Source organism: Ursus arctos, chromosome X (assembly GCF_023065955.2).
Source record: "Ursus arctos isolate Adak ecotype North America chromosome X, UrsArc2.0, whole genome shotgun sequence".
In the NCBI taxonomy this organism is placed as follows: Eukaryota; Metazoa; Chordata; class Mammalia; order Carnivora; family Ursidae; genus Ursus; species Ursus arctos.
The window spans coordinates 40,834,314-41,053,575 of NC_079873.1; the positions used below are offsets into that span (position 1 = coordinate 40,834,314).

A 219,262-nucleotide genomic window follows, 5' to 3' on the forward strand; every position below is an offset into this window, starting at 1 on the left:
CTGCTGAGCTGGGAGTCCAATGCGGGGCTCAATCCCAGGACCTGGAGATCACGACCTGAGCCAAAGGCAGGCGCCTAACCATCTGAGCCACCCAGGCACCCCATGTACTACAAATTTCTAAGTATCGCTTTCGTTGCATCCCATGCATTCTGTGATATGTTGTTTTCATTTATTCAGTTCATTTTATAATTTCCCTTTATAATTCACTTTATAATTTCCCTTTTGATTTCCTCTTTGACCCATAGGTTATTTAAAGATGTATTATTTAGTTTCCAAATATTTGGGGACTTTCTAGATCTACTTCTGTTACTGGCTTCCAATTTAAGTCAATTTTGGTTAAAGAGCATAGTATGACCTGAATCCTTTTAAATGTCTTCGAACGTGTTTTGTGGTTCAGAACATGGTCTATCTTTATAAATATTTTATGTGCACCTGAAGGAAATGTGTATTCTGCATCTGCTGGGTGAAATCCTCCATAAACGTCAGTCAGGTCGAGTTTGTTGATAGTTCTGTTCCATTCTCTCACGTCCTTACTGATTTTCTGTTTACTTCTTTTCTGTCTGATTGTTCTATCAGTTATTGAGAGAGGAGTGCTGAAATCTCTGATTTTATGCATGGATTTGCCTAGCTCATTGCAATCCAATCAACTTTTGCTTTATTTATTTTGAAGCTCTGTTATTGACGTAATTGTGTTTAAATCTACTCTTTGTTTTCTATTTGTGCTATTTGTTCTTTGTTTCACTCTCTCTCTCTCTCTCTCTCTCTCGCCTTCTTTTGAATTTACTTTTTTTTGGAATTTTTTTTAATTTTTTGAATTTTTTAAAAATTTACTTATGATACTTTCTTATCTCCTTTGTTGGTTTATTAGTTATAACTCTGTCTTATTTTAGTAGTTGCTTTAGCATTTATCTTTAACTTATTGTTTATCTTTACCTTATTATAGTTTACCATCCAATGATAGTGTATTATTTCATGTATAGTATAAGAACCTTAATATATACTCTTTTTTAAGATTTTATTTATTTATTTGACAGAGAGAGAGAGCGCGCGAGCACGCGCGCCGGAGAGCCCAAGTGGGGAAACAGCAGAGGGAGCCAGAGAAGCAGTCTCCCCGCTGAGCAGGGAGTCTGCCGCAAGGTTCGATCCCAGGACTCTGGGATCATGAACTGAGCCGAAGGCAGACACTTCACCGACTGAGCCACCCAGGCGCCCCTATAGTATAAGAAACTTAAAACTGTATATTTCCATTTCTTCCCTCCCAACATTTGTGCTATTGATGGCCATATATTTTATTTCTACGTGTTTATTTCTACATGTGTTTCTCACAATATGGTGGTCTTCCTCTGCCTCTCTCTCTTGCTTCAAAGTTATGTTGCCTTTCAAAGGTATATAAATAGTAAGAAAAAAGTCTTTATGTTTACCCATGTAATTACCAGTTCTGGTGCTCATCAGTCCTTTGTGTAGATCTAGGCTCCGTATGGTATCATTTGCTTTCTGTCTGAAGGACTTCCTTTAACATGTCTTATACTGCAGGGCTTCTGGTGATGAAGGATTTTCTTTTTTTCTTCCATATTTGGGTAGCTTTTATTTGGAACTCTTTATCATCAGAATTATATGTTAACATCTTTTCAGGTTTTGTTTTAATATATTTTTATTTTATCTTATTTTATTTAAGATTTTATTTATTTATTTGACAGAGAGAGAGACAGCCAGCGAGAGAGGGCACACAAGCAGGGAGAGTGGGAGAGGAAGAAGCAGGCTCCCAGCAGAGGAGCCTGATGTGGGGCTCGATCCCAGAACGCCGGGATCACGCCCTGAGCCGAAGGCAGACGCTTAACGACTGCACTACCCAGGCGCCCCAGTTTTAATATATTTTTTAAAGATTTTATTTATTCGTTTGAAAGAGAGAGAGAGCACGCGCACAAATAGGGGGAGGGGCAGAGGGAGAGGGAGAAGCAGGCTCCCTGCTGAGCTGGGAGCCCCAATATGGGGCTACAACCCAGGACCCTGAGATCATGACCAGAGCCGAAGGCAGATGCTTAACCATCTGAGGCACCCAGGCGCGCCTGTTTTAATATTTTTAGTTTATTTATTTATGTATTTATTTTGAAGTAATCTCTATACCCAACCGGGGCTCAAACTCACCACCCAGAGATGAAGATTTGCATGCTTTTCCACCTGAGCCTGCCAGGTGCCCCTTTTTGTTTCAATTTTTAAATGTTATTCTTTTTTTGCCCATCAACTTTCAATACTTTTATTGAATTGTTGTCCAGTATTTTGTTCTGTATCCTGCCCCCCTGCCGAAAATAAAAGTCTGATACCGTGGTTTTATATTGTCATTCCTTGAGTACCTCTGCAGATATATTTACCATTATCATTATGTTCATTGATCCTATTTGCATATCAGGTTTCCATCTGGAATCATTTTTCATATCCCCAAGGGAGACAATTTAAGATTTTCCCTTAGCTCTATAAACTCTGTTTTCATTCTCCAAAAATATTTATTCTTGCCTGTATATATGAAACATAGTTTTGGGGGCGCCTGGGTGGATCAGTCGTTGAGCATCTGCCTTCGGCTCAGGGCCTAATCCAAGAGTCCTGGGATCGAGCCCCACATCAGGCTCCTCCGCTGGGAGACTGCTTCTCCCTCTCCCACTCCCCCTGCTTGTGTTCCCTCTCTCGCTGGCGGTCTCTCTGTCAAATAAATAAATAAAATCTTAAAAAACAAACAAACAAACAAACAAACAAACATAGTTTTGGGCGCCTGGGTGGCTCAGTCGGCTAAGCGTCTGCCTTTGGTGTCCCAGTGTCCTGGGATCGGGTCCTGCATTGGGCTCCTCACTCAGCAGGGAGACTGCTTCTCCCTCTCCCTCTGCCCCTCTCCCACTCCTGTTCTCTCTCTCCCTCAAATAAATAAAATCTTCAAAAAAAAAAAAAAAAGAAACATAGTTTTGCTGTTTATGGAAATCTAGGTTTAAAATTTCTTTTCCCTCAGCGTGACAAGGATATTATTCCTCTGTATTCTGGCCTCCATTATTGCCATTGGGACATTATCCATTAGGCTGTATTCATTTGTAAATAATCTAATAATCTACCTTTTCTTTCTTTTTTGTCTGTTTCTTTGTTTTAAACATTTTTTAATTTCAATTCAATTAATTAACATATAATGTATCATTGGTTTCAGAGGTAGAGGTCAGTGATTCATCAGTCTTGTATCACACCCAGTGCTCATTACATCCCATGCCCTCCTTAATGTCCATCAACCGGTTACCCCATCTCTCCACCCCCTCCCTAAATGTTATCCTTTTTAACAGCTTTATGGAGATGTAATTCACATCCCATACAATTCACCTATGTAAAGTGTATGATTCAATGATTTTTTAGTATATTCACAGAGTTGTGCAATCATCAGCACAATGTTAGAACATTTTCATCATCTCAAAAAAACTCTTTACCCATTAGCAGCCACTCACCATTCCCCTCCAACTCTAGGCAACCACTAATCTACCTTCTATTTCTATAGATTTGCTCTTCTGGATACATCATATAAATGGAATCACACAATATGTGGTCTTTTGTGACTGGCTGCATTCATTAGGCATAATGTTTCAGGGTTTAACTATGTCGTAGCATTATCAGTACCTCATACTGTCTTATCGCTGAATAATGTCCATTGTATGGGTATACCATATTTTATTTATCCATTCATCAGTTGATGGACATTTGGATTTTCACTTTTTGGCTATTTCTTAAAAAGATTTTATTTATTTATTTGTCAGAGAAGGAACAAGCGTGCAGGAGCACAAGCAGGAGAGCAGCAGGCAGAGGGAGAAGCAGGCTCCCCACTGAGCAAGGAGGCCAATATGGGACTCGATCCCAGGACCCTGGGATTATGACCTGAGCTGAAGGCAAATGCTCAACCGACTGAGCCACCCGGCGTCCCTTGGCTATTATAAACAATCATTTTAAAAGTCTTTTTCCCCCCTGTGTATTTCATTTTGGATAATTTCTATCATTCATTTTCAGTAATCTCTTCTTTCAGAATGTCTGATCTGCCATTAATTCCATCTAGTGTACTTTTGGCTCAGGTCATGATCCCAGGGTCCCGGAGTCGAACCCCACGTCAAGCTCCCTGCTCTCCGGGAGCCTGCTTCTCCTTCTCCTCCCTGCTAGGGCTCGCACTCTCTCTCTCTCTCTCTCAAATAAATAAATAAAATCTTTAAAAAACAGATGTTGTTTTCAGTTCAGGAAGTTCAATTTAGGTCTTTTATATGTGTTCCATATTTCTACTTAACATGTCCAATCTTTCCTCTAGCTTCTTGAACATATGAAATACAGTCACAGTAACTCTTAATGTCCTTGTCTACTAATTCCCTCATCTGTGTCATTTTGTGGTCTGTTTCTATTGAGTTTTCTCTTCATTATGGGTTGTATTTCCCTGTTTCTTTGCATACCTAGTAATTTTGTATTGAATGCCTAACATTGTGACTCTTACCTTTTTGGGTACTGGATATTTCTGTATTCCTCTAACTATTCTTGAGTTTTGTTTGGGGATGTGGTTAAGTTACTCGGAAACACTTCGTTACTTTCAGGTACAGCTTTTAAGCTGTTAGGCAGGACCACAGCAGTGTTGAGACTTGGGTTGTGTCCCCACTACTAGGGCAAGACCATTCTCAGTATTCTACCCAATAGTCCATGAACTATGAGGCTTTCCTCTCTGGCTTTTGGGAAAAGGTATTATTTCCTGCTCAGTGTGAATTCCAGGCATTGTTCTTTTTAATCTTTTCGTGTATTTTCCCCCCGGCCTTGGGTAGTTTCCTCACAAGCCTGTGCTGATTAACACTCAACTGAATACCAGTGGAAACCCCCTGGAGGTCTCTGGAATTGCCTCTCTCTAAATCCCTCTATACTCTGATACTCTGCCCTGCTAACTTTAACTGCCTTGGCTTCCATCAGACTCTCAAAATTTGTCTCCTCAACACAGGCAGAGGTCAAGGTTTGGTTTGGTTTTGTTTTGTTTTTTTAAAGAAATGTTTTCTTATTAAGTAAACTCTACCCCCATTGTGGGGCTCAAACTCACCACCCTGAGATCAAGAGTCCCATTCTCTACCAACTGAACCAGTCAGGCGCCCCTAGGCTTATAGGTTTTGCCTGAGTTGGCCCTCTCTGTCTCAGGCAGTAAGCTGGGCAATCCTAAAGCTCACCTTGTTTATTCCCCATCTCTCGGGGATCACCTTCCTTCGTTGCCTGATGTCCAACATCTTGAGATGTGTTGTTGCATATATTTTGTCTAGATTTTTATTTGTTTCAGGCAGGAAGGTAAATTTGGTCCCTGTCACTGTATCTTGGTTGGAAGTGGAAATATCCTTATTGTTTTGTTAATCTTGTCATTCTATCTACTACTAAACCAAGGGTATGAAAATCTCTGATCATGATTATAAATTTGTGTATTTCTCTCTTTAGGTTTGTGTTCTGTCATGTATTTTGAAATTCCATTATTAGGTGTTTTACATATTTATGATGTTATATCTTCCTGATGAATTCACCCTTTTATCATTATGAAATGTCTCTATCTCTGGTAATACTCATAGTCTTAAAGTGTATTTTGTCTGTTATTAATACGACCATTCCAGTTTAATGTTTGAGTGATATATGTTTTTCTATGCATTAAATTTCTTTTTTTCTGTTTTTTAAATAAATCATTGTGTTTTTTTAATTTTTTTTTGAGAGAGAGCACGCAAGAGGGTGCATGTAAGTGGGAGGGGCAGAAGAAGAGGGAGAGAGAGAATCTTAAGCAGGTTCCATGTCCAGCACGGGGCCCAATGGGGGCTCGATCTCACAACCTTGAGATCATGATGTGAGCTGAAATCAAGAGTCAGACGCTTAACCAACTGAGCCACCTAGGTGTCCCTAAATCATTGTGTTTTTAAAGATTTTATTTATTTGAAAGAAAGAGAGACAGACAGAGCACAAGCAGGGGGAGGGGCAGAGGGAGAGGGAGAAGCAGACTCCCTGCTGAGCAGGGAACCCAACTCAGGGCTTGATCCCAGGACCCCAAGATCATGATCTGAGCCAAAGGCTGCCACTTAACGACTGAGCCACCGAGGCACCCCCCATGCATTAAATTTCAAACTATCTGTGTCTTCTTATCTAATGTGTTTCCCCTGTAGACAGCATATAGTTGGGTGTAGTCCCATGCCAAGCCATATTGGAGCCTGAGGCAGAAGGAAAACTGTGTGCCCCTATATATTTTTAATGTAATTTTTAATTAATTTAATTTAATTTAATGTGCTCTAGAACATGAAAGTTATGAGAAAAAACTGACAAATGGAGTAGATGTATTAAAATGCACCCTATTTTAAATTTGAATATTTTATTTATACCAAAAATAGAATTTATTATAATTTTGCTTTCCTTGCTTTAACAGAAGCAAGCTCACCAATAATATTTTCCAAGTGTACTTCTTGCTTATCTTATTTTCAGTTGAGAGAATTGCTATGTTTGACAATTTCCCCTGACCAAGTAACAATCTAAAATAATTTTAAATCAACTTCAGTTTATAGAAACTTCTTTTGCAGGACACCACTGTGACTGGTACTGTTAAAATATTCTCAAGGTCTTATATGAACTCACAAAAGACCCTGAATAGACAAAGCAATCTTGAGAAAGAAGAACCAAACTGGAGGTATCACAATTCCAGATTTTAAGATATACTACAAAGCCGTAGTAATCAAAACAATATTATACTGGCACAAAAATAGACATAGAAAAAAAATTGACACATAGATCAATAGAACAGAATAGAGAGCCCTGAAATAAACCCACACTTATATGGTCAATTAATCTATGACAAAAGAAGCAAGAATAAACAATGGGGAAAAGACAGTCTCTTCGAGAAATGGTATTGGGGTGCCTGGCTGGCTCAGTCACTAGAGTGTGTGACTCTTGATCTTAAGGTTGTGGGTTCGAGCCCCATGTTGTGTGTAGAGATTACTTAAACATTAAAAAAAAGAAGAAGAAGAAATGGTGGGGGCACCTGGGTGGCTCAGTCGGTTAAGTTTCTGCCTTTGGCTTAGGTCATGATCCTGGAGTCCCAGGATTAAGCCCTGAGTCAGGCTCTCAGCTCAGAGAGGAGTCTGCTTCTCCCTCTCCCTCTGCCCCTGCCCCTGCCCCTGCCCCTGCTCCTTCTCTCTGTCTCTTGCTCATTCTCTCTCCCTCAAATAAATAAATAAAATCTTAAAAAAAAGAAATGGTGCTGGGAAAACTGGACAGCTACATGCAAAAGAATGAAACTGGACCACTTTCTTACACCATAATAAACTTACACAAAAATAAACTCAAAATGGATGAAAAACCTAAACGTGAGACCTGAAACCATAAAAATTCTAGAAGAAAACATAAGCAGTAATTTCTTTGACATCGGCCATAGAAACATTTTTCTAGGTATGTGTCCTTTGGCAAAGGAAACAAAAGCAAAATTAAACTCTTGGGACCACACCAAAATAAAAAGCTTTTGAACAGGGAAGGAAACCATCAACAAAACAAAAAGACAACCTACTGAATGGGAGAAGCTGTTTGCAAATGATATACACAATAAGGGGTTAATATTCAAAATATGTAAAGAACTTATACAACTTAACTCCAAAAAACAAATAATCCAATTAAAAACGGGCAGAATAATGAATCATCGAGCCTTACATCGGAAACCGGGGATGTACTGTATGGTGACTAACATAATATAATAAAAAATCATTATAAAAAAAATGGGCAGAAGACCTGAATAGACATATTTCCAAAGAAGACATCCAGATGGCCAACACACACATGAAAAGATGCTCAACATCACTCATCATCAGGGAAATACAAAGCAAACCACAATGAGCTACCACCTCACACCAGACAGAATGGCTAAAATAAAAAAGATGAGAAATAACAAGCATTGACAAGAATGTGGAGAAAAAGGAACCGTTGTGCACTTTTGGTGGGAACGCAAAGTGGTGCAGCCACTGTGGAAAACATTATGGAGAGTCCTCAAAAAAATTAAAAATAGAATTACCATATGACCCAGTAATTCCACTACTGTGTATTTACCCAAGGAAAATGAAAACACTAATTCAAAAAGATATATGCACCCCTATGCTTATAGTAGCATTATTTACAGTAGCCAAATTATGGAAGCAACCCAAGTGTTCATTGACAAATGAATGGATAAAGAAGATGTGGTATATGGGGCACCTGGCTGGCTCAGTTGGTCCAGCATGTAACTCTTCATCTCAGGGTTGTGAGTTCAAGCCCCACGTTGGGCATAGAGATCACTTAATAATTTTTTTAAATAAAAATTTAAAAATTAAAAAAAGAAGAGGTGCTATAATGGAATATTACTCAGCCATAAGAAAGAATGAGATCATGCCATTTGCAACTATATGGTTAAAACTAGAGGGTACAGTGCTAAGTGAAATAAGTCAGTCAGAGAAAGACAGCTACCATATGATTTCATTCATATGTGGAATTTAAGAAACAAAATAAACAGAGATAAAAACAAAAAAAGCCCAAACCCAGACTCTTAAATATAAAGAATAAACTGGTGGTTGCCAGAGGGGAGGTGGGTGGGAGCATGGGTAAAATAGATAAAGGGAATTAAGAGTAAAAGTATCAGGGGCACCTGGGTGGCTCAGTTGTTAAGCGTCTGCCTTCGGCTCACGTCATGATCCCAGGGTCCTGGGATCGAGCCCCGCATCAGGCTCCCTACCCAGCGGGAAGCCTGCTTCTCCTGCTCCCACTCCCCCAGCTTGTGTTCCCTCTCTCATTCTCTGTCTCTCTCTCTGTCAAATAAATAAATAAAATCTTAAATAAAAAAAAGAGTGAAAGTATCATCAAGAGCACTGAGTAATGTATAGAATTACTGAATCATATAATGCACACCTGAAACTAATATGGGGCGCCTGGCTGGCTGTCAGTTAAGCGTCTGCCTTGGGCTCAGGTCATGATCCCAGGGTCCTGGAATCGAGTCCCGCATTGGGCTCCTTGCTCAGAGGGGAGTCTGCTTCTCCCTCTGCCTGTCGCTCCCCCTGCTTGTGCTCTCTCTCTCTCTGACAAATAAATAAATAAAATCTTTTTTAAAAAGAAACTAATATAACACTGTATGTTAATTACACTTCAATAAAAAAAAATAAAAGTCCATTAGATGTAAAAAAAATTCTCAAGGCCATTTCCAAATTTGGATAAGAGTGCACTAAGCAGGGGCGCCTAAGTGGCTCAGTCATTTAAGCATTTGCCTTCAGCTCAGGGTCCTGGGATCAAGCCCTGTGTAGGGCTCCATGCTGAGCATGGAGTTTGCTTGTCCCTCCCCCACCCCTCCCCCTGCTTGTGCTTTTTCTCTCTCTCTCAAATAAATAAAATCTTAAAAAAATTAAAAATTAAAGATTGCAGTAAACAAAATAGATAAATCAGTTTTAAAATATCTAAGCATAGGCTGAATTTATATTACAAATTATTGATACTGCATGCTGTTTCAAACTATTTTGGATAAATTTCTGCATGACTTAGATCAAAATATTAAGAGCGAAGTCAGTGGCTGCCTTTTGTAAATCAGATGTGTTTGTAGAAAATAACTTATCTTTGGATAAAATCCAAAATCTGAAGCCACTAATTTTTCTTATCACCATTTGAAATGTGAAATTAGAGTATCTATGGGCTCTTTAATTTCTGTTTGATATGCACTTTTCCCATAGTAAGTGATACTCTCAAACAGTGATTCATACATTTGCAATTTCTCTTTTTTGTTTACATTTTCAAATTCTGTACTGTCCTTTTTAGTTTATTTTAAAATTTGATAATTATAGGGGTGCCTGGCTGGCTCGGTTGATGGAGTGTTTGACTCTGGATCTTGGGGTTGTGAGTTCAAGCCCCACATTGGGTATAGAGATTACTTAAAAAAATAAATTAAAAGAAATTTGATAAGTATATACATATCTTGTGCTACCATTGTACATTCAGCAAAATTTCTTTCAAAGTTACATTCTCTTATTTGTTGGAAGCAGAGGAATGGGCCATCTGTTAAGTACGCAGCTTTTTATATAGTCATTTTTTTTTTAATTACAGAGCTTTACTAACTTTTCCCACTTGGCTCAAAATATCACCCCACACAGATAAGTCCCATACAAGTTTGTAATTGATTTTCACCAAGATGCTTTGTTTGACAAATGACAAAACAACATATTTTGTCATTTCATAGTATATATCTTAATATATGATAAACGTTTTTGATTCGTGAGCAAAATGCCTTGATTATATTTGATCTTGGTGCTCATTAAATATCTGTACATATTTTTAATGTTGTTTTTAGGGCAGACGTAAGAATATCCCATCTGCTAGTTAGATTCACAAATTACTTCACAATACATACATATAGGACATAATCATGTTGTGTACCTTAACTCACCACCCAGCCACCCAGGCATCCCAATTTTATTTCTTAACACATTTTTCTTTTTTCCTGAACATTGTACCACTTGGCTTTTTAGAAGCCATATTTGTCTGGAATATTTTTAGTATAAATTTAAAATATATTTATTTTTACTAACACAATATTTTGAGTAAATATACATGATATATGTTTAATACATATTAAGATCCTATAAATTGTAATATTTAATAAAACAGGTGTGCATAAAAATTTCTATCAACAATACAAAAATCAATCATTACAAATAGCAGAAAACTATCTACCCTATTTCCAGACAAAGTTGGTCAAAACAAGTATTGAAAAATAATTTTTGGGGGCGCCTGGGTGGCGCAGCCGTTGAGCGTCTGCCTTTGGCTCAGGGCGTGATCCCAGGATCCTGGGATCAAGCCCCACATTGGGCTCTCTGCTCAGTGGCGAGCCTGCTTCTCCCTCTGCCTCTCCCCCTGCTTGTGCTCTCTCTCTCAAATAAATAAATAAATAAAATCTTTTTTAAAAAAGAAAAATAATTGTTTATAAAAGAATTTAATAATAGCAAACTATCACTATTTTAAGTGAATAAAGTATAAATGTTTCCCGGTCAATATTTTTCCCTGGTTAAAGATATTGTTTGTTCAGAAAATGCTTGATATTTGATTAGATTTAATTTTTGAAAAGTCAAATAAATCAATAAATCAAATTTGTATTACTTACCTAAGTGCTCTTAATATTTAAAAAATCACACAAACATGTGTTTGTAATAAAATAAAACTTTCCCTTTTACCTTGAAATACTGTAGATGGCAGCTATAAACAATGGAAAAAACTTGTCAACTTCCCTCAGGATGAACAATGACCTTCAAAAGAAATTGCAAATGAGAGGTTTTTTTTTTAAATCAAGGTATAGTTGACATACAGTGTTGTATTTGTTCTGTGTATAACATAGTGATTCAACAGTCCTATACATTATGCAAGGCTCACTATGATAAGCGTAGTCACCATCTGTCATCATATGTTACTGTAATATTATTGATTATATTTCCTATGCTATACTTTTCATTTCAGTGATTAATTTTATACCTGGAAGTTTCTACTTCTTAATCCCCTTCACTTATTTGGTCCATTCCCCTCAACCCATCCCCTCTGGCAACTGCCAGTTTGTGAGAGATTTTTTTTTTTTGGTATGTCATTAAGCCTGCCCAGCCCCCACAAGCTGCATGATTCCTGGGGTAGTACAAGTGCAGGGTGGAATTCTGTCTTGATGTCAAATTTTGATATTGTGTGCATCATGGATTGTTTTGCATTAATTTTTACTTTTTTTCAAAATGGCAGTGAAATGTTAGTTATCCCTATGCTAACTATACTAGAATTAAAATAAAAACCCAAAATGTTATTCATCTTGGTTACTGACTTTTTTCTAGTAGTTTCCTTTCTCCCTGCACAGCATGGAGCCCCACACAAGGCTTGAACTCATGACCCTGAGATCAAGACCTGAGCTGAGATCGAGTCAGGCACTTAACTGACTGAACCACCATGTGCCCCGACTGACTTTTTTGAGATCCCTTTTAATTTTGCACACAGCTCTGGTTAGGTCTTGTTTTTTTTATTTTGCTGGTCTTAAAATCCTTGCCTTTGAAGAGGGTTTTTAGTCCATTTACACTTTTTGGAGTTACTGATATGGTCACATTAAGCTCTATCATATTGTTATATGTTTTCTATTTGTTCCTTCTGGTTTTTCATCCTCTGTTCCTCCTTTCCCACCTTCTTTTGAGTTAACCAAATTACTTAAATATGTAATTGTTATTCTTCTATTGGCTTTTTACCTGTCCCTGTTTTCATTATTTTCTTTAGAGGTGGCTCTGGTAATTACAAAATGCATCCTTAACTTACCACAGTGAACTAAAAGTTAATATTGTACCATTTCACATGAGATGCAAAAGTCTTGCAACAGTATAGTTTCCCGAATTCTGTCCTTTGTGTCATTGTTATGTATATCTACATACATTGTAAAACCCACAATTCAGCTTGATCCTCTTTTTTTTTTTAAAGTAAACTGTATGCCCAATGTGGGGCTTAAACTCAGGACCCTGAGATCAAGAGTTGCATGTTCTACAAACTGAGACAGTCAGGCGCCCCCAGATTGATCCTCTTGAGACATGTTTTAAGGATATTTTAGAGAGGATCCACAGTAACCCTTACTCTCGCAAGGACTGAAGTGGCCTACTCTTAAGGCATGGTCTTTCTAGGGTGTTTGTTTCTCATTATGGTATTGGATGAGAACTTTCTACTCAGGCTGGTCAAAAGACTTATGTCTCCCAGAACTGTGCAAGCATCCATTTAGTTCATGGAATCCCAGGACTGATCTCTGCTTGGCTTCCCAGTGTTTAATTGTAAGCCTGCACAGACTAGTATTTGGCCAAAAACCTACAGCATGGGGCACCTGGGTGGCGCAGTGGTTGGGCGTCTGCTTTCGGCTCGGGGTGTGATCCCAGCGTTCTGGGATCGAGCCCCACATCAGGCTCCTCTACTAGGAGCCTGCTTCTTCCTCTCCCACTCTCCCTGCTTGTGTTCCCTCTCTCGCTGGCTGTCCTCTCTGTCAAATAAATTAAAAATCTTAAAAAAAAAAAACCCTACAGCATTGCCTATGGTGATTTCTGGACAACTACCTTTAAAAGCTTCTTTTTCTTCAGGAGAATGAAATCCCAGCAGCCCTGCAATCTGATCTGTCCCTCCCAGCTCAGCTCTGCTTAGGCTCTACTTCCCTATGGGGAGGTCCTGAAAATGACCCAGGTGGAAAGAAGGTACAGTCCAGGCTTATTGCATGTTTCTCTTCTCTCAACCATCATGTTCCATCCAGTGGAGCATAGGACACCAGATAGCCTTGACAAACTTATCTGTAGAATGACACCAGCTTTTGGGTCTCAGCACCGCCCTCCAAAAAAACCCAGAATTGACAGATGGCAACAAACATGACTATGTTTGCTTAAATATACAACCAGTCTTTCCTTGTCGTTTGTGATCTTGACACTTGTAGAATATGGGTAAAATATTTTGTAGGATGTCCCTGTCTTGATTTGGTTTTCTCTGCTATTGTCTCATCATTACACAGGGGTTATGGGGTTTTGAGGAAGAATACTATGAAAGTGGAATGCCTTCTCATTGTATCACTTCAGGGGGTACATGACAGCAATGTGTCTTAGAACTGGTGATGTTTGGGACACCTGGGTGGCTCAGTCAGTTGTCTGCCTTCAGCTCAGGTCATGATCCTGGGGCCCTGTGATCAAGCCCTGCATCAGGCTCCCTGCTCAGCGGAAAGTCTGCTTCTCCCTCTCTCTGACTGCCGCCCCCCCCCCCACCCCCGCTCGTGCTCTCTATCTTTCTTTAATAAAAATTTTGGAGGTGATACTTTAAAGCCATGCAACTATCGTGTTCACCTTAAAGTTTTGCCCACTAATATTTGCATTTAATGGATCAGGTCTGCAATAGTTATTACTGTGGTATTTTAACAATAATATTCTATTTCCCTCATTCCTTCTATATTTATTATTATTTGGAATTCTTATGCATGATATTGTCCAGTAGCCAGCATTTATTTATTCAATCGTATCACTGATTTATATAAGTATGGAATCACAGATATGTCATTTTGGGGACTATAAACCAACACTATCATGATTTTTTTGTTGCTCAAGCTGTTCCAGCTTTGGCCATTGGGAGCTTTCAGGATGGCTCTTGTATCCTTATGACATATTCCTTTTTTTTTCTGGTACTTCCTTACTTTCTGGGACTATAGGACGCTCCAGGCCAATCTTGTACTTCCCTACCCTGGCCTTATGACCAGCCATTTCTCCAAGGATACCTGGTTCCTTTTACTGGAGAACGGCATTTAGAAACCAAGATTTGGGTACTAAAGATGCTCATTGTTTTTAGAAGAGCAGTGTTGAGCCCTTCTCAGTGGACAGACTGCGAAACCGTCAGAGGAAACCAAGATATGGTGGCTAAAAGCGATGCGGTATGGAGCTGCTAAGATGGCCCCTCAGTGGTCCCTCCCTACTGATATTCCTGGTCTTTTGTAATCCCCTCCCCTGGAGTAACTTGATTCTAACCAAGAAAATGCCTGCCTTTGAGGAGATGTCGCTTCCCATGATTAGATTACAAGAGACTGTAACTTCCGTTTCACTAGTTGACTCTCTTGCTGGCTTTGACAAAGCGAACTACCATGCTATGAGCTGCCTCATGGAAGGAAAGGAACACATGTCAAGGACTGAGGGCACCCTCAGCTGACAGCCAGCAAGGAACTGGGGCCCTCAGTTCAACAGGCTACAGAGAACTGAGTCCTGCCCGAACTCACAGGAGCTCAGACCAGATCCTTCCCTAGTCTCACTTCCAGCGAAGTCCTGAATCCTGCCCAACACCTTCCTTGATGGTATCCTTGGGAAAGCCACTGGAGTAGAAGACCCAGCTAAGCCAGCCCGGATTCATGACCCACAAAATCTGGGAGAATGTGGACGTGGTTGTTTTTAGCCACCGAGATTGTGGTAATTTGCTACACAGGAAGAGATAACAGATAGAGTTTCCTTACTTGGATCCTAGAACAGAAAAAAAAAATCATGGAAAAAACAGTCAAATCCAAATAAAGTCTGAAAGTTGAGTTCCTGGTACTGTGCCAATGTTATTTTCTTAGCATTGATAAATATGCCATGGTTCTGTAAGATATTTACATTAGAGGGAGCTGGTTGATGGGTATGGGACGTCAATGCCTTCGCAGCTCTTCTGTAAAGCCGAACTTATTTCAGAATACAAACTTTGAGAAAAACACTTCTGGGCGTTACATATTATGTTCACAAAATGAAAAAGAGAACATAGCAGATTCGAGGAGAAACAAGTCCAGAAAAGGTTATCAGGGAGCCGCCAGTCTGGTGCTAGAGACTCAGCAAGCAGGCCTTAGGGGTCACTGTGACAGGCCAGAGAGGAGTAGAAAGGGGGGCGGTCACAATTTGCTGGGGGAGACGCAGGGCCAGGCCCGATGCTCATCCTGGGAGTCAGAGTCTGGCGGAGGAGTTCCAGAAATAATATTTTTTCCCAGCCGTCAAGAAGACTATTTGTGTTTGTTTACCTCCATTTAAATCCCCCCCAAATGTCAACATTTGTCCCAAAATGGAACTGCTTGCCTGGCCCTCCACCTTTATGGCTTTTGTTTGTGCCCTTTGGACCATCTGACAGACCTCTACTGTCAGCCAGGAGCTATCCTCATATGCTTCCTTATCGGTGTCCAAAGTGAGCGTGCAAGGAAATCTTTGCCCCCTCTGCCCTTGGTGACGTGCTGCAAACCAGACCTCTCCCTCTCCTAACTTGACTGTTCAGCTCTTCGTCCGTCTATCAGCTGTGTTTCTTCAGAGAGTTAGTTAAACTCTCGTTCTCGGTTTCTTCCAACAAGAAACGGGACTAAGAAGTGGCCTTCTTGGGGCGCCTGGGTGGTGCAGTCGTTAAGCGTCTGCCTTCCGCTCAAGGCGTGATCCCAGCGTTCTGGGATTGAGCCCCACATCAGGCTCCTCTGCTAAGAGCCTGCTTCTTCCTCTCCCACTCCCCCTGCTTGTGTTCCCTCTCTCGCTGGCTGTCTCTCTCTCTGTCAAATAAATAAATAAAAATCTAAAAAAAAAAAAAAAGAAGTGACCCTTTCTTGATAAATAGTCCTTAGACGAGACAATTAGGTGAAACACTCTTACCAGGGGCGCCTGGCCTGGCAGGTAGTTAAGGACTGACTGCTTTTGCTTACAGGGTGTTTTCCTTCAGCATCTCTGTCTAAATGTTTTTTATCCATCCCACTTAAATCTGTTTCTTCCAAGAACCTCCCTTCCTCCTGGCCAGCCCCATCCATGCTCACTGTACAGTCAAAAGCAAGGACAGGACACTCTTTGCCAAAGTTAAAAGCGCATCAAACACGCCTAGCATTTATTAATCACAAACCTACAGACCCCTTAGTACACCCTCCTTGGGGCTTGACCGCAAGGATCCAAAGCTGACAACCTCGGGTGTATGTGGTAGGAAGGCTGGGGATGGGCAGGGAGTGTCTCTTAATAGCTCTGAAATGGGGAGGATTCCCCCAAATGGAGAACCGGGTGGAGGCCAGAGGTTGGAGGCGACCTAGCTTCTGAGAAGGGGAGGGGGGGGCAATAAAAAAAATCAGATAAACAAGAGGGGTACACACGCTTTTGCAACCCTCCCTCCAAGCCTCTGCTTTGGTGGGGTACGCTTCCACTGTTTTCCTGGGCTTGGGAACTCCCCAGAAAGGCCCCTTCCTTCATCACGTTCCTCTAGACTGTAAGAGTGCTGGAGCGCTGGTTCTGGAAACCTGGACTCAGTACCCCCTTATTCCTATCACCTCCCCAAACTGCCCTTCGAGGTAGGAGGCGGGACTCTACCCAAGGGTGAGGGTCTAGCTCTCACTCCTGATCTAGGTCTGGAATGTCGACCCCCACGATTTCAAGATCTGCCCCCTTCTCCAAGGGCAAGGTCGGCTCAGAGCCCTCCTGGGTTAGGTCCCGTTAGTCCCAGGTTAAGGCTGGAGAGCTTAAGTAGCACTCCCCCCTGCAGCTTGGAATTCTTGGGTGGGATGTTGCTAAGGGACAAGGTCTGTGATCTCCACATGGTGGCCTGATCGCACTGACCCCTCAGAGCCTGAAATACCTGCGCCTCGGCTGTGCCTATAGGGAAGGGGCGGGGCCTGGCTCCTGCATTGCCGAAGGCCAGGACTGAGCTCCCAGGTGAAGGGGCTCTCCTCCTCACTTCCGTTCCTTGGCTGGACAGGGCGGGGATCAGGGGAAAGGGGCTGGGCTTAAACCCCCAGGGTGAGACCTCTATTATTTTGACCCCTCTTCCTTGCCAGGATGGTCTAGACTAGTGGTTCCAAGAGAGGGGGTGGACCAGTTATCTTGCTACCTCCTTATCCCAGGAGACCTGGCTAGGAAAGTCCCCAAGCGACAGGGGCCTAGCTCATTCCGCCTCCTTCCCTCACCTGGGCATGGGCGGGTCCCACGGGGCAGGGGCGAGGCTTCGATCTCCAGGGGACAGGCCCCGAGGTTACCGCCTTCTCCACGGCTGAAACGCCTCACCGGCTGGTATTGCGGGAAGGGGGCAGGGCCTCATCTGACTCCTCCTCCTTGCCTGGTTACAGGGGTGGGACCTCATCGCATCTGCTCTTCCCCCAGAACACCTGGGCAGGGCAGTCTCACGGGAGGGTGGGGGAAAAGGCAGGGCCTCATCCTGACACGTCCTCCTTTCCTGGGTGGGGAAGTCCCAGGGGAGGGGTGAGGCCCGATCAGGACTCCTCCTCCATGCTGAAGCTGCTGCGGCGACTGCTGGCCTTGGAGACAGCGGGGGATACCGACGAGAGCAGGGGGTCAGAGGCAGCCCGCAGTGGGGACAGGGCGCCCGACAGTCCCCCCACCACCCCCTCCTCCTCCTCCATCAGAATGTCCTCCAGCCCCAGGTGGAAGGGGTCCCCCAGATCCCCCAGGTGGTCGCTGGGAAAGTGCAGGTCCAGAAGGGCATCCGAGGGTGGCGCTGGGGGATGCTGATGGGGAGCACTCTGGGCAGGTCCCCCCGCTGCGTGAAACGGTGCCGCTCCTGGCCTGCCCTCCTCCTCTACGTCCAGCTGCTCTGGCTTGAGGCTGTCAGAGGCGGAAGTTGTGGCCAGGGAGAGCAGCCCTGGGGTGGGAGGTACCGGCAAACCATGGATCTGTGCCTGCAATTCTAGCTCCTGCAAAAAGTAGGGGGTGGGGGGCGGGATCAGATGGGATTCACAGTTCCTCAGAGGCAGAGAAGTCTGATGGTTCAAAGGGTGGGCTGCCTGGGGGTGAAATCTGCCTCCACTGCTCACTAGTTGTGACTTTAGGCAAGTTTTGCTTAACCTCGTGGGGCCTCGGAGTCCCACTCTGTAAAATGAGTGTAATAATGGTCCCTGCCTCACAGGATCATAGTGAGAGCTAACTTAGCAAATGGAGAGAAGGCTCCTGTCACAGTGCGCGGCTGGAGACAAACACCATATACGTTAGCCAACAGTCATCGCTATTCTCGATAAGGTTACGATTACTACTTGTCATCACCATCGCGTGAGTCGGGAAGCCCGGGGATCCCCCAAGTATGCCAGGAAAATCCTGGCCTGCTCTTCCTCTGCCTCTGCCTGTAGGAAGCCCCCTGTCACCTCTGCCACGGCCTCCTTGTCCCAAACCTGAATTCGGAGCTGCAGGCTGCGGTTGGCTTGCTCCAGGGAACGCTGCCGGCTCTCCAGGTCTTTAGAGCGCTGCTGCTCCTTCTGCAACTTGCGGATATAATCCACAGAGGCTTTCAGGATGGTGCCCTTGTTCCAGCGCATCTCCCTGTAGGGCCCGACGGGGAGCAAAGGAGGGAGTGTTGCGTAGGGGGGCTCTCGGGAGCTGAGGGGGCAACTGCACCACCACAGGCCTAGACCCAGAGGTTGGGGGAGGGGGGTACATCAAGGGTATGGAATGCCCAGCCCAGTTGTTCTAGGGGAAGAGCAGATTCATGCTCCTACAACATGAAAAACCACTTCACCTGGGAGCCTCAGGGCCTCCAGGCCAGCTCTGCTCTCAGCCTTGAACGCTCTTCCCCAGACACCGTGATGGCTTCTGCCTCATCTCAAATGTTTCCTTGTCAGTCCAGGACTGCCCTGTGCCCACTCTCCTCACCCCAAGTTGTGACCCTCGCCAACATTCCCCCATCTTCTATTCTTCTTTTAAAGTCAGCTCTGTGGGACACCTGGGTGGCTCAGTTGGTTAAGCGTCTGCCTTTGGCTCAGGTCATGGTCCCAGGGTCCTGGGATCGAGTCCCGCATCGGGCTCCTTGATTAGCAAGGAGCCCGCTTCTCTCTCTGCCTGCTGCTCCCCCTGCTTGTGCGCTCTCTCTCTCTGACAAATAAATAAATAAAATCTTAAAAAAAAAATAAAGTCAGCTCTATGCCCAACGTGGGGCTTGAAGTCACAACCCTGAGGTCAAGAGTCGCACGCTGGGGCACCTGGGTGGCTCAGATGGTTAAGTGTCTGCCTTTGGCTCAGGTCATGATCTCCAGGTCCTGGGATTGAGCCCCGCATTGGAGTCCCAGCTCAGCGGGGAGTCTGCTTCTCCCCCTGACTCTCCCCCTGCTTGTGCTCTCTCTCTCAAATGAATAAATGAAATCTTAAGAAAAAATGTCACACGCTCTACCCACTAAGCCAGCCAGGTACCTGCCCCCCATCTTCTCTTCTTTATTTTTCTCCACAACACTCCTCATAACCTTCCAGATTTTACTTATATATCTTGTTTGTGGTCTGTCTGCCTCCACTAAAATATCAGTTCCAGGAGCTCAGGGATTTTTGTCTGTTTTGTCCCTGTGGTATCCTCAGGGCCTAGAGCGGTCCCTGACACAAAGCAGCTCAATGCTTCTCTTGAATGAATAATTAGGAAGTACTAAATGAACCAAAAAGAAGTGCCTATGTCATATGGGGACCAGATGAGGCAGACTGCAATGTCATGCACCTAACATTGTAGGCTGGGGACGATGAGGGGCTGCGCCTGTGCTCAGGGTGATGAAAGCTGGATGGGCCAGGAGCAGAAACACCAGGTTCTCACCCAGTAACAGCTTTAGGGGGATGGGGCCCTTGTCCCACTTTCCGCCGGCCCAAGGCTCCCCGGCCCAGACTCACGGGTCACTGGACTTGGGGATGAGGGTGCCCAGCTCCTTGATCCTGTCGTTGATGTTGAATCGCCGGCGACGCTCAACTTTGGGGGGGGGTGGGGAGAAGAGTGGGAAAATTGTCAACAGGCTGAGGAGGGAAGAGGAGGAACTGGGAGGTGGGGAGGCTGTGGCAGGGACAGGCCCCCCTCAAAGAAGGCCAGCACGGACTGAGGCAGGGGCGCACAGCATGCTGGCAAGGGCACATGAGCTCACTCACTCAGGTTGTGATTGTCTTTCTTCTGTCGTTCCTTCAAAAGGGCCTTGGCCTCCGTCTCTGGAAGAGAGTGGGGGTAGTCAGGGCCTCTGGACATGAGAAAGACAGAGGGCAGCACGTACAGCCGCTGGGGGTAGGATCTGGTGGGTGCAGGCGGGGAAGTAAGTGAGTTTTTTTTAAGTGCCACTTTTATAATTTTTTTTTAAAGAAGCCCGGGTGACAGGTCATTTGTTAAACCCCAGACGAGAGGAAATGGGGTAAAAGCAAGCCCATGGGCTGTGTGGAAGAGGGCGAACAGCCCCTTTCTGTCTGCTTAAACCCCTTCCCCCAGCATCAGGCCCACCTGGCTGACATGGGGCTGACCCTGGGGGACAGAATGGGTGCATGGGGCCAAGACCCTGGCCCTTACCAGAGATCTCCCGTTTGATGTTGGGCAGCTCAGCCGGGCAGGAGTTGCTGACAGTGATGGCTGGCGTGGCCACGCCCTGACTACTGTACACGTCGAGCAGATTCCCTGACACAGGCAGCTGGGGACAGGGAGGGCAGAGAGACGATGGCTAGGACCGGCCCCAGGCTGGGCCCCTTCTCAGAACCTGCCCCCCCCCCCACTCCACACAGAACTGAATGCAAGGGAGTGCCTGACTCAACACAGGGACTCCTCCTTCTCGTTCAAGGGAACTTCGCATGGCGACTCAACAGGGGGGACAGGGTCATATGGACCTACCCTGCTTTGCCAGGGCACCTGCGTCCGCTGGACCCGTTCATCATGCCCTTGCACGCCCTCAAATACCTCAGCGACCTCTGAAGCCCCCTCTCCCCAACTCTGGGGTTGGCTCTGAGAAGAAATGCTGGAAAACCACTCCTTCTCAGGTCTTCGTCAGTTACGATGCGACATTCCAGCCCATTAGCCCCTCCTAGCACAACATTCCAAGTCGGCATTCTTGGAACACTCCAGCTCAATCTTCTCAGACCTTGGGAAATTGTCATGGTAACGTTCCATCCAAAATCTGGCCTTCGGGGAGTTCCAGCCCAATCTCTAGTCTTCTGCCGTGACCGTGTCCCACCACCTTATTATGCACATGGTCATACACCAAGCTCCTGACTTCTAGTATCTTCCCACGCATTCTGATCTCTCAGGATTTCTTGTACAACTACTCAACGAGCGCTGCTTTTATGCCAGCCTTGATTTTGTTTCTCTCTACTTCACCATCTCCTGGATATACTCTAGGGCAACACACTGATCCCTAAGTAATTAGTCCCACTTCTTGATGAGTTATCGTCTCTTGAAACCCCTGCTAGTCTGCTGGATCCACGTAATATAAGGTCCCAGTCTCTAGCTGTGTCCAAATCAATAAAAAGTTCTGAGAAGCTGGTGCATTTATACACACTACTGTCCTTTCGGTGTTTTGGAAAGAAACAAAGCCACAGCCACTTGGTATGTCCCAAAGCAAGTTATGGGACTCCTGGAATGTTCCAGAACCAGAATGGTATAACTTTTTGGCACATCCCTTGCTCTAGAGAGTTTTATCCCCTCACTACAAGCACCCAGCCTCTTGGCATGGTTCACTGAAAGAGATGTTGTCCATTCCAATCACCCCAAGGTTCAACCACACCAGGTTTTAAGACTTTTGATATGTTCCAATCACTACATGATCTGGGTATGTCCCAATGACCTGAATCCCTTAGAAAATTCAAATTGCTATGAGAGTCCTATTCCTTGGTCCCTCCCACACTGCAGCTTGAGCGCCTGGATATGCCCTGATTATTTCCACGGAGTCCCTGCCCCCGTATCTATCAAAACCTACAAGGTCTACCTCTCCATGCAGCCCAACACAAGGTACCAGGGCCCTGGTATGCTCTCTTCTCATCCCAAGGCCTCCTTCTCTATCTTAATACAATCCGAAATAAGGGTCTTATAGACACAGCCAGCCTGGGTGTCAGCTCAGGGATAGAGGGATAGAACTAACTGTCAGCCAGCCTCCCATCTCAGGGCCTCACCGTGCTGGGGAGCTGCAGGCCTGCAGTGCCTCCGGGCAGATAGCTGAGCATTTCATCGTTGTAACTGGATTCCAGGCTGATGATCTCATCAATGACATCGTCAATCTGGGGGAAGAAGGGAATACGGACGAGGGTTAGAAGGAGCTGGACCTGGACGACGGGGAGCATGGGAAGGTTGTCTGCCGCCACTTACCTCTTTCTCTGAGCTGGACCCAATGGTGAGTAGCGCCATGGGGCTGTTGGGAGCGCTGCCTGTGGGGCCGGTAGCATGAGCAGCCTCGGGCGCAGGGAGTGGCTGGGCACTAGCAGCCCCTGGTGGTGGGGTGAGGGCCTGGGAAGCCAGCTTGGGGCCCAGTGTGGTGGACAGGTACTGTTTCACCTGCTGCCGGCGTGCCTGCTGTAGGTGGTAGCGCGTCGGGTTCTCGAGATGGGTCTGCACCTGTGGGGTGAGGGTGAGGAGGGATGGCAGGGGACAAGGTAGGATGGGGTAGGCTGACCCTCAGAGGTCATCTGTTTCTCGGCTCAGGCCAGCAAACCAGGCCCAGAATCTGAGACCTCCCCTACCTCCTCAAATACTGGGAAGTCTCCCCCAGGACCCAAACGCTTTTTCTCAGAAATCCCTCACAGCCCCCCCAAGAGCCACCCATGGCTGACTGATTCCCTCAGTTTCTTGAGCACCCTGTCACAGTTCCCGAGACTCCCCAACTAGTCCCTGACATCACCTAGGAGACGTGAGAACGACATGCGGCTTCCCAAGTCACCCCAATGGCCAAACTCCTAATGTATCACACATACAGGAAGCTTCCTACGAAGTTCTTCCTGGGGTTACTTCAGAGGAGGCCCCGGGGCCCACTCGCGCCACTCACGGCCTTCCACGGTCTACCCAGACATCCTGCAGCCCCCAAGAACCCCTCACCACTGCACAAGAATGCCTCGGAAGCCCTAAAAGCAATGGGACACTGGGGCGCCTGGGTGGCGCAGTCGTTAAGCATCTGCCTTCGGCTCAGGGCGTGATCCCAGCGTTCTGGGATCGAGTCCCACATCAGGCTCTTCTGCTGGGAGCCTGCTTCTTCCTCTCCCACTCTCCCTGCTTGTGTTCCCTCTCTCGCTGGCTGTCTCTCTATGTCAAATTAATAAATAAAATATTAAAAAAAAAAAAAAGAAAAAAAAGCAACGGGACACTAACAGCCTATTTGAACAATAACTGGGGCCTTCCTCAGAGCCCCCAGGGCCTTGGCCCAAAAGCCACCACGACCACTCCTCAGTCACTGAGACCCCTCCCAGGGCCTCCGGATGTCACCTTACCTTGAGCACCTCCCTGGGCACCTGAGCAGGGGGAGGACGGCCCAACGTGTGACCCCCCGCAGAGACGCCAACGACAGAGATGGCAGGAGAGGCAGGGGCAGGGCTGGGGAAGGAAGAGGCTGCGGCCTGTTCCCGTCGCTCACGCCTCTCCTGCTCCTGGGCCTGGGCCCGCATTAGCTGCTGCCGCAGCAAGACCCGCGACGAAGAAGAGGACGACATGGCAGGGGTCCTGGAGCCCCCTGCAGAAGATGATGCAGAGAGCGGAGCTGGGGTGGCTTGCAGTGATATTGGGAGGCTGTGGAATGGGAAATACGGGGCCACAGGTAAGCTAAAAGTCTCTTGCCAAGCCTAAGGAGTCATTGTGGGAGGGAGCAGATGCTGCAATCAGGCCCGTTTTTTGCCTCCGGGCCACAGTGTGGAGGGGGGACACCCAGGAACCAGGCCTGATCATGGCTATCAGGGGTCATGGTCTGATGGGGAAGATGCCGGAACCAGGCCGAGTCCCAACCCCTGGCGGTCACAGTCTGGTGGGGGAAGTGTTAGCCCTTGGTCCTTACGGGAAGGCTGGATCGGGGCCTGTGCAACACTCAGGAGAGGTGCCATTGCTAGGCTCTGGGAGAGGGGGCCATCCTATTTAAAGGAGAGCAGACGGACCCCAAACTGGGGTGGTAGCCGCAGATGAGGGTACAGAGGGCCCTTAAGCCCAATTTGGGGCTGAGGGTGCTCCCTGAGCTCCTCGTCATGGGCATCTGGCTAGAGGGGCAAGTGCAGGCCCTTTGTCCGGCCCCAGCCTGGGCCTCGAGTCCCAGGAGCTAGTCAGTCTTGAAAATCTCAGAGATTTCACAATCCTCTCTTCCTGCCCCTCTTCCAGGTCCCCTCCCCTCTCTTAGAGCCCAGGCCGATGACTCAGCACATTTAGACTTCCAAGCTGGGGGAAAGGAGACCAGCAGGGGTTCCTCAAGGGTTGGGGGTGGGGGGAGTTTGTTGAGTGCGGGAAGGGGTGCGCAGGGGTTGTGGGCATGGCTCCGCCCACCTGGCGGCTGGGCACAGGCCGGCGGTCCAAGGCTCCCGGCAACACTTGGGTATGAATGGGTATGCAGGTGGGGGGTAGGCAGCGGAGGTCTGGTTCAAGCTAATGCAATCCCAGCTCGGCCACCTGCTTTCCTGTGTGACATACTCTTTCAGGCCCCTAATTTCACGATTTGGAAAATGCAGGCTGCCGACAGGGTTGGCCTGGCACTGAGGGCCTCTGCCTGCCAGGAGGGGCTGGAGGGGCCTGAGGAATTGGGAGGGCAGTCAGAGGAGACAGACCTTGAGCGGAGCGGTAGGGGCTGGCTTTTGAGCTCGTAGAAGCTGTCCGGATCGAGGACGCTTTCTAATTCGATGTCAGCAACAATCCCTGATTCAGGAAGCAACGAGTTGAGGCTGAGGGTGGAAGGGAGGGAAGGGTGATGGTCAGTGAGTGTATGGAAACCTCACTCCCTTCCAAGAGAGAAAGAGTGGGCAGTGGGAGGAGAGAGACACACACCAGGGGAGAGGGGAACAGAGCGCATCCCTCAGAGGAGGCCACTCCGATGGGTACCTCCCTCCCCACACCCCTCTTCCCTCCCCACTTTCTTTTGCTCTGTAACCCATAGTCCCTTAGGATTCAAAATAGTACAGTGCGTGGATCCCAGCTCCTCACTCTAACACAATCACATGTAACAACCTGGGTTTGAGGGAAAACAGAAGAGAAGAATTTAGGAATGACAATTCACCTTGCAGGAGTCCTGACTTTGCATTCAGAGTTCTTCCAGCCCCCACACCCCCTGCTGGGGTCTGGCAGCTGAATGGGAGCCCATGTAGGGCTACACACTTACAGCGCGGTAGAGGCACCCTTCAGCACAACAGTCCATTGTAACACAAACTGAATGCATCACAAAGAACTGGGGTCGGTGATTCACTTGATGGAAGGATCCACAACTTTGCAAATGAGTTCCCCCCACCAGCCAGAGTTCAGGGGATGCCAACACACACCCAAATACAAAATGGAAATATCAAGGGCTCCCCTCATTCCAGCAATTTGGATTCAAAAGAGGAAGAATTGGCGGGGGGGGGGGGGGCGGGGAATGATCCGCTTACATGGGCATTCTTTTCTTGGCGGGAGGAGCCTGTCCAGCGCTCTCCTGTTTTTTTGGATAGAACCACACACACATACACACACACACACACACACACACCTCTAATACCAACACCCACTGACACAAAATAAGAAGCTATGTACACCCCTCCCTTTCAACTATTCCCACTACTGTGATGAGCCAGGTTGTCACGAAGGCATCAGAAGACGGGGAAGCATTAGGTGCAAAGACTCCTGCTCAGCCCTCCAGGCCGGGGGGGGGGGGGGGGGGAAGGCAAGACCCTAGTGTGTAGGGGGGGCATTCACACGCCTGTGGATGGATATGCATCCGGAATTGAGTCGAAGACTTAGAAGCCTGACAGACTGTGGGTGACTTCGCTTGACAAGAACTCTCTCCCCTTGCCAAGGATCTGTCTTTCTTCCTTTCCTCACTCTCAGATGGGAACCTAAAACCACCCAGGAAGTCAGGAAGAGGAAGCTCGGGGAGTCGCTGAGCTCAGCACAATCCCAGGAAGCAAGCAGGCAAAGCCCCATCTGCTGCTCGCACACCCATTGCACAGAAGTTCGAAGAGATGGGCACTGGGGTGGGCAGGGTGTGGACAGAGAGGACTGGGGCTTACAAGCCTGCTGGTGGAAGTGAGGATGCGAAGAGGCCACAGAGGACCCACCCAGGCAGGGATGGTGCAATTGGTGTTCATTCCAGCTCCAGGGGCAGATTCGAGATTATTTCCAGGGTCTGACAGACAGACTGGGAGGGGGAGAAAAAGAACGTACGCGCGCCCGCGTGCGCGGGCACATGCATGTGTACGCGCGCCCGCGTGCGCGGGCACATGCATGTGCACGCGCAGGGGGTGAGCCAGACAGGCTGAGAGGCTAGGATGGGTGGCAGCAGGACCAAGACCCTTCTCCGGGTTCCCAAGTAAGGTCTGAGGCCTTCTTTTCCAAGCTAAGAAGTAGCACCATCTCTATTGCCTCTGTCGGCCTCACTGTCTCCCATTCAAGCCCCTATGGGGGTGTGGAAAGAGGGCTTTTCCACTATCCCTGGGATCTGACCCAGCTGGGTGGGTGGGCAGGGGTGAAGTGATTATTCTGGTCAAGTCTTGATGAATGTTGCTTCTCTTGCTCACTCACACACACAAAGCTGGTCCCACGTAGTATATCTGAGATGCCCCCAAGTCCCTCCAGATTCCTGTTATCCCCAAACATAGCCTCAAGCAACCGGCCACTGGGAATCATCCAGCTTCTAAAACAGCACTTCTGTCTCCCAGGACCCTCTCTCTCTGACACTGACGGGAAAAGTCCCTTCAAATCAGTGCCTCACCTACAGAGTACCACCTCAAATTCATCCCCCTCACGCCCGACTCAAGGACCCCAAATTCAGCCTCACTCCCCCAAGTTCAGTTACCCCAGACTAGGCTCTGGACACAACAGAATCTTTCCCCTCTAAACCCAGTCAAGAGCCCCCCAAGTCGGAACCAGGCCTCCCTTAATGCACTTTCACGACTTCTTTAAGCCTCAGTCCAAGCAGGCCACTGCCGGATTCCTTAGGTACCCCCCCAAGACCGGCGCCCCGACGTCCTCCAAGCCTAGGCCGAGGGCCTCCAATCCCAGTCCTGGGCTCCCGTTGTCCCCCCAGATCAGGCCCCCAGGAACCCCAGTCGGCACTACCGGCCCCAGGCGGCCCCGCACCTGAGCAGCTGGGCCGAGTCGGCTGGCCTGCGCTCCTCCAACAGCACGAACACGGCTCGAGGGCCTTCCGCGCTGGCCTCTACGCCGTCCCGAGCTGGCTCGGCCGCATGAGACATGACGCCCGGCCCCGGGCGAGCCCTGCCAGGCCGGTCGGGCCTCGGCCCGGTCCCCCTAACAAAATAAGAGTCCCCCTCCCCCCGTTCGCGACCGCCTCCTCCGCTAAGCCATGGAGCGAGCTCTGCGCGGGCGGGCGGCGTCGGGGCGATGGGATGGGCCGTGAGTCATCCCCCGCCCTGAACGGACCAACACCACCCCCCTCAACCTAACCCCGGACGACCGCCCTCCTCCCCCCCCCCGTCCTTTTCCCCCTCCTCCCTGGGCTGGGGAAACTCCACAGGAAGTGACCGCACGGAGGAAGGACGGCTCGCCGGGCCACCCCCTCTGAGTGAGGCGGCCAATCATCGAGGGGTGGCTCGAGGGCCCGCCCTAAGCTACGCCTCCGACACCCAGGGAAAACTAGATTCGGCCGGCCCTCATTCCGAGAAGGACGCATCTAGGCCACGCCCTCAGAGACAGAGGCAAATCAGCGAGAGGTACTTTGATTAAGCCACGCCCCTCCTCGCAAATGATCCCTCCGCAAGATTTTTAAGCCGCTCCTTGGGTCCTCTGCGCCTGCGCACCGATGGCCTGTCAGCGCGCGGAGGGTCTCCAGGCCACGCTTCTAGCAGCAGGACCGCGCCCCCTCTTGGCCAATGTTCGTAATATCAGCTCTCTAGATCGCGCTGCAACCTCCATCTAGCCTCCTCCGCCGGAGCCTTAACTATGAGGCCTAGGCAGCTACCTTCCCTGGAGGGGCGCCCCAGAAACCCTGCCCTTTCCGTACCCACAAGCTAGTCGCCCAGCTGGTCTTCTCGGAGCACTCCGCCTACTCTGTGTCACCTAGAGCAATTGTACTAGGTTGTTGTGCTACATAGTAAGTGCTTAACAAATCCTTGACAGATGAATGAGTGGAAGGATGGAAATTAGATCTGGTCCCTTTGGTGAATGACTTCTAGAATCATAAAGATCCAGCTTTGGATTTGAGAAAGGGACTGCCCCACTCCGAGCCTCAGCTTTCCTGGCCTGTCAGATGGGGGTCATAATACCTGTCAGGCAGGGTTGTTATGAGGATTAGAGATTATGAAAAGTGATGGGGCGCCTGGGTGGCACAGCGGTTAAGCGTCTGCCTTTGGCTCAGGGCGTGATCCCGGCGTTGTGGGATTGAGCCCCGCATCAGGCTCCTCCGCTAGGAGCCTGCTTCTTCCTCTCCCACTCCCCCTGCTTGTGTTCCCTCTCTCGCTGGCTGTCTCTATCTCTGTCAAATAAAAATAAAATAAAATCTAGAGATTATGAAAAGTGCTAACAGGTTGTTTGGCATACAATAAGTTCTCCAAAACTTGTTTCACTCATTTGTCCACTGATTGAACAAACATTTATTGAGCTCCTCTGTGTTCCAGATACAGGCAAGCTGGCTTGCACACAACAGAGGGTCCCCAGCCATGCTTCAGGGGCACAGTCAGCTCATAGAACACCTGGACCGGCAACCTTCCCTTGCTCCGTCCCAACATCCCAAGACCCTGCCCAGCAGTTGGACCTCAGGGAACTTTGCTGAGTTCTCATCTGTCTTGCACATTCCTGTACTGGCACAGGAAGTTGGCTCGGTAAACACGCACATCCCCACATGCTCACACAACCCCATTATCCACATAATAAAGATGGCAGTCCATTCCCAAGTTAATCTTTGTTTTTAAAGATTTCTTTATGGGGTGCCTGGGTGGCTCAGTCATTGAGCATCTGCCTTCGGCTCAGGTCATGATCCCAGGGTCCTGGGATTGAGCCCCGCATCAGGCTCCCTGCTCGGCAGGAAGCCTGCTTCTCCCTCTCACACTGCCCTTGCTTGTGTTCACTTTCTTGCTGTCTCTCTCTCTCTGTCAAATAAATAAATAAAATCTTTAAAAAATTAAATAAGGATTTATTTATTTATTTTGGAGAGAGAGAGAGCACGCACCAGGGGGAAGGGGCAGAGGGAGAGGGAGAGAGAGTCTCAGCTGGTCCTGGCGCTTGATCTCAGGACCCTGAGATCACGACCTGAGCCCAAACCAAGAGTCTGGTGCTTAACTGACTGCACCACCGAGGCGTGCGCCCTCCATTAATCTTTTTAAAAAATCAACACATTACCAATAAAAATTCAAAAATGGAACACGTAGACCTGATGTTAAAATTCCTATGGTACCTTAAATATGTAAGAATATCTAATATTATAAAAGAAGAAGAAAGGGGGGAGGCATTATCTTAACAGATTCAAAGTTTATCACAAAGCACTAGTAATTAAAACATTGTGATATGGGAGTAGGAATACAAAATTAAATCAATGGTACAGGAAAAGCCTAAAAATCAACCTAGGTACTTGTGAGAATTAGTAAATGATATTTTAAGAATGATATTTCAGGGGCGCCTGGGTGGCACAGCGGTTAAGCGTCTGCCTTCGGCTCAGGGTGTGATCCCGGTGTTCTGGGATCGAGCCCCACATCGGGCTCCTCCGCTGGGAGCCTGCTTCTTCCTCTCCCACTCCCCTGCTTGTGTTCCCTCTCTCGCTGGCTGTCTCTGTCTCTGTCAAATAAATAAATAAAATCTTTAAAAAAAAAAAAAAAGAATGATACTTCAAGTAACTGGGCGGGATATGGACTAATTTACCAAAATGGTTTGGGGAGAAATGACTACCTTTCGAGGGAGGGATCAAACTCTTAATTTACACAATTCAGAAAAAAATAATTCCATGGAGCACCTGGCTAGCTTAGTCGGTGGAGCATGCGACTTTTGATCTCAGGGTTGTGAGTTTGAGCCCCATGTTGGGTGTAGAGGTTACTTAAAACTAAAACCTTTTTAGATGGCGCCTGGGTAGCGCAGTCATTAGGCGTCTGCCTTCGGCTCAGGGCATGATCCCAGCGTTCCGGGATCGAGTCCCACATCTGGCTCCTCCGCTGGGAGCGTGCTTCTTCCTCTCCCACTCCCCTGCTGTGTTCCCTCTCTCGCTGGCTGTCTCTCACATAAATAAATAAAAAAATCTTTAAAAAAAAACTAAAACCTTTTTAAAAAGGCAAAAAGAAAAAAGAATTTCAGTAAAGACCTAAACATAAACAAAAAAAACTATAAAAAAACATCAGAACAGGGGTGCCTGGGTGGCTCAGTCGGTTAAGCGTCTGCCTTCCGCTCAGGTAATGGTCCCAGGGATCCAGCCCCATGTTGGGCTCCCTGCTCACAGGAGAGCCTGTTTCTCTCTCTAGCTCTGCCCCTCCCCCCGCTCATGTTCTCTCTCTCTCCCCCAAATAAGTAAATAAAATCTTAAAAAAACACATCAGAACAAAATATTTTTGGAGAATGTGTTTAAAACTTTGCCAAAAAAGACCTTCTTAAACAAGATACAAAAGGCCAAAGATATATTTTTTAAAGATTTCATTTATTTATTAGAGAGAGAGCTTGAGCACGATCAGGGAGAGCAGAAGAGGGAGAAGCAGACTCCCCATGCAGGGCTGGATCCCAGGACCCTGGGATCATGATCTGACCTGAAGGCAGAAGCTTAACCTACTGAGCCATCCAGGTGCCCCAAGACAAAAGATATTTAAAAAGTAGCAATAAGCAACATTAAGTGGTCATTCTTGGTACTTTATCTTCATTAATTCATTTTAATCCTCACAACAGAACCTCACAACAGTAAGGTTCCATTTATTATCCCAACTTCTAGATCAGGAAACCAGGGTACAGGGGCGCCTGGGTGGCACAGTCCTTAAGCATCTGCCTTCGGCTCAGGGCGTGATCCCGGCGTTCTGGGATCGAGCCCCACATCAGGCTTCTCCGCTAGGAGCCTGCTTCTTCCTCTCCCACTCCCCCTGCTTGTGTTCCCTCTCTCGCTGGCTGTCTCTCTCTGTCAAAATAAATAAAATCTTAAAAAAAAAAAGGAAACCAGGGTACAGCTAGGTTAAGTCATTTGCCCTAGGTCACCCCGGTTTATAAAACCTGGAATTGGAACCCAGGCATTCTTTACCACCCTGCTGCACTGTCTCTCCTGTTTGATCACATGGAAATATAAAACTGTAGTCTGTTGCAGGATGCTACAAAGTTTAAAAACTTGCAGCTGACTGAGAGAAAAAAAATCTACAGCATTAGACCCACAGGTTAATTATCCTGTCACACACCCCAGTTCTACAAACAGCAGCTTCATACACACATCCCAGATATGTCCGTGACAAGTGCTTCCCCATCACCTGCACAATAAACCCATTCTTCATCCCTCTCAGTCTCTCTCTTAATCTCTTGCTCACATCTTTACGACTTTTTCAACACTGCACTCCCTCTCTCTCTCTCTCTCTCTCTCTGGTGCATCTGGGGTCTCATTGCAAGGCAACTGTGGAGTGGGGTTAGCAGGAAATATGGAGGGAGAAGAGAGGGCAATCAGATGGTGAAGTTGGAGATGTTTAGAGATAGATGTGAGTGGAGATCAAAGGTGGCTTGGGGCGAGGTTGGAATCTATTACAGGACAGTTTGCACGCAACTGAAGGATCACGTGAAGGCCTTCAGGAGGAATGAGACTGCTAGAAGCAGTTTAAGAGTGCAGGCAGGGGCCACTGGAGGGTAAATTGGGAATACCATTGGGGGTTGGAAGGGACTGTGGGGAGATAATGAGTGATTAGAAGCAGAGTTCAGTCTTCTGTAAAGTTATTAAAGGCAGAGCTGTTCACTGTCATAGGATGGTTTGGTCAGCTGACTAATGGCCCCCCAAAAGGTGTCCATGTCCTAATCCCTGGTACCTGTGAATGTTACCTTATGTGGCAAAGAATGCATTGCAGATGTGATTTAATTACAGGTTTTGAGATGGGGAGGTTATCCTGGATTATCTGAATGGAACCTGATTATAATTTCAAGTGTCCTTATAAAAGGAAGGCAGAGGCAGCTCTGACAAAAAAAGAGAAGGCAGGGGCGCCTGGGTGGCTCAGTCAGGGAGGCGTCTGCCTTCAGCTCAGGTCATGGTCCCAGGGGCCTGGGATCGAGCCCCACTTGGGCTCCTTGCTCAGCAGGGAGCCTGCTTCTCCCTCTCCCTCTGTCCCTTCACCCCCCCACAATAGCTTGTGCTCTCTCTCTCAAATAAATACATACAATCTTTTAAAAAAAGGAAGAAGAAAAGGAGAAGGCAATGCAACCACTGAGGCAGAGATGGTAGCGATGTAGCCACAATCCATGGAATGCAGGCAGCCACCAGAAGCAGGAAGAGGCCACGCAAAGATTCTCCTCTAGAGTCTGCAGAGAGAGTACAGCTCTTCTGACATCTTGACTTTGGCCCAGTGAAACTGATTCTGGGCTTTTGGCCCAGAAATAGAATACATTTCTTATATTTTAAGCCATCAAGTGTATTGTAACTAGTTACAGCAGCTGCAGGAAACGAATACAGATTTTAGTACCTGGATGCAGGATTGCCATTTTGTCCTAGTCTGCTTGGGCTGTCATAACAGAACACCACAGACAGGGCATATTAAACAACAGAAATTTGTTTTCTCACTGTTCAGGAGACCAGAAGTCCAAGACCAAGGTGTCATCTGGATTCGTTTCTGATGAGGACTGTCTGCCTCACATGCAGATAGTTGCTTCTTGTTGTGTCCTTACATGGCCTCTCCTTTATGCACGTGCATTCCTGGTGTCTCTTCCTCTTTTTTAAAAGATTGGTTTATTTATTTGAGAGAGAGAGAGAGAGAGAATGCATGTGGGGTGGGGAGGAACAGAGGGAGAAAGAGAGAGAGGATCTCAAGCTGACTCCACGCTGAGTGAAGAACCTGATGTGGGGCTCAATCTCATGACCCTGAGATCATGACCTGAACCGAAATCAAGAGTCAGATGCCCAACCGACTGAGTCACCCAGGGGGCCCCAATGCTTATTATATATATAGAAGCAGAAAACGGGAGCGCCTGGGTGGCTCAGCTGTTGAGCGTCTGCCTTCGGCCCAGGGCCTGATCCCAGGATCCTGGGATCGAGCCCCGCATCAGGCTCCCTGCTCTGCTGGGAGCCTGCTTCTTCCTCTCCCACTCCCCCAGCTTGTGTTCCCTCTCTCGCTGACTGTGTCTCTCTCGGTCAAATAAATAAATAAAATCTTAAAAAATAAATAAATAAAAATAAAATAAAATCCAAAAAAAAAAAAAAAAAGAAGAAGCAGAAAACGTAGTTGAATTGTGTCCTACAGCTGTGTGAAAAGCAGAGCTTGTAAGTGATGGACTTGGATATTTAGCTGAGGAGATTTCCGAGGAATGTGCTGGAGGTACTGCTTGGATTCTTCCTGCTGCCTTTAGTAACATGTGAAAGGAAAGAGATAAATTGAGAGAAGAACTGCTAAGCAAAATGGATCCTGGATTTGGTGATCTGGAAAATTCTCCAGCTGTCCAGATTGCAGAAGACACAGAATTTAGGAGACTTACTGTCAGGAAAGTATGTTCTGGAGACAGAGCCAAAGGTGTGGCTGGACAGCCTTTTGCTAGTACTAAAGAGATTAGATGTGTGACTCATGGATCCTCTCAACCATTTCAGCAGAAGTCGGGAACGGGGACGGAATCATCCATGAAAAATTTGTGGAGGACCCTCTTGTCTAATGGTGTGAATCCTCGTGACTTCCGTAGAAGACCCACAAAATTTTTGAGAATGAATGTTATACTGCCAGAAACACTGACCGGTTGGCTTGCAAGAAACGGAGACAGGAGGAAATGAAGGAAGGATGTTGGACTCCCAACATTGTACTGGAAGGACACAGAGCTAAAACTACTCAGCAGCGAACATGTGCTACCCTTCAAAAGTAAAGGATTAGTGATTCTGAGGGCAGAGCTGTGGGCCCAGAGGGGGAGCCTCAAGCCACAGTGGATTATTCCCAGGCCTTGAAACCTAATGGGACGTGCTCTGCTGGATTTCAAAATTATTTGGGACCAGTGACAACTTTTTTCTTTCCATTTTTCCCTTTTGGAATAGGAATGCCTGTAACTCCTGTCTTAGGTCTGTCCCACTGCTGTGTTTTGGGAACAGATCATTTGTTTTCTAGTTTCACAAGTTGGGTGATGGAGAGGAATTTTGCCTCAGGTTGGATCGTACCCAGAGTCTCACTTATACCTGACTTAGATGAAATTTGGAACCTTTGAGCTGATGATACTAAAGCGAGATTTCGAAGTTGAGTTGATGTAATGGATGAAACTTTTGGGGGTATTGGGATGAGGTACATGTATTTTGCAATTGGGGTAGGTGTGTATCTTTGGGGGCTAAAGGGTATACTGTTGTAGGGTGAATGATGGTCCCCAAAAGATATACACATCCTAATTCTTGGAACATGTGAGTGTACCTTAGATGGCAAAAAAAAAAAAAAAGAAAGAAAGAAAGAGGGGCGCCTGGGTGGCACAGCGGTTAAGCGTCTGCCTTCGGCTCAGGGCGTGATCCCGGCGTTCTGGGATCGAGCCCCACGTCAGGCTCCTCTGCTGTGAGCCTGCTTCTTCCTCTCCCACTCCCCCTGCTTGTGTTCCCTCTCTCGCTGGCTGTCTCTATCTCTGTCGAATAAATAAATAAAATCTTTTAAAAAAAATTTAAAAAAAAAAGAAAGAAAGGAAAAGATAAAAGGGGAAAAAAGAAAAAGTAAAAGAAAGAAAGAAAAAGAAAAGGAAAAGAAAAACAACTTTGCCATCTGCAAATGTGATTAAGGTCAGGATTTTGAGGTGGGGAAATTATCCTGCATTATCATGGGGACCCTAATTGTAATAACAAGTGTCCTTATAAGAGGGAAGTAGAGGCGGGTTTCACAGACAGAGTGGATGGCAATTGCGACCAAAGCAGGGATTGCAGTGATGTAGTTACAAGCCAAGGAATGCTGACAGTCGCCAGTGTAGGAAGAGGTGACAAACAGATTCTCCCCTAGAGCCTCTGAAGGGAGTATGGCCCCGCTGGCACCTTGATTGTGGTCTTCTGGGCCCCAGAACTGTGAGCGAATACATTTCTTAGGTAGTAAGCCACCAAGTTTGTGGAAATTCATCACAGCAGCCACAGGGAGCTAATGCAGATAGCTTGGGGTAGATTTGGTGATTGTTGGAGGGATGATGCTCAGAGGTTATCATAGACAGTTTGAGGATATAATTAAGAGCTATTGAAAAGTGTTTGGCTACTGTTGGAGCCATCAAAGGGAAGACTGAAGGGGTTTGGTGGGTCACTGGAGGGTGGTTTGGAGGTGTCGTTGGGAGCCTGGGAATGTAAATGGGGAATGTTTACAGATAACATTGGGGGCTATTATAGGGCAGTTTAGGGTGTTGTTGGGAGTTTTTGGAGGGTGGTTTGGGTGGTATGGAAAAAATTGGAAGCTGTTTAGTTAGTTGCATGTAATTTAAGACAAGGTTGGGTATAGTGGTCATTGAAGAGTGGTTTGGAGGCATAGTTTTGGGCTGCAGAGTATGGTTAGGAGGGTCATGGAGAGTCATTTGGGGTCCATGGGGGTGTTTTCAGTGCATACTGGGGGTAGATGGGGGAGGGACTCTTTGGAGGTTAATGGTTGCAGGGCTGATTGCAGATGGTTTAGGGGAATGAGTTGGGGGGTAGAGAAGGGTAGTTTATTCCTACAGTTTGGGAGCCCGCAGAGGGTGGATTGGGGGTATTGCTTGGGATCAATGGACAATAGTTTGGGGATGCAGTTGGGGGGATGATGGAGGGTGGTTTGGAGACCCAGAAATTCAGAGAAGAGTTTAGAGGTGTGGTGGTCTCTGAGAGAAGGCAATCTGGGGTACTGCTGGGGGGTGACTTGGGGTGAGGGGCGCCAGTCTTATCACTGAGGGGGCGTGGCCTCGGTGGGGGAAAGCTCCGCCGCCCTCGAGAAAGCGTGTGCGCACGCGCTCCCAGCTGGTTCGCTCCTGGCGCTCCGAGGGCAGGAAAATCGAAGACCCAAACTGGCGCCTGCGCACTAGGTCTCCGCCGCTGCTGTGGTCTCGCGCCCCGCCCCCCGTCCCCCCACCTCCCCCCAGGCTCGCGCTCAGCGGCGGCTGTGTCGGTGCCGCCGGGAGCAGACCGACCCGAGGTGAGGGTGGGGGGGCCGGGGTCTCCCGGCCGCGGCCGAGCCGGCGCGCCTCTCCCACCCTCCCCGCGCCCCCCGTCTGGCCCCCACGGCTAACAGTCGCGCGGCCGAACGCGGCCCACGGGCAGGGCGCGGAAGGGGAGTAAGCGCGAGGCCGGGGACGAGCGGGGGGCGGCGAGGGAGGGGCGCACCTACCACCCCTCCCGGCCTGCAGCGACCCCGCCTACGTCGCGGGACGAGGACCCTCGGTGAGTAAAGCCTGCCTGGCGAAGAAGGGAGGAGATAGGGCGGGGTGAGGGCCCGGAAACGCCAACAGGGGATGTACCTGCGCGCGCACCCGCGACCTCTGACCCTGTGGTCTCACTCCCGACCCCTACCTGACCTGACTACATCTTTTTTTTAACCTCGAGCTCTGGCCGGTCTTGGCCCCAGGACCTCCGATCCGACCCCCGACCTAACCATATTCTGGCCTGGTGTGATCCTCAGTCTCTGTTTTGTTCCCTTAAACCCGGTCCTGACCCCAAACCCCACCCAGTTCTGTTCTCAGGATCCTTGGCCTGACCCTGTTCCATCTCTGAAGCTCACCTTGCCTTGCCCAGATCATCCCAGTTTCTGGCCTGATGCTTGACCTGTCAGTTCCCTAAACTCTTGCCCAGCCCCTTCTAGTCATGTCCTGTCCCCCTAACCGCAGTCTGATCCAAGTCTGTCCGGATTCCTGACCTCTGATTTCTAAACTTTCTCCCCACCCTGTCCTATCCTCCTGGTCCCCTCCTGACTCCCCATCACCAACCTGGCCCACCCCCTTTAGACCATCCCTCTGTTTCCTGCCCTGTCCCTGCCCCCAGCCCTGTGCTGTTTCCCCCAGTCTTCTCTTGTCCCGTCACTGTCCTCATTCCCATCCTTATACTGTCCCAGTCTTTTCCTGTTCTTACCTCCATCCTGAACCTGCTCTTTTCCCTCTCCCCTTTCTTGACCACCATCTTGGCCTGTCCCTCATCATGTCTTCTGACTATTATTCTATACTGACCCTGCCCTGCTCTTTTGTTCCTTGCTGCCCCCTACTTTTTCTCTGACCCTTGTCTGGAACCTCACTCCATCCCATCCCCTGGCCAGTGTCTTGGCCCCTTCTCTGTCCTGCCTCCTGACCTCCATCCTATGATGACTCTGATTCTGTCTTGCCCCCTACACTCCTTCCTGTTCTCTTCCTTCATCCCCTCCCAACCCCAGGCCCTTGTTCTACCCCTTACCACGCCCCTCCACCCTGTTCAGATCTCCCTCTTCCTAACACCCACTTTCCATCTCCTCTCAGCCCAGAAGAACTGGGGTCCTGTTATACCCTGCCCCTGAACTTGGAGGTTCCACTGTTCCCGTGATCTCAAGTCCATCCCAAATGCTTCTCTTAGCGTGAACAGGAGCAAGCAGCCTTGTTGGCCCTGTGTGGCTAAGGGGGTTTTCATATGTGATGTCCTTCATCCCCACCCAGTGATCTCATGCAGAGCTTGCATTTGTCTCCCTGCCCCAGGAGGGCATGGAACTGTTCCTACGTCCCCCACCCTCCCCAAGTGCGAAAGAACACCCTAAATTATTCAGTGACTCTCTGGGAGTCTGTGAGGTCTGGATCATGTTTCCAGCCTGGCTAGGTTGGGGGCTGCCCCATGTCGAGGTGGGAGGTGTGGCGAGCAAACATGCCGGGGTGGGGGACTCAGGAGTGTTTGTGACTCTTCCGTGTCATGTCACCCCCATCTCCTAGTCCTGATCCTGGGTGTGCATGATCTCTGCTTTCCCGGCCTGAAAAAGTCCATTCCAGGCCTGAGGCTTCAGGGTGGTAGGAGTGGGTTGAGGGGGGTCTATCTCCCTTCTCTCAGTTGTAAGCAATACAAATTTCAGTGCTAAGTCCATCCCACCTCTGTGGGGCAGGTGTGTGTGTGTGTGTGTGTGTGTGTGTGTGTGTGTGTAGGGGGTGTGGCTGTGTCACTGGGTGTTAGAATCAGTCCTGTCCAGTAGTGACAGTAACAGCAAGAGCAATACAAGGTTCTCTCACTGAATCTCCTTGATTCTGAGGACAGGCAGGGAGAATTTGGAGAGCAAGAATGTAATGTGTTATTCAATTGTATTTTGTTCCTGCATTTGTCATAGAGAGTAGTGAGAGCTTGAATGACGAGATACTAGACCCATCTCATTTACCTGAAACATTGATCCAACCTTTTTTTTTTTTTTTAAGTAGGCTCCACGCCTAGCGTGGAGCCCAACTCAGGGCTTGAACTCACAACCCTGAGATCAAGACCTGAGCTGAGATCAAGAGTCAGACGCTTAACCGACTGAGCCACCCAGGCGCCCCTATCCAAACCTATTAATAACAACACAAGCGTTTTTCATTGTCCCAATGTCTGTTTGGCACCTGACCTCGGAGAGGGAGAGCTCAGATAATTCAGGTCGTGAAAGATACCAAGTTACCTGAAGGGGTTTTGTTTCTGCATTTTTACATATTGAGTGGGGAGGGTTCAGATGATGAGGGATAACAGCTTCAGCTAAAAATATATTCAAATCCATTCATCTCCCTGAGCTCCAGTGACAGGAGTTGGGATTGTAAGAGTACTGGGTTGTGTGAGTATATTCGGTTCCTGCATTTTGCCTGGTGAGTAAGGGAAGCTCAGAGAGTACGGGACACCAAGTCTTTCTCAAAGGGCTATCCAGACCCATCCAGTTCTCGTATACGGATTGTGACCGTTTGGAGAATTTATCTGAATAGGTTTGGTCCTGCATTTTTGATGTTGAGTATCGAGAGGTCCGGTCATGACGGAAAACAGCTCTGTTTCAAATATGTCTGGTTTGAGACTTAGGGAGGGCTCAATGTCTGGACGGCAAGTAGGGAGGGTTTGGAGGCTGAGGGATACCAGCTCTGTCTCCACAGTGCATCTGAATACATTTAGTTCCTGATTTTGGATAGTCAGAGTTTGGACAAATTTATTTGAGGGAAAACAGTTCTGTTTCAGATTTATCAGGTGAAGTTGAGGGATACCAGCTCTGTCTCAAAAAAGAAAGAAAGAAATACACACACACCCACACACACACACACACACACACACTTGATTCTTGAGTTTGGCTTGGGAGGAATATTGTCATCATGGCAGCCAGTATATATCGAGCACTTACCAAAGGTCAGTTATTGTCCCAAGCAAGCTCTAAGTGTCTTACTTCATGTCATGTTCACAACAGTCCTGTGAAGTACGTATTGTTGTCATCACCCCCATTTTACAGATGAAGACATTGAAGCACAGAGAGGATAAGTGGCTTGTCCAGGCAGCCACACAGCCAGAAGTGGCAGAGCGGAGTCGAATCCCAGAGCCACCGCTTCCTATCCCTACATGAGGTCACATGAGGCTCAGGTCCCGGCTGGGGTGGGGCCTAGAGGTTGGCCATCTGGCAGGACAACGATGTGTGTGGGTGATTCTGCCCCACCTGTCTGCCTGGCCCAGAAGGCTCAGTTACCTGCTCTCCCCTCCTCGCTCCTGCCCCAGCCCACCACTGCACGGGTTTTTTATTGTTGTTATTAACAGTCATTAATGACGTGGTGTGAGGTTTCCTTGTACTTTGAAATGCCTTCCAAAGTAACTCTGGCCTCCGTTGGCGTTGTAACCACTGTTTACCCATTTTACAGATGAGGAAAGCCAAGCCTTGATACTCAGTCTGCATTGCCAGCCAGATACCCTCGGCCCTCTCAGCTCTGGTTTCATAAGTGTCCCTCTTCCCAACATTCTTGCTGTCCCACAAGAGGTGGGAGAGGCCATGGCTGAGGGGACACTCCCCATCGACACTCAGCCACCCACCTTATCTTGCTGCCTCCACCGGCCCTAGGCAGTGAAGGGGGGAGAAGGGGGCGGATGAAAGGAGCCTTTGTGTCCCATGCCAGCAATCTCACCCCCAGGAAGAAAGGTGGGCAGGGTGGCGGAGGCCTTGGGAGCACATCTATAGCATACACGGGGCAGGGCACTGCTGCTGCAGCCCTCCCCTCCCGCCTCCGGCCCCCTGCCAAGTGGGGAGGGAGCCTTCCTCACTCTGCTCTGTCACATCACAGCATGGGCTGCTGCAGGGGCCCGGGTTGGGCTTGGGCCCTGAGGTCACAGAGCAGATGGTCCCAAATGGAGCACAGGATGTGTGGTATGTGCCGGGGCAGGCAAGAGCCCTCAATTTCCTGGACTCCTGGCCAGAAATGCCCAAGGGGGAGGAGTGGGGCAGAGCCAGCCTGGATGTGAAGAGCCATGAGCCCCCTCCCCACTCCTCCTCCCTTGCAGGAGAAGCCTCAGTCGGCCTCTAGCCCAGGACCCGCCCTCTGCGTTCTGAGTCCACCTGCTCTTAAGCCTCTGTGATCGGAATCCAGCCTCTTTACCTCCCCAAGCCCCAGCTTCCACATCTACGAGCTGGCAATGAAGAGGCGGGTCTGCGTCAACCTCCCAGGTTTGTAGGGACCAGGAGGGGTGAACACACGCACGTTTCGTCGGTTTGCTGGGATGATTTCTTCTGGAGGCGCAGAAGGTGGTAGGTGTCTTGAAGCCCCGGTCTTTCCTTGCAAAAGCTGACCTCCTCTGTCCCCAGTTTGGGAAACTGTTACCCCAGTGGGGGTGGCAGTTGCCCGAGACCTTCTCCCACCTGTGCCTTGCCCTGGGGGGGAAGGGTAGGGGCCTCAGGCATGTGAGGCCTGCTGCCGGGAGACACACACCTGATTTACACCCGTGTGCTTAACAAGTCCCCAGAACTCCATCCCCAGCTCCCAGGAGGGAGCACAGGAGGCAAACCCACTCCCACGACCCTTAGCCCTTCTTCCTTAGCTCTGTACTAGGTGACTGGGGTGAGCTGGGACATCTGGGCTCTTTTCTTGGCCATGCTGGACACCCTGAAGGGACCTGGCCCTGAGATTGACCCTAAGGGTGTCCTGAGCCCTGGTGACAGGCAGGCAAGGGTTAAGAGGTGTGGGCTGGCCCAGTCCCTGGCCAGGTAGGCTGGGCTGTTGCCTAGTGGGAGGCGGCCTAGGCACCCGCCACTGCGCTCACACTGCTCACTGCCACTACCAGCTGGAACAGGGCCTGGTTGAGACAACTATTTTTTTTGAGGTACCCGAGGCCACCCCACAGCACCTCTCTGGCGTTGGTGAGCACTTGGGAACAGGGGGCCCACGGGCGTGGTGGGGGGAGAAGGGTATAGGGTGTACTGAGGCTTTCCATGGGAGAAAGCCAGGTCTGTGCACGGGGTACAGTAGAGAAGGAGGGCCTGAGTAGAGGAGCGAAGCCCAAAATGTCCAATTTCCTCTCCTGGCATGAAGCCGATTCCTTGCCGGAAATGAACGAGGAGAAGGGATGGGGGAGAAGAGAAGCAGAGTCCCCCTTCTCCACTGTCCCCCCTACTTCCTCCCCCTTTCCCCCCCCTGGGGAGTAGTCTCTGCCTTCCTGCAACCTGGGGCCTAGCCTCTCGGGACAGCCCAGACGGGGCTATTGAGAAACTGCTTCCCGACACCTGCCTGCCCCCCATCTGTTCACCCAGAGTGGGGGTTGGGGAGGGCTCTAGGGCAGTGTGGGGAACAGTCCCAGACACTGAGAGTTTGTATTTGCCTCGATAAGTGGCAAGATAGGGAAATGGGGGGTCCCACTGAGGGTGTTAGGGTGCCACCCAGGTGAGGTGTCTTGGTTGTAAACAGTCATTACAGCCAGGAATTTCTTTCTCGGCTGTAGTGTCAGAAGGGCAGACCTGAAAAACCTGCTGGGCCCGCCTCTGGGTGTGTGGGGGGTACCCTCTGCAGCTCTCCTGCTGCAGCCCATCCTGGGACGGGACTCAGAGGCTGGTGTGGGGGAAGTTAGGGAAGGGAACTGCTGGGATCCCCCTTCTCTCCATCTCCAGGTGGGGATGGGGCAGTTCTGGACCCCAAGGCAAATGTGCAGAGGGTAGGCGAGTGGAAGCAGAGGTTCAGGAGCTGGGTGTGGGGGTGTGGGGCGTTGACCCTGTGTCTAGCCTACCCAGTGACCCCATGACTCAGGCCCTAGCTATGTCCCCGAGGTCAGGCTAACAGGGTGGAGTCGGGGTTCCTGTCTAGACCCCATGTTGACTTCCAGGATGCTGTGAGCTCCTAGGGAAGGAAGGCTCAAGGCAGCCCAGCGTGGGATGTGGGACCAGTCCTGGTGAATGGGCCCACCCGGGAGGAGTTGAAGTTCCTGTTGGGGTGGAGCCCTGAGAGAGTTCCTCAAACTCAACTGGGGGCTGGGGAAGAAGGAGCTCCAGGAGCTTAGGGGCTGAAGAGGCTGAGCCGGGACCTCAAGGAAACCCTGCCATGCTGGGCGATGTCGGACCTTGAAGGGTGGGCATCTGCAAATCACACGTTGCTGCCTGGGTGTGCAAAAAGGCTCTGGGGACTGACCCCTGCCGCTGAGGTTGAGGACAGGGAACCACTGTTTTCCGGGAGCCGGTAGCAGGAGTAGTGGCACCATATTAGCCGCTCGGCCGCATCCCACAGCGGATAGATGGCGAAGGGGCTCGAACCCACACCTTGGCCGCCTGGGTCTTTTCCACACCTGGCCACCACAGGCATGACAAGCAGGGGATTAGGAGGGGAGGGGATCTCTATGGCCTCATGAGGCCCTCCCAGTTGCCTGCCGCCCGCCCGAGGTCAGGCCAGGTGGTGGGAGGTGATGTCACCTGGCTCCCCAGCTGGGGACCGAGCAGGATGTGGGAGGGAAGGAGCAAACTCCAGAGGAGGGGACGAGGGCAGGGCTGGCGGCTAGCCAAGGCAGGCTCTGTGGTCAGCCAGGGTGTCTGGGGGCAGAGAAGGAAGCAGGAGGCAGGAGGCTTGTTATCTGCAGCTGTGGACTTTGCTGCTCACTGTCCCAGCGGGGTGACTCCCCTCTGCTGGGTACAGGACGGACTGGGGTGGGCAGAGGGGCTGGAGGGGTCCTGGGGTAAGTGAACAGTCTCCCTGTGGCACCGGGGCCACAGGATGGAGTAGGGACAAATAAAGACCCACAGATCTGGGCTAGCCCCCTAGCTCGGCCCCCTTGGCGTTCTCTCACTTATGCAATGGCCGTCACTGAGTACTCACTGTGCACTCAGAAGTGTTCTCAGTGCCAGAGATACCATGAAAACAGGACAGCTATGTTTCTTGTCCTCGCAAATGTCCAAGGGAAGCACAGTCTCTTGCTGGACAGCAGTTGTGACGGGACCTGGGTGGGGGCCCACCCCTGGAAGTGACATGTAAGTCCCAGCATGTAAGTGAGAACCGAGGGCTGGAGAGGTGAGACATGGCAAGAACACTCCAGACAGCAGCCGCAGCCTGGGCAAAGGCCCTGAGGCCTCCTGGGCCGGGAGCTTATGAGGAATTGGTGCGGTTGAAACAGCTCCAGCGAGGGAGAGTCAGGCTGGAGGGGTAGTCCTGAGCTACATCCTTAGCTCGTGGGCAGGTTATTCACCCCTCTGTGCCTTACTGTCCTCATCTCGGAAACAGGAGAGAGTAATCACAGAACTGCCGTCAAAGGGTAGTTGGAAGATTCAGTGTGGCGTGGAAGGTGCTTCGTCGGTGCCCACCGCTGCTGGAGTTGCTTGAATCTGTACCGTTAATTCTCCCTCCCTAGGCGAGACTCCCGACTGCGGCCCATGGGCCTCTGAGGAGGCGTTTTAAGTCTGCCCAGCTCCCCACGTGCTGTGCTTCCACTCAATGGGAAGGGAACCCAGGTACCAGGGCCCAGTGGGGCCAGACACTGACACAGATTCTGAGAGGGCAGGTCAATCGGGCGGGCAGGGTCAGGGTCCTCCTTACCCCCAGCGGGGGTGCGGGACATCAGGTAGGGGCAGGGGTTGGGGGGAGCACGGGACATGCTTCCTTACTGGCCCTTGTGCGTCACTGCCAGGCCTTGTGCAGCCATCAGCCACGGCCTCTCTACAGCACCAGGATGGAAGTCAAAGGTCAGCTGATCAGCTCGCCCACTTTCAATGCCTCAGGTGGGTGGCTGGTTCCCCTTCTCTGCCTCTTCCCCTGCTCTGAGTCACCGCCTGCCTCCTTGGAGAGGGTTGGTTCTTGGCCCCACAGCTGCACCAGGATGCCCTGGCTGATCTTTGCTCGGAAATTTGCTCCTTCTGTGTCCAGCTGCCCTGTTCGGAGAGGCTGCCCCCCAGGTGAAGTCAGAGCGTTTGCGGGGGCTGCTCGACCGGCAGCGGGCCCTGCAGGAGGCCCTGAGCCTGAAACTTCAGGAGCTCCGCAAAGTGTGTCTCCAGGAGGCGGTGAGGGCCTGGCCCTAAGTGGCTGGTGGGGGGGCGGTGAGGAACCGGGGCCCCTAGCTAGGCAGATTGGGGCGGCGAGTGCTGAGCCACCTGTCTGAGCTGTCGACTCGCTGTCACCCTCTAGCTCCTGAAAGCTCAACTTCGATGTCTTAGAGTCAGTAAAATATGGCAGGACAGGCCCCCAATTCCCTATCAGCAATTTGAAAGCCCCAAACCCTCTGAAACAATAGTTATTTCCAAAATCTGCCAGTAAAACCTGACCTGAAGTGACAAGGGGTAACAGTTTTGATTTACCCGTCTTGGTGCGAACGTCTACACAGTTAGCCAGAAACGATAACGCAGTTCACAGCATGCAGCCCCGGGCCCCGAGGGGAGGGTGATTTAATACGCGGTAGTATAGACTGTGTCGCCTGTACAAAATAAGAAATTCCGGATTCCAAAGCAGGTCTCCCGACCTCCCATGCCCACTGCCCCAGGGATCTGGGCCGGAGGGGCTCCGGTGGCGAACTGGGAGGAAGGAGAAGAAGGGACAGGTGTGGGGTGCTGAGCAGTACTGAGCTCCTAGTAGGACTTGTGTCGCTTCTGGAGTCATTCCTGCTTTGCCCCACTCCCCACAGCTAACCCTCGGTAGTCTCTGACCCCTGTCCCCACCAGGAGCTGACCGGCCAGCTGCCCCCCGAGTGCCCGCTGGAGCCTGGTGAACGGCCCCAGTTGGTCCGCCGGCGGCCCCCTGCAGCCCGAGCCTACCCTCCATCGCACCCCAACCCAGCACACCACTCCCTGTGCCCTGCCGAGGTGAACAGATGGGCTTGGGGAGCAAGAAGGGGGTGGGACAGGCACAGAGGCTGCGTTGGGGTTGCGGTGGGGGGGGAGCTAAGGTGAGAAGGGAACGATTGAGTAAGGTGGGTTTCGGCTCTGAGGGAGGTCCCGGTCCCCGCCATGGGCCTCTCACCCTTGGGAAGAGGAGTCTGTCGAGACCCTGACCCGAGGCAGGCCCCGGCTGCAGAGGAAAGGAGCCCTACCGCAGAATAGGCCCCTCCTCCGCCGCCGCCGGGTCTCTGTCCCCGGCCCGGTCCTGTGCTCGGCTGGCACCGACCTCCGTGCCCTCCCGGCCCCGCAGGAGCTGGCTCTCGAGGCCCTGGAGCGGGAGGTGTCGGTGCAGCAGCAGATTGCGGCCGCCGCCCGCCGCCTGGCCTTGGCCCCCGAGCTGAGCGTTGAGCAGCGCCGCCGCCGGCGCCAGGTGCAGGCAGATGCGCTGCGGAGGCTGCATGAGCTGGAGGAGCAGCTGGGGGACCTCCGGGCCCGCCTCGGCCTCCCGGGGCTCCCACCGCCACAGCCCCTGGGCCTGGCCCCGGGGGCGGCCCTCACCGCACCGGGGGTGTGCCTGGGCACACGCCTGGCTCAGCTCAGCCAAGGTGAGCCTGGCCCGTGGCCCGCAGCGGCCAAAGCGTGAGCACGGGCGTCGGCCAAGGGCCAGGGTAGGGGTGGGGAGGGTCGGGGGCCAGTGAAAAGTGGGAGTCGGGCAGGACTGAAGGGACCCGACCCATAAGAGGAGTCGTGATAAACTGGCTCGTCGGCAAGGGTGGGGCCGCTGGGAACTTGACCTGGTGGCCCCAGGAAAACGCAGAGCCAAGCCTCGGGTGGTCTTGGATTCAGGTAAAGGCGGGTTCTTGGGAAGGAATGGGGCGGGGAGGAGACCTTCCGGGGACGGAAGGGGACGGCACCCAGGCCCTGCCTTGATAGGCCCGGGTGTCCCCCTTCTCCCCTGTAGAGGACGTCGTTCTGCACTCGGAGAGCAGCTCCCTCTCAGAGTCTGGGGCCAGCCATGATAATGGTGAGGACCCCGTCCCCCAAACCCACCCATCCTTTGATGCTCAGCCCCTCCACTCCCTCTTTAACCCCTCCTGAGCCCTGCCCCATCCTCGTGTGGGGCCCCCATCTTCCTTGCTTCACGCTGCCCAGCTCATCATCCCCAGTTCCAGCCTCATGCCTTAGCTCCCGCCGCTGTCTGCCCCTGCGCCCCCCCTTCCCTGCCCGCAGCCCTGCCCATAGCCCATCCAGCCCCTCCTCATTGACTTCTCCCCCACTTTCCACCTTCCTCCCAGAGGAGCCCCGGGGCTGCTTCCCTCTGGCCGAGCGCCCCTCGCCACCCAAGGCCTGGGACCAGCTGCGGGCCGTATCTGGGGGCAGCCCTGAGCGGCGAACCCCATGGAAGCCACCGCCGTCAGATCTTTATGGGGATCTGAAGAGCAGGCGGAACTCTGTGGCCAGCCCCACCAGGTAGGCGTGAGCCCCTTCCCTGCCCCAGGGAGCCAGGAGGGGGATCCTGAGCCTGGGCGGGCAGGAGGGCCTGCTGACGGGTATGGTCTCTAACCTGAACCCTCACCTGGGCCTGCCTGTCTCTATCTAGCCCCACGCGCTCGCTGCCCAGGAGTGCCTCCAGTTTTGAGGGGCGAAGCGTGCCTGCCACCCCTGTCCTCACCCGGGGCGCTGGCCCCCAGCTCTGCAAGTAAGGGGACTCTGAGTATGGGTGTGAGGACCGAACTGTCAGTTCTGACGAGGAGGGCATTAGCCAAGGGTGTGGGATGTAAGAGGCTGGGCTTTGAAAGGTATATTTGAAACAAGTCACACTTCCTTTCTCTGAATCTTGGCTCCTTACCTGTGCGATGGGCATAATATCTGCCTCAAGGACGCTGTGGGCATAATAAGCTCTGGTTAACATGTACTGGGCGCCTGACATCTGCTGGGAATCCGTGCTCTGTACGGTATCGACTCATGAAATAGTCGTAAGACCCCTGCCAGGTAGATGCTGTCACTATGCCCATTTTATGGGTGAGGAGCCTGAGGCACAGAGAGGTTAAGTGACTTGGTAATAAACCGAAGACCTGGTGTTTGAACCCAGGCGGCTTGACTCTCGAGTCGGCGCTTTTAACCACCGCACCCTCCTACTTCTTGAACAAATACCTGCTAAGCGCCTGCTTTTCCCAGGCTGTGAGCAGAACAAAGTCCCTGTCCTGAAGGCACTTGGCGTCCTGTGAACGGTGGCTGTCAGGCTCATAGTCCGGGGTGGTTCAGACACACGGGGGGACAGAGAGTTCAGGAAGTTGGATTCCTGGTCCAGGCATTAGGACCCCACTGTCGAGGGGACGAGGAGCTGTGAGACACACCCTCTCAGGCCAAGGGGGCCCCACACGCGGGGAAGAGCCCTCTAACAGCCCTCCTCTTTCAGTCCTTCCCCTCTAGCCCTGCACACGCTTGCACCTCCCTTGGCGCTAATACCCCCCCATATGTCTTCCATCCCTCTGCCCCCCAGTGTGGGACAGAACCTCCGCTGTCCTTTACACCCCCCAACCCCTTTATACATGAGGTCTCTAATCCTGGGTCCATTTCGGAGATGCGCAAGTGAAAGCTCGGGAGGAGGTGGGGTACGGCCTGATATTTCTGATCCTCCTCCCGTCACCCCCACCTCTGTGTCCCCAGACCCGAAGGCCTCCATTCTCGCCAGTGGTCCGGCAGCCAGGACTCCCAGATGGGCTTCCCCCGGGCAGACCCTGCCTCCGACCGTGCCTCCCTCTTCGCAGCCCGCACCCGTCGCAGCAACAGTTCTGAGGCCCTGCTTGTGGACCGGGCGGCCGGTGGGGGAGCTGGCTCCCCGCCTGAGCCTCTGGCTCCTCCTGCCGCTGGCCCCCCGGTCTGCAAGAGCAGCGAGGTGCTGTATGAGCGCCCACAACCAGCCCCTGCCTTCTCCTCCCGCACAGCTGGCCCCCCAGACCCTCCCCGGGCCGCCCGGCCTAGCTCAGCGGCCCCTGCCTCCCGTGGAGCCCCCCGGCTCCCACCTGTGTGCGGGGACTTCCTCTTGGACTATTCCCTGGACCGGGGCCTGCCCCGCAGCGCCGGCGGCGGGGCGGGCTGGGGGGAGCTGCTGCCTGCACCTGAGCTCCCAGGACCCCTCTCCCGCCGGGATGGGCTGCTCACCGTGCTCCCAGGCCCGCCGCCCGTGTATGCAGCCGACGGCAGCAGCCCCCTCCTCCGCAGCAAGGACCCCCACGCCCGTGCTGCCCGCACCAAGCCCTGTGGCCTGCCCCTGGAGGCCGCCGAGGGCCCAGAGGTGCACCCAACCCCCCTGCTGTGGGTGCCCCCGCCCGCCCGTCTTCCCCCGGCTGGCGAGCGCAGCGGCCATAAGAACCTTGCCCTGGAGGGGCTGCGGGACTGGTACATCCGCAACTCGGGACTGGCCGCCGGGCCCCAGCGGCGGCCTGTGCTCCCCCACGTGGGCCCTCAACACCCGCCCTTCCTCCATGCCCGCTGCTATGAGGTGGGCCAGGCGCTGTATGGGGCCCCCAGCCAGGCGCCGCTCCCGCACTCGAGGAGTTTCACGGCACCCCCTGTCTCCGGCAGGTATGGGGGGTGCTTTTACTGATGGGTAGGGGTCTCTTGAGGCAGATGGCAAAGGTGTCCAGGCTGGGGAGCAGCCAGTCCCGGTAGCTAATGACTCAGACCGCGAGAGAACTTAGCCGCAGCCTCGGCTCAGGGTCCTGGGCCCTGCCTGACCTGCATGAGTCCATGGGGTCTCGGTGGAGGGGTGTTCTGGGCCCCGGCAGCAACAGCAGTTGTCTACCAAGCTGTAGAAGAATTCTAATATTTGGACAAAACAGTGCATGTCAGCTGAAAATGAGCCTTGAAAGCAGGGTGCTGGGAGGAAGGGCCTCCCGGGCCCCTAGCCTTTCTCTTCTTCCTTTTGCTGTGCCCCCACGCTTGTGAGCCTGAAGGTGCTGTCCTGTGCCTGCCTCCACCCCTTTAACGAGCCTCTTTTCCTCTCTTTCTGTGTCTTGTCCGTCTTTTCCTCTCTTCTCTGTCTTGCCACCCTGTCCGGATTCCTGCTACCCCTTCTAAAGATACTACGCGGACTTCCTGTACCCCCCGGAGCTGAGCGCTCGTTTAAGTGACCTGACGCTAGAGGGGGAGCAGTCCTCCAGTTCTGACCCCCAGGCCCCGGGGACACTGGTCTGACCCCTTCTGATACGCCCCTTGTTGGCCCGGGCACGACCTTAGTCGGGAGCACACAGTTGACCTCGCTGAACCCTGGGGTGTGATCGCTCAGTTCTGTGGGGTGCTGACCTGATTTTCCAAGGCCCCTGGCTCCTTGTGGACCCTCGAAGGTGTCTGACACCCTGCTTCCCCTCTCAAACTGTGCTGGGAACTGGGGCCCTCAGCCAGCTGAAAAGAGGGGTGATGGTGTAATGGGGACTCCAGGCCCCTCCCTCCATTTCTGTTTACACTTGTGATTTAGGTATTCACTGTCTTCCCCCAACACTAGACGTTTTATAAAAGGGAAACTGTGATCTCGTCCTGGTTGGGTTCATTCCTGTCCCCACGCCCAGCCTGTTCCATTCAGGAACCCCCCCCCCCAAAAAAAAGAAAAACGGACCATATAGGGTCTCAGGGCCCTGTTCAGGGCAGCCAGGAGACTCTGGTGTGAACAGAACACCCTGCCGCCCCCCTCCAGGGCAGTTCTTGGGGAGGTGGGCTCTCTGCCCACATTTGGAAGGACTGAAGTCTAGGGAGGGGGCTTGGGTTCATTTTCCTCCCCCCAGGGGTATCCGAGGGAGCCCCAGCCCCTGTCCGCCTGTCTGCCCGCTGCCTCTGCCCACAGGATGAGATGGCCCAGCCTCTGTCCTATCTGTCCCAGTCAGGAAGCCGGGCCTGCAGGAGGGCCAAAGGGCAGAGCTGTCGGCTGTGTTGTGTCCTGGGATGCTGCGGTGGTGGGACCTGGCATCTGGTCAATGCCGGGAAAATCCTCAGGTGACGTCTGGCCACAGGCTGCGTCACGTCCTCCTTGGCTTTCTTTCCGTCCACCACTTTTTAAACAAATCTACACAAGCTGTGTTTTCTATGATACCTATCTGTGATTTTCTGGAGCTGGGGGTCCCCCTACCTCCTTTACCTGGTGTTCAACTTTTCTTTTTCTACCAATGGATCTGGGCCCAAGACACTACCCACACTGGAAGGGGATTTCTATAATAAACGTGTAAACCGAACCCACGTGTCACTCCTCTGTCTGCCTTGCCTTGGGGGCCCACACCTGTAGTTAAGACCAGGTAATGTATTTTTATGATGCCAGATTATTTAAAAAACAACACTGGAAACAGCCTGTGACAATGTCATCCACTTTGGCTTTACTTGCTGTGATGTGGGGTAACGGCCTGGCCTGTCTGCGCTCAGATTCCCAGCCAGCCCCAAACTGGAGCCCTCGGTAATACAAATGCTGGGAAACGCTCCGCGCTTAACTGCCTTGTGTGTTAACGCTGCTCCAGAGGTAACAGCTTCGAGGAAGGAACTGAGAGCTTCCCCCTCGGTCCACATAGTTGACAGAAAGAGACCCAGTCAGAAAGAGTCCAGCAGAATTGAAAAGCGGAAGGCCTCTTCTGGCCACTGAAATGCACGGACTTGACCCTGGAAGCCCACGCTGGCTTGAGCGATGCAACAGCCTTTATTGTTGCGGTAACACTGATTACAGATGCCCCATTCCGGGTCAGGGCTACTCCCACCCCACCCCATCCCTTGGTCCTCATCACTGGAACTTTGGAGAGGGGGGCAGAATCCCTAAGCAGAGCTGGAGAGAGGCAAGTGGGACTGATGAGTGTTTGGGGCACCCAGAAAGAAGGGTTCAACAGGGTCAGGATGCCTGAATCCTCTGTCCTGATGGGGGCTGGGAACACTTGGGTCCTGGGTTCAAGATGTGGCAATGCCCTGACCTGGTTTCAAAGCTGGAGGAGGGTCTGGAAAAGCCTTAGTCCCGGGTTCAAGAGAATGCCTTGGTCCTAGATCCCAGCTTTCGGGGCTGAGCGTGGGAGATGGATGGGTCCCAGATTGGGGGTGGGGGAGTATCTCTGGGTCCAGAGTTTGAGGTTGGCCACGGATGCTCTGGGCTCCAAGCCCCAAGTTCAGGGCTGGGGAAGAGTCGTCCCCTAGGTAATGGGGGCTGGATAGGAGGGCTAGTCCAATTTTGGACCTGGGAGACGGGGAGTATCGCAGATGTCCTCTGCTTTTTGAACTGGACGGGGCCCTCTATTTCAAGGGCTGGGAAGGAGCTCTGGGTCCCAGTACAGGGCCAGGGTGGGGGTGGCATTCTCCAAGTCTTGGGTACAGATCCCAGACCTCTAGGATCCAGCCTCCTGCTCTTGTCCCAGCGCCTCCAGTAGCAGCCCCATTGGCGTCCGCTTGAGACCAATACTCTCAATCTTGTTCTCGATCTTGTTCTTGAGGTTTCGCAGGCGCAGTGAGGCGTGCACCAGAATCACTGCGGGCAGTGCCGAGAGGAGTGGGGTCAGTGGGATGAGACCTCAGCTTCTAGCCAATGGGGGCCCACATGAGGGGAACTGGAGCACGGGCAGGCCAATAGAGTGGTCAGTGGCCAGGATGCCTCTGATCTGAAAGCGTGGCCGAGTAATGAGCCTTGCAACAGGGGCGTGGCCAGAGAGGGCGTAGGGTAACCGGGACGTGGCCGGTGGAAGACACTTATACTAAGAGCGAGGCCTGAAAGGGCGGTGGTAAGAGGGGCGTTCCCAGAAGAGGGAAGGCAAAGCCATGGAAGGCTCTTTGTAAAGGAGGTGTGGCCATGCCCGCCTGGTGTCCCAGCCCCCTCTTAGGGCCGGGCTGGCCTGCCTCTGTGCGCAAGCGCTGGCCGTTTATTGGGCTATCGCAGGGCAGTGGATACTCACGAAGCACGGGCCCGGCGATGCTCAGCAGGAAGGTGCAAGCGCCGCCCACGGCCCAGAGAACCAGGAGGCCGACGGCAAGCACTGCGGCCAGGCAGGCGGCGGGGTGGCTGCGGCGGCAGCGGCGCACGGCTGCTTGAGTCTCGGCCGCCCACACCAGCGCGCCGAGGGCCACCGTCACCACCAGCGCGCTTAGGAGGGTGTGCAGCGGGCGCACGTACCTGCGAGGACAACGGAACTAAGCTAGCCCAGCCGACGGCGAGAGGGCTGCCCAGCCTCCAAGTCCACCCAGTCCCGGGCCCCAAGAGCTTTGGTTCCCCCCACCCCAGGGCCCTCCAGCCCGGCAAATGACTCCCGCCAGCCCTGTCTCCCAACGGTTCCACCCTCCAGGGCTTCCGACTCCCAGGAGCCCTGGGGGCCCCCATTTCCTTTTTGTCAATCCCTACGGTCCCATCTATCTTCCTTAGCTCTCCCGTTTTGGGCCCTCTCATCCCGCTAGGCCTCCAGGCTCCCAGCCCTTGCCAGCTCTTTACTTCCAGCCCTACCCCCGCGGGGCTCCTCTCCAATCCACCAGACCCCACCCCACCCCGCCCCCAAATCCACCCTTTGAGCTCAACCCTGTGGATTCCTCTTCCAGGCCTTCTGTCTCCAGACATTTCCCTCTCCGCGGGCCCAGAGTCTTTACAAGATCCCTCCCAGACTTCCTCCCCTTCAAATTCCCCATCCATGTTCCCCACTCCTTACAGATCTCTCCCTCCATCATTGCTAGAACCCCTTCCATGCTTTCAGTACCACTCTTAACTTCCAACCCTGCCCAAGTCACTCCGGGTTCTCCATCCTTCTCTGGTCTCAGGCCTTCCACCTCCGGGCCCTCCCTCTTGGTTCAAGTTCCCCAAGATGTACTTGCTCCAGGAACGTTCCAATCACAGCCCAGCTCCCCTCTACGCTCAGAGCCTCCACAAGCCCACCCTCCCAACCCTTCAACTTGACCACATCCCCGTGCCTCTCTGCCCGAAGTCCTCCAAGGCCGCCTTAATCTGGCCCCATCACTCACGTCCTCCCCCTCCACCCCCACTTTCACGTTCAGGCCCTCCTTATCTTCAGGTCCAGCTCCTTACCCAGTTTCCCCTCCAGTCTCACACTCTCCATCCTCCCCACCCTCTGTCCTCAGGCCATATTCCACTCAAGGCGCTCCTTATAACCCCGTTGGACTTCCTTCAAGTCTCCCTTCCCATGCCCCGGAGGTTTTTCCATCTCTAAAGAACTCGCTCTTCCAGCCTTGCATCCCCCTCCCGTTCCTCAAAACGCCGCGGGTCCACACTGCCTGCCCCACAGGCGTCCCTGGCCAACCGGAGTCTCCCTCTCTCCCTCACCCAGCTAGAGCAAGACCGAAGCCGAAGCACAGAAGGTAGTTGGTTTGGTAGTAGAGGAGGTTGTTGATGACGCGGTGGCACCATCGCTGCGGGTCGCACGGATCCGGAGCCGCCAGACGCGCCGACCCCAGAACGAAGTCGTCCAGGGCGCGTAGCGGTGGCAGCCGCACCTCCGACATCCTGCCGGCCGATGTAGCTGGACCAGCCAGAAGAGCGGCCGGACTACAACCCCCGTTACACCCCCGCGCCACCGCGAGGGACACCGGGAAATGGAGTCTGGGCCCAGCGGCTGCTACCTCCACCACCTAGGCGGACTGCGCAGTAGCATCGATGCACGTCAACGGAAATGCCAGCGACACGCCGGAACTTTACGGCAGCAAGGGCTGCCGGGAAATCAAGTCTCCGCCGCCGGGGAAGGCGCTCCCATCCACCCCCAGGTGGGGGCGCCCAAGGGGCTGTTCTAGGCTGTGCTGATGGCTCAAGTACACAGTCGTCTGACATTGTAGGGCATGCAGAAAGACACATTCTGGGATATACAAATAGGAATTGTCAGGACTCGGGCGGATCCCACTTCCTTCCTGTCAGGGTCCAAGAGGGTCACACCTACTTGGAAACTGCCGCAGGGCCTTTTCAGCAGTGTCTCCTCGAGGCCCCGCCCGTGCCACCCCGGTCCAGCCATAAATACTATCAAGGGCCTTTTATTCACATTCACCACATCAGAGATGTCTCTTTCTGGGAAGGTTTTTTTAATCCCCACAGGTTGAATTAGGGCACTCCCTCTGGGTCGCTAGCAGTCTTCTTCAGGCTGGGAGTCCCAGGAGGTGTCCTCTGTCCCTGGGTCCCTGGCCTGGCCCTGCAGGCACATAGTCACCAAGAAGTGTTTGGGGGGAATTGTGCTGCTTCGTGGAAGGTGGGCACCTGCCCCATTAATGCTTGAGGGCTGGTAGCTTCCACAGCACTCCTGACCCCCTGATGGCTTTGCAATCTAGCACTGCAGGTCCCTCGCACAACCCACAGTGTCCTTAAAAGTCATCATCATCACAGATGTCAAGGTACACATCGAAAGCCTCTCTGTTGCAGTTTCCATCAGGAGTGAAGACATATTTGTGGAAGGTCCCATCTACACAGATGGCTGGAAGGGGGGGGGATGGGTAAAGGGTTAAAGGGTGCCGAGCCACCCGCTCCAATCCTCTCCAATCCTCTCCAGTGCCCCATGGCCTAGGGTCTACCTCCAGGCCTTTGTCCCCAGGCCATCCCTCTGGCGGCGGAGTTGAGCCGCCCACTCTAGCCCTCTCAAGCTTCCCATGCCCTCAAATTCCTGCAGATCCAAACTGTAGGACTTTGCCCATGCAGCACCCCCAGTCAGGAGCTATTCCCACTCACCAATGACAGAGTTGACGTTCTTGGAAGTATTGCGACCGAAGGCGCAGATGCAAGCGGACTCAGCAGGCACGGTGAAGCTCGCCAGGCTCCACTGAGAGTCCACGTACTGCCCGATCATAGGCCCCACCTTGCCCACGCGAGCCAGCCTGCAGGCAGCACTGGCTGAGCCCGGGTGTGGGCCACGGTCAGGGGGATGGGGGCAGGGCAGGGCCAGGCAGGGAGTACTCACGCGGAGCGGCGGTTGAGGCGGGTATCCTTTAGAGCAAAGATATGGACTGTGCCCTTATCGCTGGAAGCGCAGAGGAACGAGGAGTCGTGGCTGAAGTTGATGCTGGAAGACACAGCGGCAGTGACGCCCACGTGTCAGGTGGCATGGGGTCACCAGCCCACCACACATACCCCATGCTCACCAGTAGAGGGTGGCAGGGTCAGTGCCTCGGCGCAATTCCACCAGTTTCTCCTTGGACTGTGTGTCAAAAAGGCGAATAAGGGTGCCTTTCTGGGAGGCGGAGGCCACTACCGTGCCTGGCTGGTTCAGGGACACACAGGCCACGTCGCTCTGATGGGCGTTGATGGTGAACGGAGCAGATGAGGTGCCAGGCTTTGTGCTCGCCAGGTCCTGCGGTGGAAGGAGCGGTTGGGGCTTGGGGTAGCACGGAAGGCAGAGGCCAAGCGTCCACGGACGGAGCCCGCCCGCCCGCCCACCCTTGCCCCCTGGGCGGCTCACCACAAGTTGCAGGCTCCCACACTTGTGTCCTGGGAACACCAGCAGCTGTTTCTCCAGGCTGGGGCAGAGGTCACAAAGCCCTAGGGTGCGAGGCCATAGTGTTGGAGGAGGGGGTAGGCCGGTGCAGGGGAGGCAGGGGTCAGGCAGTGGGCCAGGCAGGGCCTCGGAATGGACAGAAGCTGGGGAAGGACTGACTTTGATCTTCCATGACATGTGGCACCCACAGAACCCTCAGAGGGCTTGCCGTCCGCCGCGACCCCCAGCAGCGAGACAGGTTCTCCCCCTCCCGACGCAGCTCCGGCAGCCCCAGGAGGGCCCCAGGATCCCTGGCATGGCCACCCATGTCCCTACTGGGTGTTTCTGCCCTGCTCTCTAGGGCACCCAGGGGTGAGGAGAGAGAACAGACTAAGGGATGGACAGATGGACAGACTGGGAATATGAGCCTCTCTGCACAAAGACTCTCTCCCTGCCCCTCTTCCCCAGCTTCTCTGGGCGCCCCTCGCATTCTCTCACTTCTGCCCCTCTGCCCCATCCACTGCCTCCTGCCCTCACACCTGCGTATCTGGGTCCTCTCACCCTTGGGGTTGTCCCGAGTGTCAAACTCGAACAGCTTTCGGGGATTGTCGGGGAAGGAGTACACGTAGATGCGGTTCCTCAGCACGATCACAATTCTGTGGGCATCACACAACGCGGGATGTCCATGAGGGAGGGCAGGATGCCCGTCCAGGACTAACCCTCTTGCCTGCTGCAGGGACCTCCTACCTCCCCCACCCCAGTCCTCCTCAGGCTCACTTGTCATGGCGCATGCGCACAGCCAGCACTGGCTTGGTGAAGGTGAACTCCAGCACCAGCTTGTCCTTGGAGTCCTTGCCCTCCCGGGCATCGTCCCAGATCAGCACTGCTGGGCAGGTGGGTGCGTTGTCGGGGCCAAGGTTTAGGGTGAGGGGCAGCCCTGGTGACACAAGACCCAGCCCTACTCCCCATGGGACCTTAACCCACTCGCTTAACCTTTTGCTAACACCAACGTGAGCCGCATACAGCATGAGCACTTGTGGGTGTGATTCCTGAGAGAACAGGTTTCTCAGACTGTTATACTCATTTACAGATGAAGAAACCGAGGCTTGAGGGGGCTGAGTATCGGGCCAGGGACCTCACTGCCCATCAGCAACCAAGCAGGGACGCATACCCAGGCCTGTAACTTCCCATCAGCAAGTATTTCTGCCTCCAGGCTCCCAGTCCGTACCCCTAGGAGGCTTTTGCGATGAATCCTAGGGCTCTGTGACTCGCCTAGGGTCTCTCTTGCCATGTCCCAGGGGGATCAGCAAAAACCCTTAGAACAAGATGGCTCCTGAGGCCCAAAGCAAGAGGGCACTGCAGAGATGGCCCCAAGATTTTAAGACCTATTGGTTGTGTGACTTTGGAAAAGTCCCTTAACCTCTCTGGACCTCGGTTTCTTCATCTGTAAAAATGGGGATAACAGTACTTCCTGCCATGTAGAGGTACGGTGAGGATCAAATGAGTTACTATCTATAAAGTGCTTAGAACAGTCCCAGGCTCACAGCAAGCGCTCCACAGGTAAAGACAAGGCATACTGGAGGCATTCAATAAGTGTTAAGCGGAGGCAAAACACCAAGCTTCTCAAGCAATAAGATCCATGACTTCCAAGCTGTAGGCCTCACTGTGTGACTCTGAGGTGTTCTAACATCTTCATCTGCCAGTGCCTCAGGGTACCTGGAGGAAGCCAGGATTCCGGGGAATCTGGGCCAAGGGCGGGATGGGATGAGGGCACTTACCTGAGATCTCTGAGAACTTGGGGCTGCTACCACCACCCACCAGGGCCAGCAGGTTGGAGCGGTGCAGCATTTCCACCAGGCCCATGCTGCCCACCTGCTCATGGTCTGGACAAGGACCAGGGTGTCAGTAGGGGTGGGAGCCAATGCCCAGCCCGTCCCTTCTGCCCACTGCCCCTCCCCTGCCAACGGCTCACCCAGATGCCCCTTCTCCATCAATGGCTCCACGTTGTAGATGCGCACACCAGTCTCCATGGCGCAGCAAAAGCAGCCTGGGGGGTGGGGGAAATTCAGGCTGCCTAAAACGATGCCCAGGTGGAAGCCAGGGGCTTAACACCCACCTCCGGCCATTCTTTCCCTCCCTCCCTCCCATCCACAAGGGTGCAAGCATGAGCCTCTCTCACTTTGGTCTTGGTTGAAACGAAGACTGGTCACTCCTCGAAGTGGCTGCTGAGTCATGGTCCAGGATTGCTTCCCTGGACACAAATGGGGGTAGAGTTGGGAACACTCTGGGGTTTGCCCTCCAAGTCCTAGAACTTCTGTCCCCAACTGACTTCTTCCTCCTCCTCCTCTGCTACCTACTGCTCCCAACAGGACTACAAAGACAACAAAAAAGGGGAATAGTTCTAGGGTCTCCATTCTTAAGCTCCCAAGATCCAAAAGAGCATGGCCAGGAACTTCTCCATCTTCTCACACTTGGTTGACCCCAGCTCCTTGACTTGGGACTCCCCATCTCCTTCTTACTCCCTGGCCCTCACTGCTTGTCAGGAAGTAATGGGGTAGACGGGGCCCTAGTACTATCTCTTCCCCACCCTCAGCCAATCCTGGCCCTAATGCCCCACATGGCCTGGAACCACCCTCCGCTCGCTTCTCATTTTCACACCTGGACCTAGCATCCAATTCCACCTGTCAATAAACAGGGAAAGGGCTAGGACCCCCGCACCTCCCTGACCTGGCCCTGAGACCTGCCATGGTTGGTCCACCACCCACAGGACTTCCCCTCCTCGTGCCCTTCTGAGGCTTCCAACCTATTCTACCATCTCAGAGACCTCTCACACCTTCCCTCCTCCAAGGCTTCTCCAAACCCCTTGGGGATCCCATGCCTAGCTCCAGATGACTCCTTCTCATGCCAGCTAACTTCTGCCCAACTAGGGCCAGCCTGGATGTTTCCCCAGACCCCCTTATGCCCTAAAGACCCTACATCAGATTCCCCTATCACTTCAGATCGCCCATCCCTGGGACGTCCCCTTCCATGTGCTTTTCTGTCACGGATTCCAACACAGACTGGCTTGGACCTACTCCCAGGAATTCCATCCCCCTTACATTCCTCTTCCAGATTCTCTATCCTCTCCCCCAAACACCCTGCCCCAGGGCACCCCTTCCCCATCAAGACTTGCCCAGGACACACTTCCCCGAGCACCTACCTGGTACAACTCAACCCCACCAAGACGCCTGCCCCAGACCCCTTTAAGATTCCTGTCCTAGAGCACCCATGCTCCCTTCAAACCCCCATCTCCCCAAGACCTTTGCCCAAGCACACCCCCTCCCCATCCTCCAAGGGCTCAAACCTACTTTCCCCCCTTTGTACCACCTCCACTGGACTGCCTCACTCCCCGAAGACTCATTCTTTGGACAGCCCTACCTTCCAAGACCCCTTTCTGGATCCCCATCCCAAAGACCCTTGCCACCCAAGAACCCTGCCCCGGGATGCCTCACCCCCCCTCCACTTCCTCATGTCCAAGACCGCCCTCATACTCCTTCCAACCCCGGCACCCACTTAAGCTCCCCGTCCGGGACGCGCCCCCATCCACCAAGACCTCTGTTCAAGGGACCCGACACTCCAACCCTCCCGCAGACTCCAACCAACTCTGGGATCGTGTCCCAGTTCCCCGCTGCCTGCACTGACCTGACCTCCGTGCGTTCCCGATCCCAACCCCTGCTGTCGGTGCCGCCCGCGGCCCGGTTTTCTGACCTCCCGGGCCCTGACGCCCGGCTCCGGTGTTTACATCAGGTCTCACTTCCGGGGGGAGGGAGTCTGTGACCGGAAGTGACTCATCCCTGCCGGAAAACGCGGCAGTAGCTTCTCACCCAGCTTCCAGGTCTCCGGAGCCACGCGAGTCATAGCGGCGTCCCCCGGAGAGGCTGTGCGGGGGCCTGGCTGTCCGAGGGAGCCGAGGCGGGCGGGCGAGAGAGACTTGGCCTCGCTGAGCGGAAGAGGGCCGAGTATTCCGCCGCTCGGTCCTGCTCGGGAGAACGAGAGGCGTTAACTTTCTGGGCTAACAAGACTTGGGCCTCCGAGGTGTGCTAGAGTGGCCTTTCTTGTTGGAAATACTAGTCCTCCCGGATTTCTAGAGAGGCGAGGGGGGGCTCGGAGGCGCGCGTGGAGCTGGAGACCTTGAAAGCTGAAACTCCCCTTGCCCAAGGGAAGCCGGCCCCTCCCCTTGCTTGGTTTTGTTTACAAAATGAAAAATGAGGTTTTAATGGTAAAAGGTGTAAATGCTTACTGTGGAAAAAAAAGCCCAATGATGTGCATACTGGAAATATTTCTTAATTCAACTTTTAACTTTTGAGGTAACTGAATTCACACGTAGTTTTGAGAAATGATACAGAGAAATCAGATGTACTTTTAAGGTTTCCCCCAAAGGTAACATGTAAGATGATAGTAAAATATTACAATCAGGGTATTGACATTGATACCATATACCCATGCTTTACTTTTCCTCAAGTATTGCTTTGATGCTCTTTAAAATTTCTATTAAGGGCCGCCTGGGTGGCTTAGTCGGTGAAGCTTCTGCCTTCCCCTCAGGTCATGATCCTGGGGTCCTCAGATCTCGAGTCCACCCTCAGGCTCCTTGCTCTGCAGGGAGCCTGCTTCTCTCTCAGCCTGCTGCTCCCCCTGCTTGTGCCCCCTCTCTCTGGCAAATAAATAAATAAATAAATAAAATCTTAAAAATAAAATTTCTATTAATATAGAATGGATATCTGTTTTAATTCCAACTTTTTAATGATTCATGGCATTTCGTGGAATAAATGTAGCATCATTCAACTGTTCTCTTACTGATGGCGATCTAGGTGATTTCATGCACAATGTTGTCAACATACTGAAATCTGGGCTCCACATCCTGCCCTGGGCATGACTCCATTGCTATGATCCTGGGCAAAGCCAATTTTCCGGCTTTCTTCAGTCTCTACTTCCTCATGTCCCAGACCATATTTAACTTAGTTTGGGTTCTGCCACTCCCATGCCTCTCAGACTGTTCTTAACCAGATCACCTGTGAATAATAATCTTGCCAGACCAGCAATCACTTCCCTACCGGCAGTCACCCTCTCCTATGACTGCCCAATGCATTCCACAGTTTCTTACTCTCACTCTCTTGGTTTTCTCCTACACTTCTGGCTACTCTTCCACCTTCATCCGATTCCCAAATATTAGAGTATCTTTGGGTATGACTCTGACCCCCTTGCTTTTGTAGGCAATATTCTCTCCCTAGGTGATTTCATCTTGTCTCGTAGCCTTAATTATTGCAAATATTTGGAGATAACACCAATTCAGGCCTCTAGCCTATACCTCTTTCCTGAATGCCAGACTTATATGCTCATGGCCTGTTTGACATCTTGTGGATGTCGCATCGGGCTCCCTCCCCCTTCTTGCTTGTGCTCTCCGGTCTCTCACACTCTCTCTCAAATAAATAAAAGAATTTTTTAAAAATAATAATCCAGCACCTAAAAAAGTAAAATTTACTTTCTCTGTTTTCCAAACAGACATGACCAGGCATAAAAAGAAGCAGGAAGTACATACTGCAACCTGGAAGAAACTTGTCGACAGTAGGCAAGTCCATAGAGACCGAAAGTAGACTAGTGGTTGCCTAGGGCTGATGGCAGCAGCCAAGAGGGCATGGGGGTGGAGGTGGGGCGTTGATTGGGATGAAAAGGGTGGCGATTGCTAAGGGGTATGGGGTTTCTTTTTGGGGTGATGAAAATGTTCTAAAACTGATTGTGGTAATGGTTGCACAACAGCATACTAAAAGAATTGTACACATTAAATGAATGGTGTGGTATGTGAATTATAGAAAAATACACTGAATAGGATTAATGACTAGACATCACAGAAGAAAAACATTGGTGACTTGAAGTCATAGCAATAGAAACTAACAAAATGAAACAGAAAAAATAAAGAATCCAGGGGCGCCTGGGTGGCTCCGTCGATTACGTGTCTGCCTTCGGCTCGGGTCATGATCCTGGGGTCTGGGACTGAGTCCCACATTGGGCTCCCTGCTCAGCAGGGAGTTTGACTCTCCCTCTCCCTCTCCCTCTGCCTGCCACTCCCCCTGCTTGTGCTCTTTCTCTCTCTCAAATAAATAAAATCTTAAAAAAAAGAAAAATAAAGAATCCAAAATAAATAAATAAAGAGAGCATGAATGAGCCATGGGACAATTTCAAATGGCCTTACATGCAGGGAAATAGAATTCCCAGAGGGGAGTAGGGGGGACAGAAAAAAATATGTGAAGAAATAATGTCCTAAAACTTTCCAAAATTAATGAAAAATACAAACCCACAGATCCAAGAAGTTCCATGAACTCCACTACAAGAAACATGGAAAATACTACACAAAGGCACATTGTAATGAAATTACTCCAAGCCAATGATAACACAGAAAATCCTAAAAAGAGATTCAGAGAAATCAGACGTGCTACGTAAGGGAGAAAACGGGAAGAATGACATCAGATTTCTCATTAGCACAATGCACACAAGAAGAGAGTAGGGCAACATGTTTAAAAGAGGATAGCACTTTCTGAATGGTAGAGTAAGGAACCCCCAAATCCATTCCTCCATAAAAGTAATGCAAACACTGGCCAACAATAGCAAAAACAGGTCCAAATTAACTTTCTGAGAGTTGTAGACATTAGCCAAATGCTTTACACAATCTGGGGAGCATTTATTCAAGAAAAGTGCCTGAATCTTGGTAAGAATGAGCTTTGTGGCATTTTAATGGCCTTATTCCTGTCCCCTTCTACCCCCCCCCCCCCGCCGCCATCATACCAATGAAAACCAGCAGCCTAACAGGATGGAAGGAGGAAAATGGGCCTGGATCTTCCCCAAAAGCTACATTCCTAATGAATTGTCATGCTTTTTATTTTTTTTTTTTTTTGAGATTTTATTTATGTATTTGACAGAGAGAGAAAGGAAGCGCAAGCAGGGGGAGTGGCAGGCAGAGGGAGAGGGAGAAGCAGACTCCCCACTGAGCAGGGAGCCTGACACAGGGCTCGATCCCAGGACCCCTGGGTCATGACCTGAGCTGAGGGCAGATGCTTAACAGGCTGAGCCACCCACATGCCCTGAATTGTCATCCTTTTTAAAAATCACATGTTAACATAAATAGCATTTTTCCAAAACAAAATATTTAGCGAGAAGACTGGCATCATTTTACATTTCTGCAAATCTCTTTAATATTTGGTTTCATAGAAAACAGCTGGATTCTCATATATGCTCCTGAGTTCAATCTCTTGTGATAGCACATATTTGACGTCCTCTGGAAAACTCTACTATGCATTTGTGAGAGCATGAGTGTGAAAAAGGCAAATAATGTTTTAGTATCATGAAAATACTTCTGACCTCCAGACCCGTTGAAATTCAAGTCTCAAGGACCTCCACTAGAGATCCCAGACCACACTTAGAACTAATAATCAAAGCTGTTAAAACTTCTGGTTATAAAGGTATCAACCCATCCTCACTTCCACAATGAATGTTTAGCCTCACCTTTACACTGGAGCAAACAGGGCTTTACATCTTATTAGAATGAAGATGGGTTCCGAAGTGTTTAAATCCTTTTCAGTTTTCTTTCAAACCAGTGGTCTGTTTATTTACTTAATGCTGTATGTTAGTGGGACAGTCACCAGAGAATGAAGAATGGTGGTTTCCAGGGGCTGGGAGGAGGGGGGAATGGGGAATTGTGTCATGACATTCCTGTCTTACAAAGTTGTTATGAGGAAGGGTTTCAGGACTGAAATGACCAAGTTTCAATGACCGAGTAACCTCTTGAAGAAATCCAAACTTGGATGAATGTTTAGGCATTCCAGATTTGTGGGAATGAGTTATAAGTATTTACATCTCAGTCAAAATCTTTTTCAAAGCATGAATCTCGAAGCCTGACTCTGCTCAGAGCATTTCACCTTCTTTTGTGGGTGTGACTCACTGAATGAATCTGTAATGCATCCTGGAAAATGGACTGTTTGTGGCTTGAAGAATTGTTTAAGTTTTACTCTGATGTTTTGAAAAGCAGCATCTTGATTTCCACACCTTCATTTAACAACGAATCACTGAACATTCATTCATTGATTTATTAAATCTCTAAAACACATCAGGCACACTGTATGAAATGCTGGGAACAGACTAGGAAGCAGAGCAAATAGCCTTGTCTTCTAAGGAGAAAGCTGATGAACACGTGCGTAAGTGCTACGGAGGGAAAGGGATTAGGAGATAGGAAGAGCTGGGGTAGAGGTCGGGCTCGCGGTTTAATTGGGGTGGTCAGAGAAGCTTGTGTGATAAGGTGACATTTGAGCACAGACCTGAAAGAAGAGAGGGAATGAGTCATATGGAAATCTGCGGGGAAGAGTAGCAGGCAAAAGGAACAGCAAGGATACAGCTTGAGAGGGGAGGTCACAGAGTTATGGGGTCAGGAACAGATCACAGCAGGGCCTCGTAGGCCATTTCAAAGGCTTTGGCTCAAAACATTTTTTTTTTTAAAGAAAGGCTTTGGCTCCTGTTCTGAGTGAAATCAGAGGAGGCACTGGGGAGTTTGGAGGAGAGGACGGAGACATGACCAGACTTGCCTTTTCAAAAGAGGCGGTCATGTGAAGGCCAAGCGGGAACAGGGACAAGGGAAGCAAGGAGGGCAGTCAGGAGGTTATTGCAGTAAATCAGACAATGGTTGTTGGTGGCTTGGACACCGGGCAGTGGAAGAGCTAAGGTGCATTCTGGAAGGGACATGTGGATGGATTGGCTATAGGGTGTGAGAAAGATAGGAGTTAAGAATGATTTTAATTCAAAAGGTTTTAATTCACCTGGGCGTCAGCTGGAGAAGCAGATTTGAGAAGGGAAATTGAGAGTCTGGGTTTGTTTTTCTGGAGTCTACAATGCTTGGGAGATACCGTGCAGAGAGGTTATTTAGGTGGCTGGAGATGACTGAAGGTCAGGAGAGAGGTGCAGGCTGGACACACACATTCAGGAGCCGCCAGAATATCAAGTGTTATTTAAAGCCGTGACACTAGAGAAGCTATCCTAGGAAGTGAGTGCAGACGAGGTCAGAGTCCTAAGCCCTGGGGTGTTCCCAAGGTACAGAAGTCAGGGGAATGAGGAGGAGCCCACAGAAGAGAGGAGGAGCAGCCAGTGAGGCAGGAACAGAGCCGAGAAGGGATTCCTGGAAGTCAAGTGAAAAAGCACTTCCAGAAGCTAATGACCTGTCAGCTGCCAAATGTTGCTGAGAGGGAAAGATGAGGAGCACCCAGTATACGCCCGCCCTGGGTATCCAAAGATGCCAGGCACAAAGGAAGTGTTCATGTACTTTTCATTGTAAAACACACAGAATGTAAATTTACCATCTTAAGCATTTGTAAGTGTACAGTTAGTAGTGTTTAGTATTTTCTCACTGTTAGGAAACAGATCTCCAGAACTTTTCCATTTTGCAAAACTGAAACTCTATACCCATGAAACAAGAATTCCACATTCCCCCCTCCACCCAGTCCCTGGAAACCACCATTTGACTTTATGTTTCTATGAATTTGACTACTCTCACTTAAGTGGAATCATACAATATTTGCCTTTTCATAATTGACATATTTCACTTAGCATCATGTCTTCAAGATTCATCCGTGCCGTAACATATGCCAGAACTTCCTTCCTTTTTAAGGCTAAATAGTCTTCCATAGTGTGTGTGTGTGTGTGTGTGTGTGTGTGTGTGTGTGTGTGTATCACCTTTTGCTTATCAGTTCATTAATCAGGGGACACTTGGATTGCTTCCATCTTTTGGCTAACATGAATAACAGCGCTATAAACATGGCTGTGCAAAATCTCTTCAATACCATGCTTTCAAATTCTTTGGGATATATATCCAGAAATGGAATAGCTGGATCATACAGTAATTCTGTTTTTCATTACTTGGGGAGCTACCATACTGTTTTCCATAGCAGCAGACCACTTAATATTCCTACCGATAGTGCTCGAGTGTTGCAATTTCTCCACAGCTGCACAAGCACTTGTTATTTTTTCTTAAATAGTAGCCATTCTAATGGGCGTGAGGCCGAGAATTGTCATTTTTTACTTTTATGGCAGTTCCCTCGAAACTCCCATTCACAGGGCTTGTCTTTATTTGATGTGACTCAGAACTTTCTCAGTTCAAATAGCCTTTTCAAAAACACTTGGTGGCAATTGTTTAACATCACAGATACTTGGGGTGGTGATAACGGTTGGAACAAAAACATAGTTGATCAAAAAACCTGAAAGGAAAAGCTGGGTAATGAGATGTCCACAGGGGGCTTTGAAAGGCCCTGACATGTTCCTGGGAATCTGGAAGGCCACATGCATGTGCATGCACAGGGCTCTGTATGTGGCCAGACAAGAACTGAGAAGGCCCTAAGCTCTCAGCTCTAGGTGACCTTTATGCTCAGAGCAAGCAAAAGTGAAGGCCACGGCAGAGTTGTAAACTACCTGCTGGAGTGTTCACGGCATGCTCCAACACACACACACACACACATGCACACACACACACCCTAGGCAAAGGTTGAAGACTTACTGGTTCAAGGCATTTAAGGAACTCTCGGTCTAACCATTAACTGACCACTAAGCTAATGAAGCAGAGACTCTGATGACCACCTACAACAAAGAATACAGACTTCAGAGAATTCCTTCATAAAAGTCACTCAACAAACAGCAGAAACAAAACCAACAAATGGCAGCCACAACAAAGCCTAGGGAGGAGAGAATCTGAATTCCAGATTGCCACATCATTTTAAATGTCCAGATTTTAAAACTGCAAAGAAACTAGAAAGTATGGGCCATATGTAGGGGGGAAGAAATGTAAACAGAAAGTGTCCCTGTGGAAGCCCAGATACTAGATTGTACTAGACAAAGATTTTCACTCAGTAGTATAAATATGCTCAAGGAACTAAAGGAAACCATGTCTAAAGAAATAAAGGGAAGTTTAATAACAGTGTCTTACCACATAGAGAATATTGGTAAAGAGACAGAAAATTATTAAAAAAAGAATGAGGGGCTCCTGGGTGGCTCAGTCGGTTGAAGGTCGGCCTTTGGCTCCAGTCCTGGGATGAGTCCCACATCGGGCTCCCTGTTCAGTGGGGAGTCTGCTTCTCCCTCTCCCTCTGTTACTCTCTTTCTCTGTGTCAAATAAAGAAATAAAATCTTTTTAAAAAAGAACGAGACAAATTCAGGAGTTAAAATAACTGAATATTAAAATAATATACATGATAAAATACGAAATAACTGAAGTGAAAATTCACTAGAGTGGCTCAACAGAAGATGTGAGCTGGCAGAAGAAAGAATAATGGACCTTGACATCGATCAACTGAGACTATACAGTCTGAGACACAGAAAGAAAAGAATGAAGAAAAATGAATAGTGCCTCAGAGGCCTGCGGGACATCATCAAATGTACCTATGAATGCATAATGCCAGTCCCAGAAGAAGAGAAGAGAGAAAGGGGGAAGAAGAAATAATGGCCAAAAACTTTCCAAATCGATGAAAAACAATCTACACATCCAAGAAACTAAAGAACTCCAAGTAGGATAAATTTAAAGAGATCAATACCCAGGGGCGTCTGGGTGGCACAGTTGTTAAGCATCTGCCTTCGACTCAGGGCGTGATCCCAGCATTCTGGGATCGAGCCCCACATCAGGCTCCTCCGCTATGAGCCTGCTTCTTCCTCTCCCACTCCCCCAGCTTGTGTTCCCTCTCTCCCTGGCTGTCTCTATCTCTGTCGAATAAATAAATGAAATCTTAAAAAAAAGAGAGAGAGATCAATACCCAGACACATCATAAGCAAACTTTCAAAACACAAAGAAAAAGGGTCTTGAGAGCATCAAGGAAGAGAATCTTAAAAGCAGGACGTACAAGTGATCTTCAGTAAGATTTACTATTGGTTTCTCACCAGAAACCAGGGAGGCCAGAAGACCACAGGATGACATATTAAAATACTGAAAAACAAATCGTTGGGTGGCTGGCGGGCTCAGTCGGTGGAGCATGTGACTCTTGATCTCAGGGTTGTGAGTTCAAGCCCCATGTTGGGTGTGCAGCTGACTTAAAATTAAAAAAAAAAAATTGCGGGGCGCCTGGGTGGCGCAGTTGGTTAAGCGACTGCCTTCAGCTCAGGTCATGATCCTGGAATTCTGGGACCCAGTCCTGAGGCGGGGTCCCTGCTCAGCAGGGAGTCTGCTTCTCTCTCTGACCCTCTCCCCTCTTGTGCTCTCTCTCTCTCTGTGTCTCTCATTCTCTCTCAAATAAATAAATAAAATCTTTTTAAAAAGTTTGTTAACCTAGAATTCCACACCTAGCAAGAATATCTTGCAAAAACACAGGAAAAAAAAGATATTTTTAGCCAAGAAAAAGCTGAAAGAATTCAACATCACTAGAACAGCAAAACAAGAAATGAAGAAGAACATCCTTCAGGCAGAAGGAAAACGATACCTGGTAGAAATCTGGATCTACACAATGAAATGAAGAGCACCGGGCATGATAACTACATAGATAAATATATAAGACATTTTTCTTATTATTTACATCTCTTTAAAAGATAATTGACCATTTAATCAAAAACAACGTTTTATGGCATTTATAACATATGTAAAAGTAAAATGCATGAAGACAACAGCAAAGGGGCACGTGGGTGGCTCAGGCCGTTCGTTGAGCGTCTGACTCTTGATTTTGGCTCAGGTCGTGTTCTCCTGGGTTGTGGCATTGAGCCCAGCATCTGGCTCTGCCCTCAAGCAAGGAGTCGGCTTCTCTCCTTCTGCCCCTCCCCCTGCTTGAGTTCTCTGTCTCTCTCTCTTAAATAAATGAATAGATAAATCTTTTTATTTTATTTTTTTAAAGATTTTATTTATTTCTTTGACACAGAGAGAGAGAGGAGCTGGGGGGAGTGACAGGCACAGGCAGAGGGAGAAGCAGGCTCTGTGTCGCTCAAGTAGCCGGATGCGGGTCTCGATTTCAGGACAACGAGATCATGACAGAAGCCGAAGGCAGCCACTTAACTGACTGAGCCACCTAGGCATCCCGATGAGCATAAAGGTCGGCAAGGAACAAATGGAAACTTAACTACTAGAAGGTCCTTGATCCATGAAGTAGTATAATATCAGTTAAAGAGGTATACTATAAGTTAAAGATGTATACTATAAATGCTAAATCAACCAATACAGTAACAAATCCAAGAATTATAGATAAAAACTAACAAAGGAGAGAAAAAGCAATCGTTAAAAAAATTGACTAATCCAAAGGAAGGCAGAAGAAGTAAGAAAAGAGAACAAAGAAGAAACGGAATAAATAGAAAATAGCAAGATAATACAGTCAAACTTTATATCACCTTATCCCATTAATCACATTAAGGTAAATGACCTAAATATCCCAGTGAAAAGACAAAGATTGTCAGATTGGATAAAAATCAACTAGATGCTGCGTATAAGAAACACACTTGAGGGGCGCCTGGGTGGCACAGCGGTTGAGCGTCTGCCTTTGGCTCAGGGCGTGATCCCGGCGTTATGGGATGGAGCCCCACATCAGGCTCCTCCGCTATGAGCCTGCTTCTTCCTCTCCCACTCCCCCTGCTTGTGTTCCCTCTCTCACTGGCTGTCTCTATCTCTGTCAAATAAATAAATAAAAATCTTAAAAAAAAAAAAAGAAACACACTTGAAATGTAAAAGCACAAATAGGTTTTAAAAAAAAGATGGAAAAGATATACCATGCTAACACTAGGTTTTTTTTTTAATAAAGATTTTATTTATTTATTTGACAGAGATAGACAGCCAGCGAGAGAGGGAACACAAGCAGGGGGAGTAGGAGAGGAAGAAGCAGGCTTACAGCGGAGGAGCCTGATGTGGGGCTGGATCCCAGAACGCCGGGCTCACGCCCTGAGCCAAAGGCAGACGCTTAACGACTGAGCCACCCAGGCGCCCCTAACACTAGTTGTTTTTGTTTTAAAGGTGGGACTGCTATACTGATACCAGACAAAGTAGGTTTCAGAGCAAAAGTTATTACGAGGGATAAACATTTAAACATTTATACACAATAACAGAGCTTCAAAATACATGAAGCAATACTTGACAGAACTGCAAAGAGACATGGACAAATTCACAATGACAGTTGCAGATTTCCTTATTCCTATCTACGTTATTCACAGAAAAAGTAGCAGGAAATCAGCAGGAATATAGTAGACTTAAAACAACAGTAGCAACCAACTTGACCTGATATTTATAAAACCTTCCAGCCAACAACAGCAGAACACACTCATCTCAAATGCACACAGAACATTTACAGGTCAAGCAAGGCTGAACTATTTGGCTAGTCAAGAAACAAAAAACGTTTGCTAGATTCCGAGAGTTTATTACTTACAGAGATGGCAAAAACAAGAGTAGCAACAATGTCAACTCCCCGTATCTTTTGCCCGGTAGGGCAACACCAAAACAAAAAGGGCCCGATGATTTGCAACACAAGTATTGGAATACCCCGACCCCCACCCCAGGAGCTGATTTCTAGCTGTAGCTAAGCACTTTCATAGCCTGCAGCTGTGCCCTAAGCGGTCGGGGTGAGACCGAAAGCCCTCTATCTCATCAGAACTTTTAAGGCAATGAAAAACTCTCCAGACGGCTTCGCTCAAAGATAGGAGAGTGGGTGGGAAATGATCTCGTAGCAGCTCCTCACAAGTTTCCCATGTTCTAACGTTCTGGAAAATTGCATCTTCTGCCAAGACCTAGACAGGTCAGCAGTGGTTAAGCCTTGCCACGGGAACTATGCAGATATATGCAAAGTTGTCAGGGCACCAGCATGAAGCAGTTCCCCTCCATTCCCAAGAACGACTTTATTCCGGGCCCCCAAATTAGTCTCAATAGACGCAAAAGGATTCAGGTTATACAAAGTGTTTTCTCTGACCACAGTGGAACTGAATTAGAAATCCCTAACAGGAAGACGTCTGGAAAATCGCTAAATATTTGGAAATTAAACAGCACACTTCAAAATAACTCATGGATCAAAGAAGAAATCAAAATTGGTATCAGAAAACATTTTGAACTGAACGAGACTGAAAAGTCAGCATATTAATTTGTGGGATACCGCTAAGACAGTATTTGCAGGTGAATGTATAGCATTAAATGCCAATATTAGAAAAGAAGAAAGGACTAAGTGATGAGGTTGTGGAATATAGATGAGGTTCAGTGGGGTGGAGTCCGGAGCCGACGACCAAGAAAGAATTCTTGAGGCGTCGTTGGTGCAAAATTGGTGGTTTATTAAAGCACGGGGACAGGACCCGTGGGCAGAAAGAGCTGCTGCACCGGGTTGTGAGGGGCGGCTGATTATATACTATGGGGTTGGGGGAAGGTAAGGAAAAAAGGAGGTTGAGAAAGTACTTTCATGTATTAAAGAAGACTCACAGATACCCGAGGCCTTGCCTTTGTCAGGTTAAGGTTATTTTTCCCTCTAGCAAGGCATTAACATTAAGATGGTTGGGACCTTCCTGGAGGCTGCAGATTATAAGGACATTTAATTGTATCTACATTTCCTTCGGGAAGCTAGGTTATTGATAGAAATGCTTCGTCCTTGTAGATCGCTAAGACATTTGTAAACTGAGGGAGACTTAAGTCTTGCAGGATTGTGGTGTCTATAGGTTAACTATTTCTTTGTCCTTTAGGGAAGCCAGGAGTGCCTGAGGAATGTCACATACGTCCCATGGGGGGGGCGGTGTCAGTTTCTGCTTTGTCCTCAGCTTGCCTTCTGTTCCCTCATCATAAGTAAGAAAGGTCTAAAATCAATTACCTCAGCTTCCACCACAAGAAACTAGGAAAAGAAAAAAAGAAGAAACTAGGAAAAGAAGAGGTAAGGTAACATAAGGTAAGCAGATGAAAGGACATAGTAAAGATGAAAGTGGAGCTCAATGGAAATAGAAAACAGGACAACAATGGAGAAAATTAATGAAACGAAAAGCTGGTTAGTTGAGACCAATAAAATTGACAAACATGAAGACTTACAAGAAAAAAAAGAGAGAAGACACCACTTAGAATATCAGGAACGAGAGGTGACATTACTACAAGTTCTACAGAAACTGAAAAGGATAAAAGAATATTTTTAGGGGCGCCTGGGTGGCTCAGTCGGTTAAGGATCAGACTCTTGCTCTCTGCTCAGGTCTTGATCTCAGGGTTGTGAGTTCAAGCCCCGTGCTCAGCTTCCTACTGAAAAGGAATAGAATATTTTTTAAAAATGTATGCTAATAAATCCCACAACTTAATCAAAATGTACAAATTCCTTGAAAGATAGAAATTACCAAAGCTCACTCAAGAAGACATAGGTAGTTGCGATGGGAGAGGAAAGAATGAGGAGTAATTGTTTAATGGGTACAGAATTTCAATTTTGCAAGATGAAAAGGGTTCCGGATGATGAGGGAACAGAAGGCAAGCTGAAGACAAAGCAGAAACTGACGCCCTGAAACCACCCCCCCCACCATGGGATGTATGTGACATTCCTCAGGCACTCCTGGCTGCCCTAGAGGAGAAGAAATAGTTAACCTATAGATAACACAATCCTGCAAGACTTAAGTCTCCCTCAATTTACAAATGTCTTTAGCAGCTTACAAGAACGAAGCATTTCTATCAATAAGAAGCATTTCTATCAATAACCTAGCTTCCGGAAGGGAATGTAGATACAATTAAATGTCCTTATAATCTGCAGCCTCCAGGAAGTTCCCAACCATCTTCATGTTAATGCCTTGCTAGAGGGCAAAACCACCTTAACTTGAGAATGGCAAGGCCTCCGGTATCTTGTGAATCTTCTTTAATATATGAAAGTATTGGGGCGCCTGGGTGGCACAGCGGTTGAGCGTCTGCCTTTGGCTCAGGGCCTGATCCAGGTGTTATGGGATCGAGCCCCACATCAGGCTCCTCCGCTATGAGCCTGCTTCTTCCTCTCCCACTCCCCCTGCTTGTGTTCCTTCTCTCGCTGGCTGTCTCTATCTCTGTCAAATAAATAAAATCTTTAAAAAAAAATGAAAGTATTTCCTCAACCTCCCTTTTTCCTTACCTCCCCCAACACCATGGTATATAATCAGCCACCCTTCACAACTCCCGTGCAGCAGCTCTTTCTGCCCACGGGTCCTGTCCCCGTGCTTTAATAAACCACCAGTTTTGCACCAAAGACGCCTCAAGAATTCTTTCTTGGTCGTCGGCTCCGGACTCCACCCCACTGAACCTCGCGAGTATTCCGTGTCCTCATCACGGAGATGGATGGTGATGACGGCTGCTCAGCAGTGAAAATGTACTTATGCCACTGAACTGTACACTTAAAAATGGCCAAGATGGGAAAGTTTATGCTATGTGTATTTTGCCACATTTAAACAAAAGAAATAGATAACCCGAATAACCCTATATCTATTAAAGAAATGGACTTTACAGTTAAAATCCTTCCTACAAAGAAAACTCCAGACATAGAAGGTGTCACTGGTAATTTTTCAAGCATTTTAGGGAAGAAATAATATCATCTCTACACAAACTCTTGCAAAAATTTGAATACTTCCCAGCCATTCAATGGGACCAGCATTACCCCAATACCAAAACCAGATAAAGACATTACAGAAAAAGAAAACTAAAGACCAATATCCCTTATGAACACAGATGCAAAAATTCTAAACATTATTTTAGCAAATTTAGTCCAACAATATATTAAAAAGATAATATATCACAACCAAGTGGAGTTTATTCCAATAATGCAGGGTTGCTTTAACATTCAAAAACCAATCAATGTAATTTCCCATACTAACAAACAACAAAAGAAAAAAACATATGATCATCTCAATAGATGCAGAAAAAAGAAGTTGATAAAATTAAACATGATTTCCTGATAAAACACTAAGGAAAGTAGGAACAGAAAATAACTTCCTCGCGGGCACCTGGGTGGCTCAGTCAGGTAAGCGTCGGCCTTCGGCTCAGGTCATGACCCCAGGGTCCAGGGTCACACTCTCTGCTCAGTGGGGAGCCTGTTTCTCCTTCTCCTTCTCCCTCTGCCTCTCCCCCTGCTTGTGCTCTCTGGCTCTATCTCTCTGTTAAATAAATAAATAAAATATTATAAAAGAAGAAGAAAAGAACTTCCTCGACCTGATAGAGATCATCTATGCAACAGGTATATGAAAAAGTACTCATCGCCACACATCATCAAGGAAATGCAAATCGAAACCACAATGAGATACCACCTCACACCTGTCGGAATGCGTAAAATCAAAAAACACAAGAAACAACAAGTGTTGGTGAGGATGTGGAGAAACGGGAACCCTCGTGCACCATTGGTGGGAGTGCAAACTGGTGCAGCCACTGTGGAAGACAGTACAGAGGGTCCTCAAAAACTTAGCAGAACTACCATATGATCCAGCAATCCCTCTTCTGAGTATCTATCCAAAGGAATTGAAATTAGGATATTGAAGAGACATTAGCACTCTTGCGTCCCTTGCAGCATTATTTACAGTAGCTAACATGTGGAAACAACCTAAATATGGGTTGACAGATAAATGGATAATGAAAATGCAGCATGTACGTACAATGGAATACTATCGCGCCTCAAAGAAGAAGGAAATACTGCAATATACAACCACGAGTATGGAGTTGAAGACATTTTGCTATATGAAATCAGCCAGACACAGAAAGATACATGATTCCACTTATATGAGGTATGTAAAATAGTCAAATTCATAAAATCAAAGACTGGAATGGTGGTTACTGGAGGTTAGAGGGAAGGGGAAATGGGGAGTTACTAATCAACAGATATAGAGTTTCGATTAGGTTAAGATGAATAAGTTCTAGAGATCTGTTATGCAACATTGTGCCTATAGTCAACAATTATGTATTGTACACTTAAAGAGGGTAGATCTCATGTGTTCTTACCACAATGAAATTTAAAAAATAAAAGGTCCTTGGAAGAAAAAAAAGATGTGGATTAGCTAAAGTTTTTTTTTTTAAAGATTTTATTTATTTATTTTGAGGGGGAAGGGGAAGAGGGAGAGAATCTCAAGCAGACACCCCACTGACTGGGCTGGTCTCACAGCCCTGAGATCATGACCCCAACTGAAACCAAGACGCTTAACCATCTGAGCCACCCAGGCATCCCTCAGGTTTTTTTTAAAAAGATTTTATTTATTTATTTTAGATTGAGAGCTCATGCCCATGCACAAGTGGGGGTAAGGGCAGAGGGTAGGGAAAGAGAGAATCTCAAGCAGGCTCTGACATGGGGCCTGATGTGGGGCTCAATCTCATGACCCTGAGATTATGACCTGAGCAGAAATCAAGAGTCAGATGCTTAACTGACTGAGCCACCCAGGCACCTCTGGCTAAAATATTTTTGAGGCCCTCTCAATCTTGCATTACTATACATGAGAATCTAGTTGTGACTGTGGAGTTTGTCCTTAGACATGTTGCCCAAGACTTGACCCTGAAACAGACCTACTTCCGCCATCTTTTGTTTTTTGGTTTTCTTGGAAGAGCACTTCTTAACTGGAGTTCATATTATAATTCTCTGAAGGGCTCATTATAATAGAGAGCTGGTCTCTACCCCCAGAATGTCAAATTCATATCCAGGAGGTTGCCTGCAAATTTGCATTTCTACACTATTTCAAGATGCTGCTGCTGTTGGTTTGGGGTCCACATTTTGAGAATCACTGGTTGTCTGATACTACAGAATAATAGAGCTCTGCCCCTGGAGTATTGTCTTACCTCCCACAAGGGAACTCCTTGATTCAAGGTCTGACCAGAGTCCCTAGAAGGACAGGAAGCTGGGACTTTGCCGAGTTAATAGCTTATGATTAAGATGTGTTGAGCCTGCTTGGTAATAAGTGGTTGTTTAATAAATGACAGGTATGTTGGAGAGGAAAAAATAAAACCCATAGTTAACATTATACTTAATGGCAAAAGACTGAATGCTTTTCCCCTAAAACTAGGAACAGATCTATTCTCACCATTGCTATTTTACATTGTACTAAAGATTCTAGTCAGTGCACCAAGGCAAGAAAAAAAACAACAACAAGGCAACCAGATTGATAAGGAAGAAATAAAAGTGTCTTTATTTGAAGACAATATGATTATCTAGTAGAAAACCCAATGGAATCTATAAAAAAAGCTAATAAAATTAATGTTTAGCAAGTTTGCAAGATATAAGACCAATGTACAAAAAGCAACTGTATTTCTATACATTAGCAATGAACAATTGTAAATTGAAATTAAAAATAATATATACAATAATATCAAGAAATATGAAATACTGGGGCACCCGGCTGGCTCAGTCAGTAGAGCATGTGACTCTTGATCTCAGGGTTGAGTTCAAGCCCCATGTTGGGGATGGAGCCTACTTATAAAAAAAAAAGAAATATGAAATACTTAGGGATAAATCTGACAAAAGATGGGCAAGACCTATATATCGAAGACTACAAAAACTGCTAAAACTAAAGAAGGCATATATAAATGAACCTTGTTCATGAGTCAGAAGGGTAAATATTATTAACATGTCAATTCTTCCCAAATTGACCTGTAGATTTGATCCAAATCCAGTAGGCTCTTTTGTTGTAGAAATTCACAAACGGTTCCTAAAATTCATGTGAAAATACAAAAGATCTCAAATACCCAAAACAACTTTGCAAAAGAATAAAAAAGTTGAAGGGCTAACACTACCTGATCTCAAGAATCATTATACAGCTACAGAAATCAGTACAGTATGATATTGACATACAGGTAGACAAATATAACAATAGAACATTGTAGAGTCCAGAAACAAATTGATATATATATGGACAACTAATTTTTTCTTTTCATTGTGGTGGATAACTGATTTTTTTTTTTAAAGATTTTATTTATTTATTTGACAGAGATAGAGACAGCCAGCGAGAGAGGGAACACAAGCAGGGGGAGTGGGAGAGGAAGAAGCAGGCTCATAGCGGAGGAGCCTGATATGGGGCTCGATCCCATAACGCCGGGATCACGCCCTGAGCCGAAGGCAGACGCCCAACCGCTGTGCCACCCAGGCGCCCCTGGATAACTGATTTTTGACAAAGGTTTAAAGCAATGCAGTGGAGGAAGGATAGTCTTTTCAACAAATAGTACTAGAACAGTTTGATATCCATATGCAAAAGAACAAGCCTGGATCTGTGCCTTCAACCATGCACAAAAATTAATTCAAAATTAACTAAAGTCCTAAATGTGTAATCTAAAATCATAAGACTTCTAGAAAACCTTTGTGACCTTGGATTAGGGAAAGATCTCTTTGATATGACATGAAAAGGACAATTCAAAAAGAACAAATCAATACATTTGACTTCATCCAAATTTAACATTTCTGCTTTTTTTTAAAGATATTTATTTATTTGAGAGAGAGAGAGAGCGAGAGAGAGCAAGCATGGGGGGGAGGGGCAAAGGGAGAGGGAGAAGCAGACTCCCCCTGAGCAGGGAACCCTGATGCGGGGCTCGATCCCAGGTCCCTGAGATCAGGACCTGAGCTGAAGGCAGACGCTTAACCAATTGAAGCACCCAGGCGCCCCAATATTCCTGCTTTTCAAAAGACATTGTTGAGAGAAGGAAAAGACAAGCCACGCATTGGGAGAAAATACTTGCAAAGCATCTGTCTGATAACGTATCTCTATCCAAAATATATAAAGAACTCTAAAAACTCAATAAGAAAACAAATAGCCCATTTTTAAAAAATAGGCAAAGAATTTTACCAGACTCTTCATCAAAGAAGATACACAGGTGGCAATTAAACACATGAAAAGATACTCAATATCACTGGTGATTAGGAATATGAAAATGAAAATGAAAAGCACAATGAATACCAGAAACAAATACTGGAATGGATAAAATCTGAATGACTGACCATACCAAAAACTGGGGAGGACATGGAGGACCTAGAACTCTTGTACACCATGGTAGGAATGTAAAATGGTACAACCCCTTTGGGAGACAGTTTGACAGGGTTATTTTTTGGTCATAAAGTCAGTTATTCTTTATACAACAATTATTCATTGAAAGCTTCCTATATGCTACATACTCTGCTAGACACTTGGGATACTGACACTTTCTTAAAAGTTTTACACGTATACTTATTATATGATCCAGTCATTCCGTTCCTAGAAGTCTACCCACAAGAAAAGGAAAACATATGTCCATTCAAAGACTTGTATGCTAAACTCCATCAACAGATAAGTCGATGAGCAAAAGGTGGTATATCCATACAATGAAATATTACGCCATAAAAAGGAATGAAATACTGATACCTGCTATAACGTGTCAACCTTGAAAACATGTTGAGCGAAGGAAGCCAGAAACAAAAGGTCACGTATTGTATGGTTCATGTACATAAAATATCCACAATAGACAAATCTATAGAGACAGAAAATAGATTAGTAGTTGGCAGGGGCTGGAGGGAGGGGAAAATGGAAAGTGAGGGCTAATTGGTACAGGGTTTCTTTTATTTTTTTTATTAACATACATTGTATTTTTGTTTCAGGGGTACGGGTCTGTGATTCATCAGTCTTACACAATACCCAGTGCTCATTACAACACATACCCTCCCCAATGTCCATCACTCAGTTACCCCATCCCCCACCCCCCAGTATTGGGTTTCTTTTAGAGGTGATGAAATGTTCTGGAATGAGATAGTGGTGATGCTTGCATGAGCTTGTGAATATACTAAAACCACTGAATTGTACACTTGAAAGGGGTGGATTCTATGCTACGCGGATTTTATCTTAACAATCAAACAAAAAAAAAAAAACCCAGGAATGACCTATTGATACATGGAACTACGTGAATGAATCTCCAATAATTTTGTAGAGTCTATCAGACTGAAAAGAGTACATGCTCAGTGATTGATTTATAGAAAACTCTAGAAAACGCAAACTAAACTATAGCGACAGAAAGCAAATCAGTGGGTGCGTGGGGCTGGGGGTGGGGCGGGAAGAAGGGATTATAAAGGGGCAGAGGAAACTTTTGGGGGTGATGATATGTTCACCATCATGATTGTGATGATGTTTTCATGGGTGTATACATGTTATTTTAGAAATAATACAACCCCTCTTCTGCCTTCTTGGGCCACCACCATCTCTTTCTGTGCGCATGTCTCTTCGCGACGTTTCTGGCAGAGCATAAAAAGTCATATCTTAGGCCCCAAATGTGAAAAGTTATTTTATTTTATTCATTTCTGTTGCTATTCTGAATCTTTGTATTAGTGCTTTCTGAAAACAACCTATAAATAGGATATAGCCAAGACAAAGTGGGTGGCATATCCTTAACTTTCATATTCTTCAAGCACTTTTTAAGAGAATAGTCCTGGGACACCTGGGTGGCTCAGTGGGTTAAGTGTCTGCCTTCGGCTCAGGTCATGATCCCAGGGTCCTGGGATTGAGCCCCACATGGGGCTCCCTGCTCAGCGGGGAGCCTGCTTCTCCTTCCCCCTCTGCCCCTCCCCCTGCTTGTGCTCTCTCTAAATAAATAAAATCGTAAAAAAAAAATACTGCCATTTGCCCACTCCAGATCCCTTTGACCCTGCTGTTCTTTTTCTGTGGTGGCTCTTCTCACCTTCTAGCATACTACTTTACCTCTTATTGCTTATCGTCTCTCAGCCCCGCCGGAACATCAGCTCCACAAGGCTAATGATCTTTGTTTTGTCCATGGCTGTATCCCCGGTACCTAGAACCATGTCTGGCATATAGTAGGGACTCGCTTGTTGAATGATTTACTCTCTTCTGTATCCCTAGCATGCAGAATGGTACCTGGGATACAGCGAAGGCTCAAGAGACACCTGTTGAATGGATTGGGGCAATAAGGCCACTTGGTAAGGACCCACTGCCCCTCATGCAGCTTTCCAAGTTGTTGGATCCTTCATCATTCTACGGGCTGAGAGGGCCCAATGTGGGAGCAGAGGGGAGGAGCCCCTGGCTGAGAAAGGAATGTCAGGAGAGAATCTAACTGCACGTTATCTGTCACCAAACTCAGCCCCAGGCAACAGTCCTAATCGCCCAAATAATCTGCTCTTCTCTGAAAGGCCAAGAAGCTGCTTCTTGAAATGCTACCATGAATTTACGGCTGTGTCGGGACAGTTTTTAACAGAGGCAGCACCCTGCCAGGGAGACTTCTGGAGACTTAGCAGAGAGGCAGATGCTCTCTCACCCACATCTTGTTCATTCCCTGTGACGTGGAGGAAGCCAGTCTGAACAAGTTGTGCAGGTCGTGGTCCCCGGTTTGTGGGTGGCCCGGGGAGAATTCATAGGCTCACAGCTGTTGCGGCTGAAGGGGTGACCTTGGCAGTCGGCAAGCACCAGGCAGAGAGCCGAGAGAGAACTGCGCAGCCTTGTCTCTCCTTGCGCTCAACGAACAAGGGACAGATTGGGAAAGCCTCCTGACACTGTCCACACTTCTCGGGCTATAAGGAGCCTGTCCTGGAACGGAGGGATCAGCAGGGATGTACTCAGGGGAAGCACAAAAAGCCACGATGGTCTGTTGGGGGACCAGGTGCTCTGCTAGGGCTACGTGTTCTGGACACGGGGGTGTATTCAAGAATTTCAGGCCCCGTTTTTGAAGACAGGCTCGGGAGAAGACAGTCAACTCCAGGAACTGAAATCTGATGAAAGATCTATTTTAAGTATCATGACGCTGGGAGAAGAGGAAGGGATTGTCTGAAACTGCCAGGTTATGCCACACTGCAGGGCAGCGACAGGGGACCAGTGCCATTCCCCAGGAAGCTTTAAGCTCTTCTCGAAGGTGTTACCAAGATGGATTTATTACAATGTGGAGAAAGGAGGAGGCCTTCTTGACTGGGTGTGGCACATACAACATGGGAAACAGACTACCAGACATGCCAGATTGAGAACCTTGAGAAGGTGTGATATTCCTTCCCCACAACATGAAAAATACAACCCAGCCGGGAATTCTGGGGGCAGTGTGGACAATCACCATTACGGCTCAGGAACAGGAGCAACTGGGAGTGGGGATTTGTCCTCCACTGTCTGCCTTAACCACCCTGCTAGGCCAATCTTGAAAACAGAGGAGTTCTGAAATTAATTAGGGATGACAAATCAGTAAATCTGTAAAATTGGTCTTTGCAAGTGTACTTCACGTTGGGGTGTGAGACTAGGTTTTCTGATCAACCCTTACCTTACTCGGCATATGGCCACTGATTTGGCCAACTCACTGTTTTTCTACAGCTGCTCAATTTTGGATCCAAACAGCAGTCTGCCTCTGCTTGGCAGGGAGAGCAGCTTAGCTCTATTATCCTGCTCTAGGGGATGGTTGCCAAAGAGGAGGGGGAAGGGCAAAGTAGGTGAAGGGGATTAAGAGGTACAAACTCCCAGTTATCAAAATAAATACATAAATAAGTCAGGGAGATGAAAGGTACACCATGAAGAAGAGAGTCAATAATGCTGTAATAACGTTGTCTGGGGAATACGCTTTGCGGGGTGGGCATGGTGTAACGTATAGAATTGTCAAATCACTATACTGTACACCTGAAACTTAGATAACATTGTATGTCAATTATACTTCCACAATTAAAAAAAATTAAAAGATTTAATCAGAAAAAAGTAAGAATTTTAATGTGATAATTCAATTATTTTTTAAAAATTCTCCAATGCTGTGCTATGTTCTGACATGTCATGAGTTTATACAAGTGGTGTTGATCTAATTCAAATACCATTTATTACATCAACAACTTAGTGATTGGGGATGATTTAGAAGCAAATGTGCTTAAAGCCCTGGCTTCCCTTGCTGCTTTTCTATCTCAGCCCGTTAAATAGGAAAAAGTTTAAGGACTGTCTGACAATAACCTTTTTGAGAGTCCAGTTACCTGGAGGAATCAAAGAAATTCTACCTGGGACACACAAAATTTTTTTTACCGTCAAGCCAAAGTTTCGGACTAAAACGGGGGCCCCCAAATTAACTGGTTGCTCTGGGAGGTAGTGCAAACACATCCTATTTGTGGGTAGAAGCCCCCCCTTTCCTCTGGACTCTCGTCACCGGCTCAAGATACCCTCTGGACATCTGATCTGGACCAAGAGGAAAAGCAGAGCCACCGCTGGGTTCTCACTCAGAAAGATGGGCAGAGATGCGGCTTTCCAGACTCCATAGTATCTGCTCAAGGGACACACTTCATAGCTTCAGTGTTCTGAGAATGAGCTCACGAGCAGGCGGGTCCTTTGACTCGTCTGTCAGCCCCTGCACGGCGGTGGGGCTGAAGCCTGGATGGGCTCCCACTTCCACTCAACTCAGCACACATTTATGATCTCATCATTCTACTAAGTTTGGGAAATGATTTTTATTACACACTAACTTCTGGAAAATACTTGGTTTCGAGCCTCCCTTCTGATCTACTTCGTGCCTTGTCCCTGTCCTTGTCCTAGAGCTGCAGTGCAAGCAGACGGCGGAATGATGACCTCCCCACCTCTGCGAAGACAGGCTTTTCACACTGTACAGAGCTGGCAGCAGCTGGGGGGGGGGCGAGGGGAGAGGATGGGAGCGGGGCCACAGGTCAGTCTTCATCTGAGTCACTGGGGCCCAGGTACTGGCAGACAGCATCATAGTGAAGCTCCACCAGCTGATTCTCTCTCCGCAGCTGCACCAGAGCCCGGCTCCGTTCTCTGTCCCGGCCCAGCAGGCGGCCCACCTGGAGTAGTGGCGGGTAGAGTCAGCAAGGCCAACCCAGATGCCGGGACAGCCCCTGCATGTCCCCGCACCCCCCACCCCACGCAGGTCTGGGACTCACCCTTCCAGCCTGTGGCCCCAGCACCACCATCACCCGGTTGCCCTCAACCTTGGGGACCAGGGTCTCCAGCATGCCTTCCTTCACACCTGCAGACAAGGCAAGGGGAGTGAGTGAGGCCCCCTCGGCCAGGGCCAGCCCACCAGGGTCCTGTCAGAAGGCCTTTCCTGTAATCCCCAGAGCCACCCTGCACCCTGTTGACAAGTGGGGATCCCACCACCCCATTTCACAGGTGAGGACACCTAAGGAGCAGTTCCTAGAAATAATGATAATAAAGGGAGCACTTATGCATGAAGATGATGGGTGATGACAACAGAGCCCGTTTACTGTGGGCATGTCACCTGCTTGCCCTGCACGAGGAGTTCCGGACACATCTGTACAGGGTCTAGTCCCCAGAGGCACAGCTCATTTCCATGCCAGTACTTGCCCATGGGGAAAGAGGGGCTCAGATAATCACCATCACAGAAGCGCTTCATGTTCTGTCAGAAGATTCTGGGCCTTGCAAAATACCTGAACTCTGCTCAACCTCCCAGCCTTTGCCCACGCCAGCCTCTCAGTCGAAGACAGCCTTCCTGTTTGGCCTCCAGGATGACAACGACCCAGTGGTCATCCCTCAGACTCACCTTCCAGGATCCGGCCTTCGTCTGTTCGACACACACAGGTATCTGGGCTGAGGACATCTTCAATCGTCATCTGGGGAGAGGGTCAGGGGGTATGAGAATGTTAGAGTTACGGGGCCTAGTCTCTGGGGGTGGAGGGGGCACCAGGCTGCAGGGTTCCCACCTTGGTGTTATAATACTGGCCACCCTTGTGCTGCTTGTCCACAAAGCGCACGCGCAGGTCCCTGTGCAACCAGTGCTGGCTCCGGGGACCGGCCTTCTCATTCTTGGCTGCAGGCTCCCCCTGTCTGTGGAAAGGGGCCAACGCGGGGCTTAGCTGATCAGATGCACATTCTGGTCACCCCACCTTTGCAGCTGTGACACCCACTCATAATGCCGTCCTTAGTTCCTTCTATGTGCCTGCCTTGCCCTGGAAGCCTTCCCTGACTGCTAGAACCTCCCCACAACCTTGCCTTCTCCCCCCATCCCAGATGCCCAGGGTCCCACCGGTAGGGAAGGTGTTTACGCTTCCTCTCTGAGTCCTCCCGCCGGCCGGGGAGGTCCTGATCCCGGAGGGCCTTCCATGACGAAGCTGTTCCATTCTGTTGCCCTGGGGAAGTTTTGTTCATCTGGCCTGTGCAAGGGTGTGTGGAGAACCAGAAAGGAGCCTCAGTGTGCCATTCTCTTACCTGGCAAGCTACACCTTGGCCTCGAGCCACCTCCCACCTGCCTCAGTGCCCTCCCACCATCACAACTTCGCAGTGCCATCAGAATGCTCTCCCGTTCCCTTCAACTGCTGGGGCTTCCTTCAGGACGCCTTCCTCAGCCACTCCAGCATGTGCTGATGGTGCTGACCCAAGGCAACCATCTAGTGTGGGCCAGGGAAATCCGAGAGCTCTGTCAGCACCAATCTCCCATCTGCCAAACTGCCCCCACCCTGCTGCCATGCCTAGAATGCCTTCCTCCTTGGTCATGGCCTAGTCCCAGCTGCCCTCATGCCCTAGAAGAAGAGAGGCTCATCACCTTGAACAGACAGACCTCCTGAGGATAGGCATAGGTTTCCATACCTGTTTTTTCTCTCTCAGAAAGAGGCTAAAGCCCCAGGGTAACTAGATCAATTTTTCTTCAAACTGAATAAACCACTTATCTTCGTTCTCCCCTCCTGACCTCTGACCAGAAGTCACACCTGCCAGGCAGACTGCTGCCCCTCCCCTCTGCAGATCTGACATCTGCTTCGCCCCCAGAGATAGGCCCTACTGCCCTCCCGGAATGCTTCTCCAACTCTCCCAGCAAGGTAAGAGGCTCACTCACTGAGACCCAAGGAGTTCTTGTCAAACTCCTGCTGGGAGACAGGCCGCAGGCAGTACTCACTAACCGTCACCATGCGGTTCCCCACAGCCAGGCGAACCATGGCCCGAACATTGTCAGGATCGAGGCCTTCTATCTGAAATGTTGGGGGGAAGAAGTTAGGCAGGCACTGAGAGGACTAAAACCCACATTCCCAGGACCAAGCTGTCCACTCTTACCTCCAATAGGCCTGACCCCTGTGTCTCCCCCACCAGACTGGCCCAAGGTCTGGGACTGGGCCTAGTCCATGTGTCTCCCCTACCAGACTGTGCCTTGGATGTATTTTAAAGAATTTAAGCCTCAGGAACATGTGGCATGTGGCATTCTCTCTTTCAGTTGGAAACTGAGGCCCAGAAAGACCCAGCAAGTGGTTCTGAGGTACCTAAGGAGGCAGCAAGCCAGGCAGGCCTGAAAGACAAGGACTCCCAGCCTTTCCAACCTAAACCCAGTTCTTCCTCCCTCTGACCCCTCCCATCAATCTTCTCTGCTGCCTGTCTTGGGCTCTAGGCATAGCCTGGTTCCTTACCTTCCCATAGAGGCCTCGGTGAGGGCCAGAAAGAACCATCACAGCCCCTCCAGGCACCAGTCCTTGAGGCTGGTCTTCCTTATCCTTCTCTTGCTCCTCATCTGGCTTTGGTAGGTGGTGAGGGCCAGCGGAGACCAGGGCCTGGACCTCATTCAGGTTGGCGCCCAGCCCTAACCCCTTCGGCCTCAGTGAGTTGACACGGGGCTTCACCACTCTGCAGGGAGCACAGTGTATGAGCCTGTTGGGCCGGGGGCATGGAGGGGGGCAGGGGATGCAAGTCTTCAGTGTCCCCCCTACCGCCACCCAAATCCTACCCTGTCAACATGTTTAAGAATATCCTTCCCAATCTCATATTAGGACAGTTTTTAATCTATAGAAATAGCAATTTCATTTGGTCCAACCTAATAACACACCAGGTGTACCATCTATTACATATTACCTACAGTGAGATCTGAGGCAGATCTCTGTCATCAAATACCCCATCAATACAGGGGAAATCATACAAATAGGCACACCAAGCAGAAGAAACCAACTATAATATGCTCTGCGTCAATTCAGGTCATGTTTGGCTACTAAGTGGTTTATGAAAAAAATGTTTGGTTTTCAGAATTCTTTGGAGTTGAGAACTGAGAAGGGATCTTAAGCCTGTGTGATAACAGCAAATGTCTTGTCTATGTTTATTTGGGGCCAGGGCCTGCTATAAGTGCTTTATGTGCATAATTTCACGTAATTCTGCAACAGACCTGGGAAGTCAGTATTGTCACTATCCCCATTTCGCAGATGAGGGAGCTGATGCTCAGAAAGGTAACCTATATGTAAATGGGATCCCCTTACAGAGTTTCAAAGGGCAAACAGGAGGGTGAAACAGTAGTGGAAAGGCTTACTGAATTACTCAGGGTGGTAACATGCCCTCTCCCTGCCTGGGTGGTTCTGGACGGGTGGTAACCCGTGGGGGTCTTGTTCACTGCCCTGTCTGCTACCCCTGCCCCTACCCTAGAACTCACTGATTGAAGGTGCGGCCAATGCCCTCGCCAGGTTTCCAGCCCATGCCTCGTAACATGGCCAGCCCATAGGCCTCTACGGGGACTGCCTCGTAATCAGCTTCCTCTGGCACCTACAGGTTCAGGCAGAGAAAGGATGGTCAGGCTTGGCCTATGGTGGGCCCCCGGAAGCATGCTTACTAACACCCAATGGGTGACCCTTGGTGCTTCTTTTCCAGTAAGCCCAAGGTTAGTTTTGATTTCCTCTTGATGTCCCTCACTTTACTCCTCCACGGTGTCCTTCAACAAATAATTATAAAGCACCTACTCTGTGCCAGGTACTGACCTAGGTGATAAGGGTAAACCAGTAGCCAAAACAGACAAAAACCCCTGACCCTGCCCTGTAGGGCTGACATTCTAGTTGTAGAAGCACAGAATTAAAAAAAAATACATAAAACATGGTCTGTCAGGTAGTGGTAAGTTACATGAAGAAAAATAAAGCAAATCAGCAGGATGCAGGGAGATGGAGAAGGGAATATCACTGAGTTGATATCTGAGCAGAGAGCAGAAAGAGATGACAGAGGGAGCCATGAGGATGTGAGAAGCATGGGTAGCCCAAGCAGAGAGAACAGTAAGAGCAAAGGCCCTGAGGCAGGACAAGTCTGGTATGTGGGAAGAGCATCATGAAAGTCGACCTGACTGAAAAACATGTGAAGGCAGAGAGGCGCAGTGAGAGATTAATCAGGAGGTCTGGGCTGGAGCCGCAGGAGGGCGGCCATCACAAGGGGGACCGGGGAGGAAAGTTTCTGCAACAGTCCAGATGAGAGATGCTGGTGGCTCACACCAGAGTGGTAGGTAGGTGCTGGTGAAAAGTGGTCAGATTCTGGATATACTCTGCAAAGGGAGATGACAGGATTTTCCCGAAAGACTCTATATAAGGTATGAAACAAAGACGGGAGTTAAGAGTGACTCTAAGGTTTTTAGGCTAAGTGAGAGGAAGGATGGATGGAACTCTGATCCGTTAAGATGTTGAAGGCTGGGGAAGGAAAGGAAATGAGAGAAATGAGACCAAAGCGGGAACAGGATGGAAAGTGAAGTGAAGGCCTTTTTTTAAAATGAAAGAAACCAGAAGACAGGTGAAGGCCAACGAGAACAGTTCAGTTGAAAGAGAGGATGGTCTGGGGCTGTAGAACTAGGCCCCAAAAAAGCATTGCTAAAAAATTGTGAACAAAGCGGTGAAAGTGGGGTCTATGGGTATGAAAGACAGACTTGGTTGCTTCTGTAGACACAACCCTTACTTCCCCTGTTATCTATCACTTCCCATTCTCACTCCCTCAATTCCTTCCCCCCCCAATTCTTTATACTCACTCCAGACACACTCAGGCTGCTTCACTGATGGACCCACACCACACTGACTCCCTGCCACCGTGTCACTGCTCAAGGTGTTGCTGCCATTAATCCTCACCCTGCTCTTCCCTCACTCACTAAACCCGACCTGTCCTTCCAGACCCCACTCCTGCCACTCTGGTCTGAGTGGCCATCATTTCCAGCCTGTGCTACTGGTCTCCTTGCTTCTGCCTTTGCTTACTACTGTGCTCTGCTCTCAGCAACCAGAGAGATCCTGTCAAATCTTAAGTCTTGGTCCCTCTCTGCTCAGAACCCTCTCACGGCTCTCATGTCATTCAGGGTAAAAGCCAAAGTCCTCACCACGGTCCACAAGGCCCTGCTTAGTTTAGCCCCTGCCACTTCTGACTTCATCTCTTCCTCCTCCCCTTTACTCATTCCACTCCTTGGTGTTCCTCAAACACTCCAGGCTGGGTCTACTCTCAGGATCTTTGAGTTTCCTATTCCTTTGCGCCTCATCTTGCTCAGATAATCCCAGAATGCAAGTGTTTTCCACACCTCAGTATCTCGATTCATTTGTTAAGGCTTCCAAAAAAGGACAGAAGGAGAAATGGATAGGCAGCAGGCCTCTAGTACACACACAGACTTTCCCTGCTGTGTGCAGAGAGGCAAGCCTGGCAGACAAGGCAAAGAGAGGCTGGGGTAGTAGGAGGAGTTAGGGGCCAGCTCACTGTCTCGGCCCGGGGTTCGCTGTCTGCCCCTTCCCCGTTAGGGATGCATCCTTTCTGGATCATGGGGATAGCAAGCGTGGGGTCGACACCCGAATTCTCTTTCTCCTCCAGGGACTTCTTGGAGTCTAAGGAAGAATGGGAGGGAGCAATGAGGTCCCACCCTATCCTTCCATTTTCCTCCCCCCTCTTCCTTCACTGGGGCAAGGCAAAGAGGGGATCACTCACCCTCAATGAGCTCCTTCACAGCCTGGGACAGCACTCCATCCATCAAGGCATCAGTATTTGTGGATGGCCCAAGAGCCTGGGTTGGTGGCTGCCTGCGATGGCCATTCTGGATCAAAGGGATGACGAATTCCTTGGGGGTTTCTGAGGGCTTCACACTGATGTGGACACAGAGGCGTGAAGTTGGGAGAGTAGCATGGTCAGTGGGTTCTGAGCCACACTCCTCCCTTCAGAGAAAACATTTAGATTCTCTCCCTCACCCCCAACTCTATTTAAATAAAGTCAGTGCCTTTGAGGAATCAGCCTTCAGTCCTGGACCCTCTGCTCATCCCAAGACCACTTCCATGGCCTTCACGATAACTCACAAATCACCATCTTCAGCCCAGACTCTCCCCAGAACCAGGGTCCATATCAATCTCCCAGATGGTTGATTTTCTTCTGGAAGCCTCTCCCTCTGACTCTCCTTTCTGAATTAAATTGATGATGGCCTCCCCCAACCTGAATCTGCCACTCCACCCCATTCCCCATACTAGAGAAGCTCCACCGCTTCAGCTGAGACACTAGGGGTCCTGTCATTCTTCACTCCTTTCCTTCTCAAAGAAGGCACATACCTCAGGGTGCCTCAAGTCCTAAAAACACACCCTCTTAAGAATACATCCTCTTTTCTCAAACGCCACAGCTGTCAGGCCCAATTTCCCCACCTCTCCTGTTACACGCTCCCGCCTTCTCGCCTCCGCGAATTTCCCCAGGCTGTGCCTCAGGCGTTCCAAACCACTGCCATCAAGACAATCGACTCAGATTCCACCCTCCCACTTGCACCCACCGAACCGAATTCCAAGGGATGAAAGACCCGGCGCTTCACCTTTGCAGCTCCCTCCCTTCCACGCTCTTTAAGAAATCCTTCTCCTCTGGAGCCGCACCCGCGTCGTCTCCCGGGTCCGCCAGCCGTCTCCGGGCGGATGTGCGACTGAAGCTGAATGAAATTGGGGCAGCGGAGGCTCCCGCCGGCCGCAAAGCACCCTCTTCGGCATCCGCCATCTTGCCCCTCTTTCCCAGGCGAGTGCGCTGCTTGCTGGGAAGTTTAGTTTGGGCTCAGTTTGTCAGAGTCCAGACGACGAGCGCTAGAACTACCTTACCCATACAACACTGCGGCACCGGCAGGCGAAGGGGAAAAAGGTGAGCCTTAAGAAGTAATTGTCGCTCTTTTTACTTCATAGGAGTGTGTCGCGCCAAGCATAAAGGGAAATGTAGTTCTTGGGTTAGGTAGGTGTGGCTGAAGTCGAGTCATTCTTGCCAGGTATTCGTTCCTTCCTATAGGAGGTTGACAAGTATTTATTAATAACCTACTGTGTGCACGTTACTGTGCCCTACTGGTATGGGAAATGTAGATAAAATACATCATTAAGAAAAAAACCTGTGAGTGCCAGTTGTGTACAATAACAAATAGACATTTAAATGGTGCCTACCGATGCCAGATTTAATACACAACCAGCTCTGGATTCAAATAGTAATAAAATAGACATTCTCCTTTCTAGAGGCTGGTAGTCCAGGGGGAACAATAACACTTAAACAGATACCATATACACATACACATACACACACACACAGTTGAACCTTGAACAATGCAGGGGGTGGGGGACCGATCCCCCGCCCCCACAGTTGAAAATTTGCCCGTAACTTTTGACTTCCCAAAAACTTAACTACTAACACCCTACTGTTGACTGCAAAACTTAATGATATAAACAGTAGATTAACATATATTTCGTTTCTTACATGTAGTATTATTTTTGTTTTTTGTGGTTTTTTGTTTTTGTTTTATTTTTAAGTAGGCTCCATGCCCAGCGTGGAGCCCAAGGTAGGGCCTGAACTCACAACCCTGAGATCAAGACATGAGCTGAGGGCGCCTGGGTGGGTCAGTGGGTTGAGTGGCTGCCTTCAGCTCAGGTCATGATCCCAGGGTTCTGGGATCAAGCCCCACATTGAGCTCCCTGCTCAGCGGGGAGTCTGCTTCTCCCTCTCCCCTGCCCCCCCCCAGTCGTGTTCTCTCTTAAATAAATAAATAAATAAATAAATAAATAAATAAAATCTTTTTTAAAAAAGAAAATTATAAGGAAGAGAAAATACATTTATAGTACTATACTGTATTTATTGGGGAAAATCCTGGTATAAATGGACCCATGCAGTTCAAACCCATGTTGCTCAAGGGTAAACTGTAGCTCCTACTGTTACCCAAAACTGGGTTCGCCTCTTGATGGATATGGAGCCAAGACACATCCAAACAATGAATAGGAAAAGACAGGGTTTTACTTCCAACAAGTGAAGGAGAATACTGGAGATATTTCCTAAAGCAGTGTCTCCTTCAACAAGAAAAGCGGGTAAGTTTTAAGCTAAAGGCGCATATATATTCATGGAGGGGCTTGCAAAATAGGGAATTCAGCATGGAATTGGGGCAAAAGTCATCTTAAGGGGATTGAGCCCAGGTCTCAAGTTAATTGAAGACATGAGAGCTGGCAAGGGTCAGCATCATCGATTCTCTGGCTCCAGTTGGTCCAGTATTTGAGTGCTCAAAGGGGCTCAAATCCTGCAAAGATGACTCAAGAATATTGTCAATCTTTACTTTTGAATCAGCACTGGGAGTTTTATCACTGATTTATTGTCCCTGGTATGCTTAGGCTATCTCCTGGCCTGATACTGTCTCTTTGTTCTCACATTCTTTTGTTTCCTTCAAATCATTACCTACTGAGGTCTATTCTGCAATTTCAACACATCTCAGGAAGTTCTGCAAGAAATGCGCTTTGGGTAAGTAGTGCTGGTCAGGCATAGATTACAAGATGATCAGGGGCCTAAAATGACTTTTTTCATGTCAAGAAAGCTATGCTTCATCTTTCTTTTTCCAGGGATCCCTAACTATTTCTGCTGCTATTACCAACATTAAATATGTTGTGAGAGTGAGGTTCTAAGGCTTTGAAAGATTAATGGGACAGATTCTTCTGGTGTAGGACCATAAAGAGATAGGGAAAATGAAAGGGTCCCAAGAAGGGCTGTTTTTTGAAGGATTGCGTTTTTGCCCCTTTTCCTGCTTCTATTCTTGCTAGGACCAGCACACCTGCCTTACACATTCCTTATAATACAAATACTGTATGTTCTCTTTGTAAGGATCAAGGATTGAATGATTTCTTTGGAGTCTTCCAGCACAATAGATAACTTCTAAGGAATGACTAGGTGAGGCTGTCACGTGTATATTCCAGACCACCGGAGCAAGACATCTTGATGCCAAGACCCCCTAGCTCCAAGGAGTTAGTGACTTATGGAGGACACCTGGACCCTTCTTGTTCTGACCAGTTTCTGGGTGCCTGAGAGGACACTTACATCAGACCACAATCCTCAATAAAAGTCCCAGACCCAAACAAAAACAAGACACTTTCCTTTCCTTTCTGAGTTTCCCAGACACTCTGTATCTGCACTCTCTCTAATATCTTCAATAAACTCTGCTCTTACTTCTTCTTGGCTCACATTTGATTTCTATCCTGTGTGAAGCCAGGGACTCTCTTGGCTGGTCCTATGGGATCCCCTCTGGGTTCTCAGACCTAGCCTGCCTACATCATTAAGAGCTTGTAAATTAGAAGATTGTTACCTAAATAGTTACCAGAAAGAATACCAGAAATCTGCCAAAAATTCATCCCAAGGAAATCATTAAAGATGCGTGAAAATATTTTTTTTTGTTTATTTAAGAAATCTCTATACTCGGGGCGCCTGGCTGGCTCAGTTGGAGGAGCATGAGACTCTTGATCTCAGGAGTGGTGAGTTCGAGCCCACGATGGGTGTAGAGATTACTGAAAAAAATAAAATCTTGGGGTGCCTGGGTGGCTCAGTCGGTTAAGCAGCTGCTTTCAGCCCAGGTCATGATCCCAGGGTCCTGGGATTGAGCCCCACGTCGGGCTCCCTGGGAGCCTGCTTCTCCCTCTCCTGCTCCCTGGCCTGTACTCTCTCTCCCTGTGTCAAATAAAGAAATAAAATCTTTTTTAAAAAATTAAAAAAATAAAATCTTTAGGGGCACCTGAGTGGTTTAGTTAGTTGGCTGAGCATTTGGCTCTTGATTTCGGCTTGGGGTTTGATCTCAGGGTTGTGAGACTGAGCTCCGCATGGGCTCCTCACTCCAGTGTGCAGTCTGCTTGGGATTCTCTCTCTCTCTCTCAGCCGCTCCCCCAGCTTGTGCACTCCCTAAATAAATAAATAAATAAATAAAATCTTCTTTAAAAATAAAAAAATTAAATCTTAAAAAAAAAAAAAAAGAGGGGCGCCTGGGTGGCACAGCGGTTAAGCGCCTGCCTTCGGCTCAGGGCGTGATCCCGGAGATCCGGGATCGAGCCCCACATCAGGCTCTTCCGCTATGAGCCTGCTTCTTCCTCTCCCACTCCCCCTGCTTGTGTTCTCTCTCTCGCTGGCTGTCTCTATCTCTGTTGAATAAATAAATAAAATCTTTAAAAAAAAAAAAAAAGAAAGAAAGAAATCTCTACACCAAACATGGGGTTCGAACTCACCACCCTGAGATCAGGAGTTGCATGCTTCTCTGAATGAGCCAGCCAGGCGCCCCACAAAAATATATATTTTTTAAGATTTATTTATTTTAGAGAGGTAGGAAAAGGGGAGAGGGAGAGAGAGAGAATCTCTAGCAGACTCCTCATCAACTAGGGAGCCTGACATGGGACTCAATCCCCTGACCCCCAGATTTTGACCTGGGCTGAAATCAAGAGTCAGCTGCTTAACCAACTGAGCCACCCAGGTGCCCCCCAAAATATTTTTTTAAATAGAAGTTCTAGTATTTTTTTTAAGATTTTTATTTATTTATCAGAGAGAGAGAGCAGAAGCAGGGGGAGCAGCAGGCAGAGGGAGAAGCAGGCTCCCTGCTGAGCAAGGAGCCAGACTCGGGACTCAATCCCAGTACTCTGGGATCATGACCTAAGCCAAAGGCAAAAGCTTAACCGACAGAGCCATCCAGGCGTCCCCCCAAAAAGATTTTTATATGAGATTCATCATAGTATTATTTCTTATAGCAAAACACTGAAGACCACTTAAATGAACAAGAGAAGGGGACAGGATAAATGAATTATAGCACATTCCTGGGATGGAACATATATACCAGAACCTTTAAATGTGAAGCTAAAAATACACTTAAATGAAAGTGGGACATAGTCACAATGTTTGGAAAGTAGAATAATATGGTGGGTCAGAGCACGGTCTTGAAAACAGGAAGCACAATAATCAATCTTGTGGCCATGTTTCCAGGCTTAGAGGCCCTGAGCATCCTTAAAGATACCTAGCAGATAAAGACTACAAAGCAGCTTTTATAAACGTCAATCTAAATAAAGAAGCAAACTGAGGCAAGCTCAAAAAGATGAGTTTATTTGGGAATAGCAGAGAAATTGCCATTCTGGACACCCAAACTGTAGCAAGCTACAGATGAGTCCCAAATTCCAATTCCTCTGCTATTCCCAAATAAACTCATCATTGTGAGCGTACCTAAGGTTACGTCTTTATTTAGGTCGCTATTCCTTGGAGTCAGAAGTGAGATCCAAAGGACACGACCCCCAAGAATGATGATCCAGGGATTCAACTGAGGTACCCACATGGAGCCCCTTGCACTACTCACTTCTTTGAGTCATGGTCTACTTCCGGTTTGGTGAGTCTCCTTTAGGATTCTCAACTCCCTCCCTTTGATTGAGCTTTCTGACTTTTTTTTTTAAAGATTTTATTTATTTATTTGACAGAGAGAGACAGCCAGTGAGAGAGGGAACACAGGCAGGGGGAGCAGGAGAGGAAGAAACAGGCTCCCAGGGGATGAGCCTGATGTGGGGCTCGATCCCAGGACTCTGGGATCACGCCCTGAGCCGAAGGCAGACGCTTAACGACTGCACCACCCAGGCGCCCCGAGCTTTCTGACTTTATTCAGGATCTGTTTAAAGACTTTTTTTGTGGGGGGGGGGTCAGTACTCATTTCTCTTAGTGAGTACTGGTTTGCTTGGTGAGTACTCCTTTGTTTTATTATTGGAAGCAAATCAGAATTTTGGTATAATTCCTTTGGAATTCTTGGAAGGGTTAAAAAGAAAGCCATAGGCCCAAGGTGGAGTGACAGCAAACCCAGAAATGCAATTTCAACCTCTTTGGGAGTGAAATTTTAAACCAATTAATCTGGAATTTTCTGGTCTGCACCAAAGAGGTAATCTCTCACATGGGGCCCTCTCATTTCCCAAAGCAAGATCAGATAATCTGGATGGTAAGAACCCCCTTACCCTACCTTTCCCCATAAGGGGATGTGACCTTGCCTGAAACAGTACTTTCTTTTCTTTTGCTAATAATTTCTTGCCCCATCTTCCTTCATAGAAAAACCTTCCATTTTGGGAGTGCCTGGATGGCTCAGTTGCTTAAGCATCGGACTTTCAATTTGGCTCAGGTCATAATCTCAGGGTCCTGAGATGGAACCCTGGATCTGACTCCACGTTCAGTGGGGAGTCTGCTTCCTTCTTTCTCCCTCTGCCTCTCCCCCTGCTCGCGACCGCTCTCACGCGCTCTCTCTCTCTCTCTCCCTAAAATGAATAAACAAATATTAAAAAAAAAAAACCCTGCAGGGGCGCATGGGTGGTGCAGTCCTTAAGCATCTGCCTTCGGCTCAGGGTGTGATCCCAGCGTTCTGGGATCGAGCCCCACATCAGGCTTCTCCACGCTAGGAGCCTGCTTCTTCCTCTCCCACTCCCCCTGCTTGTGTTCCCTCTCTCTCTGGCTGTCTCTCTCTGTCAAATAAATAAATAAAATCTTAAAAAATAATAATAAAAAAATAAAAATAAAATTTAAAAAAACCCTGCAATTTTGTATACCTCTTCTCAGACCTCCTCTCTACCTGTTAGGTAGGACACTCACCAATTCATGAGTTGATTAATAAAACCAATTAAATCTTCACATTTAGTTGATTTTTTGCATCTTAGTGGTTATTAGAACTAATAAGCTTGGCAAGGTTACAGATCAATATACAAAAATCCATTGTGTTTCTACAGACAAAATAAAGACGAAATTAAGAAAACAATTTCATTTACAGTAGCCTCAAAATAATAAGATACTCAGGAAGAGATTTAAAAAAAAAGAACTGTAAAAATTGTACCGTGAACACTACAAAACATTGTTGAAAAAAATTTAAAAAGACGTTAAGTAAGTGAAGAGACATACAATATTGACTAAGGGCCTGTGCTGGAGTCTCAGCCTGGCCCTGTTGATTACTCCCCTGCAGCTCCCATCCTCCTCTGCCACCCTCTCCCCCAATCTGTGCCCCCAAGATTCATTAAGGAAGTCTCCAGCGCCACGGACTGTTCAAGCTCCCCAAAAGAATCCCCAGGTTTTTCACATTTTTCTGTATTTGGCACACTAGGAATTCTGTGTGAGAGGCAAAAGGGTCTTGAGACAAGTGACTGACTTTTCAACACATAATTGTCCTTACAATTACAGCACGCTAAAGCCTGCTGTAAGGAAGAGGCTAAGAAAGCTGTTAGTGACTTTCCTAACACAGGCGCAACCCCCTAAATTTACATTCTACCCTCGTCTCTTCCAACTCACATCCAGCCTCGACTACAATTTAATTACCTAGGCAGTGCCCCATCAAGCAATTCTTCAGGTGTCGCTCACATGAATAATTACCCGATACACCTTCTTAACTAATCCTGGGCCCGGCTATTTAAATACACCTCCAGACTTTCCTATAGTCCTCTAACAGCGCGAAGATCCCGCTCCTCATACTACACCCTTAGGCCCTCCCTGGGGGTGCAACTCCAAGACTGGGCTCCCGAACTTTTCAGGCTCCGCCCTCTAACTGGCCTAGAAACTTCAACCCATTCCTGACATTTCGATCCCGCCCCCTGGCGTTTGCAGGCAACACCCCCTAGAGTGCACTTCTTTCCAGGCCCGCCCCTCAGCCAACTGTCCGCCCCCAACACTCTCCAGGCCCCACCTGCTCAGAAATGGCAGGCGAAGCCCCCACTGACAGGGATAACCATCCAGCCCCGCACGCACAACTAACCATGCAACATTCACCTACCTACCTCAGTAACTTTCCCAGGGTCACCTCCTGGTGGAATATTCTAGGATAACGCCAAGGCTCCGCCCCCTCGACGCTCCCTCCGAGCCCCGCCCCGCCCCGCCGCCACTCACACCCATTGGCCCCACCCAGGGGAGTAACCAACAAATCCCCGGTCCGTCCACTCAGGCCCCGCCCCCCGGGAGGCCCCCGCCCCGCCCCGCCCCCCGACACGCACCGGCCTTGGGGCGCAGGCGCAATGTGGCGCCCGTCCGCCGTACCAGCGCCGCCACGTCGGCCGCAGCTCGGGCCGCCAGGGGGCGCGCGTTCAGCCGCGCCAGGAGCTGCCGGGCTCTGGGGCCCGCGGGCAGGGGAGGGTCCCGGCCTGCGCGGGTGCAAAGAACAGGTCAGCACCCGCCCGAGCCTCGGCGAACCCCCACGCTCCCCGACGTCCAAAGACCTAGAATGCCCCTCAAGATCTTCGGAGCCCCCCGACCACTCCCTCGATAGTTCCGGAGGTCGCCCACTGCCCCTCTCCCGCAACCCCCGACCATCGCGGGCCTGCCCGTGGACCCCCGCTTGCCCCCACTAGTTCCCTGGAGAGAGCTATCTGACCGAAATATTCCTGGACACTTCCCAACACCCTGGGACTATCTCTGGAGGTCTCCGACTACCCCTTCGTAACTCCAGATTCCAAACGTCCGGCACAGTAGCGAGGGGACCCCGATTCTCCCAGATGTCCCGACAGAAGACGGCCTGCCCCCGCTGTGGCCCGGGCACCCCCGATTCCCCTTCCAGACATCCTAGGCAACCCTGATGGCCCACGTAGCCCCAACTGCCCCTCCATATATCCTCAGAGGCCCCCGCCTAACACCCCGCCCCGCCATTCACTACAGCCCCCAGTGACTAGGTGTCTCCAGTGACCCCGGGCAGACCCCTCTGGCACAACGCCCCGGAGACTCCTGAGAGCCCGCGGGTCTGGTGCGCACCCCCGCGGTGCGGGTGCGGGTGCGGGTGCAGGTGCCGGTCGGGGACCTAGAGCCCAACCCCGGCCGCCTGGCGCCCGCCCGCCACTTGGGCGCCAGGGCTGCTTTGTTTACCACCTGTCTAAGGAAAAGGTGAGGAGCGGACAGGTGGGGCGAGGGGTGGCAGGGACGCACCCAGTCCCTCCCCACCCTCCCCCGTACCTCCTCTGCTCCCTCTGGGGTCCGTGGCGCCCCCCGCGCGCGGCTCCATGACCCGAAGTCCGCCGGGTGGACTCCGCCAGCGACGCGTTTTCAGCGCCTGGGCGCGCTCACCTGGCGGCCCGCCCCGGCCTGGATGCGGCTGGGGCCGGCCGCTCCCGTGCCTGGCGCCCGGACCCGCGCGGTGACCTACCTGGCCGCCGGCAAACAGGCCTGGCTGTGGCAGCCAGCGCGAGCGCTGGGCCTCGCTCTGCCTCAGGCGCCAGACTCTGCTAGCCCAGGAGCCTGGGCTGGGCTCCTTTTTCCACCCAGGAGGGGTGGTGAGCCCACGAGCCCACGAGCGAGCGAGAAGGGGAAGTCGAGGCCCAGAGAAGTTAAGGGTCCCGCCCGAGCTCTGACAACTAAAAACGGGGGTGCAGAAGTGGAGCCCACGTTTACCAGGGAATTCTGCAGCCTCCAACAGAGCTTTGCTCATAGTAGGGCGGGCACTCAGCAAATTTGCGGTCAAGGCTTCCTACTTGGGAAGTAGAAGAGTCTGTTGGACCGGGCGGGAGTGGGGGCGGGTGCTTGGAGCCTTGGGGAGCATGGGAGGGTTTGGGGCCCTGAGCATGATAGGGTTGGGGGACTCCAAAAGCCGGGAAGGGCAGGTGCCTTGGAGAGTGGAGGGGCTGGTAGGGGTCTGAACTTGAGGAGGCTTTCAAGGCCCCTGGGTGGGAGGGGTCGCCAGCTAATGAGAGGGGAGAAATGAGGCCCCTCTTAGGTACTAAAAGTGGGGGGTGGCCTGGAGACCGAGGTCTGCAGGGGGGAGCACTTGGGCACAATGCTACTGTAGTGGGAGGAGGAATGGGGTGCAGTGAGAGACAGCCTGTGACCACCGCTTTGTGGAGGAAGAAACTGGGGCCACAGGGGCTCACACACCTACCTGTCCAGGGCCCCACAGCCAGCCAACAACAGCTTGGGCCTCAGGCGGCTTACCCCCAACATTCACTGGGGCTGTGACTGTTTCACTATGGACACTGTGGACACTTTCCCTGTGGACCATTCTGGGTGGCTGGGCAGCCTCTCTCGTCCACCTTTCGGGGGCCCGGTGTTGTCATAGGTGAGAGGGGATGAATGGTCCCTGCTTCCCTTCCTCCTGCAATCTCTTGGCCCTCCCACCTCTGACCTGACCTTGTCCGGAGGGGGAATACACTAGACCTCATTCACTGCCTTTCCCTGTTCTAGTTGAGACCTGGAGCGCTGAAGATGGATAGCAATAGCTTCCGATCTGGGGCTCAAGGCTCTGGGAACTGGTGATCGGGATAGAGGTGTACTTACATTCTGGGGAAAGGGAGTTTGAGGCTCTGTAGATTGGTGCATGAAAGGTTTTGCAGGCTTTGTGTACTGTTGAAAGGTCAGGATGGGGAGATGGTGCGGGGAGGCTTCCAGACGTTGGCGGCCTCAGTGCTTTGGAAATGGATCAGAGAACTTGCCAAGTGGATGAGGGTTCCAGGGTCTAGAAATGGGGATAGCTTCCAGACTGGGAGATGCTCAGTCTTGGTGTACTATGGAAAAAATGGGGTGTCCAAGGATGCCTCAGGGAGGAATTGTAGTAGTGGGGACCCTGGATGGTGGGTTGGGGTTCACTAAGAGCTGAAGCCAGCAGGGTCACAAATCTGGAGACAGGGGCAAGGATTGGGTTGAAGCAACAGTTCTTAGGTCGCTGAGGTTGTTGGCATGGTTGAGGGTGAGGAGGTCCAGACAGAAGGCCGACCCTCGTACAGGGGGTGGAACCTTAGCCACCAATTCATCTGGAGCCTCAGTGTACCCTCTGGGAAGTGATGGTAATGAGGTGTGCATTGTAAAATTTTCAAGGATTTAGGGATAAAGCTTCCAAATCACATGCATTGGGACCAGCCAAGCTATGTGGTAGCAGCCCTTGTGTTTATCTTTATATTGATTACTATCAGAGTGGACAGAGCCAACCTCTCTCTCAGTCCCACTCCAATGTGGGTTTAAACCAATGCCTTAGCCTTGTCCATTCAGGAATATAAACCTGTTGCCCCTTTTCACCTCACCTCATTCATGGATTTAAGTCAGTTCTTCTCATAGCCCTACCCAATTTATTATTATTATTATTATTATTATTATTATTATATTATTATTATTATTATTATTATTATTATTATTATTATTATTATATGTTAGTCACCATACAGTACATCATTAGCTTTTGATGTAGTGTTCCATGATTCTTAAAAATTTAATCAAGCCTTCTTTTTTTTTAGTGGGTTGAGGTTTGACAAAATCTGAGGTTTTTAACTATCATTACAGTCAAGATAGGAAACATAATTCTGGCTGCCAAAAGTTATCCTCCTGCTGCGTAATTCCTCTCTTCTGTGTCCTGCTCTCACCAGCCACTGATTTATTCTATCACTGCACATTAGTTTGCATGTTTCTAGATGTTTAAAATTGAAGTTGAGGGGCACCTGGGTGGCTCAGTGGGTTAAGCATCTGCCTTTGGCTCAGGTCATGATCTCAGGATCCTGGGATTGAGCCCCATATCCTTCTCCCTGCTCTGCCAGAAGTCTGCTTCTCCCTCTCCCTCTGCTGCTCCCCCTGCTTGTGCTCTCCCTCTCCCTCTCTTTCTCTCTCTCTCTCTGTCAAATAAATAAATAAAATCTTTTAAATAAATAAATAAATAAAATCGAAGTTGACACGCAATGTTACATTAATTTCAGGCACACAACATAGTGAATCCTCACCACCAGTGTAGCTCCCATCTGTCAGCATACAACACTATTACAATACCACTGACTAGATTCCCTATGCTGTGCCTTTCACCCCATGACTTTGTTCCATAGCTGGAAGCCTGTACCTACCACTCTCCTGCACTCATTTTCCCCACCCCCGACCCCTTCCTGTCTCGCAACCACCAGTTTGTTCTCTGTATTTATGGGTCTGTTTCTGCTTTTGTGGTTGTTCATTTGTTTTGTTTTTTAGATCCCACATATATGTGACATCTAGATTTCTATATGAATGGAATCATATAGTATGTACTCTTTTGGGGGAGCAGGTCTGGCTTCTTTTTTTAAAGATTTTATTTATTTATTTGACAGAGAGAGAGAGCACAAGCAGGGGGAGTGGCAGGCAGAGGGAGAGGGAGAAGCAGGCTCCCAACTGAGAGGGAGCCTGATGTGGGGCTTGATCCCAGGACCCTGGGAGCATGACCTGAGCTGAAAGCAGACGCTTAACCAAAGGAGTCACCCAGGCGCCCCTGGCTTCTTTCACTAAGCATGGTTATTTTGAGATCTGTCAAAAGCTCAGAAATAGCAGAAGTAAAACCAATCAATCAGTAATTAGTTAAAAGTTTATTGTGCACACATCAAGAAAATAGTTTGCTGACCAGGAGCGTTCAAACCAAAACATGGGATGAAGTTCAGGGGTGTATTGTTAAGCAGTTTATACAGTGAGAAAGTGGTGACTGTTTATTCTTCACAGTGATTGGTTATAATATTAGAATTTTCTTCAATGATAGGGAATTGGTCAGTGGTTACTTCATATCAACCTTGGGAAACTGTTTAAGTTTTGTTTATGATTTCCAGAGGCCTAAGCAAGAAATGACCCAGGTCAAGTTAGCCTTGCAAAATAAGCTAAATTAAACTTTGTTTATATGTCCGAACTGGTTTTGTCTCCTCAGGAAATTTTTTAGTTTGGACTCCGTTTGTTTTTGATTTTAACAGATCTGTCCAAATTTTTCATTCCATTTTATTGCAGAGTAGTATTCCACTGCATGAATATTACACAGTTTCTTTTTTTAAAACTTATTTATTTATTTGACAGAGAGACAGCCAGCAAGAGAGTGAACACAAGCAGGGGGAGTGGGAGAGGAAGAAGCAGGCTCCCAGCAGAGCAGGGAGCCCGATGTGGGGCTCGATCCCAGGACCCCGGGATCACGCCCTGAGCTGAAGGCAGATGCTCAACGACTGAGCCACCCAGGCGCCCCTATTACACAGTTTCTTGATCCATTCACCTGTTGATGGATATTTGGGTTGTTTTTATTATTTGGCTATTAATGAACACTGTGGGCTGAATTCTATTGCCCCAACATTCATATGTTGAAGCCTTAACCCCCAATGTGACTCTATCTGGAGATAGTCTTTAGGAGGTAATTAAGGTTAAATGATGTCATAACAGTAAGATTCTAAACCCATAGGACTGAGGCGTTTTAAGAGGGAAAGAGCCTTTCTCTCTCTCCCCACCTCCATGTGAAGATATACGTAGACGGTGGACATTTGCAAGCCAGGAAGAGAGACTTTACCAGGAACCAAAATGGCTAGCACCTTGATCTTGGACTTCACAGCCTCCAGAACTTCGAGAAATAAATGTCTGTTGTTTAAGACACCTACTCTATACTATTATGTTATAGCAGCCTAAGATGACTAAGACAACAAATAAAGCTACTATGAACATTCATATACAAGTCTTTGTGTAGATACATTCTTTCATTTCTTTTAGGTAAATCCCCAGGAGTAGAATGGCTGGATCATATATCCGTTTAACTTAAGATACTGCCAAACTGTTTTCTAAAGATGCTATATCATTTCACATTTCCATCAGCAGTCTCTGAGAATTCCATTTCCTCCCTATCTTCTCCAACAGTTGGTATTGTCAGACTTTTGTACTTTTCGCCATTCTGATATGTGTACAGTGGTGCTTCATCCTGATTTTCACTTGCTTACCCTAAAGACTAATAATAATTGAACATTGTCGACACGATTGTTTGCCATTTATATATGTTCTTTGATAAACTATATGTTCAAATATTTTGCCTATTTTTATGGGGTTGTATTATTATTAAATTTTGGGCATTATGTGTATATTATGGATACAATTCTTAAGAAGAGTGATTTGCATTGTCTTTTCAAAAGCAGAAGTTTGGGGCACCTGGGTAGCTTAGTCGGTTAAGTGTTTGCCTTCGGCTCAGGTTATGATAACCAGGGTCCTGGGATCAAGCCCTACATTGGGCTCCCTGCTCAGTGGAGAGTCTGCTTCTCCCTCTCCCTCTGCCTGCCACTCCCCCTGCTTGTGCCATCTCTCTCTCTCTCTCTCTCTCTCTCAATCTCTCTCTCTGTCAAATAAATAAATAAAATCTTTAAAAAAAGAAAAGCAGAAGTTTTGAATTTTGGTTAAGTCCAATTAATCCATTGGTTCCTTTATGGATTTTGCTTTTGAAAATCTATCTACACAACCTTTGCCTAACCCAAGGTCGCAAAGTTTTTCTCCTTACTTCTAGAAATTGTATAGTTCTAGGTTTTACATTTAGGTCTATGATCTATTTTGAATGAAACAATTTTGTTTTTTAAGATTTTATTTGAGAGAGAGAGAGAGAGCACGTGCACGTGAGCACAAGTTGGTGTGGGGGGAGAAGGGGCAGAGGGAGAGGGAGAAGCAGATCCCCCACCGAGCGGGGAGCCCAAACACAGGGCTCAACCCCAGGACCCTGGGATCATGACCTGAGCCCAAAGTAGATGCTTAACCAACTGAGCCACCCAGGTGCCCCTGAATGAAACCATTTTTCAAAAACCATTTAATGTAAAGAAATTTGTTTCAAATTTATTTTTGCATGTATAAAATTTATATCTAATGTAGGGGTGCCCAGGTGGCTCAGTCAGTTAAGCGTCTGCCTTTGGCTCAGGTCATGATCCCAGGGTCCTGGGATCAAGCCCCTCATTGGGCTCCATGCTCAGTGGGGAGCCTGCTTTTCCCTCTCCCTCTGCCCCCCAGCTCATTCTCTCTATCTCAAATAAATAAATAAAATCCTTAAAATTTATATCCAATATGTATCCAATTGTTATAGCACCATATATTTATTTTTTTAAAGATTTTATTTATTTATGTGACAGAGAGACAGCCAGCGAGAAAGGGAACACAGCAGGGGAGTGGGAGAGGAAGAAGCAGGCTCCCAGCGGAGGAGCCTGATGTGGGACTCACCCCGGAATGCCAGGATCACGCCCTGAGCCGAAGGCAGATGCTCAACGACTTCGCTACCCAGGCGTCCCAGCACCATTTATTTAAAATATACTCCTTTATCCACAGACAAATCTTTGTCCTTCTCTTGAAAATCAGTTGTCCATATATGTGTGGATCTGTTTGCAGACTTAATATGCTTTCCCATTGATCTATTTGTCTCTTTTGTCACCAGTATTAGACTGTCTTATTACCGTAGCTCTGTAATAAATCTGAAGTCAAATATCGTAAGTACTCTGACTTTCTGCTTATTCAAAGTTGTTTTGTTCTTTGCATTTCTTTTTTTAAAGATTTTATTTATTTATTTGACATAGAAAGAGAGAGAGCTCAAGCAGGGGAAGAGGGAGAGGGAGAAGCAGACTCCCCGCTGAGCAGGGAGCCTGACGTGGGGCTGATCCTAGGACTCTGGGATCATGACCTGAGCCAAAGGCGGATGCTTAACCCACTGAGCCACCCAGACGTCCCACATTAATGTATTCTTATTAACTCCATTTTGGCCCCACACTCTTTGATTTAGGCTAATCTACCTCAAAAATCCTACCTATTCACTGATTTGAGCCTCACTCCTTTGTCAACTTCCTGGATCTAAGCTTTAAATAAAAGCCTTCCCTCTTTTAAATATTTCAGTCCTGGGGTGCCTGGGTGGCTCAGGGAGTTAAGCGTCTGAGTCTTGATGTCGGCTCAGGTCATGATCTCAGGGTCATGGGACCGAGCCCCGTGTTGGGCTCCGTGCTCAGAGCAAATTCTGCTTGAGATTCTCTCTCCTCTCTCTGCCCCTCCTGCTGCTCACAACTGTTCGCTCAAATTAATAAATCAATCTCAAAAAAAAATATTTCAGTCCTGCCTCATCCATGGATACAGAAACTCTCTACCCATTAAAAAATAACACCCTATTCCCCCTTCCCCCCAGCGACTGGTAATCTCTATCCTACTTTCTTTTTTTTTTTTTTTTTAAAGATTTATTTATTTATTTATTTAACAGAGACAGCCAGCGAGAGAGGGAACACAGCAGGGGGAGTGGGAGAGGAAGAAGCAGGCTCATAGTGGAGGAGCCCGATGTGGGGCTCGATCCCGTAACGCCGGGATCACGCCCTGAGCCGAAGGCAGGCGCCCAACCGCTGTGCCACCCAGGCGCCCCTCTATCCTACTTTCAGTCTCTATAAATTGTCCTATTCTAAGTACATCACGCAAGTGGAATCAAACACTATTTGCCTTTTTGTGACTGACTTATTTCACTCAACATAATGTCTGTAAGGTTCATTCATGTCGTAGCATGTGCCCGAATTTCATTCCTTTTTAAGGCTAAAGAATATTCTATTGTATGTTTATACTACATTTTGCTTCTCCATTCATCCCTTTATGTACATTTGCATTGTTTCCATCTTTTGGCTATTGGGAATAGTACCACTATGAACATTTGCATACACGTATCTGTTTGATTCTCTGCTTTTAAATCTCTTGGGTCTATATCTAGGTGTGGAACTGCTGGATGATATGGTAAGACTACATTGAATTTTTGAGGAACCCCAAACTGTTTTGCACAGTGGCTGCACCATTTTACATTCCCATTGCGATGCATAAGGGTTCTAACTTGTCCCCATCCTGGCCAGAACTTGTTCTTTTCCATTTTCCTGATAGTAACCGCTCTAGTGGGTGTGAGGTGGTATCTTACTGAGGTTAGAGTGAGCTGATTTTCCCACCATATACCGAAGATTCCATCCTTTCCATTTGATGTGTAATGCCACCTATACTTTATGTATCAAGTTCCTATATATACACCCATATCTAAAACCCCTCTTCTCACTGATTAGTTTGTCTAATCCATGCCCAGTCGGACACTCTTTTTATTACTCTGTCTTTGTAGCATGTCAAATTTTGAAATCATTGTGCTCCCTCTTTGTTTCTGAGGTTGACCGGGCCCATCCCACAACATTTGTGAATCCCAGGGTGAGAACACAAATGGAGGCCCACATATTATAAGGTTAAAAGTCTAAAACTAATAAACTGAGGTAACTATTAAATAAAATTGGATGTACCCTCCTACTTTGAGAAATACATTTCCAGTACAAACCTATAAGAAAGGCAGGTGCCAGCCCTGACCACATTGTGTTGTCAATGTCTGTGTAGGCATCCAGTAGGGTGCCTGCTAATAGCAGAGCCCAGGGCTGTTTCAGCCCCATGTACCCAGCTGTCCCTGCATGGGGCTGAGCTCTGACCAGGTGTTAGAGAATGTCCACAGAATACATAAAGGAATGAGAATTCTATGGAGAACAGTGCTATAAAGGGTCTCAATCTTCCCCTACCGAACACCAGACTCAGGTTGGGACAGATGTGGGCAGCCAGACAAAGATACCAGGACAGGCAGACAGAGGCCCAGAAAGGCCAGTGACCCCAGTGACCAGCACTGCCCTGCAGGATTGGGGAAGTCCCCAAAGGGGGTTCAAGGGGAATGGACCCTGGAGGAGACAGTGGGAAAGCTCCCCAGTGAAGGAGAGGACATGGGAGCCCAGGGATGAGCCTTGGTTTTTCTCCTCAATCCAGTTCTCTTGAGAAGACTCAGGAAAATAAATCAGCCTAAACTCTTCCTCACAGACAGAAGTACGTTGGTTTACAATTCTACATAGCTAATCATCCATCTTCTGCATTTCTTTTCAGAAAAGGATGAATGGAAGATTGAAGCCTTAAAACTGGGCCTTGATAACGCGCAGTCCTATTTCAGGTGGACAAATGACTGGGAAGGACTCCTACACAGAGGACACAGCACAGGTAAAGGGAAGGAGGCTGGGAAAAACAGTGCAAAAATTTGGTGAACTGTGACAGCCCCAGGTGATTGGCATAAGAACAGGGCAGAGCAGACAATGAGGTCTAGTGTACTCCCCCTCCGGACAAGGTCAGGTCAGAGGTGGGAGGGCCAAGAGATTGCAGGAGGAAGGGAAGCAGGGACCATTCATCCCCTCTCACCTATGACAACACCGGGCCCCCGAAAGGTGGACGAGAGAGGCTGCCCAGCCACCCAGAATGGTCCACAGGGAAAGTGTCCACAGTGTCCATAGTGAAACAGTCACAGCCCCAGTGAATGTTGGGGGTAAGCCGCCTGAGGCCCAAGCTGTTGTTGGCTGGCTGTGGGGCCCTGGACAGGTAGGTGTGTGAGCCCCTGTGGCCCCAGTTTCTTCCTCCACAAAGCGGTGGTCACAGGCTGTCTCTCACTGCACCCCATTCCTCCTCCCACTACAGTAGCATTGTGCCCAAGTGCTCCCCCCTGCAGACCTCGGTCTCCAGGCCACCCCCCACTTTTAGTACCTAAGAGGGGCCTCATTTCTCCCCTCTCATTAGCTGGCGACCCCTCCCACCCAGGGGCCTTGAAAGCCTCCTCAAGTTCAGACCCCTACCAGCCCCTCCACTCTCCAAGGCACCTGCCCTTCCCGGCTTTTGGAGTCCCCCAACCCTATCATGCTCAGGGCCCCAAACCCTCCCATGCCCCCCAAGGCTCCAAGCACCCGCCCCCACTCCCGCCCGGTCCAACAGACTCTTCTACTTCCCAAGTAGGAAGCCTTGACCGCAAATTTGCTGAGTGCCCGCCCTACTATGAGCAAAGCTCTGTTGGAGGCTGCAGAATTCCCTGGTAAACGTGGGCTCCACTTCTGCACCCCCGTTTTTAGTTGTCAGAGCTCGGGCGGGACCCTTAACTTCTCTGGGCCTCGACTTCCCCTTCTCGCTCGCTCGTGGGCTCGTGGGCTCACCACCCCTCCTGGGTGGAAAAAGGAGCCCAGCCCAGGCTCCTGGGCTAGCAGAGTCTGGCGCCTGAGGCAGAGCGAGGCCCAGCGCTCGCGCTGGCTGCCACAGCCAGGCCTGTTTGCCGGCGGCCAGGTAGGTCACCGCGCGGGTCCGGGCGCCAGGCACGGGAGCGGCCGGCCCCAGCCGCATCCAGGCCGGGGCGGGCCGCCAGGTGAGCGCGCCCAGGCGCTGAAAACGCGTCGCTGGCGGAGTCCACCCGGCGGACTTCGGGTCATGGAGCCGCGCGCGGGGGGCGCCACGGACCCCAGAGGGAGCAGAGGAGGTACGGGGGAGGGTGGGGAGGGACTGGGTGCGTCCCTGCCACCCCTCGCCCCACCTGTCCGCTCCTCACCTTTTCCTTAGACAGGTGGTAAACAAAGCAGCCCTGGCGCCCAAGTGGCGGGCGGGCGCCAGGCGGCCGGGGTTGGGCTCTAGGTCCCCGACCGGCACCTGCACCCGCACCCGCACCCGCACCGCGGGGGTGCGCACCAGACCCGCGGGCTCTCAGGAGTCTCCGGGGCGTTGTGCCAGAGGGGTCTGCCCGGGGTCACTGGAGACACCTAGTCACTGGGGGCTGTAGTGAATGGCGGGGCGGGGTGTTAGGCGGGGGCCTCTGAGGATATATGGAGGGGCAGTTGGGGCTACGTGGGCCATCAGGGTTGCCTAGGATGTCTGGAAGGGGAATCGGGGGTGCCCGGGCCACAGCGGGGGCAGGCCGTCTTCTGTCGGGACATCTGGGAGAATCGGGGTCCCCTCGCTACTGTGCCGGACGTTTGGAATCTGGAGTTACGAAGGGGTAGTCGGAGACCTCCAGAGATAGTCCCAGGGTGTTGGGAAGTGTCCAGGAATATTTCGGTCAGATAGCTCTCTCCAGGGAACTAGTGGGGGCAAGCGGGGGTCCACGGGCAGGCCCGCGATGGTCGGGGGTTGCGGGAGAGGGGCAGTGGGCGACCTCCGGAACTATCGAGGGAGTGGTCGGGGGGCTCCGAAGATCTTGAGGGGCATTCTAGGTCTTTGGACGTCGGGGAGCGTGGGGGTTCGCCGAGGCTCGGGCGGGTGCTGACCTGTTCTTTGCACCCGCGCAGGCCGGGACCCTCCCCTGCCCGCGGGCCCCAGAGCCCGGCAGCTCCTGGCGCGGCTGAACGCGCGCCCCCTGGCGGCCCGAGCTGCGGCCGACGTGGCGGCGCTGGTACGGCGGACGGGTGCCACATTGCGCCTGCGCCCCAAGGCCGGTGCGTGTCGGGGGGCGGGGCGGGGCGGGGGCCTCCCGGGGGGCGGGGCCTGAGTGGACGGACCGGGGATTTGTTGGTTACTCCCCTGGGTGGGGCCAATGGGTGTGAGTGGCGGCGGGGCGGGGCGGGGCTCGGAGGGAGCGTCGAGGGGGCGGAGCCTTGGCGTTATCCTAGAATATTCCACCAGGAGGTGACCCTGGGAAAGTTACTGAGGTAGGTAGGTGAATGTTGCATGGTTAGTTGTGCGTGCGGGGCTGGATGGTTATCCCTGTCAGTGGGGGCTTCGCCTGCCATTTCTGAGCAGGTGGGGCCTGGAGAGTGTTGGGGGCGGACAGTTGGCTGAGGGGCGGGCCTGGAAAGAAGTGCACTCTAGGGGGTGTTGCCTGCAAACGCCAGGGGGCGGGATCGAAATGTCAGGAATGGGTTGAAGTTTCTAGGCCAGTTAGAGGGCGGAGCCTGAAAAGTTCGGGAGCCCAGTCTTGGAGTTGCACCCCCAGGGAGGGCCTAAGGGTGTAGTATGAGGAGCGGGATCTTCGCGCTGTTAGAGGACTATAGGAAAGTCTGGAGGTGTATTTAAATAGCCGGGCCCAGGATTATTACTTAAAAGTCAGGCTCCGGTCAGTTATTCATGTGGGCTGAGCCCAGTTAAATGGGTGGGTGTGCCGATCTGTGTTCTAGAGGCATGGAAATGAGGTGAGGCTAGAATTTTAAATCAGGGGGCAGGTCCTAGGTGGTTTCGACGCAGTACCCCTCTGACTGCCTTTTTCATCTAGCCGTTAGTGTGCTGGATTCTGCGGACATAGAGGTTACAGACAGTCGCCTGCCTAATCCCACTTTCGTGGAACACCGGCCGCAGGTACCACCTCGCCCTTTTATTGGATGCCACCTGCTTTGAGACTGGCAATGTACGTACGCTTGTGTCTTTACTCCAGCATCATCAGTCGGAGACCTTGGGTACAGGTAACGCGCCGCTCCAAGTGACCCAGGCTAAGGGCCGTTCTGCTTCGAAGCCGCTCCAGACCTCTGGACGGTTCTGTGTGGAACTGGTTCGCGGTTCCGCGGGCTTTGGCCTCACATTAAGCGGAGGCAAAGATTCAGCAGGGGATGCTCCTCTGGCAGTGCGTGGGCTGCTGAAAAACGGGCCCGCTCAGCGCTGTGGTCGCTTGCAGGTGACGTTCAAAACGCCCTCCATTCCATAGTGCTAGCCCAATCCTCACCCTTTGTCGGGGTGCTCTGCATCTGCTTTTTCTACAATACCCCTCTCTTTGCATTCTTGTAGGCTGGGGACCTCGTGCTCTACATCAACGGAGAGTCAACTCAGGGCCTCACCCACGCTCAAGTGGTGGAGCGCATTCGCACAGGCGGCCCCCGTCTCCGCCTTGTACTAAGCAGGCCCCTTGAAACCCATCCCAGCAAGCCTGAAGGGGTGGGAGGGCCCCAGAAAAGAGATGGTGGGTTTCCCAAGGGAGAGGGTTCAGAGATCTGTTAGGGAAAAGAGAGGGTTGCAAAGTGGGGAGGCTGGGGTATAGGATGGGAGGGGTTGGTGGTCTCGGTGGGGAGGTTAGAGTTTAGTGTCTGTGCGGGGTCATGGTATTCTCAAAAGCAGGATTGACAAGGGCAGGGTACCAGGATAGGAATAAAAGTAAATTTTAGAGGGGAGGCTTTTGAGGTACTGGGGGAGGAGAGGGGGAAGGGGTCAGGGGTGAAAGCAGGTGTTAAGAAAGAAGAGTTGTGGTCCTCACATGAGAAGGCAGAGTGAGTCTCAGCAGGGAGAGGATGGGATGGGGATCCAAAGGGTAGGGGGATCTAGTTTCAAAGCTGAGGGGTCCATAGGCAAAGGGTTGAGAGTTGAGGGAGGTGGGTTAAAAAGGGGATAGTTTGGGGTCCTAGATGGGAGAAGTTTAGCATCTGGAGGTCAAGGTCAGGATTTGATTTCCTTTGGGATTGTGGGAAATTATTTCTGGGGGGCATGTTCTGGATCCAGGAGGAGAGAGGTCTCGGGAAAAGAGGTGTGTGTGTGTGTGTGTGTGTGTGTGTGTGTGTGTGTGTGTGTAGTCTTGAGGGGTGGTAATGGTTCCTGAATGGTTTGTCCAGGCTGCAAAGGGAGATTTCTCTAAGGAGTGGGGTCTCCGTCTCCTGCAGCCCCTGGAGTCTTCTGGCCACCCTCAGCCAGGGGGCTCAGCTTTCCATTCCCCACCCTATCTCCCAATCTAACCCCGCAGCTCTGCCATCTCCAGATAGCAGCCCAGATCCTGGAGGACCAGAGGTGATGAGATCTCGCAGCGTCAGTGCTTCCCCAGTTCAGCACCCTCAATCCAGTACCATGGCCCAAACCCGGGGCAGCCCAGAGCCTAGCCCAGAGCCGCTGGCGGACTGCCCCGCGGTTCCTCCTCCTGAGCGCCGCACAGAGGAGCCTGACGACCGAACCCCGGGTTCCCCGGGACCCTGGCTGGTGCCGAGTGAGGATCGGCTTTCGCGGGCCTTAGGGATCCCAGGGGCCGCGCAGCTTGCTCTCGAGATGGCAGCTGGGAGGCGGAGGCACTGAGCATGTATGGGACGGTCTGATGCTCACTCGGTACTGCCCAACCTGGATCTGGTGTGCTCCGCCGACCGCACACTAGCATCGCTGGGAGAGCTTGCACTTGGTCTGGTCCCACCCCCACTCCTGCCGCGCTGCGGACCAGCCCGCTCCCCTCGCAGTGTCAGTGGTACAGCCCTCCGGACGGGCGAGCCCTGCGCTTCTGGTTTCGAGCGGGGGAGGTAATAAAATGGTTCGACCCAGTCTTGACTTGCCAGGTGCTCTAGGCCGGGTGGGGCTCCTGAGTTCACCCCGCAAAGGAGGGGGTGGGTCGGTGTGGTTTCAAGGAGGGCCTCTTCTTGTAACCATTGACAAGCTTACTTCACGCTGTTTCATTCGCGCCTCTAGCGGGGTCTGCTGTGCCGATCCTCAGCCTGGCGTGCTTTCTCCCCACTCCGTTTTTCTTCCCCAATTCCTGCTTCTCTCCGCCTTCATTCATTTCACTTTTTGGGAGGTGTGCGGGGCTCTCAGATTATCTTTGCTTCTGGCATGGGGAATGCAGAGGTGGGCCGTTGTAGCGGGAGTGCACCTGAATACCCACAGCCCCGGGCAGGAATCGTCCAGACCCTCAGCCGATGGCCCGACAGCAAGGCTAGAACCAGGGTGGCTTCCTTCACCAGGAGCCTGTGGTCTCTCACTTCCGGCCCGGTCGGCCAGCTTTCGCCGGCAAGTAGACTGCCACCCTTAGGGCATGGGCTGGGGCCCGGGAGTCCCCTTTGGGGCGGAGTCGGGAAGGTGTGAGTCAGCGGGCTGGGCTAAAAAAGGCTGTTAGAACCTTTGAGCCGCGCCCCCCTCTTCCATAGATGGTGACGAACTGCAGCCAGGCTTGTGTGCACACGCCACATGCTGGGCGTTCCCGGGCCTGGGAGAGGCCAGAGTTTCCTCCATCCTGGGAGCAGAGCCTTAAAGGCAGGGCTTATATGGCCAGCGGGACTCCGACCAGGATAGCCCTGAGGCCAGCGCTGGCTGTGGCCAGAAATGTCCAGTCACCTCCGCTTGTCACCACATCCTGAACACTTGGCCCCATCCCCCCCAATGAAGGAAGCTGTGGTCAGGCAGGAATGGGTAACTCCCACCCCTATGGTGGGGTCGGAGAGGGGAGACAAATTAAAAGACCAGAATGTGAATTTCCAGGCTGACGCTGGGAGGAGAGAGGGACCTCAAAGCCAGGCGGGGAGCTAGGATATAAAGAGGTGAAGAGGTGAGCGCTTGAATGGTCAGCACTGTGGACCTTGCGGGGGAGTGTGCTGGGGCTTCCAGCTACCCTTGACTCAGAGCCTGGTGGAGGTGTGGCTCTAGAGAAGTAAGGAGCTCCAGTCCTATAAACACAGTCACACCCAGGAGACTAATAATAGTAACCCCAGCCACCATTTACTTAGCCTTATTCCTGCTACTGGCTTTGCTTGCAGTATCTATTTTCATCTCCTTACACATCTGCTCAACAATCCTGATATGTCCATTTCATGGGGGAGGGAAGTGAGGCCCAGACAGTATAAATGGCTGGAGGGAGGGGGTTGAAGCAAGATTTAATCAAGGCCGGATTCCCCAGCTGCTCCTTTTAATCTCACCTGCATTTGACAAGTAATAATTGAGCCCCAGTTGTTTACCTTGCACTGTGGTAGGCACTGGGGAGATGCTGGTGAAATGAAACAAAGGTTTCTAACCTCGTGTAGACGCATGTTGGAAAAGAAAAGACAAAAGAAAAGAAAATGAATAAATAAAGCTCTCTCTTCAGAGAGAGGTCAGATTTATAAAGATAGCAAAAGGAGGTTATATTGATGCAAATAATGATGGTGGGCTGCTGGACTCTTTGAAGACATTTGATCTGGGACCTTAATGACCAGAAGCCAAATGTATGAAGAGCATGCGGAAGGGCATTGACGGCCATGGGAACAGCAAGTGCAAAGGCCCCGTGGTGGAGCAGAGCATGTTTTGTTCTACAAACTCAGGCATGTCCTCACAGAGTTGAAAAGCACACACTCAGTCCTGGGAAAAGTATGCTTCATTCCTTTCACCACACAACCACTCTCAGCAAACTGGGCTGATAGAAGGGTGCCCCTTCCTTGGTTTTGAGGGGCCCCAGGTTGGGGGGGCAGTGGTGCAGGCAGGCCCTTGGGTTTAACTGTCCTGGCCTTCCAGCCCACAGCTCCCCTCAAATGCGATGAGAATGAAACCAATGTCTAGTCTGGAGAGTGTGATCCTCAGCATATCCCCAGGGAGATCCCGATTCCTGTGACCAGGTGCCTGTCTCAGACGCAGAGAAATCAAGGCTGAGTCAGAAATTGCTCACTTAGGATAACACACTCCATTGCTCTGCATGTACTGCTGTATAAGTTCTGTGCGCTAACCGATTGTGCCACTGGAGCTCCAAGGATAACACACTCCAAATGTCATCAGCCTTGTCACCCAGACGGGCACCCCAGGAGCCTTCCTCTCATCTTGCCAAGCTTCCAGCAGTAAAGAAACCTGGGCTCCTTCCCTATTCTTCATCTAGGGCTGTGCTGGTGGCCCCTCTCCCTAGAACCAGGCAACAGAGGCCCAGCGCTTGGGGCCAGGGCCTCCCTAGGATTGCAGAACAGAGAATCAGCCTCTGGGTTGTGACACCGTTAATAACGTCTGTCCCCATTTACTGAGCAGCTTGATGATCCCCAAGCAGTATTCTCTCTCAGCCTGTGCGCTAGTGTAGTCTCATTTCCATCCCTGCTAAGAGGTTTATTCCACCAACCATGATCCTCTACCTGAAATTTGAAGTCCACAAAGCTCTGGAAATAGCTTTCCCACGTGTTGGGCACCATTTGCTTACAAAACTTAACCTGACTTAATGAGGGACAATTTTCAGTCTGGCTTATCCCACTTACTGTGAACGACTTCCACCCCTTTTCTTGAATAAATATTAAGGTGTCTTCTTTTTTTTTTTTTTTAAGGGGCTGCCTCAGACCTCGCTGAGAGTGTTAAGAAATACACAACTTTCTAAGATCCGAAATATTCAGAATTCTGGAAACATACCTGGGTTTAACCACGGCCTCAGCCATTTCTACAGCTCAGGAAACTGAGTCACATGCTTCCCCAAAACCAGATCCCCGAGGTTCTGAATTGAGGCAGCACCGAAGGCATTCCTATTCCGAAAGCGCAAAGGGTCTCGTCATTCCCGCACATGGTACCCCGAACTGCCAAGCCTCAAAGCCTGGCGCCCCCGGGGGTGGGGCACCCTGGGGGCTACGCGCCAGGAGGGGAGTATCCTTGGCAGGCGGGGCAAAGGGGCTTCCGGGGCGGCAGCCACCTGGCCCGGCCCCCTCCGGCCCCGCCCGCTTCTGCTCCGCGAGGTGATTCACTCACTCCTTCGCCCCGGGGGCCCCCTTCCCGGCCAGACGGCGGGCAAGACGGCAGGGTGTGCAGCGTCCCCGAATCCGCGAGCAAGCGAGTAGTTACTCCGCGCCCCTAGGGACTCCAGCCCACCCCATGGCGGATTCGGAGCGCCTCTCGGCCCCCGGCTGCTGGGCCGCCTGCACCAACTTTTCACGCACCCGAAAGGGAATTCTCCTGTTTGCTGAGATTGTGAGCGTCCCGGGACAGGCGGGTGGGCAAAGGCAGGGTGGAGTGGCTGGACCACGCGGAGCCCAGAGGCCCCGGGTGAGGCAGGCCCGGGCCTAGAGGCGCTCCGCAGTGGGGCGCGGGTGGGTGGGTTCGTGGTGGAGGCCCGAAACCAGGGGCTCGGGGTGAGCCAGTGGGGTTTGGAGAAGGTGGTCAGGAGCTGCTGGGCCACGGGGTGACGCAAGGAGCCCATAGCGCATATGAGGGGCCCTGTGGAGGGAGACCGCGTGGACACATCGGTGGGCTCCTCGGAGGGACCCCAGGGGGCTAGGAGGCGGGGGGCCTCCCGTGGCAGGGCGTGGCGCGGCCTGGGCACTGGCGGGCGGGCTGGCTGCGCGCCCAGGGGCGGGGCCTGTTGGGGTGGGGCCCTGAGCCCTGGTCCTACGGGGTAGGGCGCTCCGCCCTTTACCAGTTCTTCCTCGCCCTTCTGTGGTGGGGCAGGAGGTCCTTAGCTCTTCGGGCTGCTCAGGAGCCCGGGTTTCGCACCCCCCTCAAAGTGGGCGCCGCCTTTGATTCACTTGTAAAAGGGGTGCGACGCCTTTAACAGAGCCCTGCCCCTCCGGTGTCACTCTCACCGCTTCCCAAAGGGGTTGCCGGGGGAACCGCAGGTCCCGCCCCTGTCGAGGCAGTGAAGCTGGCGCCCGAAGTGCTCACCAAACACCTGGCGGCACCACTCCCTGCAGCTCGCCCCTATGCAGGAAGGGAAAAGGGGAGAAACTGAGGCACCCAGCTCTACCCCTTACTAGGTGCCCCTGGGCAAGTCACTTAACCTCTCTGTGCCTCACTTTTCTCATCAATAAAATAAAGATACTAACTACCCAGCTCATTGGGTTATCGTGATGATTAATTAACACTTGTACAGCCCCTAGAACAACATTTGGGACACAATGAACATACAGTGAACGTTTAGCTGTTAATATCTGTCACCTTTCCAGTCCTGGTAGGCATCATCGGAATTTGAGACCTCCAATTTAAACCAGTCCCCTCAGCCCTGGGAGCTGATTGGGGGGGGGCCTTTCCCCCTGTCGTTTCCTTCCAGATACTGTGCCTGGTCATTCTGATCTGCTTCAGTGCCTCCACACCGGGATACTCCTCCCTGTCGGTGGTCGAGATGATCCTTGCTGCTATCTTCTTTGTCATCTACATGTGCGATTTGCACACCAAGATACAGATCATCAACTGGCCTTGGAGTGTGAGAAAGGGGAAGGCTAAGGAGGGGCCCGGGCAGTTGGGACGGTCCTGGTAACTCTGGATGCTGACTTCCCCCTTTTCTCTCCACGCCTCGCAGGACTTCTTCCGAACCCTCATAGCGGCCATCCTGTACCTGATCACGTCCATTGTTGTCCTTGTTGAGGGAGGAAACCACTCCAAAATCATCGCAGGGGTAAGAGCCACAGAAGCAGCTCCAGGGCAAAGACAGAGGGGTTTGGGAGTCTCAGGGCCTGTTCTGCCTCTGCTTTTGGCAGAAAGTATGCGGCCTGTAGGAGGCCACACTTGTTCTCAGAGCCTGCAGGAACGTCTGGCCCAGGCTCTGGTTCTCTTCCCAAGATCATCATTTGCTGTAAAAGGCCATGCCTTGTTCAACACAGGGACCTTTGTGGACAGCACAAAGAGACGGCCCCTTTGTCAACACGTGAGACTACCATCTGCTAGAACTTTGTCTCACATGTACAGTGTGCATGGTGCCACTGACGTGGGGCCACCATGTGGTTACCCTGTGTTGAGAGGTTCTAGGAGGAGGGAGGGTGGGGTAGATTCCAGTCTTGTGGCCTGTCCCTGGGGCTCTCTGGCTTCCTGATCTGGGGTTTTAGTCACCATCCCTGCATGGCAGTCATTGGAGGTGGTAGCTCCGAGGAAGCAAGAGGCTGAGTAGGCTGACCCACCTAATCTAGCTTCCCTCACTCCCATCCCCACCCTCAGGTACTGGGCCTAATTGCTACAAGCCTCTTCGGCTATGATGCCTATATCACCTTCCCCTTGCGGCAGCAAAGACATACAGCAGCTCCTACTGGTGAGTGTGCGGGTTGGTGTGTGGGGGGGTGTTGCCGAGGGTTCCGAGGAGAGTAGGAAAGGGGTCTCCCAAGGGCACGAATGCCCCGTTATTGGTACTGATGGCTCTAGTGCCAATAAATACCATAAGCTTCAGTATTACTTGTCTGAAAATGGGCATATGGATCCTACCAATGCTTTCCTCTCTTTTCCTCACTTGCAGACCCTGCAGATGGCCCAGTGTAGGTGAACTCCCTTCATTTCTCTCTGAAGCCTGCAAATAATACTTCCTTCGGAATAACTCCTCCCTGCCCTTACAACACTCCCAGCCAACTCCCAGTCTCTTATTGAAGTACAAGTGCCTTTATTGGGAGAATCTGTCTTCCTACCTGCCAGTCCCTCCTGGGTGTGGCCATCTTTATGGGTGTGCCTCTGTCCCCCTTCCTTCTGCAATACTCAAAAGGAGACACTTGTTCTGCCTGGACTGTGCACCCACTTAAGCCACAAAAATGAGGGGAGGAGGGAGCCTCAGATTTCAGATTCTAGGCCCCCAGTTGTGACCCACACCAAATAAACTCCTCAGTGTGGGGGGTGGTTCTGTGGAGGGATAAATAAACAGATTGTTAGAACATGTGATAATAATAAATTAATCCTTTGTCAAATGTGGATAAATCTCAAGCATCAGGAGGGGGACAACTGGGGAGGGGGACAGCTGGAGCAAGGAGGTAAAGAAGCCAGGCCTGTTTTATGACAAATATTAAATTACTTCATTAACACAAACAGATGAAGGAGGAAGGGGATTTATGACCTAGGCTGGGGCATAGGATCATCTACACTGACTCGAGAACGGAGCCCTCCAGGACTACACTGCCTTCAAGCCACAATGCAGTTCTTGTCTCTGGCCTGGCGAGGCATCCCTGGGCGTGAGCTCCGGGGGAGCTGTGGAGATGGGGATTTGGGGGTTCCAGTTGCATTGTCCTGAGCAGGCCTGGGCCTGCACAGATGTGGGGGCAGCGGGATGCGTTCCCCTAGGAAGAAGCCATCCTCCTCCGACGACTCGGAACTGGGGCTAGAAGGTGAGCTGGAGCAAGATCCTGAGTCCGACCCCGATCCCAAGTCACATTGGTGGTGGCGATGTCTGCCTGAGTGGCGGCGGTGATGGTGATGATGATGGTGGCGGCGGCGATGGGTGGGGGCCCTGGGTGGGGGACTGCGTGGCCTGCGACGCTGGGCTGGGGGTGCACTCAGGGTCCGTCGCGGGCCTCCGTCAGACACCAGAGGGTCACGGAAGCTGACACGAGGGGTGCTCTGGCGACCAAAGGCACCATCTTCCAGGCTCGGCTCGGGCTGGCTAGGGAGTCCTGGGGGTGGCTCTGGGGGGCTGCGGAGCCCCAGCTCTGGCAGGGAGTGGCGGTGGGGGGCGCCCCTCAGAAAGTGGGTGGGCTCCTCAGGGCCTGCAACTGGAAAGAGAGATGGAGCAACTCCCTGTTATCTGGCCCCGAGGGGAGGCCCGTGGAAAGGCCTTCTCTCTACTTTACTCCATCAGGACTGGGAAAGTGGGAGCAGGGGTCGGAGGGGGGCAGCAAGGTGGGGGAGTTTGGGAAACGTGAGGCCCAGGGCAGGCTCTGCGTGGAGGGAATGGGAGCGTGGCTTCTGATGGAAGGGAGGTGACATCGTCTAAAGCCCACCAAGTTTGCCATAGAATGGGGGTGGGGCCTGGGTGCGGAGAGCGGATGGTCAGGGGTTTGGAGGAAAGGAGGAAGAATGTGGATTCAAGAAGGAACAAGTCCAGGCTAGGGAACGGGCCTTGTAACAGAGGGGGCGGAGCCAGGGTTCACGAGGGGGTGTAGTGTGGGCTGGAGACTGGGCCTAGCACCCTTTGGAGATGCTGCCTGGAGATGCTGCCGGTGCTGAGATGGGGGCGGGCCCAGGGATGCAGCTGGTGAAGGGCCTGGGAGAGTGGGGGGGGGGGTTTGAGGTGAGGGGGACTACAAGAGGCTGCGCGCGGCTCAAGGGTTAGCTCACCAGGTTCTGGCTCCGTGCTGGTGCCTTTGGTGGCGGTCTCTGACGCCTCCTCCGCAGCGGAGAAAGAAGCCGTGGATGCTGTAAGAGGTGCAGAGACCGTGCCCGCGCTCCAGCTCCGACGGCCGGTCGCCGACGCTGTGGGCTCGGACCCCAGGCTGCAGGCTCTTGAGCAGAAGATTAGGCCGCGGCGTGGCAGGAAGGGGCGGCCCAGCAGGGCTCGCCCACAGCGACTACAGCAGAAGCAGCGGTCTGAGGCGTGCCAGTGCTGGCCCTCATAAGCCATCTGACCCTGGTCCAGGCCTGCGGGGACCGAAGAGGGGGGAAACTGAGGCAGGGCCGGCAGGCATATCCCCTGCCTATCCTAAATGGGGCCCTTCTTGGGAAGAGGTAGGGAATCTGAGGCAGGGTACTCCAAGATACCCTCCCTCCCCACTCTCCAGAATGGGTGCCCTTCTCTGGAGAAAGCAGGGAAACCGAGGTTTGGGCTTCCCCTAAGGTTCCTCATCCTTTCTCTCCTGGACACAGGCTGATGTCTCCTCTTGTCTCTCTCTTTCTTTCTCAGGGCGCCCCCCCAGACTGGGGGTGGGCATTGGACTCTGAGATGTGGGTCAGGCTTAGAGATTAAGAGGTAGCTTCAGGTGCACAGAGTGTAGAAGGTGGATCTGAAGGAAAGGCCTGGGTGGTGGGGGCAGGGCTTAGAAGGTAGGGCGGGGCCTTGGTGGGAAAGGAGTGGGTCTTAGAGGGTAGGGTGCGCCTTAGGAGGTAGGACTGTACCTGGGGTGATGGAGGAGTCCTTAGAGAATAGGGGGAGTCTGGGGGCATTGGGCCTTGGCTGAGGGAGTAAGAGGGTAGCCCCAGGGGGCTGGGAATTAGAGGGATCTCTGGAAGTGGGCCTAGATACGCAGTGGTGCCTAGGGTCATGCAGGTGGGGTTTAGAAAGTACAGCGTGATGGGGGATACCCATGAGGGACTTGCAGTGAAGGGTAGAGGGCTATGGTGCTGGCGCTAGACTGCCAGTATGGACTATAGAGGAGAATCCTGGTGGGGTGGTGCCCCTGCCCCGTCTCCTGTTCACCCACCAATGTGCTCCCCACAGCCATCACAGTACTCAGCGTGGCGGGCCTCGTAGCAGGCACAGCAGTGGGGGCGGCTCTGACGCATGACATAACGCTGCCCTCCTAGCGATGCTTCGCACTCAAAGCAGCAGAAGTGGCCCATGTGCCAGTGCCGGCCCTCGGCCTCGGTACACTCAGGCGAGAAGATGATCTGGGGGGGGGAACACGGTCCACCTTGGCCATCAGAAGGGCCTGCCCCCGGCCCTGCTCGCCCTCCACTCCCACCCCTGGGCAGAGAGGTGTGAACCTCGTCACAGGCTTGGCAGCGCGGCCGCAGGCGTTCGGCGTGGTGGCGGCCGCAGTAGACTTTGCCAGCGTGGTAGAAGTAGATGAGGTCTACCAGCAGCTCGCGGCACGTGGAGCACACAAAACACTGCGGGTGCCAGCAGGCACCCAGGCCTGCGCGGCTGGCAAACACGGCGATGTCCCCGCCTCCAATCTGCTTCCCGCACTGCCGGACGACAGAGAGACGCCGCCACCAGCATGGCCGGACAGAACGGGGTCAGCCTGTGCCACTTGGGCCTTACCCCAGCAGACCTTTGTGACTAGCTCCACCTGTGGGGTAACTCCGAGACAGGCCCTGCCTACACGGGAGGGTCCCCTAGAGGCTGACCGGACTCCTGGGGGAAACCACAGAGACAGCCCCTTCTATTCGTGGGTAGCCTTAAAGGCAAGTCTTGTCCTTCGGGAGCTGGGGAAATCAAAGAGACAGGCCAGGCCCAGGGTGGAACCTGAGTGACAAAGCTCACTTTAGAACCTAATAGTAGGATTTAGGGCCTATCTCTACCAGCTGGGAGGGGCCTTGAAGACAAATTCCACCCACCGTCGGGCCCTACAGACAGGCCCTGACACTGTGGGTCAGTTCTTAAGGACACGTCTCAACCACAAGACCAGAGAGCCCACACCTCACATCCACCGAGATGAGGGAGCTAATAGAGATGGTCCACCAGGGCCTCCTTACAGACAGGCCACATTCAATGGTGAGAGCTGAGAAACAGGCCCCGCCCACCAGGGGGCCCTACAGACAGATCTTGCTGGCCAGGGAGGCCTTAAGGCATAGTCCTTGTCTCACAGTGGGATGTGAGGAAACGACTCCATCCACCAGAGGGGACATGAGAGACAGACCACTAGGGCTTAAGTGGCAGGCCTCATCTTCCCGGGATCTGGAGCAAAGGCACGGCTCTCACTCACCGGGGCCCTCCCTGGCTCACCTCCTCACAGATGGCCCCAGTGATGGTCACGGGGAAGATGCGCACGGCGCCACGGCCCAGATTCTCCCGCTTCCGCTGCTGGCTGAAGGCTCTGAGCTCTTTCTTCTCCTCCTCTTCCAGTGCCGTGCAGTACTGTGCCTGGGGTGGGAGGGTCTTCCAGGCTCCTCCCACCATGCCTGCCCCCTCCCCTTCCAGAATTCATCCACAAGCGTAGAGTTTACTTCCAGGCCTTTCTATAGGTGGGGGCTTCCTGCCCGAAATTCCCACCCCTCGCCTCTTCTCCCAGGGCTCAGCTGCGGTTTTGCCGAGGAACGGCCCAACTGCCCCTGCTTGTCCAGACCTTTCACGTCAGATCAGCTCACCTTTCCTTCTCTGGCCCTGTGCGTTTCTTTCCAGCTGCTTAGCATTTGCCCGGGCTGTGCCCTCCCCACCACCTGGCATGCCCTTCCTGTCTTCTAGCGCCTCACCTCACTGTCGTGTGGGGGCAGCTGGTGCAGCAGCTGCTTGATCCTGTATTTCTCCCCAGGACTGTTGACGTAGGGAACCTTGTCCTCTGGGAGGCAGCTGAAAAACTGGTATACCTGGGACGACATGGGGGACGGGAGAGAACAACTGAGACTAGGGGTGAGTTGGGATGCAGTGGGATGGTGGGCTTCTACTTCTATGAGAATATTAAAGTCATAGGAAGGGACTGTCTACTGACATTCTCCACCTCTCCTTCCTACAGGCTGGATCATTTCCATCGCCTCCCAAATACGCTGCGAGTTCCTTCAGGCCTTGACCCCGCATTTCTCTCCAGCTGCTGTCCCCCATTCTTTCTTTTATAGCAGAGTTCCTCAAAAGAGTTGTGGGCACTCGCTGCCTCCACTTCCTCCCCCATTGTCTCTAGACCTGACTCCAGTCAGGCTTCCCCGCCCACCCCTTCCGTCTCTCCTCCAAAGCTATTGCTGTCACGGTCATTGATGATGTCCACACCTTTAAAATCATTTTTCAGGTCTCAGTCCTCATCCAGCTGGACTGGACACAGTTGATCACTCCCTTTTCCTGGAAACGCTTTGTTCCCTTGGCTTCCAGAATACTGTCCTCAGTTTCCTCCTACCTAATTGGCTGTTACTTCTCTGCCTCCCTTCTGGTTCTTCTTTCAACTAGCTGACCCCCAAATGTGGGAGGACCCTCAGGCTCATCCTTGGTTCTCTTGCCTCTCTCTACATTCACTCCCTTGGGAATCACATCCAACCTCATGGTGATAAATACCACTTCGTGGCTAATGTCTCACAAATCCATACCTCCTGCCCTGTGACACCTCCCTTGAGTGCCAGGCGACATGGCCACTAGATCTCTAACAGGCATCTCAAAACTCCAGATGGCCAAAATCAAACTTATGCTCTTACTCCTCAACTTGCTCCTGCCTTGGCCTGTCCCCTATCAGTTAATTCATCCCTCCTTGAGGTCATCTTTGACTCCTCTCTCTCACACACCCACAAGCAAATCCTCTTAGATCTGCTTTCAAAACATATCCGGAATCTGACCAGCACTTGCTACTTCCACTGCCAACATTGTCATCAGTCACTGGACCACTGCAATAGCCCCCCCCCCCCCGCCCCCGTCACAATCCCCCTGCTTCCGCCCTCACGCCTACAGCCTATTTTCCTCACAGCAGCCAGAGGGAGCCTGTTAAATCCTAAAACAAACCACATCCCTTCTCTGCTCACAACCCTTTTGTGGCTTCTCCTTCATTCAGAGTAGAGGTCAAAGTCTTCTCCATGCCCCCCACCCCACCTCTGGCCTCACTTCCACCCCCTCTCCCAGTCACTCACTCTGCTCCAGCAGCACTTGTCTCCTCACTGTTCCTCACATGGGCCAAGCACACTCCCTCCTCAGGGCCTTTGCATCAGCTATTCCTTTTGCCTGGATAGCTCTAACTGTGGATATCTGTGTGGCACTTCTTTACCTCCTTCAGGAAGCCCAAACATCTTATTTTCACAGAGGCTGACCTGGGCACCCTATTTACAATTCTAAGATTTCTCTCCTCCACGCCTTCCTTGCTTTTTAAAAAAAATTATTATTATTCCATAGCCCTTACACCATCTGACATATTTTTACAGGTTTGTTTACCAGCTGGTGCTCACTTCAGGAATTTAACCTCCATGTGGGCACATGTATTTTGTTTGTGTTTTGTCCACTGCCGTGTCCTTAGTGCCTAGAACAGAGTCTGACATGCAGTGGGTGCTCAATAACTATTTGTTGAGCAAGTCAGTTAATGGAGATGTGGCAAATGAAGTGCTGGGATGAGATGAGTTAAGGGGTAGAATAGGAGTGGGGTGAACAGGCCCTGACCAACCCACTCAGTGATCATTCAGTATTCCCCGAGAATTGTCAGGGGCTGACCACCGTGAAATTACACAGGGGTCAGAAGGATACACGCAGTCTAGTGTTGTCCCAGAAATAGGTTTCTACCTGAGTGAGTGTGTGTGTGTGTGTGTGTGTGTGTGCGTGCATCTACTGGGGAACAAGAGTGGGTGGCAGCCTCTGGTCACCTGCTCTGGCTTGAGACCAGGGGGCACCCAGGCATACTCCTCCGAGGCGCAGCCTGAGTCATCATCGGAGATGGAGTGGCGCTGGAAGTCTGAGATTAGCCGACACATGATGCGTTCCAGGTCCACAGGCACCGTGTGCACGGCGTGCTCCTCCCTTGGGCATTTGCAGTGCTGACAGATCTTCCTGAGGGGGCCGGGATGGGGGTCAATGATTAAGGGGTAGCTCACTTGGACCCCTTGGCAGCCCAAGGAAGTCCAACTAAGGGGCAGGGACAGGCAGATATTACCACCCAAGGACTCCCGAGCCAGGACAAGGCTCTGGGGCGGGGGTTGGGGGGGGTGGGACTGCTGTGGGTGAGACGGGAGTGGAGGGCGTGGCTGTGAGCTAGGGGCGGGGCTGTGGGGGTCTCCAGCTTCAGGCCATCCTCTGACTTTTATCTCTGGGACTCGGGTCAGACTTTCCTGGCAGTGGGCCTAAATAGGGGTGGGGCTCTGAGTCTGAGATTGGAGTTATAAATTTAGGGGTTTCTCCTCAGGACTGGCTTTGGATGTCGTGGGGGAACTTTCCCTAGAGGCGGGCTCTAGCCTGTGCTGAGGCTCTGCACTTGTGGGCGCATGGGGGCTCTGAGCCTGTGGGTAGGTCCTGAGTGTGCCGGCTGTGGACTCTGTCTGTGGTATTTTATGAGACGTTTTGGGTACAGGGCTCCAGTGGGAGGATAGGACGCTGGGTCTGGGAGAGGAGTTCTGAGCCTGAGGGGCGCTGGACGTCAGTGAACAATGCTCAGCGCCTGGGACTGACGATTTCCCTAGGGATGGGACTCAGTGGCGTGCGACAACACTTCTGGGGGCGGGGCTGTGTAGCGGGTGGAGCTTTCCTGGGAACAGGACAATTGGGAACTAGTCAGGGGGCGGGGCCCTGAAGCTGAGCGTGAGGCTCCTCCCCCAACTGAGCTGCTCGGGTGGACCCGGCTCAAGCCTAGGGGTGTGGCCGGAGCTTCTAGGGGTTTCCCCTGAGGGTGGGGCCCTGACAAAGGCGAGGCCCTGGGATGGTCACCTACCTCCATCCGTGCAGCAGGAAGCCGGGGCACTGCTCCCTGCAGGAGTTGCAGGGCTGGCCGCGGTCCGGATCTTCCGCCTCTGGAGGCTGAAGTGGGTGGGGGCAGACGCGGGGCCAGGCGAGGCCAGGCGAGGCCCGGGGGCGGGGAGAGAGAAGTCAATGCCCGCCTCTCCACTCCAAGGCCCGCGACCGCACGCTGGGGCCTGTCCCACCAGGGCAGCGCTGGGCAGGCTGGGACAGCGCCGGCAGCGCGGGGGAGGAGGACACAACTGTGGTAGAGGCGGGGCAGCTGAGGCCACCTCCCTATATACCCCCTTTTTAGGGAATTCCCTTCCCCCTCACCCAGCCTTGGATACCTCCTACCTGCCTCTGACTCCTTCAGGCCTCAAACACCTCCCCCAGAACTCAATACTCTCCCCACCTGAGCACAGAGTCCCTAATCTGGGTGTCTCCTCCCAGGCCTCATCTTGCTTGGCCCCTTCTCCACCCAGGAGGCCAGCAGCACTCCAGTTCCACAGGGTAGGAGTCTGAGGCCCCATCCTTACTTGGGATCTCCACAGGAACCCTGCTCCTCTTTTCTGAATCTCAACAGCCTCTCCCCCAAACCCTGGCTTCCCCCTTTCATAACCAAGGAACTGGAGACCCTCCTCCAGGATGTCAGGAGGCCCCTGATCCACTCAATAACCCCCACCCCAAGAAGCCTTGGTCTTTACCCTTCCTTTCCTAGGGCTATTCACTTTTCTGGACCACCAAATCCAGACCCCACTTCAAGATCCCCTCCAAAGGAAGAGCAGCCTGCTATCTAGGAACTCAGAAATCTCCTGACTCAAGTAGAAACGTGGAAGCCCTCTTCCCTCACATCCCAATCCCTGGACCCTTAATATTCAGGCACCCCAGGAGTGTGGGACCTCACCCCTAAGATCACCTTCTGCCAAGGTACAGGGGAAGTCCCTTTCCTCAGAAGCTCAGGAGGTCCTCGCTCAACCCAGGACCCCAGGATCCAGTCTTCTGGCCCTCAGAATCACCTCCCAGAATTCACACGAGAGGGGAGCCCACCAGGTCCCTGGGGTGCTGATAGAAGTGTGCAGAGAGGTGCTTAGGGGGCAGGTGCCACCAGATCTCCACCTTCCTTGATCTGCACGCTTCCAGCAGCCCCAGCCCCTCCGTTCTGGGAATCTGGGGACGGGGATTCCCAGACCCTCGCTGGAGTGCCTCCTCGTTATCCCAAACCCCTGCGCCCTCTCCTGGGCCTCAGTTTACCCCGAACTCCCACCGCTGCCCCGAATCTGGCTCACCGCGCGCCCGGAGCGGCGCCTCCGGGACCCACGCGCGAACATGGCGCGCCCGGGCAGGGTCAAGCCGGGCAGGGTCAGGCCGATGGAATCTTCACGGCCGGCGGGCCACCGCGCGTCCGGCCTGGGAGCTCTGTTCCGTAAATCTGACACCAGCGTGGGAGGAGCGCTCCCCGCACGGCCCGCCCCTGGCCCTGCGCTCACTCCCGGGCCAAGGCGCCCCCTGCCTCGAGGTGAGGGGCAGGCAGCCCAGGAGCGCCAGAACGGAGCGCTCCCCAGCCTTCCTGCCCTGGGCCGGAGCCGGGCCACGGAAGGCAGGACCCCCAGAGCCCCAGGGTAACATATGGCCTCTCACGGGGTATTCGAGGGCTTGCGGGCTCTGTAGTGGAGGAGGGGGGACTTGGAAGTGGGGCGCTAGGGTATCTGTGTTGGCGTGTCATGTCCGTTTGTCTTGGATGTTTATTGGGAGTAGGGGTTAAAGCCACCTCTTGCCCCCCCTCCCCACTGGTGATGTTCGGAGGGTCTCTTTTCCCCGGATGGGTGCTCCAGGAATGATCCCCAAGCCCATCGCAGTCCCAGCTGGTGCTCCCATCCCCACAGCCCCCGCTCCCAAACCCTATCAGAGCCAGGACTATTTGAGATTTATAGGGGAAGCGGTTAAAGTCACTGGCCAGGTTCCGAGGCCCCACTCCCCGCTCCCTCCCCTTTCTTACGGGCCCAGCTGTCCTGTCCCCCCAAGTCCTGAGAAATAGATCTTAAAGCCTTCCCTCCCTGGCTCCCATTTTTCTCTCTCCAGTTAGATATCCCTTTCCCATAGCTGGGAGTCTCTCTTTCGCCTGTCAGGCTTGGCTGTGCCTCAGGGCTGGGAGGAGGGGGTCTGCGGCCCGCCGTCAGAACTCGGCGCCGGGCGGGGGCTTCTAATTAGGCAAGGCGGTGTCGGCAGCCGGGCCTTTCAGCGTGGGCACAGGGCACCTCCTCCCTACCCAGCTCCATCACGCACATCCCAGTCACTTCCCGGCCCTCCCTGCCCCAGGGAGGAGCCACGGAGGGGTTAAAGGGAATGAATGAATGAGGTAACGAATCACCCCAGTGCTCCCCCTCCTTGCCTTGCCGCCCAGCGGGTCTCCCAGTTCTCCCGCTGGGGCGGGGAAAAGAAATGGCGAGAAAGCTGGGTCTGAAGAATACGAGGCGGGTAGGTAGGGGGAAGTCTCCCTGTGAAGTATCGGGGTCCTAGTCGGACCCCTTGGGGTTTGAGGACAGGGCTCCTCGGGGCCTGGGAAGGGGAGTGGCTAGTGGACCAGAATTAGAACCGAACCCTAGAAAGACTGGGCGTTCAGCCGCCAGTAGTGGAGCAGTGGGCAGGGCTACTCAGAGCGTGACTTAGAAAGATCGACAGGTTGAGGCTGCACAGAGGCTGCAGCTTGGCCTAACGCGGCTGGGGGGACCTAAAATGATGGGGTGACTTGAACGGCAGGTCCAGCAGGTCAGGGGCGGAGCTTCCTCTCGCTGCCTCTCCCCCACCTCTCCTTCTTCCTCCCCCCTCCCAAGAAAAAAGACACGCTGAGAAATCAGAGCCGGGTGGACTAGGTGGTTGAGGAGTTTATTTAGGGGAGGAGAATTAATCCTATTTGTTCTTCCTCGGGGAGGTCTTCAAACAATACCAAAGGGCTAGGAAAAGGGGGGGGGGCGTCTGGAGGAGAGGGGGAGGGACCACAGCCAGACAAAATGGCAACACACAATCACAGGCACTACCGACGTCACAGACACAGCGGAGGGTGCAGGATAGGGACTCCAGACCGGGCCTCCAACCACCCCGGCACGGGTGGGGGTGTGGAGGGAGGGAGGAGGCAAGGAAAGGGGGGAGGGGGTGGGCCGGCCCCACAGACCCTTTGGCTCTGTCCTCTGACTACCTAGCTGTCCCGTCACACGGGGGTGGCAAGGGTGTGGGGGGTGCTTCTCTCTGGATCCCACCCCTTACCCTCCAAGCCTTACCTCTCAGCTCCTCCTAGGCCACCTCAGTCCTCAGCTCTGGCCAGGGATATTCCCGACCTCCCTCCGCTGCCAAACCCGCCCACTTTAAAACATTTTTTTCACTGCTCCATTGGGGTTGGCTTCCCCTTCTGAAACCACCATGAACACCCACTCTAAGACCGACCCTGTCTAGAACCCAGACCACGAACTCACGTCAAGTTTGGCCCATTCCTGAATCCCACTTCTTGCCTGGCACAAGATCTGCCCCCTTCAGAATCAAACTCAGTGTCCTGAATATTCCTAGCTACACCCCTTCCACACACTCTGGTCCCAATCCAAGACCCGCCCACTCTGGAGCCTCACCCACTGCCTGGTTCAGGCCCCACCCCTCTAAAACCCAGCCCCCAGGTCCCAAGACACACCCCTTCCATAAAACCCTGTCCTCTTCCAAACCCTGCCCACTTCTGGGGCCCGATCCCTGCCTCACTCAAAGCCCCACCCATTCTAGAACCACGCCCTCAGCCTCGTTCCAAGCCCTACCTCAGATTGCTCTAGGGCACCCCTCTTCCTTAGACTCTAGATCCAGTATGTCTGAAACCCAAACCCCTTGCTTACTAGTCCTCTTCACCCCAGAGCGCCTCTCCAACTCCACCTTGGGTCAAATCCCCCAATCTGCCTTTCTCCGCTCTCAGGGTTGAATTTCCCCTAATGGCCCCTGTTCAGGCATTGCTGGAGGAATCAAGGCCAGTTGGGAGAAGGGAAGGGAGAGAGGGGAGAGAGTCTGAAGTCACACCGACCCTCCCCACATAGCTGAGACCTGTCTTTTCCCTGTCCCCCTTTCAGAGTCCCCCAACCTCAGGGCACAGGGCCAGGGAACAGAGAGGGGCCAAGGGATGCAAAGGAAGGGGTGGGAGGAGAGGGGCCCACTCAAGGTCAGGCCCCTAATGCATGAGGGGTGTGGAGTGGGGGCAGGGCTCAGACAGATAAATAGATATTTATATATAATATATATATATATAAACAGCAAAGAGAGTTAGAGTCTCCTGGCTTGAGGGGCGGAGACCTGGGGTGTAGGGGTAGAAAGGGGGGCAGGGCTTCTGAGCTCTTGCCCGCCCATGGGGTCCTCCCGGGCTGCACTGACCTGTGGAGACAAAAGACACAGAAAGGAGAGGGGGGTCCAGATATAGGCTGTGCCCTTAGGGAGGGGGGCTGGGTTGCTATGCCTCCACCTTGGCTTTACCCTCTGCCTGCCATGCCTTTTCTTCCTTCCTTCTTCACTCATAGTCCTCGGGTCAGCTTCATCCCAGCTACCCCTTTTGGGAAGATATACCTTGTGCCCACTAGGTTAAGTACCAAAGACATTATGGTCCCTCCTCCCCCAACCCAAAAATATCCATTAACATGTACTGTTCTAGCCATGGGTGATAAACTGTATTGGGCAAAACAAAGCTCCTTATCTTTGTGGTGCTTGCATTGCGGCAGAGGAGACAGACTTCAAATAATAACAAAAATGTGTAAGTGAGTTATCTAGTCTGACATCAGATAGTAGGTGCAATGTAAAAACAAAAGGCAGACCAGGGTGAGGGGAATTAGGAGTGCCAGTAGGGAAAGAAATGTTGCTGTGGTAAGTAGGGTAGTCAGAGAAGACCTCATTTAAGAAGCAATATTGGAATAAAGAGTTAAGGAGGTGAGGGAATGAGCCATGAAGATAACTGGGATGAAGAACATTCCAGGCAGGGAGAAGAGCCAGTGCAAAGGCCCTGGGGTAGAGCCATGTTTAGTGTGTTTGAGGAACAGCAAGAAGGTCAGTGGGGTTCGAGCGGAGTGAGCAAGGGACAGTGGTAGGAGGGGATGTCAGAGAGGTTGGTAATGGGGTCATAAAGGGCCTTGTGGACTGGGTTGTGAGGACATCAGCTTTGACTCTGGATGAGGTGTAAGTCACGGGAAGATTTTGAGCAGAGAAGCATAAAATGAGAGTGAAATGTCTCATGTCATTTCTATTTTTTCCTCAATAAATGTTTCTTAACATTAGTAGGGCTCTAAGTGATGTGTATACAGCATGAGTAAGTCATGGTCACGTCCTGCAGTTTAGTGGAAGAGATAGTCAATGAACATATAAACTAACAATTACAGACTGTGGTAAGAAAGCACAGGGTACTATAAGAGAGATAAGAAAGGGGATTTGTAAGAAGCTGGCCAGGTAAGGTTCTCAGTGTGTGTGGGTGCAAAACTCCAGGGGGAAAGCAAGTACCAAGGCCCTGAATTTGGCATGTATCTGGAACACGGTTCGGGGTGGGGAGTGGGAGGAGGTGGGAGGTCAGAGAAGGGACGGGTGACGCTTGGTGTCATGCTTGTTGAAGGCTTTGGCTTTTAAGGTAAGTGAGCTGGGAGCCCAGGTGGAGCTCTGAGCACAGGAGGGCCATATCCTGATTTAGGATTTAACAGGATCCCTCCCACTGCTGTGGGTAGAACAGAATGGGAATGCAGGTAGAAAGCTGTGAAGATGTCCAGGGGAGAGGACAGTGAGATGGGAAGACTATGGATATATTTTGAAGGTAGAGTTAACAGTTGAGTTTTTGATGAACTGGATGTAAGAAACCTAATAAACTCCTCCCTGCCCTTTCCACCCTGGCCAAGTGCCAGAAGCCACCTCCACCCACGTGTTGCCATCCCCCTGCCCCTTCCCAATTCCCTCCCTCATAGGCGAGGAAATCACACCTCTCTTTTCAGGCCCGGCAAGAAGGACCGCTCCCTTTTTCTTCCGTGAAATTCCACACCACCTCCCTCACTAGAGGGCTTAGGGAGAGATGGCAGATCTGTCACCTCCTCCGGGACTGGTGAGCTTGTCTGACCTTCATGACCCAAGCCCCTTTACCCTCACCATCTATTGGCCTTATTAGAACATATTGGCTTATCAATCACTTCTGAGGCCCACCTCCACTTCCCTCCGTGGATTCGTGCACTACGCCAAGTCCCCTTGCCATTCCCTTCTTTCATTGGTTGCTCTGCCCGCTTTTCTCTCCCCTCCCTTTCCTCAGGGAGGGGCACTTCTACTTCTCTCCCATTGGCTTTTCATTCTGCCCATCTTCAAGCACCACCCTCTTGCTCTCCATTTATTGGCTAGCTTTTCGTTCTTCGCTTGTACCTCCGCCTCTCTATTGGCTCCTTCAAACCCACCCTGTGCCGACGTACCATTTACTTTTGACTCTTATTGGTTTACTGACCCGCCCGTCTCCCTTCCTGTATCCTCCTTGGCAGTGCCGCCCGTCCGTCACTCACCAGACTACATCTGATTGGAGAAGGAGGTGGGCGCACCCTGAGGGCCGTAGCCTTGCTGTCCGTAGTCTCCCTGAGGCCCGTAGCCGCCGCCTCCGCCGCCGGCGGGCTGCCCGTAGTCGGGTTGGTAGCCGCCCTGGGGCCCGTAGGAGTCCTGGGGCCCGTACCCGCCGGGGCCCTGCCCGTAGCCCGCCTCGCCATAGGCGTCCCCGGGCGCTGGTTGCTTCTCGGGGGCGCCGGGAGGTGCGCGCATGAATGGGGCAGCCCAGCCTGTCTCCTTGAACACGAACCACAGGTTGCCGACCCAGAGCACCAGGTTCAGGAAGCCGAACACCTGTGGGGAGACAAAGCCTGGCTGTCGTCGTGCACCCACTGAGTTGGCCCCGGGGGACGTCGAGGCCGCACGCGCCGAGCATAGATCCTTGGCCTCCCGAAGGGTGGTGGTTTCTAAAACCCAGACCCTCTGGAGTCCTGGCGCATGAACGCAAATGTGCAGAAAAGTGACCTGGGGTAAGGGGCATGGGACGTGTTAGAATTTAGACTATCGGGGATATTGACATCTATCACTATTACATACACACAATTATACATGTATAAAATAGAATATAAATTTGTAATAGAGTAAAATGTTAAGCAGAAATTTTTATTAAGTATGTAGATATACTATTAATAGATACATATATACACATATGTATATACGCATATACAAAGTATATAAATATATGCTTTTATATTAAAACAAATTATATAGAGTTTAAATATATACAATATAATTGGATTTTGGGACAGGAAGTAATATCTCCTCTTTACAGTTGAGGAAACTGAGGCCCAGAGAGGTTAAGATGCTCAAAGCCTCATACCCAGCAAGTGACAGAAAGAAAAGTGGTTATCTTAGTATCTGTAACACTTGTATTACAGCTTAGCACATGCCAGGCCCTTCTCTAAGCACTTTGTATGTTGCTAGTTCACTGAATACTCAACTTTGGAGCAGGACTGAGGCTGAGAGGCGGAGTAACTAGTTTGAGGTCCCAGAGTTGCAGGTGGCAGAGCTGCGAGTGAAGCTCAGACAGTTTGACTCGGGCCAGTAGGGGGAGTCCAAGTGGGAAACATTTCAAGTTATTCTTTCACTTTGCATACTGTATAAGGACACTGAGGTCCCAAGACGGTACTGAGTTGCCAGAGATTCTACACGACTAAGCCGGGCCTGGGATCCAGATGTCCCAAACCTAATCGGAAAGAAAGTCTCATATTCCCCTCCTGGGTACTATTTGTGGTATTGCAGAGGTTATGATTGCTATCTCATCCTTCAAGGCACTGTTGTTGGCATACCTCCTCTAGGGAGCCCTCTTGGATCTCCTTTGAATTCTCCTCTCATTCTCTCCACCACTCCCCGTGCCAGACTGTGAGTTTCCCAGCCTCCCTCCCCAACTGGCCCACCGGCCCAGCTACCTTCCCAGGGCTTACCACTGAAGTGTTGAGGCCAGAGGTCACAGGGTCCCTCAGCTCCTTGCACGTATTCCCTGTCTGGTGGCAGACAGACATCCCTTTGATAATGTTGTCTGGGTCAGTGGCCATCTTCACGTCTGACAGCCCCTTGGCCCATGCTGATGAGCTAACCAGCCACATGAAGGCGAACACTGCCGTGGCCAGGAAGTCCTAGGACAGGCAGGGGAGAGGCAGAAGGCACTGTGAGCAGACTGCTTCATGTCATGCCACGGGGCCTCCTCAGATCACAGGCTTTCTTGGGAGGGGGGAGGTCCCGCAGAAAAGCCCTGTCTCCCCCTGCCTTTTCAGCTCTGAAGCCCCCAATACTCACTTGAAGATGAGCATTCCTAGCTCGGGCGTGTGTGTGTGTGTGTGTGTGTGTGTGTGTGTGACAGAGGATGTGGGCGTGTAATTGTGATGTGTGGGTGTGCGTGTGGGATTTTGTGGGATGGTTTCCGAATCTGTGGAAAGTAGCGTGTCTTTCTACTTTTATCTGAATGTGGGAATTTATGTCATTTTGTGTCTGGGTTGAGGGTGTATGAGTACAGCTGTGTAGGAATCAATGTGTCTGGGTGGCATGATGACAAGCATGACTGTCACAGTGAACCTCTGTGCACCTTTCTTTGATCTAGACTGTGTGGTTGTGTGCGAGGTGGCTGATTTCCAGGGGTAGGCCTGTCTGGGATTCTGTGTGGGCTCTGAGTGTGTCCCTGTCATTCTATGATTCGGTTTCTTTGATGCTCACAGCAGCGGCAGCAGTAACATCTGTGGCTGTTATGGTGACTGCTGGCATGTGGGGCTGTCTATGGTTTGGTAGTGGCCTATGAACATGGCCGTGTCCCTGAGGCTCCATGTCCCCTGGGGCCCTGCACTTGAGTGGCTGTGGGGGGCTCACCATCATGGGTCCTTTGTTGTTCTCTCGGTACTTATTCTGCAGGAAGATGTAGGTGGCCAGAGCCCCCATGGAGTACAGAAAGGCAAACACAGCCACGGTGACAAAGAATTCGGCCGATGAAGAGTAGTCCCCCACCAGGAAGATTTTCTCAGTGTCCCCTCGGCAGGTGGGTGCATCAAAGTACACTTGGTGCAGCCTGTGGAGAGACATGGCAGGTGTGGTCCAGGCCCTAAGAACACTGCCATGCACCCTGCCCAGTCATGGGTTCCCCAGACTCTGACAAAGTTCCAGGAAGAAAGAGGAGGAAATAACCATTCACAGAGCACCTACTGTATACCAGTCACATTTTACTGATTGTTTACAGCATTCCGGTGAAGTAGGTCTTATTCAACCCTTACTCCAACCCAGGCACTTTGATCTCTTGGTTATTTGTAGAACATACCAGGCACCCTCTTACCCCAGGATCTTTGCACTGGAATGCCCTTCTCCTCGATATTACTCCCTTCATGTCCTTCAAGTTTTGCTCAACTTGATCTCACTATTAAAATCAAATGGAACCATTCCCTCCCAGTACTCCTTAGCTCCCTTCCCAGCTCCGTTTTTCTCTGTAACAGTGATACCTCACACATCTGTCATGTTATGTGTTTTACTTTTTTCCTGGATTTTTCCCATAATTAAAGGAGGGCTGGGCTTTTTCCTGTTGTGTTCACTGCTGTATCCCTAGGACCTAGAACAGTGCTGCCACATAGTAGGTTCTCAGCAGATGTTCATCAAATGAAATGTACAGAGGCTCAGAGAAGTGCATTAACTTGCCAGAAGTCACACAGCTGGGGAGAGAATGGCACAATTGGGATCTGAACCCTGTTTTCCCCTACATCATATTGACTCTTCTCCCTACCCACTTCAGGTCCCCAAGAGAAAAGAAACGTTTGCATAGCAGAGGAGAGCACAGAGACTACAAAACAGAAGACAGGAGGGTAGAAGGGATCCTGGAATATGCAGAATGTATGTACGTATGTGAGGTGGGGAGGTGCAGATTGGGAAGGTGTCCTGGGACTAAGGCCTTTCCTGCGGTGTAATGGAGGTCATAGGGAGAAAATGTGTGTAGGGAGAAGGTCTGGGGTGGGGTCCCCAGAGGTCTGGCCTCAGACTGGGGGGGGGCAGGATCCTGAGACTGAGCAAATGGTGCTAGTCCCGTTGTGTAGCAAAGGTCCTGAGGGAAGGGGCTTATACTTATTGATCACCTTCAAGGCACTTTAGATAATTGCTTCACTTAATGACCCTCCCCCTCAATTCTGTAAAGCAGGTGTTAGTATACCCATTTTGCAGATGAACAGAGGCTCAGCAAGGTTGTGTTGAATTGCCCAAGGTTGTATAAATGACAGAGCTAAGAGTTGAATCTGGGTAAGTTTCTGGGTTCCTAGTAGGCTGGGTTGGGAGAAGGGGGTGTCTTATGGGAAATGGGGGCCCCATGGGGGTTATCAGGGCAGTGGGGGGTCAGTCAGGGGGACCATGGCAAAGACTTTTTCCCCCAGGAGACTTGTGGGTAAAAGGCAGATCTTCAGGACTGGAGGTCCTAGGTGAGGGAGCTACTGGGGAGTCCACATGTTTCTGTGGCCTTCTGGATTCCCAAAGGACTCCCAGCAGTATTCCATGCTGCTAGGTCCTCTTCCTCCCCCAAACTCTGTTCCCTGGCTTCTGTGAACCAGTGGATCCCTGCTCCTCACTGCCCCTCAGGCCACGCCTCCCCGGTGCCTCTTTTTCTTTCAACCATTGCTCAGGGTCTGTCCTGGATTTTCCTCTCTCCATTCTTCCCTCTTACCCTGGGTGATCCCCTGAGCTTACATTTATCCTTAGTGCTCAGAAGTGCCCAATTTCCAACTCAGTCCCTAACCTCTTTCCTGAGTCGCTTCAACTTATTTATTTTCTTTATTTTAACAAGCCCTTGAGGAGCGCTTATTATGTGCCCAGCACTGTGCTAAGCTCTTTACAAGTATTAGCTCCGTTACTATTCATCATAACCTGGTAAGGGGTATTATTATCCCCTTTTGCAGATGAGGAACTTGAGACCCGGAACAGTTATGTGGTTTATCCGAGTAGTGGGGGAGCCTCAGCAGCCTCTACTGAAATTGTGTCTGTGGGTCTCTGTCTCCCCCCTCCCCAGGAGGGAAGCATCATGGTGAGGGCAGTGACCTTGCCTGCTTGTGCTCATCCTCATGTTCCTAGCACCTGGCACACAGTATGAGCTCAGTAAATATCAGAATTGCCTGACTGGGTTTAATCATTCCCTACAGCTAATCAGACCCCCTCCTGATTCTCTGTGATAAAACCCTGCATGAGGATCTCCACTTTGAATTTCTCCCAGTCTACAATCATCCTTTTTATTAATTTATTTGTTAAAATGTTGGCTCCATGAGGATAGGGAGCTTGGTCTGGGTTTTTGTCTTTCCGTTATGTCCCCAGCACTTTGAGTAGAAACTGGCATACAATAGGTTCTCCAAAAAAAAATGTATAACAGAATGAGTGAATGGGAATTAAATAATATTGGCTGATATTAATTGAGCAACTAGTGTTTTAAGGCTATTTATCCATATATACTTCTACTTTTGAATCTTGTTTACTGCCGGTCTCCTGCCCCTCCCCATTCACTAGAACACAGCCAGAGGGCAACAGCCTATGCCTGTCTTGCTCACCAGATGTCCTAGATGTCCAGAGCAGTGCCAGGCACAAGGTAGGTGCTTGGTGCATGCGCAGTGACCTGAGCCAGTGTGGTCTCCTGAGGTGGGGGCTGAACAGGAGCCACTGGGGAGGTCGTGTTGGCCAGTCCTAGCCCACCCCACCCTCTCTCTTGGGATCCCCGGGGTGGGTTGGGGTGGGGGGCGCACCTGAAGGGGTACTCGAATTCAACCTCGATGCTGAGGTCACTCTCTGATTTGTTGGCACACTCCACGCTCAGCCGGAGCTCCCCGGTGTAACTGCCGCATGTGGCAAAGGCGAAGATGGCAAAGACCTTGGGCAGCAGGGATGGGGATGGTCATGGTGAGCCTGTGTACACGTGGGATGGGATGCCCTCCTCTGGACAGATCAGGGCCCAGCACAAGCAGCAGCAGATGGACCAGTCCCCACCCCCACCCCCTAATCAGGGCTCATCGGCTCCAAGGACAAGCTGATTACAGGGGTGTGGCTGTCTCTTCCAGTCTCTCTCTCAGTGTCTCTCTCAGTCTCTATCTCTCAGTGCTCTGACCCCCCTCGTTCTCTCTTCTGTCTCAGTCTCTTTATTTCTCTGTCTCTCTTTGTATTTCTGCTTGTCTCTGTTCTCCGTGTCTCTATTCTCTTGGTATCTGTTTCTCTGTCTTTCTCAGATGTCTCTTTGTCTCTGTATCTCTCTTTTGCTCTTTGCCTCTGACTCTAATATCGATGTAGGTCTCTTTCTGTCTCTTTTTTCTCTGGCTCCATCCGTATAAATGTATGTCTCTCCCTATGTGTGTTTCCGTCCTTGGTCTGTTTGTCTCTCTCTCCCTGCTCTGTCTCTGACTTGGTCTCTTTATCATGCTCTCTCTGTCTCCCTTGTGCATCTCTTTTTCTCTGTGTATCAGTTTCTCCTTTCCTCTCTCCTCTGAGTATCTCTCTTTCTCTGTTTCTGTCTCTCCCCCATCCCATTTTTTTTCTGCCACTCTTCCTGTGTCTGTTCCTCTTGGCATCTCTCTTCTCTGTGCATCTCTGTCTCCCTTTTTCTTTGTCTCTTTCTGCTTGTCTCCACTCTCTCTCATCTCTCTATCTTTTCTTCTCAGTATTTTCATCTCTGTCTCCATCGTTCCCTGTCTCTCATTCTCTCTGTCTCTTTCACTGTCTCTGGATTTCTCTGGCTTTGCATCTTTTCTGCAGCAACCAGCTTCAGGCTCCACCTCCCCTGCCCCTCTCTCACCTCAAGGGAGGAGGTAGGACGTCACATTCTTCCACCACACAACGGGGGTACCCTTGATCTTACATGACGTCACAGCACAGCCCATCTATTCTCTGGCCCGAGCCCCTTGGGACCTCACCCTGGATCCCAATTCTTCTATACCCTTCCACCCCCACCCACCCATCCATTCCTTGCTCTCCACCCCTACTCTTCCAGACCCCACCACCTTCTTCTCTCTCCCCATGGCCCAGACCACACTCACCCATTGCAGCACCTTCACGAAGCCAAGGGGCTCCTTGACCACCCGGAACTGACCCCCGGCCACCAGCTAAGGAGAGAAACGGTGGGGAGGGGGTGGGATTGTTGGGGATGGAAAGGGAGGTGAGGGGCAAGGCCACCAGGCGATGACCCCTGGGACTAGGGCATGTGACCTCCGGGAGTGAGTGATGTTGGGAGAGAAGGGGTGAGAAGGAGAAAGTGACACTTCAGGGAAGGTGTGAGCACAGGGTCTCTGAGAGAAGACCCTCGGGGCTCAGGACTGGAGGGGAGGTCTGGGGAGGTGGTGAGGTTGATGGCAGAGGGTTGGGGTTAGGAAGATGAGGATGGGGTTGGGACTAATTAGGGAAGGGGAGAAGGTCTGAAACAGTAAAGGTGAGTCAGATGGTGAAGGGGATCAGGTGGAGAGAGTGAGGAAGGAGTTGGGGTTCATTAGGGTGGGGGAGGGGTCTTGGGTGGTGAAGGTGAGTCATAACAGGGAGGGAGTCAGGTTGGCTAGGGTGGGGGAGGGGTCTACAGCGGTAAAGGTGAGTCAGATGGTGGTGGTGGGGGGTCTGAAGTGATGAGGATGGGGAGGGATTGGTACTGGTTAGAGAGGGTGAGGTTCTGAGGTGGTGAAGAGTGAGATGGCAGAGAGGGTCTGGGCTGATTAAGGTGGGGGAGGGCTGGGACATGGCTTCACTGGATATGTCTTGGGGGAGGGGAGGCTGGGGTTTTGGAGAGGCAAAGTCGGATCGTCCCCTTTGGTCTGCTGTGGGGGAAGGGGTGGTCATCTACTGGGGTACCTTCTCTGGGAGGGGCAGGTGTCAGCCCTCCCCCCATCCCCCATCCCCCGCCCCCACGCCTTCTGTCGCTCTATTTCCTAGCTCATCTACGAGCAACCCCCATCTTCCTTCCACTCTTCCTCCTCTCCCCCCCCCCGGTGCCCCTACTCTAGCCCCAAGACCCCTCTTCCTCTCCTCACGGTCGCCGGTAAGGAACCGGGCTTCTGGCGGACCCCGCTGCGGCAGTGAGGACGGCCCTTGCTGCGGCAAAGGGCGCGCTCCTTCTTTTCTCCACCTCCCCCTTTCCCCCTCGCCTGCCGCAGACCCCAGCCCCAGTGCCGAGGACCGAGTGTCCGCTGCCAGGACCCTGGCCACCACCTCTCAGAGTCGCCTGATCCGCGGCGATCCGGTCGGGGAGGCCGGGCAGCGGCGGGCTCTGTCCTCGGTGCTGGAACGCGTACCTGATTCACCACGTCCATGTCTGCCAGCAGCAGCATCAGCAATGCGGGGGGCGGGAGGCGCCTGCTAACAAGGGCGGGCGCGGGGCGCGGCGGGGGCGGCGCGCGATCGTCGGAACAGCCCAGGCGGCCGCAGCTCCGCCCCTCGCGCCCCCGCCCCACTCGCGGCGCGCGCCTGCACTCAGCCGGCCGTGCCTAAATCTCGCCAGCCGCCATTCCATCCCTAAAGTTGGATCCGCTAGAGCGCCCTAGGAAGATGCGTGTCTCGGAAAACGCGGCTAGAGGGCTGGGGAGAGGAGGACCGTTTGGTCCTGCCGTACGACGTTTTTGCCAGGCCCTTTACTGAGTTTGTTGACTGTGTGCCTTACAACAGCCCTAGGTGGTGGGGACTAATTAGCCCCGTTTTTACAGATGAGGAAGATGAGTGCCAAGGGAGGTGAAACTGCTTGCACAAGGTCGCCCCGCTAGTAATTGGCAGTGCCCAAAGTCTCGGTGATTTAAACATCGTTCAAGGTCTTAAAAACCCCTCCCTCCCCCTCCAAACATCTTCCCTATTTCTCTTTCCTTTGAGTCAAATTTTTGCTTGCTCCAACTCTACCCCCTTACACCCTGTTTATTCCTCAGCCCTTTTTAAATTGGACTATCCCTCCTTCGTGCTACTACAACTAGGCCCGCAAGGTCAATGGCGATTGCCGTGTTGCAAAATCCAGTGGATAAATACAGTTGGAGTTTCAGATGTCCAACCTCATTTATGCTAAAAGAAATGCCTATAAAAACTACTAAGATACTGTTTTTCTTCTTTGAGGGTGGTGAATATAAAAAAGTTTGCTTAAGCTCAATACTGGCAGCTTGGCCAGAAACAAGCATTCCCATAAATTACCAGTGGAAGTTAGATTGGAATAACCTACGTAGAGGGCAATTTGGCAAAATTCAGCAAACTAACAAATCCATATACTGTTTGGCTCAGCATTTATACTTATAGGAACTTATCTGACAGACGGACTCATACATGTGCTAAAAGATGTATGCCTGAGATGATTAACTGCAGTGCTGTTTATAATATGAAAGAGTGGACACTCCCTAAGTCCTCATTACTTGTGGTCTGTTTAAGTAAAATCTGATACAGCCCCCAAATGGAGTGCTATGCAGCTGTCATTAATATTAATATGGAGCCTTGGAATGATCACCAAGATAATTAAGTAAGAAATGCAAGATGTCCAACTGTGTGGGGATTGTGTAGAAAGAAAAGGAAAGGATTATATCATAATTATATAGAGAATGGCTAATATTTTAAATTGTGGCCATTCTATGTCAAGCACTGTTGGGAGAGCTTCAATGTACCACTCATTTAAATCCTCACAGCAACCCTATAAAGCAGGTACTACTACCATCCTCATTTTACATTCTTTTTTTTTTTAATTTTATTTTATTTATTTGACAGAGAGAGACAGCCAGCGAGAGAGGGAACACAAGCAGGGGGAGTGGGAGAGGAAGAAGCAGGCTGCTAGCAGAAGAGCCTGACGTGGGGCTCAATCCCAGAACTCTGGGATCACGCCCTGAGCCGAAGGCAGACGCTTAACAACTGAGCCACCGAGGTGCCCCCTCATTTTACATTCTTATAGCTGAATAAACTAAGGTGTGGGGAGGTGAAGGGATTTTCCTAAGCTCACACAGCTGGTAAGTAGTGGAACCAGGATTTGAACCAGGAAGTCTGGGTGCAACACCTGTTATTATTTTTTTTTTTAAGATTTTATTTATTTGACACAGAGAGAGAGAGAGAGAGTACAAGCAGGAGGAGTGGCAGGCAGAGGGAGAGGGAGAAGCAGGCTCCCCGCAGAGCAGAGGGGGCCCGATGTGGGACTCGATCCCAGGACCCTGGGATCATGACCTGAGCCGAAGGCAGTTGCTCAACCAACTGAGCCACCCAGGCGCCCAGCACCTGTTATTCTTAACCACTGTGCTAATTTATCAGTACGACATCCTATACATTTATAAAATATATCTGATAACACTGGTTGCCTCTAGAAAGGAGGGAGAATTTCTACTTTATACCCCTCGGTGCCTTCTGAATATTTTAAAAAATATTTTATTTATTTATTTGTCAGAGAAAGAGACAGAGTATAGGTAGGGGGAGCAGCAGGCAGAGGGAGAAGCAGGTTCCCCACTGAGCAAGGAGCCTGTCGTAGGATTCGATCCCAGTACCCTGGGATCATGACCCGAGTCGAAGGCAGACGTCCAAGCGACTGAGCTACCCAGGTGACCCCCTTTTGAATTTTTTTAAAAGTGTATTTGTTTATTTAATCTCTACACCCCACATGGGGCTCAAACTCATGACCCTGAGATCAAGAGTCACATGCTTATCCGACTGAGCCAGCCAGGTGCCCCATGTACCTTTTGAATTTTGAACCATCTGGATGTATACCTATTTTTTAAACATCCCCATGCACACACACTCTAAATCACACAAATATGTAATGGATACCTCCCAGTTAGTGCCTTTTTGGCAAAAGAGCTTGGGCTTCAGCATTCAATCGCTTGGATTTGAATCCCACCTTTAATATTTATCCCCGTACGACTTTGTACATGTAAAATAGTTTAACATGGTACCTATAGGGTTGCTGCACTGATTAAACAAGATAATCACTGTTATGCACTTAGCACAGGGCCAAATAAATGGTTCCTTCTACTTCCTACACATCTCTGGAATCCACTAATTTCTCACCATCTCCTCTGCCACCTCCCCTGGCTAAGGCAACCATGGTTCCTGCCAATTTTAGCATCTCCAGTCTCTTCCCCCTCCCTTCTGTTTTCAGCACAGCCGTCAGAGCATTCCTTTAAAATGCAGTTAACTATGTCACCACCCTGCTCAAATCTCTCCCATGGCTCCCCACTGCTTTTAGGAAAACTCGGGTTTAGAGACTTGGCATTGAAGGGTCTGCATCATCTGGCCCCAGGTGGCCTCTCCCACCTTATCTCTCAACAATCTCCCTTCACTCTCTGTGTTCTGCCCATGACTGGCTGTGCCCACAATGCACCAGCCTTGCCACCACAATCCTTCTGTTTTCAAGGCCTAGTGCAATCCTATATTCTGAGTCCCAGTCTCCAATTCTGGCTTCCCTCAAATTTCAGTCCTGGCTGGATTGACACAAATAATAAAGATGAGAAATTCTTGCTCTGAGAGCTGGGATGAAACCCTGCGTCAGAACCTCCGCAGCGGCCCCATCCAGGACCTTTCCCAGTACTGCCTTCAGTTCCTTTGGAGTGGGGCTGACTGCCACATTGAACAAGTCCTGTGGCATGTCTAAGCCAGCTCAGTTTGGTTTGAGGGAAACCCAGAACAGTGCCTGGCACAAAGTAAATGCCCGATGAACTTTCACTTAGTTAATGAGACCCCAAAGGCTGGGCAATGACTACAAGTGGGGCAAGAAGCAGAAAGAGGAGCTCTGGGATCTGTGTGGGAGGAGAGTGGGATACTCTTAGGTGGTCTCAGGAAAACCAGGTGGGTCCTGAGTGGGTTCCCACAGGCTGAGGGCCTCGCCCTTTGCTGTCACCCATGTCTTCTGTCAATGGACTTGGATTTTCTTAGGCAGAAGGTAGGAAGTGGGAGACCGGGTAATCCCAGTTTAGCTTCCCGGAAATTCCTGATGCTGTCAGAAGACCCCTCTGCCTGACGTATTATATACCAGGCTAAATCCAACCTCCAGGCCTTTCTACTGGCAGGACTCTGAGTATTCTTATCCTTTCCATCCCATCTGTCCTTCCTCGGGCTGACCTGACTGACCCCTTGTGGAATCTCTAATTTTCCCCCCACTCCTCATCCAAGCCCCCACACATCCTCTCTCCTCCTCCTTCCTCCATCTCTGTCCGGTCCCCTTCCCCTCCCCCACCACCTCCACTCTGTCTCCAGCTTTTTTTGGCTGCTGTCTCTTCCTCCTCCTCCTCCCTCCTTCCCTGACGCTGAATAATCAGGCCTGGCTGTCCTGGTTTCTGGAAATATTCGTGTGTGGGCAGTGGCTCAGGGCTGAAGCAGGGGATGGATGCCTGGGGGCGCTGGGCAGTCCCAGGCCCCCAGTTCAAAGACACCGAAATCCAGGGCTGTGGTCCATGCCTGTCTCCCTCTGGGGAAGGGAGAGCAGGAGGTTTATTGAGCAGTGGAGGAGGGGTGGGAATTCAGAGGGCATGGACACAGGCCATTTCGTCTCCCAGGTCCTCCTCATCGAAGCGAGAGAGGATAGATTCCTCATCACTATACAGTGAGCTGGTCCCCTGTGCCAGCAAGTCACTGGCGGCACTGTCCATCTCGTCCAGTGTCAGGCGACACGCATCTGCAATCTCCTGCTTGGCCAGGGCCACAAAGCGTGGGTCTCGGGCAAAGAGGCCCAGGCCCTCGGAGATGAGCACCTGGGGGCACAGATGGGATCAGAGTTGGCAGAGGGCACAGCATGGAATCAAAGCAGTGTGCACAGAGGGGTCAGTGCTGATAGGCGATGCATCGTCCAGGAAGGTGCTGGGAAGTCACCCGGGACAGTGGTGCGCACGTCATGCCGAGCAGAAGTTGCAGAGCAAACCGATAGATCATCACAGGCACAGTGCAGAGACCTGGGGTTGGGGGGGCCCTTTTCCCTCCTTCCCAAGCTCCCACTTCCTCCCCTTCTCCCTCATCCCTCTTGCCCGTGTCCCTTCTAGACTCACAGCCTCCACCAGGCTGTCAGCACTGCCCCTCTTGCCATGGCTGGAGTCTGAGTGGGTTCCAGGCACGTGCAGACAGGTGAAGGTGCGCAGAGGACCACTGGATTTGCCGAGGTATCCCTCCCCCGCTGCACCCTCCTCCACCAATAACAGTGGGGCGTAGAGGAGCCGACCCCGTTGAGGAGGGGTTGCCCAGGAACCCTGGACCAGAACAAACATCAGGGAGATAATGACTGATGGGTGGGATATGAGGATCTAGGACTCACCCCTGTGCCTACCTCTTACCACCGCCCACCCCCCAAACACAACTGGAGTCAAACTGAATGCAAATAAATCAGACTTGAGTTTATTTAAGAGCATAGGAGACCTGGGTGTAAATCTGACCACTGCCACTTACTGGCTGTGTGATCTTGGGTAAGCCTCTCTGGGCCTCAGTTTCCTCATCTGTAAACTGGGACTAACAATAGTACCTATCTCACAGGTACAGTGTGGCTTTTGTGAATTCATTTTTTTTTTTTTTGGTGGTCAGCAAAGCAATGTTTATTGCGCTTCCAAAGAGGGAGGGGACCCAAGAGGGTTGCCCCCCTCCTTTTTCTTTTTTTTCTTTTTCTTTTTTCTTTCTTTCTTTCTTTCTTTCTTTCTTTTTTTTTTTTTTTGCTTCTGTGAATTCACACGTGCTCCATTCTTCAGAAGACATGTGGTGTGTTTGATAAATTCAGCCCAGGCTAACTCCACCCCTCCAGACCTCAGCACCCCATTCCCCACCTCACCTGTGCCCTCCCGAGCCCCGAGTTGCGCCCACGATGATAGGTGCCTGGGATGGGTAAATCTTCACAACTGCCCTGGCGCTGCAGACACTGGATAGTGAAGGAAGGCTTCCGACCTGGGGGTGGAGGGAGATACATTGGGGGAGCAAAGAAGAATGTCAGTGCCACCCCAGCCCTCTGCCCTTCTGGCTCTTGGGGGGCCCCCAGGATCCATGCCTGCTCTTACCTGCAGGTGTGGGGGGCAGCAGACGGCGGCGTGGTGCGTTGTGCCCATCCAGGTGTCTCTGGGGTCTATGGGGTGGCAAAAGGATGGGGCGTGGGGGAGTCCCTGCCTGCTCGTCTAGGTAGGAGAGCCTGTGCGGGAAAGAGGGCTGGGGGTGAGCTCAGGCCTGGGCATGGGCAATGGGGTCCCATTAGTCCTGCCCTCCTGCACGTGGCTCATGGGGTCATCCTACGTGTCATGGCCAAGGTCCTTGGTGGGGACTTCCTCGTCCTCGTCCTTATTCTCCTGCTCTTCGTTTCCCTTGGGCTGAGAACTTCCTTCTTCTGGAATGGTGAAAATGAAACCCCCAGAGCTTCTCCTGGGGAAGGTGAAGCAAGTTAGACAGACCAGATCTCCCCACAGATCCCCCCACTGTGTGGCCCTGGGCTCCTGGTTCCTTCTTGTTCCATGTCCCCATCCTCTACAGAAACACTGGGCTTTTAGGGTTTTTCTTTTTTTCAATTGGGAAAACTCACATAACATAAAGTTAACCTGTTATTTTATTTTTTATATTTTAATTATGTATTTATTTATTTGAGAGAGAGACTGGGGGAGGCGCAGGGGAAGAGGGAGAGAGAGAATCCCAAGCAGACTCCACGCTGAGTGCAGAGCCTGACTCGGGGCTGTATCTCATGATCCTGAGATCATGATCTGAACCGAAATCAAGAGTCGGATGCTTAACTGACTGAGCCATCCAGGTGCCCCAACCTGTCATCATTTTAAAATGAACGTGGGTTTTCTTTTAATAGGTGTTTCTCATGGGAAGGACCCAACATCTCAAAAAAATGGAAGTTGGCCTGTTGAAGAGACACCTTCAACACAGGAACTGGGGGTGTTTTGGGGGAGGTGAGGAGGAGGCTATAAAAGCTAGGTGTGACTTCATTTCATTCTTGCATTATCTCTGTGAGGTTGGTGCTGGCATTATCTCTGTGAGGTAAGTGCTGTTATCATCCCCCTTTTACAGGTGACACAATTGAGGAGCATGGAAACTAAGTGACTAGCCCACAGTCACTTAGCAAATGGCAGAGCCAGGATGTGAACTTAAACTCATTTAGTTCCGTGTTACGTGCTTTTCGTATTAAACCTTTGCATTGCCTTTCTCATATGAATCCCTTCTTACCCTCTGTTCCCATTTGAGCCCTTGAATCCCTTCCGTTCTTCCCAAATTTCCATTCAAAGGCCCCCTTGCTCCTGTGTAGTGGCCAGTCCCTGCCTTCCTTTACAGTGTCCCACCAGACCCTTGACCATACCTGTGGCCATGGGATCCAGCCTGGAGTCCACTGGGCTGCCTGGAATTGGGAGCCCCCCCATCGTCATCACTGGGCCCAAGGGAGAGTGAATCTGGAGGTCTGTCCCCAACAGGCAGAGACACAGAAATCACGGAGCTCCTGCGAGATGGGGGCTGGGAGCCCATCGGGGCCTGTAGAAGTCACAGGACTGAATGTTGCCATTCGTGTTACATCTAAGTCACTTGGTCAGTGCACAAGTCACTTGGAGTTTATTTCCAATGACCTCCGTAGGGGCTGAATCTGGGTCTCACCCTCCAACAGTGGATGGTAGGTATCAAATAAACGTTTGCCTGTTGTAAGGTGGCTTCTCTGGGGGCCTCCTCCCCAAAGGCAATGTCAAAGTTACGTAAGAAATTACGGGAGTATTTTTTACAATCGATTCCCTAGGGGAGTGAAAACTTGCCCTCACTTTGTACGTTTCCGTGTTCTTCTCATCTTCCTCCTCCTCTCCCTCCTGCCCCTCTTCCTCCTCCTCCTCATCTGTGTCACAGGTGAGGGCCTGCCTGATCTCAGGACCCAAGTCCTGCAGGCTCCTCAGACCAGCCTGTGGGGGTAGAAAAATAGGGAAGCAAGGCAGCTCAGTGTCCAAACTCGCCCATTCATAAGCCTGCTTCCCATGCAGGAGTGTGGGGTGGGGTAAGGGGTCCCTCAGCCACCCCTGACCCTCGGTGAGTCCTGGGACCTCTGTTTCCTCGTCTGTGACATGGGTTGCACGAGATCAAGAGGGCAGTCAGCCTCAGCCGCAGTGCTCCCACATACCCCCACCCACCCAGGCCCCTCTCTGAGGACCTGAAGGGCAGAGGAGCTACTTGAGGGGGCCTCGCTCCCTAGTAGCCCCTTTTCTTTCCTCCGCCTGAATTTGCGGAAATAGTCCTGGATCAGAAATGTGGCGTAGAATTTGCCCACGGTGACCTCTTCCTCTGGAGGCAAGGGAGAAGAGGCAAGGTCACACAGGGGTCCTGTGTTCCCCCTACCCACAGCATAGACTCCCTTCTCCCCCTCCCTCCATCCACTGCTAGTTTTGTGATGGTGAGCAATCATCTGACATTTGGGCGGGCTCAAGGAATTGGGGTGGAGCTAGCTCACCGTCAGCAGGGGGGATGACCTCATCTAGCAGCTTCTGCTTCATCCGCTTCCAGATCTTTTTGATGACAATCCGCAGCTCCTGATTGGCTTGTTCCAGGTTCCCTGCATCAGGAGAGGATGTGAGGCATGAGCCAATAGGAGGAGCCCTTCACAGCCACTCCTTCCCTGTTGGAAGGGGCTTCATAAGCTTCTACTGCAGTCACACACCACCCCCATTGAACAGGTGGTAAAACAGGCCTGGAGAAGCCAAAGTTACCCATTTTGAGGTTCAGAGCCAGGGGCCAGGCCCATCACTCAATGAGATTGATCCCTGCACCCTCCCCAGGGGCCCTCCCGCTCCTGCCCCTTCCCCATGCCTCCCATGCACCTTCTGTCTTGATCTTCAAGGATGTCCGAACCAGGGCAAAGAGTGTGGCATTGAATGTCACTGTCCCATCTGAGTTGAGGGGCATGTTCATCGCCACAAGTCTCTACACACACCAGGGACATGGACCCACTTTGAGCAAATGCCAGGGATGAAGGCATTGGATGCCCAGGGGCAGAGACCTTTGAAGAGAAAACCAAACACACCCTCCCCACCCAAGACAGGGTCCCTGCCCACCCCTGCCGTGTGATGGACAGCCCTCTCAGGCAGGGAGGGTGGGCAGGTGCACAGACCTTGCAGGCCACTCGGTGTGGGCACAGCTTCCCAAATCCCAAGGGGGGCTGGATGCGTCTCAGCAGGGCAACCACATCCAGGTGCTTGATGCGGCCCCTGGGGTAGGCGGGGGTGGGTGGAAGGTACCACTGGATTGGAGATACCTCTATCCCTTTCTGAAGATTCCACCAGCTCATCGCTACCTTCCTCCCCCCACCCCTCCCCAACAACCCAGAGTCTGCCAGGAAGAATCCGAGGGCAGTTGGGGAAGACAGAGGACAGAGGCAGTGGGAATCTTGGGGCATCTATTGATTAGGTAATGGGAGGCACAGGTCAGAGGTTCTGGGGCTGGGGGGACTGGGTGGAGCAGTGCATTGTCCTGCAATCCCAGTTATATGGTTATGGGCCATACTTGGCTCCAGGGTCATATTCAGACCAGATCCTCTTGAATTCATCGAGGTGATGGGGGCCCAGGATGGACCAATCTCTGGTTAGATAATCAAAGTTATCCATGATGACAGCCACAAAGAGATTTATGATCTGTGGGCCAGTGAACAGTGGGGGTTAGGCAAAGGGCAGAGCCAGGTATGGGGGGTTGGTGGGACACTGAGTTAAACTTATGGTTATCGGGTCACAAGTCTCTGGGTTGATCTTATCAGACCAGCCCTTTCACCCACTCTGAAGATCTGGGCTCCCCACCTTGTCCCCAGACCCTTAGGGCCAGCCCCCATGACAGTGGTGGTAGTCGTGGGGAAACGGTCCTCACCAGGAAAGCACAGAGCATGAAGAAGCTGATAAAATAGGCGATGGCAAAATTGCTACCACAGGTAAACTCCTCGCCAGGGTTGACGTCAGACTCAGGGTCACACCGATTCCCGGGAAGGCTGGCAAGCATTATCTCCTGCCATGCCTCACCGGTGGCACACCTGGGGGTCACACAGGGGGGCCATCCTGGAGGGGAGGCTATGAAATCATGGCAAGTGGCATTGTGGGGGCTGGAGGGGTGGAGGGGTGACCCACTTCTTGCCAGGGGTTACATCTGGCACAGATTTCATAAAGCATTTCAATATTTTAAAAGCCGGTGTGGCCATGATGATGACAGTCATGTTCATCAGGTATCGCCATGTTACTGATGGGGCACTGAGGCCTAAGAAGAGGACACACCTTACAGCCAGAAAAAGGATGGCTGAGGCTAGATTATTATACAAGACTCTTCAGATCACAGCCATACATAAAAGGTCTCAGGCAAAATGGAGCCCCATGCTGCCTTGTTGTTTCTGCAGCTCAGGCAGTCTGGGGCCCAGACAGGGTGTGTGGGCTCCCAAGGGCATGCCGGGGACCAAGATGGCAGTGGAGGGGGGTAGATGTCACCTGAACAAAAGCAGCACAGCCTGTGGAAAGGTCTGGAAGTTGTTGTTTCGGTTGATCTGTGTGCCATCCTGAAGAGCCACCTTGCCAAACATCTGTGGGTGCACAGGGCATGTGGCAGAGGGGCAAACCCATGCCTCCACAGGTTGTCACCCATTTCACAACTTCTAATACTCAAAAGATCCTCACAACCCTGACGTGCAGACACTGCCGATCCCATTTCTCAGATGTGTGGACTGACTCAGTGTCATTCTGCTTGTCTTTCAACCCACCACCCCCAATGTGGGTGAATTCCTACCCAACACCCCTCAGCCGAGGAGTGCCTGAGGGATGCTCCCTAGGGTCGCCACTTGCCTGCATCCCAATGACTGCATAAATGAAGAATATCATTGCGATGAGAAGAGCCACATAGGGCAAGGCCTATGAGGGTGAAGAGGAGGATAGATATTCAGGTCCAGGCAGAGAACTGTAAGCCCCAGAATGCACTACTCCCTCAAGCCTGGGCCTGCAGAGAGATGTGGCCCATCCCCAAAGTGCCCATGACTACCAGTGTCTCCCAAATGTGGACATGGTATCAAATACAATAGAATAAGGTCAGTGAGGCCAAGGCATGTTGGGAATTGGGAGCCTAGAAAAACAGAGAAAACCAGAAATGGTAAATTGCAGATGGGTATGGCACACTGGGAGATTTAGTTCTGGGGATGATAAAAGGACAGGCTGAGAGGTGTGAGATGGGGGTGAGGGGTGGTCAAAGGCATGGGGGGTTACCTGGAAGGATTTGATGAATGTCCAGAGCAATGTGCGGATTCCTTCACCTTTACTGAGAAGCTTGACTAGCCGCATGACTCGGAAGAGGCGAAAGAAAGTGATGGAAATGCGGGAACTGTCCTCAGAGCTCTGAGGTTGGGGGTGTGGTAGGTATGATCAGTCTACATTTGCCCCAGCCACCTCCCTGTCTCATGCTTTGGCCCTCCAAGCCCCCAAATCCCTTAGAACTTAGCCCCGGGATGGTCAGGGAGCATTTCTAAGGACTCTCAGGAAGAAAGGAAGGGAGGGTGGATGTGGAAAGAAGCAGGGTCCCTGTTGTGAGGTGGGGGCTACCTCGCCAAGGTGGCCACCATTCTGAAGGGAGATATGGCCAAGACAGAGGTGACAGAGGAGAGAATGAGATCACAGGCCCAAACGAACAAAGGGAGAAACGATGTAGCAGATATAGGGGATAATGGATGGTAGAGTCATTAATCAAGGGATGATGGAGAAGTTTATAGGGTAGTGGATCAAGATGGTTGTGGGAAAAGTTGGCAGTGAGGGTGGAAGGGAAATGAGAGGGTATAGGAAATGACGGCAGAGAGCCAGTGGTTTCATGGAGATGATGGAGACATGGAACCAGCAGCATTGTCAATCGAGGTGATAGAGCCATGTAGTACCCAATGGAGGCGATGATGGAGCCAATGGTACAGAGCCGTGAAAGACCCAGCGTCAGAGACAGTGGAGTCGTTGGAGGAAATGGAGCCAACGAAATAGTCAGAAGAGACGATGGAGCCAAAGCAGGAGTTGGTGGAGGTGATGGAGCCAATGGAGGGGGATGTAGAGGCAATGAAGGAAATAATAGAAATAATAAGAGAGTCATTTCAGGAGATGGCAGAGCCAGAGGATAGGTTGCAAATGGAATAAAGGAGCTGGTGGAGGGGGACTTTGGCTAAACCCGACAGGGACTTGGGAGATATAGAGCTAGAATGAGGAGCACTGAGTCTTCAGAGGTAGGGTGAAGGTAAATGAGAAGCACCTGCTCATGTGAAAGAAAGCCTTGGGGTTGAGGTGGGGGAAGGTTGGGTTAGTGGAGAGGCCAGTCCTTACGTTGACTTCAGTGACGGCAATGTCTACTACGCTGCCCACCACAATAAGAGCATCAAATGTGTTCCAGGCATCAGCAAAGTAATGCTGTAGACAGGAAAAAAGCAGAGCCTTGTCTTCTCAGAGCTAGCAAGCTACATAGGGGGCCAGAAGTGATAGGGGATATTGTGGAGGCAAGGCCCAGCTTGGACCACATGTCGGGCCTACATCTGGATCCCTCTTACTCCCTGGTCTTATGAGTCCTTGGTTGCTGCCCCCCTGAGAGCTCTACAATGAGCTCCACCCCAAGGAATTTACCCACTGCAGGGGAGTCTAGGGCTAGAGGGGGCACCTTGGGTTTGAAGGCGATGATTTTGAGCACCATCTCAACAGTGAAGAGGCCAGTGAAGACCATGTTGAGGATGTCCATGGCGTAGTTAAAGGGAGCAGTCTGTTCGTAGTGCTGGGAGAGAAAGCCAGGTGTGAGGACAGAGCTTGAGAGTCAGAGACCTCTTCACCCATAACCAAATATTTTCTGGCTTGGACTGAGGTGAGTCTGGAGATGTGGTAGCACTAAGCATTGGGCAAACCCCTCACACTGTCTGTATCCCAATATGGGTATTGGAAAGCCCAGCTCTAGATTTCCTAGCTTTCCTTGCAGCTACTTCCAACTAATGAGACAGAAACAGAAGTCTGCTGCCACTGGGCAGCTTCCATGAAAACTATTTTTGCTTTCCAATAAAAGGCTCAAATGAGGAGAGCCCCCTGGTGCAACCTTCCCTCCTTTTTCCTGCCTTGAATGTGGTTTTGATGCCTGGAGCTGTGGCAGTCATCTCGTGACCATGAAGCAACAATCATGAGAATGAAAGCCAACTTGTTAAGAATGGTGGTGGAGAAAGAGCCTGGATACCTGATGAACAATGATCAAACACCCTACCTCTACACTTCTTGTTATGTGAGGTAGCTACCATATTTTGTTGACTCCAGTATGCACATCTTTTCACACTTAGAATCTCTGAAAATGGGGTGCATTTCACAATCAATGGCAACTTACAATGGCCATCTGCCATTTTCCTCACATTCTTATATCTCTTAAGTCAGGATGCAACTTCCAATTATTGGCCTTAGATTTGAAGAAATGTGGCAAATATTTTTATAGCTTAAGTCTCTGTCAGTTGGGGGTTCTGTTACTTGCAGCCTAAAGCATTCCTAATGGTTCCCAGGGGATTGTGTGGACAGAATAGGGTCAGGTGTCTGGCAGGGGTCAGGGTGGGGGGCTCAGACCTGCATGGCTAGAGCAACCGTGTTGAGCAGGATGAGCAGGAACATGAGGTACTCGAAGGCAGCAGAGTTCACAGTGGCCCACACACGATACTGGTGTGGGTTCTTGGGGATGTAGCGGCGGAGTGGCTGGGCCTTGAGGGCGTACTCCACACACTGGCGCTGCATATGGGTGCAGGGCATGAGTGAGCAGTGGGATCCCAAGGCAAGAGGGTCGTGGGGAGGGGTTGGAGGCCATAAGGTGAGGGGTCAGAGGTCACCTGGTTCTTGTCCAGCTCACAGTTTTGGTATTCCTGCTCGCCCTGGGCACGGAAGGTGATGATGACAAAGCCCACAAAGATGTTCATCATGAAGAATGCAATGATGATGATATAGACAATGAAGAACACTGAGATCTCCACGTGGTAATTATAGATAGGGCCCTTGTCCTCTGCATTTGCATCGATGGCCTTGTATAGTAGACTGGGGAACCAGTGGGAGTAGGTGAGGAGATATCCCAGCCCCCTGAGACCTGCCCCCAGACACCTTATAACAGACACTCTAGAATCTCCTGCTTGGTACCCCAAAGACCCCAAATTCCATGACCTAACCACCTGGGACCTCCATGCATACCCCAAGAAACCCCACCTGACCTCAAAGACCCTTAAATCCCCTGTCTCAGCTCTCTGGAGACCCAGAGATCCCCATACAACCCTCTAGAGAATCCCCACCCCAGTCCTCCAAGACCCCCAAATCCCTTAAGTTCCCATGGACCCCTAAATTCCCTTCTTCAGCCACCTGGAGATCCCCATGCAGCTCCCCAGAACTCCCCCATAAGCCCCCAAAGATCTCTAAATCCTGTCCCATCAACTTGAATTCCTTGCTCCATCTTCCCAAAGATCTTCAACTAGAACTCCAAAGATCTGGACGGCTCTCTGAAAACCCCTGAATCTCCAGCTCCATCTCCTCTGAGACCTCCCCCAGTGCCCCCCTCCAGACCTCTACCTGGTCCCCCCTAAATCCTACCCAGTACTCTCTAGACTTCCTCAGAGACCTCTAGCTAATTCATGGAGACACCCCCTACCCAGTCCCCAAAGCACCCCCAGTCAACTTCTGGAGGACCCCCACACCGTTCTCTGATGTGCTCACCAGTCCTCGGAAAACCCTATCCAGTCTCAAGAGACCTTTATCACAACCCAAGATACCTTCCCACCCATCCTCAGGGAGATCCAAGCCTAGAGACTCCTGCCCTATCCCCTGACCATCCCTGGGGCCCTGCTCCTTACGCAGGCCAGCCTTCGAAGGTGGAGACAGTGAACAAGGCCATCATGGCTGAGAGGACATTGTCAAAGTTGAAATCGCTGTTGACCCAGAGCCGCTCCCGGACCAGGGGCCGTGAAACATCTCCATCAGGGTAGACCAGGAAGGAGCCCCTGTGGATGTTGCAGACAGGCTGGGTGGGTGAGCAGGGGTGGGGAGCTGGGGAAAGGGGACTGGGGTCTCCAGAATGGAGGCAGCAGAGCATAGTGGTGAGGCTGGATAGCCTGGGTTCAAGTCCTGCCCCCCCCCATTTACTGGCTGGGTGACCTTGGGCATTTAACTTCTCTGTGCTTCAGTTTTCCCCATCTATGAAATAAGGATACTAACAGAACATATTTCCTGGCTTGTTATAAGGATTCATTAAGTCACTCAATGAGAATAGTGTCTGGCACATAGTTGGTACCACATATGTTAGCCATCTTCACCATTATCATCATCGTCACCTCTCAGGAAAAAGTAATACTAATAATCAACATTTATCAGCACGAAGTATATGCCAGGCACTGTACTCGGTAGAGCACATGTAGAAACTTGGCATTGTAATACACACTTCATGCAGTAACTCATTCATTCCTCACAGCAGCCTTGTGAGATCTGCACTCTTTTCATCCCCATTTTTCAGTTAAGGAAAATGGGACTCAGCAAGGTTGAGAAATGTACCCAAGTCTCATGAGATGAATTTGAACCAGGAATGCCTGACTACCCTCTACAGGAGTCTTAGGATGGAAGCCTGGGATTTGGTGGCAGTGGCCATGGGTAAGGGGAGTGTTTGGGGATTTCTGGGGGGGGAGGTCTGGAGTAGAATGTAGGCAACTCTGGAGAATGGGGAGAGGGCTTTTGGGGAGGTATTGGGGGGTCTCTTAGGGCTTGGTGATATCTAGGGCCTCTGCAGCTCTTGGGGAAGTTCTGGGGGGCTGTTGTGGGGCCTTGGGGAATTCAGGGGGTTTGGGGGGCCTTGATAAAAACCGAGGGAGTCTCTGCAGTTCTTGGGAGGAAGCTCTAAGGGTTCCAGGGGCCTTGGTGAGATCTAGGGGCCTCTTTGGCCTTTGGGAGGGGTCCCGAGCTCCACGAAGGGCAGGGTTTGGGGCACTCACTTGCATTCTTGGGGGGTGTGTTTGGCTTCATCAGTGCAACTGTAGAATTTCCCCTGTAGGGAGGATACTTGTCAGGCAGGTCACCCCTTAGTCCCCACCTTGACCCTCCAGGGCTTCCTCTCACCTTGAAGAGCTGCACGCCAATGCAGGCAAACATGAACTGCAGGAGCGTGGTCACAATCATGATATTCCCGATGGTTCGGATAGCCACAAACACACACTGCACCACGTGCTGCAGGCACCCACAAACATGGTTAACGAGACTGGAGGCCGCAGCAGCCAGGGGGTAGGGATTCTGGCTGTAGATGGGGCTTGGGGACTTGGGCTGTGGACATCTGGTCGTGGATCAGGGATATACAGTCAGGGGCATGTGGGCACCAACCAGGAACAAGTGTTTACCAGAAAGGAGTATGTGGCCACATTTCAGGAACTCGGGTCAGAGAAATGTGGCCATGGGTAAGGAATTTAGAGTCACTTGTAAGGAACATGGGTCAGGCCACGTGATCCGTGGTCCGGGATGTGTGGTTACATGTTGGGTCCAGGCTGTGTGGCCATGCATCCACGCAAATGGTCAGTCTGATGGGAGATCCTGGCCCTCGGAGTGGGGCAGGGCATGGGTCCTGTGGGTTTGGGTGGGGTTGGGTTACCTTGAGTCCCTTGGCCCTGTTGATGGCTCGGAGAGGCCTCAGGACTCGGAGTACCCTCAGAATCTTCACCACTGAGATGGCGCTGGAGCTGGGGAAGGGTCAGTCCTCAGGCCCTGGCCCAGGCTTGGCATCTGCTCTGGGAGGAATGGAGTGAGCGGGGGGGGGGGCAGGGTCACTCACTGGATGCCAAAGGAGATGAGGGACACGCTGACCACCAGCAGATCCAACAGATTGAACCAGCTACGGCAGAAAGAGCCTCGGTGCAGGAAGGCCCCAAACACTGTCATCTGGGGGAGGGGGAGGGGGACATCAGGCTAGACTCCAGGGGTGGGGATAGAGAGGGGAGGAGGGTATGGAAACAGGAGAGGTGGGCTGTGGGGGCGGGTGTAGGGTGGGTTGGGGCAACTGGGGATATGACTGGGGGCCTATTTGTTACCTTTAGTAGAATCTCCACGGTGAAAATGGAGGTGAAAGCATAATCAAAGTACCCCAGAATCTGAGGGGCAAGAAATAGGGGAAGCCACTGAGTCATAACTGAGGGGAATCCTAGGGGCATGTATGTGTGTGTGTGTGTGTGTGTGTGTGCTCGCGCGCCTCTCTGTAAGTTTTGCTGTCCCTCCCTCCCCCTTTCCTTCCCTTCCTCTCTTTCTCCCTCCCTCTCCTTGTGCCCAGTAGGACAACCCTGGGAGTGTTCCCCCAGCTCCCAGCCAAAGGCTCACGTGGTTGCGGAAGGAGTGGGCTCGGATGGGGTCCTCAGCGGCCAGGGACACACTGCTGAGGATGATGAACACCAGGATAAGGTTGGTGAAGATATGATGGTGGATGAGGGTGTGGCAGGCCTTCCTCAGCCTGGGGAGTGGGGGATGGGCTGTGGTCAGAACTCAGAACCAGAGTTGATTGGGAGAGCCCCAGGGAGACAGCTCAGCCTCTTTTTTTTTTTTTTAAAGATTTTATTTATTTATTTAACAGAGAGACAGCCAGCGAGAGAGGGAACACAGCAGGGGGAGTGGGAGAGGAAGAAGCAGGCTCATAGCGGAGGAGCCCGATGTGGGACTCGATCCGAGTACGCCGGGATCACGCCCTGAGCCGAAGGCAGACGCTTTAACGACTGCGCTACCCAGGCGCCCCAGCTCAGCCTCTTTTGCATCAGGCTCGTGCACCCTGCCAGAGCCTTGGCTGCTCCCTGGCTCTCCACCTGCCCCAGCCCCTCCTGCCTCGGCTCCCGCCCCCCCACTCCCAGCACTCACGGGTTGGTTTGGCTGAGACAGAAGAAGGCACTGCCCTCAGGGATGGGTACCACTTTCTCCTTGGGTACAACTTCCTGCAGGAGTTCCACATGCCCTGCACCTCCCTCCTCCTCTTCCTCTTCCTCCTCCTCCTCCTCCTCCTCCTCCTCCTCCTCCTCCTCCTCCTCTTCTTCCTCCATGCCTGGCACCAGAAGAAAATCAAAAGACAGACAATTAATTAGAAAACGTATGTAAAGCACCTAGAATAGAGGTTGTCACACGGCAAATTCTTCCCATCTCCCTGCTCCTCAGAGAAGGGATTTTAGTCTGTTTTGTTTACTGTTGTGTCTCCAGCACTTACGACAGTGCCTGGGACACAGTAGAAGCTCAGGAAATGTCTGTTGAATGAACATTGCTATCCTTGCACTCCAATACACACTATTTTACAATAAAGGCTCTGAGAAGTACTGCAGTAAAACAAAAATCTGTTTCTCTCTCTTTTTTAAAAGATTTTATTTATTTATTTGACAGAGAGAGAGACAGCCAGCGAGAGAGGGAACACAAGCAGGGGGAGTGGGAGAGGAAGAAGCAGGCTCACAGCAGAGGAGCCTGATGTGGGGCTCGATCCCATAACACCAGGATCACGCCCTGAGCTGAAGGCAGACGCTTAACCGCTGTGCCACCCAGGCGCCCCTGTTTCTCTTCTTTAATCCCAGCATCCCAAATGTTACTGGCCACACACCAAGCCCATTACCTACCTTTATTTATTTATTTATTTAAATTCAATTAGCCCACATATAGTACATCGTTAGTTTTTGATGTAGTGTTCAATGATGCATTAGTTGCATATAACACCCAGTGCTCATCACATCAGGTGCTCTCCTTAATGCCCGTCCCCCGGTTACCCCATCCCCCACCCAGCACCTCTTCCGTAATCCTCAGTTTGTTTCCCAGAGTTAAGAGTCTCATGGTTTGTCTCCCTCTCTGATTTCTTCCCATTCAGTTTTCCCTCCTTTCCCCTATGATCCTCTGCGCTATTTCTTATGTTCCACCATATGATAATTGTCTTTCTCTGATTGACTTATTTCACTTAGAATAATGCCCTCCAATTCCATCCATGTCAATGTAAATACTAGGTATTCATCCTTTCTGATTAAGCCCATTACTTTCAGGATGATTTCAGAAAAGGCTTCTCCTCAGAGAGGAGGATCTCAGGGGTCAAGAGCTCTGGATGGGTGCTGTCTCTAAGGTCCCACACCTCCTCCACCCTGGCCCTGCCCACTTGCCTGCTCCTTCATTCTTTCTGCCCTCCTCTTCCTCATTCTCCCCACCAGGCACCTGGGGACAGAAAGATGGGGGTCACTGATGGTGTGGGAGACACTATAGGATGGACCCGGGGGGGGGGGCAAGGAAGGAACACAGTAATGGAGGGATGCACAGGCGGAGGAAGGGGGTTAAAGACACACATACATAGACAGGTATTGGTGGTAATGGGAGGTGTAGACAGTGCCCAGGCTTCTAACTCACCAACACTCCATTTTCCTGTGGAAGAGCCCCCTCAGTGCTCTTCTCCCTGTGAGAGAACAGGGGAGTGATTGCTAAGGATTGCAGCAGATAGGTGAGGCTGAGGGGGGTCAGTGCAGTCAGAACAGACCTTTCTGAGGTCCCATAGAAACTCCTGCTTCTGCCTTCATCCCCACAGTCTGTTCTTTTCATAGCAGCCAAAAGGATCCTGTTAAATCTTAAGTCTGGCACATTCTTCCTCTGCTCACACCTCTCCCATGGCTCCCATTCACTCAGAGCAAAAACCAAAGTCCTCACCATGGCCCAGAATGCCCCCAATGGGTTCTCCCTATTCCCCCATTTGAGCTCACCTCCTACCACTCTCCTCCTTGCTCACCCCACTCCAGACTCACTGGTTTCCTTGGGGTTTTCTTGAATGTGCTGAATGTGCACCTCAGGACCTCGGCACTTGCTGTTCCCTTGTCTTAAGCACTCTTCCCCCAGATATTTTCATGGCTCACTCTCTCACTTCATTTGGGTGTCTGTTCAACTGTCACCTCTGCGTAAAGGCCGTCCTTGACTACCCTAACCAAAACAGCAACTTCCATTTCTCTCTAGTCTTTTATTCCATCTTATTTTTCTTCATTATATATCAATAACATATGTTTAATTTAATTATGTTATATATTCATTTGTTTGTATTTTGCTTCCCTTCCCCAACTAGAATGTCATCTTCGTGAAGGCAAGGACTCTGTCTACCTTGACCCCTGTCCTCTCCTCAGTGTCTAGAACATGGCCTGACACAAAGTAGGTGATCAATGAATGCACGTTGAATGAATGAGGACCAACAGGTTGGATCTGGGAATATGGATTGCCAGGGTGACCGAGGCATCTCTGGTGGTGTGGGATGTATGTGTGGGGACCCAGTCAGGGGTCCCAGGGAGAGACTGCCTTTGGGGCAGAGCCAGACATCACCTGCCCTTGTCCTTGGCGGTCCCTGTATCTCCGCTGGCCAGGTTATCCACAGCAATGGCGAGAAACACATTCAGAAGGATGTCTGGGGTGAGCTCAGGCTGCAAAGTTTGGAGAAGCAGCCTGCCTGTGGACTGCCCATATCCCCTTAGCTACCCCCTGTTCTACCACCACCCAGCCCCCCCAAGGCACCAAGGATACAGTTGCCGCAGATGAAGAGGATGATAAAATAGACACACACCAACATTCCTGGGAAGAAGGGGCCACCATAGGCCATGATACCGTCATACATGACCGCATTCCAGTCCTCGCCTGTCAGGATCTGGGGGTGAGAGTTCACTGTGAAGCTCCTTGTACCCTCCCACCCTATGGTTCCCCCCTCCCCACCCGACCCACCTTTCCCATGGTCTTCAGACCCCACCTGAAAGACAGTGAGGAGGGCCTGGGGGAAGGTATCAAAGGTGCTTCGCTTGGTATGGGTCTGGTCAAAGTTGAACTTGCCCCCAAACAGCTGCATGCCAAGCAGGGAGAAGATGATGATGAAGAGGAAGAGGAGAAGCAGCAACGATGCAATGGATTTCATTGAATTGAGCAGGGATGCCACCAAATTGCTCAGAGATGCCCAGTGCCTGCAGTAGAGATGGGGGAGGCAGGGTTGACATGTCCAGTGGTGAGTCAGAGCCAGGGCAGGACTCCAGCTTGCAATGCACTGGGGGTGGGCTGGGTTAAAATGAGCTTTGGAGTTGGGTTGAGGTGAAAATAAAATGTGAGGGGAAGGTTGAGTTTGGGGTTAGGGTTGGCGTTGAAGGTGTAATGAGAGATTAAGTTAGGATGGAGGTTATATGGAAGTTGATGAAGCTAGAATGGGGTTTCAGGTTGGGACTGGGACTGAGATTGGGGTTAGGGACTGTGTCTGGGGTTGGGGTTGGGGTTAGGGGCTAAAAGAGTATTTGGAGTTTTAGATGACTGAGTTGAGGATAAGGTTGTGGTTGAGGGTTGGGATAGAAGAGGGGATAGGCCGGGGATGGGTATTAAGGAGGGCACGTATTGCATGGTGCACTGGGTGTTATATGCAACTAATGAATCATCGAACTTTACATCAGAAACCAGGGATGTACTGTATGGTGACTAACATAATAAAAAAAAACATTAAAAATATAAAATAAATAAAATAAAAAAAAAGAAGAGGGGATAGGGATGAGATTGGGTCTGGGTCTGGGGTTGCAGCTGGAGATAGGCTACTGGTTAGGAGTTAGGGACATGGGGGTTGTGGTTAGTGATGGGGATGGGCTGCAAGTTAGGGATGAGATTGGAGATGGGATTGGCCTTGGGATTGGGTGTTGGGGCTATAGATGAGCTTGCATATGATGAATGGCTAGGGGTTGGGGTTAGAGATGGTGTAATGGTTGCAGATGAGTCTGGAGGTGAGTTCAGAGATGGGGCTGGGAATAATGTTTGAGCTGAAGTTGAGGTTGAGGAAGGGGATGGAAGTGGAGTAGACGCCCTCCCAATGGACTTTAATCTCCACAAGGCGAGGGGCACGTGGGTGGCTCAGTTGGTTAAACATCCGACTCTTGATTTCTGCTCAGGTCATGATCTCAGGTTCATGAGATCGAGCCCCTCATCAAGCTCTGAGCTGGGTGTAGAGCCTGCTTAAGATTTTCTCTCTTTCCTTCTCTCTCCGCCCTTGCCCCCACTCGTGCTCTCTCTCTCTCTCTCTCTCTCAAAATAATCTCCATGAGGCGGGAACTTGTGTCTGCTTTGATTGCTGGTGTTTCTCCAGGGCCTGGAAGAGTGCCTGGCACGAAGTAGGCACTCAGTGGATATTTGCTAAATGAATGGTGAGGCAGATGGTCACTGGAGCTGGGGAGGGGGCTGTTAGGGCTGTGCTTGGGGCCCCAATCCTCCCCTGCCCCACACACCTAGTGACTTTAAAGATCCTGAGGAGGCGCACGCATCGGAGCACTGAGATGCCCAGGGGCTGCATGGCGCCCACCTCCACCAGGGTGGTCTCCAGGATGCCTCCACAGACCACGAAGCAGTCGAAGCGGTTGAAGAAGGAAGAGACATAGGCAGAGGGGCCCAGACCGTACAACTTGAGGAGCATCTCTACCGTAAACAGACAGAGCAACACCTTGTTGGCATACTCTGTGGGGAGAGGGGCAGAGGGACTGGATTGGCCAATTTCCTCGGTGACGCGTAGGGAGGTAGGGGCCATGGGGCGATCTGGGGTAGCTGGTATCGGGCCAGACACAGGCTGGAGGTAGGGCGAGGGTTAGGGATTGGGGTGCATTTGTAGGTCAGAGCGGGTGAGGTTTTGAGGGGCTTGGAACTGGGGTGAGGGGCAGAATCAGGGTGGGGGCCTCGGTCAGCCTCTGTGAGTCCAGGAAAACTCCACTTCAAAAGTAGTGTTAGGGTCTGGGGTTTAGTTGGGATTGAGGCTGGTTTGAGACTTGGGGTCAGAAGCGTGTTCAGTATGCAGGCTGGGGCTGAGGTTAAAATGACTAACAGTAAGAACTAACACTTCTAAGATGTTAGCTTTATGTGGACCAGGCCATGTTCGGAGCACTTTTCACTTTAACTCACTTAATCCTTCTAACCACTCCATGACGTGGATACGATTACTAGCCCCATTCTGTAGATGGGGAAACTGAGACACAGAGGCGTTCACCTGTCCAGACAGTGTGGAGTTAAGATTCTGGACTCTGGAGCCTCCTGCCTGGGTTTGCCACTCACCAGCCGAGTCCCGGGATTAATCATTTAATTCTTCGGTACCTTGGTGCTCGGTACTTTGCACCTTTGTACTTGCTTCACATAAGGTTTTGGTGAAGAGAAATTGAGTTAGAACATGAGAAGTGCTGGGGCGCCTGGGTGGCACAGTGGTTAAGCATCTGCCTTCGGCTCAGGGCGTGATCCCGGCGTTCTGGGATCGAGCCCCACATCAGGCTCCTCCGCTATGAGCCTGCTTCTTCCTCTCCCACTCCCCCTGCTTGTGTTCCCTCTCTCGCTGGCTGTCTCTATCTCTGTCGAATAAATAAATAAAATCTTAAAAAAAAAAAAGAACGTGAGAAGTGCTGCGAACAGAGCTTGACGGCCACGGCAAGTGCTCTGTAAGTGTAAGCTGTGGGGTGGGATGGGACAGGCTAAGGTTCCTGCATCCTTAGGGCAGGAGGGCCATGTCTGGGGGTCTGAGGAACCCTAGAGACCCTGGATTTGGGTTTCTAGGGTGGAGGGAATTGGGGGCTGGGGAAGAGGGCTGGCAGTCCGGTGGGGAGGGGCGCACCCTGGATCTGGGTGAGCCACATGGGCTGCCCGTGGTGCTCTGAGGCGATGGTCAGCGTGTTGAGGAAGACGAGCAGCAGCACGGCCCAGTAACAGGCGGTGGACTTCACAGCCCGCCGGCAGCGCGCCCGAAGGCCCCGGTTGGCTCGGCGGAGGCGGCGGCTGGGGGGAAAGGCGAGCCCACTGGCTGAAATCACCTACCTAAGCCAGGCCTGGGGGGCTCGGATGGGGTAGCCTGGTGGTCATGGGGGACTTGGAGGTGGGGCTCACGCAAAGTCATGGGGCCCAAGAGTCCTGTAATTTTCCCAACTCACCAGACCCTGGTTTTCATGATCTTGTTTCTGGAAAAGAGGAGGATGGAAGGTGGGTGTCATAAGGGACTAAGAGGCAGTCAGTGGCTGGGGTTGGAGGGGCTGGGGTCAAGGTTAGAGGGTGAAGTCAGGACTGGCATCAGGGTCTGGACTGGGTTCTGGGCCAGCCAGGGGGTGAAGGGCTGGGGGCCCTCACAGGCAGCGTGTACAACTGGCCAGAGCCCCCTCCTCCTCTTCCTCATCGCCTGGGGTCTCTGTCATTGAACCAGTGTCACTGGCTGGGAGGCTGGCTGTGGGCATAGGGTGGGAAGAGAGGTCAGTACACGAAGACCCCAGGGTTCCACCCTTGGCTTTCTCCTCTGGCCATCCCACCCCCTCCCCCATCTGAATGGACCCCCACCATGGCTGCTGGTGGAGTGGGTGGAGCGGGTGGAGTGGCTGAACCAGCGAAGACGTCCTCTTCTCCTAGTGGTCAGCTCTGCCAGCTGTGGCCCTGCGGGACAGGAAGGACAGTTGGGGAGCATGGCCTGAGGCTGGGTTAGGGCCGTGGGGGGGGGGCTCTTATTTGGAGTCTTGGTTCTGGGTACGGTCTGGGAAGGGCATTCGGGTCTGGGTCTGGTTCCAAGTACTAGGCTGGAACTGGGGGCTGGGTCTAGAGTGGTTGCCGGTTGGGGCGGGGTCTCAGGAGGGCAGCCCCCATCTGACGCATGTGTGGAGCAGGGAATGGGCCAGACTGGGGCTGCCTACGGTGGCCGGCCCGGCCCTCTTCAGCCATAGAACCAAAGTTGCCATCAGCTGAGGGGTCCTCGATGTCCAGCTCCTCTGCCTGCGTGATCCAGTCCAGGTAGCCCCGCAGGTCCTCCTCCAACTGCTGCTTCTCCCGCAGCTTCTGGAAATCCCCTCGTGCTTTGGCCTTCTCCCTCTCTTTGGAGAACTCCCTGAGGGAGGGAGATGGAGAGCTAGGTGGGGGAACCACCCTGGCTCCCTTGCCTTCACCAGTCCAGCCCCACGGGCCTCCTTGCTGTTCTTTGAATATGTCGAGCACCTTCTAGCTTCGCCCTGGCCCTTCCCTTTGCTTGGAACACCCTTTCCTCAGATATCCACACGGCCCATTCCCTCATCTCTTCCACATTTCTACTCAGATGACACCTTCTCAAGGAGATCTGCCCTGATTGTCCCTATTTCTAATGGCAAGACTTGCCCATTTCTATCTTTATCCTTCCTTTCTTTCCGGAGCACATAGTCCATATAAAACACTACATATGTGGGGCGCCTGGCTGGCTCGGGTGGTGGAGCATGTGACTCTTCATCTCAGGGTTGTGGGTTCAAGCCCCACATTGGGCTTGGGGCCTACTTGAAATAAGACAAAATTTCCACAACCCCCTACATATATGGGGGGGGGGTAGGGTGGGTGTGTGTATACACAATCTGTTGTGTATGTTGCTATTATCTGTCTCTCCCCACCAGAATGTAATATCCAGGAAGACAAGGAATTTTTGTCTTTTATTCCATTCCTAGAATGGTGCCTTGCACACAGGAGATGCGCAATGTTGACTGACCGAATGAAGGGGTATTTCAGGTGGGTTCTGAAAGGATGCCTAGGAGTTTGCTAGGAACAAAACAAATGGGACAGGGGCTGAGGGGCAGTATGGGGGGAGGTGTCTAGGCTCCTCACCCACTCAGGACACCAAGCACAAGGTTGAGGACGAAGAAGGACCCAAAGATGACGAGACTCACGAAATATAACCAGGGCAGCTCGTACCCCATGGCATCCTGCATCTGGGGAGAGAGAGGACATGCATCTCTCAGGATAGGCAGACGCTCTCGCCTGAGCTGAGGGAGGAGGAAAAGCAGGTGCAGTCTCGCACTGTGTGCCCTTCCTGCACCTCACCCAGTAGAGGACGTCTGTCCAGCCTTCCATGGTGACGCACTGAAAGACCGTCAGCATGGCGAAGAAGAAGTTGTCGAAGTTGGTGATGCCTCCGTTGGGCCCTGCCCAGCGCCCGCGGCATTCGGTCTGGTTCAGGGTGCACGCACGCCCCGATCCCGAAGACGCGCAGGGCGATGGGTCCTCCTCCGCTTCCACGTCTGTGGGAAGACTGGAGCTTTGGGTTCTGAAGCATGCGGATCCATGGTCCCTGCTACCCTGGAGTCCCGCCCACCTGAGAAGTTCAACTCAGGGTTCGAGATTTTTCTAAATCAAGGGCAACTGTAAGCTCCTAACTCTGCTAGATCAGGATTCTGAACCACCGCGAAGTTGTGAGTCCCAACTACAGGTATCTGGGGAGGAGAACTGTAGAACTTGCCGTGGAATCTTGTCAATAACAGTGGACCATAAGCCTGGGGGAGGAGTCTTGTGACTTGGGAAGGGTGTCTTGAAAAGAGGGCGGTGGCGACGCTTGGTGGGGTTCTGGATAGAGGGCCTAAGTACTTGGGGCCAGTTCTGGAGGATGGAGTCAAGGGCCAGGCAGGGTCTTGGCCTGTGGGCGGGGTCTTGTGATGGGGCGGAGCTATTAGCAAGGGGCGGCCGTACTCCGGGGCTGGGGGCGGGGTCTTGAATAAAGGGGTTGGGCTTGTTATCCTGGGGGTCGAGTCCTGCGGATTTGAGTGGGTTTTTCTGAGAACTGGGTGGGGCCTAGGAACCAGTGGACGGGGGTGTTCTGTGCCGCGACGGGTGGAATGGCTGACCAGATCCCAGGAAGTAGCATGTCTTGTGCATGCGTCCAAGGAACAGCTCGAGTCCGATGATGGCGTAGATGATGATGACGAAGAGCACGAGCAACGCGATGTGCAGCAGCGGCACCAGCGCCTTCAGGATGGAATTGAGCACTATGTGCAGGCCTGTGGGGGCAGAGGGGCGAGGTCGGCCTAACCCCCTCCGCCGTGCCTCCCCCACCTCCAACCTCTGGGGCGTGCCACTCACTTGGGACCCCAGACACCAGCCTCAGTGGCCGCAGCACCCGGAACGCCCTCAACGCCTTCACATCGAAGCCCCCCGGCTTCCCACCGGTGTGCGGGATGTCCCCCGGCCGACCAGGGCCCTGCTCCAGTAGCACGCTGAATAGCCTGTTGGGGTAACACGGGATGAGGAGGCCGAGGGCGGGCTTGGGACCTCCTTCCACCCCTCCCTTCTCAGAAAAGCACAGGTCGCCGTAACTGGAAATGCAAATAAGTTTAAAATATGTTAATAGTCCTGATTCTGGCTGCCAAATGGGGGCAGTCGGAAGCAGACATTTCCCTGAGCCCCGAATTCAGCGGGCCTGGGGTAGGAAGTTGAACTAAGGTGGGGGTGTCCCCTGCAGACGCGCACCCGACCACAACGATGACGAAGTCGAGTAGGTTCCAGCCATTGCGGATGTAGGCGCTGGGATGGAGCACCAGCCCATAGGCCACGATCTTGAGCACAGTCTCCACAGTGAAAATCACCAGGAACACATACTCCACTTGCTCCTGAGGGCGGAGCCAGGGGCGGGGCGGGAGAGTGGGGCGTTATTTGGGGGTGGGACTTGAGGGCGGCCAGGGAAAGCGAAGCGTAGTCGAGGATCCTAGGTAAGGCAGGATACGAGAGGGTCATCTGGGTCAGCGAGGAGCGGGGATAGGGGGCTTGAAGGGTTGTGGTGTGGTTCTACTGGGGCTGCATCTGGCTTGGGGCGAGAGGGGCGAGCCTCACCAGGTTGTGGTTGGCAGTGTTGGAGTCATCCTCTGGGAAGGGGATGTAAACCCCCAGGGCTACACAGTTGGCAAAGATGGTCAGCAGGATGAGGATGTCGAAGGGCCTCAGGTGGACAGTCAAGGACCCAAGCAGATAGGTCTCAGAATCCCCACATTCCGTTGGGGCCCTCCCCATCCAGTGCTGACGCTTGACCCAAGGCAACCAGCCCTGACATTCCCAGCCCCTGCCTTGACCAAGGCTTTGACTTTGAATCCCCTAGAAACCTTAGCTGTCCCCAACTCATGCTTTGATTTAGTCCTTGACTCTTGACACTCCTTCTCCTCCCAGTGACCTTCACCTTTCTCAATTCACCCTCTAATCCAGTTCTTGACTCTTGATCCCTAGTGACCTCAGCCTTCCTCCATTCCAGCCCTGACCCAATCCTTGACTCTTGGTACCCTGGTGACCCTCACACCTGAGCCCTGCCCCTGGCCTTCCAGGATGCTTCCACTCCACAATGCTGATGCAGGACCGCCGCAGGGGGTTGGCCAGGGTGAGGCAGAAGAGCGCCCGGGGTGACCGCTGAGCACTGGCCACTGCCACCGTCTTGTGCTTACTGTGCTGAGTCCTTCTCTTAGGGGTCTCCAGGCCCGCTGCCCCGTTGGTTTCTTCGCCCCCCGATGCTGGAGGCCCAGGGCACAGTCCCCATTCAGGACCAGGGCCTGCCCCATTGGCTGGGCTAGGCTCTGGGGTTGTGTCTGTGTGGAGAAACCAAGTCAGGGAGGGAGGGGGTATTGGGGCAATCATGGTTGCCTCCTTCCTGATCCTATTCCTGTGTCTGGGGGAAGGAGAGAAGACCATGTAAAATTAGGGAGATTTGGGGGGGTGTCTGAGTTAAGAATTGGGGGGTAAGAGTTGGTGTTGTAATTGATTGGGGGTAGAGAGAGTTTGAGAGAAGGGAGGGCGAGATTATATTTCCAAGTAAAGTAGCCTTTGCTGTTAGACTTGGTAGGGAGTTTAAATTAACATGGGGTAGGATTAAGTTTATGGCTGGAGGCAAATTTAGGGTTAAATTCAAGTGGTGGATTTTGGATGGTTTCCATACAGGTAGGAGTGGAGTGTGTGAGTTGGGATTAGAATTAGGATCAAGGTTGGGGTTAAAGTTAAGTTTGGATGGGTTTTGAATTTGGCATTGGGGTTTTCAGCTAAAGCCATTCCCAGTTCCTGTGGCCTTGTTTTAGCCTCTGAGGGGCAGTAGGCTGGCTTGGTTAGGGTCCCCAGCATTGGAATAAACAAGCTGTCTGAATTTAAATCCTGACTCGACCACTTGACAGCTGTGTGCAGCCTTGGGAAAATTAGGCAGCCTCCCTGTGCTCCAATTTCCTTATCTGTGTAATGGAATGCTGAGTACCTACATTATAGAGTTGTCTTGACGATTAAGTGAGTTCTTGACATAGAATTATCCAGAGTTATTCAGAATTCAGAATAATGTCTGGCACAGAGTATTATTCCCATTTTGCGGGCAAAGAAATTGATGCAAAACGGGAGGCGATTTGATGAAGTGGCTGATTTGGGATTCAAACATATGCAATCTCTGAGTCCAAGCCTTCATGACTTACTACCACCATCAAAGGTGTTCATTCTGTCTGTCTCTCTCTTTCTATTTAGTCTTTAAAAATTGATCTATGCTCGTTTTGGAGAGTCAGAGACCTACTCTCTAACAGTATTGGTATCTAGATGTTGGGGTTGAGGTTAGGTGAATTTAGAGCTCATACTAAGGGGTGTATCTACGTTGGGGTTTCGACTCTAACGGGGGTTTGCCCTCTGGTTGGTAAGGTTTGTGTTAGGATTAAGCTTGGGGCTGGCTTTGGAATTGGACCTTGGGTGGGCGCTAGGATGGATGTTGGGGCCAGGATTAGGGTTGGGATTCAGTTGGGAACTAAAGCTATGGGTGGGGCTGGGAGGTCATGGGGCAGGGTCTGAGTCAGGCTGAACGTCAGGGTTCAGGTGGCATAAGGCTATGTTTGGTGCTGACTGGGATGGAAACAAGGTGATGTGGTTCTGGTCCCCTGGTGGCTCTCCAGGGGTGGGGTCCTGTTGGGTAGTAGATGGGTCAGAGGGGCAGAGGGTAGAGCAGAGCCTAGGCTTGCTCCAAGGGTCTGCAGGGGTGGAAGGCTGCTCTCACCTTTCCCACCTTCGGAAGCCGACATCCTCCTTTCGAGGTTGAAGAGCCATCTGCACACAGCCCCCCTCTCTTCCCCCAGCTTTAGAGAGATTAAGGTCACAGGGCGGGGCCATAGCAGGGATGGATGGGAGGGTGATTAGGGGCAAAGATGGGACATTTATGGGTTAGAGAGCCTGGCAACAGAAAAGGCACTGATTTTTAAAAAAATATTTTTATAAAATATATACCAGCACCAGTCAGAAATTAAAATAAGAAAAATGATATCATTTCCCAACAGTATTTGAACTTTGAAGTACATAAAAATAGACCTAACATAATATACTTATGTATAAGATCTCCATGGAAAAAAAAGTTTCAAATACTGTCAAGTGATTAAAGGGGACCTAAGGAGAGGGAGAGCTATATTAAATTTACTAATAGAAATAGTCAATGTTGTGAAAATGTCAATTCTTCCCAAAGTGATTTAGAGATTCAATGCAGTCCCAAACGAAATCTCAAAAGATTTTTCCATGGAATTTGACAAACTGATTCTAAAATGCGTATCGATATACAAAGGATCTAGAAGAGCCAAAATCTTTTGAAAAAAAACAAGATGGGAGGACATTCCAGATCAGATACCAAGGTGTGTTAGAAAGCTACAGTAGTTAAGAACAGAACAGAGTTCAGAAACTGAGCCCCATATATATGTACACATGATTTATTTATGACAAACATGCCACTACTGAGCAGTGGAGATAGGGTGGTCTTTTTAATGAATGGTGGTTACATGAATGCTTACTGTGTAATTATTCTTTGGAGTGTACACATATGTATAACATTAAAAGAAAGCATTTATGGAATGCATGAATACTAGTGACTACATTTACATAGCGCTTTCCTGCTGTATTATGTGTCAGGTACACAGTAGCAATGCTTTACATGCATTAATTGTTTTAATCCTAGGAAGCAGGTATATTCATAGTTCTATTTTACAGATGAGGAAACTAAGACACAGGGAAGTTATGTAACCTGCCCACGGTTGCACCTTTAGCTAGTTGAGCTAACGACTTGAGCTAAAAAGCTGAGACGCAATCGTAGCCGCTTTATGCTGAAGCTCCTGCCCTTAACTTGTACACTTGTACAATATGGAAGATGAATGCCGCCTTAAATGAATGAGTCAGGAAGCCGCTCTCCGTCCGGTCCCTTTTCTACCACTGCGCGAGCGCTCACGCGCGCGCGCGCGCACACACACACACACACACACACACACACGCACACACGCACACACGCACACACACTCGCGCACGCGCTCAAAATACACTTCTTCGCCCCCTTGGAAGAACCCACCGGACTGCAAGCGGAAGAACTACAACTCCCAGCAGCCATTGCACGCTCAAGCCCGCAGACGCACCTTCGCACCAGGACGCCAGACATCCGGCATGCGCCACACTCGCTCTTCGAACTACACATCCCGGCTCTCCCCGCGCACCCTGTGACACTCCTTGGACCGCGAGTGCGGAGCGGGGTTTCAACTGCGCCTTTCTTGCTCGGACCCGGCCCTGGACCCGGCTCCAGACTCGAACACCTCTCCACCATGGAAGAGGCGGACCGAATCCTTATCCATTCCCTGCGCCAGGCCGGCACGTAAGGACACAGCCCCCGCCCACCCCGGAATGCCCACATCCGGGACTCCAAAACTCTGGACCCAGTCACCCGGGAACCTTAAAACCCCAGACCCTGACATCTGGGGCTCCCACTTCCAGGACCCTAAGACACCCCCTCCTTACACGGATAGACATACACACGCATGCACGCACTCTGACATCGGGGAGCTCCCAAACCCTTTGCCCCCAACACTTGGTAAACCCCAAATTCCAGGACCCAGACCTCTCCAGAGCTTAAAACCTTGGATCCTCAACACCCGGGATCCTGAAATATGTGGTTCTTGACATCAGTACCCTGGGACCCTGGTATTTGGAAAATCTAAGCCACCTGTATGTTGAGAACCGGGGATTTTAAACACCCAGGACCCTGGCACTCAAAAACCCTGGAACTGGATACTTGGGAACCTTCAAACCCTGTTTCCCCAAACCTGGGCTTTTAAAATCCCTGGACCTTAAAGTCTGGCAACCTCAACACTTAGTGACCCCAACGCACAAGAACTTCTGCATTCAAGGACCCTAAAAACCGAGGATGCCAACATCTAGGGAGCCTGATTTCTGGATTGCTTGAAACTAGAAGGTCTTGATATCCGGGGATCTTGACATCTAGGGACCTTGACATTTGGAACTCCTGCAAAGCTGAGCCTCGAAATACCTAGTCTCAAAACCCTAGCAACTCAATATTTAGGGGCTCCTGACGTGCAGGGAACATGATACCTGGGGCTCCAGAAACACAGAGAGCATGTCACCTGGGTCCCTTGCCCTTCCTAGACCCCAAAACTTTGAGACTTTTAAGCATGTGGCAATTTGAGATTTTTTTTAAAATTCAGATCCCTTCCATCCACCATTAGGACCTAAGGACTTCCCCAGTTCTTAGTTTTCCAAATGGAAATTATAGTCACCAACACCCAGGACCTGTCTGAACTGTGGCCATCCTCCTCCCACTCCCACCCCAATAGTAAGGCTTCCAGAAGACAGCAGGGCCCAGCCTGATCCCTGTTGCCTGGCTGCTTTGAGCCTCCCCTCTTCTTTTTCAGGGCAGTTCCTCCAGATGTGCAGACCCTGCGAGCCTTCACCACTGAGTTGGTCGTAGAAGCAGTGGTCCGCTGCCTGCGTGTGATCAACCCTGCCGTGGGCTCTGGCCTCAGCCCCCTGCTGCCTCTGGCCATGTCCGCCCGGTTCCGCCTGGCCATGAGCCTGGCTCAGGCCTGCATGGTGAGTGCCCTCCTCCCAATACACACAGCCTCTTCCTTCCTCCTTCACAAAGTCACCTCCTCTTGTGGCTTAGCATTTGTTAGCAGTTAAGGCTCTAGGGTCCAACCGCCTGTAGCTCAGACCCTCACTACACCCCTTGCTAACTGTGTGACCCTAACCCTTCTGGGCCTCAGTTTCCTTATTTGTGAAACTGAGATGATAAAAGTAGAGTTGTTAGGAGCATTATATGAGTTGATCCAGTTTGTGCCTGGGCTGCCCCTGGCTCCCACATTTTATTTTATTTTATTTTTAAATTTTTTAAAGATTTTATTTATTTATTTGACAGAGAGAGACAGCCAGAGAGAGAGGGAACCCAGCAGGGGGAGTGTGGCTCCCACATTTTAAGCTTAGCACCACTAAGGTGGTCCTAGAATTTTTCCCCCTATGGTATCCATTTAGGAGTTCCAGAAAAAGGCTTGGCTTGGGTCGCATGCTCTCTCCTAAATTAATCACTGTGTACTCTGATTGGCCGAGCGTGGATCATATGGTAATCCCTCTAGGACACTGTGATTGGCTGCTCCTTCAGGATCGCTTGGCAGTTGGGGGTCGGAGGGTTATCCAAAGGAAGGTATGCTGGTTAAGTAAAACCGTGTCTGTGCTGTGGGGGTCTGCCCTCCACCCTGTGGCAGCCACACACATCCTGCCTCTCCTGCGAATGATTCCCGAACTGTCCCTCTCATAGGTTAAGTGCCTTGTGATGAAGCACTTACACGTCTCTCCAGTACAGAGCTGTATCCAGTTACTATGTCCAGGGGCTCTGAGTAATGTCATTTCTCCTGGTTTGCTCGCTCTGCCGCGTTGGGTCCGTCTCTCAACCTCTTTGGGCCCATTTCCTCGTATTTAAAACGGGTGTACGAGTTGTACCTGCCACCTAGGGTTGCTATGAGGAGTAAAAATAAGTTAATATAGAAAAAGCTAGCTGTAATGAGCTCTGTGTAAACGGTATTACTATTCGTAGAGAGGTCTGATCTGGCTGCTTGCATTCCTGCCCCCTCTGGCTGCGTAATGAATGAGAACTTGGCCAACAAACCCAGGATATGGTGGTAGAGGGAGAGTCGAGTAAATACAATGAAAATTTCCACTTAGCCCCTAGGGACAGGGTGGTCAGGTTTCATGAATCCGGACCTTGCTTGTGCAGTTCCTGTCTCTTACCAGTAGGCCGCGGGGCTCTGCTCAGCCCTTAGCTCTCAGGTTCGCCTGGCTCTCAGGGCTTTTCAGATTCTTCTCCTGCTGTCCGCCTCTTCACATGCCCCACGCCTGGCACCCCTTTCTGCCACTCAGCCACCTCCATGTTTTGGTGTCTGTCACTTCACACACCTGACTCCTGGAATGAGTTTCTGTATCAGTCATAACTTTGATTGCAGGTGTCGGAAAAAACCCAGAGTAAAGTCGCTCGAAAGCCAGTGGTTTTCACAGTCTTGTGACGGTGACCCTCTGACATCAATCCGCCTTCTGTTGTGACCTAATACACACACAGGCAGATAATAAGGATGTTTTCCGAGTGCCTCCCCTGGGCCGGGCACTGTGGTGACGTGGCGTGAGCTTACTTCATTCTCGTGACCACTTTCTCAAGTAGGTACTGTTGGTATCCATTTTTTTTTTCCAGAGGAGGAAAGTACTAAGCACAGAGAAGTTTAGTGATTTGCCCACTAGGTCACACAGTGGGTCGGAGGCAAAGCTTGGATGTCTGCTTTCAGAGTCCATGCAGCTCCAGGCCAAGGGCAACTCTGACAGAGAATCAGGCTGTCTTTCTGGGCCCGTTTCTCAGGCCCCATGCACAACCCTGATGGGGCCTGTGAGCTTTTAAAGCAGGCACATAGGGAAAGTCCTCTCAGCCCCATTTTGCAGCTAGGAAACTGAGCGTCCGGATGGTTCAATAATCAGTCCAAGGCCTTAGCCAGCAAGAGGCACAGGCTGGATCTCAGTCCCAATCTTTCTGCACCAAAGCCTGTATGTCCCTTTTTAAGGAAAATGATTGTTTCGAGTAGGTCATTTTATTAGTCAGGGTCCAGTCTGCAGGCTGAAACCCCAGCCGTAATTTGAACAGGAACATTTTAATATAAAGAATTTTTTTTTTTTTTTTAAAGATTTTATTTATTTATGTGACAGAGAGACAGCCAGAGAGAGAGGGAACACAGCAGGCGAGTGAGAGAGGAAGAAGCAGGCTCCCAGCAGAGGAGCCTGATGTGGGACTCGATCCCGGAACGCCGGGATCACGCCCTGAGCCGAAGGCAGACGCTTTAACGACTGCGCTACCCAGGCGCCCTAATATAAAGAATTTTTAATTAGGTAAACGGTGGTTAACCACTGAAAGGGTAAGAGAGTCTGCAGGGTGCAATGGAAGGAGCGTGATACCTGCTGAGTCTCGCGCTCCAGACCGTTCACCCCGTTCCCCTGCCTGTCTGTTAGAAGGGGATGACTTTGACTGGTTTCTGTGTGTCTTTCTAGGTTTTTTTTTAAATGCAGCTATAAGTCAATATGAATATATTTATTTCCCCCTTTATCTTTTTTCCTTTCTTTTTTCTTTCTTAGTAGATTTTGATTGCCCAGTTTCTGGTTGTAACACATGCCAAAATTCCCCTCCACCTAACTTAATAACCGTCTAGGATATATACAAGCCATGAAGCAAGCCAAGAACGTATGTTTTTGAAATATCCTAGGGACGCCTGGGTGGCTCAGTCAGTGAAGCCTCTGCCTTTGGCTCAGTTCATGATCCCAGGGTCCTGGAATCGAGTCCTGCATCAGGCTCCTTGCTCAACAGGGAGCCCGCTTCTCCCTTCCCTCTCCCTGCAGCTTCCCCTCTTTGTGCCCTCTCTCTCTCTCTCTGACAAATAAATAAATAAAATCTTAAAAAAAAAGAAATAGTCTAAAAACCCTTGTATCAAAAATGGCTCCCCTTAGAGCATTTTACTGAATGTGACCGGACATCGTATCCTTCCTCTTTGCGGCCTTTTGTATTCTGCCCCGTGTCCTGGTTGTTCTGCCCCAGAGAGCACATCTGCATACCCTGCAGAGTCTGGAAGGGAAAAAGCAAAACCAAAAGTCTGCTTCCTGGTTTGGAGCCAGGGAGAAAGGCCCCCTTCTCACTATCAGAAGGGTCGGCTCAAGGTCATCTGTGAACAACACGAAGTTTGTTTTCAGAGCCGTTCTCTTTCCAGGTCTTTGCCCCTTTATATTTCTTCTTTAGCAACTTTTTTTTTTTCATGACTGTGGCTGTTCTGTCGAGAAAAGGCTCTCTAAGGAGCCACTGCTCTGTCATAAATTAATAAAGTATGTCACGCAGAGGAAGAGGAAGTGAGGGCAATGAACCCGTAGCCTTTTGAGGAGAATTCGGCCATCGCAGCACTTTGGTTGGTAATTTTGATGTACGGGAAATCTGTAAAACGAGGGGCAGTGAAGACTAGCTAACGCATTCCTACGTTTGGTTTAAGCCATCGAGGCATGGAAAACAGAGAGGGCTTGACTGAGTAGCCACCACTGTTGTCATCATTGTCATCTGTTTTTTTTACCGGGGCTGGAGGAGGAGACGCTGTACCCGAGAAGTGGTGGAAGAAAGCAGTGTCTGGTAGTATCATAAGAATTAAAAGGGAGGGGTGCCCTGGTGGCTCAGTTGTTAAGCATCTGCCTTCGGCTCAGGTCATGATCCCGGGGTCCTGGGATCGAGCCCCTTGTTGGGCTCCCTGCTCAGTGGAGAGCCTGCTTCTCCCTCTGCCTCTGCCGCTCCCCCTGCTTGTGCTCTCTGTCTCTTAGTCTGTCAAATAAATAAATAAAATCTTTAAAAACAAGAATTAAAAGGGAGATAATCAAAGTCTTCCTCATATAGAGGAGGAAGACTCATTTCTCCCTTTCTTACTTTTTGATCCCCGCCAACAGCTGCCTTAAATGTATTAAATGCTTGGACACTGAGGCCGTTTTCAGTATTTTGCGGATAACACCGTAATGAGTCATCTTGCGCGTCTGTCGTCTTGAATTGTTAGAGCCATGGCTTCGGGGTCGGCTCCTCAAAGTACGATTGCTAGGTGGAAGGTGGAAGGGGAAAAGCAGATGTTGTTTTGTCGGACTTTGCCCCGTTGCCCTCACTGGGCTTTGTTTCATTTCTGCCCTCCCACCAGCAGCGTGGGAGAAAGCGCCTGTTTCTCCCCAGCCCGGCCCACTGATTGGTGCCCCTTCAGTGGGTGAGGAACGGGACCTCAGTCTCGTTTTTCTCCCCACCTTTGTACTTGGGCAAACATTTGTTAGCATTTTGCTCCATTCTTTTCCGTGTGTATAGATACATAGACACACACACACCCACACACACTTTTGCTGAACTGTTTGGAAGTGGCAGACAACCTGATACTCCACACGTACAATTTTCAGCACGCCTCTCGTAAGTAGAAGGACATTGGCCAGCACGACCACAATATCGTGATCACACCCATGAAATTGAATGTTGATAGTATATGTTAACAATCGATAGTACATATTAGAATAATAGTATTTCATATCTAGTGCCTGCCGGAATTTCCCCAGTTGTCCCAAAAATATCCTCTATCGCTACTTTTTTTTTTTAACTGTAACGTCTAATCAAGGATCATACATTTTATTTCACTGTGACTTCTCTAATCTTGCATAGCCAACAGTCCTCCTTGGTTTTTGTTTCTTTGTTTCTTTTGTGACGACACATGTTTTCGAAGAGTCCAGGCTGGCTCTTGCCTGGAATGGCCTACACTTTGAGTGGGTCAGAGTGTTTTCTGATGATCAGATTCAGGTTTTGGGCAGGGATGCTGCCCGAGCAATGGTATCTCCCTCCCAGCGCGCACCTGGAGAACTGATCGTCAGCTTGTCCCACATCGGTGACGTGTGTACGAGAGCTCTCCGTGTGCTTTCAATTTGCAGCAAGGTTGGACATATTTGTGTAGGTTGAAGGGCCGTTTCCATTTCTTTTTCTGTGAACTGCCTCTTCCTATCTTTTGCCTACTTTTCTCTTGCAGTGCTGGTCTTTTGTGCTTGTTTGATTTTAGACACTCTTTATATACTAGGTAGATTTACTCTTTGCCTGTGATATGAATTCCAAATATTATTTTTTTTCTAGCTTGTCATCTCTCTTTTGACTTTGGTAATCATACTGCTTAAAATTTTTGTTTCTTTTCAGGGATTCAGAAATACTCATCTTCTCCTATATGGCCTCTGGATTTGGGGTCATAGTTAGAAATGCCAGAGCTTTAGGGGCGCCTGGGTGGCTCAGTCGTTAAGCATCTGCCTTTGGCTCAGGGCATGATCTCAGGGTCCTGGGATCGAGTCCCGCATCGGGCTCCCTGCTTGGCGGGAAGCCTGCTTCTCCCTCTCCCACTCCCCCTGCTTGTGTTCCCTCTCTCGCTGTCTCTCTCTGTCAAATAAATAAAATCTTAAAAAATAAACACAAAGAAATGCTAGAGCTTTAATCTTATTCCTTGCTCTCTGTAGCACTGACTATAATCACTCTGTGGTTTCCGCCCCCCCCCCCGCCTGAGGCCTGGAGGCCTTGGGGGAGCCAAGGTGAAGTTCAGAGGGTGGTGGTTGGCGAGAGAGTAGGAGCATTTGTGGTCTTGGCTCAGGGCTCCCAGGATAGCAGGATTCTGCCTGCCTGACTGATAGAGGCCACCTCCCTGACCTCCAGGACCTGGGCTATCCCTTGGAGCTTGGCTATCAGAACTTCCTCTACCCCAGTGAGCCTGATCTCCGGGACCTGCTTCTCTTCTTGGTGGAGCGTCTGCCCTCTGATGCCTCTGAGGATGCGGATCAGCCTGCAGGTATGGTCTGCCCAGGGCACGGTGGGGGTGAAGGAGAGCGTGGCATTCCTGGGTGTTGCAGGGGCAGAGAGGTGGAGGGGGTAAAAAGGTTGACTGGGGGTGGGGTGGGGGGTGTATCTTTGGGAGAGCTGGGTGGGAGGGGAGGATTGGGGCTGGGGGAGAGGAGGCAGGGCAGGGGGAAGGGAGTCTGAGCTTGGGCTGCCCCAGGGGGTTAGTTGGTGCTGGGAGGGGCCTCTCTGCCTCACCTCCTCCTCGCTCCCCCTCCCGCTCCCCACTCCAGCCACACCAGCCTCCTTGGTGCTTCTCAGACACTCCAGGTGTGCTCCAGCCTCAGGGCCTTTGTATTTGCCAGATTATTCTTCCCCTAGATATCTTCCTGGTTCACCCTCTTACCTTTTTGAGGTTCTGTTCACATGTTACCTCAGGGAGGCCTTCCTCAGGCTGCCTTGTTTAAAATTACATGCCCTTGGGGCGCCTGGGTGGCACAGTGGTTAAGCGTCTGCCTTTGGCTCAGGGCGTGATCCCAGCGTTCTGGGATCGAGCCCCACATCAGGCTCCTCCGCTATGAGCCTGCTTCTTCCTCTCCCACTCCCCCTGCTTGTGTTCTCTCTCTCACTGGCTGTCTCTATCTCTGTCAAATAAATAAATAAAATCTTAAAAAAAAAAGAAAGTAAAATATTTGTTAAAAAAAAATAAAATTACATGCCCCTTGTCTCAGTAGTTTTTACCCTCCTCTCAGATCGTCACATGAGTTTTCTGTCGTACTTTTGACCTGAGTCATGTTCTCCTCTACCAGCCTGCCGGCTCCGTAAGGGCAGGGATACTTCTCAGTTTGTTCACTGAAGTGTCCCAAGAGTCTAGAACAGTGACTGGTATGCAGTAGGTACTCAGTAAGTGTTGAATGGCCAAGGGTGAGAATGATAGCTAGATAGATATGCATCTCTGGGAGGGGGTCAGGGAGCTGTGGCTGCTTTCCCAGGATCTGCATTTTTGGTTATGGCCTTGTCACCTGATGGCAGCTCCTTCCCCACCCCCCACAGGTGACTCAGCTATCCTTCTCCGGGCCATCGGGAGCCAAATCCGGGAGCAGCTGGCCCTGCCCTGGGTCCCACCCCTCCTTCGCACTCCCAAGCTGCAGCACCTCCAGGTGGGACCCCCCAACTCACATCGATGTTGCTCGTCCCCACCTTGGCCCCATCTGGGCGCTCAGGTGTTTGGCTCCCCTCCCACCAGTGGCCCCCACCGCAGTTCATCATGGAGGCTCTGATTCTGCTCTCCCACCAGGGCTCCGCCGCGCAGAAGCCTTTCCACACCACCAGGCTGGTCATGCCTGAGTTGAGTTCCAGAGGAGGTAAGCGTGAGGCTCTGGGGAGGGGTTAGGGAGAAAGGTAGAGGTGGGCCTGACCCCACGGCCAGGCGGGAGGGCCAGCTGACTCTGTTCCGCCTCCAGAGCCCCGGGAGTTCCAGGCGAGTCCTCTGCTGCTACCAGCCCCCACCCAGGTGCCCCAGCCTGCCGGGAGGGTGGCCTCACTCCTTGAACGCCATGCCATCCAGCTCTGCCAGCACACGGGCCGGGACCGCCCTGGGGATGAGGACTGGGTCCACCGGGCGCCCCGCCATCCCACCCAGGTACTGCCCAAAGCTCACCCTGCTGCCAAGGCCCCTGCTCACAGCTGCTTCCTGCTGCTCCCGTCTCAGCGTCCCTTGGTCCTCTGCCCCTCCTTTGCCCGTCACCTCCCCTCTGCATGCACCTACCTGGCTCTTTCCCTGAGAGAACCCTGGAGTCACAAAGACTGTGGACCTCAGACAAGTCCCTCCCCCGCCAGCCTCGGTTTCCGGTTCTGAGACTTGGGGGTGATAGTGCCCTCCCCTCAGGCTAGCGCTCCCCGGGCAACGGGCCGGTTCTTCGCAACCAGAGCGGTCAGGATTTGCCTACTTCCTCCCTGTTTCTATTACCTTCTTCCCACCCCTGAGTCCGAGTCTCTCATTCCTTCTCTGTCTCTGCCACTGTCCCCAGTGCTCTATTTTTCCATCCCTGGGTCTCTGCACTGTCTCTTCTGGTCACTGTCTTTCTTGTTCTGTGGTGTTGCGGGCCCTCCTTCTTGCTCCTCTGTCTCCTCATTTCGAGACTGTGTTTCTCCTCTTCCCTTCCGCTCACCTCTGTCATTCTCTCTGTCTGCCCCTGCCTCCCCCACTGCCATTTGTTCCATCCTGACTCTGTCTTTTTTAAACTTATAGAAATTTTCAAACACAGAAATAGAATGTTCTAATGAATCCTATGTGCCCGTCATCCACCTTCAACTATGAGCCTTTCTCCCATCTTTCCTCATCTGTTCTCCCCCAGTTGTTTTTTCAGTATTATTTTAAAGCAAATCCCAGTATGCAGGCCAGTTCGACTCTAAATACTGACGTGTACATCTCTTAACTCATAAGGGTATTTCCTTTTTAAGGTAATCCCTGCGTCATTTACACACCTACTAACATTAACACCTTAATACCGTCCGTCACTGAGTTCATAATCAGATTTCCCCGGTTGTCTCGAAACTGCCTCTGTTCGTTCTCCCTCTCTCTCTCTGCTTCCACTACCTCTTTGCCCAGCACCTCTGACTCTCTGGCTCTGCTCTGTCCCCACGTAGCCTTTCCGTGTCACCCTCTGACTCGGGGGCTGCTGATCTGCTGCCTCTCTCCCTTCCCTCAGCCACCTCTGGTGTGGGGAGTGAGTGGGTGGAGAGAAGCATGGCTGTGAGGAGGGGACCCCGTCCTTGGGGAGCTCCCAGACTGGCGGGGCAGGACAGGGGCCTGGGCCCCCTCGGTGGGAGAGGCGACCGGGTGGTAGCACTTTGTCTGGCCGCTCCCAGGAGGAGGCAGGGCCTCAGGTGCCCTGCAGGCCGCGACACCCTCCCGTCCGCCCTGCCTCCTGCTTCCAGGAGGACACACGGGCCCAGCGGCAGCGGCTGCAGAGGCACCTGGCTGAGCATCTCCGCCAGACCTGGGGCCGACCGGGGGCTCCGCCGCAAGCCCGAGACCTGGGAGAGCTGCTGCAGGCCTGGGGTGCAGGGGCCCGGAGCGGTACTCCCAAGGGCTCCCGCTTCACACACTCGGAGAAGTTCACCTTCCATCTGGTGAGTGGGTCTGAGCGGACCCGGGTCCACTGACGGGGCCGAGGCAGGCTTGCGGGGTCGCTCTCTGTACAGACGACATGCTTATGCACCCAGGTTCCCGTGTCCCCACTGGGCGTGCCCTCTTTGTGCTGGGGGTCCCCTGGCTCCTCAAGGGCTTCGGTGGAGAAAGGGGGGAGGGGTGGGAACCATGTCAGGGTGTAGGGGTGCCTTTGTGCAAACTGCAGCTTCCCCTGGACAGTTTCCTCTGCACATATCTTCTCTCTTTGACCTCGGGGGGCCCTCAGCCTTCTCGTGTCAGGGTCAGGGAGGTTTCCTTATGAGCGGACACTCCAGCCTGAGGTCTCAGAGAGTGCCTGGGTCCTCATAAACCCAGCCTGACAGCTGTCAGCAGTTGAGTGGGCAGGAGTCTGGTGCTGGAAGGGCGCTTGGAGCGGGGGCTGAGGCTGGGCTGGGAAGGGCAGGACCTTCTCCAACGGCCAAGAATACCCCTTTCACTCCCCCAGGAGCCCGAGGTCCAGGCAGCCCAAGTGTGTGATGTGCCGGCCACCTCCCAGCGGCCTGAACAGGTAAGTGGAGCAGTGGTGGGGGTTCTGGGCCCTTGCCCGCCTGGGGGGCCTGACACCCCCGCCCCAACTGGCCTGTGCCTCCCAGGACACGAGGGCAGCTCAAGAGCAGGAGCTGGAGTCTCTTCGGGAACAGCTGGAGGGAGTGAACCGCAACATTGAAGAGGTTGAAGCCAACATGAAGACCCTAGGAATCAACCTTGTGCAGGTGGGAGGTGGGGATGGGAGTGGAGGAGGGGCTGCCTGCCTGGGGTTGGGTCACAGTGGGGCCTAGAGGGCCTAGAGGGCCTTGAAGGGGCTGAGAGGACTTTGTGGAGGTCTGCCAATGTCAGAAGGGTTCAGAGGCGGCCTTGGGGACCTGTGGGCTCTCGAGGGTTCAGGAGAACCAGTGGGGATGAGAGGAGGAGGTAGGGTCGGGGGAGGTCGGACCTGTGGGGGTTAGGGGCACCCGTGGGCTTCGGTCAGGACACTTGGGTGTCTGAGATTCAGGAGGGGTGTGAGCATCTGTATGGCCAGGGGCTTGTCAGGGCTTCCGGGGGGGCCACTGTGGAGGTAGAGGGATCAGAGGGGCCTGTGGGTGTCTGTCACTGCTTATAGGTTCCTGTCCCTATCAGGAGGGGTCAAGGGGCTGCTAGAGGGTAGGAGGGGTGCATTGTCATCTGTGGGGGCTCGGGCTGGGCTAGGGCTTGCCAGGCTCAGTGGGGGCTAGAGGGCTGTGGGGTGCGGCTGAGCTCCTCCACTGACGGGAGTGGGGGTCACGGGGTGCCAGGTGGAGACCGAGCGTCGGCAGAGCGAGCTCAGCACGGTGGAGCGTGAGCAGGCCCTGCGCCTGAAGAGCCGGGCGGTGGAGCTGCTGCCTGACGGGGCTGCCAACCTCGCCAAGCTGCAGGTAGGCCTGGCAGTGGGGCTGGGCGGGAGGGCTGGAGCTGGAAGGGTCCAGCCTGTGTGACACGTATCCTCTGCCACCATCTCCAGCTCGTGGTAGAGAGCAGTGCCCAGCGGGTCATCCACTTGGCGGGGCAGTGGGAAAAGCACCGGGTCCCTCTGCTGGCTGAGTACCGCCACCTTCGAAAGCTCCAGGATTGCAGAGAGGTAGGTCGTGATGGCCTGGGCTGTGGGTGGGGCGGGTCGGGTCCCTCCCTAGGGGGCCATGCTTGTGCTGTGCTCACTGTCCTTCTCCCCATGGGGTCCTGGCAGCTGGAATCTTCTCGACGGCTGGCAGAGATCCAGGAGCTGCACCAGAGCGTTCGAGCGGCTGCCGAAGAGGCCCGCAGGAAGGAGGAGGTCTACAAGCAGCTGGTAAGGCCCTGGGCAGGGGCCCTGGGTGGCTCCGAGTGGGTGGGGGCTGGGTCCCAGGGCAGTGTCTGCTGTGTTCCTGCCTAGGTGTCAGAGCTGGAGACCCTGCCTAGAGACGTGTCCCGGCTGGCCTATACCCAGCGCATCCTGGAGATTGTGGGCAACATCCGGAAGCAGAAGGAGGAGATCACTAAGGTACATCACTGCAGCTGTGGAGGGTGGGGGCAGGCGGGCAGACAGGCTCAAGGGGCGGATGTGTGCAGCACGGCCACACGGGGACCTCACGCCCTCTGAAAGGCAGAGCTGTGTAGCCACGCCCCAGCACAGAACACTCCTACCCAGTGCGCTCCAGCCACACCTGATGCAGTGGCACAGGCCCCGTCTGGGTGTGAGCGTGCGCTGTGCACATAAATATTCTCAGCCGGCCGGCCGGCCTGGCCAGACATGGGCTCATGGCTGCCCTGTTCTCTGCCAGATCTTGTCGGACACAAAGGAGCTTCAGAAGGAAATCAACTCCCTGTCCGGGAAGCTGGACCGGACGTTTGCCGTGACCGATGAGCTCGTGTTTAAGGTGCGGGCCTGGCTAGGCCGGCAGGGGCCTGGGGTGGGGCTGGGCTCCTGCCTGCCTATCTGCTTACACGTCCGCTTGAGCCTGGGCCCGGTGCGAGCCGTGTGGGTGCACTGAGGCTTGGGCCCGGCTCTGTGCCACGGAGGAGGAAGTCAGGGGAGTGGGAGAAGGCGGACTCGTGGGGGTCCTGGAGGTGGAATGTGGTGGGGGTGTGGGGGAAGCCCACTGGTCCCTTCTGTCTGGTCAGGATGCCAAGAAGGATGATGCTGTTCGGAAGGCATACAAGTATTTAGCTGCCTTGCATGAGGTGAGTGGAGAGACATGCCGGGGGCCGGCCGGGGTGGCACGTGGTGGGGTTGTAAGCCTTCTGCTCCTGCTGTCCCCAGAACTGCAGCCAGCTCATCCAGACCATTGAGGATACAGGCACAATCATGCGGGAAGTTCGAGACCTTGAGGAGCAGGTGAGGCCCCGGGAGTATGAGGGGAAACCAAGGCAGGCCAGTGGACAGCACCTTGGTTTACACCCAGAGAGGCTGTGGGAGCAGAACCAGCCTATGGCTGGACCCTCAGCCTTGTCCCGTAGTAGCTGTGTGTGTGACCTGGCACTGGCTAGCGGCCTCCTCTGAGCCCCAGCTTCCACCCCAAAGGTCCTCGCACCTGCCTCCCTGGGCCATCAGTAGAGGCCTTAGCCAGAACACATGGTGGCTCATGCTGTCACGTTAGCAAATAATGCTGTAGGCGAACAGATAACACATGCAAAGGCCCTGTGGTAGGGCACAGCACGCTGTTATGGGAGGAGCACGGGAGGGGCCTCGAGCAGCCTTGCTGGAGCCGCAGCCAGGGCGGCAAGCAGGAGCTGGGCTGAAGGCGTGTGGTTTGCATTGCCCTAGATCGAGACGGAGATGGGGAAGAAGACCCTCAGTAACCTGGAGAAGATCCGCGAGGACTACCGAGCCCTCCGCCAGGAGAACGCTGGCCTCCTGGGCCGGGTCCGGGAGGCCTGAGGAGTGCCCAGCACCGCTCTGCTCCTGGCCTCGGGCAGGGGGTTGGGATGTTGGGGGCGATGGCCAAGCACGTGCCCTAGCCCTTCCCTCTGCTGGCCGCACGGCTCCTCCTGCTACAGCCTTGACCCCAGACACCCACCCACCGGACCCCAACCCTGATCTGGGGTGATCGTCCAGAGCGTGGGAACTCGGCTACAGTTTATTGGAGAGGGCACTGGGTCCCAAATAAACAAGGGGCTGTGTCTGCAGTCTAAGCTGAGGCCTGGATGGGGACACAGGGTTCCGGGCCGGGGAGGTGGGGTGGGTGGCAGGTGAGATGTGGGTCTATTTGGCGGTTCGGTGTGTGTGGCTGTGAAAACCCACATGGGACTCCGGAGACCCGCTGGGGCTCCAAGTGCGTGCGCAGGAGGTGCACAGGTGTGCTCTCCTGGGCCGCGTGAGCAAGCGTGTGTTTGGGAGCTGCGTGAGAATGTGCACGACTGGTGTGTGTTCGTGTGGCTCTTTGGGACCCGAGATCCTGAAGGTACCAAGGCTGCTGCTGTGCGGGGCCCTGGGCACGCCCCGCGGGACCCCGCACGTGTGGGCCCGGAGGGCGGCCGTGGCTGTGTGCTTTGGGGTGCGTGGGTTGACAGGGCTCAGGCGCGATGGTCTGCGTGACTGCAGAGTTGAGGTTGTCCGAGGGTACTGAGCAGGCTCTTTGTGCTGTGTCCAAGGGATGGGATTGTGACTGTGTGTGTGTGTCTTTTCCAGCCCTGAGGTCATCTGTGAGAGCACTGAGGCGGGCTGTGTGTGTGCTTGGTTGCAAAGGCTCAGTCTGGCGGAAGAGCGGGTTGCAGGAAGCAGGGCCAGGGGCCGGGGGCCAGGGCCAGGGCCCCTCTGAGCAGCCTTGGTGCAGAGCATCTGATCTAGTAGGACGGTCGGCTGAGGATCAGGGTCCCTGGCAGGCGAGACTGTGCACACCTCACTGCCTGGTCCCTGTGGGCAAGTCCAGGGCCCGTCACTCCTGCCCCCGGCTACTTCCACCCCCCCCCATTTCGACCCCTGTCCTTCCTTCCTCCTTTCCGTGGTTTTGAGGTTAGGGCCCGGGTGTGGGGTTGGCACTCCTGCTGGGCCTCTGACTCCTCTTCTTGCGGAACTCGAATTCGTCCACGGTCCACACGGCCCCTTTCTCGCTCTCCACCCGCACGAAGCACTTGTGCAGGCTCAGGTTGTGGCGGATGGCGTTCTGTGGAAGGCAGGCCCGCCGGGCCGGGGGCAGGGCGCCGGGGTAGGCAGTCATCCTCCGAGGTCAACAGTACCCACCCCAAACCGGCCTCCCGCCCCTTCCCGACATGCCTACAAGCCCCACGCCCCCCCTCCTGAGCTTGGCCCAGGCCGCTGGGGCATGGGAGACCCTCCCAGCCACTGGTGCCTCCGGAGGGGCTCACCTTCCAGGTGGCGGGGTGGTTTCTGAAGAAGGCGAACATGCGTGTGAACCAGTGGTAGATCTCGTTGAGTGTCCGCTGCTTCTCGGGAGCCTCCAGGATGGCCTGGAGGTTAGGGGATCCGGGGGTCAGGGAGCCCCTTCCCCAAAGTTGGGCTGAGAGTGGCAGTGGCCCACCCTGGGTGTCTGACATGGGTGGAACTGGGGGGGGGAGCAGGGCAAGGGAGGGAGGGAGACGGTGTGGGGTGAGGGTCAGGCCAGGATGGGGTGAGGTGGAGGGTCGGGGCTGAGGCTGCAGTAAGGTCTGGTTCGGGGTAGGGCGGGGACTCGGTTAAAGGTTGGGATGGAGTTGGAGCTGGCCTTCTCCACAGGGGCAAGGTTTCAGGCTTTGGGAAGGTCGAAGGCCAGGAGTAGGGTCAAGTATAGGATGTGGGAGGTGTGAAGGGCCAGGCAGCGTTAAAGGTCATCAGGGAAGGGGTTGGCTAAGGGTCTGGCTGGGGATGGACTGGGGCGAGTGGAGGGCCAAGGGATGGGATGGCATTAGGGTCGGGAATCAGAGGCGGACCTAGTGATACAGCTATTTTCTGTGTTAGGCATGCGGTGAGATTGAGGGTCAAGAATGAGGTTGGTTGTGGTGGTGAAGGGTCAGGGCTTGTGTTAGGTGTGGAGTGAGGCTAAAGGTCAGGGAACTGGATTTGTTTGGATTTAGCAGCGGGGTTAAGTAACGGGGCAGAAATTATGGCTGCAGTGAGGTTCTGGGTCAGGATGGGGCTAGGGAGGGGAATGCGTGGTGGTGTGTACGGGTTAGTTGTGGGCCTAGGATGAAGGTCTGGGCAGGCTCTGATGAAAGTTCTGGGCAGGTGTTAGGGAGATTCAAATGAAGGGGTTGGGATGGGGTGAGGCCAAGGGTCAGGTAGGTGCCACAAGGAAGGGATTAGAGGCAGGGTCCGGCCGAGGGACGTGTTGGCATATTGGGGTATGTGAGGGCTGGGGAAGAGTTAGGGTGATATCTGTGGTGGGTTTAGGGCAAGGGGCAAAGATCAGGTTCATTTGGGGGCTATTTTACAGGCTTGGGAGGCGGTTAAGTGTGGGGTCGAGGTGGGCATCAGGGAAGGGGTGGGTCGAAGGCCAGAATTTGGCTCGCACTGGCCTGGATCGTGGTTTCGGTTTGGGTTGGGGGGCAGGTCTGGGGTGAAGCCGGCATGGGGGGGATCCTATCGGAGGCCTGGGTTTGTTCATGAAGGAGCCTGTCCTGGGGGCGCTCAGAAGGAGGCTGGGAATGTGGGAGGCAGGTGCCCACCCCCCGTTTCTCTTCCTTCTCGGCCCGCACTGCCTGCTTACCCAGCGGATGAGGGTGGCGTAGGTGAAGGGGGGCCGCATATTGTGGGACTTGAAGTAGTCCATGTTGTGGAAGAACTCTGGGGGTGGGGGGTGGGGGAGGATCAGGTCCCGTCCTGGAGCTTCTCGCTCCCTCTCCCATCCCCCACGCTACAAGGAGAGGCGACCCAGCTGAAATCCCTCGCTGACAACGCCAGTTTTCACCCTCACAGTTACTGTGCTGAGCACTGGGTACCGATTGTACCATTTACTGTTTGCACCACTCCCACCAAAATGGGCTTTGTCGTCCCCGAAGTTTAAAAGAAGTTAAGTAACTTTCACACCAAAGGGATGTGAGTGGCCAAGTGGCAGAGAAAGGATGACACTCAAGGGCCCTGATCCCTCTTAAGCCCACAGCCCAGGCCTTGCGGGCAGTCGGGGATCCCTGAGCTTGGGAGAATAACCCCGCTTTTCCTTGAGGGGGAAGGGAGAGTCCCTGGGAGGTGCTTAGCTAGTTCCCTCCCTTCTGATGACCCACCGAGGAAATGGAGTAGCCAAGGCCCAGAACGAGTGAGCCCCAGGCCCCAGGGGAGATGGGGCTGGACAGGAAAAACCACAATGGGGGGTGCGGGGGGGGGCGCTCACAGGCCTTGGAAACGCTGGAAGGCAGCTTTTGCAAGCAGCTGTGTTTTCCCAAAGGCCGGGTGGCAGTGCTGGGGAGGGTTGGTACTGGCTGTCCCCCACCCCGTGCCAGTCGGGGGATGAGGGACTCGGGGGGGGGAGCACCACGTAGGGGCATGGAACCATCCTCACCTGGGAACGTGCTGTTTCCATGGCTGCCCCAGAGATGCCTCCTCACAGCAAACAGGCCGTCGGGGGCTTCTTGGGGGCTGGGCCAGCCTGGGCCAGTGGCGACAGGCGTGCCCGAGGCAACGATGCAGCAGGAGCCCTTGTCGGATGACGCCTGCGGGAGGAGGGAAAGCCTGGTGATTCAGAAGCTTAAACTTTCCACTTCAATTTTAAATAAGTGTTTTGTTTTTTTCTTTTAAAGCAAGGGAGCTCTCTTCTCAATTCCAGTCTGATGTGGAATCGCACAAAGCAGCATTGAACTATAATTTATTAGAGAGAGAGAGAGTGTGTGTGTGTGTGTGCGCGCGCGCGTGGAGAGGCGCGATGCTGGGCCCATGAGCTGGGGCTGAATCGGGCTCCTACCCAAATGTGACCCTAGGGGTGATAGTAATACTTATCTCACAGTGGCCTCACGAAGATTCGATTCGAGGATTCGATAAATTAACCCCAGGGAAGTGCCCAGGAACGGTCCCGCCCTTTGTTTACTGCTCTGTGGGGATCATCTTGAGATCTGAGCCTGGGTTTTTATTTTGCACTGGCCCCTGTGTGTTGTGTAGCCAGCGGTACAGGGTCTGTGTCCAGTAAATGTTTGGCCATTTGCTGTTGCTTTGAAAACCCTAGATCATGCTGTTTTGGGATCTTGGGGTCAGAGGGTTTGTAACTGGAAGGGACAGGTTTCCAGGTCTGGGCATGTTTGGAGCTGGGGACAGGGGCCCAGAGTCCCAGGGCCTGGGTGCGAGGATAAGTCCCCTCCGCCCCCTCCCGCCGCCTGTGGGCCTGGGGTGGCTTACCGTGGATGGAGCTTTGGTCAGGGCCATCTTCCCAGCCAGGTGGGCCTGCATAGCGCCCAGCTTCTCCTTCTCCAGCACTAGCTGTGAGGACGGGCACAAAGTGAGGCCTCAACTTGGCCTTTCTCTGCCACATCCTTGCTCAGGCTGTGGTCCTCCCTGGGAGGGCCCTACCCCCTCCCTTCCTTTATGCCAGCCCCCATCCTGGGTGAACTTGGCTCCTGGCACAGGGGGGACAAAAGGCTCGCCCACCATCCCCCAACCACCCCTCTCCTATGTCACCTGCTGTTCCAGAGACTGCACCACCTCCCTCTGGAGGAGACACTGTGCCCTGCCCTTCTCGTCTAGGAGATGGTCTGCCTGGCAGTGCCTGGGTAGGAGGAAGATTCCACGTGGGTGACCATGGTGGGCCTGGCCTCCTGGCTCAACACTCCTGAGTGAGGAAGGCCAGACCCTTTGGGAGGTCTCTCCCCAGAGCCTCAGCCTCCCTCCCCTCTCTCTACCTCAGTCTCCCTCTTACTGGTCCTTCACCACACGCTACTTGGCGTCTCCTGGTGCCAGACCTGAGCTTGCCACTGGAGCCTGGCCAGGGTGCTGGAGATGATGTTGGAAGGCTGGTGAGCTGAGAGGTGGGTGAGGGTAGGAGGGGACAGGTAGAGGGGACAACTTGTGCGAAGCCATGGTCATGAAGAGGACAGGGTGCAGAGTTGCCACTCATAGTTGGGTATCGTTGGAGAAGGGGCGTGTGTGTGTGTGTGAGAGAGAGAGAGAGAGAGAGAGAGAGAGAGAGACGGGGCTGAGGGGAGGCAGCAAGAGCCACTGTGAGAATCTGGGACTGTGGGGAACAATAAAATCAGGCTGGCGTGTTGGCAGGAGGGGACAGGTAGCAGGGCAAAGCCGTTAGGAGTGGGGATTCTGGAGCCTGGATGTCTGGATTCAAATCCCCGCTCTGCCACTTAGGAACTGGGGGATCTTGATCAAGACATGTAACTTTTTATGGCCTCAGTTTCTGTATCTGTAAAATGGAGGTAGGTAATACTATACACCTCTATTATGATGCCCCATTACACAGATGAGGAAACCAAGGCCCAGAGAAGCTAAGTAACTTGCCCAAGGTCGCACAGCCAGTGATAGGACCAGGATTTGGACCTACGGTTTTAGCCTTTGCATTTTGCCTCATCACTATCTATTGAGATGAGGCCTGAGCTGAGGCCTGTACCCCAGGCCTTTCCCCACACACTGGGGACCCTCCTGGACTGGAATGGGCCTGGGTCACTCACTTGAGGAAATCCTCCGGCTCCTCGAAGACCTTCTCACATCCGGGCCACTTGCAGACCCCATTTGCCAGCAGCGAGTAGGAGCCCTGGGGCACGGTCGAAAGGGTGCTGGGGGGACAGAGGGTGTAAGGGGAGGGAATGGCAGGGCGAGGGTCCTTCCCAGCCTGGTCTACTGACCTGTCTTTCCTGGGTGTGCCGGGGCTTGGGAAGGTGCAGAGCAGCGCGGGCTCCCTGGACACCCACTCCAGGCTGGCCACGTTGATCCCTGCGGGTGGGGACAGGGTACCTCTGGGGACTGTGGGATGGGCCCTCAAGCTCAGCCCACAGAGACTCTCATTTTGAGCTTCCCACCCTCCTGAGCCTCGCCTCGCAGGCCCTGACTCCCGAGGGGCTCGGTTGTCCCTAACATCCAGGGCTTCTGGGGGAGCAGCTCAGAGACTGCCGTCTGCAAGCGCTGACATTTTGACTGCAAAGACCTGCGGTTCTGTGATTTTTGCCATTCTGCATCTTTAAGGTTCTGAGCCTGACATTTTTTGGAGGCTGGAGTTTCCAAGATGATAAGACCCGATGTCTCTGACCTCCTGAGGGCCGCCATTCAGCAGCCTACGCGCTCACATTCAAGCGCTGGGGGGCTCGGGGTGCTGTAGAGCTGTGGGGCGGGGTGTTACCAGGTGGCAGTCCGGGCCGGGCCTTGAGGGAGAAGACGCTGGTGGCAGCAGTGGGTGGCGGCAGGCTGATCATAGCTGGGCTGTCCAGTGGGCGTACCTGCAGCACGGGGGTCCGAGCGTGGGTATCCACCGTGGACAGCTGGGGGCACATGGGGGCTGTGGTTCAGCCTGCTCCCCACCCAGTTCTCCCACCTCCTCCCACCGCCCTGCCCATTCCGGGTCCGTACCTGGTGCATGAAGTGCGGCCTGTCCTGGAGGAGTGCCTGCAAGTGGGGCGAGGGTCCCAGCCGTGCCCCAGAGGGTGCCACCATGACTAGGGGCACTGTGGGCAGCTGGGGGGGGGGAGAAGGCAGGCGGGTGAGATGCCATCCTGATTCTCACTGTTATACATGTCTCGTTCATATACTCCTCACCACAACCCCACGCTGTAGGTGCTCTGACCATCCCCATTTTACATATGTGGAAACCGAGGCTCAGGGAGAACGAATGACTTTTTCAAGATCAAACAGCTAGTAAGTGGCAGAGCTGGCCTCAACCCTGTCACCTCACCTCTTTGGGCACCAGCCCTCTCCTCTGTCACATGGGGATGGGGACACATGGCCACACCTGTGGGACCATGATAGGATCTCCTCTCCTGAGACCGGGATTGGGAGGTCAGAGAGAGCCTCAAATCTCTGAGACCTGCTAACCGGGGACTTTCTTGGCCCTGCGACATCTGCGTAAGTCACAGACTTGCCTGGGACCCAGAAAACCACTTCCTGTGCCCCAGCTGGGCCCCCCGCCCAGTGCCACAGTAAAGGTCGGCACCTGTAGGCCCAGGTACCCCACCCTGCCTGCCCCATCCTGGGCCCTGGGCCTCACCTGCAGCTGCGATGGTGGCATGGGGTTCAAAGAGGAGGAGGAGGAGGAGGCATGGGCTCCGCCTCGGAGGTCCCGGCTCTGGAAGTTTGCCCCCGGGCCCTTGGACCCAAGCAGGTCTGAAGCCTTGGGTGCAGCCCTCCAGCTGGGTGAGGCTCCCGGGGATGGGCCAAGTGCCAAGGAAGGGGCCGAGGGCTTGGCTGGCCTGGGATTGGGCATTGGGTCCTTGTTCAAGGGCAGGCTGTGGGGACATAGAGGGAAGGAGTTACACATGTCCCCAGCGGAGGCATGAACAGCTCAACCACCTGAACCATGTGGACACCCCCCATTCCTGGGCAGAGCAGCCATGGGTTGGGGCCTGTCCCCAAGGGCTCCACGGCTGGACCCCAGCTCTGATCATGCGTACGTGTGGCACACACCCACGCATACATCAATGTCAGGAACACAGGTGTGCGTGTGTCTCCGCACATGTCCCATGTGCAGATGTGCCCGGGCCCAGCACTCAGCCTGCCTGTGCGTGCTGGCAGAGCCCTGGTGGTGATGTGTCCTCCACACGGGAGGTGGGGGATTGGGGTAGTTTGTGAAACCTCAGCCAAGGGCAGGTCTCAGCTTCTTTTCCCCAAGCTGCTTGGGGCTTGTCTCCAAGCCTCAGCCCCCTGGTCTTCCCTGTGCTCTGCACAGGCCACACAACCTTCGCTCATCCTGCTGGGACTGGTCTCTGACTCTCCTGGGGGCATTGTTTTATACCAGAGACCTGGCATATACAAGAGCGGAGGGGGGCATGGGCTCAAGATCCCGCTGGCTGAGGTGAGAGGGACAGACTCTAGGAAGGCGAAAGCCGGGGTACTGGCAAGGAGGTTCCTGTGACAGTCCAGGCAAGTGACAATGGTGGCACAGACCAGGGTGGTGGCGGTGGAGATGGTGAGAAGTCAGTGGATTCTGAGTGTGTTTTGAAGGTGGAGTCAGGAGAATTTGCTGGCGGCTTGGATGTGGTGGGGGGTGGCGAGAGGGGGAGGGTCAAGGTGATCTCCGGCCCGGTATTTGCCTGAGCAGGCAGGAAGGACAGAGTGGACATCACCTGAGCTGGGGGGAGCAAGGTTGGGGGTGACGATCCAGGTGTGGCTGGACACGAAGAGTCTGGAGTTAGACACGTGAGTGGAAATACTGAGTGGGCAGCGGAGTATGGGAGTCTGGAGCTCGGGCAGGGGCAGGCTCTGATCATCGCTGGGTGCTTGCCCTGCATGAAGCTGATGTGGCTAGTGCCGGAGAGGAGAGATGGGCTCTCTTGAGCCAGGGCCTGTGGGGGCATCTTGACTCAGCCCCCGCTGGGGTTTACCCCAACTCTGCTTTTCGAGCCTGCGCTCATGCTCTGGGCCTTGCCTGGAATGTCTGCTCTTCCTCCGTACCCCCCATCCGAGCCCTATCCAGAAGGTCCTCCGTAATGTCTCCAGGCTCCTTTGCTGAGCCCCAGAAGCGAACACTGCGACCCGCAGGGCTTCAGTTTTTCAGAATCCCAGTCTAAGAGGAAGCCAGAGCTGGAACTGAAGGGAACACCCAGGTGCAGCGTTCCACAGTCCCATGGCAACTTGAGAGCTCCGTAACTTTCTCCAGAAAGTGTGTGTGTGTGTGTGTGTGTGTGTGTGTGTGTGTGTGTGTGAGACTCTGCACCCCACCCCACCTCACCCCACCCCACAGCACTGGGTTGGGCACACAGCTGCCGATAGCAGCCCAAGCTGGCACAGGGAGGGTTCAGGGGAGCAGTTGCACCTTCCTTTCTTTGCTGTCGGCGCACAGGGATTGTCAGAGCTCTGGTCCGGAGGGAGGTGGGGGTGAGAATCCAGGTATTAAACGCTTAGTCTCTCGGGGAACGTAGAACATTACTGTGTGAGAATCAAGAGCCTGGATCTGTGGAGGCTCAGAACTCAGTGACCATGAAGAGTGAGCAAACAAATGAAGGCCGGAGACCGGGGTGAGGCTTCTAGAAGTCAAGGCATGCCAAAGACTGCCAGCAATCCACCAGTAGCTAGGAGGGAGGCACGGGCAGATTCTCCTTTGTCGCCTCAGAAGCAACCAGCCCTGCCGACACCCTGATCTCGGACTTCTGGCCTCCAGAACCGTGAGACAATAAATTTCTGTTGTTTAAGCCACCCCCCAGCTTGTGGTAATTTGTTACAGAAGCCTGAGTAAACGAATACCGATTTTGCTCAGCGAGTGGATGGTCTCCCCCACTCTGGCCTGGCCCACATGGCTGGCCCGTGGTTACTTCTGAAGCTGCCTGGACACTTGGCTGGGGCTTATAAGAAATCCCTTCCTCAAACACATCTGAAATGTCCAGCCTCAGGGAAGCACAGGTACATTCTCAGAAAGGGGACATAGATATGGTCTGTCTGGTGGTGGGGAACCTGGAGGGCCGGGCTGGGCAGCCAGCTTCCTGCACTGTCTGTCGGGGCGTCCCTTTCTGACTGTTTCTCAGAAGCTGCATGGAGGATGTTTCTGGGACACAGAGTGTGTTTTCATATCGGGGTCTGCATCTGGGCCCTGTTGTCACATCCCCAGATTTTCCGCCATTGACGTCATGGCGGCCGGATGCGCGGGGCTTCATCGGCACCAAGGAGGAAGAGAAGGGGGCAGATACCCCACCCCACGGGTTTCGTTCCGAGAACTGGCTGGCCCATCCTGCAGCCGTCTTGGCCCAGGTGGGGGTGATATGGGTTCTTGCGGATGTGGTGAGTGACGTCCATCTGGCCACCATGACAAGTCCTAGGCCCTGTAGACTTGGGCCGTGGAGAGGCCAAAGGTTTGATTCTTGGGGAGTACCATGCGGATACTACAGCTACTGGGACCATGGGGTCCCAAATGGTACTATGTCAGAACCTCAGAATCATAGAACACCATTTCTTAGGTTCAAAGGATCCAAGAATCTCAAACCCACTCTGTGGGGTCCATGGGTCCAACTTCACAGAATGTGAAGGCTAATGTCAATGGTGTCCAAACTCACTGGAACTGCCTGAAGGACAGGCAGCTCACTACCTCATAGGGCCTCTGGCCTACCGGGCTTAGAATTGTAGCAAGCCTCCTCTTAGCTTCCCTCCTACGTTCTGTGACAGCAGGAGGGCCAGGATCATCCCCTCTACTCCCCTCAGCCTGGGCCTGGGCTCTGCCACTAACTAGCTATAACTCTCCTCGGGCTCATATGTAAAGTGGGACAGTAATAGTACCCCTCATCCAAAGTTAATGCACACGAAATGCTTAACAAAATGTCAGTGATGGTAAACGAACACCTACAGGGCCTCAGTCTCCCTGTTCATTCTGGGACAATGTTCCCATACTCACAGCCATTCCACAAGCGATGGGGAGGGAAAGAAGGGGAGGTAGAGGCCAGCATGCCTTTGGCTAGGGCCTCATGGTGGGGAACAGGAAGAGCCTTGGCCAGTAGAGAGCCCACTGCCAGGCTCTCTGGAGGGGCTCCAGGATAGGAGTTCCCAGGGACCAGTGCCAACTGTGGGGACATGGTTGAGCTCTATCCACAGCCAGACCCACAGACAGACTGACTGACTTATGTCCTTCCAGTATCACTACCCTGTGGCCACAAGGCCTTCTGACCCATGGGACCCTGGTACCCCACCCAGACCACTCTTGTGAGGTTGGGCCCCACACTGGCCTGTGTGGCCACAGAGCCTCCTGCCTGAGTAAGGGTCCAAGTTGTGAGAAGGCAGAAGGGGGGGATGGCAGCAGCCGGGGGTAAGCTCAGGTCCCCCTCCTCCCCTCATGGGTGCTAAGAAGTAAACTGAGGCCCATAGTGGGGGAGACAGACAGAACCAGGGTTCTGCCAAGAGTCTCATGGTCTGAGCTTAGGTCTCAACTTTGCCACTCCATCCCTGTGAGGCCTTGGGAGAGGCCCTCCTGCCCATTTCTAGGCCTCAGTTTGCTCCTGTGTACACTGGGCAGAGAGAGGCATGGAGGAGATGAGGGCCAGGGCCCTTCCACTTTGTGTCTGCGTGACCTGTTACGTGTCTGCAGGACGTCGAGTTGACAACTGCCCCTCCATCCGGGGGACTGGCTGAGAGACAGGGATACATAGAGACAAAGAGACAGAAACAGAGAGAGAGACAGACAGATAGACATAGGGGAACACAAAGACCCAGAGAACAAGAGATACAGAGAGATGGGACAGAGATACATAGAGAGTGAGAGATGCTGAGGGAGAGAGAGAGAGAGAGACAAAGTGACAGAGAAAGGAGGGGAGAGGAACTCAAAGGGGCAGAAAGTCCTAGAAGTATACACAAGGAGAGAGACAGAGAATGAGAGAAGCTAAAAGAATAAGAGAACAGCATAGGGGGATGGAGAGAGGGAGAGGGAGAGATGCCCCAAATAGAGACAGAGACAGAGAGAGAGAGAGAGAGATGGATGTCCCAAATAAGAACAGTTGTTGGTCTCTGGCTGGAGGAACTTAGGCTCCATCGAATAATAAGGAAAAACGAGGGGCAAGATGCTGGGGGGGGGGGGCTGTGGTCAGGGAATGTATCGTACTGCAAATCAACAGTCAGCAAAGTGGTATGGCTCAGACATGAGGAACAGAACAAAACAGAGAGCTCAATCACAGACCAACGTCTAGAGGGAAGCAAGTTCATGATGAATGTGGCATTTCAACCTGGGAGATGGTGGACGATATACTATTTGACAAATGCTTCTGGGAACATTAAGGGAAAAATAAAGTTAGTGAATGAATAATCAGTCCATTTTCCCACCAATTCCTCTCTGCCCTGTTTGAAATGTCACCAATCATCATATACCCTGAAACACATTCCAGATCTCTTAAGGAAATAAACAAGAATATCTAATAGTGCTCTTGGGTTTCTTGTACGCCAGGCCCTATGCTAAGCACTTAACATGGTTAATACATTTAATCCTCACAACAACTCTTTGAGGTAGGTGCTACTATAATCATCACAGTGCACATGAGGAAATGAAGGTACAGACAAGTTAAATGCCTGGCTAAAAAATCACACAGATGGCTTGGGGTGAGGCTGGGTTTGTCCCAGACAGTCTGGCTCCAGTACCCACACTCTTAACCTCCACAGCAAATGGAAAAAATGAAGCCATAAAAGAGACTAGAAGCCAACACAGGTGAACATTTATCTCATTTTCAAGTGGGAAAGGACTTTCTAAGCACAAAACCAGAGACAGTAACCACAGAAGAAAAGAGTAACCCATTTGACTATATAAAAACATCATAGCATCACAAAACTCCATAAACATATAGAAAAAGTGAGTGATGAATTGGGGGAAAATATCTGCTATACATGTATGGCTATTAGAAGGTTAATATCCTTTCTAAATAAAAAGCTGTGACAAATCAATAAGAAAAAAATGATGAATATCCTATTGGGACTAAATATCCTTAGTCTTGACCAGACAACCTAAGAAAAAGTACAAATGATCAATAAATAGTATAAGTAATCAAAGAATGCAAATGTCAACAATGTAATATTTTTTCTTACCCGTTATGCTGAGAAAGGATTTAAAAATGATAATAGCCACCCAGGGTTAACTTGAGTACAAGAAGGGTATAACAGGACAAACTTTCAGAAGAACGATTTGCAGAGAGGGTCCGAAACTTTAAAAATGCACACACCCCTTGTCCCAGCAACTCCATTTTCAGTTATCCAAGGAACTAATCAGGGATGATTATGGGGAGAAAAACTAGAAACAACCCGAATGTCCAGGAATCGGCACTTGGTCGAACCAACATAGTTCATACCAGTGTGAGGACAGTCTTGACAGCCATGAAAGATCATAGGTTGAAACAATTTTTAGTGATCTACAAAAACGTTCCTGTTAATTGAATAAAGCAGGAACAAAACCAATAGAGAGAGTGGTTCTAATTTGGTTAAAAAAAATAACAGCTAATAGTGAACACTTGCTAAGCCTGAAGAGATGAGTTCTCTCAGCCCTGAATAGCCTGCTCGGTTCCTGGACACGGACTTTGGACACACACATACACACACGCTCACACACACATGGTCCCGGGGTAGGACCATACAGCTAAACCCCGACTGACAGTGGCGCAAAGTGCCCCCCAGGAGGTCCTCTCGTGCTGTGCAAGCCCAAGTTCAATTAAGGGTTCAGCCTGACCCAACAGCTCACTATCGTCCTTCGATCGGGGCAAACAGAACTGATGCTCACTCTGGTAAAATGCAGATGCCCTCATCAGTGTTACTCAGTCCACTATGATTAGGCACCAAAGCTGTACAAATCTGTGTGCTGCATGCTGGGTGGGAAGGCGGGCGGGGGAAGGCTAGACAAGAGAGCAGGAGAGACAGTGGAAGAAAGACGGAGGAAAGGAGATAGATGGAACGTCGTGAAGATGGAGGAGACAGAGACAGGCAAGCTGGGCAGAGCCAGAGAAAGGGCAGTGGGGAATCTGAGTGCCCGGGAAACAGAGGGGGCAGGGGACAGAGTGACACGGGAAGAGGGAGACAGGGTAAGCAGACGGAGAGGGACAGCAGCTATCAAGAGACAAGAGACAAGGAAGGAGGGGTGTAGTTGAAATTTCCAGTTACACCTGGCCAGTTTCAAGTTGTTCAAAGCTCTGATATTCGTAAAGACTGGCAGTTGGCCTATTTAAAAAAAAAAATCCTGCCCATTTACATAGCGATCAATTCATTTATCGTTGCCTCTGCCCACGCATTGATTAAGCACTTTCCCAATCAGTCTGCCAGCATTTATTATTACTATTATTATTGTAAAAAAAAATCTTACCTGACTGGAGCCACAGGAGCTGTGTGTGTCTTGATGGTACCGGTGGGCCCCTAACCCCCACCCCAGAGCCTGCCTCACTGCCATCGCCTCCACTAGACCCACATCTGATGGGGGAGAGCAGGGACACTCACCTTGGTGAAGTGGACCGACAGAAAAGGATCAGCCTGGCTGGTGGGAAACTGTCACATATCAAAAACAACTTTGCTTTTATACCGAGAAGAAAAACCACGGTGTGGAAGCCACAGACCTCTCTCTCTCTCTTCTAATAATCCAAATTTTTTTTTCGATGAGTGTGTGTGCTGATAATCACGGGGTGGGGGGGGTTCTCATAGTTTTTTCTCTCTCTTGCGCGCTCTCTCTCTCTCTCTCTCGCTCTGTTTCTCCTCTTCTTGATTATGAGACTTAAACGGAAATTTTGAAATTTTGGGTTTTTTCTTTGCCCTTTACGAGTCATCTGAAAATATGATTTCTTCCCCTCGCCACAGAGGTGAGAGGTATCAATGAGATAACAGCGCTCATGAGAAACCACAGTTTTTTACACAAAAGTATGTAGGGTTAGAGGAAAAAAAAAAAAAAAAACAAGGGAAAAAAACTCAAATAAATCACGGAGGTGTCCCAAGCAGGCAAAGCTACCTCTCTGTGAACATGATGGGACGGAAAACATCAGGGAAAGAAACTAAATAGGGCTGGGTTTCCAGAGGCTTTGCCCAGCTCCATGCCTCAGTTTCCCCTTAGATAGAATTGATATGGACAACACTGCTCTTACTGCCCAGGGATGGGGAGCTCTGCAGCCCATCTCCCCACAGACGGGGCATGGAAGTTATTTCACAGAAGAAAATGCAGGCAGTCCCTCTCTATCTGCCACAATTCACAGAATCTAACAGTCTGAGAATCACTGGCTCCCAGAATCCACTTAGCATCACTGAGGAGAAGGAGAAAAGTCTCGTCTCATCACATCGTAGGGCCTGAGAGCTCGAACCTGGAGGGTACCCTACTGGGAAGGTCCTGATGAGGCCCCCGGTGTTAGTGCATCCGTCCTCATGAAGCCCAGAGATCCCTTGGGTCCCCAACCCTCTCCTAGTCAGGGACACCATGACCTGATGCTTCTGAGACCCTCAGCCTCTGCAATTTTCTACTTTGAAAAATCCCAGTTTCCAAGGTTTTTGGAGGCCAGATATCCGCCATCATCCCCATAGCTGACATTTATCTCCAATTTTCCACGTGCCAGACACCATGCTGGACGAGTCTCCCAAATGATCACATTCAATCCTCACCACAGCCCTTCGCGGTCCATCTTGTCATCATGGCCGTTATAAAGATGGGGAAAACAGAGGCGCGAAGTAGTCGAGCGACTTGCCCAAGACGACAGAGCTGGCAAGTGGGCACTCTGCCTTCTTTGGTGCCGGGCGGACTTAAAAACCCCTAGGTTTCCTTGGGCCCAACAGTCTTGGGTCTTAAATTCTAGGATGCAGTGACAGGGAAGTTCTGAGATTTGGAGATTCCTCTGGGGGTTTGAAGCTTGTGAGGTTTTATGGTTGTCCAAGAATTGGCGGCTGCATTTCCTTACTTGAGCAGTACCCCCCTTTAACCAGTGGTCAACAGGGGAGACCAGGCCCCAGGGGCTCTTCCTGATAGGTCACGGCTGCGGCTCCCAGCCCCCGGCTCCTCAGCACCTTGCATGGCCCAGGGTTCTGTCATGCAACGTCTACTCCAAGCCCTCTGCAAGACTGGCTTCAGGACTGGGGAAGAGAAATCGGAAACCACTTTTTATTCACATGGTACAAACCTAGTGGCCAAGACCCACCTCTTCGCCCCTTCACCCCCCTCCCCAACTTCCCAAGCCCTGAAAAAAAAGGAGAGCCTCTTTCCTTAACTCTGACTCACCTTTCTGGAAAAGCCCAGAGGGGGCCTGATGGTCTGGCTTTGTGAAGATAAGAAAAAAAAAAAAAAAGGCGAATAGAAAAAAAAAAAAAGACCTAAAAAAAATCAGCCAACAACAATTAAAAAAAAAAACAAAACCCAACCCTCCCTACCATTAGTTCAAAACAAAACTTTCACTGGTTGAGGTTTCTGAGTTGGTGGGACACGTCTGAGACCCAAAGATGGCCTGTGTACACTGGGCAGCCAGAGGAGGCACTAAAGTGGGATGAGGTCCTCAGGCTGGAGGCTTGCAGGGGCTTAACAGGTGGGACATGTGGTTGGGAGCAAGAGGGTATGAGGCGCTTGTTCGTCAGGAAGGAGTTTTGGGGAGCTGCCTTTAGGGATGTTCCCAAGGCTAATGACCCCTTGCTCTGCATGGACTTGGGTCTGAACATTCCCTATACTTCCTCTACAACTATAAACTAGGCCTCTAGAGGCTGAGGCCTCATTCTTTGCCACAGGACCTGTCCCATCTTGAGAGAGGGGGGTGGTTTTCTTTTATTGGGTTGGAGGTGTGGGCTGCACCTTCCTTATACCCTCCCGAGACCATTTCTCACTCACTGTCATTCGCTCCAGGAGAGGAGTAGCCAGAGAAGTAGGGGGATAACTGAGTGAGGATGGTGGCCCAGGGTCCCAGGAGGCCACTTGAGTGGGACTTGGGGTGAGGGAGGGGTGATATTGCTGCTGCCGGGAACCAGGACCCTTGCAGAGTGAGGGCTGGGGGGGTCAGGTGGGCAGAGAGGGGCAGAGGTCACCCTTCCTCTCTGTACTGGACTACATCCTCTTGTGTGGAAGGCTTCTGGAGGACAGTACACAGGATTACACAGACGGGTCTGTGAAAGTCCTCCGAAACGGCCGGGGGGGGGGGGGGGCTTTGACAGACTGGAAGGAAGTGAGGGATGGAGTGATTCCAGAGGAAACAGCCAGCTCAAAGGCCCTGAGTAGGAGTCTGTGATTTGCTTGAGGTCCACGAAGGTGGTCAGTGTGGTTAGAGTGGTGTGAGCGAGAGGAAGAGGGGTAGAAGGTGAGGTCAGAGAGGAGACGTGGGGGTTAGACCCGCAGGACCTTGTAGCCTGTGGTAAGGACCTTGCCTTTTACTCTGAGTGAGGAGGAGGCCACAGGAGGGGTGTGAGTAGAGAAGAGACATGAACTGCCTTAGGATTTAACACGATCCGTCTGACTGCTGAGTACAGAACAGACTGTAGGAGTGAAGATGGATGCAGGGCCACCAGACAAGGGGAAGCTACTGCAGTAGTCGAGTGACTGATGATGGTGCCGCCAGTGGAGCAGGTAAGGAGAGGCTGGAGTCACGAAACATTTTGAATGGAGAGCGCACAGAATTTGCTGAAGGATGAGAGTCTTGGGGCCAGACTGGGACACAGATAATGCCCTAACTAGAAAAAAAAATCCCTCCAATTCTATCTTGTTTAAGCCCCTATTCTTTTGTGATTTTTCCCCCTGTTGCTTGCAACTGAATATATTCCTTCCTGATCCATGACCCCACCCTGGACACTGAGACCTGAGGAGGGGGAGGCTCCTGGTGTGGGGTGGGGGTGGGGGGCTCCTCTCTGCTCGGGACATTGTGCGTCAGCACCTTGCATACAGTAGGTGTTCAGAACACCCTCCCAGGATGGAGGGGGAAGGCATGAAGGGCCATGCTCAGTGGACAGAAGCCACATTTCAGTTCCCACAGGAGGCGGGACCTCAAAGGAGAGTGAAAGGATGGGGAAACAGGAGCAGTGCTCTTGGCAGAGGGAAGAGCAGGAGCAGAGATGGGGGACAGAAAGAGGGAAGTGAGGCCACTTTGGGGTGTGGAGTGCCACTGGGGCAAGAAAGGCAGGACTTTGGTTTGCGATTACATTATAGGTGTCTGCCACCGTGTCCAACCAACTCCTAGTGGCATAGAGTCAGGCCCAGTGTTTTGCTGAGCTGAAGTCAGAAAAAGCTCATTTTCCAGAAAAGGTCAATTTTTCATTTGGCCATTCATTCAACAATGGTGCCAAGTCCTGGAGAATGCTGAGGGTCACAAACCAGAACATTCTTGGCTAGTGGCATTGCCCAAGCAAAGGTTCCTAGGTGGGCAGGAAGACCCAGTAACTACGACAGGAGAGTCTGTTTTGCTTTCTTAGCCCTCACACTAGGGTGCAGTCTAGGTGTTCAGGGACTCTGGGTATTCACAGCCCTGAGGCAACGAGAAGTCACGGAGGGCTAAGGAGATGGTAAATTCAACCACAAGAGTAACACTCTCCCCAACGGCTGCGTGCGTTCTATGGCTCTGCGCCCAACCACCCTACAGCCCAGAAAGCCTCCTCTGGCCTCTTTATTGGCTGTTCATCCCCTCTTTCACACAACCTCCAACACCGCGGTTGGTTCTGCTCTTGCCCGTTCCGCCTCCGTGTCCTTCCATCCCGCTAGACTTTGTAGCCTTGGCATTGGTTCATTTCCTTTTAGCACTGCCCTTTGAGGGCTCAACTGCCTTCATTCTGGCTCCCTCATTGGCTAGCCACCATCTCTCTTCCTGGCTCCCGCCTTCACCGTCCACTCCCATTGGCCTTGCCCTCCAGTCCCGCCTCCGAGGCCGCTCTAACACCTCCTCTGGGGTCTCTTTCTAGCCTTCGAATTAGCTAGTTCAGCCCTAGCACCGCCTCTGGAAGGCATACTGCAAGCTCACACGACTCCCCACTGGCTCGCTGTAGCCATTATCTTTTCGTCATCTCCTCTACGCCACGGGCGCGTGGCTCCCCATTGGCTATTCGCGGTCTCTATCTTCGCGTCCCAGCGCCTACGCAACCGAGGGATCTCCTGCTTTCCGGGCCGCTCCGTTCGCTCCCCGCTGCCCCCCCCCCCCCATCGCCTGTAGTCATTCCATTTTCCTCCCCGCACACATGCCGCTCCCGCTCACACTCCCCCACTGGCTGTCCTACTTTTGCTCTTTCCCTCCGGGACCCCGCACCACCCCCAGTTAGGCCTCCCCATTGATTCTCTCATCATCCTGCCTCCTGCACCGCCCACTCTCGGGCATCCCCATTGGCTGCGTGCTTCTCCTGCACTCGCTTCATCGCTACGTCATCCGTGCGTGGCTCCCTATTGGCTTTCTGCAATACCTGTCTTCATCTCACCGCCTACACCCCCCCGTGAGCCGTACCCCCCCGCGCTGGCCTTCCCATTGGCTGCCCGCCCCTTCAGGCCCTGCCCCCGCCGGTCCCGCCACCGGTGCCGTCGGTGCCGCCGCCGCCGCCGCCGATATGGCGCGCTCGGCCCCTGTGGAGCCCCCGCTGCGGCATCCCGCGCCCCCCTCGCCGGTCGCGGGCGAGCCCCGCACCTCTGTTGAGGCGGCGGCGGCCCCGCGGAGAGTGCTGTTCGCCGACGAGGCCCTGGGGCTGCCGCTGGCGCAGCTGCGCCGCTACCGGCCGTGGGGCGGGCCCGGGGCGGGCAAGATGGCGGCGGCGGCCGGGCAAGATGGCGACGGCGGCGGGGCTGATGAGGACGACGATGGCGAGGATGGGGATGAAGGGGAGGAGGAAGAGGAGGCTCGCCCAGCGCCCTCGCCGCTGTGCCCCGTCCCCGCTGGCGGGGGGTTTTACCTGGTGCCCACATTTTCGCTGCCGCCCGCGCCGGGCCGTCTGGAGCGCTTGGGGCGCGTCATGGTGGAGCTGGAGGCGCTGCTGCCGCCTCCCGGAGCGGTCCCCGGGGGTGCCGGGGTGTGGGTGCCTGGGGGGCGCCCGCCGGTGCTGCGCGGGCTGGTACGCGTGCTGAACCGCTCCTTCGAGAAGGCGGTGCACGTGCGGGCCTCACACGACGGCTGGGCTTCCTTCTGCGACCACCCAGCGCGCTACGTCCCGCGCAGCCCGCCGGGGGCAGGAGCGGGAGGACCAGGAGCAGGAGATCCCATCCTGGATCCCGGCCTGGGCCTGGGCTTGGGCCCTGGCCAGGCGTCCGCCTCCTCGCCCGACGATGGCGGCCGCACTGACCGCTTTGCCTTCCAGCTGCCCTTTGCTGAGGGCGCGGGCGATGGGGCGCGCCTGGACTTCGTGGTGCGCTATGAGACCCCCGAGGGCACTTTCTGGGCCAACAACCAAGGCCGCAACTACACAGTCCTGCTCCGGATCGCACCCGCTCCCACACCCACTGATGCCGAAGGGCTGCCCCAGCAGCAGCAGCTGCAGCAGCTGGAGCCACAGCCCGAGTGCCAGGGTCCCGTGGAGGCTGAGGCCAGGCAGCTGAAGAGCTGCATGAAGCCCGTGAGGCGCAGGTAATGTCTGCCAGCGCCACCTCCGCCAACGCAGGGCTGTGTCTAGGATGGAGGACAAGCATCCCGACCCTGGAGCCCCTCAGGCCTGCTCTCCAGGACGGGGAGGAGGGCGCATTCAGTCAGTTAGTCAAAGAGTAATGGAGGCCAAACATGTGCTAGGCTCGGTTTGAATTACTGGGGTTTCCTTCATTTATTGAGTTCCACTGTAAAACCCTGAACAAAACATCTTCCCTGCCCTCAAGGATCATGTAGGTTCCTATGGGAGATGGTTTGAAAAAAACAAGCAAGCAGATAAGATCCATAGGGATAAGATTAGTTGCTGAGAGGAAAGTGAATAGGGTAAGGGGATAGTTTGGAGGGAATAGCTGCCTTAGAGTGTGTTCAGGTAAGGCCTTTAAGGAGGTGAGTCCTGGATGATCCTAAGAAGAGGCATGCGCAGATGTGGGGTGGGGGTGGGGAAAGTTTGTAGCAAAGGGAACAGGGAGGACTTTTCTGAGGAGGTGCCATTTAAACTGAGTCCTGAATGATAAAGGAGGAGTGATTATGCACACCTATGGGAGCCAAGGTGTTCTAGGCAGAGGGAGCTGAGTACAAAGGTCCTGAGGTGAGCATGAGCTTGGTGTGAATGGTGAGCAGTGTGCTGGAGTGGACAGAACTTAAGTGACCTGGTAGGGTGGGCCAAGGGCCTTGCCAGCGGGGGACAGGGAATCTGCCCCCCATTTGACAGAGCAGCAAACCAGGGTTCCAGGGGGAGAGGCTGGTTGAGGAAGTGATGGCGCCCAGCTTTTCCAGTTCCACTGTGGCTGACCTTGTAGCCTGTGCAGCTCTTTACTGTTATGTTCTAATCTAGTGAGAGGCCTCGCGCAGGATTGAGGGGCCGAGTCTGTGCTCTCACAGGGAAGCAGTGGCTCTGGCAGAGGCAGAACCAGATGGGCCTGGACTCGAAGCTCTTGTCCTTTGTTTTTGCCTGTGACCATTCAGAGCCTGGGAGAAGGAGCCGGTTAACCCCAGGAGGCCTGATAGGAGTCTAGATTTTCTCAGTCAAGCTAGGAGTTCTTTGAAGGTAGCAGCTAGGCCTGATTTTTCCGGGGTGGGGGGGGTCACCTGAGACTAGCCTGGGATAAGCAGAGTCTCTGTGCACGTGTGGGAAATGCACACATCTCCCTGCTTCTGGGAGGACTGGAAATGGGAGTGGGAAAATGCGTTCTGGACCTTGTATATGCTTGATCAGAAGCTTCTGGCTGCAGCAAGATGTCTGTGGTCCTGGCAAGGTCTTAGGCTGTGAGTGAGTGGTTCAGAAAGGTCTAGCTTGGGGCTGGTGGGTAGGTGTGCCTGGGTATGTGAGCAAGCAGGCAAATACCCCCTTACCGACCTATGAACCCCACAGTAACCTGAGACTTAGTCTAAAGGGGGCAGGCAGCGTGCCTTCCCTTACAGTGTTGAGAGAATGGATTCTGACATCAGAGTGCCTCGGTTCAAATTGCAGCCCTGCCGTCTGTTGGCTTTGTGACCTTGGCTAACTCATTTAACCGCACCGTGCCTCAGTACCCTCACCCTAAAACAGACAATTGCAACGCCTACTTCAGAGGAGACGAGTAAAAGCACTCAGAACCAAATCTGGCTCATAGCAGTGCCAGAAAGCATTAGCTGGTGTTTATATTTAGGGAATCACACATACAGTTCCTTGGATACCCCTCCCAAACTCTGCTCTGCCCATCACCTGCTGTGTGGCCTTGCCTCAGTTTTTTCATCTGTAAGCCTCAGTCTTCTCATCTGCTAAAGGGGAATGACAGTCACTTTGGTTGGATTGAATGCAACGAACATGGGCAAGACACTGAAGGATGGTGGTAGCCGTGGAAGAGAATAGTGGCCAGCATTTACAGAGCTCTGTGCTGACAGCTTCATGTCTGTTCTCTCCTGAGTCCTCCTGTGCATGCCCTGTGGTATAGGCACTCTGATTATGCACATTTAATAAAGGGGGAGACTGAGGTAGTTCAGGGAGGTGAGCCAGCTTGCTCAAGTCCACCCAGCTAGTGAGTGACAGGACCAGGGAGGACATGCTGGGGACCTTTATTTATTTTTGTTCCCCTCCTCAGGAAGGTCTGATAGGGTTCAGGAAAAAGTCTGCATTTCACTCCTGGTGTTCCCAGCACGTCATGCTTTTCTGTTAACTTCTCGCTTTCTCTCTTTTTTTCTCTTTCCCGCCCTTTTCTCTCCCTCTCTCTCTCCCTCCCTCCCTCCCCTTTTTTGGAGGTACACCTGTACAAAGTGTACTGATCTGAAGTATAGGGCTCTGGATTTTTACATACAGACGCTCATGTAGCCATCACCCAGATCAAGGTTTGGAGTGGTCCCAGTGCTCAGAATCGCCTTCAGTTCTGTCACTTTTCCCAAGTTGTCTTCCCAGGTGGCTGTCATGGGAGCCCTGTCTGTAAGATGCGACAGTTTGGGTAACAAGAGTTTGGTCATTTTAGAGTGTAAAAGGAAGAGAACCAGAGAAATCAAAAGCTTGCAGGGCCAAGGTGGGTGGAGAGGGTGTTTTTCTTTTAAAATACATGGGTGGTTTTAAGGAGAAATTGAAGCAGCCCGTTCAGACAATTGTTTTGGTATCTGGCCCCAGGTCTGTGGTTCCTAACATGACTTGTGATATTATTTTAAGTGGGCAGATGGCTTTTTGATAGCTTCTTTATCTTTTGATCTCAGCTCTTGCAAAGGGGAGGTTGGTGCTCATTGCAAGATCAGCGGTAAGATTTTCTTTGTAGGTCGGCGGCTTTCTTGGCGAGTACATTTCAACTTATTATTGTTTTAAAAGCTGTGTGCTGCCGGTGACTTGGAGCGCTGTTGAAGAACAGCTACCCCCTGTGACCCAGCCCTCTTGGGAACCGGTAGCCGATCTCAGTAGGCTGAACGTGTGGGAGCCCCATGGTAGAGGGCTTCTCGTTCAGAAGTGCCAGCTGCGGGCCCACCCTGTACCGGGCATGGCCATGTCAGGTTGGGGGCACAGAGGAAGTCTATGGTAGCCACTGGGATACAGCTCAGAAACTGAAAAATGGCTGCATTCCCTGGATCGCTGGACCAGGCTTTTGATAACCCTTAGGCTTCGAGATGATCCATCAACAAGCATTTGTTGAGGGCCTACTATGTGCTGGGCACAGTGCTAGGTTCAAACAGGGAAAAAGATGCAGACTGGAAGTAAGCTGCTTCCAGTGGTGGAACTGGGTGAGAGAGGCAGGGATGGAGGGCTTGGTGTGTGACGTTTGGCAGAGACCCTGCTCTGTGCTGGGCATTTTGCTGAGGGTTTGTGTGCAAAGGCCTCATCTAATCCTTTCAACATTCCCTGAGAGAGAGACTGTTTTATCCCTCTTTCCTGGATGAGCAAACTTGAGGCTCCCAGAGTCCAGAGTCCTAGGGCCAGTGTCGGGAGGAGCCCTCCTGGTCTGCCTTGGCTTAACAACCTTAGGAGGCGTCCTGTTCCTCTTAAAAATGAAAGACCAAGAAAGCTTCAGCGTGGCCTTGAAGCACCCCCCTGTCCTGTCCCCCAGTCTGGCCTCTGCAGCTGCTAGTCTCACACCCCACCGCCCTCTGCATTCTGAGCCCTGTTTGTACTGTGGTCTTAACAAGGTGCCTTGCCCCTTACTGCCTCAGGGCCTTTGCCCATGCTGTTTCCCATCACCAGGCATGTTGGTCCTGTGCTCCCTGTGGTCTTCTCATTTTGATCCCTCAGTTCTGAGAGTGCTTCTCCTGGGAAGCCTGTCTGTCCCAACATCCTCAGGCCCTAGTGTTTTCATGGCGTAGATCAGGCGAGCCCTGTGGGAGAATGTCACGTAGCAGAACAGGTGTGTGTTGCCACAACTTTAAGGTCATTTCCCACCCTGCCTGGCAGTCCTATTCCATTTTTCTGATCCGCTCTTGTCTCCACCTTGCTCTGACTGTTTTCAAATGTTCTTTACCTTCAGACTTGACTTCCTGCTTCAAAAAACAAAACGAAGCCGTAAGAATGGAACTCCCCATGACTCGCAGCCCCCAAGCCTGCAAACTAAGTTCCCTCCCTTGTGTTACAGGGGAGGAGGGGGCTCTTTTACTCCCTCAGGCCTGTCCCCCCACTTGTGCCCTGGGTTCCCTTTTCTGCTACCTGCTCCAGAGCGTGACCCTTTTCTCTCCTGGCAGCTTTTCACCACCCTCTTCACTGATCTTCTCTCTTGGCCTTTATACATGCTAGTGTCTCTACTGTCTGAAAAACCTGTCCTTCGAGCTTACCTCTGTCCCTGCTGCTCCCAGCCAGCACCTAACCACCCTCCTCCCCTTCATTGCTGACCCCCCTCTGAAGAGTTGCTGACACTCTCCTTCTCCATTTGCTTGAGCCCCCCACATCTGCCAGATTCCACAGTTGGTTTTGGTTTTCTTCTTGAAGCGGTTGAGTACTCCTACTTAAAACACAGTCTTTCCCTTGCCTTGGGACCATGCTCTGCCGCTTTTCCTCTTAACCCCTGGCCCTTCTCCTTGCTCTTTCCTTCAGCCTCATATAGCCAGACTCGGTGTCTCCACTTGGCTGATGTCCCAAAGGTGCGTCCCATGTTCGAGATCGAATCCATCACCTCCCCAACAGTGTTCCTGAGCGGCCTGTCCCCGACCCTTCCGTTGCTTATCTTCCTTCTAAGCATCCTAAACCCATCCTGACCCTGGAATCTGGGCCAGGGCCCTTTGTTCCAGGGCATTCTTCCTTTCCTGAAGGCGCTGACCTCAGTTTGTAGTTAGACCTTCATTAGGGGATTATTGGATGACCCTCTCTGCCCTCTTAGACTGTAAGCTCCGTGAGGGGTAGGGACATGGTCTGCTTGTTGTTCACCACTGTATTCCTGCAGGGCCTGCCACGGTGCCTGGCACTTAACAGGTGCTCAATAAATGTTTGTTGAAAGAATGAGTGTGAGTTATTTTTTTAAATGTCTTCCTCCACACGGAATTGTCAGCTTCCTAGTTGGGTGTGCTCACCATTGTGTCTCCAGGGTCTGTCACTGGGCTGATGCACAGTAAGGCCTCCATAATTTTTAGGTCACCTATTGCTGAATGGATGGGGACCCAACTTGCTATCTGAGTCGGCAGCCTTAGGGGAAACCAGAACATTCAAAGTTGAAACAGGACAGGCCAAGGGCCATCTTAGTTGTCTGTAAAGTCAGAATTTAGTGAGAAAGCAATCCTCTTTTACTCCACAGACAATTGGTAGGGCATCATGGTTAAGGATGTGGACTGAGGCCACACGCTGTGGAAGTGGCAGAGCTGGGCTCTGAGCTGGGGCGGTCCTGCTCTAGTTCCCCAGTTCTTAACGGCTGTACCAGGCTGGGTAGTGCGTCTTACCAGCGGGGCATTGCCAGGCAAGTTGCTTTCCTTTTCAGAGCCTCAGTTTCCCTCAGTGGGCATTTGGAGGGGATCGCTGTTTGTTGGCACTTTATAGGCGATGTTCCACTATTTCCTCAATCCATCCCACAGCCCTCTGAGATAGCTATTACCATTATACCTTCTTTACGGAGGAGGAAACTGAGGCATCGAGAGGTTAAGTGACTTGTTCCAGGTCACACAGCTGGTAGGTGGCAGAGCTGAGGTTATTCAAACTTACATGTCCTGACCCTTTATTGAACTGTGAGATCAATTTACTGGATCCCAACGAATATTAAAAAGAAAGAACTAGCATAGGAGATAATCAGTGTGCATCACAACACGTAGTAAAGGTAAGTGCTGTTTCATTCAAAGAACAACTGTTTTTCAGTTCTAAGTATGTATATTTACACATGTATGGGTGTGCTGGCTTATGATGTAAAATGTATTTCTTACTGTGGGTCACTGCCAGATGAATGAAGTCACTGCCATGAAGGGAGCTCATGGCAACGATAAACTTGGCTCTCCTTCCTCCCACCCCACGGGATGGGCTGTAGGTCCTGGAGTTGACACTGACACAGACCCTAGTTGGGGAAGGCAGAGCGGTGCCCCCACAGAATGTGGTGGCTTTCACAGCCGCTTCAAACCCTGTTCTTTCCAGAAAGCAGGTGGCTTGGGGTAACCGGAATTCCAAGTATCGTGGGGCAGGTTTCTGAAGCCACCTGACCCCCTGGAGAGTCAGCATTATCTTCGAATTGACTACATGGGAGCTGGGGTCTGCTGAGTTTCCCTTTGGGTTTCAGCACATGACCCACTTTGGGCTGGCCAAGTTCTTTGAAAACAGCGTCGGGGGTGCTCCCAGCGGACTCGGGGTGGTGGTGGTGGCAGTGATGTGACTGCTCTGAAAGTCTGCTTTGCTCTTCCCCATTGGAGGTTGTCAACCCTCCCTCGCTCGCACTCTGGGGATTGACTTTTTTGTTCTGTCTCGGCTGGCCCAGGCTGGGGCCGATGGCACCTCTTTCTGAAATCTTACCTTCTGGTCTCCCTGGATGTCATCTGAGGTCAGCGGTCATTGAGTTTCCTGACGGCAGGAGGCATTTCACGCCCAGGAGACTGGTGCGGCCCCTTCTAGGCTGCGCTGTCTTGACTGGTTCTTGAGAACCATCCCGGGTGCGGGCCCAGGTGCCTGGGCCTGTCCCCGGCCCACCACTGCCTACTGCCCTTGAGGAGATAGCACGTGGCATTCGTGGGGCTGGTGCCAAAAGAGCAGGTTTCCTTCTCGAAAATTAGCAAGCACCCTGGAGGTACAGTTTTGTTCTTAATCTCCTCTCTCCCCATTTTTCTAAGAACCCCTCTTCTCTGTTACTGATCAGTGAGTCAGTATACACTTGTACTCCATTTCTCTTACTAGCCTCCTTTTGATTAAAGTCGTAGCTGCCCCTGAATGTTTACTGTGAAAGACAGTTCAAGGATATTTAGGTTTTGTGTTTTTTTTTTTTCAGCCCACAGTTTCGAACGCTATCTTCAAAATGGAGCCCTCTTTGGATTGTTATCAGTGTGGTGTGTAGTTAGTGGGTGTAGAGACACGGTTCCTTGAGCCTCAGTTTCCGCATTTGTAAAAAGGGAAGGGTGTTGCTTTGAAGGATAGATGTGAAGGTTTTCAAATGACTTGGTGTATCAATGAAAAAGGCCCACGTTGGAGGAGATGAACGATAAATGCTTGTGCCTTCTGCTTTCATCTCTCTGACTTCAGAGGTGTGGAGAGCGCCCTGGGTACTTCTGCTGACTTTGTGGACCTTGGGATCAGCTGAATTGCTTGACCTGATTTTTGGAAGCTCCCCCTCTTCTCATGCTCCTCAGCTGTAGAAGAGATGCTCTGGGGGCTGAGAGATTTGTTTTATATTTGTTTTTCTTCTCTTTCTTCTTCCTTCAACTGAAACTGTGGAATTCTTTTCCTTCTGGTTGGCTGCATCCTGTGTCCCCCCCACCCCGCCCTTTTCTCTCTCACATGCATCTAGGACCCTGGAATGGTATTTCAAAGCCTGGTTTTCATGTCAGCACTGGGCCAGATGGCAGGGGATGGCTTGCCTAGTCCTGCCCCTGGGAGGGAGGGTTGCCCTTCTGTTTGCGGGTCTTCTTGAAGAAGCTTGCTTTAGAAGATCCTAGAAAGGTGACATTTTCTCTAACGAAGGACTACGCCAGCAAAAGAAGTCCGTAGAAATCGTGTTGGGCCACAAGTCCAAAGACCTGGATTTTAAACTTACTGGGGGGGACTGGTGCAGGACCAAGCTGGTTTGTTCCAAGTCCCCCTTTCTTGTCTGTGATGCTCGGCAGTTGGTGCCCGGGCTTCCAGAGTCACTCACTCCAGGGCCTCGTAATGTTCAGATTCAAATACCTTTGGTGGGACGCACGAGCCCTAGTCCGTGGGGAAAGACAGATGGTCCCTTCTGGAGCTTCAAGACTCTAGATCCATGTACCTGGTTCAAATTTCTTCTCTGAGAGACCTTGCCGCCACTTCCGTGTCTGGTGGTCACCTAGCCCATGTCCCATGATGGCAGGGAAACTGGGAATGAATATATAGGCAAAAGGCAGGTTCAAAGAAAAGCCTGAATGAAAGAAGAGGGAGAGATCTTGTCTGTTATTGCTGCCCCCCTCTGTCTACTTCTGGAAAGGATCAGAGATGGGGTTGGGGTAAGACCCCAGTTTCCCTCCTCCAGGAAGTAGCCATTTGTTGATCGAGAGCCTGGATTTAGACATTGAAGCCAGAAGGCTTGGGTTTCAGTCCTCGCTGCCTGACCTTGAGCGTTTCCTCGGCTTCCACTTCATTGTCTGTGTGATGCGGCTAATAATACTGCCCACACAGGATTAAAAGTACATGCCTCACAGGATTGTTGAGAGGGTTTATTAATATATGTGAAGCACGCAGAACAGTGCCGAACATCATAGTGGGAATTCTATTCAGGGCAGCTAGTGATCCTCGGTTTCTGTGAGGTGATTGATGATGTGTTTTCAAAAAGTTGCAACCATCTGCAGAAATGTCAACATCATCCTACTACCTTTTAGGAACGAATAGGTCTGAGCGATTGCCTCAGCTCCTCTCAGTCTCTGCTCATGTTTTTGTTAACGCTTCCCTCTCATTTGCCTTCATCTGTAAACATTTGGTACTCATTTCTGAGAACAAGAACAGCGATTTCTCCATGATCCCTGTGACCCCACCCCTGGCAGAGACTGGCTGAAATACACTTGCCTTATGCCACTTAGACCTCGGGGCCTGACTTGCCTGGTGGAGGAGGACCAACCTTAATGAGTATCTACAGTTGATTTGGCCCCCGCTCCGTGCCAGGCCCTGGTGTCTGGCTCGATGTCCTTGACTGCCCTGTGCCTGGTGTGCACATCCTGGCTGTCCTGTGCTCCATTTTAAGGTGAGGAGGGCGAGGCTCCAAAAGCTTAGGTGGTGGGCCAGGCCGATAGGGTGACGGGTGGAGGGTTGGTGGAGGGACCCAGGTCTTTGTGACCCCGGGTTACTTCCTTTTTCTGCTGGCCTCCTTCCTCTTCTCCAGTTGCTTCCTTCCTCCCCTTTGCTGCTCTCTGAGTCCCACAGTCCTCACCTGCCCTTTCTTGGAAAAAGCGGGTTTGTCTACAGCTAGGAATATACCCTAAAGAAATGATCCAAAGTGCTCATAAAGCCATGTCCAGTAGTGTCTGCTGGAGTCTGCTTGGTGAGAGCAAAATGAAGGCAACAACCTGGCTGCTTGGGAGGGTGGGGACGGGTTACATACGTTACGGTGAGCCGCTGCGAGAGTAAACAGCCATTTCAGATGTTGACAAAAGTATACAGTGGTGCTTCTTACTGTTGCATGGACAAAGCGAGCTGTGAAATGTCATCTGCAGAATCTAAGTTGGTTTTGTAGACCATCTGGAATGAACTTTTCCGACGAGGTGCTAGTGGTGGTCTCTGGCTGACGTGTGGCTTTCCCCCTTCTTTACACTTTCCTGTGTTTCAATAACATCTCTACAACGAGTCTGTAGGACTTTTCTAATCGGGGTAAAAAGGCGGCAGAAGGGAGGACAGCCACTGTCCCTTGGGAGTGGGCCACCACAGAGGCTCAGAAGGTGCTGGTGGGTGGCAAAACTGGACTCTCGGGACATCAGATCCATGCATTGTCCCCTTTGCCCCACAGGCCTGCTGAGGAAGAGCTGAGGATGAAGCGCGTGGACGACCACACCCCTGCTGTGGGTAAGCAGCTGGCAGGCTGTGCGGGGTTTAGCCTACATGTTTCTTTCTTTCTCCTTGTTTTCTTTATACAAGTTAGGAGGTGCCCTCTGCCTTACACTGTCCCAGAAAGCTTCAGAGGCAAAGCTGCCAAGTAGCCCCCAGAGCAGCCCAGCCTTTCTTAACTAGACCAGGCCTGCTCGGACACCTGCCTCACCCCAACGCTACCCTTCTCTTCTCTCCAGCAGAGCGCCCTAATGTCCAGGAGTCAGTGGGTCCCCTGGTGGCCCCCACCCCTCTCCGTCCATGGCCTCAGATGACGCTTCAGGTAAGCAGGCCCTGGCAGCCTCCGGGTGGACAGCCCAATGGGAGACTCGGTGGTGGGAGCCGACTTGGTCCAGGTCTACCGTAGGTCGGTGGGAGGCCCCCCAAAGCAGCACCTGATGGCAGAGGGGTAGAGTGCAGTTATTCACCCGAGCTTTGTTACGTTGGCGAGTATTTATTGAGTGCTTACGACGTGCCAAGCAGGTCTGGGCGCTGGGAATATGGTAGAGACCAAAAAAAGCTGTATTCCTGGGGCTCATTTACATTTTGGTGGAGTGAGACATGACAAAACAAAGTAATAGTTAAAAATATATGCTACTTCAGATGACGATGAGTGCTAAGGAAAAAAATAAAGGGATGGGGAGTTTAGAGCAGGTGGCCAGGAGAGGCCTTCGTGGTAAGTGAGATTTGAGCAAAAATCTGGAGAAGGTGAGAGTGAGCCACGTGGGTAGCTAGGGGAAGAACATCCCAGGCAGGTGCAAAGTCCCCCAGGCAGGGCCATGACGAATGTGTGAGGAACAACGAGGAACAGTGAGTGTGTGTGTGTGGAGGGGGGAGCAGCAGGAGGTGAGGTCAGACAGCGGACGGGGGACAGATTGTGTAGGGTCTCCTGGGCCTTGCAGAGAACTCTGGCTTTTACTCTGAGTGACAGGGGAGCCATGGAAGGGTCGTGAGCAGAGGAGGGCCATGATTGACTTAGGATTTAACAGGCTCCCTCTGGCTGCTGTGAGGACAATAGGCTGGAGGGGCGAGGGCAGAAGCAGGGGGACCGTGACGGGGAGGCTACTACAGTGGTCCGGGTGAGCGATGCTGGTGCTGGCAGAGGAGGTAGAGATTCTGGAGATGTATGTTAGTGTGTGTGTGTGTGTGTGTGTGTGTGTGTGTGTGTGTGTTTTAGTACAAAGATTTTCAAACATATAGAGAAGAAAAGAGACACTAGTAAAATGAACTCACATATACCTGTCACCTAGCTTCCACAAATTTCAACACGCCTGTTCCTACTTTTTCCATACCCCCTCCGCTCCCTCTTTGCCTATGGAATTATTTTGGAAAAAAATCCAGACATTATCTCATCCACAAATATTTCGGTTTGTATCTCAGAAAATTAAGCACTCTTAAAAAATACCCAACAAACCCCACAATACAGATCATGCCTCAGGAAATCACCAGTCAGTCGTTAGTATCACCAAATATTTGATCAGTGTTCAAATTTCCTTATCTCATAGGTGTTGTAGGATCCAAACCAGGTCAACACATTGTATTTGGTGGATGGGTATTTTTTAGATTTTTAAATCTCCCTCACTTTTCTGGCAGTTTGTTTGTTGAAGAAGCCTTGTTTTTCCTGTAGGGTTTCCCACAGGCTGGTTTTGGCTGATTGTCTCACATGGAAACACATTTCTTACTCTCTTTTTATTAACATATTAATTCCATTTAATTAATGTGATCTATTAAATTTAATTACTTCATTAAACTATCAATTTTGTTAAATTGATTTATTAATTACAATCTATTAGTATGAAACTAATTTAACTAGAATTGATTCTATTTAATTCTCTTATTCCCATTTCATTTGGTACCTGGAATTCTTCTCTAAAGAAAAACTTTCTCATATCAACCGTTTGGCTGCCTTGAGGGTATATAGTTTGTATTGAAAAAGCTGTATAAATGCTTAATTTTTTCCCTTTTATTTACCAGTTTTCAGAAGAAGTGAACTTCTCCAAAGGTGACCAACTAAAGGAGTTTTGGTTTTGGTGTATTATTACTAACTCATGAATTTTAAACATATTTGATAAGTTTCAACCCATTGCATTTATTTATTTATTTTGATGTTTAAATTGAGCTATACCTCCAGTCAGTGGGAACTTATTTACATTGGTTCCAGAGCCCGTTTGAACACACCCCCATCATTCCCTAGCCACTCCTTCACACGCTAGAATGACAGTGTGTCTTAGACTCATCTCGTACTTGCCCTGCCCCAAACCTGGGAGCAGCCATATAGTTAGAAAGCTCTGGTTCCTTTTAGGGGAGGACGGTATTTAGAAACCAGGATCTGGGTGCTCGGTGTGCTTGTTGCTGCTGATTGGCCATTGTTTCTAGGCCTTGTCAAAATAAATGTTTTTAAAAGAGAAAATACATGAATTCATGTGAATATTCTGGATCTGTTTTAGAGGTCAGCCAGCAGTATTTACTGACAGCCGCTCACCAAATGTCGGTGCCCACTGCCTTCCTTAGGTTTATGATCTGCAGAAAGTCCCCTTTTACTCCATCCGATTGCGCTATTTTAATATAGATGACATAGGCTTTGGCGTTTGGAGAATTAGAGGGGGCTTTTTAAGGAGGGTTTATCTGGAAACACCTGTGGGGCTGGGTGTGGGCTCTCCCTAGTCTCACTGTCTCTGCTTGTCCCGTCCCCTCCTCTACTTCATTCCTTTCCCTTTCTCTCCCCTCCTGCCCTACCCCCCCTCCCAATGGCTCTAGGTTTCTGAAGTTACAGTGACTGGCAAAGCCCCAGAGGAAGGTGACGTCCCCAGAAGCAATCCGCCTGTGGCTTTCACAGAGGTCCCCCAGGCACCGGCCATCAGGATTCTCCCCTCTTCCTCTTTCTGTGGCCTGGGTGGCTCCCCCAGGGACCAGGCCTCGGGGCCCGATGCAAGTGAGGGGGCAGCCGGGCCGCTCCTGGAACCCAGCCAGCAACAGGTGGAGGCCACGTGGGAAGTATCGAAAGAGAATGGAGGGGGCCGAAAGGACTCCGTGGTGGGGGCTATTACGGATGACCCCGCTGGGGGTCTGGAGGTCGTGAGTGGGTTGGAGGAGCTGCTTGGCGAGGACACCATTGACCAGGAGCTGGAGCAGCTCTACCTATCCCACCTGAGCCGCCTGCGGGCTGCTGTGGCTGCAGGTGGGGCAGGAGGTGGCGGGGAGGGCCCCACAGATGGGGGGGTGTCCCCCAGCCATCCCCTGGGCATACTCACGGACCGCGACCTGATCTTGAAGTGGCCTGGCCCTGAGCGGGCCCTGAACAGTGCCCTGGCTGAGGAGATCACACTGCACTATGCCCGGCTGGGGCGTGGTGTGGAGCTTATCCAGGACACTGAGGACCCTGATGAGGAGGGGGAGGGCGAAGAGGGACTTTCCATTATACCCTCAAGCCCAGAAGGGGACACCCCCAAGGAATCGCCTCCGGAAATCCTCTCAGGGGCCCATTCTGTGGTAGCCACTATGGGAGATGTGTGGCTCCCGTGGGCAGAGGGCTCGGGATGTGACAGCCCCGTGGTTCTGGGTGCAGAGGGTCAGTTCACTGGGGCTCCAGAAAAGGGGATGGGCAAGGACACCGACTCTTTGCACATAAGTGGGGTGGCAGCTGGGGTGACTGGGTCCCCAGGGGGTAAAGAAGGCCGGATGGAGTTTATCCCTGAGTGGGCAGACAACTTGGGTCCTGTATCCAGTAAGGGGCCAGCTGCTCCAGTCTTACGGGGGCAAAGTCTCACCCTCTTCGGTCCTTCGGGGGCTGAAGTCTGTCCTTCTAGCCTGGCCAGGCCCCACGTGAGCTCCCAGGATGAAGAGGGTTCAGGCCCAAGCCTCGAGCCCCCAAAGAAGTTTCCCACCCTAGCAGCCCCTGCCGAATGTGTGTGTGTATTGCCTCCCCAGCTCCGGGGGCCCTTGACCCAGACTCTGGGGGTCCTGGCTGGGTTGGTCGTGGTCCCTGTGGCTCTGAACAGTGGTATGTCCCTCCTGGTGCTTGCGCTGTGCCTCTCTCTGGCCTGGTTCTCGTAGAGGCTGCTTGTGGGGAGCGGCAATAACAGGTTTCCCCCCTCTCTGGGGTGTGGGGAGAGGCAGTCCCTGCACCACCCCCGGGGGGTTCAGATAGGATGTGTGGCCTGTATAGTGATGGTCTTTTGCTTCTGAGAATGCCCAGCTGGAGAGAGACCTTCCCGTCCCCGAGGACTTGTCAGCCCAGGGTTCCCTGCGGTGATACCAGTGGAGGGGAACAGGGCACGGTGGACGGTGTGAGATAACTTTCAGAGAGGAGCTGGGCATGTCCTCCCTTTCCCCCTCCCCTCCCAAGCCTGTATTTATTTTTGTATAATTCTCTGGATGAGGGAGAGTGGTCGTGAGCTGGTCTTGGGGCACAATTACCCAGAGATATATTTATTAACAGCCAACCTGTGCAACCCGCTGGAGCTTTATTTTTAATTTAATTTATATAGAGTACCTATTATTATATGCCACAATAGAGCTCTATGAGAAATGATGTGTCTTGCTGTACAATGTTCTCCTGTTGGGCCTGAGTGTGTGGGTGGTCATGTTCTGTGGGAGGGGCAGGCTGGGGAGTTGGGCATGGACACGGTCATGCCTGCTGCCACGGCTTCAATATGTGTCCCCTCACCTTATGGCCCTGCCCTGTGTGGTCTGGTGGTCTTTGGAGGGGCAGGTCCTTTGGTCTTTTCTATATTCTGCCAGGGAGGGAGGAAGAATGATTTGCCATATGAGGGTTTGGTGTCGAACACATGGCCGCAGTGGTGGATGTGGTCAGCTGTAGATGTGGGAATACCAGCTGTGAATCAGCTGCAAGGTTTTGAGGTTCCTGGAAAAAAAAAGCCTTCGACACTGGGAGGACGACCCCTCTGTCCCCAAGACTGGGAAGGTCTCCGAAAGGACGGAGGAGTTACTGTGCTGTGAAGAATTCATACCAGATTTCTGTCCACAGACATTGCCTTTCTAACTGAAAACAGGAAACCCAAAAGCTTTGAAAAAAAGGATAGATATATTTACTGCATGCAAATAAAAATCTCTGCATAGCAAAACAAAACACCATATATTTATTTACTTCCCTTCACAGCAAAACTTTACACCAGCTTTCTTCCATTCTTCTCCAGGGCTCCAGTGCTTTTCTGAAACAGCCCCTATCAGATTGTTTGCCCAACCACTTCAGCGGAAGTGCTGAAGTCACTGATGATATATGATAGGTCTGTCAAAGGCCACACTCCAGACTTCATCTTCCTTGACCTATTGGCAACATTTAACACAGTTGGTCATCTCCTCAACTGTGAAATCTTTCTTTACTTGGTTTCCAGGACACCACACTTGCCTAGTTTTCCTCTTGCCTCGTTGGCCACTCTTCTAGAACAGTGCCTGGCACCTAGTAAGTCCTCAATAAATGCCTACTGAATGAAATAAACGACAGAACAAATAAACAGTTGTGGGAAAATGCAGAGACATGGTTAGAGAACTTGGTTGGTCAGTCAGTGGTGACAAGCTCAGTTCAGTCCCACAAATGTTGACCAACCACCTCTTCTCTGCTCTGAGGACACAGAGGAAGGATCTCACAGTCAGTGGGGGAGACAGACACAGAGAAAGGATCTTAGTGCA

The 219,262-nt window shown here is 51.7% G+C and overlaps 13 protein-coding genes and 1 long non-coding RNA gene across 41 annotated transcripts; 6 read left to right on the plus strand and 8 right to left on the minus strand.

Annotated features, from left to right (window-relative positions):
* Nucleotides 1-16,354: 16,354 nt before the first annotated feature.
* On the minus strand, nucleotides 16,355-27,897 carry TFE3 (transcription factor binding to IGHM enhancer 3). Of its 2 annotated transcripts, XM_026513406.4 has the most exons (10): nucleotides 27,499-27,897; nucleotides 25,002-25,115; nucleotides 23,691-23,985; nucleotides 22,579-22,824; nucleotides 22,386-22,490; nucleotides 20,797-20,914; nucleotides 20,391-20,447; nucleotides 20,142-20,217; nucleotides 18,671-18,818; nucleotides 16,355-18,199 (listed from the first exon to the last, which is right to left on the minus strand). In XM_026513406.4, the coding sequence occupies exons 1-10, from the start codon at nucleotides 27,612-27,614 to the stop codon at nucleotides 17,759-17,761; spliced, it is 1,716 nt and encodes a 571-aa protein (XP_026369191.1). In that variant the 5' UTR covers nucleotides 27,615-27,897; the 3' UTR covers nucleotides 16,355-17,758. The 2 variants fall into 2 exon arrangements, with proteins under 2 accessions (XP_026369191.1, XP_026369193.1); XM_026513408.4 differs by lacking the exon at nucleotides 27,499-27,897 and having other exon boundaries at nucleotides 23,691-23,929; nucleotides 25,002-25,109.
* Nucleotides 27,898-36,554: 8,657 nt separating this feature from the next.
* Nucleotides 36,555-51,035, plus strand: CCDC120 (coiled-coil domain containing 120). Of its 7 annotated transcripts, XM_057311425.1 has the most exons (12): nucleotides 36,555-36,856; nucleotides 40,901-41,063; nucleotides 44,219-44,318; nucleotides 44,495-44,549; nucleotides 44,731-44,864; nucleotides 45,519-45,659; nucleotides 45,985-46,279; nucleotides 46,636-46,698; nucleotides 46,970-47,144; nucleotides 47,275-47,373; nucleotides 48,345-49,262; nucleotides 49,760-51,035. In XM_057311425.1, exons 4-12 carry the CDS (start codon nucleotides 44,537-44,539, stop codon nucleotides 49,872-49,874), a joined length of 1,953 nt encoding a protein of 650 aa, XP_057167408.1. In that variant the 5' UTR covers nucleotides 36,555-36,856; nucleotides 40,901-41,063; nucleotides 44,219-44,318; nucleotides 44,495-44,536; the 3' UTR covers nucleotides 49,875-51,035. The 7 variants fall into 7 exon arrangements, with proteins under 7 accessions (XP_057167408.1, XP_044245339.1, XP_026369194.1 ...); XM_044389404.3 differs by lacking the exon at nucleotides 49,760-51,035 and having other exon boundaries at nucleotides 40,901-41,144; nucleotides 44,495-44,585; nucleotides 48,345-49,424; XM_026513409.4 differs by lacking the exon at nucleotides 49,760-51,035 and having other exon boundaries at nucleotides 44,495-44,585; nucleotides 48,345-49,424.
* PRAF2 (PRA1 domain family member 2) lies at nucleotides 51,018-54,584 on the minus strand. 2 transcript variants are annotated; one of them, XM_026513417.4, is made up of 3 exons: nucleotides 53,956-54,584; nucleotides 52,586-52,803; nucleotides 51,018-52,164 (listed from the first exon to the last, which is right to left on the minus strand). In XM_026513417.4, exons 1-3 carry the CDS (start codon nucleotides 54,132-54,134, stop codon nucleotides 52,025-52,027), a joined length of 537 nt encoding a protein of 178 aa, XP_026369202.3. In that variant the 5' UTR covers nucleotides 54,135-54,584; the 3' UTR covers nucleotides 51,018-52,024. The 2 variants fall into 2 exon arrangements, with proteins under 2 accessions (XP_026369202.3, XP_057167433.1); XM_057311450.1 differs by having other exon boundaries at nucleotides 51,018-52,803.
* A 100-nt stretch (nucleotides 54,585-54,684) lies between these two features.
* Nucleotides 54,685-60,102, minus strand: WDR45 (WD repeat domain 45). 10 transcript variants are annotated; one of them, XM_057311436.1, is made up of 11 exons: nucleotides 59,944-60,102; nucleotides 58,260-58,331; nucleotides 58,053-58,127; nucleotides 57,859-57,963; nucleotides 56,858-56,963; nucleotides 56,642-56,736; nucleotides 56,066-56,145; nucleotides 55,749-55,957; nucleotides 55,568-55,669; nucleotides 55,339-55,484; nucleotides 54,685-55,087 (listed from the first exon to the last, which is right to left on the minus strand). In XM_057311436.1, the coding sequence occupies exons 1-11, from the start codon at nucleotides 59,975-59,977 to the stop codon at nucleotides 54,978-54,980; spliced, it is 1,134 nt and encodes a 377-aa protein (XP_057167419.1). In that variant the 5' UTR covers nucleotides 59,978-60,102; the 3' UTR covers nucleotides 54,685-54,977. The 10 variants fall into 10 exon arrangements, with proteins under 10 accessions (XP_057167419.1, XP_057167417.1, XP_057167411.1 ...); XM_057311434.1 differs by having other exon boundaries at nucleotides 56,858-56,966; nucleotides 59,944-59,968; XM_057311428.1 differs by having other exon boundaries at nucleotides 56,858-57,017; nucleotides 59,944-59,968.
* Nucleotides 60,103-81,649: 21,547 nt separating this feature from the next.
* GPKOW (G-patch domain and KOW motifs) lies at nucleotides 81,650-98,092 on the minus strand. Of its 4 annotated transcripts, none has more exons than XM_048213599.2 (12): nucleotides 98,025-98,092; nucleotides 89,451-89,899; nucleotides 88,592-88,746; nucleotides 88,367-88,491; nucleotides 86,316-86,425; nucleotides 85,312-85,525; nucleotides 84,750-84,882; nucleotides 83,946-84,072; nucleotides 83,623-83,746; nucleotides 83,463-83,532; nucleotides 82,843-82,928; nucleotides 81,650-82,743 (listed from the first exon to the last, which is right to left on the minus strand). In XM_048213599.2, the coding sequence occupies exons 2-12, from the start codon at nucleotides 89,624-89,626 to the stop codon at nucleotides 82,609-82,611; spliced, it is 1,455 nt and encodes a 484-aa protein (XP_048069556.1). In that variant the 5' UTR covers nucleotides 89,627-89,899; nucleotides 98,025-98,092; the 3' UTR covers nucleotides 81,650-82,608. The 4 variants fall into 4 exon arrangements, with proteins under 4 accessions (XP_048069556.1, XP_048069553.1, XP_048069554.1 ...); XM_048213596.2 differs by lacking the exon at nucleotides 98,025-98,092 and adding an exon at nucleotides 97,835-97,976; XM_048213597.2 differs by lacking the exon at nucleotides 98,025-98,092 and adding an exon at nucleotides 96,673-96,768.
* A 9,659-nt stretch (nucleotides 98,093-107,751) lies between these two features.
* MAGIX (MAGI family member, X-linked) lies at nucleotides 107,752-113,134 on the plus strand. Of its 4 annotated transcripts, none has more exons than XM_048213601.2 (6): nucleotides 107,757-107,897; nucleotides 108,700-108,846; nucleotides 109,620-109,702; nucleotides 109,779-110,015; nucleotides 110,126-110,297; nucleotides 111,084-113,134. In XM_048213601.2, the coding sequence occupies exons 1-6, from the start codon at nucleotides 107,849-107,851 to the stop codon at nucleotides 111,389-111,391; spliced, it is 996 nt and encodes a 331-aa protein (XP_048069558.1). In that variant the 5' UTR covers nucleotides 107,757-107,848; the 3' UTR covers nucleotides 111,392-113,134. The 4 variants fall into 4 exon arrangements, with proteins under 4 accessions (XP_048069560.1, XP_048069558.1, XP_048069559.1 ...); XM_048213600.2 differs by having other exon boundaries at nucleotides 107,761-107,897; nucleotides 111,069-113,134; XM_048213603.2 differs by lacking the exon at nucleotides 109,779-110,015 and having other exon boundaries at nucleotides 107,752-107,897.
* A 1,602-nt stretch (nucleotides 113,135-114,736) lies between these two features.
* Nucleotides 114,737-117,661, plus strand: PLP2 (proteolipid protein 2). Its single transcript, XM_026513420.4, has 5 exons — nucleotides 114,737-114,979; nucleotides 116,055-116,207; nucleotides 116,304-116,399; nucleotides 116,936-117,026; nucleotides 117,228-117,661. The coding sequence occupies exons 1-5, from the start codon at nucleotides 114,884-114,886 to the stop codon at nucleotides 117,248-117,250; spliced, it is 459 nt and encodes a 152-aa protein (XP_026369205.1). The 5' UTR covers nucleotides 114,737-114,883; the 3' UTR covers nucleotides 117,251-117,661.
* Nucleotides 117,662-117,747: 86 nt separating this feature from the next.
* PRICKLE3 (prickle planar cell polarity protein 3) lies at nucleotides 117,748-126,398 on the minus strand. Its single transcript, XM_026513419.4, has 9 exons — nucleotides 126,245-126,398; nucleotides 124,951-125,036; nucleotides 123,893-124,076; nucleotides 121,823-121,936; nucleotides 121,356-121,493; nucleotides 120,392-120,595; nucleotides 120,109-120,295; nucleotides 119,030-119,329; nucleotides 117,748-118,464 (listed from the first exon to the last, which is right to left on the minus strand). Exons 1-9 carry the CDS (start codon nucleotides 126,284-126,286, stop codon nucleotides 117,878-117,880), a joined length of 1,842 nt encoding a protein of 613 aa, XP_026369204.1. The 5' UTR covers nucleotides 126,287-126,398; the 3' UTR covers nucleotides 117,748-117,877.
* A 2,217-nt stretch (nucleotides 126,399-128,615) lies between these two features.
* On the minus strand, nucleotides 128,616-139,350 carry SYP (synaptophysin). The gene is made up of 7 exons (XM_026513424.4): nucleotides 139,274-139,350; nucleotides 138,035-138,100; nucleotides 136,754-136,878; nucleotides 133,869-134,064; nucleotides 132,953-133,144; nucleotides 131,492-131,822; nucleotides 128,616-129,353 (listed from the first exon to the last, which is right to left on the minus strand). Exons 1-6 carry the CDS (start codon nucleotides 139,307-139,309, stop codon nucleotides 131,496-131,498), a joined length of 942 nt encoding a protein of 313 aa, XP_026369209.1. The 5' UTR covers nucleotides 139,310-139,350; the 3' UTR covers nucleotides 128,616-129,353; nucleotides 131,492-131,495.
* On the plus strand, nucleotides 131,731-146,415 carry LOC123001830 (uncharacterized). Its single transcript, XR_008959053.1, has 7 exons — nucleotides 131,731-131,998; nucleotides 133,911-134,034; nucleotides 134,776-134,873; nucleotides 135,175-135,272; nucleotides 136,521-136,599; nucleotides 145,738-145,859; nucleotides 145,953-146,415. It is a non-coding gene; the product is annotated as an uncharacterized LOC123001830 (long non-coding RNA).
* On the minus strand, nucleotides 143,441-168,678 carry CACNA1F (calcium voltage-gated channel subunit alpha1 F). 3 transcript variants are annotated; one of them, XM_026513422.2, is made up of 48 exons: nucleotides 168,654-168,678; nucleotides 166,974-167,226; nucleotides 166,487-166,592; nucleotides 166,127-166,266; nucleotides 165,740-165,882; nucleotides 165,505-165,657; nucleotides 164,708-164,904; nucleotides 164,492-164,595; nucleotides 163,597-163,754; nucleotides 163,217-163,309; nucleotides 163,013-163,106; nucleotides 162,820-162,846; nucleotides 162,507-162,667; nucleotides 161,146-161,371; nucleotides 159,645-159,852; nucleotides 159,425-159,545; nucleotides 159,227-159,308; nucleotides 158,276-158,321; nucleotides 158,039-158,086; nucleotides 156,770-156,930; nucleotides 156,242-156,371; nucleotides 155,959-156,018; nucleotides 155,703-155,809; nucleotides 155,523-155,610; nucleotides 155,000-155,107; nucleotides 154,876-154,928; nucleotides 153,748-153,894; nucleotides 152,743-152,944; nucleotides 152,486-152,644; nucleotides 151,554-151,664; nucleotides 151,226-151,309; nucleotides 150,470-150,490; nucleotides 150,137-150,265; nucleotides 149,723-149,788; nucleotides 149,372-149,463; nucleotides 148,767-148,926; nucleotides 148,413-148,540; nucleotides 148,021-148,117; nucleotides 147,731-147,833; nucleotides 147,364-147,465; nucleotides 147,067-147,197; nucleotides 146,687-146,821; nucleotides 146,239-146,408; nucleotides 145,182-145,307; nucleotides 144,953-145,080; nucleotides 144,730-144,842; nucleotides 143,963-144,160; nucleotides 143,441-143,671 (listed from the first exon to the last, which is right to left on the minus strand). In XM_026513422.2, the coding sequence occupies exons 1-48, from the start codon at nucleotides 168,676-168,678 to the stop codon at nucleotides 143,441-143,443; spliced, it is 5,925 nt and encodes a 1,974-aa protein (XP_026369207.1). The 3 variants fall into 3 exon arrangements, with proteins under 3 accessions (XP_026369207.1, XP_026369206.1, XP_026369208.1); XM_026513421.2 differs by having other exon boundaries at nucleotides 163,564-163,754; XM_026513423.2 differs by having other exon boundaries at nucleotides 163,564-163,754; nucleotides 166,974-166,991; nucleotides 168,617-168,678.
* A 1,365-nt stretch (nucleotides 168,679-170,043) lies between these two features.
* Nucleotides 170,044-184,125, plus strand: CCDC22 (coiled-coil domain containing 22). 2 transcript variants are annotated; one of them, XM_057311510.1, is made up of 17 exons: nucleotides 170,044-170,276; nucleotides 171,331-171,508; nucleotides 177,186-177,318; nucleotides 178,359-178,465; nucleotides 178,603-178,669; nucleotides 178,769-178,947; nucleotides 180,177-180,440; nucleotides 180,944-181,006; nucleotides 181,092-181,211; nucleotides 181,773-181,892; nucleotides 181,979-182,095; nucleotides 182,201-182,302; nucleotides 182,387-182,494; nucleotides 182,775-182,870; nucleotides 183,115-183,174; nucleotides 183,254-183,328; nucleotides 183,758-184,125. In XM_057311510.1, the coding sequence occupies exons 1-17, from the start codon at nucleotides 170,227-170,229 to the stop codon at nucleotides 183,869-183,871; spliced, it is 1,953 nt and encodes a 650-aa protein (XP_057167493.1). In that variant the 5' UTR covers nucleotides 170,044-170,226; the 3' UTR covers nucleotides 183,872-184,125. The 2 variants fall into 2 exon arrangements, with proteins under 2 accessions (XP_057167493.1, XP_026369213.1); XM_026513428.4 differs by having other exon boundaries at nucleotides 170,046-170,276; nucleotides 180,246-180,440.
* FOXP3 (forkhead box P3) lies at nucleotides 184,054-203,411 on the minus strand. Its single transcript, XM_048213688.2, has 13 exons — nucleotides 203,318-203,411; nucleotides 197,945-199,552; nucleotides 191,055-191,292; nucleotides 190,421-190,525; nucleotides 190,194-190,332; nucleotides 189,703-189,790; nucleotides 189,529-189,633; nucleotides 188,531-188,618; nucleotides 188,252-188,332; nucleotides 187,425-187,575; nucleotides 186,636-186,712; nucleotides 185,299-185,400; nucleotides 184,054-185,096 (listed from the first exon to the last, which is right to left on the minus strand). The coding sequence occupies exons 3-13, from the start codon at nucleotides 191,268-191,270 to the stop codon at nucleotides 184,947-184,949; spliced, it is 1,302 nt and encodes a 433-aa protein (XP_048069645.1). The 5' UTR covers nucleotides 191,271-191,292; nucleotides 197,945-199,552; nucleotides 203,318-203,411; the 3' UTR covers nucleotides 184,054-184,946.
* PPP1R3F (protein phosphatase 1 regulatory subunit 3F) lies at nucleotides 202,921-218,141 on the plus strand. Of its 2 annotated transcripts, none has more exons than XM_026513425.4 (4): nucleotides 202,921-203,985; nucleotides 213,537-213,592; nucleotides 213,814-213,896; nucleotides 216,371-218,141. In XM_026513425.4, the coding sequence occupies exons 1-4, from the start codon at nucleotides 202,979-202,981 to the stop codon at nucleotides 217,664-217,666; spliced, it is 2,442 nt and encodes an 813-aa protein (XP_026369210.1). In that variant the 5' UTR covers nucleotides 202,921-202,978; the 3' UTR covers nucleotides 217,667-218,141. The 2 variants fall into 2 exon arrangements, with proteins under 2 accessions (XP_026369210.1, XP_026369211.1); XM_026513426.4 differs by having other exon boundaries at nucleotides 213,817-213,896.
* The last annotated feature ends 1,121 nt before the right edge of the window (nucleotides 218,142-219,262 follow it).

Excerpts from the sequence above, each read along its gene's own strand:
- TFE3 (XM_026513406.4), bottom strand. The coding sequence starts at position 27,614 with ATGTCTCATGCGGCCGAGCCAGCTCGGGACGGCGTAGAGGCCAGCGCG. Across the intron at positions 22,825-23,690 it reads TGCCCAGGGAGGTGCTCAAG|GTGCAGACCCATCTCGAGAA; the intron begins GTAAGGTGACAT and ends CTCACCCCACAG. Across the intron at positions 20,218-20,390 it reads GAAAGACAATCACAACCTGA|TTGAGCGTCGCCGGCGATTC; the intron begins GTGAGTGAGCTC and ends CCCCCCCCAAAG.
- CCDC120 (XM_057311425.1), top strand. Across the intron at positions 44,865-45,518 it reads AAGTGTGTCTCCAGGAGGCG|GAGCTGACCGGCCAGCTGCC; the intron begins GTGAGGGCCTGG and ends TGTCCCCACCAG. Across the intron at positions 47,145-47,274 it reads TCTGTGGCCAGCCCCACCAG|CCCCACGCGCTCGCTGCCCA; the intron begins GTAGGCGTGAGC and ends GTCTCTATCTAG.
- PRAF2 (XM_057311450.1), bottom strand. The coding sequence starts at position 54,134 with ATGTCGGAGGTGCGGCTGCCACCGCTACGCGCCCTGGACGACTTCGTT. Across the intron at positions 52,804-53,955 it reads TTCGGTCTTGCTCTAGCTGG|GTACGTGCGCCCGCTGCACA; the intron begins GTGAGGGAGAGA and ends TTGTCCTCGCAG.
- WDR45 (XM_057311428.1), bottom strand. The coding sequence starts at position 58,314 with ATGACTCAGCAGCCACTTCGAGGAGTGACCAGTCTTCGTTTCAACCAA. Across the intron at positions 57,018-57,858 it reads CAAGTTCTCAGAGATCTCAG|GGCTGCCCCTCACCCTAAAC; the intron begins GTAAGTGCCCTC and ends TTGTGTCACCAG. Across the intron at positions 56,146-56,641 it reads CACTCGGGACAACCCCAAGG|GGCTTTGTGACCTCTGCCCC; the intron begins GTGAGAGGACCC and ends CTCGCACCCTAG.
- GPKOW (XM_048213599.2), bottom strand. The coding sequence starts at position 89,626 with ATGGCGGATGCCGAAGAGGGTGCTTTGCGGCCGGCGGGAGCCTCCGCT. Across the intron at positions 84,883-85,311 it reads ACCGAGGCCTCTATGGGAAG|ATAGAAGGCCTCGATCCTGA; the intron begins GTAAGGAACCAG and ends CCAACATTTCAG. Across the intron at positions 82,744-82,842 it reads TGGGGCCACAGGCTGGAAGG|GTGGGCCGCCTGCTGGGCCG; the intron begins GTGAGTCCCAGA and ends CCACTACTCCAG.
- MAGIX (XM_048213600.2), top strand. The coding sequence starts at position 107,849 with ATGGAGCCGCGCGCGGGGGGCGCCACGGACCCCAGAGGGAGCAGAGGA. Across the intron at positions 107,898-108,699 it reads CCCCAGAGGGAGCAGAGGAG|GCCGGGACCCTCCCCTGCCC; the intron begins GTACGGGGGAGG and ends GCACCCGCGCAG. Across the intron at positions 110,016-110,125 it reads AGCGCTGTGGTCGCTTGCAG|GCTGGGGACCTCGTGCTCTA; the intron begins GTGACGTTCAAA and ends GCATTCTTGTAG.
- PLP2 (XM_026513420.4), top strand. The coding sequence starts at position 114,884 with ATGGCGGATTCGGAGCGCCTCTCGGCCCCCGGCTGCTGGGCCGCCTGC. Across the intron at positions 116,208-116,303 it reads TCATCAACTGGCCTTGGAGT|GACTTCTTCCGAACCCTCAT; the intron begins GTGAGAAAGGGG and ends CACGCCTCGCAG. Across the intron at positions 117,027-117,227 it reads ACATACAGCAGCTCCTACTG|ACCCTGCAGATGGCCCAGTG; the intron begins GTGAGTGTGCGG and ends CCTCACTTGCAG.
- PRICKLE3 (XM_026513419.4), bottom strand. The coding sequence starts at position 126,286 with ATGTTCGCGCGTGGGTCCCGGAGGCGCCGCTCCGGGCGCGCG. Across the intron at positions 125,037-126,244 it reads GGCGCCGCTCCGGGCGCGCG|CCTCCAGAGGCGGAAGATCC; the intron begins GTGAGCCAGATT and ends CACCCACTTCAG. Across the intron at positions 121,494-121,822 it reads TGCCCCCACACGACAGTGAG|GCACAGTACTGCACGGCACT; the intron begins GTGAGGCGCTAG and ends CTCCCACCCCAG.
- SYP (XM_026513424.4), bottom strand. The coding sequence starts at position 139,309 with ATGCTGCTGCTGGCAGACATGGACGTGGTGAATCAG. Across the intron at positions 138,101-139,273 it reads ACATGGACGTGGTGAATCAG|CTGGTGGCCGGGGGTCAGTT; the intron begins GTACGCGTTCCA and ends TTCTCTCCTTAG. Across the intron at positions 133,145-133,868 it reads ACAACAAAGGACCCATGATG|GACTTCCTGGCCACGGCAGT; the intron begins GTGAGCCCCCCA and ends TGCCTGTCCTAG.
- CACNA1F (XM_026513421.2), bottom strand. The coding sequence starts at position 168,678 with ATGTCGGCTTCCGAAGGTGGGAAAG. Across the intron at positions 149,464-149,722 it reads ATGCAGTCATTGGGATGCAG|ATGTTTGGCAAGGTGGCTCT; the intron begins GCAAGTGGCGAC and ends GTGCACCCACAG. Across the intron at positions 146,409-146,686 it reads AGAACACGGAAACGTACAAA|GCCCCGATGGGCTCCCAGCC; the intron begins GTGAGGGCAAGT and ends TGACTTCTACAG.
- CCDC22 (XM_057311510.1), top strand. The coding sequence starts at position 170,227 with ATGGAAGAGGCGGACCGAATCCTTATCCATTCCCTGCGCCAGGCCGGC. Across the intron at positions 180,441-180,943 it reads AGAAGTTCACCTTCCATCTG|GAGCCCGAGGTCCAGGCAGC; the intron begins GTGAGTGGGTCT and ends TCACTCCCCCAG. Across the intron at positions 181,007-181,091 it reads CCTCCCAGCGGCCTGAACAG|GACACGAGGGCAGCTCAAGA; the intron begins GTAAGTGGAGCA and ends TGTGCCTCCCAG.
- FOXP3 (XM_048213688.2), bottom strand. The coding sequence starts at position 191,270 with ATGCCCAATCCCAGGCCAGCCAAGCCCTCGGCCCCTTCCTTGGCACTT. Across the intron at positions 189,634-189,702 it reads GGCACACCCAGGAAAGACAG|CACCCTTTCGACCGTGCCCC; the intron begins GTCAGTAGACCA and ends CTGTCCCCCCAG. Across the intron at positions 186,713-187,424 it reads TGGAAACAGCACGTTCCCAG|AGTTCTTCCACAACATGGAC; the intron begins GTGAGGATGGTT and ends CCCCACCCCCAG.
- PPP1R3F (XM_026513425.4), top strand. The coding sequence starts at position 202,979 with ATGGCGCGCTCGGCCCCTGTGGAGCCCCCGCTGCGGCATCCCGCGCCC. Across the intron at positions 213,593-213,813 it reads CGACCACACCCCTGCTGTGG|CAGAGCGCCCTAATGTCCAG; the intron begins GTAAGCAGCTGG and ends TCTTCTCTCCAG. Across the intron at positions 213,897-216,370 it reads GGCCTCAGATGACGCTTCAG|GTTTCTGAAGTTACAGTGAC; the intron begins GTAAGCAGGCCC and ends CAATGGCTCTAG.